The sequence below is a fragment of the Gavia stellata genome, chromosome 7 (genome assembly GCF_030936135.1).
Source record: "Gavia stellata isolate bGavSte3 chromosome 7, bGavSte3.hap2, whole genome shotgun sequence".
NCBI classification, from domain to species: domain Eukaryota; kingdom Metazoa; phylum Chordata; class Aves; order Gaviiformes; family Gaviidae; genus Gavia; species Gavia stellata.
In genome coordinates this window covers 3487666-3768644 of record NC_082600.1, presented here as the reverse complement: position 1 = coordinate 3768644, position 280979 = coordinate 3487666, and the positions used below count along the sequence as shown (strand labels likewise).

General features: G+C 49.3%; 7 protein-coding genes across 10 annotated transcripts in view; 5 read left to right on the top strand and 2 right to left on the bottom strand.

Annotated features, from left to right (window-relative positions):
* Positions 1–41598, top strand: part of TRIM9 (tripartite motif containing 9) — a 74619-nt gene extending 33021 nt beyond the window's left edge. The window contains exons 2-13 of the mRNA XM_059820022.1: positions 9190–9285; positions 9730–9852; positions 20021–20131; positions 20715–20868; positions 25665–25822; positions 27934–28072; positions 33545–33733; positions 36128–36169; positions 36882–36905; positions 37935–38238; positions 38988–39150; positions 41536–41598. Of these exons, the coding sequence (XP_059676005.1) occupies positions 9190–9285; positions 9730–9852; positions 20021–20131; positions 20715–20868; positions 25665–25822; positions 27934–28072; positions 33545–33733; positions 36128–36169; positions 36882–36905; positions 37935–38238; positions 38988–39150; positions 41536–41598 (1566 nt within the window). The remainder of the gene's footprint in view (positions 1–9189; positions 9286–9729; positions 9853–20020; positions 20132–20714; positions 20869–25664; positions 25823–27933; positions 28073–33544; positions 33734–36127; positions 36170–36881; positions 36906–37934; positions 38239–38987; positions 39151–41535) is intronic.
* A 4774-nt stretch (positions 41599–46372) lies between these two features.
* Positions 46373–59156, top strand: PYGL (glycogen phosphorylase L). Of its 3 annotated transcripts, XM_059819273.1 has the most exons (20): positions 46373–46615; positions 48142–48243; positions 50004–50082; positions 50388–50491; positions 52251–52382; positions 52976–53087; positions 53170–53252; positions 54307–54450; positions 54633–54725; positions 54995–55141; positions 55714–55877; positions 55979–56093; positions 56345–56446; positions 56529–56676; positions 56790–56848; positions 57199–57340; positions 57505–57712; positions 57792–57926; positions 58472–58538; positions 58762–59156. In XM_059819273.1, the coding sequence occupies exons 1-20, from the start codon at positions 46373–46375 to the stop codon at positions 58948–58950; spliced, it is 2568 nt and encodes an 855-aa protein (XP_059675256.1). In that variant the 3' UTR covers positions 58951–59156. The 3 variants fall into 3 exon arrangements, with proteins under 3 accessions (XP_059675256.1, XP_059675257.1, XP_059675258.1); XM_059819274.1 differs by lacking the exon at positions 48142–48243; XM_059819275.1 differs by lacking the exons at positions 48142–48243; positions 50004–50082 and having other exon boundaries at positions 50471–50491.
* Positions 59157–59480: 324 nt separating this feature from the next.
* On the bottom strand, positions 59481–65938 carry ABHD12B (abhydrolase domain containing 12B). The gene is made up of 13 exons (XM_059819458.1): positions 65844–65938; positions 63467–63594; positions 62882–62984; positions 62672–62791; positions 62288–62318; positions 62078–62123; positions 61860–61989; positions 61576–61616; positions 61210–61289; positions 60917–60999; positions 60262–60340; positions 59978–60102; positions 59481–59627 (listed from the first exon to the last, which is right to left on the bottom strand). The coding sequence occupies exons 1-13, from the start codon at positions 65936–65938 to the stop codon at positions 59606–59608; spliced, it is 1083 nt and encodes a 360-aa protein (XP_059675441.1). The 3' UTR covers positions 59481–59605.
* Positions 65939–78177: 12239 nt separating this feature from the next.
* Positions 78178–133367, top strand: NIN (ninein). 2 transcript variants are annotated; one of them, XM_059819360.1, is made up of 29 exons: positions 78178–78360; positions 84574–84655; positions 92034–92203; positions 97947–97986; positions 99646–99836; positions 100984–101130; positions 102023–102190; positions 103490–103626; positions 105069–105209; positions 105384–105558; positions 106352–106462; positions 107268–107357; positions 108664–108817; positions 109141–109262; positions 110228–110754; positions 111510–113585; positions 114787–114912; positions 115556–115625; positions 116629–116844; positions 117239–117352; positions 118447–118569; positions 119105–119218; positions 119937–120083; positions 121197–121376; positions 121912–122061; positions 122603–122701; positions 126377–126568; positions 131907–132020; positions 133050–133367. In XM_059819360.1, the coding sequence occupies exons 1-29, from the start codon at positions 78178–78180 to the stop codon at positions 133257–133259; spliced, it is 6369 nt and encodes a 2122-aa protein (XP_059675343.1). In that variant the 3' UTR covers positions 133260–133367. The 2 variants fall into 2 exon arrangements, with proteins under 2 accessions (XP_059675343.1, XP_059675344.1); XM_059819361.1 differs by lacking the exons at positions 131907–132020; positions 133050–133367 and adding an exon at positions 129543–129605.
* Positions 133368–137935: 4568 nt separating this feature from the next.
* SAV1 (salvador family WW domain containing protein 1) lies at positions 137936–159122 on the top strand. The gene is made up of 5 exons (XM_059819706.1): positions 137936–138029; positions 139899–140345; positions 150040–150310; positions 151251–151394; positions 158129–159122. The coding sequence occupies exons 1-5, from the start codon at positions 137936–137938 to the stop codon at positions 158328–158330; spliced, it is 1158 nt and encodes a 385-aa protein (XP_059675689.1). The 3' UTR covers positions 158331–159122.
* Positions 159123–159900: 778 nt separating this feature from the next.
* On the bottom strand, positions 159901–203683 carry ATL1 (atlastin GTPase 1). The gene is made up of 15 exons (XM_059819457.1): positions 203642–203683; positions 185639–185665; positions 181231–181479; positions 180746–180880; positions 179779–179883; positions 178998–179048; positions 176765–176821; positions 172588–172680; positions 171019–171157; positions 168641–168768; positions 167897–167953; positions 167017–167088; positions 165559–165990; positions 163216–163230; positions 159901–160710 (listed from the first exon to the last, which is right to left on the bottom strand). Exons 1-15 carry the CDS (start codon positions 203681–203683, stop codon positions 160600–160602), a joined length of 1713 nt encoding a protein of 570 aa, XP_059675440.1. The 3' UTR covers positions 159901–160599.
* A 2077-nt stretch (positions 203684–205760) lies between these two features.
* Positions 205761–277019, top strand: MAP4K5 (mitogen-activated protein kinase kinase kinase kinase 5). The gene is made up of 32 exons (XM_059819307.1): positions 205761–205868; positions 229239–229296; positions 243536–243626; positions 244790–244854; positions 246029–246084; positions 247329–247376; positions 247465–247507; positions 249208–249280; positions 250332–250463; positions 250968–251030; positions 252402–252483; positions 253110–253226; positions 253581–253659; positions 254722–254780; positions 255818–255882; positions 259618–259660; positions 260128–260281; positions 260870–260967; positions 261069–261110; positions 261749–261833; positions 261924–262003; positions 265770–265830; positions 266792–266794; positions 266884–266998; positions 267133–267191; positions 268525–268628; positions 269024–269201; positions 270185–270253; positions 270968–271060; positions 272901–272971; positions 273496–273551; positions 276015–277019. Exons 1-32 carry the CDS (start codon positions 205761–205763, stop codon positions 276100–276102), a joined length of 2538 nt encoding a protein of 845 aa, XP_059675290.1. The 3' UTR covers positions 276103–277019.
* The last annotated feature ends 3960 nt before the right edge of the window (positions 277020–280979 follow it).

The following is a 280979-nucleotide window of genomic DNA, read 5'->3' as shown; positions in this document are numbered from 1 at the left end:
GAAATCATTGCAGGCTGCAGAGCACCAGCTGCCCTGGCCACAGAAGGCCTGCGAACCGGGAAGCAGCATGTTCAAGCGAGCACAAGGATTCACAGCAGGAGTAAAATGCTCCGCTGTTTCAGAGCGGAAGAAGCAGCGTGTGACCTGTCCCCCCAGGCACCCACAGCCTGGGCGTCCCAGCTAGGCTGTCACACACGCTGATCCTAGCAGGGGGTCTGGAGGCCAGAGTTATTCTTTTGCAATTTTGGCGTAACAATTACATGCATTAAAGTCCATGCAAAGAGAATAATTGATGTTTTTACCCTAAGTCTCTTGCTTCCAGCAGTATCCCCAGTGCTGGCTAATGCGTGGTTCCAGGGCTTGGCAACCAAGTCGCAGCAGGTCATTTTGAAAAAATTAGAAGTCTCCTTTCAGAGAGGACCCCCGAAGCCTGGGGCTGGTCAGGGTGTAGACCCCCCTCCCTTTCTGCCATGGGTGCAGGGTGAGGGGCTCTGGGCAGCCGGGCCGTGAGCTGGGCCAGGCAAGTCGCCGTGCTGGTACGGACAGGCTGATGGACACTGCCACTGCTGCTGCAGGTTATAACTGAGACCAGGCTAAATAAAACATACGAGAAACTCACCGTGAATTCGGCGTTGCCTATAGCAAGGCTGGGAGGAGGCAGAGCAGCGTGCCTGCCCGGGGCCAGGGAATCCTGGAGCCACATGGGAGGCAATGGAAGGGTTTTAGCAAGGTCACGCTTGAAAAGAATATATCCTTGTTTTTTTTCCAGGCTGGAGCCTTTGAATCAGTTCTGCCTGCTGAGGAAATACACTGCCCTAGTGTCTGCGTGAACAAAGCCAGCGGCCGGGGCCATCTGTGTGCCCAAGTGACGGCACATCAGTACTGGGGGCTTCGTGCTCCTGGCTGGTTATTGCAATCATCATCTCACAGGGAGCGTAGGGGAGATGATGTGGTAGGATGGGGATCCCGAGGAAGCAAGCAATCCCACAAACACAGGGCTTGGGCCCAGAAATGGTGCAGACACAGGCTTAGCCGCGTCGCGAAGGGGTTGGTTAGGTCGGCGCAGTGCCGCAGCAGGCAGGCAGGCATCCTGGTGACATCCAGGCTCGTGTGGGGCAGGCGGTTGTCCGCAGCATCCGACCTGAGCTCTCAGGTCTTGCCCTTCACGGGGACATCCCAGGTGCCACTCCTGGGGACCCTGCCACAGCCAGCCCTCCCCAGACCCGACAACCACCCGTAACCCTGTGACAGCTCCTTATTGCAGGGGAGGACAGATGCACGTCCACGTGCAAGATTTCACCTTGGTAAGCAAGGACTTGGGGTGGGCGGCAATAAATAAGAACAACCTGGGCTGAGCTGATAAGGCCTCCAAGTCTGACACTGCCAGGATTGGCAGTGATTTCTGCTCTGCAGCACTCAGAACAGCTTTGCTGTTCTGTTATCAATGCAATCAAAAAATAAGTGGCTTGAATAAAATCCTACCAGCTGGCAGGCAGCAGCCCGGCTTTGGGACTTGGCATGGGGCAAAACCTACTGCATTGCCACCCCCAGCTCGTGGGAAGGCTGCAGACAGCCTGTCTGCCTGGCAGAGGGGACGTGAGGTTTTTTCCCTGGCTGAATTCTCCGCTGCCTCCATCCTGAGCTGATCCACAGGCCCTTCTGGAGTGGGGCTTCCCCCTGCCAGCTTTGGGTGGCACACGTCAGTCTGCTGTGCTGCTGCATGGGGACGGGGGAAAATGGTAGAAGATGACAGAAAGGAGAAGGCTTTTTTGTGCACAAAAGACAGTCTGTGTCCCCAAGGGTGCTGAGCACCCTCAGCACCTGCTGCTCTCTGTGGGCACTGGGTGCCCTCAGCACTGCGGAGAGGTCGAGGGCTGGGTGCTCTGCTGCTCCATGCAGATCGATACAGCCATGCTGGGTTGGACCCTTGGGCATCCCAAACCCATCCCATCCCTCCCAGTTTGCACTGAAAAGGCTGTAACTCACCCGTGCTCCAGCCAGGGCTGGAGATCCTTGTGGAGCCATACGTGGGTGTCACCACCGCAGAGGCGAGACACCCCAAAGTGTCCCCATCTCAGGTGTCCTCCCTCCTCAGGTTCTGCCTGGGGTTTTTGCAGTGCTGCAGCGGCAAAGGGCTGCATGCTTCCCCCAGGAGTACCCACCAGGGTCTAGGATTAATAGTAGCGGGTGTAGTGGCATCTTTCGGAGAAGCAGGGACCCCTCCGCAGGCCCTGGGACTAACTCCGATGTCAGTAAAAATTGCCCCAGAGATAATCGGCTCTGCGGATGCCTGCTCGCCCCAGAAAGCCAGCCCGCCTTGCACATGCGGAGGATCAGCTGCTTTGCAGATCCCAGCTGCCCTCCAGGCTGCTGCAGAGGCAGCAGGAGCAGCCCGGCCCTGAGGCACGTTCCCACATGGAGCTCCTCTCCCAGGGGCTGCTCTATCTTAATAGTTTACATTTCATCTTCCTCCCGCATACCCCAGTTTCCCCGGCATAACCGCAATGAAGGAGGAGAACCAAGGCCCCTGGTACGCAGCGGTAGCGGTCGCTGCCTTCCCATCCCTTGCTCCCCCTTGTCTGCAGCGGGGGCCGTTCCTAAGGGTTCATTTCTAGCCTGCAGTTTGCACCCAGGGGCTTTGCTCAAAAACCTGGTTCTGTATGTGTGTGTGTGTGTGTCCTGCTGACAAGCGTAGGCTCTTCCGTCTGTTACTTTATTTGCAGCTTTATGTCAGGCTGAGAGCACATCCTTCTCATGGGAAGCCAGGAAAACCTGAGCTGGACCCGTGTCAAATACGCAGCAGCAGAATGGCGCAGCGTTTGGAGAGGGGTAATTCAGACCCGTGGTCGCCAACCTTGGCTCAAAGTTAGTTATTAGCAACTAAGATGATCTTGGCTTTGCTCACCCTGCAGACACAGAGCATCAGTCGCCTGTATCTGTTCTGCATCCCTGCCGGAGGCGTGCCAGGGTGGGCCTGGGAGTGAGTGCCCGTCTCCAGCTTTCAAGGCTGTTTGCTGCCTGATTGCTGGCCGAAGATGCCGAGGAGTTCAGCAGGCAGAGAGCAAGTGGGCTGCAACGAAAGCGCTGCTCTCCACCGACCTTTTGGGCACGCAGGCTTGGGATGAGGTTGCCTTGGGATGAGATTTTCTCAGGGTGTAACCCACTGTCTGCCACACATCTGCGTTTCCAGTGCGATTTTGGGGGACCGGGCTTAGCAGAGCGGAAGGGAGAGGAAGAGAGGAGGACCTTTGAGGAGGTTCAGGTTTGATAGCAGTGGCTGCAGCGGTGGAAGGCATTTTTGGTAAGAGGTCTCCTTACATGCACGGAGGTAGTAAGTGCCTAGCCTGGCGTGGTGTCACATCGCATCATGTGCATTAGGAGCTGGTGGGCAGAGCTCTAGAAGCTGCCGTCTGTGGGAAGTGATCAAACAGAGCTGGTTCTGAGTAGGTTTCAGGCTTGTTTACTTGTCTTCATCCCAGTAAGTACACAGGGATCGCTGATACAGTTTGGGGATGCATGCAAGGGAAACGGGGAAGGGGTCTGGGCTAATCAGTGGGAGCAGCGGGCACGGGGGTGTTGCTGGAGAGCAGCCGGGGGTTTTAGCAATCGGCATGTAGCAGCGATGCCGAGTCAGCCCCAGAGCAGACCCAGCAGGAGCCACTGAGTGACTGTCAGGTGGGCGAAGGAGGAACCAGGAGGGGGGTGAGAGTGTGATTTCATTTTGGCATTTATCATCGCTGGGAGCTGTCTCAGGACGGAGCCGGGGCGCATCGGCAGGCTGCTCCGCAGTACAGGGCACAGCCAGCTCCCCACGGTCTCCGGTCTCCCGTGAGGACCATCCCTGGCAGGACCCCGGGACGTGGCGCTGCCCAGTCTGGTCTCCCCTCGCCCCGCGGTGCCGGCTCGAGTCTCAACGGGCAGGTTCAGCCCAGGCTGCAGCTCCAGGCAGAGCTCCTGCTTTCTCTTCTTAGGCAGCGTTGAATCCAAAAGTCAGGCTCTCGTGACTGGAGCCGAAAGCCAATTAGCAGCAGTTTAGCTTCATCAACTTCCTGACTGAATGCAAGTTTTAATTAAACATCCCATTTTAATTAGTCAGGCATCACATACAGTAAGCTTGCCTCAAGATTCAAAGGCTGTAGGTCCTATGCTTTAATTAAAAGAAAGAAGCACATGACTTCAACTCCAGCATCTGTGACAGCTCCTCATCCTTTCGAGGGCACAAGCAGAACAGCTGGGAACAGCACCTTTTCTTGCCGTGGCTTATTCCTCTTCTCTTTTACCTCCATATGGGTGCTCCAGCGTAGGAACTGGCTGCGAGATGACTTGCTTTTATGAAAAATGTCTTTACTGAGAGAGCGGTGAAGCACTGGAAGAGGCTGCCCAGGGAGGTGGTGGAGTCACCATCACTGGAGGTGTTCAAGGAACATGTGGATGTGGCATTGTGGGACATGGTTTAGTGGGCATGGTGGGGTTGGGGTGATGGTTGGACTTGATCTTACAGGTCTTTTCCAACCTTAGTGATTCTGTGTGTGGTTCTGTGCTTGGAAGGAGAGAAGAAACAGGAGCTGTTTGCAGCACTTGGGATGTCAGAGCATGTCCTGGGCTCTCAGTGTAATGGTGAGAGCTCTTTTGGGGTGAGTTGTCTGTCTTGGGGTGCCAGGGAGCACCTAGCCTGGCTGTGGCTGGTAAGGAGGTACAGTTGTCTGAAGACTTGGGTGCAAATGGCGTTTGAAGCAGGCACGGTCTGCAGCAGCCCAGAAGAGGTGGCTTTCACAGGGTGTGCACTTAGAATCATAGAGTCATTTAGGATGGAAAAGACCTTTAAGATCGTTGAGTGCAATTGTAAACCTAACCTTAAGCTGTGAACTCCTTGCTACAGGACTTTGTGGGTGATAAAAGCTTATGTTGGTCCACAAGGAGATGGGACAGTTCTGGGGAAGAGAAATCCGAGAGGGGTTACACAGGCTATGTGAAAGCCCTGCCAACCTCATGAGGTTCCTGAGCTGTGAACTGTTGGGGGCTGGAGGAGCACCGTTGCACAGAAGATGCTGCGCTGGGGTGTACATTTGGCCTGACCTTGAACAGAAATGTCCTTTCTTGATCTCGTTTGAAATTTGTGACCTTTCACCATCGCACACAAGCTTGCTTTCCTGCGCGTGGGTGCAGCCCTTGCGGGCTGGGGACAGGCAGCGCAGAGCTGCACAGCTCCTGGGAGGGCAGGGGCATGGGGAGGGGGCTTCCAGCCGGCCAGGGGAATGGGTTGGCAATGGGTTTTTGGCTTGCAGAGGAGCCTTCCTCTCCATTGAGCAGAGAAGGAGTCTGGCATCTCTCCTGAGTACTCCAGGTACTTTCTCTAGTGTCAGAGCCTGCAGGCAGGTTGGGGTTTGAAACAAGAGCAACTGTCCCTCGCTCTTGTTGGTGGCCAACGCTAGCTAACTTCAGATTCTTCTCAGTATGCCAGATGGAGCTGTCACACAGAGCCGGCTCCGCAAATCCAGCATCCAATGCCAAGCAGGACCCGGCATCTCCTAAAATAACAGGCTCAGCTCTCACCCCACCTCAAGGTAAACCTGGAGGAGCTCCACCGCTGGCAGCTGGATTATACGGGACAAGAACCAGACCAGCTCCATCTGAGAGATGATGCAGAGTTTAAAATAGTGCTCTTCTCCATTTCTTGGAGCCTGCTCAGCCCTGCTGAGGCACCAGCCTCCTGTACCCAACTGTGCTCACCCATGCTCTGGGACAAGGGAGAATCAAAGAGTGACAGAAATCCCTTTGTCAGCGGTGCCTGGGAAGGAGGGTTACAGAGCTATTAGCAAGCACAAAAAGGGGACGGATTCTCTCCTAAGTGCTCCGGGGACAGAGATTTAAATGCTTAGCTCCCATTAATGCTAATGTGAATTACAGAGGTCTCTTCTTACTGCCTTGAAACAAGAGCATTGAAAAAGAGGCCAGCTTTCTGCAAAGAACAAATTCACTTAATATTAAGACACTCATTAATTCCCCTGCCTGTGCTAGCTCGGAGTGGGACTCTGATCCGGTCCAGCGCATGCGAGCTGGCTGACCCACTGCACGCTGCGGGAGGCTGGGTCTCCATCCACCATCTCCTGCTCTGCGGGGTGACAGTGGTCCCCAGAGCAGAGTTCCTAGCTCTGAGAAGCCCCAAAGGTTTTGTTTCCACATGGAGATGCAAAATGCAACGTTCCTGCTTTTTGCAGGAAGGGGAAATGCCTCCAGCATGTGTCAGAAATATTAACGGCATCTTGTTTCCTGCGATCTGGTACAGCACCCGCAGGTGACAAGGCTTGAGGTCCTTCCAACCCCCCCGGCTCCTGTGCGGAGGACTCCTCCTGAGACTCCATCTCCTGCTCCCTCCATGTAGATCACATGCTTGTGGGAAGCCTGTGACTCTGCCTCCCGTGTCCAGTGATTAAATCCTTCTCCGAAGCAACAGACTGCATTAAAGCTTGGGTTTGCTCCAAGGGTCATGGAAGATACCTGTAGAATTTACGGACCCAATCAGTCATGTAATTTCTCTCTGCAGCCTCTGACTTATTAACATAATAACAGAAACCAGAAGGACTTTGTTTTTCTGTGGCATGCAGTTATGAATCACATTGTCACTGCGCCTGCAGCGCTGCCCTTAATGAATACCTTCAGGCGTGCCCACGAGTCCCTGCGCACATTCCCATACGCGCTCCCTTGTCGTATAGCATTAATTAACCTTGTTTAATGGGCTAACCGGGATGGTTAGCTCAGCTCTGAGTCCCCAGCGGGGTGACTCTTGCCTTAAGCAGCAGGGATGCAGCGGGAGAGCTGGGCAGATGCTTGTTTCAAAGGGGACGTGTCCAGGAACGTGTCTCCGCTCCGGGAGAGCCTCGGCGTCATGGGGACCCTTCCTGGAGATCAGCATGAAGCTCATGCTGATGAAAAAACCAAACCTTAGAGCTCCCATGTCCGGTGAGGAGCCTGTGGCCACCTGTACACAGGAACTTGAGAACGCCCCAACTTTGCGCAGGCAATGCCATACTGCACGTCACTGTGAGCTGGGCAGGCCAGTGTCAGCACCCCAATCTCCATGCTGGGGACGAGGGATGGGGCAGGGTGTCCACTGTGCACCTCATCAACCTTATAATTACGGAAAAAACACAGTTTCCTGACGAGTTCATAAACCTGCCCCTTGCTTGCAGGCACTGGTGGCATTGCGAACATCTCGAGCAGAGGGAAGGGCAGAGCTGAGGAGGGGGATGCAGTGTAAGACCTCGAGGAGGGAGGCTCCCAAGGGAATGGACCGTCTTTTTGTGGACTTTTTGTGGCTGCGCCATGGAAGCTGTTGTCCTGTGAGACTGGGGGTGGCCGGGGAGAAGGAGCTGCTCATGGACAGTGCACACTGGCGTTGCAGAGCTCTTACTAAATTTTAAGAGCACGTTTAAAATGCTTTCCCGCTAGGAAAGCCTCAAAGAGTTATGTTGATCTAAAGATCCCCTTTCTGAAATGTATGTTGATAGAAAGAAAAATCTTCCAAAGACTTTATTAAAGGAAAAAACCCACCATGCTGCAGTTTTAATGAGGAGCTTGTAAACATAACAAACTCCTGCTGATTTTCTCTATTAATTGCCTGTGTTATTGAAGACCAGGGCGCTGCAGCGCTCGGTTCGCAGGAAACCACCTTGCCGGGCTTAAGGCATCTTCCTAAATCTGGGAGGGCCGGAGCCATGCGTGGGCTGTGGAGGGTGAGCGTGGGGCAGGGCGACGGAGGCTTTTGCAGGGGCGCAGCGGGGAGGAGGAGGCAGAGCTGGGTCAGCCCTGCGGTGCCTGGGGCTGCCAGCGCCGCGCGGAGCAGCTCGGGCTCCGACCTCGGCTCTCCTCCGACCTTTGCTCGGGCAGGGGAGGGAAGGAGAGATGGGGAGACCTGCTGAGCTGACTTAGCAATCCCATTTTTATTAGAGATGCATTCGCTGATTAGCTCCACATCCTAATGACTCGGGCACGATAAATTACAAAGGAAATGCAGAAATCACTAGGGTTGAATTAACATCTCCTGGGGAAGCAGCAGTAAGGTCATTTTCTGGGCCATTAAATGGTCGCCATTCGTTTGCTAGCTCGTCTCTTAGATAGCAGTGCTTTTTTTCTTGATTTCAGCCCAGCGCCATCTCAGCAGGCGCTGCGCTCCGGTGACCTTGTATCCCTTCTGCATCACTCCCCCTGCTCCCCTCTCCCATCTCACCTCCTCCCTCTCCCCGCCCCGGCATCCGGGGGACCACGGCACGACGGGGCAGGTGCCAGCCCGGTGCCAACATCCTGACCACAGGAGGGATGGTCACATGAAATTTTTGGAGATTTGGGGACATCAGCTGTCTTCTGGGCCCCCTTCTGTGTCTTCCGCCAAGAAAGATCACGCCTCAAAACCCGCGTGGTGTTTGTAGGCATTTTGCAACCCACGAAAGAGGCAAAATCTCTCTGAGAGGTAAATTGTTGCGGGTGATTTGCCCAGCTCTTGAGATAATAACTCGTACTGAAATCACAGCAAAAGGGGAAGATTCTGGAGTTAATGTTCAGAAAGTGCCATGAAAATGAAAAAGCTCAAGACATAACGGTTATTATTACCGTGTTATGCCGCTCGGCTCAGCACGGGCCGGAGCAGGCCGTGGGTTTGCGCTCCCACCCCTAGCACCGGAGGAGGAAGGAGCGGTCAGTATTTTGCATGGTGGTGGAGGACCCTGCTTTACCTTAGCTTTCCTTAGGGATTGGGAGATTTTCAGTCTGATTGGGGTGCCCTTTTGCTGATCATCCCCAGCAGACACGGGTCAGATCCTACAGGATTTTTGGTGTCTGGCTCCCTGGAGAGCACAGATCCAGGGGAGGCACTGACTGGCTCACTTTGAGACCCAGGAGGGATGTGGCTTGTTCCTGATCACCCAGGGAAGCCTGTGGAGGAGGTGGGCACTCAATATCTGCTTCCCAAACCCAGGGCGTCCGTGATGATGGCTAACCCTCCTTTTCCTCTCCTTACACTCAGGGCGGCAGGGGCAGAAGGACACCTCGGTGGGGTGCTGAAGGCTGCACACCCCGGGAGGGCGGTGCTGGGCTGCGGTCCATCCCCAGCCCAAATCACACACGCATCAGCTCCTCCAGCACAAGGATGAGTCCAGGACATGGAAATGACCCTGCTCTTTCTTCCCCCTGCAGAGCCAGCTTTCCCAGGCCCTGAACGGCTTATCAGACAGAGCCAAGGAAGCAAAAGAGTTCCTGGTCCAGCTCCGCAACATGGTGCAGCAAATCCAGGTACTGTGTCTCCTGGCCGAGGAACAGCCCCTTCCCACCAGGTTGAACTGCTCTCTGAGATCCTCTGTCCCATCTCCCCAGCTTGGTTTGGTGGGGGGCCCACACCTGACTTTTCATATTACTCCCTGTAGCCCTCCCAAAAACTGCTGCTCCCAAAGCTGCCTGTGCCATGGGGGGAGCAGCAGAGACCCCAGCCCTTCCCGTCTCCGCCCTAGGCAGATCCAAGGATGTAGCAGGACGGACCAAACCTGTTCCTCACCTACCACCACCACATTTGCCATGAGCCAAAGGTGTAAGCACCCCACGTGCTAATGGTATGGATTTGTATGGTGCAGCTGCACATGTAAAAATGGCCATGGAGTACCGGTGTCATAAACAAAAATCAGGTTTCCCAATTAAAATGGAGCTGTGCCCTGTGCTGTGATGCTCTGCTCTGACCCGCAGGAGAACAGCGTGGAGTTCGAGGCCTGCCTGGTGGCCCAGTGTGACGCCCTCATCGATGCCCTCAACAGAAGGAAAGCCCAGCTGCTGTCCCGGGTCAACAAGGAGCACGAGCACAAGCTGAAGGTGAGCCCCTACCCACCGGCTGGGGTGGTCAGAGAGCTTTCTGCAGGGTTGGCATCGGCCGGGGACGAGGACCGGGATGCTGTTTGTTGGGGTGAAGCACCGCAGGAAGAGCGGGGAGGTCACTGGAAAGCCGCTCTTATTGCTTTTCACATGAGCTGAATTCCATTTTGCTGCAGATGCCCAGCCTGCTCCCAGTGTGATGGGTGCTGAGCAAAGCAGGTGGTGGTTCCCACTGCGTTACCCCATTATTGGGCCAAATCTTGGTCCTTAGGTCAGCAGAGCCATGTGTACAGCATCCACGGGCTGGAAAATGATCTTGTTCATGCTCCGTGTTGCTTCCAAGCTACTAGCATGATCCTGCAGGATGCTGAGTGCCTGTAACTTCTGCTGGCTTCAGATGAAGTTCTGGGGCACTTGATATCATGAGATGCCAGTTTTCTCATCAGGCAGGAGGAGCAGGAATTGCTCCATTTTCTGTTTGGTGCTTGTTGAGCACCTCACGGCTTCAGGTTTCACTGAGAGGTGAATTGTTGGCATTGAGGGAACTGAGGTGCAGCTCTCAACGTAAGCGTTGAGGGCAGCTGTGAAAACGGGCTCCTGGCCTGTGTCGTTCCCGCAGTCACTACGCTGTGCCTTTTCGGCTGATTTGGGGCTGAGAAGGAAAGCAAAGGGCCAAATCTCACCTAGGAGTGGTGGAGAGGCTGTAGTATCTGTAGCCTGGTATCTGTTGGACAAGGTAGTTGCACCCTGGCCATCACTGATATGGGGGCATTTCACACCAACATCACTTTGTGCTTCCAGGATCCCTCTTCCAAGGGCATTTCAGTGTTCTGGCTAGAAATATCTGTGTCTCTTCTCTGGCTCCACTTGCATCACCCCCGGCCTTGCTTTGGGCCACCCAGGAGGCTCCCAGAGGGATTCCTGAACCTACCTAAAATGAGGGAGGAGGCCACCAATCTCCGGTCTGCCTGCAGACAATGGGCACCACAACACGAGGGCTCATGAGCGTTTCCATCGGGAGCCGGACAATAGGAGCTTTGTGGGACCTAGCCCAGCATCCGTGCTCAGTGTCCCACAATAAAGCCCAACCCCAAACAGGCATGCCACGTCGCCAGCCTGTCTCCTAGGCGCAGAGAGGACCCCCGCTGCCTGGTGGGCTCTCTTTCCCTCTTCTCCTTCAGGGAATGGTTAATTAAACTCTCAAAAAGCCGGGCAGCACAAAGCAATTTCCCTGCTCAGCACAACCCGCGGAGGCCTTCCGCTTTTTGGCCAGAGGAAAGGAACTGCATCCCACTGCTTGCTCATACCGAATCACCTGTCCCCTCAACACGTACATGCCTACATCCCACCCCATCCACCCTCGTTACCAGCCGGGCTTTGTCATTAGGCAGGCCTGGCACTTAAAAGAAGAAACCACCTTGGCAGTGCAGTTCCAGCCCCTGGGTTTCAGACTGGGCTCTGTTAAAATCAGCCCTCGAGCCTCCCTCCCTGAAGGACTCTTGCAGCTCCCCATGTGCCGTGGGAAGGGAGCTGCACGGGCGGGCAGGGCTCCGTGGCGCTGCGTGCTCCGGCAGACGTGGCACACGAGCCTGCATGCAGTTATCAGTAGCATCACAGCAGCTGGTTTTTAAAATCCAGAAGCTGCTCCCCTCTGCTCTGCAGCTCGTGCAGTGTCAGTCAGATTTTTAGCCTGAAATTATCTGATTTTCCCTTTCAGTTCTTGCGGGGGGGAGGCGGGGAGGTAGGTAATAAATGCAGCTGTGCTGCCTTGGCCTTAGCCTTGTGTGGGGAGAGTCGTGCAGCCCTGACCCACCCGAGTGCCAGCTAGAGTCCTGCACACTGAGATTTGCCTCCTGTGGCTTCAGCATCGCCCGGCTGGGACACGCAGCCTTGGCACGCAGCCCGGGTGAACACACATCCTTCCCCTCTGGCTTGGGGACAGGGACAGAGAGGGTCTTGCCTGCTTTCACAAGCTGCGGACGGGACAGGGGCTGCAGGAGAGTCTCAAACATGGTGTGTACCTCCCTGCTGTCCTCACCATGCATGCACAGGGTCCCCCAGCCACACCAGGTCACCTAGGTGGGCACTTCCCACCGATCCTGGAGCCTGGTCCCCAGCACACCCTTCCCCAGTACTGCCACTGTCCCCACCGTGCTCTGTCACACAGAGGAGGGGACTGCCTGCGTCGTCGCCACGTGGGGCAGTGTCCCTTTTGCCCCCTCCAAGGAAACCCCCGGACAAAGGCAGCACCTGCAGCTCCAGCTGGGCACAGGCTGGGCTGGCCTCGCTCAAAGGGTCAGGGGAATGCAAGGAGAGGTTGGACTAGATGATCTCCAGAGGTTCCTTCCAACCCCTGTCATTCTGTGATTCTGTGATTATGAGACATGAAAACGGGACGTCCACCCCGCTGCCTGAGGCTGGGGGGCCGGCTGGGGGGGCATGACAAAGCCCCCAGCTTTCTCCCCGAGGCTCTGGAGCGCTGGAGGCATTGCAGAGGGAACAGGAATCCTTCCAGGGTGTCGGGAAGGATGGTGTGCAGGGTGTGAGACTGCGGCAGAGGGGCCACCTCCCCACCTCCGCCCGTCCCGTCCACAGCAGTATGCTGCGTGCTCAGCGCCATCTCTTCCTACACATGCCCTGGCACGCACTTTGCACTGAATTTGGACCCGTGGTGGGTCCTGCTGCAGGGTCATGGGGCTTGTCCTGGTTGATGTTCACATTAGGACAGGACAATGTTGGCTGTGGTGATAGCTTCACTCCTTCCCACAGCAGACCAGTCCGGAGCATCCTAGCCTGGCACCCGTGTCCACTTGCCGCTGCCATGTCCCCAGAGCAAGTCAGCTGAGGAGGAGATGAGCAGATAGATTGACCAGTGAGACTTAGCTGTGCCACCCAGGAGCCCTTTCAGATCCAAACTAGGTGCTCCGGAGCGGCAGTGCCCTGGCTGGAGCCGATCTCTCCATGGGCTGTCCCTCCTGCCTGCTGGGAGGTTGGCCATCACGGCACGGTATGGCACAGGGTGAATGAGGAGGAGAGGCACGGAGGGACAGAGCCTGCCCGCTGGCACGGTGCCACAGGCGCCTTTCACCAGGGAGCCCAAGTTCCCATTCCGTGCGGCGCCCGAAGCTGGACTTGGCTCGGCTTCAGGACTGGCCTACTTTGGCTTGACACGTATTTCGTGGAGGCAGGCACAAGTCCAGGTTTGCCTGTGGGCCAACACTAATTGCTCTGGAGGGGGAGAGGTTTGGGAGGAAACGAACTTGGAAGGGATGTTTCCCTGCCTTTCCCCAACCTCCCTCTACACTTGGATTCAGATTAAGAACCCGGGCTTTAAAAAATAACATCTGGAGGAGCAGTGGGGCCAGGTGCCCGCTCCACCTCCGGGACAGACCTCTTTGTCTGTCCTGCTCCTCATTGCTGGCCTTGGTTTTTGAAAGACCAGTATGGTCTTCTCCAAGGGAAGATGCCCTACGGCACGGGCCAGTTTGAGCAGGGGACATAGAGTCTTCCCTGCAAGGTTGTCCCAGGTAGAAATCTCTCCTTAGTCCACAATACACATGGACTGAGCTCTGTGTGCACCTCCTTTAAGCTCTCGGCAGTGTGGTGGACAATTCTGGCCTTCAGGTCACGGCGTGCCTTTACTCTGTGATTTCACCACGGTGCTTTGGCTGCAGAGCCCTTGCAGGCAAACAGAGGTTGTCACGTTTCCCAGGGGAGCTAATTCTATAGGAGACACTCACCAAGGGCACCTGCCCATAGCGCTGGATCTCCAGAAACTAATTGCTGGTCCATGACTCTTCTTTAGGGACTACAGTCAGGATTCTCCAGGAAGCCCAAAGGAACTTGTGTCCCCCATTGAATTAGGTCACTGGTGATCAGGTCTGGTGTGAAAGGATGGGAAACAGGACAGAAGCACAGGTTTGGTTTCCTGTCCCATACCATTTCTGTACGGAAACACCAGACAGGACACACAGGTCAAATAAGCTCATCACAAGGTATATTACTTCCCAAAGATGCAGATACCAGACCACTGCTTTCCCTTACAAATCCCTCCATACTCTCCACTATTTTCCCCTTGCCATGGTGTCTGAGCACCTTGGGAAGGGCGTTGGCACCAGGAGCGGGGCACTGAGGAGCTCTGCAGAGCTGTGAGCAGGCTGCAGGGGATGCCTCTGGTTTTCTGATGTCCCTCAAGCTTTCCGCTCGTTTGGTTGAAGAGCTGGATCAAGTCCGTCCTTCATAGCATCTGTCCATGTGCCGTGTTCTCCAGCGGTTCTGCACTGGAGACCAGGTCTCCATATCGTGCCTCCCTGTGCTTGCTGGTGCCTCCCATCAAAACGGGCTTGTGCAAGCCCCCGGGACGTGCCGCCGCCAGCATCGCGCAGGGTTGTTAACACAGCAGCTCTGCTTTTCCCAGCTCCGGCCTGAGCCTCCTCTCCCAGTAGCAAGAGGCAAGTCACCATGGAAACATCCACCTGGAAATGCTTTGCTCAGAAGGCGCGTGATTGTGGGATTCAGCACAATCAAACCATCGGGATCTGTCCCAGGGATTTTTCCCTCTGGGTTTGCAGCGCTGCGGTGAAACACAGCGGCACTGCTCCCTGTAACACCGTCCTCCATCCCCACAGCCGTGCAGGTGACCGTACTCCGGCCACGATGTCCCCAGGGTGAGGAGGCTCCGTGTCCTCCACGTGTCATCCCCAGCAGGACTTGTCCCGGGCACTGAGGAGCTGAGGTTCAAGTGAGGTTGAGTGCCTTGAAAACTGGTTATCTAGCCAAGTACTAAAAAGAGGAGGAAGGTGAGGAAGACATTTAAGTAGAGATGAGTGCAGATGTTATTACCTTCTAGGAGCTGTATTAAAATGTAAATTATAGTTAATGTCATCTTGCAGGGAAGAAAAGCTCTTGAAATAAATTTCCTATTTTAAGGTAGTAGTGAACTGCTGTGAGTATACAGCAAAAGTACTTTTTATAGCCTGTAATTAGCAGCTGGGTTCTGGCTGTTGCCTCCTTTGGCACCTAAAGGGAAAAAAAAAGGCGTTTGACAAAAATGACCACAAACAAAATGCATGGAGTTGCCCAAATCCCCTCGCCAGCTGAGCCAGAGTGCTATCCCATTGGCCTTTTCCCAGAAGATGCCACCACTCAGTGAGGTGTGTCACCCGCATGGTTTCAGGAATGGTTTGTAAACTATCTACCTCTGTGCAGAATTCACGGCAGCCTGGTTTTCCCGGCGATCTCGTGAATACTGAGCCTCAGCCCAACACAGCCTCATTTGCTTGCACGAGTCAAAGGCTTGAGGAACTTCCAAATTTTGCTTCCAGCTCTCTTCATCAAAATACTCTTCATTACTGGGGTAACGGGGAGCGGAGGTACCCCAGGGAGTGCAAATCCCGGATGCACGAGGAGAACCACAGGATGCTTAAGGCCATATGGAAAACTTGGAGGCTTCACTGGCCCCACTGGGTTTAGACCGTGCCTTCAAAGGTATGGGGCGTGCTTATGTCTTATTTTTAAAACCTTTCATTTCCCTAATCAAAGCAATTCATGGAGTCTTGCTGTTCACTGTCCGCATCCTGCTTCTCTTCTGTGGAGCGCAGAAGCTGTAAAGCCACAAAGCCCCTTTAGGTCCCAACCAAAGATCCCTTGTCTTGCCTTGCAAACAGTTTGTTGGTGGTGAAGGGAAACGTGGATTTCTGCTGTCAGCTTGCCTGCTGTATAGATGCTGCAATTAAACTGCTGTTTCATGCTCTAGTTCTCCAGATGAATAGGGGCTCGGGCCCCGAAGGAGATCACAGAGTTACAGAAGGTCAGGATCGCTGCGGCTAAAGGTGTGGGCTGGGACAGAGCCACAGCTGCTGCTTTGGGTGCAGTTTCTGAGCGCCTAGAGCAGGCTGCCCTGGGCTGGCTCCGGTCGAGCTTGAATGTCTCCAAGCCTGGAGACTCTACAGCCTCTCTGTTCTGGTCTTTGACCACCTTTATGGGAAAAAAAAAGCTTTTACTTGTGTTTAAATGGAATTTCTTGTATCTTGGTTTGCACCTGCATGCGTAACGATTTACGTAGCCTCGGTGGCAGCCTGAAGCAAGCACTTCAGCTCCGGACCAGACCTTTATTAGCAGGGATAATCTGCCAGGAAGCTCGGTACTTAATCAGCCTGGAGCTGCCTGGCGCTGGCCTCACCTCACCCTGCTCCCGGGGAGCGGGCAGCACAGAGGGGCAAAGCCGGGGCTGGCATCTCCGTGCCCCAGCTCCCTCCTCCCAGACGGTGCCAGGAAGCCTCACAGGTCTCACACTAAGACTGGAGCAGTGGTGGCAGGTCCCCTTGCCTCACCGGTAACCCCGTCTCTTGGCCAAGCAGGTGCCGGGTGAGCCAGCTGCGTGTCCCGGGACACCGTGCCTGTCTTCACCGAGCGAATGCTGTTTCTTGGAGGCTCATGTCTGGCTGGCGGTAGCAGATGGCAATTCTGCTGGTAATACTTCGAAAGCATCTACTCGGGCAGGGAGAGGCTCACAAATACATTATCCTGGGCAAACCAGACAGAGATTTAAGCTGCAAAGAAGATAAGATTGTTTTCCCAATCCCGTCTTTGCTGTCTTCCTGATGGCATGTGCGTTTCCCCGGAGAGGGGTCTCACATAAAAGAAGGAGGCTGCTTTTCGGGGTGTTCAGGGTGGGATCCCCACTTGCCCATCTGCAGCCCAGCAGGCAGGTGTCGTGGTTTAAGCCCAGCCGGACTAATCACCACACAGCCGCTCACTCACTCCCCTTCCTCAACTGGACAGGAGAGAGAAAATATGAAGAAAAGGCTCGTAGGTTGAGATAAGGACATAGGGAGATCACTCACCAGTTACCATCATGGGCAAAATAGACTTGACTTGGGGAAATTAGTTTAATTTATTACCAATCAAAATCAAAGTAGGATAATGAGAAGTAAAACCAAATCTTAAAAAACCAACACCTTCCCCCCACCCCTCCCTTCTTCCCGGGCTCAACTTCACTCCCGATTTTCTACCTCTTCCCCCCGAGCGGCGCAGGGGGACAGGGAATGGGGGTTGTGGTCAGTTCATCACACGTTGTTTCTGCCGCTCCTTCCTCCTCACACTCTTCCCCTGCTCCAGCGTGGGGTCCCTCCCACAGGAGACAGTTCTCCACGAACTTCTCCAACGTGGGTCCTTCCCACAGGCTGCAGTTCTTCACGAACTGCTCCAGCATGGGTCCGTTCCACGGGGTGCAGTCCTTCAGGAACAGACTGCTCCAATGTGGGTCCCCCGCGGGATCGCAAGTCCTGCCAGCAAACCTTCTCCAGCCTGGGCTCCTCTCTCCACGGCTCCACAGGTCCTGCCAGGAGCCTGCTCCAGCATGGGCTTCCCACAGGGTCACAGCCTCCTTCGGGCATCCACCTGCTCCAGCGTGGGGTCCTTCACGGGCTGCAGGTGGATATCTGCTCCACCGTGGACCTCCATGGGCTGCATGGGACAGCCTGCCTCACCATGGTCTTCATCACGGGCTGCAGGGGAATCTCTGCTCCGGTGCCTGGAGCACCTCCTCCCCTCCTTCTTCACTGACCTTGGTGTCTGCGGAGTCCTTCCTCTCACATATTCTCGCTCCTCTCTTCTCCGGCTGCCTTTTCCCGGTTTTTCCCCCCCTGCTTAAATATGTTATCACAGAGGCGCTACCGCTGTCGCTGATTAGCTCGGCCTTAGCCAGCGGCAGGTCCGTCTTGGAGCCGGCTGGCATTGGCTCTATCAGACATAGGGGAAGTTTTTAGCAGCTTCTCACAGAAGCCGCCCCTGTAGCCCCCCTGCTACCAAAGTGCTGCCACGCAAACCCAATACAGCAGGGAATGCAAAACCTTGCTCTGGCTCGGTCGGTGCAGTCAGGATATGCTCTAACAGCAAGGTTAGAGCCCGCAGGCTGGGCTCCTCTCACACGCAGTGGTAACACTGTGGTCTGCAGCTGAGAGACCCAACATCCACGCGGCCGACAACCCTTGGAAGAGCAGAACAACCCCCCAGCACCCTCTCTCTGGGCAGAAGAGATCAAATGAATGCAAGGGGCTGCTTTGTGTTGCATGGCAGGGGCTGCAGGTCACTGCAAGACTTTGCACCCCCTCTGCACCTTCTGGATCCCGCCCCGAAGGACTGACCATCCCCATGGAGGAAGGAAGTCCAGGGGCTTGCCCACGCTTTCAGAAGAGGTCAGTGTAGGAGTCCAGATCTCCAGGACTAGCTGTTGCCTCTGCTCCATCCCAGCAGAGCCATTCCAGTGCACTCAAGTGTTAGAAACTGGCACTGAATGAAATCTTCCCTCTAACGACAGCATTTGGGGCCAAAAACGGTGTGTGCCGATCATGCTGCTCGCTGGCCCCGTCTCAGAGCGATCCAGCATCACCGCAAGCTTCCGCACACACATCTTGATTCGGAGGAGCAATATGGGAGCTCCCTCTGCTGCCTTGTCCACCCTGGACATGGGGTGAGCTGGCTGCAGCCCCCTCCCCAGCGCCCGGGCTTGCTCCGACCTCCCTCTGCCACAGGCTGGAAACATCAGGCTGGGATTGCTAAAAGCAGCAAAGGGTGGCTGCTCCCTAAAAATCAGGAGCGGGCTAGGAGAGTCCTTCATGGCATTTCACCGAAGCAGGTGTGTTGTCCCAGGTTGCAAGACTGGTAATTCTTTTCTTCCTGTTAGGTGATTAAGTAGAGGTGATTAAATTATAATTAAACACCACATGATGTGATTGATTGCCCTACAGGAGTCATTGCCCCCCTTGAAACCCAGGTTCATTCACGGCAGGAGGCTGACATGTGCTTCGTTTCGCCTCCCCATCCCTCAGACGGGTCGGGGTGCTCCCAGGAGGAGGTGCTCCTCGGCCCAGGGTGGTCACGCGAGCGCGGCTGTGCCTGCGGAGCGGTGGGCACACAGGCGCTGGGATTCACCGACTGCGGTGCTGAGGACACAACTGTGCTTTCAGAAATGTTAATCGCTGCTTATTGCAGTCTTTTCCATCACGCTGCAGACGCTGATGCGAAGCTCATTTTCACTGTCTGTAACATCCTGAATAGCTGTGGTCTCTAGAGCTGCGTAGCTTTGTTCAGTCCTAATGAAAAACTTCACACAGCTTTAAAGCTCTTCCAGAAAAAAAAAAACAAACCATATGATCTGCCATGGGCACGTTCCTGTAAATCTCTCTTCCTGAGCTACTCTGCCAATCTCCCATGACAGAAGTCTCGCTGACACCGGGTACAGACCTGCGCTGTCTCCTTCTGCAGGGATTCAGCGTGAAGGACCACCCAACCTTCAAATACACCCTCGCGGTATCAGAGCCTGAACCCCGTCCTCCCCGCCGTGTTTCAGGGAAGGTCGGCAGAGCCCGCAGGCACCGGCCAAACCACACGCTTGGTTGTACTCCACTGCTGGGATGCTGAAACACGTTCCCCTGGGGGAACCATCCGGGGGTGCAAGAAGACGTGCTTTAGCGTGCAGCCTGGGCAGCCCCAGGCAGAGCTTGGCATGCTGCAGGGAGCCCTGTCACCAGGCGTGCAGGATTTATCTCCTCTCACCGGCACACCTCTCCCTCCGAGCTCATCCCTAGGCTCCCGCTGCAGCCGGTGGAGAAAATGAGGCAATTCTGCAGCGTGGTCCATCTCAGCTGATGGGCAGATGAGCATCTCAAACAGATCATTAGTCGGAGTTGAAGCTGGGGGAGGTGGTGCTTTCATTCCTCTTGGAAATACCAAAATACCAGGCTCGCTCCTCACCCGGGCCAACCCCGCAGCCCGGCTCCCTGCCGAGGATGGGTAGGGCAGCCCCACGGAGGCTGCAGCAGCAGCTGTGTGTCTATGGAGGTAGGCATTTGTTTTGCATGGAGTTCATAAGCTGTCGTTTAGAAGCTGTCTTAATTAAAGAACCGCCCTACTGCTTTGAATAATCGCGTGGGTTAATAATTTTGAGCTAAATAAGGCTTGTTGTTGTTCGCCAGGTTTTCAAAGATCTGGAATTCGGTGTATGAGTCTTGGCCAGTTCTGCCTTTTTCTCTTCCCTTGAGTCTTTGTCTCCCTTCACGCTGCCCTGACCCTGTCCCTGTGCCCACACAGCACCAAAGCCCCTTTGCTCCCCGTCTCCCAAAACCCGGCAGCTCCAAGCAACGCTGCTCTCCTTGTCCCGTTGCAGGTGGTGCGAGACCAGATTTCTCACTGCACGGTCAAGCTACGCCAGACCACGGGCCTGATGGAGTACTGCCTGGAGGTCATCAAGGAGAACGACCCCAGCGGCTTCCTTCAGGTTGGTGAGGAGCTGCTCACGTCTGGGCTGTGAGGGGAGCGGGAAAGGCATTGCACAGCCGAGGGCCCAGGGGTAACGCAGCAGAGTTGGGCGAGTTACACCAAGGATGATGTCCCCGGCTTTTCCAGCCATAAAATCAAGGGCCAACCTCTCATCACCGTCAGGTTCGCAGCAGGAAAAAAGCAGAACCAGGCCAGGGACACTTCTTACTCTGACCAGAGGGTTGCAGCAGATAGTGGTGTATCTCTGGAGCCGTCATCATAACGTGCTGTCTCGTGGTTCTCCAGTGAGAGACGGGCATACAGCACTTGAGAACTGCATCCCACCATTCATTCCTGGGCTGGCCCCTTTGGTACTAGACCCTGCGTTTAAAATAGTCCCCAGAGCTCCTGGAGTCCCTCTGCCAATCTGAGCCCGCAGCAAGGGGTGATGGTGGAAACCATGTGTGATGTCCCAGCCTTTGGCAGTGAGGGGCAGAAACGGCAGCCTGGGAGGTGCGGGGAAGGAGGAGAGCAGGTTAGAGACAAGGCACAGCACACAGCCCCGGTGGCCTTCGGTAGCTGAGGCTGCTCCTTGCCACCAGATCTCCGACGCTCTCATCAGGAGAGTGCACTTAACCGAGGACCAGTGGGGAAAGGGGACGCTCACACCCCGGATGACCACGGACTTCGACCTGAACCTTGACAACGCCCCTCTGCTGCAGTCCATCCACCAGCTTGACTTCGTGCAGATGAAAGGTAAGAATATTTCCAGTGCCTTTCAAAAGCCCGTCTCTGCTCATGCTGAGTGCTTCCATGCAACTCATCACAGGGAAGGGGCAGGAGAGGAGAGTTTCTCATCTTCTCCCAGCAAGGCTAGGCACCCCACACCCAGAGTTACGCCCATTCCTGTGTATTTTGCACCCCTGGGCCAGCCATCTGCCTCCCTGTCTCGGATTCCTGGGCAGCTGTGTGCCAGATTAAGATGCCGGGAGCTTGGTTTTGCCTGGCAGTGCATTAGAAAGTGCTCTGTGGGTTGGGACCAGGGTCTCAGGAGCAGCACAGGCACTTCCCAAACCTCTGCTCACACACGCTCGTTTGGTCAGTACTGAGCAGCGTCTGGCACGGGCCAGCTAGCAAGCTGCCTGCTGCGGGCAACCACGTTGTATCTCCAAATGCAAAGGCACAAAGAGCCACCCCACTTAGCTCAGGGACATAGAACCATAGAATCGTTTAGGTTGGAGAAGACCTTTAAGATCATCAAGTCCAACCGTTAACATAACCCTGCCAAGTCCATCACTAAACCATATCCCTAAGCGCATCATCCACACGTCTTTTAAATACCTCCAGGGATGGTGACTCCACCACCTCTCTGGGCAGCCTGACAACCCTTTCAGTGAAGTTTTTCCTAATTTCCAATGTAAACCTCCCCTGGTGCAACTTGAGGCCATTTCCTCTTGTCCTATCGCTTGTCACTGGGGAGAAGAGACCAACACCCACCTCACCACAACCCCCTTTCAGGCAGTTGTAGAGAGCGATGAGGTCTCCCCTCAGCCTCCTCTTCTCCAGACTGAACACCCCCAGCTCCCTCAGCCGCTCCTCATCAGACTTGTGCTCCAGACCCCTCACCGGCTTCGTCGCCCTTCTCTGGACACGCTCCAGCACCTCAATGTCCTTCTTGGAGTGAGGGGCCCAAAACTGAACACAGCATTCGAGGTGCGGCCTCACCAGCACCGAGTACAGGGGCACGATCCCCTCCCTGCTCCTGCTGCCACACCATTTCTGATACAGGCCAGGATGGCGTTGGCCTTCTTGGCCACCTGGGCACACTGCCGGCTCATCTTCAGCCGGCTGTCGACCAACACCCCCAGGTCCTTTTCCACCAGGCAGCTTTCCAGCCACTCGTCCCCAAGCCTGTAGCGTTGCATGGGGTTGTTGTGACCCAAGTGCAGGACCCGGCACTTGGCCTTGTTCAACCTCACACAATTGGCCTTGGCCCATCGATCCAGCCTGTCCAGATCCCTCTGCAGAGCCTTCCGACCCTCCAGCAGATCAACGCTCCCGCCCAACTTGGTGTCATCTGCAAACTTACTGAGGGTACACTCAATCCCCTCGCCCAGATCATTGATAAAGATATTAAACAGAACCGGCCCCAGTACCCAGCCCTGGGGAACACCACTTGTGACTGGCTGCCAACTGGATTTCGCTCCGTTCACCACAACCCTTTGGGCCCGGCCATCCAGCCAGGTTTTACCCAGTGAAGGGTGCTCCCATCCAAGCCACGAGCAGCCAGTTTCTCCCGGACAATGCTGCAAGAAACGGTGTCAAAGGCTTTACTACAGTCCAGGCAGACAACATCCACAGCCTTTCCCTCGTCCACTAAGCAGGTCACGTTGTCACAGAAGGAGATCAGGTTGGTCAGGCAGGACGTGCCTTTCGTAAACCCGTGCTGGCTGGGCCTGTACATGCTGCGTGATGGCACTCAAGATGATCTGCTCCATAACTTTCCCTGGCACCGAGGTCAGGCTGACAGGCCTGCAGCTCCCCAGATCCTCCTTCCAGCCCTTCCTGTAGGTGGGGCGTCACATTTGCTAACCTCCATTCCGCTGGGACCTCCCCGGTTAGCCGGGACTGCCGGTAGGTGATGGAAAGCGGCTTGGTCAGCACTTCCGCCAGCTCCCTCAGTGCTCTTAGGTGGATCCCATCCAGCCCCACAGACTTGTGCGTGTCTCAGTGGTGTAGCAGGTCGCTGACCATTTCCCCTTGGATTGTGGGGGCTTCATTCCGCTCCCCATCCCTGTCTTCCAGCTCAGCGGGCTGGGTACCCCAAGAACAACTGCTCTTACTATTAAAGACTGAGGCAAAGGCAGCATGAAGTACCTCAGCCTTTTCCTCACCCTTTGTCACTGTGTTTCCCCCCGCATCCAGTAGAAGACGAAGATTCTCCTTAGCCCTCCTTTTGTTGCTAATGTTTATAGAAACATTTTTTGTTGTCTTTTACAGCCGTCGCCAGGTTAAGTTCTAGGGTCTTTCCTCCCTCCCCTCTCCTCCCTGTCATTTTAGACCTTCATTTCAGTTGTAATTTCCTCCTCGTTCTCCGTTCCCTCTGTGCTCACCCTCCCGTTCCGCGGAGAGCCACTGCATTTACATTGCTTTGCAGGAAGCAGAGAGCTGCTGCAACCTGTGAGCAATTTGCGCCTTGGCAAGCGCTGGGAAGCTGATGGAAGATGCAAGTGGGCTGTGATGCAGGGAAGCTCAGGAGGACATTGAACATAGGCCTGCACCTTCAGCTGGCGCAAATGAGCTGCCTGGAGGAAAGGCCACCAGCTGTGGGTCTGGCATGGCTCTTCGTTGCCCTCACGGCCGGATTTCCTGACTCGGGAGCCATTTGCACACCCCGGCATTTCTCAGCAGTCAGACACAGGAAGGCCGTTGACCACGCGCTTCCTCTGTAACGATAACGAGCGCCTTCAAATAATGGCCCCGCTGGTATTTGCTGCGGTGAGAGGGGTGCGTTGGGCATGGCTGCTGGGAGCGCTCGTCGTTGCTCATCGTTAGCCGGGCTGTTAATTTGAAGCGTCAGTAATATTTTTTGATAGCAAGGGAAGCCAAACCCAGCGAGGGCTGGATTACTGGTTTGCTTACATGCAAGCGGTGGAGACACTAGCATGTCCCTGCCCTCCCTTCTTTCAGTCTAGCACGGAGGGTTATTTTTAATTAATAAGAGCAAATCTGCTGCTTGTTTAGCTGTCCGCCCTCCTCCGTGGAGGCAGGGCAGAGCTGACGGAGGCTGTCCTCTCATCTCACCCTCACTGTGGAAATAAGTTGTTGCGTTTTGTAGACTTTGCAGAAGGTTGGGTTTGGATCCCAAACACGTGTCGCAGCGCCGGGGGAGGCAGGGCAACACCAGACGTCTCGATAAAGAGCGGAGGTGAGCAATAGGCACGGGGCATCCTACATCCATTGCCAGCGCACGCTGGGCACGAGCAGCATCCTTTCTGCTGTATTAGCTGTAACACGAGGGCTTTCTCCATTTGCTTTCTCCAGGCCCTCAGCCTGGTGATTCCTGCTGAGGATCCAACCCAGGAGGTGGAGGAGTCGCAGAGGGAGGTGGTGAAAGGTGAACATTTGCCAGCGAGTCCATCTTTTCTTTCCCGGGCATCTGTGGCTCCTCCACATCTTGTCTGGATTCTCCATGTCTTTTTTTCACTGGCTCTTGTCAGACTTCGGGCGGTGAGGATGAGGATGGAGGACGAGCAGCTCTGTTGAGCGGAGGTTTGGGAAGGCTGTCCCTGGCCAGGGAATGGGATGTGTCAGTGGACATCCCCTTTCCCTGTCGTGCTGTCACCCTTCCATGCTTTTCAGAGCAGGAGCAGGCTGCGTTACACATGTGCGAATGCTCAAATATAGCAGTCTGAGCAGAAAAAGCCCTGACAGTCCTTTATGTCCCCTGCGTAGCTGATGGGAGGCTATAGGGTGCACAGCCTCCCAGCTTCAGTCCCAGCGGCGTGCAGAGGCTGAGGACAGGGACTGTCTGGTGCCTGTTTGGAGACCTCTCTGAAATGTGCTTGTGTCTCTTGTGCCTCCCGGGGAGGGGTTCAGCAGCAAGAGCTGTTTGCTGGCTGAGCTGGCAGAGGGGGCAGCCCTGGGGGCCCCACCGGAACCCCCGGAGTGGGTTCTTTGCTTGGGACAGCACGGAAGGACCCTGAGCCTTTTTTTGGCAGGTCGAGGGTTATCATTCCCTAGCACTAAAACAGCCGCGCTGAGAGACAGGCTCATCTCTTCACCAGGTCACGCAGTTCGTGCGATCACCTCCCCTTTCGGGACAGGCTCTACCATGGCAAAAAGATCAGGTGCTCCCTATTCTGCAGGGCCCGAGGCTTGTCTCTGCTGCTCCGGCACCGCTTGTTTTGAGGCAGAGAATTTGTTCGATGGAAAAGCAGAGCAGTGCTCGATGCTGGGTTGTAGATAAGGCCAGGCACACGGCTGTGTCTGGGAGAGTGTCCCAGGTTTGGGACCGGCTGCTCTGAAGAGTCCAGGCAGTTCTATACCAGATATATTGTTGCGCTGCTGTATTTCACAGAATCACAGAATCACTACGGTTGGAAAAGACCTGTAACATCATCAAGTCCAACCATCACCCCAACCCCACCATGCCCATTAAACCATGTCCCACAATGCCTCATCCACACATTCCTTGAACACCTCCAGGGATGGTGACTCCACCACTTCCCTGGGCAGCCTCTTCCAGTGTCTCACCAAAATTTCACCAAAATGCATTAGAAAACGGGAAGAAAGCAGAGAAGCTCTGGAGAAATCTCAGCTTCACCAGGCTGCAGGGTGGAGGAATTTGGTGGAGCTTGTTTGGAGAACGATCCTTTCTCCTTCCTCCCCACCTCACACCCGCGAGATCACAGTTACATCCCCTGTGCCGTGCTGGCTTCCAAGGCAATAAATGCATCCTCCATGCTCCAGCTGAAACATGCATGCCACTGCTGTCCCCCCGCTCCTCCTCTGTGGTCCTAGCAGCCAGGGTTACACTAATTTGTGTTTAGTTTCCTCCCCAGTGCCGGCCCCCCCGATCCTGCAGCTAGAGGAGTGTTGCACCCACAACAACAGTGCCACCTTGTCCTGGAAGCAGCCCCCCTTGTCGACGGTGCAGGTGGAAGGCTACATCCTGGAGCTCGATGACGGCAACGGCGGCCAGTTCAGGGTAGGTGCTCGGAGCGCAAAGCCAGTCCTGGCAGCAAGGTATTGCTCCTGGTTCCAGTATTGCCCTGCCATGACGTGACCAAAGAGTTCCCCAGACTTTTTCCAAGTCCCCTCCTTCCCTGGAAACATGAGGCTCGCTGCTGGGGTGCCCAGGGAAGCCAACGGTGCAGACAGACTGTGGGTTCTTCTGGGGGCCAAGGTTATTTGAAGGGGTGGAAATACCTTTCCAGTGACCAATATGACTTGCAAGCGCAAAGAACACCTTGGAAGCTCCGTCTTTTTAGGTTGCTAAATATTTCATGCAAGGTATGCTAATTGCCATGAAAGACTCATGGTTTGCCAGCTACCAGCAAGCAGAGGTGTTTAAGGCCTGAGGGCTTTTAAATTGCTGTAATTACACAATTAAAATATGATTTTTCTCTGATCCGACACGCTGATAATTATCCTGGCGTGTTCACATCCACCGAGAGCAGGCGCAGGGACCAGCCCATCGCGTTTTCTGAATTCATCCACAAGAAACTCAGGCAGGCAGGAGCCAGAGCAGAGTCGAGGCGGAAGAGAAGTGATGCGGGTGGGATCTGGAGAGAGAAGAGAGCAGGAGGCTGGGTGTGGGGAGGCACAGCACGGCCACCCCGGCAAGGTGAGGGCAATTCCCCAGCACGCCAGTCTTCTCTCTTCCCCCCAGCACTGGGAAGGGGCTTGGATGTGCGTAGTATTCCTGCCGCTGGGGTTATAGAGGGCTGCTCCAGCTGATGGGACACGGCTGGTGCCACGAAGGGGAATGTCACTGGCTTCTCAAATCACTGAGGCATCGTCCTGCTCGAGAGCAGCGAGCTGACCAACAGTGTCAGGCGGCAATTTGCCCAGCGAGCTGGGAGTGCCGACTGTCGTACAAGTGACAGTCCCTACCGAGAGCAGGTCGGTGTGTAGCCCAGACTGTTAGCTACCTCCCGCACAAACAGGCAGGAGAGATTGGGACGGTGTCCTGAGGCAAGAGGACTCTGCCTTTGGGCGTTGAGCCAAAATGGGGCTCCTTGCAGTGAGCCTGGGGTGGTGAAGTGGGAGCTGTGCCCTCTCATAGGGTGCCGGCTGCAGGAGAGCTCTGTGGGTGCTGGACCCCAGGTAGATCAGGGCCACCTTAGCATCCCATCACCGATCTCACTCAGTTCGTTAGGACATCTATGCTGTGCTCCTTGACCCCGAGCGCTGACCATCACTGTTTCCAGGTCTGCTGTGGCTTGGGCTGCTCCCAGCCCCAACAGTCAGGGTGTCAGGAGGGGTGGAAGCCATCATCTCCGCTCTGCAGTGCAGGGGAGCATGCGGTCACCCCTGTAAGCTCCGAGGACATGCACCCACCTGCAAGGAAAGGGGCCAGGTTCAAGTCTTGGCTGTGGAAGCAGCAGCACCCCATCACCCCAGCAGCTCGGGCAGCGAGGCGCAGCGGGCTCTGGAGTGGGAGCAGGGCAGCAAAGCTTCCCCACGCAGGCAAGCTGCCTGTGCAGAGCCTCCATCTGCGCTGCGAAGGGCAGCAAACAGGGCTTTGTCATGGGATCTGCTAATTAGAAGTCAACGTTTTGTGAGCCGTGTGTTTCGGTAGCCCGTAGGCCTGTTCACTGCTGTCCCTGCTCATACAGCTCTGTTCCTCTGAGCGGGGCTATGGCAGCAGAAGCATGACATGCACCGCGGTGAGTGCCCGTTTGGTGAGATCACCTTGTTTCCTTTCAAGGAACGCTTTGATCCTGCCACCCAAAAGCACATAAAATTGTTTTCTATGAGGATGTTTCTGTGTCCTGGGCTCAGACTGTATACATTCCTCTCTGGCAGAGCTCCTCTGGGATTCAGTGGGAGTTTGGCTGGGATTGATGCCTTACAACTTGGTCCAATATGAATAACATCTCCTTCCCCTACAGAAACTGGGTTTATGGCGCAGTATTGTCAAGGAACAAATCACAGGACCGTTGTGCTCTGCTTTGGCCATATCCAGTGCTCATAAGTCTGCCCCAGGTAGCAGAGCATGGCTGAACCTTGTGCATCACGACTGCCGCGAGCTGTTCTCCCACCCCTGGGACTCTGTGGCCAGGGCGCTAACCCACACCTGTGCTTGCTTTGCAGGAGGTGTACGTGGGCAAGGAGACCATGTGCACGGTGGACGGGCTTCACTTCAACAGCACGTACAGCGCACGTGTCAAAGCCTTCAACAAAACGGGAGTCAGCCCATACAGCAAGACCCTGGTCCTCCAGACATCTGAGGGTAAGGCATTGCAACAGCTCCAGCCCGACGCGCTCGGACACTGCTCACACGCACGCTTGGGCCCCGTCCAGCCCACCCAAGCTTAGCATTGCAATACAGGGAACTGCTCCGCTGGTCCTCCAGTACCTCAGCAATCATTGCAGGAAAGCCAGCACTGACAGGAGGAGGAAAGGTTATGTCAGGAGCCTTGAACAGTGCCAGAATTTCTCTCTCACCCCTTTCCTTTGCAGAAGATGTTCTTTGGGGAGGTACAGTGAGAGGCATCCCGCAGAGAGGTATTTAAGATTCGGTTGCAGCGGGGTTTCTATTACACAAAGGGAAGCTCAGATGTTTTCATTAATTCCATTTAAAACAAAACAACACTGTCAGTGTTGCTCCTGAGACACTAAGGGCTGTGCATGGCTGCACAACGCCATAACCGCACGATGCCTCCTCCAGCCCCTGGCAGTGCACGACAGAGAGTAGAGGGACCGTGGAGCCGCACGGGTGTCCTTGCCATCCCACGGGGTGTACAGCCAGCCACGCCGGCATTGTCTGCATCACCCCTGTGCTGGCAGGAGCTCGGTTAGAATATTAAACACTCCCTTGCAGGTTGCAGAGAAGTCTCCCCACCTGACTTTAAGTACATTTGTCACACCAGGCACTTAATCCATGGTGGAAAATTGGCTTGCTTCTGACACGCAGGTGGAGGGTTGTACAGCTAGCTCCGAGAAATGAGGTGGGCGTCAGAAGCAGCGGGCAATGCAGCCGTGAAGGAAGGAATCAACGGCTGCTGCCCCATAGCCTTCCTGCCGGGCGAGAAACCCCTCCTTGGGAGTTTTCCACGCTCGGTGGAATCCCTTTTCCTTACTCCCAGACTAAAATCTGTCTTTTCCAAGCTACGTGAAGATTTGTTTCGCGGCAGCACTGCCAGACCTGGCTGACAGCTGGCTCAAGAGCAGAAGCGTGTTCCCGCAGCCCCAGCTGCTGCTGGCAGACACGGTCTGGGGTCAGAAGGGAACACACACAGCTCGTGGGGCTGCTGGTGGGGCAGGAGGAGGGAGAGAGCCTTCTTGCCACAGAGCACCTCTAGTGGCTTTGAGCAAGGAGAAAAAAGGGTTTTCTCCTGGAAACTGATTTACGGGTAGAAGCAGAGCAAGGCTACGCAGAGCAGTTTCACTTGCTTGCCTGCACTCATCTGCAGGAGGTAACTGTTCCAGCTCAGAAAGAGCATGTGCCAGGTTTGAATGCGTGGGCAGGACAGGTCAGCGAGGAACGGGACTCAAATGCAGCAGAGGCAGAGTGGAGAGCAAAGCTATGACAAACCCTTCTCGTACGAGAGGCAGAAAACTCAAATCACAGGGCACAAAGGTCTTGGAACGTCCGTCTGAGAGCTGCGTGTGTGTTTGCAAAGCTGGGCGCCAGCGTCAAGGAAGCTGCAGTGTTCCTCTGGAGATTCAGGGACGGGACAGCCCGGATCCAGCCCCGCACTGGGATTGCCAGGACTGCTTCCAAAGGCTGAAGGTCAACAGTTCTCACCCACTTCACTGCCTGGCTTCAGCAGCCTTTGCAGGAGACAGCAGAGCTTTGGCTTCTCATCACATTTGTGTCTCATAAGACCCATTTGAGACGCAGTTTCTTAATCAAAGCCAGTTGGGCTGTAAGTCATCCCAGCCAGGAGTTTGCGGGGTTCCCGCCATGATCTTTCCAGCTCCGCTTTCCTCCCATAGGTGTTTTCACTGTCGAGCCAAGCTCGCCTATTGCACAACTCCAAAATACGAAGGAACCTGGGAGAAAATAGCTGGTCATGGTCCCAGCAGGCCAGGCTGTGCTTGGGGCTGGTGCCTTGGTCTGTGCCAGTGCACAGACATTTCACTCTTCTGAGCATCAGATGAAAGTTTGCTGCATTCAGCCTTTTCACTGAACGCGCTTTTGCATTTGTTATTCCAGCACGAAAGAAAGAAGGGGAAAAAGGCAAATGGGCCTGGAGCATTTTCTGCTCTTAGAGGCCATCTGAGCTTTTTGGACTCAAAGAAAAATAAATTACATCTCTGTGCAGCTTCCAGATATCCAAGTGACTTGTTGAATAGAGCCGCCTTGCACATCACAGCTCTTGGTTAGGCTTTTATTTCTGGCCTTTACAGCAGCACCAGTGCTATTTTGTCTGAAGTAGGCTTAGCTTTCCCCTTCAGCCATGCTCTGCAGTTTGCTGCAAAGTGTTTGTGCGGGAAGAGGGGCCAAAAGAAGAGACGGGCTCAATATGAAGAGAACATCTCTCTGAACGTGGCTGTCCTGCTGTAAGTGGTTATGAGAAATTCTGCTCAGAGGGTGTTATTTAAAAGCTGGCTGCTAGTCCTAGCACACATCATCCTTATCCACAGCCTGTGGAAGCTAACTGGAGTCTTTCTGCCTTCGATACACAATGAAATGGGCTGTAGAGGCTGGCAGGGAGTGAATTGTCTCGCAGGATCTCAGCATCTGAAGAGAACAAGGATGAGAAGAGGGTAAAATTGTGTCTGGGCCTCTGCGGGCATGCCTCTGTGGTCCTGTCCAGCCCAACAGCCAAGGTGAGCCAGGCAGCACCGACGGGAACGTCCCATGGGAAGTCGGCACAGGCATAAGCCTACAGCAAGCTGCAGAACGCCTTCCCAGCCCGTGGTGCGGCACGTCTTCTCCTGCTCATCCCAAAGGAACTACGTTTTCCAGCTAAGGAAATTGCAGCTCACTCTTCAAAGCTGGTGCTTGGTGCCACCAGCACAGCAGGGTGGCTCCTGGCTGGGAGAAGGTCTGTGCCCCAGAGCCCTTCCCACGTGCTGGGCCCTCTGGGGCTTCCCAGGGATGAAGATCCTCATCGTCAGCACAGCCAAATGGCAGCAAGGGCTGAAGGCGATGGTCCTTACCTTGAAATGTGTCCTCTCCCTAGCTGATGGCAGGCTGTTTCACAGCAGCCCTAGGAGTATCCCTTGCCCTGTCACGTCTTAGCCGGTGCCTCCCAGGACCGTCACTGCAGGCTCCAAAGCACTGGGATGTGGCGCCTGGCTTATCCTCTCTGTTTCTTCAGCACCTGAGTGATGTTCAGCTGTAGGCTTGGAAATCAGTCTGGAAGAAAGTTTGCAAGGTGACCCTGTCCCGAGGCACAGGCAGCTTGCAAAGCTTGGCCGGTGGCAGCACCGCTCGGCTGTCTTCGCCCCGGGGAGACCTCAGGTCTCCCCCCAGCCTCTTCCTCCCTGGGCTGGGCAGCCCCAGCTCTCTTGGTCTTTCCTCATCCAGCAGATTTTCCAACCTCTGGCCAGTCTCCTGCTGGCTTTGGGACCTGGTCTGTTTTCCTCCCGGCACTTTCCCATTTTCACCCTACCCACAGCCGGCGGTTCCTTGGTGCATGCACGGCTGCGGCAAGAGCAGCCTCTGAAGAAGCCTTGCAGAAGCCCCTGGCTCTGGTCTGCTGGTCATGGTGGGATGCAAACGGCCGCTCCCAGGAACAGGCACCTAACGCATGGCGGCAAGGAACGGAGGAGGAGACCTCCCCGTTGCAGTGGGATTAGAGTCTGCAGGTGGGCTGGCTGCTGGGCTGCTTTTCTCTACAAGGATTTCCGAGATGGTTTCCGAGTCCCTCCAGTGTGGTTTCTTTCCATGGGCTGTCCAGCCGCTGGATGGCAGAATGAAGGACCGGCTCACCCCAGGTGGAGAAGGAGAAGAGGAGCTCGGCAGTGCTGGAGAGGACTGTCCCTGCCTGCTCCCCAGGCCCAGATCTGCGCTGCTGGCTGGTGCAGAGGTTGGACTTCCCTTCTGCCAAAACCTGCTGCTCCGTTCTCACCCTTCCCCAGGTCTCTCTGGCTGCCCACACCTTGGCCCTTCCATTGGGCTGCGTCGTGCCTTCAGCCACGCTCTCCTGGGCACGCGCTGCCGGCGCTGCCTGCAGCCGTGCACTGAGAGCCAGCGCCGGGGAAGAGCCGTGTCTCTGCTCCGCCTTCGCTCGCCTGCTCAGAGTCTCCAGCTTTAGGTGTGGCTGCGGAGTTTCAAGGCAAGCCTGGTTTTGGCTTCTTGTTTCTTGGGTGAGACACAAGCCTAGGAGCAGAGGATGAGGGAGGAACACCTGGCTTGTCACACCCTGTGCCCTGCTGTCCCCTCTCCCAGGTTCCCAAGCTTGGCCAACTCTGCCAACACCACGAGCAGCCGCTCCCGGCCACCTCTGCCAGCCTGGGGACGTGGCAAAGGGACTTGGGCACCACAGCCTGAGAGCCCTTCCCCAGCCTAGTCGAGCCCCAGAAGCTTTTCTCTTCTTTCAAGCCCAGTTCCTCATCTGGGGCCCAACTTTAAGTTCCTTACCAGCCATGGAGTGACCCTCAGCAGCAACCAGGGCTTTTTAACGGGTAGTTTTTGGACAGGGGTGAACAACACAAGGGGAGATACACTGCAAGGAGCTATAGGAACATAAGGTGCTAGTTAGGGAGAGTCATGAGCCCAGCTTCTCTTGGTAGTAGTTCCTCTCACTCTTGGTAGATGTTGGAGGGCACGTCCTTCCCTAACCTTGAGCTCCGTTTATTGACCTGTTGTGCAACGATTTATCTAACCCGTGTCTGAACCCACTGACACTCTTTGCTTCCACAGCCTCGCGCAGCAGCAAGTCGGAGAAGTTCCAATCCACTGTGCAAAGAAATGCTTCCTTTTATCTGTTTTAACGTGATTTCCAGCTCAGTCCGTATTCACAGCTGAGAGAGGCTGGGGATACAGTGTCCAGGAGTTTATCTGATTTGAATGTGTGGAGGCTGGTGGATTCTACATTTTCATGTTAACATATCCCTTGACAAGGCTAGGGAAGAAATTGCAGGAGGTGACCGTTTGTGGTAGCGGGGAACGGAAACCGATGACCCGAGAGGTTCCCCCTGCTCTGACATTTTGCTGTGAATCACATGAGTTAAATTCTTACTGTAAGGCTCAGATGTGTTTTGACAGGTACAAAGGGATACCAAGAACACAACATCCCGAACAACCTTTGAGTAAGGTGGGTGCTTGGTGGTACTTAGGGTTACATAGCTTAGTACAGCCCTGCAAAATGCCTTTCAGGGTTACCAGCCGACTAGCTTTTACGCCAGTAATTACTGTGCACAAAAAGGTATGAGATTTATTAAAGAACGATGGGAAGGGTGCATGGTAACTTGTGAATTTTTTTAGGTGCCTTACTGTGAAGAGGTGCAGGACCCACTTTAAAGAAAAGCATACTGAATTTGTCACGGTGACATGGGAATTTTGGAAGATGAAAATATGTTTATTGCCGATACTGTCAGAGGCTGGGCTTTCCCGAAGGGTCTCGCTGGGTTGCACACGCCAGACATTTCTGCTCCACGCACCGTACGCACGCTCGCTGCAGCGAAGCAGGGTCCGTGCGTGCCGAAGCGTCTGTGCTCTGGTCCGAGGTCTGGTCTCGGGTGATGGAGTGACACCGTCCAGCAGACCCGATTTCTGATCTTTAGTTTGCATTGATCTTACGTTTAGACACGCAGTCAGAAGAACAGACCCTCCCTTTTCCAGTGCCTTTGGAAAGATCGCAGCTTCGTAGAATGAGTCCTTTCTCCTCCACCCTTAATCTACAACCCAGCTTTCCGGGGAGATCCTACTTTGAGCTAAGATCTTCGGCCCACCAGCTGAGCTTGCATTCTTCTTTACAGTCCCTGAATTCAGCCGGTGAGCTGAGTGCCTCTGGCATTTCCTCTTGGTCTGTGCTTCTGGGCATCTCCAAAATATTTGTTTGTTTTGTTCCGTTGTGTTTGTTTTTCCCATGACATGCGGATGGCAGGGGGAACTCCTTCTGTTTGTCAGTGGCCTGCTCCTGCCGTGCAGGGACTTTTCGGTGGCGTAGTTCTTGTGGTGTGTTCATCTGTACGTACCAGCATGGGCAGTTTTAGGAGTGGGGTGACGGAGCAGCACAGTAACTCCTTACATGGGTGCTGTTCTTGGCAGGGCCAGCATGCCTGAACCATTTTGCTCAGCCAGCCGGCAGAGCAGATCCCTCGTCTCTAGTTTGCATTGATCTTGTGTCTAGGGACAGTCAGAAGAACAGACCCTCCCTGGGAGAAACCTGTGGGGACATCTCGATGGTTTGCTTTCCCTATACAGCCAGAAAACGCAGCCTCTGCTGTGAGGTTGGTTCTGTGAATTTAGTTTGCTCGATTAAATCTAGACCCCTCTTAAGAAAGAAGCAAGTCTAGATGCAAGCAAGGTCTACTAAGGCCAGCTCACAGACCCCTTGCAGTCTGGCTTCTTAAGACCCTGAAGATGTGGGCTCTCGACCGCTCAGCTTTCAGCACTGGGCTCGGCTTTTGCAAAACCAGATGTGATCGTATCGAAGTCTCGTTTTCTGCAGAGCAGAGGAAACCACTCCCGTGATACCTCGCTCGTCTGGCAGCACCCACAAGTGCTTTGCTTGCCTCCTTGCACCCGGTCCTCGCGGGCTGTGGTGGGACGTAGGCAGTACAGGCGGAATGAGTGACGGTATCGGGCAGCCAGCGAAGGAGCCGCAGGCACGGTGCATCTCTCAGAGCTGTTTTCTAACCAGTCTTTGCACATCTTCCGTTGCTAAAGATCCTGGGCCCTGATTCTTCTGCCACTCTGGATTTACACCCCTCCATGGCCTCCAATGGAGTAATTCATGGCTTCCTCCGGTGTAAGCCCAGGAAGAATGGGGGCCCCCGATTGTTTGATTTCCATCCCATAACCCGGAATGAGGAATGCTGCAGCATGACCCTTGCCAGAATAACCGGGGACCCTGCAACTTCCTTTTCTTTGTGCTTTTTTATGTTTTTTTTTCTCATCGTACTGTTGTGCGCTAATGGCTTGAACTCTGTTTTGTTACGGACGTTTCTTACTTTGTGTCCAGTGTACCGAGGTCCGCTGCGATGGCCATGGGCAATATTTGTGTGTGCGGTACGGACCTCTGCAGCCGCGGTCTGGGGTGGTGGGGCAGGGCAAAAGGGGGTCCTGAACGTGCCTGTGTGTCCGTGCTGTTTCGCACTCAGGTGAACTTGTATCGCAGCGATGCGCAGAGACCTTGAAAAGCACTCTTTGTATAGGAGCACGGGGCGCGATTCATTAAAACAGCCTCAGGAGGTGCTGCTTGGCGCTCGCCAGCAGCGTGGCACGGAACGCAACTGCGGCCAGATGCTTTCCCACCAACACGTCCGTCAGCAGGGTGAAAAGCCTGCTTCCTTGCCAGAGAGGTCAAAACCAGTCACAGAGCTAGACAGGGGTTTCCTTAAAACACAGCACCCTTCATGAATGCTCTTCCACGCAGTGCCAACGCGGGGCTTCATGCCCTCTCCTCCTGGCGAGGACAAGCTCCTGGATCAGGACGAGCTCCTGGATCAGTCCCCGGCTGCAGACCGGCTCGCAGGAGGCGTTTGCAGCCAGCGATCGGGCACAGCCCAGTTGCAGGAGGATGAAGGGCACCCCAACGCATCCTGCCCCTGCAGCTGCAGTCGAAGCTACAGCCCAGTGCCCTTTGGGTGCTAGCGGGGGTCTGAGGCCAGGCATCTGCCCCCAGGGACCCCTCCACTGCTCCGCTCCTGCCCAGACCGCACACACAGCATGGGAGGCATCCCGGGAGAGCTTGGTGGTCACTGGACACACCCGTGGCTGCTCTTCTTTCATCAGTCCCTGTCCTCCGAGGAGTGATTTTTAAGTGATTCAACTGAGAATCAATCTAGAGAATATTTCCCAAGCGGCCAAGATACTCTGCCAAGGCTAAAATTTCCTGCCCCTTTTCTGGAGGGAAGTCCAATGATTTGGCATCCCGAGCAGGTAGCGATCAGACTTGATGCTCTTGAAGGCTGCGATGGGATCTGGCCATGAAAGAGCAGATACTCCACACTTCCCAGAGGTGAGACTCACCAAAATGGCCAACGGTCCGTACTCAAACTCACGGGTCGCATTTGCAACCCCTCTCCATGCTCTTTGGCTTTTAATGAATCAGGCCTCCCGTGGCTGACTGGATGCTTAGTTAACGGTTAAATGCTCATGAGTGTATTTCAGGCGGTTGTTGTTTCTTAGCTGTGATGTGTGAAATGTAGTATCTCTTTATAGGATGCAATTTTGAGACACAAGGAACGCCTTACTCTCAATTAGGCAAGTATATTTATCACAATTAACTGGCACCTAATCCATGTTGCTCATCCTTTTCTCTTTTTTTTTTTAATCTTTAACTTTTCTTTGGTGAGTGAGCAGCATTTCTTGTGCGTACCCTGCTTGCAGAGCACTCTTGGATGTCACGGCAGCAGGCAAATTTGGAGGAGGAATGGTGATTGCCATACGATGTAAAGGCATTTTGAGTTTTCCTCCATATGGTTTTAAAGAGAAGCCTGAAGTCAGCGCTCTGGAAGTGGCCCTCTGATTAAGAAGTGATCCTCCTGCTCAAAGCCATACGTATTCCAGTTCATTAAGGGCGCTTGAACGTGGGCCAAATGCCAAGGAGGTGATTAGCCCCTCTGCAGCTAATTGCAGCTGGGCGCCTGTCCCACGCAGGCTGCCTTCCCCCGGCGCAGCGGTGCTCAGCAGCCTGCAAGGTCAGGCCCGTTCATCCCGCTGGGAGAAGGAGCCCCGTGCCCAGCCCTGCAGGATTCCCTCCTCGGGCAGCTCGCACACCGTGCCGGCCAGCCCGCGCCCGCTGGCAGCCGGAGCCCATCCTCGCTCCGTCTCTCCCCGCCTTTCTGCAAAGCGCTGAAAGGTCGGTGCGCTCGCTGGAGAAGCGGGCAAGCAGAAATTGCTTCTCGTTCCTTTCTTTACCCAACTTTACGTGCTGTTTTCTCTCCTGCATGCCTTTCCTTGGGAATGACCACAGTTGACATTAAAAAAATGGTGGCAGGTACGGAATCACCTCCGTCAAGTTGCGAAACCGAGGCACCCGCGTGCATGTGAGCTGTCTTGTGAAACGATCCAATAAATCGATGAATAAATCTCACCGGAGTGTTTTATTTTTCAAGCCGTATTTACTCCTGCAGGCGTGAGAGTGTTTTGTGGATGTGTCAGTTCACGTTTCAGTGACCGCTGGAGAAAACCACCTGGGGAACCGGGCTGGTGGCTTGTGAAATCCTGTGCCTCTGTCTTGTCGAGGACGTGACACTGTATCTGTCAGATTTGCAGTAACTGAGTCCCGTGCATTTAAACCAGCAGCCGGACCGAGTCGTGGAGGTGTTTGGGCATTTTCCAGCCTTCCCATGAGCTAGCTCTTGTCTTACGTGTGGCCGGTTGCTCTGCAGGGAGGTTTCTCGGTGTGACGTAGCATCTCTGTCAATGTAGACCTTTGTTTGTGCTTTTGGTTCCCAGGGCTGCCAGCCCTCGAATACACACAGTTTATCTGCTAATCCTCAGTCCCCTTCCCGTGCTGGGCCCGACCCTGCAAACTGTTGCTTGCATGAGTAACCCTTAGTCGTAAGAGTAAGTTACGTTAGCTAGAGCCTGGAGACCTGGCCGGGATCGCATGTGTCCTCCTGCTAGGGCCAAACTTTAGGAGCTCGTGAGGATCCTGCGGGCTCACGAGCTGAGACAGACAGACAGCGGGAGGGGACGGAGGCAGACAAGCACCGGGGAGCAGCAAGAGCAAAACTCTTCTGAGTCCCGGCCGTAAAACCTCAGCCACGCTGGCAGGCTGCAGCTGCACGAGCTCAAAGCGTCCCTCCGTGATGGAAGGTGCCCTCCGTGAGCCAGCAGCCCCCTCCGCTGTGCAGCTCCCTGCCTGCTTCTCGCTGCGGCGTCGGTGGGCAGCAGCCCGAGCCCACACCGTGTCTTCGTGCTACGTGTCGGCCCTGCATGTAGCATGCGCTGTTTCATGTCCGCTCGGTCACCGACGGCCGTGCTCCCGCCAGACTAACCTGATGTTGTTTGTGTGTTCCAGTTGCTTGGTTTTCTTTCGATCCTGCCTCTGCCCACGCTGACATCATCTTTTCTAATGACAACCTGACTGTCACCTGCAACAGCTATGATGACAGGGTTGTGCTGGGGAAAACGGGCTTTTCGAAAGGGCTCCATTACTGGGAGCTGTCAATCGATCGTTACGATAATCACCCTGACCCGGCCTTTGGCGTGGCACGCATTGATGTCCTGAAGGATGCCATGCTGGGCAAGGACGACAAGGCCTGGGCCATGTACGTGGACAATAACCGGAGCTGGTTCATGCACAACAATTCCCACACCAACAGGTACGTGGTCTGCAACGGGGTCTTCCTCAGAGACCACAGCCCAAGGAAGAGCCCGGGGCTTTTCCAGTGGCACCTACAGGCCCCCACGGGAAGGGTGCATCACTCTGTTAGAGGATGTGTCCTCACCCAAAGGGAAGGACAGTCCCTGCCTCCTTGTATCTGCCTTGCTCCAATATTCCTTCCCTGCCTACTGTCACTCTTTCCGTGCTGACTCTTCCCCCGAGCATGCACGGCACCGCTCCTGTGCAGCACCCCCTTACCGTTAACACCCAAAGCCTTGCAGCTCATGCAACGAGAAAATAGTGTTTGCTTTTATCCCTATGCCACGGTTATTGTTTCCTTTCCCTGTGGGCCAGCGGAGCTGGGGACTTTGAAGCTTGCAGTAGCTTGGGGAGAGCCTGGTGTCACCTTCCTGCAGCCTCAAGGGCCGTTCCCTGATGGGTCAGCAGGTTTTGAGGTGAGCCCTGCAGCTTTGCTCCCCAGGCCCACTTGCTTTCCCCCACGGTTGTCTTGCTGCGGCTGCTCTGGTAGGTAGCTTTGCCCTCGGGGACATCACGGCAAGCGGAGAGCACGAGGTACCCAGGGACTTGCGAGCGTGGCCGGGATAGGTGCAGGTCGTGGCCTGGCTCCTGGGTGAGCTGTGAAGTTCAGCATCATCAGCCCTTGAGGTCCATGGGCTGAACCCTGAGCCGGGAGCACGAGGGACATTAAGCCACAGGGATGCCCTGATCTTCTTCTTGCCCCTGCAGAACCGAGGGTGGGATAACGAAAGGCGCCACAGTGGGAGTGCTGCTGGATTTGACCAGGAGGACCTTGACGTTCTCCATCAACGAGGACCAGCAAGGGCCTGTGGCCTTCGAAAACCTGGAGGGCCTCTTCTTCCCCGCCGTCAGCCTCAACAGGAACGTGCAGGTACGTGCTTTGACCATGGAGCACCATGGCAGCGTACCCTGGGGCTGAGCTCGCGGGCAGACTCCCTCTAATGCTGCTGTCACTGCAGCGTGCGTTGATGCTCAGCAGCTTGGGGACTTTGTGGAGCGGGGAGGGTTCTTGTGCAACAGGGGCGGCTTGGAAAGAGCTAAACTTACACCCTAAACCACCTGCGAGTCTCTAAAATCGGGACAAGCCTTCCTGCGGCCACAGCTGCTGCCTCTGGCTCCTCGTTCCAGGTTTCTCCATCAGGGCTGATGAAGCACCAGGGTTCTCCAGCCCTCCATGGTTGGGTTCTCCAGCCCTCCATGGTTGGGGTCTCCAGCCCTCCGTGGTTGGGTTCTCCAGCCCTCCATGGTTGGGTTCTCCAGCCCTCCATGGTTGGGGTCTCCAGCCCTCCATGGTTGGGGTCTGCAGCCCTCCATGGTTGGGTTCTCCAGCCCTCCATGGTTGGGGTCTCCAGCCCTCCATGGTTGGGGTCTGCAGCCCTCCATGGTTGGGTTCTCCAGCCCTCCATGGTTGGGGTCTCCAGCCCTCCATGGTTGGGGTCTGCAGCCCTCCATGGTTGGGTTCTCCAGCCCTCCATGGTTGGGGTCTGCAGCCCTCCATGGTTGGGTTCTCCAGCCCTCCATGGTTGGGTTCTCCAGCCCTCCAGGGCTGATGGGGTTTGACAACTCCGCTTCGTAGTGCTACCCCACAAGAGCCTCACCAGCTCTTACAGCTCTCCCAGGACCCAGATAGGAGCATTACCAGGCAGAAGGGCACCTTTTAAAGCCTATTTTCCTCTGGGGAGGTTCAAACCCCTCTTCTCTCCCTCTCTCCCAAGCTCTCAGCTCTCCTGAACACCAGCAAGCGGTGGCTCCCTGGGCCTATCTGGTATTTTCATCTTTCATTTTTCTTCTCACTAGTCTCATCCCTGCTATCCTCTCCCCCAACAAGTCCCCCATGTTCACCGAACCTGGCTTTGTCACATCCACTCTACCACCGCTTGCACCTCCAGCACTGCACAAGTGCCCGGGCACATCCCAGGACACGTTGCACCTAACGGATGACCTCAGGGCGCCGAGCATTTTGGCATGGTCTTCTGCAGTGGATATCAAAGGCATCACCTCTGCGCAAGGGCAGAGGCACCAAGTGGCTTCTGTAAATTAGGGATCCGTGCCCTAAAAGACGAGCGTGTTTCTAGAGCCCCTCTGCTTTCTGATGGTTCTCTGGGCAAGGCACAGCTTAAATCCCCAGACCACAGAGAAGTCCCATGGGATGTTGATAAAAGGCTGCTAATAAACCGAAGCCATTCGTTATCCTTCTTCAAAGATGTATGAGTAGTTAAAAATTGCTCTAATTAGGATGGAAATAATTGCATTTCAGACAAAGTTTTCTATAAATCTGTATCTGAAGGGGAAAATGCTGCTGTTCCAATAAAAGAAGGAATTGTGCTTTCCTCCCAAATTAAAGCATTTGTGGAGGGAACTGAATTACCCATGCGCAGCTCCTCGGCGCCTGTGTGGGTATTTGCAGGACCTGGCCCCTTGCCCGGTCAGTCCGTACGAGCAGAGCCTGCCCGCATCCCTTCCTATGGACCAGGGTATTTCCTAGACGCAGTGAGCATCAGGTCTCCGGTATTTCTTCCACTTCCCCTTTGTCCCTGTGTTGCAGTCTCTGCCGCATCGCTCCCCACCCCCAGATGATGCCGGGCTGAGTGCCTAGCTCCCGTTTTCATAGGATGCGTGGGGCTGGAAGGGACACTCAGCATCCCCCCACGCCGTAGCGTGGCCCAGCACCCTGCTGCTGCTCAGCTTCCCCGCTGCGAAGGTCCTTCCTCCCACCGGCGACCGGCCACGTCCCCTCCGCTGTACGGCCCGTGCTCAGCTCGGGGGCTTCTCGGAGGTCTCCTTCTGTACTGAGCGGCTTCGCTGTCCTTCAGCCCCCTCCGTACCCGTTTGTCCATCCCATCTGCAGAAAGACTCAACTGCTGCCTTGTCCCACCTCTCCGGCAACTGGCTGTTGGAACCGTCCACAGCCAGCTGGGAATTTTGGGGGCTTGATACCACCGGTACCAGCGGTCCCACTTCACGCTGGAGTTGTTTAAGGCTCCTGCGGCGCAAACAAGTCGTGAAGCAGCAAGATGGAGCCACCCCTGTGGTCCTGGGGACGGCCTCTCCCATCCCCCCCAGGCCCCACAGCAGCAGGGAGGATGCGCAGTGGGGCAGGAGGAGCAGCGGGCTCCCCGTAACATCTCCGGCCACATCCTGCCTCTCCTCGGGCGCTGCTCCTGCCCTCCCCAGGGACAATGTGCCGGCTGCCGTGCCGTGAGCTGTCCCGACAGGCAGGGAGGGATGCAGCTGAGCCCTGTATCTCTCATTGCAGGTGACGCTGCACACCGGCCTGCCGGTCCCCGAATTCTACGCTTCGCGCTCGGCCATGCCGTGAGGATGCTTCCGGAGCCGGCTGCCTCTTCTCGGGACGAGAGGAGCCAGCCCGTTCCCTCCTGTGGGATGAGGCCGGCTGCCCAGCCGCCGGGTCCCTGCTCGGCCGCCGGCCGGAGACGGGGAGGCAAAGCGGGAAGGAAGAACCTGGCTTTTGGCCGTCTCTGATCTCCCCCCTCCTGCGCTGTCCTGTGTGTGTGCGCTTCGCTGTTTAGCTCTTTTTGGCTGATGAAGTACCTAGGTAGCCTGAGATGCTCCTCTGTGTCCGCGTTTAGGTTTGGTTTCATTGATTTGAGTTGGGGTTGGGAGGGGAGGGCAGTTTCGTCTCGTTTGGCAGAGCGCTTTCCCCTCCCATGGGGCTGGCCAGAGGGACCCCCGCCACGGGAAAGCTTTCGCCCATGCCAGCCCCGTTACTTTGCAGGATATTTCTTTCCCCCGTGGCCTTTCTTGCAGCGCGCCCTCGGTCACGTGTAGAGGTGGGTCCTGGATTACCAGTCAGTCCCCGCGTCCTTACCAAAACGTCCCTGTCCCTTGTCCCCCCGAGGCATTTCATGGGGCGCAGTGGTGGGGCGGGGAGGGGGGGTCACCCTGTCCCTGGGTGCTCTGGGTGCCGGCAGGCCGTCGGTCCAGCTCCGAGTGCCCACGCCGTGCTCTCCCCCAGCTCCCTGCAGCCCGGCGCCGGCACGTGTGCCACAGCCATACGCCGGAGAGCCCTCGCCCGGCTCTTCGGAGATTAGCGTTTATTTTTTTATAGTTGCCATACGAAGCCTAGCCTTAAATACTACCTGATAGTGTCCTTCCGTTCACAGGAGAATTCATTCTGCAGCGAGGGTCTGTCGGGGAGCCCAGAGGTGGGGACGGGGATGAGGATGGGCACGGGGAGGAAGGAGAGCTGGCCACAGCCCTGCCACGCACTCAGGAATACGCACCCGCTGCCCTGCCTGCGCCTGCTGCCGGCAGCAGTTACCCTCAGCCTCCGCTCCCCACCCCGACTTTCTGGTAATTCAGAGGCAGGAGAGGAGCGGGAGGTCGTGGACGCCGTGCCCGCTGCCAGCCCCCGTTCCCGTGCCGAGGGCGCCTGCATGCGCATATCCCCACGCTTCGCTTTTCGGTCCCTCGCCGTCTCCCCAGCGTGGCTGGCGGGGCTGGGGGAGGCAGCGGTGTCGCTGCCGGGTGGGTGCCAGCGTGCCCAGCCTGGCCGGAGAGCTGCAGCTCATCGATCCGGGATCGGGTGGGATGCTACGGGAGTACCGGTCCAGCAGAAAGACAAGTGTAAATAGTCCATTCCCTCCCAGCGTGCCCTCCTCTAGGATGGTCCCATTCGTTCCCTTGTTGCTCTAGTATTAAGTTTACCTAATTTATTGGATGGGTGCTATCTTGTTGACTTACACCGAGGAGTTTCTCTCAGCTGCAGGAGAGCCGTGTTGCGGGACAACGCCGAGCAGCTCTTTGGTGAATTCCTGACGAGCCCCCCGTGGCCGGCTCACCCGGGGCTCCTCTCTCAGCCGTTATCCCCCGTTCTTTAGGATGTTCATGGTGCTTATTAGACTCCCAGTGATTGTAAGACGTCGTCCCCCTGTACCGCGATGATAGCTGCATACAGCCGCTGTACTGAAGAGAAGTGTCATGTTTGCTGTTCTAATAAAGGACTTTTATGAGACAAGGGCAGAGCTTCCCAGAGCATCTCTGCACCGTCACAGCCCCTGGCTTCGGTTCCCATCTCGTGTCCCCACCGGTGCGGGTCACCGCAACGCACTGCATGTCCCTGCGCTGTCCCCATCGGGAGACAGCAGCAGAGAACGGACAGAACTCACTTCATGGGAGGGAGGAGGGCACAGGAGGCAGCTGAAACCCAGCGCTGTGGTAGCACCACAAGATGACCGAGGGGCAGGGGAAGCTGGTGCCACTGTGTCCCCTTCCCCGGCACAGCAGCACCGCAGCACCCTCTCCCCATGATGGTGCCACAGCCGGCCCCACATCCCGCCCAGCCTTTTCCCGACCCTTTCCCTTCCCGAGCAAACTCCCGCTTCCCTTCTTCATGTGCATGAGGAGCGGTGACGATTCCCGTTCCCAATGTGGGTGCTGAGCTGGGACAGCGGGAGAGGGGAGCGGGCAGCTCCCAGCCCCGCTGCCCCACAGCAGCACAGGGCTCACCCGGGGCTCCCCGCTCCGCCTGCAGCCATCAGCAGGGAAGTTTGGGGGGCTGAGGGGTGGTCCCGGGTGCCGAGGAGCCGGGCTATAAGGAAGGAGGGATGGCGTGCAGCGGGAGGGAGGAATTACCTAGGCTGGATAGAGAGCAGCATCTCCCCGGGGGGGGGACAAGCCGCTGCATCCAGCCTGGCGCAGCGACCCCAACACCAGCCCCTGCCTGGAGACCCGTCCAGGACGAGAGATGGTGACAAGGACCAGGTGGGGAAGAGAGAGAAAATGATAGAAATCATGAGACGTCAAGAAGTTGAAGAGCCCAGCATCGTTGTGATGCAGTGCTGGCAACATTAAAATCCCTTGGGGGGGTGTCTTTCTTCCAGAAATCGGGGCAAACACTAAGGGATGAGTGGTGTAGGGACCATTTCCGAAGGAAAGGCAGGGATGGTTCTCCCAGGGGCCTGAGAAGGGCTCGCTGTTGGGACGCTAGCGCCTGCTCTACGTTTTCTGAGTGCCCCAGGAGAGGTTTTTGACGTGAGGCCTCTGAGCTCATCATGGGCTCGAGTCCAGGGCTGAAGAAAAGCCGCTAATGCATTGCATTAAGTGCATTTATGTCTCAGGACGATGCTCGTCCCTTCCAGAGAGGGAACGTGCCCAGGACACGGGAGATACGGGAAATTGTACCCTCGCTGCAGCGTGTGAAACCCCGCCTGTAAGCCACGCACGGGGACAGGGAACAAGCCAGGGCCAGAGGACACCCACCACCCGGGGACAGACCCCGGGGACAAGGGCAGAGCCGCTCGCCAGCTGCGTCCCCGCTCCGACTTCCGAGAGAGCAGCGCCGGAGTTCTCCTCAGGCTGCCCAAACCCACCTGGGGCTCTGCCCCGCGCTTGGCAGCTCTCGGAGAGCTTTGCACGGCACCATTTGAGCGGCTGCGATTTCCGCCCGCGTTGGAGGGCAGGTCCTGGACATGAACAACCTGCTCTAGGCACCGAGCTCCTGTCTGCTCTGCCTCTGGCGTTCACTGACAGGGAAACCATGCCCAAGCTCCCGCCCGGACAGTAATCCTTCAATTGCCCTGTGAATGCTCAGGACGATGGGTGACGCTCCTTTTTTCCGTGTTGCACACGAGCAGTTTGGGCCGGTTCAGGAACCAGCCCCTTCCCCAAAGGCTTCGGCGAGCCGCTGCAGCCCTTTGCCGGCACCCGGCTCAACGCGGACCTCGTGCCGCTGGGTCCCAGGCCGGGTGACGGCGAGACGGCTGGGTTGACCCCAGGAGCACGCGTGGCCCGGCCAGCCCTTGGGGCAGCGGTTGGGTTGTCTCGCTCTTGGGTTGCGTGCGGTTTAGCTGTGCAGAAGCGGGCAGGGGAAGCGCGCCAGGCTGGAAAGGCCGCGCAGGCATGGCCGGAGGAAGAGGAAGAGGTCTTGCGTTGTGCGCTCGGATGGGCCGTTCTTGCCCTGCGGAGGAAGCGGAGGCAGGAGGCAGGGCAGGGCAGGACTCCGCCGGGCAGGCAGGGCAGGCAGCCGCGGAGCCCGGCCCGGGGAGGCGGCTGGGAAGCGCCCGGAGCCGAGCAGAAGGGATCCCACGCCATTTCCAGAGGGATCGCGGAGCGGGCAGAGAGCAGCGCGGAGGCGAGGGGAGAGGAGAGGAGGCGGGGAGGCGGCTGCAAGGGGGGGGGGGTGCAGGGGAAGGCGCGGTGCAGGGGCGGGATCGTGACACGGTCCGTCTCCACTACGAGAGCGGCGCTTCCCTCCGGGACGGGCCTTGGCCGGGCCCCGGGAGCGGCCCGCGGGGGCGGGGCCAGCGGGGGGCGGGGCCCGCGGGGGGCGGGGCCCGCGCCACCGCCCGGATAAGCGCGGGGGGAAGCGGCCGCGCCCTGGAGGGCACCGCTCCGCCCGGTGGAGGTGCGCCCGGGGGGGGGACACACGCACCCGCGCTCGGCCCCCGGCTCCGTGCCATCCTCCTCCTCCTCTTTGCGCGTCCTCGGGGTGGCGGTCCCCGGGGTAGCCCCCACCTTTGCAGGCGGGGCACCCCCTTTGCGCGTTCTCGAGGTACCCCCCCACTTTCACGCCCGTCTGTGCACCCCCGGGGTGGCGGTCCCCAGGGTCCCCCCCCCCTTTGCACGCCTCTCCGCGCGTCCCCAGGTAGCGGTCGTCGGGACACCCCCTTTGCGCACCCCTCTGTGCACCCCCGGGTGGCGGTCCCCGGGGCACCCCCTTTGCACGTTCCTGGGGTCCCCCCCCCCCGCCTTTGTACCACCCTCTGTGCATCACCAGGGCGGTTGTCCCCAGGGTCCCCCCCCCTTTTTAACCTCCCCCTGCGCACCCCCGGGGTGGCTGACCCCTGGGCACCCCTTTTGCACGTTCCTGGGGTCCCCCCCCCTTTGTGCACCCCCGGGTGGCGCTCCCCGGGGCACCCCCTTCCCGCCCGTCCCCCGCCCCACGAGTGGGCGGCCCCGTGGCGGCGGCCCGTCCCCTCCCCGGGGCTCCGGTAGCCCGGCCCAGCCGTCGAGCTCGGCCCCGGGGCGGTGCCAGCCCGGGGCGGAGGAGGAACGCGGTGCCGGTGCCCAGCCCCGCCGCGACGGTGTGTCCCCGTGTCCCCCCACCCCGTGTCCCCGCAGCCCCCGCCGGGATGTCGCGGCCGCTGTCGGACCAGGAGCGGCGAAAGCAGATCAGCATCCGCGGGATCGTGGGAGCCGAGAGCGTGGCCGAGCTGAAGCGGGGCTTCAACCGGCACCTCCACTTCACCCTGGTCAAGGACCGCAACGTGGCCACCCCCCGCGACTACTACTTCGCCCTGGCCCACACCGTGCGGGACCACTTGGTGGGACGCTGGATCCGCACCCAGCAGTACTACTACGAGAAGGACCCCAAGGTGGGCGCGGGGAGGGACACCCCTCCTTGCAGGGCAGGGGGTGGAGGGCGGTGGGAGCAGCCCCCCGGCTTTCCCCAGGTGGGTCCCCGCGTTATGGCCCGGGGTGGGAATTCTTAGAGCCGTCGGAAGCCCTTGGGTGGGAACCCTCCCTCTGTGGACGCGCGAGGAGAACGTAGAGAACGGGGAGGCTCGGCTTTTCTTGCGTTTAGGGATGTTCCCCCTAACTTTGCCGAGCGTAGGGACTGGACTTTAACAAGCGAGGCCACTGTCCTTCCCTTTGCAAAACAAACAGAGCGCAGCTCGGCCGGGAGCTGGGTGCGGGGCATGGGAACGGCGTTTGTTGTCCCGCAGCGCTGGCGTGGGTGCGGTTTACCAAAAACAGCTGCAAAGCCTTCTAGGGCGAATTATTTGAAGGGCTTAAACGAAGCCGAAGCCGGCCGCAAGCGGGTCTTGTTTAAAAATAGGCGCAAGCCGAATCTGCGCCACAGCGCTGGATCTGGTCTGCGCAGGAGTTCCCGTGCTGCTGCTCCTCTGCGCCGGCTCGCAGCGAGCGCGGGGCTCTGGCTGCTGGGGGATTAAGCAGTAATCCCCCCCTGACACCTGGACGTCCCTGTTGGCTCCCGTCTCTTCCCTGCGAGGGTGGCACTGCCAGCGCCTTGCTGGGACCGTGCCAGCCCCTGATAGCTCAACCCGCCCTGTGTCGGGGTGAGAAATAACAATGAGCCTCTTCAAGGCTTCGGTCTGGGGACTCTCCTGCGGAGCCCAGCCGCGCTGGGTCCCGGCTGCCCAGCGTCGCCGCCTCCAGCTCTGCTGGCACCAAACCAGTAAGCCCAAATGATCCTGCCCAGTACATCCCATCGCCGCCCCCCAGCCCGACCCCGCAGAGGTCATGGGGAAACCTGTCAAGTCAGCGACTTCCTCCAGCATAAATCCTTCCTTAAAACCTGCCGGTGCTGACGCCGGGGACGGCTTACACAAGCCTCCGTGTTACCGGCCGCATCCTGCACCCGGCATGTCAGCGAGAGGGTGCCGTCCTCCTGAGACCGACCCCCCCACACACCCCGGGGACGGCGGAGGAAGCCCGTGTCCCTGCCGCCGCACGTGCCTGCCTCCGGCAGCTTGCTCGGTTTTCCGGTTGCTTTGCATCTCGGGGTGACATTAGGAAACGTCGCCTCTTTAAAGTTTAACTTTGTACCGCCGCTGTGGCTGCGCTCAGGGTGACCATCCTGGAGCTGTCCCTGCTCTTGGACAGGGCGCTGGGGCTTGTCCAAACAAATCTGCCTCAGCGCTACCCTCTTCCCGGCTTGGGAAATCGTGGCGGCAGGAGAGCAGGGCTGGGGCTGCACGGCCGCCTCGGGGCCTCCGAGGAGCTCCAGCCCTCAAATTCCTGGTGCAAACCACCCTGCTCTGTTGAGAGTCGGGGTTTTTCCTCTTGCTTCGATATAACACCTGATAGTGGCTCCTGGGGTCCAGGGGAGCCTCCGCCGCCCCGGGCAAGGTGACCAAGGGGTCGTTTTCTCTTCCAGAGGATTTACTACCTCTCCCTGGAGTTTTACATGGGGCGGACGCTGCAGAACACCATGATTAACCTGGGGCTGCAGAACGCCTGCGACGAAGCCGTCTACCAGGTGAGCATCGTGGGGGTCCGCGAGGAGCCGGACCGGGAGGGCTCCGTGCTCTCCGGCTCCTGGGGATGTCCGTGTTTTACCGCCCTGGCTGCAAACGGCTCCCTGAGCTGCAGGCGATGCCTTAGCAGATAAAGACTGCTCCAGGACCTGCTCTCGAAGGGTCTGGGGCCACAGCCAGCGTTTGCAGCCTGAGCGAGGCTGCCCAGCCCGGCGGCCGTGTGCCGGGGGATGCGGCACGGCGCTGCTGAGCACCGGTGGGATGGATGCTCAAGCCCATAAAATGTGAGGAAGCTCACAGTTGTATATACAAGGCCGTTAATAGCTATAATCAATGGCAGAGGGGATTAAAACCTTGGCCTAACTCCACCCCAGCCTGGCGCTGGAACCGCGTGGCACTCGGGTTATTAAAGGTTTTTGGGTGGCTCCTTTCCCCCCCCGGCCCTGCGCTTGCACCCTTCGTGACCAACGCCGTCCTACGTGGTGGGGACGGTTGCACAGCAGCAGGAGCAGCTTTCGAGCAAGCACGGTCAAAGGAGAGGAACTTCTTTTTAGGGTTTTTAGGGTATTTTATCTGTTGACCTTGCAATGAGGGTGTCGGCCCGGCCGGGGTGAGGGTGGAGGGGAAGAGCCTGAGATGCCGCGTGGCGGTAGCCTGGGGAAGTGGAAGGTGTGAGGTTATTTGGAAATCGTCCTCTTCGCAGCGATGGCAGGTAAAGCTCTTAGGAAAATCCTCCTTACTGTGTACACTGAGTCCTCCGGACGCAAATGCCAAACGTTTCCAAAATAACATGTCTGGCATAATATAAATCACTTAAGATATTTCTGTAGGCATTCAGGGCTGTCGATGAAATTCAGAGCTGTGCAGCGCAGTGCCGTGAAACACCAGCGAGGCTGCGACCGGTGCTGGTGCTTCCAGAGTTGTCTGTGACCGGCTGGTTTGGGAAAAGGTGCTGCCCTCTTACACAGGAGCGGTGCAGGGTGGCCGTGGGACCGGGCTTGTCCCTGCTTACTGGGACCATGGGACGTTGGGGGACGACAGACTGAGGGGTTTCCGTGGGAAAAGGTGGCTCAGCCCTGGCAAGGCACTGTTATTTCCCGCTGAGCTGCCCGAGGAGCTTTGCATAGGCAAAACCTTTTCCTCCCACAGCATCCCAGGCTGGAAACTTTAAATTTCCGTGTAAAAGTGGTGTAGCCGCTTCTCTGGGCGTCTGTTAACGGGTGATGCCTGGAGCCAGGGGGACGGGCGCCCGGGTGCCAGCCCCGGAGGATGGGGGTGCTGGGGGAGCGGGATCACCTGCCCCTGCAGGGCTGCAGCCGTGGGGCTGGGGAGCGGAGAGAGGGAACAGCCCTGGGAACGAGCCCTGGGAGACCTGCCCAAAATGTCTGGGACCGCGAGAGCAGCGCCCTGGTTATGGCTGGGTGCCCCCCACCCCAGGAGCTTGTCCGTGGCAAGGTCAAGGTCGTGTGTGTGTGTCCCTTGTAAAGGCTGGCGAAGCGACTTTAAACACCAGAGCTGGTCCCTGCCGTACCGTGGAGGGGGAGAGGGGCTGCTTTGGGTGCAAATCCCAGTGTCCCACCTGCAGGGATGGGTCTTGCAGGCTTGGATGCCTTTCCACCCCTCCTGGAGCCCACCTGCAAGGGGGGACGGCAGCGGTGGGCGCAAGGCATTGCGTGGGGGTGCGTGCCAGCAGTGCCTCCCCTCCGTGGGGCTGGGCACTCTGAGAGCCTCCAGCCCATCGCCTTCTCCTTCTCGTCTGTAGCTCGGGCTGGACATGGAAGAGCTGGAGGAAATCGAGGAGGATGCCGGTCTCGGCAACGGAGGTCTCGGCAGGCTTGCTGGTGAGTGAGCCCCCCAAATGGTCTCGTTGCCTGAGTGGTGGGGCACAGCCCCAGAGCCATTGCGTCCACTGCAGGGGGGTACCCAAACCCGGGGTGGGGGGTATTGTTTCAGCCTCTCTGCGCACAGGGCGAGAGGCACTGGGTGGCCGGCGAGCGAGCGGTGACGGCTGCTGGCCCTGGCTCGTGTCCCTGCGGGGCGGCTGCTCCCTGCCGTCGGCTCTCCGTGGGGAGGAGGACCCGCTGTCTCCCGGGGCTCCTGGCTCCCCAGGGAGGTGCAGCTCACTGCTCTCCTCTCTCCCTGGCAGCCTGCTTCCTCGACTCGATGGCGACGCTGGGGCTGGCAGCCTACGGCTACGGCATCCGCTATGAGTATGGCATCTTCAATCAGAAGATCCGGGATGGGTGGCAGGTACGGACAGAGGCGTGCAGCCCTCGCCTTCCCCCGGCAGAGCCGAAGCCCCGAATTCAGCCTCCCCCCCTAGATCAGGCCAAGATCAGGGTGTAGAGACGCTCTCCCTTAGCTCGGAGACTGCTGGAGCCAGAGCTGGTGCTGTGATATTTAAAACTTGTCAGATGTTTTCTTGAACGAGTTTAACTTCTTAAACCGGTGCAAGCACATAGCATCCCGCCCTGCGGCAGGGAAGCTCATCTTTCATCCCGGCTGGCTCCGGCGCCTGTGGTCGGGGATCAGCCCGGTGTCACGGTTCCCAGCTGAGCCCGTTAGTAGCTCGGTGCAGCAGCACGGAGGGGAGCGCATCCTCCTCGCAGCACGCCCCACTAATTAGCGGAAAGCTGCGAGTCATCAGTGCGACATCCTTTCCTCCGAGCTGGATTTGTGCGGATGCCTGCGCCCAGAGTGGGGATGGGAGCCGTATCCCTGCCGGGAGCAGGGCCCCTGTCTGGGGCTGCTGTAGGAGCAGAGAGGTCAGTGCTTCCACCTCTGCGGCATCCCCGTTCCTCCCACACGGAGCCGCGGCCGCCCTGTGCTTCCTGGCAGATCCTCTCAGGGACGTCTTTGGGATGCTCTCTCAGGGACGTCTTTGGGATGCTCTCTCAGGGACGTCTTTGGGATGCTCTCTCAGGGACGTCTTTGGGATGCTCTCTCAGGGACGTCTTTGGGATGCTCTCTCAGGGACGTCTTTGGGATGCTCTCTCAGGGACGTCTTTGGGATGCTCTCTCAGGGACGTCTTTGGGATGCTCTCTCAGGGACGTCTTTGGGATGCTCTCTCAGGGACGTTTTTGGGATGCTGCAGGCTGCCCTCGGCCACATCTGCAGCGTGCCCTGCTCGGGGCCAGCACCTCCACGGGAGCTGCTCCGTGGCTGCGTGGAGCAGGGAAAGGGTGGAGAAGTCGGGTCCTTGCTCCTGGCAGGGTGGGGATGGTTTCGCTGAGGTGGTACGGGGATGGTGTGGGGAGGCCTGGGGGAGGCCAGATCCAGCCCCCCAGCCTGGCTGTGCTGCTCGACGCCTGGGTTAAGGCATCAGAGGGTGGAAGAGGCTGTTTTGGAAATGCAGTGGAAAACGTTATGTGTATCTGCAAAACCCCTGGTGGGAGAGAACCCCCAATACCTGGAGGGATCCTGCGAGCACTCCCAAAAGCTGTGTCCACAGCCGGCAAGCGGAGGCCGTTCCTCCTCGGCACTGGGAAATAGCATTCCCCAGCTTCTGCGTCCTAATGGGGCTTATCTCCCCTGGCCCTCGCACAATGTCCCTGCTGCCCCAGCTCTGACCTGGCCGTGCCAAAGGCGATGTCTAACCTGGGCTCTCCCCTGTAACAGCCCTGCTGGAGTAGGGAACGAGCCCGCTTCGTTAGCCAGTCTGCAGGCTGAGGTTGAAACTCTGATTAAGGGGGCTAATGGCATCTCAGCCGCAGCACGGCGGTGTTAGTGGTGTGCTAAGAAAAATGTTGCTTTCATCCCCACCTCCTCATCCCCATCCATCACCCCTTTGGCAGGGAGACCCCACGGTTCAAGGTGGTCAGGGCAGAGCCCTGCCCCCGGGCTCACCCTGCGGCGCCGAAATATGGGTTTAGGGTGGACGGACTCCAAAGCATCATCCCCTTTGCCACAAGCAGCCGGAGCCTTTCCCAGCCATCCTCCATGTGGCACAACCCAGGGGGTGTCCCCAGGGCTGGGCGGCCCCGTCACCGCTCTCGCTTCCTCCGGCAGGTGGAAGAAGCCGATGACTGGCTCCGGCACGGCAACCCCTGGGAGAAAGCCCGTCCCGAGTACATGCTGCCCGTGCACTTCTACGGCCGGGTGGAGCAAGCTGCCACCGGCACCAAGTGGGTTGACACCCAGGTACGGGCTGGGGCGCAGCCTCGTGGGGCCAGCCTGTGGGCAACCCCCCTTGCGTGGCTTGTCCTCTCGCCTGGGGGGCTCTTGCTGGGCTCTCGCTGCACCCTGGGCACGGGTCCTGCCGGGAAGGGTTGCACTGGTGAGGCTGCTTTGCTGGGGTGGAAAAGGCAGCGGTGGAGCAAATTGGGGAGGAGATGGATGTAGGGATGGGGATGGATGGGGATAGGTTTTGCTGCTCCACAACTGCAGCCAACCTCTGAAATACCCAAAAGCACCTCCAGCAGGTCTGTGTGCAATGCCCAGCCCGGCGCGATGGCTTAAATTAAGTTTCTCCTGACCCTTGCAAGCCTCTCTCCATCCCCTGAGCGCTTCTGGCAAACACCAGCTGCCGGGCAGACCCAGGGTGTCCCCGGGGCAGGGACTGGGGGTACCAAGCACGTCCCCATGCATTGCCACCCTGTGAAAGTGGATGCGACCCTGAGCCCACTCCTGCGGGAGGGTCCGTGGGATGGGAGGGATCCGGCGGTGCAGGGGGGACGTGGGGGGACACCAGCCAGGGGCACAGCCCAGCTCCAGCTGCCCTGCCGATGTCCTAGGTGGTGCTGGCGCTGCCCTACGATACCCCTGTGCCCGGGTACATGAACAACACCGTCAACACCATGCGCCTGTGGTCGGCTCGGGCACCCAACGACTTCAACCTGCGGGACTGTAAGTGGGTGCCAGCGGGGTGCTGAGCGGGACGGGGTGCAGGGGGGTCCCACAGCCATCTTATCCCTCTGCTTCTCCGCAGTCAACGTCGGAGACTACATCCAGGCTGTGCTGGACAGAAACCTGGCGGAGAACATATCCCGTGTCCTCTACCCCAATGACAATGTAAGTCAGGATGGAAGGGTGTCCCTGTTTTTGGGATGGCTAAAGATTGCGGAGCAGCCCCTCTCGCCAGGACATTGCAGAGATGTTTTAGTTGTGCTCCAAGCCTCCTGTAGTGCTTGGATGGGGATTGCTGCCTCTCGCCAGCGCTGCCCGGGGCTGCAGCAGAGACAAGTCCCTTCCTGGGCAAATCCATGCTCAGCACAGTAAAGGGGAAGGAGTGGGGATGAGCATGTCCTGCTGCAGGAACGTTCCTTGAGTCTCAAAATATAACATGAGGGCAAACTGATGAACACTGTTGGCAGTTCCCTGGCAGCCCAGGACCGGAGACTGTGCCTCAGATTGCCCTTTGCACCCCAACCCTCTTGCTGTGGGTGTTCTTGCCGTGCTGCACGCTGGCTGGCACGGGGGCACAATGGCATGTACAGCCCTTCCCCGGCCACAAAACGAGCTGTGGAGCAGGGGAAGAAGGCGAAGGGCGGCTCTCCTTGCTCCACAGCCTGTTTTGGGCAGGTCCTGATGGGGTTTTTCCCATTTAATCCTACCCCAGCCTTCCCAGCGGGCGAGGAGAGCTGGGGGCACCACAGCTCCGGCGGTGAGGTTGCCTCCTGCAGATCCTGTCTCGCAGACCAGCGGGTTGATGTTTCGTGTTGCGTGAATGGTGGCTTTAATTCTTGTCTTAAAAATAGCTTCTAGGTGTTACAGCCCCTGGGGCTTCCCTGCCTGTTGCCCCCGGTACCTTTCCTTGCGGCTGAAATTTTCAAAGCGGGGAGAACAGGTTTCGATGATGCTCGGGGGGATTTAAACCTCTCTGTACCAGCGCATCTCGAACCCCCGTGCTGAAATCTGGAAAGCGAGAAGACGTTGGGGTTACAGCTGCTGCCAAAACCGGCACTGGGGGAAGCACCGGGGGCTCACGCCTTGCCGTGCCGTGGATGAGTGCTGGCGTGGGTCCCCGTGCGGCGGGGAGCCCCGGGAAGGCGCAACTCCTCTGGTGCAGGCGGTGCGATCCTGCAGTGCGGTGCAATCCTGCAACGCCCCGCTCCTCTGCTCACAGTTCTTCGAGGGGAAGGAGCTGCGGCTGAAGCAGGAGTACTTCGTTGTGGCTGCCACCCTCCAGGACATCATACGTCGCTTCAAAGCGTCCAAATTCGGGAGCACGGACAGTGTCCGAACCGTGTTTGATTCCTTCCCCGACCAGGTATGAGCCAGGGCTGCTCTGCCATGTGCCTCGGAGCAATTTTCGACGCCTCCTAGATGTGCGCGCAGGGCTGGAGGGGTTTCGTGGACCCTCCATGGGTGCCTGTGCCTGCCTGGCTCAGGCAATGGGATGCCCACATGTCCCTCGCATGTCCCTGTGTGCCACCCCTGCTCTCCCCGCAGGTCGCCATCCAGCTGAACGACACGCACCCCGCCATGGCCATCCCTGAGCTGATGAGGATTTTTGTGGACATCGAGAAGCTGCCGTGGAACAAGGTAGGGAGACCCGACCTGGCCCCTGGGTCCCCTCCACTCGCACCCACCCTCCCGCCTGCTCACAGTGGAGGAGGTGGGGAACCAGTTTTGTAGCTGCTGGTGGCCTGGGGAGCGATGTGGAGCAGTCAGGTTGGGTTTAACCAGTACTGACTTGGAGGAGCCGGCTCAGCCATGCTGCTGGCTGCCGTGGGAGGACCATGCGTGGGTGCTGGCACCCACCTGGGGCTGCCTCCACCCTCGCCGCCCAGCACCGACTCTCTCCCCGGCAGGCCTGGGACATCACCAAGCGGACCTTCGCCTACACCAACCACACGGTGCTCCCCGAAGCCCTGGAGCGCTGGCCGGTGGACCTGGTGGAGAAGCTGCTCCCCAGACACCTGCAGATCATCTACGAGATCAACCAGAGGCACCTGGATGTAAGTGCCTTGGGGCGGCACAGGAGCCCTCTCGGGAGAGGGGGACGGGGTTGGCACACGTTGTGCTGTCGGGGTTAGGGGGATGCACAAACCGATGGTGTTGGGTGTGTTGGCCGGGTGGTTCTGGCTGCTATTTTGGGAGGTTGGTGTATAGGAAAGCCCTTGCCACCAGCATATTGCCATCCTGCAGTTAGCAGCTGTTTTAAAGACTTCACCCATTGCTCTAGGGCCTTGCCTTTTGGCATTTCTTTGCTCCCTAAATGCTAAATTCATCCTGGAGAAGGATGAAGGTTGGGTGTACAATGGAGATGGTGGTCAGCATGAGGCTTTTGCCGAAACAGCCACGCTGGCCAAGCATGTGCCCACAAGCCCCTCTCCGTGGGGGCTTGGGGGGTCCTTCTGTCCAGAGACATCTGGAGGGGGTTTGCACCGTCACTCTGGAGTAAAAGCCACCACTCTGGCTGGTGTCGAATGCACTGGGGACATTGCTGTGGCCCCCTCCTTGGGAGCCATTGGGTGGGACATCCCTAAATGCTGGCACCACTCACCACCTCTCCGGCCTCCGCCGGCAGCACATCGCATCCCTCTTCCCTAACGACGTGGACCGGCTGCGGAGGATGTCCCTGATAGAGGAGGGAGGCACCAAGAGGATCAACATGGCCCATCTCTGCATCGTCGGCTCCCACGCCGTCAACGGCGTGGCGAAGATCCACTCCGAAATAGTCAAGACTCAAGTGTAAGCGCGAGGAGGGAGGCGGTGGTGGATCACCCTCAGCTTGGAAATGGTGGTGGTGCCAGGTGGGTGAGCCTGAAGCTGTCCCCTCCTCATCCTCACAGCTTCAAGGACTTTGCAGCGCTGGAGCCGGAGAAGTTTCAGAACAAGACCAACGGCATCACCCCGCGGCGCTGGCTCCTGCTCTGCAACCCGGGGCTGGCGGAGCTCATCGCGGAGGTAACGGCATGGGGGAGAAGGGAGCGTGCTGGCCCCCGACACTTCCCGACCCCAGGGACGCTGCCCCGGGGACGCCCCTCCAACCTCAGCCTTTTACATCTTTTAAATGGTCAGGCTCTGTCTGCGTCTCACCCGAGTCCCCTGCTCCCACTTTCCAAGCGCTTGCCAGCTTTGCCGGGCGGGAGCAGCGTGCCCGATGAAGGCAGCCGTCCCCGTCCCGCGGTCAGCATGTACCTGTGCTCCTGTTGCAGAAAATAGGGGAGGACTACGTGCGGGACCTGAGCCAGCTGACAAAGCTGCGCGAGTTTGTGGACGACGACCTCTTCATCCGTGAGGTTGCCAAAGTGAAGCAGGTGAGAGGTGCTGGCAGGGGGGATGCAGGCGTGGGGAGCGTGGGGCAGGCTGGGGGCTGACACGCTCCCTGCCCTCGCCTAGGAGAACAAGGTGAAGTTTGCGCTGTACCTGGAGAAGGAGTACAAGGTGAAGATCAACCCTTCCTCCATGTTCGACGTGCACGTGAAGAGGATCCACGAGTACAAGCGGCAGCTGATGAACTGCCTGCACATCATCACCATGTACAACCGTAAGCCACCGCGCGCCCCGAGGGGACGGGCTGCCCTGGGGGTGCACGAGCATCCCTCTCCCCCGGGGCTGCAGCTAAAACGGAGGGTGACGCCACGCTGCTGTCTTCTCCAGGCATCAGGAGGGATCCTGCCAAGCTGTTTGTGCCGAGGACGGTGATCATTGGGGGCAAGGTAAGTTGGGTCGGGAGTCTTAGGCATTTTGGAGGAAGTCCTTGAAAATGCCCCAGAGGATTTGGGTGCAGATGTCTCATGGGGCTGTGTCCATGAAGCTCTCCAGGAAGTGCTGGAGTAGCACTTGTTGGCTTCAACCCAAGCAAGGCACCAAGTTTTTGGGCGCCTTGCACAACCGTATGCTGCCTGTGGTCACACAAGCTCCCAAAAACTTGGTGGTGCAACACATGGGTTGGATGAGGTGATGGGAGCAGGGATGAGCGGGTGCTTCCCTGGGCACCTGGGAGCTGGGTGCTCCTTGCCTGCCCCTGGCACTAGCCCTCCAGGCCCACCCGTGGCTTTTCTCCTAGGCTGCCCCAGGATATCACATGGCTAAAATGATCATCAAGCTCATTAATGCTGTGGCGCACGTGGTGAACAACGACCCCGTTGTGGGGAGCAAGCTGAAGGTCATCTTCCTGGAGAACTACAGGGTCTCGCTGGCAGAGAAAGGTACCCCACGTGGGGCACACTGTGGGGAGGGGATGTCCATCGCATGGCTACCCACAAGCCCATGGGTCCATCACCGCGAAACAGCAGGTCTAACATCCTTCGGCACGATGCAAACCCAAAGCCGGTCATCGTGAGCCCCTTGTGCCTGTGTGTTTTGTTGGCAGTGATCCCTGCTACCGACCTGTCGGAGCAGATCTCCACGGCGGGCACCGAGGCGTCGGGTACGGGGAACATGAAGTTCATGCTGAATGGGGCTCTGACCATCGGCACTATGGATGGAGCCAACGTGGAAATGGCCGAGGAGGCTGGAGAGGAAAACCTGTTCATTTTTGGCATGAGGGTGGAGGACGTCACAGAGCTGGACAGGGAAGGGTGAGGGCTGGGGATGCCGCGGGGGTGCCGCCACGGGCAGCCAGAGCAGCACTGTCTCACATCAACCCTTCCCCACCAGGTACAACGCCCAGAAGTACTATGACCGGCTCCCCGAGTTGAAGCAAGCCATTGACCAGATTAAGAGTGGCTTCTTCTCCCCGAAGGAGCCTGACCTCTTCAAAGACGTGGTCAACATGCTCTTCCACCACGACCGGTGAGGCCTGGGATGCCATCCATCCCCTGGGTTAGGTCTCTTCACCAAAGCCCTGGTGCCCGTCCAGAGCAGCCCCCTGCACCAACCATCCACCCTCTGGCTGATAAGGTCCCATTTTCTGGCCCTGATGTTGTGCACGTGATGCTCCGTGGGTACAAAAAGCTCTCCATTTACGGCACTTCACGCTTGCCACATTAAAGCCTGCGGTACATTAAGGCCAAGACGCATGGGGTGATAGATGCTTTTGGGTATCTCAAGGGCTTTCCTGGCCAGAGCACTAAGCAGCCAAGTGCCGTGAGCATTTGCATCTGGGAAATGTTTTCCCGGTGAGCTGACGTAGGGTGTCCCATGCTGCAGCTCCCGGCGGGCTTGCAGGGCTCTGTACAAACAGGGTTTGCGGAGGATGAATTCGTCTGAAGCATTTGTGTTGGAGGAAGCCCCAGATGTGGCAGCCCGAGTCCCGTGTGCTGTAGCCACCGGCTGCCACCGCGTTCCCACCCGTGCATTTCTGCCATCGCTGACTCCCCCTTTCTTCGCTGCTACAGGTTTAAAGTTTTTGCAGACTACGAGGCTTATGTCAAATGCCAGGAGAAGGTCAGCGAGCTGTACCTGGTGAGTGCCAGCCCGGGGGTGAGGCGGGGAAGCTGGGATGGGGGCACAGCATCCCAGCCCAGAGAAAGGCTCTGGTGGGGCTGTGCATGTAGATGGGTTCCTGGCGAGGAGGCTTCTGGCTCTGCTGCTGCAGGGGGTCCCCAGTTGAAAACCAGTCTTGGGGCCAACCTGGCACCCATGGGCGCAAGCCTCTGGCCACACTGTCCCACCACTCTCCTTGCAGAACTCCAAGGCGTGGACCAAGATGGTCATCAGGAACATCGCGGCAGCTGGCAAGTTCTCCAGCGACCGCACCATCAAGGAGTACGCCCAGGACATTTGGCACGTGGAGCCCTCCGACCTGAAGATCCCACCACCCAACGAGCCCCGGGACGCGGCCGAGGACAAGACCCTCAATGGCACAGTGGCGTAGGGGCACGGAGCTGCCACCGGCCGGAGCTGGGGGCCATGAGCACGTGCGCTGTAAAATTGTCTCTGCTGTCTAGCCTCTCTGCTGCTGCTGCTGGCTTTCCTACAGACGGGGAATGGGGGGGAATTTTTATAACATAAGTGTCGTGCGGAAAGCGAAACCACGTCGCCCTGTTGCTTGCATAGGTGCTAAAAATAAAAGTGCCATGAGAGTCCAAGGGGCTGTTTGCTGAAGCCTAAAATTAGGGACTGGGCTCACCTGCGCCAACGCAGCAAGTGGGTGTAAGGGTCAAGCTGCTGGGGCTTGGCCAGGGATGGAGTGGGCAGCAGGCGATGCTGAAGCAGGTCTTGGGGTGCAGTTCTTGCCAGTCCCACGGCATCAGTGCCGGGGGATTAAGGGGTGTTTGCAATCAGGCCCATATATCTCTGCCCCATACGGTGCTCCTGGTCACTACTTACCTGGTCCTGTCCCAGGAGCAACACCCAGCTCGCAGCACTATCTCCATCCCCCGAGTAACCTACAGCATCCTCGAGGCAGTGGGTCAATTAGAAAGTTTCTCAGTAGTTTTTATTACGTACAGGGGTAAGTTCAGTGCCATGAGGGGCTCCTGGTGTGGGTTGGAGGGAGTGCTGGTGGTTGCTGCCTGCAGCAGCTGCCATCACTTGATGTTCAAGAAGTCTCTGCAACAAGATGCGATAAATTTTACGCAGTATCCCTGACCCTCCTGTGCTGCCCGAGAGCCCCATTTCTGATCCCTGGATGTGGGGCTGAACTGGGCTTAGAGCAAAGCTGCCTCCCTCTACCCAGGGTAAAGAGGAGCTGGGGGCTGTCCCCAGGGCCACCTCCCCATGACACCCGGGCTGAGGAAAGGCTCAGGCCAGTGACCACTGACTGGAGCTCAAAAATTGATGCCAGCAAGTACTGGAGGGAGGGGAAGGGACCTGCAGGGTTGCAGCAGGGGAGGATGCACCCCTAGAAGAAGAGGCCAAGGCTTGTTTCCCGCCCCCCCCGCCGTTTCTGCAGCACTTACTTGACCAGGGCGGGCAGCTCGGGGTTGAACGAGATGTAGTCATGGCCCAGACCCAGCTTTTCAGGGAAGGTAATGAGCTTCACCTTGGTTTTGTCCTTGTAGGCGCTGCGCGCGGTTTCGAAGAGCTGCCATGGGGTGGGAGCGTGGTTAGCAGATTGCGCAGGGGACCCCAAAACCCCTCCCGGTGCTCTGGGGCCGGTCACCCCCTCTCCAGCCGCTTCAGCCCCCCCAAACCCAGGCTCAAACAGCACCCGCCCTTGTTAAAGCCCGGCAGCGCTCCCCACCTTGCGCCCCAGGTGCGGAGGCAGCACAGCATCATCTTCTGAGTGCAGGATGAGGAGCGGGCAGGCCAGCACCTTCACGCTGGGGGCAGAAAGCACAGCACCGAGGAGTCACCCCAGAGCAGACGAACCCATGGGAGCCTCCCTGGGTGCTGCTAACACCCCCACGCCAACCCTGACCCCCTCCAGGCACTGCCCTTCGGAGCCATCCCAGCCCATCGGTGGCTCAGGGCAGCTGCTGAACCGCTGCAGGGTGATGCTCACGCTGCTTGCCCTGGCATGGCAGCACCAAGCACCCTAATAACCTTAAACCCCCGACACGGGGTGCTCAGTCTTCAAAAGCACCCATGATTCAGGTGCCTTTTAGCAAAGGCTACTGCGGCGTGTGTGTTGTAACGCGGGTGGGGCTCGAGCGCAGGGTGCTCGAGAGAAGGCTGGTGGCTTGTGGACTTTGCTCAATAGTAATATTGATATCTGAAGTTATGCAAATAAAAAGCCACTTTTAAAGCATGAGTAACCTGGGCAAACACAAATAAGAGGGCAGAGAGCCGCACAGAGATGGCATGGTGTGACATGTCCAACCCGCCCCTCCTCAGCCAAGCAGTCCCAGCGTCATCCCCAGGGGGGACGGCTGCACCCCATCCCTCCGGGCACTCACTTCTCGTCGCTGCGGAAGAACATGTTGCCCAGGGCTAGCGAGTCCAGGATGAGGTACTCGAAACCCGGGAACTGGCGGTAAATCTGCCAGGGAGAGAGTTGGGGGGGTGCTAAGTCGTGGCTTTGATTGCTGCACCATTCCCCGACCGGGGGGGGAGCCCCAGATGGCTGGGGTGCTACTGCTGGGGGACCCCACGGGCAGAGCCCCCCACCCATCACCGCTGGGGGACCCCACGGGCAGAGCCCCCCACCCATCACCGCTGGGGACCCCACGAGCAGAGCCCCTGGGCTCACCTTGGTGATGGGGATGTGGGCGGCCGCCTCGCGGATGCTGGTGTAGGGCGACTCCAGGACAACAGCATCAACCTGGACCCCTGAGGGCAGAGCGGGGTGAGAGCAGGCATGGCTGCGGGGGGGACGTTCCCCCCGCCCCGAGCTGCTGCCACGCTCCTGTCCCAGGCAGCAGCCATGAGGCCAATACGCCCTCATCCCGCTAAGGAGGATGGGGACGGCCACTTGTCCCCGCCATGGGGGCCAAGCCTGACGCTCGAGCAGAGAGTGACGGGGCTTCCCAGCTCCTCTGCAGCCCCCAAAATCTGTCCAGGGGCATGCAGAGCCCTGGGGGGCACACTGCATGGGGCCAACCCAGCCAACCCTTACCTCGCTCCTCCTGCAGTTTCCTTGCCGTGTTCGTGGCAATCCTGCGAGAAGAGAGGTGGAGGCGGGGGGGTGCAGCTGTGATGCCCCGCTGGGACACACAGCACCCTCAGATCCCCCCCTTGCCTGCTGGGTTTTGCTTTGCAGGTGCCGCCACCAAGGAGCTGCTCCAACCCCTTGGTCCGTGTCCAGGTGGCACCAGCCTGGCAGCAGCGTCACAGTCCGGGGACCGGCTGTGAGCTTTGGCATCAGCCGGCACCCACGGGGCATCCCTGCCCTGCACCTACCCCGTCCCCAAGGAGTGTCCCCAGAAGAGGATGCTGCTGTTCCCGCTCCGCGCTTTGGCCCAGTCGTAGAGTGCCAGGACATCCGTGGTGAAGCCGCTCTCCGTGGGGTGCCCGCTGGAGTCCCCATAGCCTACGGGTGACACAGCTCGGTGTCACGATCTGCCGGGGGACCGGCCCCGGGGGGGGTCACCCAGCGAGAGGCGGGGGGATGACTTCACCTCTGTAGTCGAGCGCCAGGATGTGGAAGTCAGCAGCACCCATCGTCTGTCAGAGGAGTGGCTCCGTGTTATGTCCTGGGGCGGGGGGGATGCACCCCCGGGTCCCCCAGCGTGGCCGGGCTCGCTCTGCCCAGGGTCCCTCTTGGGTCCCAGAGCCAGCGTGAGCCTTACCCCCAGCAGGGCCCAGTCCCCCCGCAGGGAACCACTTACCTTCAAGAACTGGACGCGGTGGCTCGCAGCCCTGATGGGGAAAGGGAGGTTAGGGCTCAGTGAGGGACCCTCAAGGGACCCTCCCCACCAGCGCCGGTTCAGGCGAGGGACCAGAGTGACCTTTTCCCGGGAGGGGAGAGCTGGATGCTCTGGGGTGGGTGGGTTTTGACGTTTCCCTTTAACTCAAAAGGCATTTTCCTCCACCCGTGGGGTCAGAAACTACCACAGCAGCCCTGGCCCTGCAGCACCGCTGGCTGCTGCACCGAGTTTGCTAGTTCTCACCCCACGTGGAGACACTGCGTGAGAACAGCCACCGCACCCGTCCTCCCCTGGGAGAGGCAGGCGCACGGTCCCGGTCCCGCAGCGGCACTCACGGGTACTTGCCTGGTCCCCCCATTGCCGTGCAGGTAGATGATCACGGGGTGAGTGTCGGCAAGCGCCTCTTCGAACCAGCGCTGGTCCTTTCCCCGCGCCTCGGCCCCTCTGCTGCCCGGCACCGTGTGCCTGGGGGGCCAGAGCGGGGTTACCCCGGGGACCTCCACCCGGTTTAGCCAAGACACAGCCCACCCGGGGTGCCGGGGCTGCCCCGCTCACCAGATGCCGACCGTGACACCCGGCTCGGTGGTGAGGTACAGGCTGACGGTGTTGTTCAGCAGCAGCTCCGGCCGCCGAAGGTCCACGAAGAAGGGGAAGGCCACTGATGGAGAAATCACAGCCGTCACACGGGCAACCCAGGAACCATCCTACCCAGATGCTTTTGCACATTTTCCAAAGCACCATGTTTTTTAAATAATTTGCCCAGAAGCCAAGGGCCGGGCTATGGCCGGCTTGGGGAGCAGGTAGGCGAGCACAGCCCTCTGCCACCTCCTCCCGCCCGGATTTCTAGCCCCGCCGACGATGTGTGTGCCCAGATGTGTTGCAACTTTAGGCAGTAAATAGGGTCGGTGGCACGGCGTTATTACAGCTTGCAAAACACGAGGCGCCAACGGGAAAGGTCCCTCCATACCTCCTCTGCAAGTCCACGGCGGCAAGGGGGGCGGTTTGGATGGGTGCTGTCCCGCTGCCACCCAGGCACTGCGTGCGGTCCCACCCACGTTTTGGGGACACCCCCCCCAGCCCCCTGCCTGCTGAATCCCTGGAGGGGGGTTCTCCCGGTTGGGACAGCCCCAGGGCACTCACAGAAGTTCAGGAAGACAGCTTTGGTGAGCACGAAGGGGAAGAGGCGGATGAGGAAGGGCACGGAGATGTAGATGAGGAGCAGGTCCAGGAGGAGGGTGCGCAGCCGGGGGCACCAGGCCAGCCGGCCCCTGCAAGGAAAGCACCTCGTTAGCACATCCCCTCCCGCCCTAAAGGCTTTGGGGCACAGCAGAGCGGGGTCCCCGTCCCCAACCCCAGCCGTGATGGTTGGATACAGCGGCTTTTGCCCCGCAAGGGTCTGAAGCTGCAGTTTGTGTCCCCCCTGGGACTGGGAACCGGTTCCCCAAGCCAGGGTTGTGTTTGGCTTTTGGGGATGGAGCCGAGGTGTCGGAGCAGCCCCACCGTGACACAGCAACATGAGAGGCCACGATCCGGTCCCCCGCAGCCTCCCACGGGACAGAGGCAGGCAGGAAGGGCAGGGCACATGCCAGGGCCAGGAGCTGCAAGCCAAACCAGCAATAAGGAGCGACTGATACTCTGGGGCAACACCCCGAGTCGTGGCTGGTGAGACACGGTCATGGAGGTGTCCCCCAAGCCCGGCACCGAGAGCCTCTGCAATTCTCCAGGGACAAGGAGGAAAGCTGGGAAAGGGGCTCAGGGAGCCCACAGCACCGCGGGAGAAACCAGTCCCCAGAGCAGTGTCCCCCAGTGCCACCAGCACAGGGTGGGGAGCGTGACCGCCTCCGACAGCGTCCTGCCCCGAAGGGCTGGGGGAGGCATCCAGTCGCCCCGCGCCGTGCCCTCTGCAGCGAGCTGCCTGCCAGCCCCAGCCTCCGAGAGGGAAGGGAATGCCAAGAGCTGCAGACTGCCCGGCATCAATGTCTCTCGTGGGCTGACGGTGCTAGGCCATGGGGAAACTAGTCCGGGCGCTGGGAGATTAAGGGCAGAGGTTTCTGACAGGCGTCCAAGCACAGCTCACTCCTTGCCAGCGCAGGCCCGGGGTCACGGTCACTCCTGCAGAAGCGGATTTAGTCCATTGCCTGCCCTGGGGAGTGCTGCAAGATGCTGAGAAAGGGTTGCAAAGGGGATGCCAGGACAAGGTGGCATGGTCCCCTGGGCACAGGCACCCTTCCTGGGAGGGTACAGGGTGGCATGAGCTGTGCTGGAGCCATGGGGAGCTCCTCAAAACCCAATTGTCCCCTGAAACTTTGGTCTGAGCAGTCCCACTGTACGCTGGCAGCAATGGGCCAGCAATGCCCTCGCAGTCACTGTGGCTGATTATTAAGTGCTGCTCTTGGTCTACACCTAATACTCAAGTGCAGGGGCGAGCGCTCACACCCGCCCTTGCACAACACCTGCTGCAGCTGGGAACTGACGGGTCCGCACCGGGGCAGGGGGACGTGCCCACCGAGGGGCACCTCTGAGAGCTGGTATGGCAACCAGCCACCACATGGCATCATGGGGCCAGCAAGGTGACATGGGGACACAGCCACAGCATGGCATCGTGATGGCAGGGGGGCATGGCCACGGTATGGGATCACAGTTGTGGCAGGGTGACATGGGGACATGGCCACGGTATGGGATCACGGTCGTGGCAGGATGACATGGGGACATGGCCATGGTACAGGATCACAGCCGTGGCAGGGTGACATGGGGGGGCATGGCCACGGTACAGGATCATGCTGTGGCAGGGTGACATGGGGACATGGTCGTGGTATAGGATAACAGCCGTGGCAGGGTGACATGGGAGGGCATGGCCACGGTACAGGATCATGCTGTGGCAGGGTGACATGGGGACATGGTCGTGGTATAGGATCACAGCCATGGCAGGGTGACATGGTGGGGCATGGCCACGGTACGGGATCATGGCCGTGGCAGGGTGACATGGGGACATGGTCGTGGTATAGGATCACAGCCGTGGCAGGGTGACATGGTGGGGCATGGCCACGGTACGGGATCATGGCCGTGGCAGGGTGACATGGGGACATGGCCATGGTACAGGATCACAGCCATGGCAGGGTGACATGGGGACATGACCCTGGTACAGGATCATGGCTGTGGCAGGGTGGCACAGCCATGGCCGGGGGGACACACATGGGGTCATGGCCACAGCAAGGTGACAAGGCGGTGGCGTGGGGACACAGGAGCACGGCCACGGCACGGGGACAGACCTGCGGCACAGGGGACACAGCGCTGGCACATGCCCGCAGGAGACGCGGCAGAGGACACGGCCGGGGCACAGAGCATGGCCACGGTAGGGAACAGGGGGACACGGCGGAGAAACACCGCCCGGGGACGGGGACACGGTCCCGTGGAGCGCGGCGCGGCGTTGCCCGGCCCCGAGCCGCGGCCGGGCGCCCGGCAGCGCCCCCACGCCGGCCCGGCAGCCGAGGCTGCCCGCTCCGCGCCGGGTACTCACCGCTCCTGCCGGGCCGCGCCGGCCCTGCCCTCGGCCCGGGCGCTGTCGTCGCCGCCGCCACCGCCGCCGCCGCCCCGCTCGCCGCGCCGCCGCATCGCCCCGCCGACTGCCCGCGCCGCCGCCGCGCCCGCCCGCGCCGCCAAACCCCGCCCTCGCCGCCAGGCCCCGCCCCCGCCGCCAGGCCCCGCCCACGCCGCCAGACCCCGCCCACGCCAAAGCACGGCCCGCCGCTCGCTGCCGCCCTCCTGCCAGCAGGCCACGCCCTCCGCACCAAGCCACGCCCTCTCCCCGCCCCTTGGAGCCGGGGGCCCGCCCACGTGGTGCCGCCGCGCCCTCCCCGGGCCGCGGGTGCCGGTGGCGGGGCCGAGCCGGGGCTCCGCGCTGCGGGGCCGGCAGCTTCGGGGCGGCACCGCCGGGGAGCCGCCTCCCCGGGCGCTTTGGCAGCGGTCCTGGAGTAGGGCGAAAATGCCCCAAATGCGGCCGCGGCCCTCCCCGGGGGCTGGGGCGGGGAGGGGGGTCTACAAGGGCTGCAGCCCGCTGTCCCCGAGGGCCGGCCCGGGGAGAGCACGGGGCTGGCAGCAAGGTGACATGCTGGGACAATCAGCCTTGCCGTGGGCTGATTGCCATGAGCGCACAGGGAAAGCTTCCAGGTTAAAAAAAAAAAAAAAGAAACCCCAAAATTCCCAAAATTAAAAGAAAAAGGTTTCAACCCAAAGTTGGTGTCTCAGCCCGACTCCCCACCGGCAGAGGCTGTCCCTTGGCTTCGGCTGGAAGGGTAGAAACCTGCTGCTGCTTCCCCTCTCAGCTGCGACTCCCGCCTGCGGCTCTGGTAGGCTGAGGCAGCCCAAACTTTGCGGGCTGAAACTTCCCACCGGGAAAGAAATGCCCCTGTTTCACCGGTATACCCCAAGAAACTCCGCCAGGCACAGGAGGATGCGCTGCCTGGATGCGGGCACACACGGCTGGGCCATCGCCGGCATCGCCGTGCCTGCCAATGCGGCCCGCAACTGAGAGGGCTTCATTGAATACGCTACGGGAGGGCCGGGGGCGAACCCTTTCTGCAGAGCAGCCACCAGCCCACGCTGCCGTTTCAAGCTGCTCTTATTTCACCTGCCCTCCGAGGTAAGACCTGCACTGCTCTTCCTGAGCTCCTGCGATTTTAGCCGAGCTCCAGGGCCAGGCAAGGCAGGACGTGACAGTGGGACAAGCTGCTGGGACAAGGCAGGAGCTGGGCACGTGGCCCTGCACCCCGCCAGCACCCGTGGTGGGTGTCTGGCGGGGGGCTTGGCGGGGTGCTCCTGTGCGGCTACGTGAATCGGCGCGGTTTATGCGGACGCAGTCTGCTCCAAGTCCTGAATGCAAATCCAAAGACAAACAGGTCCGGTCAAACCGGGGCCACCGGGGCCGTGGGCAGGTGGGTGCATGTTCCCCGTCAGCGGATGTTGCAATAAGGTGGCACAAGCCACTCACAAGCTGCTCTTCCCGTGCCACCGGGGCAGGAAGGCAGCGGAAGCAACCGGCAGATCTGGCTGGTTTTGCACACAAGAGCTTTTTCCTTCCACTCCCAATTTTTCCCAGTTCCCAGTGGGTGCTGGAGCTGCAGCTGGGGCACGTGGCATCGCGTTGCCATGAAAATGATGGGAGAAATGGTCCCCAGCACCGCTGTTTTGCTGCCCACAGGGATGGGTAGAGCACGGCCAGCGCTGCCTGGAGGGGCTTTATTCGGCAGCGAGAGCCAGAGGGGATCGGCACAGAGTTATGGCAGATGCTTCGGCAACGCGGTGTGCGCGCCAGGATGGAGCAGCCGGGCAAATACTTCTTGCAATAAGGAGGTGGCATGGCAAACGTGAGGGTCTCCCGGGCCGGGGGAAAATCCTGTGGTGGAGGGGGGCCAGCACAGCCTCCTGCAGCAGCCGGAGGGGGGTGCAGGATCAGGCCCAAGTAGCGCTGGTGGAAATGCGACTTGTACAGCGGGGGCTGGACGTGCGATGGCAGCAACGAGCCGCAGCCACGGAGGCGCGACACCGCTGCGGCTTAGCACAGCTCGCCATTGTTTTATGCAAAAAAAATCCAAGTTTGGGCTTATTTCATTCCAAACTTCTCCCCGCACCGGCTGTGAGACTGGGAGGTTTCCGGCTGGTTTTTCCTACGGCGTCTTTTCCTAAATACCCCCTTTGTTTATTTTTTGCTGATAGCTTCGTAGCTTTTTTGTTTGCTATTTTTTTTTCCTCTTTTACGGCCTTGCTTTCCCCTGGCCCAGCGGGAGGCTGGGGTGAAGGGTGTCTCTCCCAGCACGGCGCAGCGGGAGGAGACCCCCGGAAGGCAGGAGCGGCTCTCGGCTCCCCCCCAGCTCCCCGGGCCGCGGCCGGACCTTTCCTCGCCCCAGCAGAACAAAGCACCCCATTGTGCAGGGGAAATGGGAAGGAAAGCGTGACGGGGCAGCGAGAGCCATGGTGGGAGGGTGTTTCTGCAGGGACTGGGTGCCCACGGCCTCGCAGAGGGGTCACCCGCCGCCTGCGCAGGCGCCCGTGGCCGCTGACCCCGTTTTCGGGTGGCTCCGTGCCAGCCCCCGAGCTCGGCCATGGCGCTGGGTCCGGCCCGGCCGTGGGAGGCAGCTCACGTCCAGCAGTCCCGGATTTTCCCACGTGCCCCCTTTTTTTTTTTTGGTGTGTGTCACACGTGATGGCGCGGGCGAGCGGAGGTTTCCTTCCGCCAAGCTCGCTGGGAAGGCGCTCGCTGCGAATGCCATCCTCAAATGCAGCTGCTTGCTGGAAAGGGGGTCCGAAAATAGGCTGGCGGGGTCTATGTCTGGCGGGGCTCCGTGGCTCCTAGAAACATGCTTTCCTCCTGTGGGAAAAAGGAGGAAAAAAATAAAACCAGGATGCCTTTGCTGACAGCCGGTCCTAAAAATGAGTCAGGAATTCGCACTGCAGCGATGCAGCCCGGCACTGCCAAGCCCGGGGTCTGCGCATCCCCGTGGGCTGGCTGGGGACGCGGGGACACCGAGCGTGCTGCCTGTCCCCATCGCCCATCCGGCTGCAGGCATGCGAACGTGTGGCGAGTCGCTTTGTTGGGTGACGGCGGAGATTCTTCGGGGCTGTCTCTTGGATTAGCGAGGCACCGGCGCTGTCGCGGCGAGGAGGAGGGTGAGGGGGATAAAGGTCCTGGCACTCGCCGGGCTCGCAACAAAACAAAGCACCAGATGGTTTCAACTTCGGCATAATACGTGGTGAAGAAGTGTTTGAACCGGGGATGAAAAAGCAAATGTGGAAAGAGAGAGAGAAAGAAAAACCCTCAGCAAGTGTCAGGGCAGAAGAAAGCGTCGGAGAAAAATGGCAAATGTTAAAAACCAAAACAAAAAGCCCTCCCCCGGCACAAAGCCGTGGCTGCTAACATCTGTCCAGCAAAGCCTCTCGCCAAGGCCCCCTTCCCTTCGAAGTCACCTTTCCTCGCCTCCGTCGTTGCGGGGACGCGGCCCCGTCCCTGGGCAGAGCTTTCCTTGACACACGGGGACCCTCTCAGCTCTGCCACGACCCCAGCGCTGGCACGGTGGCAGCAGGCAGTGACATGCCGAGCGGGTGCTACCCCAGCTGCTGCAGCGGGCTAAATATTTTATCACACTTTTTAGCTCACGTGTGGTGTCCCGGGTGTCCCCGTCACAGCCGGTGGGACCGCCTGGCAAACCGGCCCGTATCTCCGCTGCAGGATCTCGTTGGGGTTTGAAGCCTGGTTTCCTATCGAAGCAAGGCTTATGCAACCCGCTGCGCGTCCGTGCATCTGGCTGCGAGGCTTTTGTGTTTCCCTTGCTCCTCCCCTGTAAATATTTTGAACCTGCAGACCGATTTCAGAGCAGTCTTAAAAAAGGGAAGAGGGCTTAAAAGTTATTACGTCCCTAGCGTTTTCGCAAAAAAAGCAGCAAAATAAGCCCATGCAATTGTGCGAGAGCAGACTGCAGTGTGAGTTGGAACGTTTATTAGCCACCAGAGAATCCACAAGCCACAATCCTTGGGGACTGCCGGCTCCCGGCCACTCAGCCTGTGCCTGCTGGCGCTGAGCTCCGGCCTCTAATGAAGGCTGCCGAGGTTTAAATAAGGGTTCGAGTTTTGCTGGTGCCTGTGGACGGTGTGTCAGCGCCCCGGAGCCCCCCCACGGGATGGTTCATGGGGCAGAGGGTTGTCCCCAGTTGTGCCCCCCCCAAAGTAAGTGGGGGGCACAGGCGGGTCGGTGTGCTGCACCACCGTGGGTGCTGGGGTGAGTGGAGGGGCTGGGTGCCAGCGTAGCCCCCGCATCACGGCGACACAAGGAGACACGGGGGGGGGGGGTGCTGACCCCGCAGGCCCCGGGATGGCAGGGAGCCGGGGTGCCATGTCCCCGGGGTGGGGGACAGTGGGGTGACGTGCCGGGACCTTCAGGCATGGGGCAGCCCAGGTGACGTGCCATAGGTTTTTTGGGCCAATGAGGAGCTGCAGGGCCATGTCCCCAAGGGTGCAGGACAGTGGGGAGCCAGGGTGATGCCACCCAGGGGTGCAGGACAGTGGGGAGCCAGGGTGATGCCACCCAGGGGTGTGGGATGACGGGAACCAAAGTGATGCCACCCAGGGGACAGGACAGTGGGGAGCTGGGGTGATGCCACCCTGGGGTGTGGGATGACGGGAACCAAAGTGGTGCCACCCAGGGGACAGGACAGTGGGGAGCCGGGGTGATGCCACTCTGGGGTGCAGGACAGCGGGGAGCTGGGGTGATGACACCCAGGGGTGTGGGATGACAGGAACCAAAGTGATGCCACTCGGGGGACAGGACAGCGGGGAGCCAGGGTGATGCCACCCTGGGGTGTGGGATGACGGGAACCAAAGTGGTGCCACCCAGGGGACAGGACAGTGGGGAGCCGGGGTGATGCCACTCTGGGGTGCAGGACAGCGGGGAGCTGGGGTGATGACACCCAGGGGTGTGGGATGACAGGAACCAAAGTGATGCCACTCGGGGGACAGGACAGCGGGGAGCCAGGGTGATGCCACCCTGGGGTGTGGGATGATGGGAACCAAAGTGATGCCACCCAGGGGACAGGACAGTGGGGAGCCGGGGTGATGCCACTCTGGGGTGCAGGACAGTGGGGAGCTGGGGTGATGACACCCAGGGGTGTGGGATGACAGGAACCAAAGTGATGCCACCCGGGGGACAGGACAGTGGGGAGCCAGGGTGATGCCACCCAGGGGTGTGGGATGACGGGAACCAAAGTGATGCCACCCGGGGGACAGGACAGCGGGGAGCCAGGGTGATGCCACCCAGGGGTGTGGGATGACGGGAACCAAAGTGATGCCACCCAGGGGACAGGAGAGTGGGGAGCCGCGGTGATGCCACCCTGGGGTGCAGGACAGCAGGGAGCCAGGGTGATACCACCCTGGAGTGCGGGATGGTGGGAACCGAGGTGATGCCAGCTGGGGGACAGGACAGTGGGGAGCCGGGGTGATGCCACCCTGGGGTGCAGGACAGTGGGGAGCCGCAGTGATGCCACCCTGGGGTGCAGGACAGCGGGGAGCTGGGGTGATGCCACCCTGGAGCGCGGGATGGTGGGAACCGAGGTGATGCCAGCTGGGGGACAGGACAGTGGGGAGCCGGGGTGATGCCACCCTGGGGTGCAGGACAGCGGGGAGCCAGGGTGATGCCACCCTGGGGTGTGGGATGACGGGGACCAAAGTGATGCCACCCAGGGGACAGGACAGTGGGGAGCCGGGGCGATGCCACCCTGGGCTGCGGGATGGTGGGAACCGAGGTGATGCCACCCGGGGGGCAGCACAGCGGGGACCTCGGTGGTGCTACCAGGGGCGCGGGCCAGCGTGGGGGACCCCACGCAGCTGTCCCCCGTGGTGCGGGACGCCGCTGGTGCCAGGCGGGGGGCGGGCCCGGGCGGTGCCAGCGGGGCCCCGCCGCACAAAGGCCGCCGGTCGCCCCCGCCCCGGGGCCGCCCCGCACCCCCGGGGCCGCCCCCGAGCCGCGGCCCAATAAACGCCGCCGCATTTGAACGCAGCACCTCCCCCGGCCCCGCTCCCCTCCGCAACGCTCCGCTCCGCTCCGCCGCGCCCGGAGGCACCGGCAGCCGCGCCGGGTGAGCCCGGGAGGGGAGCGGGGCCGCGCCGCCGGGGGTGCAGCGCCGAGCACGGCGGGGGGATTACCGGGGCGGGGGGGGGGGCCCTGTCCGCTGCCGGTCCCTCCTCCGCGGGCGGTGCCGGGGCGCAGCCCGCCCCTTCCCGGCGCGGCCATCCGCGTGTGCGGGGCGGCGGGGAAGGGGCGCAGCCGTCGAGGTGGGTGCGTGGGGATGGGGGGGGTGCTGGAGGAAGGGGGCTCTGGGACCGGGGTGTCAGCACCCCAGAGGGTGCGGTGGGGGTTGTGAGGCGTGGGTGGGCGCGGAGGGGTGTCTGCGGGGGGCCCCCCACGCCAAAACCCCCGCGGTGCCCGGCAGTGGCCTTCACGCTGGTGGCAGCGGTCCGGTGGGGCGAGCTGCAGCGGGTGCTGCTCGCCCTCCTGTCAAGGACACCCCGTCCTGCGGTGCATCCCCGTCCTGACCCCGGAGAGATGCTCCGAGCGCCCCAAAACTCGGGGGGTGGGAGCGGGTTGGGGCCCAGCTCTGCCCGGGGTGAGGCGAGGAAGCAGCAGGCAGGGGCTGGAGGGATTAATAACAGCCGTTGTTTTGTCACCGGCGAAGGCCTCGCTGTCACCAGGGTCGCAGACGGCATCTGCTGTCTGGTGGCAAACCACGGGCCCGTCACCTCTGGCGCATCCGGGGAAGGATGGCGTTGGGACCGTCAGCCAGGAAAGCCCAAATCCGCAGCCCGGGAGGCTCAGCCGGCTGCACCCCACGGCTTTGCCATACGAGTGGGTGTCACTTTGGGTGGGTGGGTTTATCCTGCCCGTCGTTCCCTCACCTAAGCGGGGGGTGACGGCGAGGGGCTCACCGCACGGTCCCCGCAACGCGACGGACGCGTTATCGCCGTGATTCAGCACGGCCCGCGTTTATCGGAGCCGGCGCAGGACTGAGCTCCGCGGGAATTACCGAATCCCTTCTTTCCTGGCTCGCGAAGCGTCGCTGGATAAATTACCGGCTCGCTTTGTTTACTTCAGAAATAATCAGCTTTGTGCCTCTACCTTGGGCTTTAGTGCACCCGGGACTCCCCGAGTTAGTGCGGTGCGACTCCAGCCCCGTTTGCAAAATCAAAACAGATGGGCGCTTTGTTTTTCCTTCTTGAGGGGAAGGCTGCTTATTGAAAGGCCCTATTACAATGCAAATACCGGGGTGGCGTGAATATTCAAAACACTGCGCTTCTTTTGAAGCTCTTTACATAAATTTATAGCGCTTTCTATGCCCGTCGCTCCTTTGCTAATCTGGAGTTGGAGCTTGGTTAACAGAATCCCTTTTTTTTTTTTTCCCTGCCAACTTCGGAGGGTTTGGCCGTGTTTTGGGGAGCGCGGTGAGAGGTGGCATTGAGGTGCAAAGCAGTCAGCGCCGGGCTGCAAAAATTATGACCGTGGTGTATGGGGAGGAGGAACCGCCGGCTGTAAAGCTGACTTTGGTGGTGACCCTTGAAGAGCCGGGCGTGCTGTCAAGTGATTTACCGATAATTTGGGTGCTTCGTTGCCCTTTTGGGGTTTTTTTTCCCCCCTTTGGTTTCTCGGTGTGACCCTTTGTGGAGCCGCTGCTCCCCAAGAGAGGACGGGGTGTTGCGGGGTGGGCTGAGCTCGAAATCGCCCTGACGCAGGCAGGTTTGGGGGTGTACGCAGTGAGCCACGGCAGCTTAGCCGCAGCTGCGATGGATGAGACCGTTCATTAGGGAAAGGAGATAATGAGTTAGGTGAGGCACCCCCAGCTCCGGCTCTCCAGCACGGGCTCAAGGGTCTGGTTTTAGTGGGTGCTGGGCATCTCGGCATAAACCCTCCCGTTAAAACCTGGGGTCCTGGTGGCTTTTGCCAACTGTGTTCACGTTGTCATGAGCGCAGAGGGAAGGGCACGTTGCTTTTAACCTGCCTAAGCGTGACCTTGCTCTTCAGCTCAGGGTGGGCGCTGTGGAACGGTTACGGCTCGGGGAGCGGGCGCTCATGGTTTGGAGGTGGCTGGGTGATGCTGCTCCGCTGGGCGCTTACACGCTGCTAATTGCCAGGCCCTCGTTTGAGTCGAGGCGATCAAGAGTGGCAACGAAAGCAACGTTTTCCTTGCCGTCCCTTGAAGGAGATGACTTGCTCGAGGTCACAGCTGCCTTCTGCGGAGGGCTGCTCGGGACGGAGGCAGCGTAGCCCATAGCCGTGCGCCCTGGAGAGGGTGCAGCCATGGGGGCATCCGGGCAGAGCATCCCTGAAACCTCCACGGTGTGCCACTGCGCAGCAGCAAACAGTGCTGTTTGCATTAAGACTGTTTTGCACAAAAAACGGGCGTTGTGCTAATTGTTGTGTTTTTACTTGATGGTGCCATTGATTGACCAGGTAATCTGTGTCTTCATTAGCTTGAGGCTAAAGCTGGGAGGTTGATATTGATTCCAGGCACTTAATATGCGAAGCAGTAATTACTATTTAAGCCTATATTGTTTGAGTTAAATTTAGCTGAGAATTTAGTCATATCAGGCCTCTACATTGTGTGCTGTGAAGGTTATCTGGCTCTCTGGAGGGGGTGGATTTAGAGGAAGGAAAGAAATGCCGGTGAAAACTTCCTTTTCTCATCATCCCTGAGCGCTTTTGCTTCCCGGGAATTCTTATAGAGAGAAGTGAAATAAAGGATAATGTGGTTATGGCTCCAACTAGTTCTCCTAAACCTGCACCTTTCTGCGCCGTCGGCTCAAGCTGGTCATTTTGGGGGACTTAACACGCCACAGAAGGCCAGCTATAAATCTGAACCAAGTGATGCCCTATACCGGGAGCGGCCCCTCTCCTCCTCGCAGGGGACCGGGGACCCCCCCGCTCAGCTGCCGCTCACCCGCCCCTATTATCCCGCCGGCTCCGGGCCGCCCTCCTGCATCTCAGCTGCTGGTCCATCTGGAGCGGAGATGAAAGGCTGGGGTTTAATTTGGGCTTTGTGTGCCTCTTGTGTTCCCCCCCTCTCCTCTTAGCCCTTTCTCTGCTGCCAGGCTCCCATCCCCGACCCCGCAAGGCAGCTCCGGCGTGCGGGTGCGGAGGGTGGCTGCGCACGCTGGGTCTCTGATGCCGCTGACCTCATTATTGTGACTGCTGGGTGATGCCAGGCAGCCTCGTGAGCTCATCAGGTAGGAGACTCGGGGTTTTTTGGTGGGTTTTTTTTTTCCCTTCTCCAAGTGCTGCTGAATAATTCAGCCGGCAGTAGGCATCTTGGGTCACCTTGCGCAGCCAGCTGTGTGCCGGAGCCGGCTTCCTAAGATGGAGGTTGCGCAGGATGCGTGCGGGATCGCCTTGCTGCCGGCAGCTTGTCATCGTTGACTGACTGCAGGTAGGCAAAGAGCGTTGCCCTTCTTTATTTCTTTCTGATGCTTTTTAGGCTGGAAAGCATGAAATCCCCTCGCCGGGTTGCACCGAGCTGGTGCGGAGCACAGTGAGCTCCGACTGTCCCTTGCCGTGGGGACACGTGAGGCTGCCGCAGCCGCCGTGCCCTTGCCGAAAACTCACCCGGGCTGTAGGGCAGGTCTAGCCCCAGGCAGGGACTGTGCACCCGATGCTCCTCTCCTTTGGGGATCGTATTTTTCTTGCTGGTTTTACGGGCTCCCCAGTGCCTCCTCCCTCAGCCCATCCGGACTCACCCAGGGTCAGTTTTTGGGGCTGCCTGCTGGTACCGAGAGCGGGTGACCCCAATGCTCCGGCAGCACGGGTGCTCGGGGATGCGCTGGGAGGTGGCATTTAGCTCTCTGCACTGTCTAACTGGGGGAACTGGTTCTGGTGGTGTGGAATTAAGGTCAGGCGCTGGAGAGGTCTCTGGGGGGCAGGAGGTGGCTGACCCTGAAGATAAGAGACTCAGAAACGCCTGGGAAGCTCCGTGGGTCGGAGTCACCTTTGCTGCAGGCTCGGCTGTGAGTTTTGGGGCTGCCGGGGTGCACGGTCGGGGCGCGCAGGGCTCTCCGGATGCTGGTACCCAGCAGCAGCCGCCATCGAGCCCCGTGGGTGCGGGTGGGAAATGGGGTTGCTGGCGCGAGAACCGGGAAACTAGCTTGCTGCCTTCCTTCTGCTTGCAGGCACCTGAGTTTTTGGGTGCTGGCTCCTCCTTTGCGCCCTGGGTTGAATGCAAACGCATCTGCACCCTCGCTCCTCCCCGCGGCGCTTGGGTGCTTTGCCAAAACAGCTCAAGAGGCATCTGGGGGAGGAAAAACAGGGGACACCAAGGGTGTGAGGCTCAGGTAGAGCGATGTGGGGATGGGGAGGGATTGTGTCTGCTCTCTCGAGAGGTCTGGCGATGCTGCTGTCCTTGCCCGTGTCAGCGCGGGAGGAAGGACAGCCAGGCTGGGCTATTTCTGTCCCGTGGACCCTGCGTGCCGCTTGGCACCAGCCCCGCATCCCTCAGCAGGCGTGGGAGCCCGGTGCCGCTCCGCGTTGGCATCCGCTCCTCTGGCCAGCGAAATCGAGGACGCGGCTGCTGCGGTGTCCGTCCCGGAACTTTCCCAGTTATCCAGCTGCATTGGTGGGACAGGCTTTTCGGATTGCCCCTCTGTCACGGGGCCCTTGTGTGAGCTGATGTGGTGGCTCATGATGTTCTGGAAGATCCTCGCGGCTGCAGTGGTGGGCAGGGGGATGAAATGGGGCTGCACCTTGCAGTCAGGGCAGCTCCGCTTGTTCTGGGATGTCCACGAGTGCTGCCGGTGACACAGGCGGCCGCAGGCTGCAGGAACCCTGCGATGCCAAGAGGAAGGAGGGGAGGTGGCTGTTCCGTAGCAGGGCTGGACAGCCAAGGGGTTCGGATGGGATCCCACCTTTGGGAAATCTGGCTGAGACAACCTGCAGCAGCGTGGGCAAAACAAAATTCACACGGAGACCTGGCTGGTGCTGGGTGACGGTCTGAGGCTGGCCGAGCATCCTGGGGTTGCGTCCTTGGGGTGCCGGCTCCCTGCAATGCCCGATGCCACCACGGCGATGACGGCTGTGGAGTCTCTCGTGCCCCCCGGGGCGGTGGCATGTCCCCCGCAGTGGCTGAGCACACCAAGGCTGTGTTGTGGCACTGGGTTATGCTGCTGCCGCCCCGAGCCGGCGGGGAGCCCCGCGGCCAGGCTGGGTAAACGGATGCCAGCCGAACCCTTCATTTAGGACAGAAATTTCCTTCCCTGTTCCTCTGCCAAAACAACTCCTGGGCTGCGATGCTCTGGATAGCGATGGGATGACAGAGATGAAAAATTGTTGACTTGGAGGGGAGGACGAGGCCCTGGGGAGAGTGGTGGGGAAAGCACCCGGGCTTTGTTTGCTGATGCAGGAGACCAGATACGTTTCAGCTGCCTCCATGCTGGGGTCAGCTCTGCTCCGGGGCTGTGTTTGCTGCCACCCTAGCAGTGTCCCCTGTCAAACACTTCTCTGCCTTCAGGCAGGGTTTGACCTGAAGTACCTAACGGAGAGCAGTGCCATGGGACTGGGCAGTGACGCAGCGGGGACGCGTCCTCCCCAGGCGCAGGGCACCGCGTGGCTTTGTGCCGGGCTTGTGGAGGAAAGCAGAGATGCTGCACGCTGGCATCAATGGGGCTGATGGTGCCTTGGGGCTCCCTGCAACCGGGCCAGCATAAAAAGGAGCATATTTGGCGCAGGGTTGTGTTTTGTGTTCGTGGAGGGGGGTGTACGGGGTGGCTGGCTGGCCTGAAGTGTTCGGGGTGGGGGGAGAGGCAGCGGTTGGGATCTCCTGCCCTCCCCTCCCCAGGCAGAGCCACACGCTTTGCTCCCTGCTGCTGGTGAGCTGTTGCTGCCGGGATCGTTGTTTATCTTCTCGCTAAGGTGGGCAAAGCATCACCTGCAACACCCGGGAGCCAGCGGAGCTCAAGGGAACAATTTTCCCCTGCAGCACCTCAGCTGCTCCAGCTGAGCTAAATGAGCTGCTCGTGGAGCCAGCACGAGGTAGGAGGTAGGGACGTGCAACCCAGCCACCCAGGCTGTCCCCACCTCGAGAGTTTGGCTCTGCAGGCTTTTTTTTCCCTTGGTCTTTCTGCTGTGCGACTTCTGGCTTCACCCAGCGAGATGCGGGAGGCTGGAGGGGTGGCAGAGCACCGGGCTCGCATAATGCGAACCAAAACTGCGGCAAACGGCTTCGTGGGCTGCCCCTGTACCGGACCTGGGGGTTTTCATCTTCGCGTGCCACGCTGCCGTCAATGCTCACCAGCCCCATCTCTCTCCGCAGGTGAGCGTGGCAGGCTATGGGATGGATGAAGCTGAGCAGGACCAGTATGAAGCTCGCCTCAAGGAGCTCTTCGACAGCTTCGACAGCACGGGCACGGGTTCCCTGGGGCAGGAGGAGCTCACCGACCTCTGCCACATGCTGCACCTGGAGGAGGTGGCCCCGGCGCTGCAGCAGACCCTCCTCCAAGGCAACCTCCTAGGCAGGGTAAGGCTGGGGCGATACGGGGGGGAATGAGGGGGTCCAGGGCTTGGGAGCAAGGCAGCACCAGGCAGCTGGTCCTGCACGCATGGGAGGGTGATGGAAAGAGGCTGAATGTCTGTCATTTGTGGATATCCAACATCCCTGAGGCTCTGGGGCTGCGGGACTTGCAGTGTCTGTTGTTCTCTTGAGCACGGTGGGCACAGGGCAGCTTCCGAGAGGGGCATTAGTGATAACGGGGAAGGAAACTGCTCGCTGGTGTGTCTTTCCTGACTGGAGGCAGTCTGAAACTCTCAGAAACCACCACTTTACGCTTAGGCTTCTGTGCTGGCATTGCACCGATGCAGGGTGTGTTTTCCCAGTGTCCGGGGCCGGGCTGAGTGCCGAGTCCCTGCTGCCCTGGCACCGGTGCTCGGCCGAGCGTGCGCTGGCGCATGCGGCGCAGGTGCCCCCCAGCACCGGTTAGTGCTGCTTCTGGCCTGGGTCATCTCCCTGAACCAGCTCACCGGGTGCTTGCACAAACTCTGCGGCGCTTGGGATGCGATGGGGAGCTAAAGCCAGGGCTTGAGCCTGTGATTTACGTTGACTTAAGCTGTAGTTGCACTGGTAGGGCCACGTGCAGTCATGCACGTTTCTCTGAAGTAGAGAATATTGTCCAACTCTGGCAGTCGCTGGCTGAGCCGCCTTTGTCCACGTTACTGGGTGCTGCGGTTATCGCAGACCCACCTGGGACAGGTTTTTGGGGACAAATGACTCCTTCCTTCTGTGGGGCTGGAGCATCCCACTGGCCCGCAGACGGGAGCTGTGGTCGGTGAGCACACCATGCTTTCCAAAGCGATTTTTTCAGTTGTGGTTGTACCTTTATAGAGTTAAATGCCAGGGTGTTGAGCACAAGCTGCTCGCCCTTGGGGACCTTCATGTTCAGCGTGGATGTCCTTGTGCTCCTGCGTTACCTCCTTCCCAGCACGCTGTGCTTGGAGCGCGTTGGATGCTTCCCTCAAAATCACCCTGAAATCCCATCAATGCTCATTAAAATCGGAAAACGCAGAGCAGGGCAGCCAGGGCTCTTGATAGACATGAGCTAAGCAACCCTCCCGGCTCCAATTTCCTATCAAACCACAGCTTTCACAAAACAAAATAATTCCTTTAACGAACGAAGCCTCCTCTTCCTCGCCTGCCCTGGGGCTGTAGCTCTTCTGCTGACAGCGAGCCGTGCTGGAGCACGGATGGATCCAGACGGAGGTTTCTGACCTTTGGAGTTGCAGCGTGGCATTTGCTTGAGCACCGGAGACTTTCCGTGCTGCTTGGCCGTCTTGAGCTTCTGCCGCTCAGATGCCGTTATCCAGCTTTGCCACTCGCAGGATGGTGGGATAGAGGGAAAGGCAGAGCAGTGCTAAAGATGTGGTTGTTGCAGCTGGTCAGGGCTAAAGCAACAGCGCTCATCCCCGTGGCCTGCCCAGAGTGGGTGAAAAGCAAAGTTAAATGCAGTAAACGCTCAGCCCGCCGGCACCAAAAAGCCCCTGCTAAAGCATCCCGAGCGCTGGGTCACGCTCGCCCCATCCCAGCCGGGAGCTCTGTCCCTGCAAGCTGTCCCAGGGCACGAGGCATCCCAAGGAGCATTTTTATTTCATTCCCCTCTCTTTGTCTTTGGGGACGGTTCTCACTTACAACCTGCGACTCGAACGTCAGAATAATCTTCGTCTCCCGCATTTCCTCCCGTCTCCCCGGCATTTGTGCTCGTTAGCAGCAGCAATGGCCCATGTCTAAGCGCGAGCCTGATTTAATAGCTATCGAATCCTCCGGGTTTCCTAGGGAGCTCGTCGGGAGAATAGCACCAAACATGTTGCTCCCCAAGCGCAGGCTTCTTGCACCTGCCCCGCCGGCTCCTTGCCGCAGATGGTCCCTCTCGGCGGTGGGAGCAGCCTTTGTTCGCCTGCACTTCCAAGGGCTGGGTTTTATGGGAGGGCACCGGGGCGGGGGGGGGAGCGTTTTGTCTGCCGAGGGGCGACTCGGCGGGGCCACGTGCTTTGCTTTTGTACTGGGGGCTCTGCTTTAGGGATGAATGTGCTGCGATGGGGCTGCTGGGTTGGACCGGGAGCTGAGCCGGCATCCCGGCGAGGGGCTGCACGCGCTGCGTCCCCCGCCCCGCTCTGTGCGATGCTTTGGGGATTAACGGGTACACGCTATCTCTGGGGTGCGGCGGGGGTGTGTAAATCCTGCCCTGGCTCGCAGCAGAGCCAAACCATCCCAGAGCCGCTTTCCTCACGCGATTACGTGCGGAGGCGATGCTCGCGGCGATTCCTGGGATTCCTCGGGAAGGCTGTTTCCTCGGGCCCCTTGCACTTGACTGCGGGACCGAGAGGATGCGTGCAGACGTGCCCCTCTTGTCTCACCTCTGAGTCTGTTTAATTAGCCACCTCGGCGACAGCGCTCCTGGGCCGCAATGGTGACTGCGGTTATATGATTTGCAGGGATGGGGGTAAGTCGGGCACCTCCGGAGCCTGCCCAAGGACTGTCCTTTGCGGCCGTCCTCAAGCAGGGACGGGGAGTTCAGGTTTCAGCCTGCCCCTGCGCTATTGCATTAGCAAGCCTGCAGCAAGGACACCGCGGCGTGGGCTTTCACTCGTCAGCTCCCTTCGATGCTTTGGCTGGTGACCTCTTGCAAATATACTCCCTCTGAGCCCGCTGCGACGCCGCTTCCCTTAATGCGCCGTGGCTTTTTGCATGCCGGGCAGGAGGCTTGGTTGCAAGGTTGCCCTGTTCCTATATCTTCCCCCACAAGACACTTCCCTCTGCAACCTTCTGGCCGCCGCTGCTGGAAGGAGTTTGTAAGCAGGGTCAGGGCTTTGGGAAAAGGACTCTGCTCAAAAATGAAGGAGAGGGAAGTGGAAGGAGCCACCGACGCTGGTTTGCCAGAGCGACTGGGGTTGCAGACTGCCACTTTGCATTGCGGGGCCAAATAGCGAGAAGCAGCAGGTAGCTTGGCACATGCACGCTCTCTCTCTAGTGCTAATAAGTCACGGCTTCGCAGGAAACGTGCTTTAAAGCAGGCGTCAAGATTTCTCAAAGGTGCTGGGGTTGCTCAGCAGCCAGCAGCTTGGTTGCTCCCTGATTACCGTGGGGAAGCTGGGCTTGGCTTGCTATGTCTGTATGGCATATTAGTGTTGTTTGCCTCCGATTCGCTTGTTCCGGGAAAATTCTCCTCACCAGGGATTTAACACGCCCCTGGCACTGTGCAGAGCCCTGGTCTCGCTGCGGGGTTTGCAGCCGCACGTGTCCTGATCCTGATCCACGCCTCCGGGCGGGCAGGAACGCATGCCCGGCCGTTGCCTCCCGAACCCCGCTGGGTTCAGGCTGGTTTGGATCAGCCCTCGCGTCGCTGTTTGAAGCCACCGTGGGCAGATGCATGAATTGGTGCTTTCAAAATACCCCAAATTCAGTCGAGCACGTTGAAAAGAGCATTAAACTTTAAATACCCCGACACTGTTTTGCTGCTGTATACTTTCTGTCTTGCATTTGTAAAGTTTTTGGGTTGGCTTGAGTGTCTCAGGCTGTTTTACAGAAGCGGAGAGTGCTTTATGCAATGCTGCTGCACTTAGTGCTCCCCTCCCCGGGGCTCTCCAGGCCCATCTTTTTGCTGAAAATATTCTCTAAGCAAAAACCAAAGGCTACTGATGCAGACTCGTGCCTGCCCACGAGGGCTGTCGCATCCCTGGAAGTACCCCTTGCACTTGTGGGGAGCCCGCAGCCCCCCTGCCGTGGGCTTTCCAGGCAGGAGCGTGACCCCCCCATCCCAGCACGCGGGTGCTGGAGGTGTGCGGATACCGAGCACCCACGTGTGGGGTGCTTCGTGACGCGGCCACTGCCTGCACCGTATCTCCCGGTGATGCGCACCCCCCCCGCGTGCACACTGGCTTTTAAATTGGATGGAAATATAGAGCGAGGACATTGCTGGGGAGTAGTAGCGAAGGATTATTTTCTTTAGACGTGAGCTATTGTAGCGTTTGTGGCTTTGCTGTCCCACAGGCTGCCTTGCCTGGCTTGTACTTGAGCACAGCTCTAATTTTAACAGTTGCATTTCTCTAATTCTTCAAGCACTCTTTGTGTACAGACATGCAGCATCCAAGGTCAAACGTGCACCACAAACAGATACTGGTTTTCCTGGTTATCTGGTGTTAGGATGGGCCAGAGGTTTTCCTGAAGAAAAATATCCCACCTCTGCCAGCTTGGGCTACGTCTGCGGAGTTGGGTGCTGCCGCTCAGAAGGCGTTGCGGGACCCCTCTGAGCCCGTGCGTGCGCTCACTCGGTGTCTCTGCGCTGGCGATTTGCATTTTAAATTTTTAAATCCTGCTGCAGGGCGCTGGCGCTGGGGGCTGGAGGATGGCCACCTCCTGCCCTGCTGCCTAATCTTCCCCGGGCTTCTTTGGACGTGGTGGTCATGGTAAAATCGCTCTGCGGCCTCGATGCCGGAGCCATCTGTCCCGCGCGCAGCTGCGGCAGCGAGGGCTCAGCCCCCCTTCCTCCTTCCTCCCCTTCGTTAGCGCTTCTTGGCAAACGCAAGTTACGGGGCTCGTTAGGCAGAGCGGGTTACATATCGGTGGTGCTCCCGGCACCCGCCCGGGTGGTTTTCCTCTGCCCTCTCGTTTGGCGTGTTTGCACGAGTGATGTGAAGTGATTTTTCTTTTCTTTTCTTGCTGCTCTGTGGTCCTATCCAAACCTGTCCCCAACACCCATCCGAGGGACAGGCTCTGTCTGTCCCCGGGGCTGTCGTCACTGTTCCCTTACCGAGAAGATCCCGGGGTGGGGGGGGACCTGGTATTTGAACACCCTCATCTTTTATTCATCCTCATTTAGTCTAAATGTCAAGTTTTTTTTAATCAGGCAAATTCTCCTATCTCCGTAAACTGTCCTTTTGAAGTACACCAGCCCTTGGAAATGAACGGCAGCAATTAGTATTCAGACGACGGCATCCCTGACAAGTTTCTTTGCTGAACATCTTTCTAACTGTTTAATTGCTCGGGGTGCCTGTGTTGAAAACCACAGGGGTGACTTGCACCGCCTGAGCTGCGGTGTGGGGTGCTCCCCTGCACGGGGTGGGGGGGCCGTGGCTGAGCCCCCAGCGCCACTGTCGTCCCCTCCCTGCCGGGGAGCACGTTGGCTCTTTTTTGGGCTGGTTTGACCTCCAAGAACAAGCTGGCAAACTTCAGACCCAGTGTTAAAAACCTCTCTGACTGCGGCTCCTGCCCTTCCTGCTGCATTCGCAGCAGTCAACTCCGCCAGCGAGAGCAACGTCGGTGGGTTCTTTAAATACAAAGTCTCTTGTTCAATGCTAAAAATTCTCCTAAGACTTATTTAGCCAAAAGAAATCGTGGCAGCCAGCTCTGCCTCGCCACTGACCCATGTCAAATAGCTTCCCCAGCTGTCCCCGGGTTTCCGTTCCCCGCGGCTGGAATTGCTGACATTCCCCGGCACGGCTGCGAAGGATGCTCTAGCCCCTTTGCAACTGTTCGTGGTGGTGAGGCAGGAGGCTTTCCAGGAAGACATAGATGGAAAATAGGGGGGGAAAAAAACCCCAAACCAACCCAGCGGTAGGATCATCCCTCCTTGTTTTTCCCATAGCCACACTCCAGACTTGGTATTTCCAGTCCAGCCCTCGTGGAGCTGTAGGAGCCAGGGCAGGGCTGCCCTGGAAAGGGTGCAACTTTCTGCCATCCGCTTTGGAAAGTGTTTTCTGAAGCTTAATTAGGGCAGCAGAGTATTTCCACAACTGAGTATCTCATAGCTGGTCAGGACAGGTATCTCGCTGTAGGAGCCGCTGACCCTGGCCAGGTCATCTCAAGCGATGGAGATGCCCCTTGGTCCTCTGGACATCTTGTTTCGGCTTCTTGCATGATGGAAAACCCCAACCAATGCGTTAAAGCGGTGGCTTTGAGTCGTTCTGTGATAGCAGTCACTTTTTTTTTTCCCCCCACGTGCTCAGAGATGCTGGCTGTGTCTTCATGTTGCTTGCTGTCATTTCTCCAGGCCCCAAGACCGAACGAGCTGAGGTTCGTTCGTGCCCCTTGCCGAGGTTGGCGGCAGACGCGGGCGTGCTCTTGTTCCAGCGTGGTGGTCTGCTTGAGTGATTTGCATTGCTGCCTACCTTTCTGCTGGATTATTGGCCTGATATTTAATTATCTGCACCGGTTGATTTCCTCCTTTCTTCCTTTTTTCCACAGGTCCACTTTGATCAATTTAAAGAAGCGCTTATCCTCATCTTATCCAGAACCCTCTCAAATGAAGAGCACTTCCAAGAACCAGGTAAATACTAAAATGATCTAAAATAGTACATTTTCTTCGGCAAAGCAGACGTGGGTGGCTCTTACAGAGGAACTTAGAAGAGAAAGTGCTTTTTGGGTGCTGAGATAAGTTCTTCTGCTTGGATGCCCGGACCTTGGGAGAAGGGAGAGTTAAGGTCTGTTGTGGAGCCTTGTACAGAAGCGTTTTCTGAGCTATTAGATATTTATATCCCATTACCGTGATCTAAATGCCGGGAGAGGCACGTGACGTCTGCCTGTAGACAGCTAACAGCACTTCAGATGCTCGAGATGTCCCATGGCTGCTAAATGGGCTGAGGTCTCTCTATCCCACACCACTTCTGGTGGCCGGGGAGGCGTTGGGAGCTCTCCAGCTGCAGCGGATAGTTATGGGCGGGCAATCAAATGGCTGCTTTAATGCTCCTGCTTTTTCCCAGCCGGGGCTGGCGCATCCCCTTGCCCTCCCCTCCAGCGCTTCGGGGCTCGCCGGGAGCCAGGCCCCGAGGTGGTGCGACCCCGGTGCAGGCGCGGAAGCCCCAGCCTGGCAGGAGGGTTTGGAGCTCTGCCTCCGGGGAGCCTCTGCTCCGGGCTGAGCCGGCGGCAGCCCCGGCAGCCGGTGCCGTGGCCGGCGGTGGGATCTGTCTCAGGGGACAGCAGTGCCTTACCGAAAACCCATGCTGGCTTTGGAAGCTGCTCTGTTTTTGTGAAGGTTATAAGGGGAAGCTCTCCCTGGAGATGGGCTGCCGGGCAGGGAAATACCCCTCCTGTCTAGCACTGATTTCTGTGGTTTTAAAGTCCGCCCTGTTTCCTTGTGTCTGATATGAGCGGGGTGAGCTCAGTCCCGTAGGAAGCGACTCCAAGGTGTCTGTATTTCTCCCAGGGGACAGTCAGGCTGGCCCAAAGATGCTTCTGAACAAGACGAGCCCTCTGCCAAACCAGGTTGGGGCTGGGTGGAGAAAGCAGTGGGTGCCGTGAGTTCTGTCTGTCCTGGTTTTTCCTCGCTTTGTTTCAACATGCCTTGAAAATGTGGCTTTTTAGACCCTCAGCAGGAAATAGGGTCGAAGCTTCGGTGTGCCCCCCCCCCGCCGTGCACGAGGGGCTGGTGGGGCTGGGAGCACTGGGGAGGTGTGGGGCCAGGGTGAGGGCTGAGCCCCTGCAGCTCCAGCTGGAGCGGGGGGCTGAGGTCTGCCTGGCGTCGCACCTGTATGTAAATCCCTAATCCTGCCTTCGGAACAGCCGGAGCGCGAAATCCCCGAGGGAGAAAACAGCTTAGCAAGGGGGGAGAGGGAAACTCCAGGTTTCCTCTCCTGGAGCATCAATCTCAGCTGGAGCATCCCGCGCTCGAGAGCGCAGCCAGTCAGCAAAACAACAACTTTCCCCTTTAAATAGGCTGCAAAAACCGCAGGGCCCAAGAGATGCCATTGATGGATTATTTTTTTTTTCCTACTTCACGTTACCAAAGCTCTTAATGGTTAGAGGGAGATGGGTGATGACAGCTCTTGCACCCGGCATCCCTTCGTGCAGTTTTCCCGCAGGTCAGTGGGTGCTCAGGGGGAGCTTTGCCAGTGCCTGGCGAAGGGTTGGGTCTGCTGGGATCCCTTCCAGCCCCTCGGAGAGGAGCTGGCACGGAACGGGAGGCAGCCCCGGCAAACCAGAACTAATCCAGCGCTCTGTGTTTATTGGGGAATCATATGGCTGAGAAGCTCTGGCTTGATTTAAATATAAATAAATCTTCTAGAAAGGGCTAAATTTGGGGTTATGGCAGGAGAAATTACAAACGCAGCCGGCAAGATGCTGCGTTGGAGCTGGAGACCCTTCCTCGGGGACACGTCTGTCAGTTGGGTTTTGCGTGGCAGGTGATCAAAGGGCACGCGGTGCAGGTAGGGAGCCCGCTCCGGGCAGGCCTGGGAGGCATTTATTTTTAATGCGTTTTGACAGGTCGGTTAACGCCGAAGTCTTTGCTTCTTTTAATTTAGATCAAACTCGAGATTTGGAGAACAAGCTGCTTTGTGCTGTTGGTGTCAAACTGTCAGCGACTGTGTGGAAATGCTGGTGTTACAGCCCGCCCCGGGCTTGGGAAAAATTGAGTTAAGAGCTCCAAATTGTATCATTTAAATGAAAATTTAATTTGGGGGGGGGAAAAAAAAGCATTGATTTTAAGGCTGTTTGCTGCATCTGGAGAGTTTGCTCTGCAAGGAAGCGGCTGTGTGCCTTGATGCTGTGGTTTTACCCGGAGACTTGGGCGGTGGGAAGGTCCCTTGGGTCTGCGAGCAGCCGGAGGGCTGGTGTCTTCGCTCTCCAAACCGGCGGCTCTCCTGCAGCCCCCAGACAGTCTGTGCTGCGCGGCCGCGGGGACCGTCCCCGTGGGTGCAGCGCAGCCTGGCTCAGGGAGGATGTCTCAGCACGAGGAACCCGTGGGTGACGGAGCAGCCCCTGGGGTCACAGCGGGACCCACGGGCTGGGGACGGGGAACCAAAACTGCCGTGGGATGTAAAAGCAGTTCCTGCGGAAGCGGCTGACGGGGGTTTCCCCGTTTTGGGGGGGAAGCAGCAGGTGGGAGAGGCACTCAGGCTTGCAGAGAGCAGCTGATGTATTTATTTTTTTCTTTGGCAAAGAAGCTAAATTCCCTTTCCAAAGGGAAAACTGGCAGGGAGGATGGTTCTGGCAGGCTGCAGGCACTTTGCCTGGGAAGCAGCCCTGAAAACCAGGGCGGGCAGAGCTCCCGGCACTGCCGTCATGTCATCAGCTCCGGCCCCTCGAGGACGTTGGTTTGGGGACACGGACCCAGCTGCGAACCAGAGCATCAGCCGGCGGGGTAAACCCCAGCTCTGCCGGGAAGCGGTGGGCAAAGAAATGGGGGAGATTCCAGGAAAAGCAGAAAAAGGCCTGAACGTGTCTGAAAACAGTGGTTATTTTCGCTCCTGCATGCAGACGTGCAGGAGTGTGACTGCCAGGGAGACCCATCACCCCCAGCGGCACCTCAGGGCTTTAGGGAGCTGCCTGACAAAGGTGGTGCGTGCGGATAAATCGCAGCCTGATTTACCGGGGTGCGGTGCTCGGGAGGGGTGCTGCTGCGGGGCTGGGAGCTGAGCTCGTGGCTGCTGGGAGCCCCGTGGGACCCGGGCTGGGTGCTGCTGCCACCCATGCTCTTTGTCCATGGGTCACTGTAGCAGTGAGGGGGTGTCTGGGGGAAATAAAATAGATTTGGCGGGGCAGGGGAAGGAAAAAAAATTATGTAGGTGATGGGGGGGGGGGGGAAATAATCAGGCTTTTTTCCTCCTCATTATAGCAAATAAAAAGTCAGTGCTGTGCGTTGGAAGCCTGGATAGGGAGGGATTACTGGGGTGGAGCGCAGGATTACGGGAACACCCAGGACAAATTAAAGAGCAGTTTGACTCCATCATCCCTGCGGTCACCAGGGGCTGTTGGGTTTTTGTTCTTCCCAGCACACAGAGACAACAGAACTGCCCTCCCAAAGAGGAGCCGGTGGGGATGATGCCCTTGCAGGAATCCCACCCGTGGGGGAAAGGTTGCTGGCGTGGCTGCAAAGGTCTGGCTCCTGCGGTGGGCACAGGTATAAAACCAGGGCCACGCTCCGGACAGGGGCGATTTAGGCACAGGCAATGCCTCTGGGCCAAAATGCATTGATTTTTGGGCTGTGGTGACCCAGCCACCGCTCCTCTCCACCCCGGCTGCCGAGCCTGAAGCGTGAAATAGGGACTAGGAGGAGTTCAGACAGTACCTGGTGTCTCGGGGGATTAGGATTTAGCAGATCCTAGCCGCGATGTGCTGTCTGCCGCTGCGAGGAGGATCCCTCCCTTCCAAATCTTAAGCGGCAAAGAAATTAATTTCGCCTCTAAACGACAGGCTTGCGGGGCGAGGGTCTTCCTCTAAAACCCCTTTTGTCTGCGCTCGATGGCTTTGATGCTGCGCCCAGGAAAATGCTGCTTGCTATCAAGGGGACCCCCCCTCCTCCCCAGCGTCTGAGAGCAGAGCAGGATTTTGAAATGACTTATCTAGCGCAGAAAGGCAGAAAATCAAGTGTAAATCTCTAACCATGGAGACGTTTAACCGCTGGGATGGACGGAGGCGGGGAGTGAGCTGGGGAAGCGATGGCTTCTGTCTGCAGCGCTTAAATTGGGGGGTTTCTTGTGAAATGCAGGTTTAGTTGTTTGGTGGTTTGGTTTTTTTTTTTCAGGGGGCATTTTGGGGCTCATGAACCCCCCGGGCAGTGGGGCAGGAAGGCAAGAGGCTTGCTCTCTCTGCGGCTCCTGCTCCCATCCCCGGTTCGGGGGGCAGATAAGACCCCAGTGTCTAATTAGGTGCCAGCTCCGGAGTGTGTATTTTACTAAGCCCGCGCGTTGCCGAGGGCTGTAGGAAGCAGGGAGGGTTCGACCTATTTTCTTTTTCTCGTTTTTCCCCCCCCTTTCTTGGCAGCTTGTCAGCCACACAATAGCGAGGGTCTACAAGAAGCAGCGTCTCGCCTTGCTGCTGGTTGCCGAAGGGGGTACCAGAGGGCAGGCTCAAGCAAGAGCAGCCTCCCCTCCGTGTTCCATACAGGGGTATATTTTACAGTGTTTGGGATAAATAGCACACAGGGCTGTCTCATGGGCATCTGTCTCACTGGAAGCATTGATTTATTACCTCTCCCTCCTGTTTCCTTATATGCCTTTGAAAGCACGTGTGGATTGAGCAGCTCTTTCCATCCTTTCTGATCTGTTTTGACTGGAAATGAGAAACTCGGTTCAGCTCTTCAGTGAACTTTCTCTGCTCGGGCAGCGCGGGGTGCTGCTTTTTGCTGGCACGGGTGCTCAGCTTTCCCTAAATACTGGGGATGGTGGGAGCATCAAGGGCATCGGCTGCTGTGCTGGGGGTTTGGGTTGGGAAAGCAGGAGGGTGGAGGGGCTTAGAGGATGCTGCACATACGGGAGGTATCCGTGTGTACCTGGTCCAGAGATGATGGCGTATGGGGCTTTCTGGAAAGGAGACAGGTCCGTGCTCCCAGGGATGGCTGTAGGATGCGGTCCCTTACGCCGCTGCGGTGCCCGTGGCCCCGTAACGTGAGGGCTTTGTTCTGCACCATGCGCCCTGCAGCCAACGGCACGAAGGTGCACGGGGGCTTGCAGGGGAAGAGCTGTAACCTGCTGTTAACGAAAGCACCCTGGCTCTGGAAAGGGGATTTTGGGGTGCCTGAGCTGGGCTCAGGCACAGCCTATTTCATAGTCAGAGCTTTGCAGGGCAGGAGCAAACTTTCTGCTCTTCTCAAACTGTGAAGGGTCACTTTTCCCTCCCAGGGATGTTCTCAGGCTTCACAATTTTTTAACTACGAAGGAAAAACAAGCACACCCAGGTGCTCAGACCAAAGAGGAGAGAGAGAAATCAGCTGCCAGCCTCCAAATGCTTAAAACACAAAAGTGGGGAGACCCTCCTGGTCCCCGCTTGCTGTTAAGGTGCTTGCAGGGTGGCATGGCATGAAGGCACTGGTGTTGCCATGGATGGCTGGATTTTTCAGCTGCAGCAGGGGTTAAACACGCTGTTGGGGGGGTTGGAGACAGAACTCTGAGTGTTGGGAAATCCAGAAGGAAATTAAGCCATAGCTTCTTTATTGCTAAATTACGTCGTCTTTTCCACGTCCTTCCAAAGACAGATGGGCGCGGAGGTGTGTTTCTGTCTTAGAGGAGGAAAAATTATTTCTCCAAACAAAAAAACCCAAACAAAAAAACCCAAACCAAAAAACCCAAAGCCCCCCAGCCCTCTTCTGCAAGGGCGGAGGAGGTGGCAGGGAGAAAATAAATGGGTGAATGAGTAGAATGAGTAGCCACAAATATTAGCATTTCAGAGAGAGCTGCTCGACGGAGATTGTTCACCACCGGGCAGGCTTTAATAGGAGTGATAAGGTTTGCTTTTGTTCTCGGGCTCTTACTTAATCAGCCTGTCTCATTGCGATTTTTCTATCGGCGCACTTCATCACACAACTTTCATGTGCGAGTCCCAGCTGCAGCAAATCTTGTTAAAATGGCCTTGTTCAAACACGGGCGCCGGGTTTGTTCCCTAGAGCTGCAATATGGATGGATGGAGTGCAAGGCTGGAGGAATCAAAGGACTCCTAGTCCTGTGTATTTTATAATTCATTGCATAGCTAAGTTGCAGAATATTTTTCCTCTAACAAGCTTGAAGCCTTCTTCCGTATCTAAAGGAATATTATCCAAGGAGTCATTTGGGTCGGGGGGTTTAGAGACCCGCTGCTTTCTGTGTACCGTTTGTCAATGATTGAACAGCTTCCCTGCTCCTTATTAGTATTGCACCCTTGCATTTATTTTGTATCAGAGCGCTCTGCAAATAAAATCTTAAAAAGCTGCTGCTCTTGCCGCTGCCTGGGTGCACTGCAAGTGGCGGAAAATAAAGATGATCGAGTCCTGGGGGGGTTTCGATGCTAAGGTTAGCAAACACTGAAACAAAGCGTGGCAGAGAGCCTTTCCCTAATTGAATCCCTGGTTAATTTGGTCCTCCGTTTAATTTGCCCCCTGCTCCAGACGTCGGATGATTCTCACTGAAAATAGCCCAAAACGTGCTTATTTAGTTTTTGTTTTGATCCCTGTCCGCGAGTGCTCCCGGATAATTCAGTCCCCAAAGGCAGAAGCTTGCTGCGGGAAGCTGGAGCCAGGGAATGCCAGCGGAGACCCCTGTAATTAGATGACTCCGAAGGGTTATTTAGATCTTGCAGTTGGCATTAGTTGCACAGCGCAAGCTGGGACCTGCCCCGCCGTCGCCCGGATCAGCTGCTCGTGTCGGCCCTGGGAGATGTTCACCTCCAAACTTGCCCAGTTTTTTTTTTTCCACTCGCCCGGTTGTTTTCACACTTTTAATCGAGCTGTGATTTAAATCCCCCGAAAGCAGCAGCAGTCGCCCAGGTGTCTGTGTAATCTGGAGACTTGAGCTGCTCAAGTGCTACGCTGTCCCTAATTAAACCTGCCCCTCGCTGGTAATGAAGATTAGTGCAAGGAGAGAGACATAATTGACTTTCCATCCGAGGCTGCATTTGCAAGGTTGAGGGGTTTTTTCCCCCCCATCTTGTTAACTGAGCAAACTTGATTTGGGAATTGGGGAAGGGTGAGGAGGATGGAGCCCTGATTCCAATTTGCAACAGCCTGTTGGTTTGTTGTGGTTTTTTTTTTTTCTTGGCGCAGGACCAATTCCAACCTGTCAGGCCTGATGCCACGGTGAGGGTGGTGGTCCTGGAAAGGAGCAGCTGCTGGTGCCTGCCCAGGGGAATGGTGGTGGCAATCTGGTGCTTGAAACACTGCAACCAAACCAGCCCTGTGTGCTGGGAGCTGGATCTGCAAAAATCATGTAACCGATGCGCTTTGTTCTTGAATTTCACAGACTCTTCCCCAGAAGCTCAGCCCAAGTACATCAAAGGCGGCAAACGCTACGGCCGGCGGTCCCTGCCGGAGTTCCAGGAGTCGGTGGAGGACTTTGCCGAGGTGACCGTCATCGAGCCGCTGAGCGAGGAAGCGCATCCCCCACACATAGCCTCCAGCGGCTGCGAGGAGGTGAGCGGGAAGGGGCCGGGCGCTGGGGTGGGCTCTACCCCCCAAATCTCACTGCTCCCCACACCATCCTAAGGTGATTTGGATGTCCTGGGGTCACCCCAGTGAAGGCGCCGGTCGCCCTCCTCGCCTATCCCCAGGGATCAGCCGTGCCAGGCGGCACCTCCCTCGTTCCAGCCCCGAATTCCCGTCTGCAGGCAGGCTGCCGTGGGAAGCCGGGGAGGAGCTGGGCTCGCATGGCTGCGCGGTGACGCGTGTTGGATGCCGGCGCTGCTGGCCTCCCCGCACCCCTGGCTGCGGCGCGGGCCAGCAATTAAGCAAGGGCTGTAATGCTGCCTCCGTGGCTAACGAAGTGCGGGGTGGGAGCTAAGCGAGCAGAAGGAGCATGTCCTCATCTATTAGCTCATGCACAAAAACCCGGCTGTGGCTCCAGCGCTCTCCCGAAGAGGGGTGTGAACGGCAGAGCTCCGCAGCAGGCAGCTGCCTTGGGACGGTGCCCTAAATCCAGAGCCACCAGCTTCTCTGGTCAGTCCTCTGCATTTTATTTTCCCAGCAAACAGCTTGCATGCTCCAGCATGGAAGGAAAAGGTCAGCCGCCCCAGGAGCTGCACGGCTCTCGGCAGCCCCCGTGCCCCATGTATGCCTGTACATGTGCTTGCTCAAAAATCCAGATATTTTTTCCCCCCTGGTTTTGTGATCAACATTAGTGGCTCTCTTTGTGCTAGTGCTTTCAACCCCAGAATCTCCTCTTGCTTCTCCAGAACAGAAAAGCAAAAGGTGACAAGTGGTTGGGTTTGGTGGCATGCGTTAGCATACGGCCACAGCAGCATTTCCCTGGAGCTGGGCTCGTTCCAGCCTGCCCCGGTTTGCCAAGTATTGTCGATTCAGTGTTGCATGTTCAGGAGCACGAGGTGGGAGTTTTCCAGTGGGAAGAAGAAATGCTGCTGCTTTCTCCCCTCCTCTGTCTCCTGGCTTTGCTTGTGTTTTCCTAGAGATGGGGGGGCTCTGCAGTCACCTGCGTAGCGGGGATGCCCAACCCTGCATGGGGAAGCAAGGGGGACGTTTCCAGTGTTATTCCCATGCAGCTGAGCTTAATAATAATAATAATAATTAAAAAAACAAGCCCTCAACGAAGAGCATTTCCACCAGAGCCAGCTTCTTTACCCTGTTCTCGGTAACCTTTGCTCACCACCACGGGGATGCTCATCCATCTCCTGGTGCCGGCCACGTGGGCTGCCCTGACCTTGAAATCAATGTTAATCTGCCCACGACCCTCAGGGAAGCGATGCCCTCGACAGAAGAGGCCACTCTAATCCTACTCCTCTGTTTTAGCTGTCAAGGAGGTATAAAGGGCTAGTCTAGTAACAAGGCCAGTCAATCAACTCAACTGGTACGTAACCACGCTGTGCTCCCCGTTGGGTGCGTCAGTCTCGTGGTGGGACCTCTTGTTGCACCTTTTGGGGTGGATGGAATGCTTAATTCTCTTGCAAGTTGAGCAAAAATCAGGATAAATTTGTAAAATCCCCATTTTTCATCTCTATCAGCATTACTATCTTGTTACCAAAATAAGATCCTCTCGGTATGCGTAGAAATTATTTGCTTGAAGGCATGGGGGGGTCCTGGGGCTGAAGTGTCGGGTGGTGTTGGAGACTCCTGAAGCATTGACTTCTTGGGGCTCGGCACAACTAGCAGCCTTTGCCCAGGTTTCTCCTGCTGCGTGTATAAACACGCTGCTGCCTGCGCTCCCCAAGCCTGCCTCCAGCCCAGGGTGTTTTGTCGGCCTGAGAACTGGGGCAGTGTGGCTTAATTGGTGCTTTCTTTCAACCGGTGCCAATTAAAAGGGCTCAGGCTCTGTCTGAGAGGCTTCCTTCCCCTTCTGGTCTCTGTAAACATGAGGGGAGAGGCTGGAGGGCTGGTCTGTGCATGGGATCGGCTGCCCAGAGAGGCTCCGTGACCCCCCCCATCCCCAGTGGCTTTCCCGGTGCCACTGGACAAAGTCATGAGCAGCTGGGTCTGAATCTGGTGTCGACCCTGCGGTGAGCAGAGGGTGGTGTAGGGACCCCGAGGTTCCCTCGGACCCGCATGAGGTTGTCCCCACGGATGCTACCAGGTTAATGGGTGATGAGAAACGAGTGGCTCTGGCAGCTCTATGAATGCGGCGCTAATGGAGCTGCAGCCCTGAAAGCACCTAGAAATGCAACATGAAAGCTTGCGGTGGTCGAAGCTTTGCGTCTCCAGCCCCGGCTGCCGCTTGAGCTTGTTTGTCCTGACCTCTTGATACAGGTGATGGGTCTTGGTGGGCTTGGGAAGTGCTGTGACCTTGCTTTCGTTTCCTTTTTTGCCTTGTGTTACACCTGGGGATGATCTGCTCAATGATGGTGGTGCAGGGGTGGGATGGGGAGCAGGTTTGGTGGCCATGGGGTACCAACCCCAAGCTGGTGGTAGGGCAGCAGCACCCTTTGAATCATGGGTCCCCAGTGGCACACCCCTGGGCACACAGGCAGACATGGTCAGTCTTGAGGCCATGCTGACTTCCGAACCTCGGCGTAGGGCATCTGTCATCTCCCCTTCCCCAGCTGCTGGCTCTGCTCCGGGAAAGGTCCCTCCTATTTGCAGGTTGTAAAACCACTGTCATGTCCCAACTCTGTCACTTCAGTGCCCGCCGAAGCCTCTCGCTCCCCAGACAGCCGCGTGTTTACTTCTGCATAGAGTGGTTTCCAGCATGGCATGGCCTCGGAGCAAAACCTTCTGGGACGGTCAGGCTGAAACTCTTTGTCTTCAGGTCCTCGCCGTACAAATGTGAGGCTCCCGAAGTGCAACTGCCCTGTAAAGCCAGGATCTGCAAATAACAGCTCAGGATAGTGCTTGCTCCCCGTAAACGTGCGTTATTGATGTGACTGTGGTGCTTTGCAGCTGAAGGCAACTGGCAAAGGGGGGTGTGGAGATCTGCCGTCTTTCAGGGGTCTCTGCTCTGGCTGCCCAGACCAGCAAGGGAGGGAAAAATAAGGGCCGTCAGCGCTGGTGCGAAGGCTCACCTTGCCGCGTGCAAAGCCGAACAGGCTCAGCGTGCGCTCCTGATCGTCATTTTAATTAGCAATATATTCTGGTGGAGAACAAAGATCTGTCTCGCTGAAGCAGATGGCAGGGGAGGAGAGGTTGCTGCCTTATTATGGGGAGAGGCCACCGTGAGCAAACGGCACAGGCTGCAGATGCTCGCCTGGGCTGGAGGGCGGCGAGCATTGAAAGCCGCGGCCATCTGCTCCTCAGCTCGGCCAAGCACGCGCCTGCCCAAATAACAATGCATTCCTGGGATCGCCGCTCCCGCGCACGGCCCACCGACGTGTGTGACCCCCATCCAGCTGTAGCACCACCGGGGCTGGGGAAACAATGCCGTGCCTGACATCGGGATGCACCGGCCCCCCGCGCCCGCCCCAGCCCCCCTTTGTCCTCCCACCGGCGGTGGCCGACCCCGAACCCCCGCCGCACAAAGGGACCCCCTCGCCCGACGCAGCGGGGCCCCGGCACGGGGAGGGAGGTCACACGAGCTCCTCAGGGTCGGTGGCAGTGGGTTACCAGCCCGCAGCCCCCCCCGTCCCGCTATATTCAGCCTCTTCAGGTTGTTGGTATTTATGGAGTTACTGTGTGCTGTGGTTTGGGGCTCTTGGTTTTGAGGCAAGTCCTTGAAGTGAGAGGGTCTGGTGCTAAATGGCTTAGATCTGGTTCTGTATAAAAATAGGTATGTTGCTTATGCAAAAAGACTTGGACACAGCAGTGGATCCCTCTTCTGAGCATCACTGCCCAGATTCCCCTGGGTGCCCTCCTCGCCCCAAGGACAAGGATAAGTTGGCTGCAGGGTGGTAGCTCCGGCACCCAAACGTACCTCCTCCCTGCACCAAGTTGGCCGTTGCATATGTACCAGCACTTACGGGCTGGGATGGTGCCAGCTCGTGCATTTTTGGGAACACGGGCTGCTTTCTGCCTTTGCAGAGGGTAATTTGACGGTACCTGTTGCCTCCGCTCCTGCTTTTTGTGTGCTCGCCCTGATGGTTTATCAGGCAAACCAGGGATCTGCCACGTTAACGCCTCGATGGTGGCACCAGCAGGACAGCCCTTGTTTGGGCCAAAATCCGCAGCTTTCTAGTGCAGTATTACATATGCTTTTGGTTTTGTCCAGAACACGCAGGAGAGCTGCAGGTTCCAGCCCTGCCCGTGACCTGCCTCCACCAGGCAGATGTCTGCCTAAAGCAGAGATGGGAATGGAAAGGTTAAGCTTAATGCGATTCCTGCCCTGTGACTCGTCCCAAAAGCAGAGGGGTACATCGAGATGCTTGCAGCAGCGAGCGGCCCTCGTATGGTCCAGCAGATGAAACAGGAGCGAGCAGCAGAGCTAAAAAAAGTCCAGTGACCTAATCCAGTTTCCATGGTAACGTTGTAGATTAATGGCTTTTAGCTGTAATCTGAATGAGACGTATTGAACTTTTATATGATGATTTAGAGCCTCTTTATGCCCTGGGTGACTTTGACTTCAAATCCATCAGTCGCGTGCATGCAGAAGTACCCACTTGTAACGGTGGAGAAGTAACATCTGCCGCTGCTGTGGCTAAACCAGAAGTTAATGTCGCTGAGCATCGTGTGTGAGTAAATACCCTCGGCTGGTACAAGGGTGGTAGAGACAAGACAACATGTAGTACATGGGGAAATCATTTTAAACTACGTACTTCTGCCCTGCTCCTGCTGCCGCCTGAGCTGATGTGGTATTGCCACGGAGGAAGCGGAATGGCTTAAGACCAGCAAAAAGTATGGGTTTTTTTCCTCTCGCTAGCTCAGCGGAGCGCTTGTTGGCAGCACGGCTCTGACTCCTGACCTAGAGCTACAGTTAGTGGAGGCATTTTGGAGTGGGCTTGGCTGAGCGCGGGCTGCTGGCCCTCGAGCTCTGCAGGCAGATGGGTGTCCCTTGTCAAAAGGGAAAGCATAAAGCAGCGAAAGCTTCATCTCCCAAATCGCACGTGCTCTGGAAGCAGATGTCCCAAATCGCACTTGTGGGTTCATTGCAGCTTAATTACCTGTTGTGGAGGCGTGTTCCCCAGTGCCCGGGACGCCTGGGCTCTGCGGCTGGCATGGGTGATGTGCGATCGCCCGCAGAGGGGAGCGGGGCCGTGGGATGGTGTTGTGCCACGCGGGTTTCTGCCAAGGGCTACACCCGTGACGGTGATGCTCGAGACTCGAAGCGTGCTGTGCTCGCGTCCTGGCTTGCAGGCTAGCTGCGTGTGAGACCTGTGGGCTGCAGGTAGCTGTTCTGCAATGGGAGAGAAGGGTGCTGGAAGGAGAGGATAAGCCCACTCAAACGGTGCCTATACACAGCTCACGATCTTCCATGCATCCTCATCATCTTGACCATCGATACCTCTTAAGACAAGCAGCACGGTTTGCTTGGAGGGTAAATATCTCCCTCCCTCCCCATCAGCCTGCCGGACTCTGATCTGTCACCTCTCATGGGTCATTTGTGGGGCTTTAGGTGTCTTTTGCTGCAGCTGTGGCTTATCCCCCCCAAAGCACCCTGTGTGCCAGAAACAGGCAGCATCAAAGAGCTGTGGATTGCCAGCCCAGCCCGTGGGGAGCGGGGAGATGAAAGCCTGGCGGCGTTGCTGGAGCCCTGTAGCTCGTTTGATGCTGATCGCAGAGTCTCTTTCATACGGGTGATGTCTTGCAATAGTAATAACTTGGGAACCTTTTGTTTTCTCCCCAGCACTGGAAGACACGAGACAGCGAGGAGTATGAGGCCGAGGGTAAGAGCAAACAGCAGCACTTGTATGGGCTTATTCTCTTCTCAGCTTTGAAGATTAATCAGAGGAGCTCTTTAGGATGCTCTCAGGCCAGCTGGATGCGCTGAGCAGTCCCAGCCCGGCACAGTGCAGAGCTCAGGAAGGTGTGCATGGGGCAAGCAAGTCCCGAGCTGGGAATGAAAGCTAAAGCGGGGCTCCTTGGAGGGCACAGTCTTGTGCCTTACCCTCTCCGCCCTCTTTTCTTCCTCCTGTCCGGTGCAGAGGCTGCTCTGCTGCAGGTGCTCCAGGTCTCCCTGGCTGCAGCACCCCCAGACCAGCCCGGGGCTGGTCCTGGTCCCCACTCCTGCCCTGGGGGCTGCTGGCTGTCGTGGAGCACGGCAGGCACTAGATCTCAGCACGGACCAGTCATTAAATGTTTCCTAATTGGTCTGTAAGGGAGAGTGGGGTGACCCCCGTGGTGTGGAGACGCTCCTCATCCCACCCTGCTCCTTGTCCTGCATGGACACAGCTTGCGGGGCTTGGGGACTGAGCAGGGACAGCAGTGGGATGCGTCCTGCTCCGCTTTGGGATGTGGCCAAAGATTTTTCTCCCCCTGGTTCAGACAGGGATGCTCGAGGGGGACCCCCTGACATGAGCCACCAGTGTCGCAGTGAGCTCCTCTGAGCGCTTCTCCTGTCACCGGGCTGGTGGGCTTTGGCACTAACCCTCAGCACAACCCGCGGCACGCTAAGATGTGTTTATAACTAAGCCGTGCAGCTTTTAGTTGCTTCAACGCCTCTGCCGTATCTCAGCTGCTCTCTATCCCCTACCCTGTCCACCGAGACCAAATTTTTGCTCCAAAAGCTGCTTTTCCAGCCCCAGGTTGAGGTCGCGGATGCAAGGAGGTGGCCTTGCAGCTGAGCAGACTCTGACTGTTTTGTGTCTAGTAGCTCTGAGAGAGTTTCCAGCTGGGTGGGACCACACTCCAGGTGTTTGCTGGAGGTAGAGGAAATGTGTTCAGCTGAAGGCTATTGTTTGGGGTTTTTTTCCTGCCCCTGAAGGGGTGTTTGGAAGTACTTAGATCAAAACATACACTACAGTTTATGGTCAAAGGGGATGGGAGTTTAGGCAGGTCTATCTGGGAAGCTCCACTGCTGAAGTTCTCGACCTGGTCAAGGTATATACAGATATGCAACTTGCTCAGTCCTCACCCTTGATCCCATAACTGCCCAGAAGAGGAGAGGTCCCTTCTCCATCCGTGCCAGCAACCAAGGTGGCAGGGCTGTGCTTCCCCTCGCCACCAGCCCACGTTGGCCATTGGACTCATCCACGTCCCCGGAGATCTTCCTGGTCGTGGTCCTGGCTGCAGCTCACCCTGTGCCTGGATGTGGGGTTCCCTCGCCTGTGGTGGCACGTGCGAGGTGAATGCTGAGAAGGATCTGCTCCTTCTGGTAGAGTCTGATAGCCATGCTGGTGCTGGTAGCTGTACCCCAAAATTACAAACGTGCTCTGAGCAGGATGAGGTAAGGCAAATGTGGTTCCATGAGGTCTGGTGAGCAAGGAGGAGGGGGTCTGCCCGCGGCAGCAGTGAGTCCCCTGGGACGTGCAAAACCCCCAGGTCTTCTGGTGGTCACTCGTGTGCAGTGGATGGGCAGAAACCAGAGCAGTTTCCCCCGTTTCCAGGGCAGCTGCGCTTCTGGAACCCCGATGACCTGAACGCCTCCCCCGGAGCATCGCTGCCCACCCCGGACTGGATAGAGGAGAAACTGCAGGAGGTCTGCGAGCACCTCGGCATCACCAGGGACGGCCACCTGAACCGGAAAAAGCTCATCTCCATTTGTGAGCAGTACGGGCTCCGAACGGCAGCCGGGGAGGTGAGTGGCCATGTACGGACCCACTGGCACCAGCGCGCGCACCTGGGTTTTAGCGTGGTCCCCAAAAGTCTGTCCTGTGGTTGACCGTAAGCCTAAAGCACGAGTGCTGGTTAACAAGTCGCTACTTGGAAAGTGGTTTTCTGCTCCAGCTCGCAGCTTTCCAGCGAGTTTGTTGGTGTGGAACCATCAGACGTGGGAGGCTGCTCTGGTAGAAGGCAGCTGCCAGCCTTTCTGATACCGTAGCGTGCGTGTCTTCTCATGCAATCACAGAGTAAACTGGAATTTAAAAACGTATCCTAGATTCCAAGCATGTCTCCTTAATCCCAGGAATCTTCTAGCTAGACGGTAAATATGGGTTGAAATATTCATAGATGGTTGCTTTTGACTTTGTGAAGGCCTGTGGGCTGTTTCTGTCCTGCAGGAAGAGTCCACGAGAACATTATTTCCCTATCAAAAAAGTCTCTTGTCAATATAGGATTCGGTTTTATAAAAAACCCAGATTGTTTGCATCTTAAAAATAACACGGCTTATAATCATTTCTTTTTATAAAGTGTGTTTCTGAGCAGGTGTTCCTTTGCAGCATTTGCAACAAAATTTTTTCAGGATATTAAGGCAGAAAATGGGAAAAACAAACTGTAGACAAAGAAATAGTGAGGGACTAATCTTAAGATCTCTGGTCCTAATAAGGTTGGTCTCGCTTTACAGAAAGCAGACTGCCCTGAAGCATAAAACAGATTTATTATAACCTTGCGGTGCCTTAGTATGTTTTTTTTTCCTTGGTCACTTCACAAGCTGCTGGGGTTTTGGCATCTGTCTCATACCTTGCACTGAATTCCTGAGGTCACCCTGGCTCGAGAGCAGAATGAAATGAGTTTTTTTTTCATGCTGCCTCGCAAGGTGGAGGCTCCAAGATGACCAGGAGCTTACGTGCTTTTACAGGCAGGATTCCCATAGTGTATGTGGCTCTGTAATTTTCTATATGAAGGTTGCTGTACCAGTGTTAGGCTGATGCAGTGTACCAGGTAACTCTTTTGCTTTGCTTTTTTTTTGTAGAGCTTCGGGAATAGGGTGTTTTCTGCTGTGCCAAATAGTTACCGCGGTGGTTTTGGCAATAGCAGATGTGATTTCTATCCCCTGCCGCTTGCAGGTGCTTGAAGAGGTGCTCCATAACCTGGAGCAAGATGGCACCATGAGCGTAGAGGACTTCTTCTACGGCTTGTTTAAAAATGGAAAGCCGCTGACACCCTCGGCGTCTACTCCGTACAGACAGCTGAAACGACACCTCTCCATGCAGGTGAGAAACTGAGGTGGATCCCGGGGTAAAAACAGGAGGAGGGGAAGAAGTCCTGGGCAAATTCCACCTAGCCTGTCTCCTCCTCTTCCTCCACGTTTGTCCCTGTGGTGGGGCAGCCTTGGAGGTGGTGGTGGAGAGCCATTGCTTCCCTGCTTTGCCCTGCCGGGGAGTGGAGCAGAGCCGGGGATGCCCCGGCGAGCACAGCAGCACCGTGGGCACGACTGCCTCTGCCACGAGCGAGAGTGATGGGCTGAAGCTGCTGCAGGCTTCCTCTGGATTTGTTGGGGTGTGTGGGGGGGGATAAAGCAGAAAACACCCTCATAATAAAGAGGAGGTGGCTCCCCTTTAAAGCAGTGTGGCTTGGAGATGGCTCTTGCCAGCTGTGAAGTGCAGTAAGTAAATGGTATAAACTGGATGCAGGGGGAGGCGGTGGCCCAGGGGAGGCTGGAGACTGTGGGCATGCAGGTCCCACGTCTCTTCTCGCTTTTTTTTTTGGAGAAAGAGTTTGAAATCTACTACCTATCTTTGCCTGGAAGCTGAGGGCTACAGCAAAAGCACCTGCGCATATGCTCCCTGCAGGCTTTTGAGGGGAGGTGACACTTGAAACCAAAAATTATAGCGGAAAACACTTCTGGAGCACTGAGGACAGCTCTGAAACTGTTGCTCCTAGGATTTCTTTTAAATCGGAAGCGCCCGGTTGTGCTGCGGTGCTGTGAGGTCAGCAGCGGCGCTCCTGCCGGGTATTTGCTTGGCAGTGAGGAAGAGCAGACCTTAATCCTTAATCTCCAGAGTACTGTTAGCGAAATTACATTTATAAGCCTTTCTTGTCGCGGGGTGGCCAGATGCCTGGCTGTGCCCGTGCCCCGTCGCACCCTCTCCCCTCTCCCGGCAGTCCTTCGATGAAAGCGGGAGGCGCACGACCACCCCCTCGGCCATGCCCAGCACCGTCGGCTTCTGCCTCTTCTCCAGCCTGGACGACGGGATGGGCTACGGCTGCGTGGAGGGCGTCCTCGACTGCTGGCACCAGGAGGGCATAGAGAACAGCCAGGAGATCCTGAAGGTAACCAGCGGCTCCACCTCACCCCTTTATTTGCTTTTTTTTTCCCCCCAGTGTGGGATGCTGGACTGTAGCTGGATTATTTTTTTTTCCCCTTTAAAATTCCCAGTGCTAGAAAAGAGAGTCTATCTGTTCTGGGAAATTTCCAATAATTTCCTTTATTGAAATGATGGTGCATCCCAGAGAGCTAGAAGTTAATGATAAAAATGTAATGTGACTTCCAGCTTAGCTCGAAGAGGTCACCTATATTTGTAGAAAGCAATTTAATTCCTTTACCTCACTGAATAGCTGCACCTGCAAACCTTTTCGCACTGGGATGACCTGAATTATTGCCTGTGCTGAGGTGCAAGACACACTTGAAACCCAGCCCAGTAATTAGTGTTTTATTATACAGAGTAAAAGGGTAAGGTGGGTTGCAAATCAGATACCTGAAGTAAACCCCCTCCCCGTCCGTCTTGCTAGAAGCTATGCGTGGGAGAAGATAATTTCACATGTGTGTCCGGAGACCATCGCTGGGTTCCTGACAGCAATGATGGCAGGTTTCTCTTGGCATTTAATGTCTGCCTGGATTTTGAACATCTAGGTTGTCGTAAACACTTGATCCAAAACTCTGCCATTGCTCTCCGGCAATAAAACCCACTTTGTAGCCTGGACTGGTGCAGACCAGCTTGATAACCTGGTACTGCTTTTACCGGACTCGCGTGGTACGCCTTTGCCTTCTCTTCTGCTTGTTGCTTTCCTTAGCTCATAGCTTGCTTTGTTACCGGTGTCACCGGGGTGGTTTCTCCAGCGTTTCAGCCCTACTGCACCCCACTTTGTGCTTCTGCAGAGTGAGGTTGAAGGAAATTAAAAGCAGTTGCTGATGATAACTTTCTAAGAGGTGGGATCTTTGCTGTCAAATATCTCCTAGAAGGCCTCTTCTGTGTTGTCCCTGTTGCAAGAGCTGGTTTTGTTCAAAATGAACATTTTCAACCACTTTCTTGATGCATTTGAATACATAAAAAGGCCCTTGTACTTAGGTCCCCTAAAGAATTAATACTTTTAATCAGGGCTTAATTTCCTGTTGGTCTTGCAGCACAACCAGGATGTTTTCCATCTCCACAGCTGGCAGCAGCTCTTTAACGTGGGAAGGTGGCAGAGATGTCTGGTTTATTGGCCCAAAGCCATTTGTGACAGATTAATCAGCAAGCAAAGATCTCTTCTGAGCCTCCTCATTTTATTCTGTCACTTCATGTACACACGTCCGCAGGCTCCTGCAGGGCAGGAAAGCGCGTGCTGCTCTAACGTTGTGGTGTTTTGCAGGCTTTGGATTTCAGCTTGGATGGGAAGGTGAACTTGACAGAGCTGACGCTGGCGCTAGAAAACGAGCTTTTAATAACCAAGAACGGAGTCCATCAGGCAGCCCTGGCGAGCTTCAAAACGGAGATCAGACACTTGCTGTAAGTCACCAGGATCAGCGGCTCTGCCGCTTCCTCGTTGTCCTCTCCGTTTGGCCAAAGAGGAGCTTAAATAGCAGCAGATTAATGGTGATTCATAGCACCGCTCCAAGGGGCATCAGCGTGGTGCTGCCGTTTTGCTGGAAGGTTAGGTTCTGTGTCCGCTTGGTCAGAAACTTTCAACTCTCTCGTTTTGCATGGATAAAACACTCAAACCCAAGAATCGCAGAAAAATATAGTAAAAAGTTTAAAAATACAAAATCAAAGCAGCAGGCTGCTCCAGCCCCGCTCTGCGGTCTGGAAATGGTCATTGCAGTCTGCAATGCTCATCGATGGCCAAGGAATGCAAAACTTAAGATAGAGGCTGGTGAAATTTGATAAGCAGTACCTTTAATCCTAACTGATTTCTTGCAGTAGTATTACATAGGTTTTGCTATGTGACAGAGGTGAGATCCATAAGATACAAAACCACCATGCACCCTCACGTTTTTCATTTGAAAGTCAACAGTTTGACTTTGCGCTGGCTTGATCGTGCAGGCTTCTCCAGTGAGAGAGTGTAGGAGATGGGAAACATTTCCCTATATGTATACTTCCCTGTATGTATATTTATTCACTTAAATTATATACATGCATTACTGAAGCTCAAATAGTTCTTCCTGCTTGCCAATGGATCATCTTGTCCACCCCACTTTGGAGATCCCTGCTCTAAGCATTGCACCCTCAGTTCTGCATTGGTTCATCCCTGTCATGCAACTGTTGCATCCACCTGCACAAGCTCCCGTTATTAGTGGTGTTTTGTTTGTGCCGTGTATCTTTGAATAGTTTAGGTATTTATCAGCTTCTGCATCCACCTCCACGCGATACAACAGATGACTTTTGCTGGTCATGAAGACTGCCCGTGTCCTGTTACTTGTTGGCTTACCACTTGTGCTTGCAAGCTGCCCGCTTCGCTTGTGTGAAACCTCACAAGATGAGGCTTCCCACTGTTTGTTTGCATCTACATGTCTAAATACCTTTTTACGTTCACTCCGAGGAGAGATTTGTTGTCGAGTTCCCATCAGGAAAGCTGCTCAGTGTAGCAGATCTTAGAAACTTGCGATCAAAGCCAGATTGGATGTAGTGTGAGGATGAAGTGGTAAAGGAAAGAAAATGATGAGAACAAGGAAATGGGGCAGGAATTGGCCTGGCAAAATGCCGTAGCTGCAATTCAGGGGGCTAGACCACAGCTGAGGAGTTCACGTGTTGAGGCATCGGGACCTATAAGGATGTCAAGACAGGTCCAGAGCTATGTGTGCAAGTTCATATCTAGTGACTCAATGCAGTTGATGATAAAGGACCCTTGGAGAGCCTTCCGAGTTGTTCTTCTCTGACAAGCCTCTTGCAAGTACCTTCTTTGGGGGAGCCCGGAGGGGTGATCTAATCCAGGCTGGCTGTGCTTACCCTAGGGAGAGGGTTGACCAAGTGGCCAGAGAGAAAGAGAAGCTGCGGTCAGACTTGGAAAAAGCTGAAAAACTGAAATCCCTGATGGCCTCCGAAGTGGACGACCACCATGCCGCGATTGAGCGCCGGAATGAGTACAACCTCAGGTATGGTGTCCTGGTTCACCCCTCCCCTCTTCTTCGGGATCACTGCCGCAGCCTTGCAGGGACTCGGTGACGGAGGTAGTGGCTTTGCACTGGCTGATTACCACCAAGCTTCAGTCGCAGTGGTATTTGCCTGCTTCTTTTTATGGGCTCTTCTTACCTCCGATGCCTTCGTAGGAAGCTGGACGAGGAGTACAAGGAACGAATTGCAGCTTTAAAGAACGAACTCCGGAGAGAGCGGGAGCAAATCCTGCAGCAAGCTAATAAACAGCGGCTGGAACTGGAGCAGGAGATAGAAAAGCTGAAAACTGATGAGAGCTACATCCGGGACCGCCTGGCCCTTTCCCTGAAGGTAACGGGGACTAAAATGCAGCCGGTGTTTTTCCCCCGGAAGGCAAGGATGCCCAGAAGTGGGGAGCAAGGCTTGCAACGCAGTTGAGAGGATGTGTTACAGTGCGTGTTGAGCTAGTTGAAAGTAATTTCAGCAGCAAGGTAGAGGCGTATCCGTGAGAATTGGGTTTTGGGTCACCTTGATAGGTTACTCCTTGGGTTCATAAGGCTCCAGTTCAAATCTCTGCTGCCATCAAGTGCGGAGTGTGGGTGTGTACGGCTGTCGATGGGCTGTCTGTCTTGCTGGCTGTTTGGCTGTCCAGCCAGGAGATTATACATCTTGAGGAAGCTTAAAATATTGCTTAAAAAAAAATAATAACATCTAAAGCAAGTTTTCTGTTACTCCTTTGGATAAACTATTGGCTGTCTAATGCAATGGTATCATTCACCCGTGACCCCACAGATTCACATCCTTTTCCAACATATTTTTTTTTTTAGAAAACACTTGGGTCACAACTTTTTTCTGAATCTGACAGCTGCCTAACCATATAATTTAATTTTTTTTTTCTTAAAACTGAGCAAAAATTAATGGTAATGGTGTTGTCTTACAAACAACATCAAAAGTTGCTGTTTTGCCGTGGCAGGAGGGGTTGTATGTGCGTGGGTACAAATGCACAATTCCTGGTTTTGGCTGAAGCTTGTAGCAGTCTCGTGCTCTGACTTGACTGGGAGATTACTCTTTTCAAATGAGTTACCACGTGCTAATATTTTCCTTTTCCAAATGCTGAGGCTGTTGGGGGTTTTGTTTGGTCCAGGAAAACAGCCGCCTGGAAAGTGAGCTATTGGAAACGGGAGAAAAACTGGCCGAGTATGAAAGTTTGGCAAGCAAACTGCAGAGGAACTTGGAAAACGTCCTGGCTGAGAAGGTAAATCCTCTTCTTCCCAGTATGTGCCCAGAATTAAATTGCTTTTCACTTACTATGCTCGAGCTGCCAATTTAACTAATAGCCGGGGGCTCTTGGGGTCCCTATCCAGATGTGACCAAGGCACAGCCTACATTGTTGACATGGACCACCTGACTGACTTCCAGTTAAGGACATTAAATATACTCCACCTTAGCTGTAGTTTTATACTAATTAACAGCAGGGAGCCTTACAGGGAAGCAATCATTCCGCAGATCTGCAGGGATTTTTTTTTCCCCAGCACATAGTTTTGGATAGACCCAACGTGCAGGTCCTTTCTCGGGAAGATGATAGATGAGGTGTTAGGTGTTATGTGGCATCTCTGCTAAACTTAGGTGAAAATCGAGGGGAACAGCTGATCATGGTTGTATTACAATAAACTCATCAAAATATCAGCTTCTCCAATTGCATTTCTGCGCGTGTGCATCTATAGACAAAGGCTCATATACTGGGATTCTCAGCCAGCATCTCTCTTCCAGACTTCTTTAAAGTTGGGATTATTTATCCAGCTGAGATGTGCAGACCACAGCTTTCTAGCTTAGCATATGCAATCAAAGTTAGCATGAGAGCTATGGTGAGATAGCAGTTAGTATTTGTTAGGGAGGTTGCTCGTTGTCCGCTACCAGGAGGGAAGCAGAGTTTCTGTATATAAAATGTAAAAAACGGAGGGGAGAGGGCGCAGGCTGCAGGACTGCTTGCGAATGGCATCCAGGCAGTGACTAGCAGAGCTGTTTGGAAGTGTAACTGGATCCCGTTCGTGCCTTTTCAGTTTGGTGACCTGGATCCCAGCAGCGCGGAGTTTTTCCTGCAGGAGGAGAGACTGGCGCAGATGAGAAGCGAGTATGAGCGGCAGTGCAGAGTAAGTGGAGCCCAAGGCTGGAGACCCGGCACCCGTCTGCCCGTGTTCACTGAGAATGCCCTTACTACAAACTATGGACTAGCCGTTTTTTGATTCATTTCATAAACTTTGCCCTAATTTGAATTCAGTTGCATGAACTAACAGCGGAAATAAGATCTAGCTGAGTTTTGCTGGTTTCCAAAACAATAGTATTTTCTTAAAATAAAACTGAAAATGTAAAACTTGTCTTCTCCTCCCCAAACCTTCTGTGGCTGAAATACTTGCAGGCCCACCTTAAAGAAGTATCTGGTTACATATCTACTTTCAGAGGACTACTATGGTTACGAGCACTCGGCTCATCTGTTTTGCGTGATCCTTTTTGTTCAATAAAGGACCACCTTGGCAAAAGGCTGTCTAATCCGAAACAGCACGATAGCTCTCTTGGGAAGTTGCAGTTTAAAAGCAAAGATTTTCTAGAAATATTGTATTGATATATATATACACACTGTATTGATACTTCTTGATAATAAGTTGCTTGCATAGGCAATTGATTTTTTTGAGTACTGTCAGATATGAATCAGTATTCAAGGTTCACTTTCTGAACCTTTCAAATCTGCAGAATTGTATGTTTACACATTCAGGGATTCATTTTCCTCAATAAACGCTGTTCATTGAGCTGAGCGCATGGCATTTGGCACAAACACTCGGGATATTCCTCTGGCAAGTGAGCAGAAGTACCAGATGGTAAATGCAGTAATGAGGATATCTCTCTCCTAATTTGATCTTTTGCTTCTGATTTGATTTTTCAAGTAGATTGTGGCTGAGGAGGTATTTCTCGATTGTTTGAAAATGTTCCTAAGCTGCTGTTTAAAAAAGGTCATAGGAAGAAGAAATCACAGAATCGTTGAGGTTGGAAAAGACCTGTAAGATCATCGAGTCCAACATCTACCCAACCCCACCATGCCCATTAAACCATGTTGCACAGTGCCACGTCTACATGTTCCTTGAACACCTCCAGTGATAAATAAAGTGGAAGGTCCTAGGGCACGATATACTTCAGAGGCAGAATATATACAGGCGCTTAGTCTGAAGAAGGTTCTGGTCTTTTAGTAAGAAACACATCTGTTACTCACACAGGTTGGAACCTGGAGAAGGGTGTTGTTTTCCTGATAGGAGGATGACTAACTGTGGCATGATGGCAGGATTATTGACAAGTCTTTACCTACTGTAACTCCCTCCTGAATGTCTCATCATGGGAGTGTGTTGATGTACAGGTGCTCAGATGCCTTGGTTGCTTTCATTCAGGCTCCTTTTTCCCTCCTCTTAGGAGCTGCAAGACCAGATAGATGAGCTGCACTCGGAGCTGGAGGAGTACCGTGCCCAAGGCAAAGTGCTCAGGCCTTCGCTGAAAAATTCACTGTCAGAAGAGTTCGACATTGATATGAAAAGCCATGGCAATAGTGGTATTGAGCCTGACCAAGGTAAAGCGCATCTCTTATATGACCAGCTTCTGTGCTGTAGGTATCTATTGATAACATCTTAGAGGCAATTACCTAAAACTTTCCCAAACCTTCACAGAGAGACTGAAACACCACTTCTGTTTTGCTATTTAACGTTAAGTGGAATACGGCTGCTGTACTATAGTCAAAGCTGAAATTAACATTTGCAGTTTCTTGTCTGTGTGTGTGTGATGGGAATGCGAGAGCTGCAAGTAGCTGCCTAAACAAATTTAAATTGATGAAATAATTTTGTTGAGAATGTATCTCTTCGGGCTTCAAGAATATGTATATAATTATTTTCAAAGGACTTGGTTCAGAAGACTGCAACCCATTAAATATGAGCATAGAGGCAGAAATGGCTATTGAACAAATGAAGGAGCAACATCACAGGGATCTACATCACCTCAAACAGGAGCTTGAGGACACAGTAAGCTGTTTCAACTTAAAACAAACCTTCACAACTTTTCCACCCTCTTCATACAAGTGGCATGATCTTGGAGAAGGACTTTTTATTCCTGGTCAAATTATAACCTTTCTGCAAATCTAAGGCTCTACCTTCCCTGCTCCTTCTGCATGTTGCTGTGCGCTGGAGAGGGCTGAATGAATGCTGCAGTAGATCCCCACGCCGCCTGCCAGCTAAAGAGAGAGCAGCGAGCCTTTCCGAGGCAGTATTGCATTTCCTGTCTTGAAAGCTTGCTGCATCTGAATTAGCCACTTCATTCCCTCTGGCATGAGATAATTGTGGGTTAGAAAGGCTGCTGGCAGGAGTCTGCATTGCTAAATGCCATGCTCGTGCAGTCTGGTGGCGTTGAAACGCGATCTGTGCTGTGGGAGTATGGAAACTGCTGTTATGATATCCGTGCTACTGAAAACGGGTAGTCAGCTCCCCATTTTCTGGGTGTCCATCTGCAGATTAATCTTGCCACACATGCAGAAATCCCTCCATTGGCTCTATGTGGAGAAGGCTTGGGTCGAGATAGGCTTGTAAGGCTGGGGCAGCTCCACTCCAGTGCCTACCTACAGTGCTAGGGCAAGCTGGCACAGCGTTGGGCATCTGCCTCTGAATTTGGGGAAGGTTTTCAAAAAGTAATCAGTGAAATAAAAAAAGAGTCCATTTGCAATTTGCAAAACTGACTTAGGACTTAAAAGTTGTTAGTGGCTTCTCTTCTTTTTGCTTATGAATTCTACATAATAACCATCTTTATCCCAGTGAGAAATTAAGCTGAGCACTCTAGCATTCTTTGCAGGGGAAATCAATAAAAGATGCTAACGTGTAAATCACAGTATTCTGTAGAATATATGGAAATACATAATACAGAAATGTTGAGAAAAGATCTCTGTAGGACATTCTGTAGAAAATTAACCAATCCAATCTGTTTTTCCTTTTTGTAGGTGAGCCATTACAAAAAGCAGCTAGATGAGACAAAAATCCACTGTGAGAAAGAGCAAGAGGATATGAGGAAGAAGTACACTGAAGAGATGCGTGTCATGGAAAAGCAAATATCTGGCCTTAAAAATCAAATTGCAGAGCTGCAAGGAGAGGCAGCAGTGCTCAGAGAACAGCAAGAAAAGCTTGACTGTAAATATAATGATGAGAAAAACAAATTACAAATGAGTTTCAATGAGGAAAAAGCCAATCTACAAGAACTATTGAGGCAGGAGCACGAAGAAGACATTAGAGCCAGACTGGAGCAGGTAAATGAGAAGTTTAGCCAAGAACGGGAAGAACTGATTCAAAATGGTGTCTGGGTGGAAGAAAAGATGAGAGTTTTAGTGCAGACACTGCAGGAAGAGAAGGGAGAGCTGGAACGTGGCTTTCATGAGCAGCTGAAAAGGATGGGAGAGGTGCACGCCCTGGAGAAGGAAGAGCTCCAACAAGAGTTGCTGAGGAAGCACGAGCAGGACCTGGAGGAGGAAAGGTGAGTGTCACCGCTGGCGGGGATGGTAGTGGTGTACGCTGACCTTGGTGGCTTGGCGTGGTGACCAAGGTGAACCTAGTGCAGAAATGACTCCCAACGCTTAATTCGAGCGTACTAGTTGTACAGCGCTGTTACCTGTTTTATTCCAGAACACTGGGCTGCTATCCAGGGGCTCGCTCTTCTGACCTTTCTCAAGCAGATATTTATATTGATTTTTAGCTCACCCAGAGGCAACAATAGTGTTAAAGCATAACCAGACGCGATTAATTTGAGCTCTGTTCAGGATCCCTGTGCTTTATGAATCCCTGCTTCGTACTTTTAAAGCATTTGGGTTTTCAGACTTCCTCTCTAAAGAAGTAAAGGGGTGGCTGGTGAATGCACTTAGCCGAGATCGAGTGTCAAAAGAAACTGAAACTGTCCTGGGGTGACAGGGAGAGATGAGGGTAAGAACATCTGCCCCCAGAAATCTGATCACAAGTACAGAAGGGCATATACTGTACATGAAACCTTTTCTGAGGACATTTCATGAGTTACACTTTTCCAAGGCAATTAGGTTTTTATTTTTGAAGTTTCAACAAGTTGCCTCAAATTTAACTTTGGCTCTCAGAAACACCCATCAGATAGTACTTCATCTAAAACTCAGTGAAAAGGTAATTTTTCAGCTTGTTTTATTCAGCCTAAAAAGCCATTTGCGTCTTGCATCTCTTTCTGAGTTAGCCCAGAGTTTAGTAATATCTTATGTTAACCGTGTTTAGGACAAAAATGGAAAGTGAGTATAACAGAAGAGCATCTCATGCAGAAACTCAGTTTTCTGTCGACACACAAACACTTGTGAATAAATATGAAGAAATGATCCAAAATCTGGAAGGACGTTACCAGCGAGAGTTGCGTGAACTTGCCGAACAGCAAAGAGAGGAGAAATCTCAGTGGGAGTTTGAAAAGGATGAAATTGCTCAGGAGGTTGCTGAAGCTCGTGAGCAACTGAAGGAAAGTCTGGCAAATGAAAAGGCCATTTCTTCTGCCCTGACCCAGGAGAAAGATCTCCTGGAGAAAAACTTCAAGGAAGAAGTGAACAAGCTCGTGTGCGAGAGAGAGCAGCTTCAGAAGGAGCTGCAAGACCTGAGGAATGCTGCTGAGAAGCAAGAGAAAAACCTGAATGATAAGATAATGCAACTCCAAAATGACCACGAAAAAGAGCTAAAGAACAAAGAAGAGCGTATATCCATGGTGGAGGAAAATGGGAAGCTGGTTAGGCAAAAGCTGGAGAGGCTTGACAGTGAATACAAGCAAGAGAAAGAAGACCTCAATTCCAAACTTCTTGCTTTGGAGAGTTTAAACAAAGACATTTGTGTAAGAGCAGAAACAGAAAAGGCTGAGATGAGTTTGGAAATCTCAGACCTTCAAGGGAAAATACAGAAGTTGCAGTGGGAGAGCCATAGTTTTTCCGCACTACAAAATCATTATCGGGTCCTGGAAAATGAGTATGCAAAAGCAAAGAGCAAAATTGCTTCTTTCTCTGGTATGGCACCTCTGGGAGATGATGCAGATGTCCTCTTAAATCTGCAGAAAGTGCACGAGCAAGCTGTGAAGGAAAATGTCAGAATGGCTGCTGAGATTGTCAGGCTGCAGCACAGGGTGCAAGCTGCGGAGCGGGAGCCCACGCCACCTCCCAGTCCCGGCTGCTCCGACTCCGGCTCAGAACGATCTCAGCTGCCAGATGAAATGGATCCCATTTTTGAAGGGTTGCCCAGCGATCGTAAAGATGCAGTCAAGGCAACAGACTCGAATGTCCTTCCGCTTATGGAGGCTGATACTACAGACCTGGAAGAAATGACTGAGATTGATTCAGATTTGGAGAAAACATGTGTTAAAGCCAGAGCAGGCGGCCATGCGCTCAAGGCGCATGTGTGTCAGATGCGAGGAAGTAAAGCAGCACTGGGAGCTGATGGCAATCAGGATTGTGACAAGAATCAAGAGCTGCTTTCTCGGGTGCCTCTGCTGCGAAAAAAGAGACATCTCGAGAAAACTCTTGAGAGAGTACCCAGACCAAAAATGCTACACAATGATATTAAACAGCAGAAGGTCCATCTGCTAAATCACAGAATAACTCCCAAAAATAAAGGGCTGGTTTCTGATGCTTCAAAGCTGCAGGTTGAGCTTGAGAAGGCTGAAGAACTGAGTGAAGCCTCTCTCCTGCTTGATCATGCTCCCAGGTCAACAAATGGTGACCTGAAAAGCGTAATAGCTCAGCTTTGGAAAAGGGTCAAAGAGTTAGAAGACAGATCAATGGCACAGGCTAAACTTCTGTCACTACAAGAAGAAATTCAGGTAGAAAATGAGGATCTGAAATCTGAAATGATAAAGTTAGTTGAAAAAAATAAAGTGCTAGAAGACAACCTGTGTAAGATGAGAAGCTTTCATTGCAAGCTAGAAGAAAGTAAACTGGCAAGTATTAAGCTCAGAGAGGAAAACGCACAGCTCCTCCAAAAAGTTAAAGAACTGGAAGATGTCCAAGAACAAGATGCACAAGGAAACGTAGATGCACACAGTGACAAGTTAAGACTGCGATGCCAGCTTGGGAAGCTGGAAGAATGTGCCGTCGCACTTACAGGTCAGCAAGACAAGCATGCCCAAAGCGACAGCATGGTGAAAGAAATGTTGGCAGAAAAGAGAGAGCTGCAAGAGCCCAACAGAAAGCTGAAGGAGAAAGCTGCTGCTCTGCTTAACCCAAACGACATGCATTTCCACGAAGAGAGAGGGGAGAGGAATACAGTGACGCACGGCTTACAAAGCACGTGCACTGAGCTGCAGCAAAAAGTTGATCTTTTGAGGTAACGTACGCTTGCAAAACTTTGTGGGAAACGTGCCGGCCCCACAGTAATCAAACGTGCCGCTTAGAAACTAACCTAGCGTCCCACTCATCGCTTCGTAGCCGCCTGCCTGCCATACGGTTGCTGCATTAACCACTGTAGTTTAACTTTGATTAGAAACCAGTGCCTTGGACTCTAACTACTAGCAAGCAGGCTGATTAATCATGGATAACGACGGTTGAAATAAATGTGTGTGACTTACTCCGCTCTGACCGTGACCTGACATGAATGGTAAAACAGGAGCAACCTGCCAGCTGTTCTGTCTGTGGATGTAGTCACTGTTGCAGTGTATAGCTGATGGTACATCAGAACCCCCTGTATTTTTATGTCCAAAATACTATGGTAACACTTCCAGAACGCTTTTAGCTTTTACTAATACCACCTCGTCATTCGGTTCGCTCCCTTCTAGTACTGAATGTTACTTGGAATGCTAAAAGTGCTTCTATTTTTCTCAATATTTAAGTTAATACTAGAGAATTATGGTAACTTTTTTCCCCAGCAGGAACACTTAATGTTAGGAATCCATCAGGTGTGTGATATGGTGAATACCATTATAACACAGAGAACAGAATAGGTTACCTACTTGTTTTTAACTGCTGTATTTCAGCAAGGATTTTTTTGGAGGCCATAAAGTGGCTACAAGTGGCTTAATTATTGTTCAGCACCAGCTTTCTGCAGGAAATTGTTTTTTCAGGTACTATGCCACAGCTAAGTTATTTCTCTACAGTCGCCTCAGGACAGAAAAGGCACTTTCCAACGCTGCTGTTCCCAGCGTACTGGACTCTCGAAACAGCTGGGGAAACAGCTTGCTTTCCTAGCAGTCTGCATATTGTGATGTTAAGCCGTTTTAAAGTTACATTATTTGTAACTTAAGGACTGAAAAGTATAGTACAATATTAGCGTGAAACTTTTACTAGGTATCTTAGATTTTAACTAACTTTAGCTGTACAAAAACATGCACAAAAAGGCCCTTTTTCAGTCATCTGGGAAGCACTCCTACTAAATGAAATGTAAAATCCGTATACAGTTCATACATAAAATAAGTCAATTGTAGCTTTGTTTTGTAATATTTCAAGTAGTTTATGCTTTTAGTAATTTTCTTCCCTGTGGGCCTAGATGATATACAGAAACAGTTTTCACTTGTCTCGTCCCTCTGCCACAGATACGAAGCTGAGAAGCTCAGAGAAGAAAATGCTGTTCTGAAAAATGAAGTGACTTTATTAAATGAGGAAGGTAGTGCTTCAAGCCTGAAACTGAGGGAGCTGAATGGATCCCGAGAAGAAATGCGGTAAGAATTCAATGGGACACGTACCATGTGTAGCCTTCAGGCTCTCGCTGCAGTGCTGACACGATGGTTACATCCCTTCTCTCAAAGCTCCTTTGTGTGTTAGATATTCTATAAAACTTGAAACGGGCTTATTTCACGGTGCCATTGGAAATCCAGCTGGTTGACAGTCTATTCCTCATCCTTTTCACCAGCCCCAGCTTGTCCTGCCCATTCCTAGAGCCAAAGCAGGGGCTTAACTGTAGGAGTTCAGATGACCCAGTAACACATACAAATGCAGGACCTGCTTATGAGCTGACCTGCTGCAATTCTTCTTGCTTCAGCAAAGGCAGAGCTTGTTGGGCTGGTGTAGCCTTAGAAAAGGCAGGAAGAGGTACAGTGTGACAGAGGATGTCGGTGATTTGGTCTTTTGCAAGTAGAGAAGCATCCATGATCCTAGGAGTATTCTTCGCTTCTAGAAAAGAACCGCCTGGGGTACCTTGAGGAATTGAGCACTTGCCAAACCTATGCAAAACAGTGATGCTAAGCAACACATAAATAGCTAGAATTACCATTTCTGGCAATATCAAAACCCAGCCCATTCTTGTAGGCATGTATATTAACAAGTGACCCTAATGTTAACAAGCTTTCATTTTTTTTTCCTTAGGCAAAAGATAGAGGCTGTGAGAAAGGAGAAAGTGGCTGTGCAGAAGATGGTTGACAACCTGAAAAAGCAGGTATACGGACTGAGCCCACAACTTTCTTTGTAAAAATCATCACTGTAATAGAAGCTGTTCCTTAGATGGTCACAAAGGCAGTAGAAAATGACCATTATATACATTTAAAGTTTTTGATAACTGTTCTCATTAACTCTTTGGGATGATACAAGGCATGTTTGACCTGATCAGAAGACAGCTGCAATGCTACTGTAACTATCTAGCTTACAGACTTGAGAGCACTTTCCATAATCAACTTGGAAAGTTTATTGAATAGAAATATGAAGTTAAAATCTCTCCTTTTGTAGTTTTTGTGGGTAACGCTCTGCAGTAGCCCATAGGAAACGGAGGTTATGTGACTCAGCCTCTACTTATTTCCCAGCTAGCTGGGTCTAGGAATGCTGCCAGCCATGACCCGTTGCTCATATGCATGAGACTCCTACTTTTATTTTAAGGGTGGTTTGTTATGCTGAGTTGCAAAGTAGAAGGTTTAAGTAGCTCTTACATTCATGTCCCTCTTAGTATTTCTTACTGAAATTCTACTTGCTCAGAATAATCTACTAGCTCACAGCATAACCCTCAAATTATGTATCAGCATGGCAAAGGGACGGAGGAACAGAGTGGTGTGCCAGATGACTGATACCATAACCAATATAACTGAGGCCAATTATGAGACATTAACAGCTTGTGAGGCTGACCATGCATGCAACAGGCCATCAGGAGGATTCCTACTCTTAAACAGTTGATTTGGCCTAAAATTTAGGGCATGGAGCAAGTTAAATATGGTCTAAGGAAATAAAGAAAGTAGCGCTACTGCGGTCATGACTGTTACATAGAGTCCGGTTAACTGCTATGTCCCACTGCTCAGAGTCACCATTTTGTGATTCTATTGTCACTCCAATTCAATGGCTCAGTCAAGACACTTGCCAGCTTTTTTTTAATCATTTGAATAGAACGGAATTGTTTTTAAAATCTACTCCCTACTGTGGAAGTAGTCATAACTGACACTGCTGTCCCGATTCAGGTAGCAGATCTGAAGACCAGAAACCAGCAGCTGGACTCTGAAAATACAGAACTTAGCCAGAGGAACTCCAAAAATCAAGCAGATGTGCAGGATCTTAATCAACAGCTGGCAAGGGTGCTCAAGCAAAAGGAAAGGGAAGTGGGAAAGTGTACCCTGGAAGAATGGGAAAAGGAGAGACTGGTACTGAAAGAGGAACTGGAAAACTCCAAAGTAAAGGTATGGGATTACACTGTCTCTAATGGCATGAAACAACTGAACTTTTAGGAATGCATAGGTGCTATGGAATTAGCATGCCCTTCTCGAGCTGTGCGTGGTCTTTCAAAGCTGAACTCTCCTAAGTACTAGCCGCAAACGTACATGCATGCGGCAGTGGGGGTGGAAGGAAAGCACGGCAGCAGCCAAAAGCAGGGAGGTAGAAATACACAGGTTTGTCTTGAAAATGGAGCTTAGTGATGCTGAATATTTACCTGCATTTTCCAGCATGCCTGTTCTGTTCAGCTCAGTGCCATCCCAGCTCTAACCTATGTCACTGGCTGCAGTATCCTCTGGTTAACCTTTTGTTACTCTGTCTGTCTCTGAAGTTGAAATCTGAGCCTTTTACTTTTTGCAGTCATCAAATCTGGTGTCTTCCTTGGAGATGGAGCTGTCAAAAATGAAGGTTCAAGCTCATATATTGGAGCAGGAGAACCACATCCTCAAGCAGGAACTTGAGAAGACAAAACAGGTATGGCATCCTGTTGAGTGCCATCAGATAATGCGGGCTGCCTCTTAATGTGCCCTGCTCTCTTGCCTGAGTTGGAAATAGTTAATTTCTTTAAAGAAAGGTTGTAACAGTAGGGGAATATAAATCCTCTTGAAACAGTCTTCCGGGTACAACGCACAATTGTTCAAATAAGGTTGGTTTCACTTAGCCTTTGCCAAAAGGTCTTCCAGAGCAGTGATTGTACAAAGACAGGCTTTGACAATGAAGGCAAAGATTTAAAGCTCTAATCAAGGAACAGACAGGGCTTTTCCAGTTTCTGCAGATGGCATAGGCAGGGGAACATTTTCCTGTGTAACTGGTCATACCCGTATAGCTCTGTTTAAGGACTGGTCTCTTCCAGCACGTCCTCTCGGAGAGAATTCCTATTGCTAAACCTGTCTGGAGACTTTGACATCTCACAACTTCTGAGGATAATTTCCTGGAGGGCTTGGTTATCACCTGTATAAGCATGGTTCAATTGGCTGTAAATATATGCCAATAAACACAGATAATGAAGGCTGTAAATGAGTTAGCTCTCCTGATTAGGACTCCACAAAGTAATTTTCTTTACAGCGTAAAGCACTCATTTGATGCACCCGATGCTTAGGATTGATAACGGTCTTAAAAAGCAAAAGCAGATGAGGCCTATTCAGTAAAGAGTGGATTGTGGCTTGAGTGTAATTAAAGACAGAAGATTGAGCGAGCAAAGACAGAACAGCCCAGGAGAAGGCAGAGTGTTAAGCTAAAGCACTATGTCAAACAGGAAAAGGATCAGAAGTCAGCAGTACATCCCCTTTCACAGAAGAGGCAGAGAAAAGACCATCCCTAAAGCAAATCCGAGGGATCACAGGGCAGTTAGGAATCCTTAGCACTGCTGTTGCAGGAAGGATGCCCTGGATCGTATGAATGATACTTGTATGGTCGTTAGTACCAAACTGCAGTACGCACCTCTCTCTTCCACTCTATCCGGTGTGGGATGCTTGGCCCGGAGGAGAAGAGAAAGCTTTGTGTAACACTGGCACGCAAAATTCTGAAACAGCACAGAAATGCAACTGCGAGGGGTTTGTTTTCCACAGCTGCCCAGATGTCCTGATCTCTCTGACCTTCAAAATGAAGTTTCGAGCTTAATTACTAAAAATGAGAAGCTGCAGAAAGAAAAAGAAGCCCTGAGTGAGGAATTAAACAGATGTATTGATAAGGTAAGAAAGAACTGCAAATCCACATCACTACCTACATGCTGTAACGGGCTGTTAAAATCTTTGTCATTGTCTGTATCGCCCTAACCTGTAAAACTAGTTTGAACTTTTTTTTCTTACCTTCAAGCCCCATAAAGGCTCAATTGCTACTGCCTTTTTTTTTTCCTAGCTGGTCTTAAAGAGAAAGCTTAAATTCTGGAGCACAGCTTTACTGTAATTTGATTATGTAGAAAATTCCAAACATTGCAAGGAACAGAGGCCTGGATATAAATATTGCAGCAGGACAAGGAAGACAGTGTTCTTGCACTTTTATTGCAACTCTAACATACTGTAACTCCGAACTCGAGCAGTGTAACTAGTATGCACGCTATAAATAATGATCCTGTTGTGTGGAGATTCGGACTGGGAGCTGAGGGCTTTTTTGCTCTCCTGCATTTTCTTTGCGTAGCTGTAACTCCCTCTAGCTTAACTCTCAAAGTCAAATTGAGTTAAAGAAAATCCTGAATGACTCAGGCTTACCGATGTAATCTTATTTCAGGTAGCTAAAGTAAGCTGCTTAGAGAATGCAATTGGCAGCTTGAAGCAGGAACAGAAGTCCTGGGAACAGAAGAGTCAGACACTGAAAACACAGCTCACAGTTTCACAAGAAAAGGTATAAGAGTGACTTTTGCTATAGTCCTAGATCAGAAGCATTTTTTTAATCTCTTGTAGTGCTTTTTTCATGAAAAACAGCCCTCTTCTAATGTGCGCAAAGATGTCACGCAGCTAAGAATGGCCGTTTTGATGGGCTTTCAAAGTGACATTCTGAAAGGACAAGAGGAAACTTGTGAAATGCAATGAGGGACTTTTTTCCCCGAGAATAAGCTATGTTGTTTTGCATCTACAGTCAAGGTCCTTTTGCCAATTCATTCTGCCCAGTTACTCATAAAATACTGCAGAGACGCTGCTGTTGCTCCCTGCTCTTCTGGCGGTGGCTTGTCTCTCACCAGGCAGGGGAGGGGAACGAATGGCTATCTGCTTGGCTGATTACACTTGGGGTTTCTTGTTGGCCAGGGACTGCCAGGAAGAATAAATAATTCAAGAGAAATCTTCTCTTCCCAGCATATCACAATAAATATTTGGGGCTGGAAGATGTGTCTGTTGAATGCAGTATTGTGGCTGGATTCAAAGTGGATGGCTACTAATTTGGAACAGAAAGTCAGAAAATTATTTAGCATTTTTAAAGGGGGCTGTCAGCATTATACCTTCTTCACTCCTTCCGTCAGAGATCCTAAATATGTGCGATATGTGGTACATACGCATCCTAGCAGACCAAGGTTACAAGAAATCTTGGTCCAGCAAATGCAAAGCTGTGTTCCTGCTCATTACAGGTTCAGAGTCTAGATGAAACGCTGCAAAATGCCAACCTTCAAATGTCCCGACTGAAATCGGACTTACGGGTGATGCAACAGGAGAAGGAAACTCTTAAACAAGAAGTGGTGTCTTTACACAAGCAACTGCAGAATGCCAATGAAAAGGTAACGGACCTCAAGTGCCTCAAAATCAGTCAACTTTGCATGCTAGGGTTTACAGACACTAGCTGCTGCTCTTCTGGAGCGCACTGCTGTAGCCAACTTATTTCTTTAGGTTGGCTTGTCCATTAAAAGGACACAAATAATGCTGCAGGCTTGAGCAAGTAGACTCTGAGTTATGCAACTATTGGGGTTTTTTTAAACAGTGATATAAAGCTAATTTAAAAAAGAAAAGCTGAAAGGAGGTGGGTACAAAAAAAGCCCTATTTTAATGATGTTTTCTGTATTTAGTAATTTTTCCATTTAAAAATAGTTAACTATAATTAGTCTTGTCCAATTGTACATAATGTGTAGATTTTAAACTTGTTTTTTAAAAACTTATTTTAAGTTTTTAAAAACTGAGGGCAGGCAATGATCGGTCCATCTCCTGAGTCTCCATTCTTCTCTGAAAGAAATCTTTTTTAAAAAAAATAATAATCTGTGGACAATGTATGAATTTACACATACCAAAACTATAAACATATTAACAGTCCAACTAGTAATTAACAGGGGGATCTAATTTTCAGTCAGACTTGGTTTTGAAAGGCACAGTGTTACATGAGCCTCTCAACTGATGAGGAACTGTAACTGAAGGAGGTTGTAGACAGCAGTCTTGGGATTGGTATTATGAATTCAGTTAGTAATTTGGCTGGTTTGCCATGTAATTAAGGAATATTTAATGTCCACGTGGAAAAGAGGCTGTTTCAGAATTGTACAACAGGAACTAAATTACAGCTATTACTGAATAATATATAATACTGAGTTCTATTATTTGCTTGATGAGGCTGTGAAAAGGAGCACAAATTGCTTTTTTGCGTTGTTGAACCCTGTGCACTCCTATCAAGCATTCTGCTGCACAGCTATTATCTATGATTTTAGCCAAGGGAAGCACTTTGGGTTTGCACTGTGGTTAGCGTCTTGGGTTTCTTAGTGGAAAGCAGTGTGCAGGCTGGGAGGAAGAGGGGAATCCTGCGACTTAAGAGTCTGCAGTTACTGAAAGCCTACTTAAAACCCACCTGAATAGAGAAAATGTCTGCTGCTTTGCTTAAGGCCTAACCCTGCACTTCTGTCTGTCTTAAGAATCGGGTTCTAGAACTGGCTGTGCCTTCCTCAGGGCTGCAGGACCAACACAGGCAACTACACTGGGATGAACTGGACCAGCTGACGAAACAGGAGCAGCAGCTGCTCAGGCAGGAGAATGAGAGGCTGCAGAGAGAAGTCCAGAGCACTAAAACAGACCTGACTCACTCCAGGGAGAAGGTAACCTGAGCAAGCTGACAGATCAGAGGCAGTCCCTGCATGCTAGGCAAAACGTAATGATTCTTGTTTTGCAGTGGGTAATACAGGAGAGCAATGTTGCTCATTAGTTTTGAAGAGAAACATTTGCAGAAGGAGTGCATAACGGAATAGTATTTTCCTTTACATCTGCACTGAGTATGCAGACACTCTTATGATGTTTCAAACAGCTCTTTTGTAAAAGAAAATCCTGGTAACTCTTGTCTAAGATTCTGGTCCAACTTTCAGTTAATGCCCTTCAATTTTTTTTCTTTCTAAAAACTTAATATTCCTAGCATTCTTCATGTTCAATTTCTTGGCTCACAGTATCGGGTAGATTATGGGGAGGAGGAAGGGAAAGACCTTTTGTTGCTCAAAGCTAAAATGTCAAAAATACACCAGAATCTGTTATGAGTCCGAAATCAATTGGTACTCGGTATTTGAGATTAAGTCGATGCAATTTGATTTTTTGAATGGTCTGGAATGTCTTTCCGCATTTGTTCATCTCTGGTCTCTTTAGATCCGACAGCTGGAATCTACTGTCCTTTCCCTAAAGCACCAAAAGCATCAAAGCCAGTCAGGTATTGTCAAAGCCATAGAGCAAGAGAAATTAAGCTTGAAGAGAGAATGTGAACAGCTTCAGAAGGAGTTGTCATCTGCAAACAGGAAGGTTAGTTTTAGATGGTAAATATGTGACCCAATGCAGTACTTTCCATCTCTAAGAGCTAATGTGGTAAGCTGTAATTTTCTTATACTCTGAGCTTTGTGCTCTTTTGACTCTTTTGAATCCCCGTCCCAAGGAGCTGCCTGTCTTCTGTGTTTCTGCAGAGCGTGCAGGGTGGAAGTCTATGCCAATGTGCTGCGGGACTTCTAGTCAGTACGAACAGTTCAGTGGTAGAACATGGGAACCATAAACAAAACACAGTCTGCTCAAGTGTTCCACAATACACAGCACTTCTAAGCTAGCATCACCACTTTTAGATTAAAAATCAGTTACCCTGCCTATTGCCTATTCTTTGAAACTTGTCAGAGATGCTGTGTAACATTGTCTTAGACGTCACTTTTAGCAAAGCGTTACGGTTGTCCAAATACTCATGTCTTTTAATCTTGAATTGTCTTGATGTGTAGTGATTCATGACTTGTGTATTGGAAAAAAAAAAGCTAAAATAAGAAACTACTGTCTTTCTAAGGAAACTCCTTGTCTTTAATAGATCAGTCAGATGAATTCTCTTGAACGTGAACTGGAAACCAGCCCAGAAAATGAAGGGCTAAGAAAAAAGCAAGTCAAACTGGATGATCAGTTAATGGAGGTACTTTTCAATCAGTGTTGACTGTACTAAATAGTGTGCGGCTTTATCACTATCTCACTGAACCTATGAATTTATTTTAAAACAATTTCTAGATGTGTAGGAACAGAGGAAACTTAACAAAACTAGAAGAATTAATCTCCTCTAATGCCTAATCTCATCTTTCATGATCCAGGATGTTAGTGTGACAAACACGCTTCTCCGAAGCATGCTGTGGTTTATTATAATTCACATAAGACTTCAGATATAAAATCAAATAGCGAAGAAATTTGTTTCTGTGCTTGAGGCAAGGCTAACGCTTTCCTCTTCCTTCTTAAAACATGTAACCTCAAGTTTCCTAACTTAATATTTGCATAATGCTGCTCTTGATGTAGAAACCTGTTCTTATTTACTATGGGAATAAGTTGCTGCATTTAAGCCTTGCTATCTTATCTAGGTCGTGATAGATTAACAATTTACACAACTTGCTTTTAATCTAAAGGCATGAGTGAAAACTTCAATTGAGATTCTTCCAAAGCCTGCTGTAATTGTGGATGTTTGTTCAGTACTGCTGGAGATGGACCATGCTGGATGTTATGAAAACTGCTTAATTCGTATGTGTCCTTGGTTACAGGAATGGGCAAGCTTAACTACGTTACGTTAGCGTCTCCCTTGAGGTCAGGCTAGACCTTAGAGTTGTCTCTCAGCACTCTTGCCTGAACTTGATGTCATGAATTTGAGTTTAAAACAGAATATTAAAAAAAAAACAAAACCCACAATTTGGACTTGTTTGATAAATCAAAGCATCTTCTAGATGAGGCTTTTACAACACTGTTTATTAATAGGCTTCATGTTTTTCATCAAGTAAGCAAATGGGAAACAGTTATGCTGAATATACTACATAATTAGCTGTAAAATTGTAAAAACTTGATTAGAAAAGATGAGATTTTTTTGACAAGTTACTGAAAAGACTATATGCCCTGCGCTTTCATTTATATACTCTTAATTAAGCTTTGGGAAAATTCCAAACACTGTTAAACCCTTTAGTGTAAACACCAAGCATGGAATTGCGTTTTCTCCTAAAATTTGTATTTCAAACATGCAGGACTTTTGTTACTCTTGATAACATTTTCCCAGCAGGTGTGTATAACATTCTGTTAGCACTTTATGACTTCTAACTTTCTCTTTTGTGCCTGTTCTCCTTTTGTTCGCGGCTAACCTGCCTAGAACTCAGTGGTTGGAACTAGCAGAGAAGGGTGCAGTTCTCTTTCTGAAATAGTGTGCGAAGGTAGAGCAATCATTTTCAATGTACTACCATAGCATGGAGAAAACATTTCTTTCTTTATGGATTTATTTTTTTAATTCCATGCATCTCCTAAGAAGCCACTATTCATTTTAATGTAAAATTTTTACTTTGACAGCTGCACTAACTTCTTTGTGGTTAGTATATCGTGCAGTTTGATTCCATAGGCCGAGAAGTTCCATACTTCTAAGACATTGCCATGAAAATGGAGAGAAATAACCAACTGCATTGAAAAGAATTAAACTGAGTGTAAGAAAATGAAAAGTGGCTCAACCCCTTCCTTCTAACCCATTGACTGTGAGGCTTGAAGGTGTTTTCATATTTACCTCCGATATCTGCATGCTTTTTCATGAGACTGCCAAATGTTTCCTTAATATTAACTGATACGTGATCATGCTCAGTGTCATTCCTAATAGTTTAGCAAGTTCATTATTGTTCCACTTTCTTCCGCAGATGACTACAGCAAGACTGTATTGTTTTCATTAGCCACGCAATTGGTGTTGATTTTTAACAAGCTGTTAACATTAACTGTTTCTTCAGCTGTTTCTTCAGCTTTTTTGTTAGATACTTGTGTGCTTCACAACATTACAGGAAACTCTATAAATTCCATCAAAAGCTCATTATTTTTACTGTTTATATCGTCAGTAAAAGAGTAGCTCCTTTACAGACAAGTTGATTCAAGAGAACCTCCTGATAGTTTAAAAAAATACAAATAGTTGTATTTTAAAATACTTACAAACCTGTTTTCTGTTTTACCTGGGCCAGCAGAGATGTACAGATGCTAACATGGCCAGAAGAGCTGCACCATTATGAAAAATGCTTATAGTTGTTTATATTATAGATGAACTCAGTAACTGAAATATGATTACGAATTGAGGCCTTAATTCTAACACTTCTGAAAGGAAAATTAAAACCACTAACATAATTTTCTATGCCTTTTCCCAAGGGAACAGAGTAATGGTTTTGAGATAACAGGTGAGAGTTTTATGACGTGATCAACTGAACTTTGCAGGAAGAAAGTATTAATCTTATGCAAACTCAAGCTGCAAATCAGCTTGCCTGAAACATCAGGGGTTTTTCCTGTACAGTTCTGGTCTTGTTTTTACTATTATAAACTATTGTAACTGTGAACTAGGCTTAGCTGGATTTTACTTTAGTCTAGAAAAATGCTAAATTGTTTCATGTGACTCTTAGCTCTTAATATTGTCCGAAAGGTCATCTAATGCTAGGCCAGTTTATTTAACTTGGGCTCTCATGGTTGCAATATTACCATAGTAAGGCAATGCCAAAATGCCTCTTTTCTAGCCGCCTTGATCCAGTAACTGTCATAACATTGCTTGGGAGCAGCACTTAAATTATGTGGGGAAGCTAAACCGTTTGGGATAAGTCTGTTTTGAGGTGCTCTTTTTGCTGTAGCAGGACTATTAGGAATGCGATCCTTTTGTCCCACGTGAGATGCCTAGTTTCACCAACTAAAAGACTTCTCTGGTAGCATAACTTCACGAAGGACAACCAGTCTGCACAAAGTCTTTGTTGGTATATACTGCCTCTACACAGACTTGCGGATGCATTTGGTAACCTTTTTTTTTTTTTAGTGAAAGCAAGACTTAAATTTGGAACTAACCTACTTCAAATTACTACGTGCATCCATATCTCAAGGGTCCCCCTGAGTCTACTTTTGCTTATGCATCACAGACACTCAGTAGGTCTCCAGACTTGCTATCAAACTCTGCTTGTGGCATGTCTCGAAATGAAAATTATAAAATGTGTTAAAATTGTTACAGTTAGTAGTGAACATAAGAAAAGAGATATGGGATTCTGAATACTGCATTCTGAATGTAATATAGCAGCTGGCATCAAATTACTTAAGTCATACATTACACTGAAAATTTGTTTTGCTTTTGAGAATGTTATCTCTCCATCCTAGATTAAAGGCTAGAAATAATCAGCACTGGCAGACAACTTCTTCAGCCTGCCCCATGCTAATGCTTTTATTTGTAAGTGGATACTATTTTTAGAAGAGCTGCTGAGATCAAGCTTAAAATTAAAAAGGACTATTAAGTTAAAGCTTGCCACAGGCCCCTTTAACTTTGACAGGATTTCATCAGCAATTCAGTGAATTTATAATTCAGGTCTGAAATTATGAATCAAAGCTCAGATTCCTTTAGACTTCAGAACTGCACATAAAGATGCATCTTTTTTCAGTGGAAAGAGACAAGCTGTCTCTTTAGCCTCTGTTACTGAGTTCAGGCTTGTTTCTCTTGTGTACGAGAAATTGTTCAAGACTAACCTGGTGTCTAGTGAATCATGTTATCATGCAAGAAAAACACTGAAAGGTATGTTGTATGAACGGCAGTGCTGCTTTCTCCTGATGGCTGATCTACTTTACTCTTCAGATGCTCCACTCAAGCGCCAGTGTGATGCTTAGCCAGTCACCGCACTCCCGGGAGCTCCAGCAGCAAGGCTGTGCTATGGTGCCCAAGGAACAGTTCCTGCAGCTCCAACACCAGCTACTACAAGCAGAGAGGAGGAGTCAACGTCTTCAGGAAGAACTAGAAAGCAGACCCTCAGAAACAAACATGCAACAGGTAAAGTTCTCATTACTCTGCAGGTTACAACTTTAAAAGGATATCTGGTTAGTTTTCCTGGGTTTTTTTCTCTCAGTTCTGATGAGATCCGTTCTCTGTTTATGCCAGTTCAAAAATTAAAATTAAAATTCATTCTATCAAAGATATGTACAAAACAAACCTTTGTTATTTAGCATATTTACCTTGAGCCATAGCTTGACTCTGAAGTCCTCTTAATCATCTTGAAATAAAAACCTCTCCTATCCACATTCAGCTGGCTTTTCTCCTTCTGATCAATGTACAGTAAGTGTTTATAGGGTTTTTGTTTTCTTTACCTAACATCCATGTCTGGAACCATTGTTTTAAATACACTACACCACGTATTGCACAAGCACGTACCCATCACACATAAAGTACTAGTTTGGGTTGTTGCTGTCACATGGAGTTCTGTCAGCTGTAGTAGAGCAGAATACAGACAAATTAATCCTTTTTATAAGGTCAGCCTATCTTCATTATTTGGCCATATGACAAGACATTGTTTGGAGAACACTGTTACCATTATACAGAAACTTCAACATTGGTATTTCTGAGGAAAAACAATCTCATTCCAAGGAAGATTATAGCCACTGCACATACTGGGCTGAGTCACTTTTAGTGTTGTTTTGGTTTTTTAAGATGTAAAACTGAATTATAGGCAATAGGTAGAAAAGTTTGCATCTCCCACATAAAACTAAGCTTGGGGACTAGGCTTGCCAAATGACTCTTGTCTTCATAAAATAGCCGAAACTCCAAATCTCTAAAGCTTTGGCTCAGGCCACAGGTCTTAAAATAATATTACAACTTTATCTCATGAGAAAAGATAAAGCTCTAAATAACTTAGATAAAATACTAACACTTCTATTAATCTGTTAGCAGAAGAAAAAACTTCACATTTTCAAATCAGATTGCAGTTACACTTTAAAAAAAAAAAAAAACACAAAAAACCCAAAACAAACAAAACCGAAGACCAAGACTTTGAAGCTCAAAAACCTCTGAATGCGTTAATAGGGTATTCTGGAAAAAAGGTATTATGGAGAGTATATGCAGTAACAGTTTCTAAAGTTTCCAAAACTTGGAGTAAGAACTCTTTTCTAAGAAAGGCATAAAATGTAAAAGTTCACCCCCCAAAAAAAGAATGGCAAATAATGTAGGATAAGTAAAAATAAATTAATTGTAAGGGTCTCTCCCTTTCAGCTGAGTCCTGACAAGTGCATTACCACAGGCTAATGTACTTGGTCACGTACAATGGAAAGTAGAGCGTGCAGTTTAATTTTGAAATCAATAAAAGCCATATTACAGCAGTAGCATCTGCAAATGAATGTGCTCTGTATTGCATTAGGAGTGATGACTTAGTAATTTTGCCTTTGAAAGCCTGAGAAACAATTTGCAAACTAGTCACATCCTGGAACTTGTAGTTCTACAGATAAATCACTTCTACATTTCCTGTAAAAGCTTTTATTCTGGAAGGCTTCATGAATTTAAAAATACTTTCAGAGAGGCTTTGCAAATATTTGCTGTCAATGCACTAATGCACTTAATCCTTTTAATTTTTTCTTTTTTTTTTGCTTAAAGTGAATGGATATTTTGGTTTATAACATCTCCTACAGCATTTTCATGGGCTTTACTAGATAACTTTCTAAAATCATTATTAAACACATGCATTCTACAACTACAAACAAGGCCAAATTTGTTTTCGTTTGTCTCAACTTTGACATTTCTGTAAGCACATCTTGCTTTAATGCTCGTTGTTGATTTTTCTTCGCCATCCTGAATTCTAGGGTTAACATTTAGATGAGCTTATGTCCATTTTAATGTCCCCTTTAGCATCTTGAAAAATTGCATCCTAATCCCTCTTCATCATCTTTTCACCAGTGAGTACAACGTCAGGTTATCCATGCTTTCTGTGTAAATTTAATCACCTAGTTTTGCTGCTGCTGCTTTGCACTTTGCAGCTTTCTTAGATCCTGAGTCCTTCTGTGTAATAAGGTATCCAAAATTATCCCTCTCCTTTTTGGAATTATTTTATGTTCCTCATGCTTTTCAGTTTTCATTGCTTTTTGATCTTGGCTGTGGTGGTCTGCGTTCTCATTCATTTTAAAGGCAGTCTTGAGCTATTGTCCTCCAAAGGCTACCATCATACGTTCAAATTTCACTAAATTAAAACTCCTGAGCCTTTTCTACTGTGTTAACCTGTCTGGACTCTTCTGAATTCCTAACAACTGTTTCTGCTGTGTCTAGTGCTGTGATTTGTACCTGCTGCACAGCAGCAGTTGCTGCACTTGTTCTCATATTCCTTGCTCAGTAACTAGATTTGGGAGCCTGCTAATGACCCAATCTTTTCCTAAGTTCTCTTAGAACCTCCGCTAACCAATATTTTTGTTCAGAGTACTTAGAGTTGCTCAACTTGCCCTTTCTTCAGCTCTTTATTTCAAAATTCAAATCATCTCTGACCAACAGCTTGTTCACCTGTCTCAAGAAAAGACTTACAACTAGGTTTAAAATAGAAATGAAAGTAAGCTCTTTCAAAAGAGGTCAGTTGGACTACACTTTTCACAAATGCTCTTCAGCAATCTGTGAGATATATATACACACACATAGTGGCAGATAATTTCCTCTGAGAAACTTAACTGCTTTGCTAATGGCAGTTAATCACTGCCACTGATCTTTTTAAACCCCCCAAAAACATGGATGGGCCACCTGAAGAGGCCTTACGTCTAGAAAATGCATCCTGAATATGCAAACATGAATCCTCAAATGCCTATGTGTAGTGCTAATACTAGTATTTAGAGAAATATGATATGTGATAGTCTGCATGTTTTCTTTTGTGTGTGTTTTTGTTTGTCTTGCGTTGCTTGCTTCGCTTGTATTGGTGGTTTGCTTTAACTAAGTATACGTACGTATTTAAAAGAAAATCTGGATATCAGGGTGAAGTATCCCACTTGCCTCCTTTCTCTAGGCCTTGCTACCGGAGCAGCGAGCAGTGCATGCAGATTCCTACCGGAGGATCGGGCACCTCTGACAGCTTGGCTGCTTATGATCTCATTCCTTACCATGATAAACACACACAAACACACGAACTGGCATAAGCTGAGAAACTTGAGGATCAAATTATTTTGTGCTTTTTCTAAAAAAAAAAAAAAAAGTCTCCACAGTGTTATTTCCTATTTATTTGTCTAGAAGCTATTTTGTGAAAGTTCATAAGCTGTCTTTTTTTAATTTGTTACAAATACTTTTTATTTATGTTATTTAAAATGTGGAGTTGTTCAGTGTGGAAAGAGATTATTTTTCTCAAATGGTACTAATTTTATATGAGATTTGAAGAAAATCTGGGGTATTTATACGGCATTTTTGTATAAGATGTATAAACTTTTTAACAGGGAAAGATGACATTTTTTGATGTAACTGAAAAATAAAATTCTTTTTTAAACATAATGTCTCTTGTCTTAATAGTATCAATAGTTTCAGCTTTATGAAGGAGAATTAACAAATTTCAGACAAAAATACTTGTCTTTGATACTGAGGATTGTCATATTGGGATTTCTGAGAAAGATCTGTGATAGGGGATGTACTTAAGTACAGATACTTAGCTTCTCTTTAGCAGATGTACCTGCACATTTAAGAAAAGAATTTGCATAGTACATAGGCATGTGTGTCTATGTGTGGCCGTAAAGTAAAAAGGCAGTGCCAGAAAAGGGAAAATTATTACCACGCTTATTTCTTGCATAACATTCCTTTGTGGGTTTTCTTTTGGCTCAAATTACTAGATTAAACTAGATTTTTTTTAATACTTTAAGAGGTCAGAAAACACCTCTTTAAGGCCTATCATTTTTCTGCTTGGGAGCCATGAAGCATTTCAGCTGTTTGCTTTCAAAGATCTTTTTGCTCCTATCTTTCTAATGACCTTAAACCTAATGCTTCAGCTGGCTTCTCCCATTAAACATGAAATAACATGAAGTTAGACAGAACATTCTCAAATCACCTTTAAGCCAAAAAACCAGGGATCGCAGGCATTGAGACCATGATAATTCTTAAGTTTCCTCTTACCTACTCACTCAAGGCTCCTGCAACCAATACAAAGTGTAATACTCAGCCATGTTTTTGAATTCCAGTCAAATTACAAAAGATAGCTCAAGATAACTTGGCTAGGAAGTCCCCTACAAGTTCTGCTTAGTAGTACTTTTTTAATCTGGAAAAATATCCAGTCCAGCAACACTGTTAAACTGCTTTCTATATGACCCTAAGGTAACTTTTTTCAATTTTTTTCACAAGCTAAATGATCATGTAACCCCATACATAGACTTAAGGAGCTTCTGGTGTTACGACCAATAAAATGTTGAGTGGAGTTCTGTCAGTCCCCTAAGGGGATCTTCCTACAGTGGTTTAGATGAGCAACTAGCTACCTGAAACACTCCTCCCTCTGTTTTTTCATTTATACTCCCCCACATGTGTGAAGGTACTTTGGTTTTGAAGGTATTTTGTCTTGGGGAGAAGGTTACTGCTTTCTCAAAGTTAATCTTCTCGGATAACTTCCTAGAATTAGAGAAACAAGCTAGCATTAACATAAAGAATCCCTTTCCCTGCAGTCAGTGTCAGTTCCCAAATACAAACAAGCTTTCTTGTAGTTCCTGGTGTTTCTAATTTATTTGAGAAAGTTTCACTCAACTGTTGGTATAACGGGTGCTCTCACGACACTGAGTTACTATGCTTTCAGTTAGACTGTCTGTTACCTCACTGAAGAAAAAGAGCAAAAGTATTTTTACAGTTTCTATTTGGAAACACTAGTTATCAACAACTAATCTAAAAAAAAATAAAAAAATCAAGTTTGGGATAGCATCCTACTTTTTTAGGATATTACTCAATTTCAAAGGGGGCTTTGGTGTAGGAGAGTTACACTGTCAAACTAACATGCCCTTATAACTTCACCTTAATTTTTTTTCTAAAATTGTTAAGATTTTGATTGGTGTTTTGTTTCCCACATTCAATAGAAATATGGCAGCACCTAAGAACAAGAAAAGGAAACTGTCCAGATCTGAGTATCACAGTCAGGATGGAACTTAGAATTTTATATCAATTTTTCTTAGGTCTGGTAATCTCAAGTGTAACTTAAGACTTGGAAAACTAGTTCAATGCTGCGAGTGTCCTTTAAGTGTTGCTATAACACTTTGCTTTCATGAATGGTTTATTAATTTAGTCGACTCTTTTTAAAATACTCAAATGTGGAGTGCAAGCTATTTTCTGAAGCATAAACTGAAAAAAAGGAGACTGGTGAATGGGAACTGATTTTTTTTTAACTGATTCTCACACAAATGTTGCTTTCCAGGGGGGTCATGAGCAGCTTCTAAAAATGATGGAAGAACGTATGATGGATGTTGAACAGAAACTAAGGCTTGTGAAGAGGCTTCTCCAGGATAAAGTAAATCAGCTGAAAGAACAAGTAAGCATTCTTACTTTCTTCCTTAAATCACCCCCACTACTTCTGTAAACAACTAAGTGGGCAAAAGCTGCCAAGCCATTCTTGCTTAGGATAAAGTTAAAGGTGCTTTCCTTTTTCTTTTAATGCTTTTGAGGTAAAATACAGCATATTTGCCTAAAAATTCCTAAAAGTCCAAATTGGGGGCTGAATCCACCACTCATTAATTTCCTAAAAGTTATGCTTGTTTGGTATGCTGATGCACTTAAAGTCAGGAAACAAACATTAAATTCTGGCCAAGTACCCTAACTGGAAAAGTTGCTTATGAAAGGAGGAAAAAGAATTTCCTGAGGAGTACAGGCAGGATTACTGTACAATTATTGATTTCTTGACCCTCTCCTGCCCCAACACACCCTTTGCTTGACATGGTTTTGGGGTTTTTGTTCTTGCCCTGGTTCGCCTTCTTCAGAAGTCCTCAGTAGTGTAGGAAAAGGCAGCTTTTGAACACATAGACAGGCGTGACATGATGACAATATCTGTTTTCTACTGAGATACAGTCTCCTCTTTCATATTAAGGAAGTGCTATATTGACAGGGTCTCCTGTCACAGGGCTGTTCCCAAAAGCAGGTAGACAAGTGCTAGGCTGCTCTCCCCAATTTTATACGAGGAGCTGGTGGTCCAAGCTCAGAGGAAGTATCTCTGTGGGATCACTGGGCTGGTGGATCCTCTTGGGAACTAGACTTATCCTTAGATGACAAATGCTATAAAGCAGTACTCAGCTGACAAAATTAATTTGAAGCCCTCTGTCATCTGCCTGATCTCCTTACAAAGTCTTTCCAGTTTCAAAATATTCATAGCATCTACAAAGACTCCACAATCGTGTAGGTTTTTAACAAAGGGAAATAAGATGAATGGGTGGGTTGTCTTCCTTTGATATTTGAGTTACAATAAACACATTCACCTACTTTCCCAGCACTGTTCTTGTTTTTAATTATTTTTTATTTTTGTTTTGCTTTTAATTTGCTGAGTAATTATGTTCTATTCACAATTCAGCTTTCCAAGAACACTAAAGCAGACGCAATGGTCAAGGATCTCTATGTTGAGAATGCGCAGCTCCTGAAGGCTTTGGAGATGACAGAACAGCGGCAGAAAACTGCTGAAAGGAAAAACTATTTACTAGAAGAAAAAATTGCCAATCTCAATAGAATAGTAAAGAACCTGGCGTCCCCATCATTTAATCCAGCATCCGAGATAAGGTCATAGCAAAGCCATTAAATCTGCCACAGTCCCATGCACTTTACTGAAATGTTAATATTTCAGCTTTTCACTGTGCTGCCTTTTTATATTGATGAATTTTGGTTAATAGATTCCTCCAAGGAGAGGACAGAGCTAAATCCCAAACTGGACACTGCCGAAAGAGAACTTTTGTTTATTCCCAAACTGGTTTTTTTGCTAAGTTTTGCCTAAAAGTAATCTTCACCATGTAAAAAAAAAAAAAAACAAAACCCAAACCCAAAACCCACATATGTTTTTCTAGGTTAACTTATTTTGATACTTTGTTTTTAATTTAAAATATAAATTCTGAATTGATTGTACTGAATTGATTATTCCTATCTGGATTGAAGCCGAGGTCTAATGCAAACTTATGTCAGTGAATTCAAAACTTGAAAATATTTTTGGCTTTCAAGGATACTTCGTGGTCCAAACATAGTAATATTGATAGGTCAGTCTTCAACACTGTCAGTATAATTGCTGTTGAAAGCAAGACTCTCCTGATATGGTCTGTGTCCTGCAAAGTGATTGTGGTTTCTGTAAAGCAATATGCTTCACGTATGCATTAGGCTTCTGGGTTATTCTTTGTGGCTGTTTCTCTGCAGAGCTCAGAAAAAAAGTTTCCTTAAAAATATGTAAATATAGTACTGCCTCCAACTAAGCATAACGGTATTTCATCTGAAGAAATTTCCCAGCTGGCAAATAAAGACTACTACTTTTTTTTTTTTAAGCTGTGCTGCCAGACAACTTAAAAATTGTAGAGGCCTTAATTTTTTTTGTATGTGGAAATAAGTTGTACTAAACAAAGGAAGAGTCACTAAACAGAAATGAAGATGTGACTTTTGTTTATATAATTTTTAAGTTCAGGAAAGCAGTGGAGTATGTTTATTAAACAACTGGCAGAAGAATGAAGAGGGGGACTTGAATGATGTCTTCAGTGAAATCCTGTCATTAGGCCTCAGAAACATGGAGCTTTGCCATCAACGCAGTGTTCGTTTTGACCTGAGTGATAATTTGGAAAGGCCTGTCTTTTGTAGTAGATCCTTGTACAGAATCTAAGTTTGTAATTAATTGTGAAGAAACATATTCAATGTGAATATAAAGAACTCAGGGAATAACAGCCTAAATTAGCTTCCTTCAACATTATAAATATGGATATTAATGTCAATAGATGAACATAAATATGCATTAGGAAAAGCAGGATAAACCAAACTGTGTTTGGATGAGTATTACCTTAGTACTCCTAGACCAACATGCAGAAGTGCAGTAGTCATGAAGGTTGAAGAGCATCAAGGTTTGTAATGACAGGTAATACCTCCTATTTCATCAGCCGATGAGGCTAGGGAAATGCTGAGTAAAAGCTTGCACGCTCAAATGCTTGTATATAACCTGTTACTTCAAATGGTCTAAATGCCCTATTAACTGCCTTGCCTCCATCAGACCAGTAAGACACATTTAAACAATGCCAATAAAGCTGGTGAACGGGGCCATACTGGCAATACTTGAAACTGGACCTCTTTAAATAGGCATGAATTGAGAATGCAGAGGAAGAGGGTGAGGTGTTTTGTCTCTGGGACCACTAGCAAGGTGACAATTCTGACAGCATTTGTAATGAGCCAAAAGTCCCCCAGAAAACTGGGATAATACTGCCTACAAGCTGTGGAGTAACCTACGGAAAATCACTTTCACTCGGTACTGATTAGCATGTGGCTGTAGAGGATGCTATCTATGTCCACATGGTTACTTACCAATTTTGGAGGGTTGAGGGACTGAAATAGAAATACAGGGTATGACCTCCTCCTCCCCCTCCTCCTCCATTGCTTCCTGCGGCAATATAGTGGAAATGGAAATGCAATCATGTAAGAGCAACATGTTGGAGTATCACAAAGTCCTCCTAAATTATTTCACTGCTATGCTATTCTAAAAGCCTATATGGGGTATTTCTCTAAGTAATCTCAAATTCAGGGGTTTACATAACCTGTTTTTCAGAAGCTGCAAAAATTCTTCCACAAATTTGAAATGTGTCGAATTGACAAATTGCATTGATATAAATCAGAGCTTTTAAAAATTTGAAGTAGTGAGATCTCATTTCTTTGATACCACTTACTGATTAATATTAAGTTACAATAAATCTCTGTGTGTGGGTACCAGGGCTGCGTGTTAGCAACATAGTAATTGAGCACACCCTAAAACCATGCCTATGCTACAGAAATTAGCAAAGTTTCAAAATAGTTCCAGGAAACCATGTAAATGAGGTTCAGATGATCAGAACTGTATTTGGAAAATTATCATTAGCGAGCACATTTTAACTCCTTCATATCTTGACCTAGGTTTACTTCTAATGCTCAGTCTGTGACCAAAGTCTGAATGCTCACAGGAGGGAATGAGTACTTCACTTAAACTATTGTGCAATTAATTTCACATTACTCAATTTTAAAGGCTAGACTACTTAACTAATTCTTTCAATCTCCTGGTAGTTACCAGGTCTTTATAAACCAAACATACAGACATTTCTAGAGCACAGTACCAAAAAGGGAGCCCAGATGTTGGAAAAGAAGGGAGAAACAGAGAAAAGGGACTTTGACTTCTCCTTTTCTCACCCTATCCTACCTTGCTCTACTTTTCTTTCACTTAGCTTCAAAAAAACCTAATGTAGCCACAGGAGAGAGGAGGAGGAGGAAAACGTTCGGTAAATATTTTTTAGACAAAACTCCAATTTCACTGGAATACTTGTGTGAATTAATTCTTAGAAGTGCCTTTTGTAATTACATATTCTAGAGCCTTTCTGTACTGTACCGGTTTTGTTGCTACAGGACAATCCCTTCCCAAATGGAGGGAACACAGAGAAAGGTAGCGCTGCTTACAAACGAGCGTCATGTTGCTTGTTGGTTCATTGTGTCAGCTCAGAAGGTAAGCAGCTAGTTTTACAAAGTCCAGGCTACTGAAAATAAGCATATATATATGTAAGTTATTAAGCATTAGCTTTTGTGCATGGATGTGTCTCCTATGCAGTATAGGCATTTTAAAGATACCAAAGTATTTAATGGCATTGTACCAGTCAAACATCACTGAATTTCTAGGCCTCATTCATACAACAGGTCTTGCCAATTAAGGTATTAACTACTTTATTACCAGAAGGTGTTTTCAATGTTTTCAACTCTTGCTTTATGAATCACTGTGAAAATAAAGGCACATAGATATCTAGGGTTGGGAGTTTTGGAAGAGGAGAGACCCCAAGTTAAATTTGTGCGTGCTAAATTCACACAGTTGAAGTGCTACTTGTCCATTTGGAATGATTTAAAAGTACACGTTGTCGCACATTCTCCAATTACCACTTTAAATACAAGGAAAATTGAATTCTTTGAATTCTGATGGGGGAAAGAAACAAAAAAGGAGTGTTAACATATTTGATTTTAGCCAGACTATATGTAAGGTAGAGCAGGGAACAGTCTGGATCTATCAGGAGTAAAATCCTTTTGTTTACTTTCAGCAAACGACGTCACCGTCTCTCAGGTTTTCCATCATTTACCTGTTAAGTCTCCTGTTTGGTGTCAGCTGCCATTTCATGACAAATGACTTCTGTATAAATGAAAACAATTGTATATTTTTTTTCTATCGAGTTTGTTTTGTTCCGGTGTAATATATTGTCCTTACAACATCATGTAAAACTGAAAGATGAACCGACTTACGTATTATTTATAATGAATGTTAAAAAAAAAAAAAATTACTGTATGACCCATACTTGTGTGGTTTTTTTTTAAATCCAAGATGAAAGTATTTCAGTATCTTCCCATGGAAGTTGTAGGTACTTCAAGTAGTGTCTGTAAATTCGTCAAATGCATACACAAAGCTAGAATAATAAAAAAGGACGGTTTGGCACCTACTAAAAGTAGTTTCTGCCACTATGAAAGTACAAAATTGATTAACGTGTAAAAAAACCTGACGGGTAGGGAGCACACCTCTCATTTTCAAGCACACCCTGCACTCAGTTGCATACCTGTTCTTCACTTTTATATGGAAAATAGGGAGTGCTGCTTGTTGTACGCCTTCCCTGTTCAGCCTTCTAAAACCTACTCTGCTGGTAACCGCTGTGAAGGCGGGGCAGCGGGTGCCTGCGGGAACCACAAGCAGCTGCGGCGAGGCCTGAGCCTCCCCTGCCCGTGAGGCAGCGGTGCCACCTCGGCCCTCCCGAGCCAGGTGAGGTGTCCCCGCTGCCCCCAGGGAGGAGAGGCCGGCGGCTGCCCGCCTTTGCCTGCCAGTGGTGCCCACGGGGCCGCGCGTCGGTGCGCGGGGAGGCCCCGCTGTGCGTGAGGCGGCGGGCAGGCCCTGAGGCGGGTCCCCCTCCCGCCACCGCCCCGGCGCGTGCGCCCTCCCCGCCGCGCGGGGGCGCTGTGGCAGCGCGCGCCCGCCCCCTCCCCTTCCCTGCCCGGCGGCTTTCCCCGGCGGGCGGAGGCCGTTTTCCCACAAGCCCCCGCGCGCCGGGCCCGCCGCCTCCCCTCAGCGCTGAACGCCCCCCCCCCCCCCCGCCGTCCCCCGCCCGGTGCGCGGCCATGCGGGCGCGGAGCAACCGCCGCCGTGCCTGAGGGGGCCGGGGCGGCCGGGTCCTGCCCTGCGGAGCGGGGAGCGGCGCCGGGCATGCGGGCGGTGGTAGCGGGCCGGGAGGTGGGATGCTGTCGCGGAAGAAGACGCGCACGGAGCTCTCCAAGCCGGGCGAGGTGCAGGGCAAGTACGTGAAGAAGGAGACCAGCCCTCTGCTTCGCAGTGAGTGTCGGGGACGGGCTCGGCGGGCTGGGGACCGGGCTGGGAGGACAAGCCCGAGGCCTCCGGGGCGGGGGTCCTTTGTGTGCTGCGGCTGCGGTCCGGCGGGCCCTGGAGGCCCCGCGCGGCTTTGGGGGGTTCCCCTCGTGAGGGGAAGGGGGGGGGAATTCCTGTTGTGAGACCTGGGAGCTGACGGAGGGAGGTTAAACCTGAAAGGAAAGCCGAGTTTAGAAGGGAGCCCTGCACGTAGTGTGCCACCAGGTGCTCACGGTAAACAAACTTGGTGGTTCTTTCGATTTTCTCAGCTGCCGTTGCCCATTTTTCAACAGGTGGAGGTTAACTTAAGATGGTCTCCACAGAGATACCGTTCAGGTGAACGGAACAGATCATCTCTGTCTTTCCAGAAGTCAGTGGTTGTTTTCCCAGTCTAGGCTGTGTGCACTGCCAAAAGATGTGTGCTTTGAAAATGAGATAACTGTACGAGACAGTTGCATAAAATCCCTGCCGAAGCAAGTGCTCCAGTTATAAACCATGAATCAAGGTGATGAGGTCACCGCTATGTACCTTGGATGTGCTGATCTTCGTGTGGTTAACCTGACGCTAATGCCACAGTCCTGGGTTTGCTAGGGCTTTACAGAAGACTGGCAAATACACATTGAAAGTGCACTTAGGTTTCTTTTTGCTAATCTTTGGAAACAACCTGAGACTGAAATGTATTATGCTACAATTGCAAGATTAGCTTGGAGAGCGCAACTAGCAACAACAGATTTGCTGGCAGGAGCAAGCATTCAGCTTTTCTGGAAGTATTTGCTGCATGAACAGCTGGTTCCCCGGTCAACAGGCAGAATCATTTAGTAGTCTGATTACATTGACTTAGTTTTTAGAGAAAAACAAACCCCAAACCCACAAAGCTTTTTTCATATGAAGCTGTAGGCGCGTCTAAGGGATTAACACATGCTATTTGTAGTGATGTAATGACTAGCTATTGCATGATTGCTTTGTAACAATTATAAATTTACTGATGACACCTTCTGGGATGCACTGAATTTTTACTCTATAAGAGTTTATTAATAAAAAGTAATTAATAATAGGCATAAACCTCCTCCTAAATGAAAGTCGTAGTTTCTATTAGCTTACCTGGAGGGAAACTACTTACTCATATCAAGTTGAAAGTAATAGTAAGGAGAGGAGTAATGTATTGCACACTGGGGGGAGGTGGTGAAATTTTATGAAGAGATGTCACTGTTCATGTGCAAAACCCCTTTAAGTAAAGGAAAAAGTGAAATATCTTTGTGATAATTTGAGAACTTAACATGTGCAGAACAACAGCATTTTGCTGGCTGACCTTTGTGATTAGTGGGGAAAGTATGAATTCCATTCCTGATTCTGTCATGGATTCTTTTGAGCATGTAGGCATTAAGGTCTTCAGTTACTTTGAGTTGATAAGGACAGTGGTCCTGATGAACTGGTTCGGTGGTAGCCAGTATACTTGGATTTTCTTGACCTTTCTAGTAGAGAGGTATGAAGCCTGGCTGATGGAGCCACAGTACGGGGTGGGGGGGGTGGTGTTTTGAAGGGTTTTGGGTTTGGGGTTTTTTTTTTGTTTATTGTGGATGCAGTTATACTGGCAAAACTGCACTCTTTTGGCAATAGTTTGTTGCTGGTGGAGGGTGTGATGGTTTCTGTTGCACCAGTACAAACTGCAGCATTACCATTATACTTGCATATGCATTAGAGGTGCCTTAAAAGGGGTTCTAGCACTTGAATTACCTCAGTTCCATGGTGTAAATCAGCGTTGTGGCTAGCCAAATACTTTATGTGCAAGTACTTTATGTGCCAAAGTTATTATTTCTCTTTTGTGCTATATATCAGATCTGATGCCTTCATTTATCCGTCACGGTCCAACCATTCCAAGACGAACTGATATCTGTCCTCCTGACTCAACAACTTCTGCATATGCTTCTGGTGGAGATGGAATTGTTTCCAGAAACCAGAGTTTCCTTCGAACTCCAGTGCAGAGGCCGCCTCATGAAATAATGAGACGTGAAAGCAACAGACTGTCTGCGCCTTCCTATCTCACAAGAAGTTTAGCTGATGTCCCTAGGGAATATGGCTCTTCCTCCCAATCCTTTTTAACAGAAGCTAATTCTGTTTTGGAAAATGGAGATGCTGGTGCCCGTTGTTATTATTACGATCATTTTTATGATGCCCAGAGGAGGCGTCAGTTAAATGATCGCGTACATGAGGACTACAGGTATTACGAACACAACAGTGATCTTTTCCAGAGGATGTCACAGAATCATGGGAGGCACACTTCAGGTGAGTATTAGTTGTTGCTTTTTTTAAAATACGTTTTCGATAAGACTGTAGGTGCAGAGGTGTATCTGGCTGATCAGGGTCATGTTTTTAGGAGTTATGCTGCATAGGACAGAGCTTCTTTTTAGTGACATTTCTGTTGATCTGAGTACACTACATGTTCACATTTCGTAGTGTTAAGAGTTTGATTGCATATATCCAGAAAGGACAAAATATACTTTAAACATGATTTATTTATTTGTTAAATAAATGGGGTAAGGTTGAGCGAGTTGTTGGTGTTTTTTTCATGCCAACCATATATGCAGCTACTCATGACAAAGTTGATTCAGTTGCTACCTGGCAAGGAGTTTTATTCATTAGGGGACATCTACTATTTTCACATTGTATAGAAGAACAACAGCTCTTAATTATAACATTGCCATTTATTTTTATTGTTGTTGTTATGTTTTAACTGTCATTGTGTTGTTATTTAATTTTATTGTGTTAATTTGACCTCAATAATTAAAATAATTTATTAAAAATAGTCAAAGGGAGGAATGACTGCTTTGTGTAATTAGCAAATTGGCATATTGTTAGTGCTGAAATTGACTTCCCAGTCCTTGACTTTTTTTTTCTTTTAGCTTGTAATATTGTTTGTAAATACACCTGTTTCCCCCTCAAATTCACTGGAACTTGTCTTTCTTTTCTAATGGAAGAACAGCATAAGAAAGAAGAATCCATTAAATATTACTTTTTGAAATATTTTATTATATCTGTGATGACACCGAAGAATAATTCTTTGGTGCAGTGTGCTGTTGTGAGTCTATTGATGGAATAAAAGATCTGGGATTACAATATTGCCCTTAGAAAGGTGACCTTAAAAGTAGAAAATTTGGCTGTATTTGAGTACTGTCTGTACTACAGAAACCATGTTCAAGAAGTTTGAAATAAACATTTCAAACCTGTAAATAATATACCTTCAATATCAAATACATTGTTAATTCGTCATTCGTTGTAATCTGTAAAGAAAATAGTAAATAGTCTCTAGTAAAATAAATCTCCTGTCTAGAAAAATAAATCTGCTAGGAAGAACGTCCACATTTAAGGCTGCTGATGTTGTATATGGAATTGTAACCTGACAGTGCTTTGTGCGTTTTTTTTACTACAGAAACGTTTCAGTGAAAAGTGGCAGAAGAGTAATGCTAGCCTTACTGCTGTCAGCCAGTAAATTCTGAAATACTACGGTTTAAGACTTGCTACTTTATCCTCATTTATTTTGCTAAATGCTAATACATCTGACCTACCTAGATTTTGCATGAAAGCCCTCCATCTCTGTCGGTTGTTGTTCAGCTGGCAGTCATTAAACATTTACCTGGTCCAGATAACGAGCACCTGTTAGCATGTGCTGGCATATTGTAGGGAGGAGAGGCAGAAGGGGTGGATTTCATAAAGCAATCCATTGGTTGAACATTCAGAATTACTACAGTAGCTGTGCATGCTGAGGAAGACTTCAAAAACGGTGCTGCTGCTGTGTAGAATTGAAACAATGTTAAGTGGAAATGGAGCTCTGGCTATTAGTTTGAAAGTGGAGTTTGATCTAGCAAATTTTTAAAACCAGCTAAAAGTAGGGCTTTACAGCCATATTTTTCTCAATCGTAGCAACATGGATTTCTTTCTAAAAAGACTTTTTTTCCCCTGTTTGTCTACATGGCCCCTTAGCCACTGGAAGTCATAAAGGAGCTGCTGATACTTGATTGGCCTTTGTCATCCACTCTCATATTTTTACATTTTGTAGTTTGAACAAATTCTACACATATTTTGCAACGGGTGAGTATTCAGTCTTACACATTTGTGTGTAGGGAGAGACAAAAAAAGGTGAGCCCTTTGTCTGCCAAAATGTTTCCCTTTTCCTCTATTTATTGGGTTTTTTCTTTCATCTCAGTATGGAATATGAACTCTTAAATTCCTCTTTCAGTTTCACTGCAGGAAGAATATTGATCTATGTCCTTAACTTCTATACAGCTTTTCAAGAATTGCTGTTACTTCTTCTCAGTAAAAGAATTATGTGGCCAAAATTAAGAAAACCTTAGATTTTCTTACTACTTTCATCTCACCATTAAGCTTCTTTTTATTTGAACCATCCATTGTCTTCAAGCCTTTGGTGTTTTCCTTGAGCTACACTCATCTTTCTGTAATTCTAGTTCCTTTTTTCCTGCATTTCCAGAATACTGAGGCAGGCTTTTTACTTTCATTGTCTTTGTCTAAATTACTTTTTCCTTACACATCTCCATCGTTGTTTCTAAGCGTTTCACCTCATCAAAATTCTTCATCAAGATAATTGATGACAAAATTGTCTAATACTTACACTGTCAACATATAAGTCTGTTTATTAACTAAAATCCATAAATGCTGCCTTCTACCCTTTTTCTCCTCTCCCACCTCCCCTCAGAGGGTTCTGTTATGGGTTGGGTTGATTGCTACAGCTGTGTTGCCTGATGAACACGAGGTATACTTTCTGTTGGTGAGTGATGTTTCATTCCATGTTGGTTACAATGACGATGACTTTTGAGAAGCAGCGGTCTGGAAACGAAGAGATGCATGTGTATTTCAGCTTTCATTCAAAATAAAGATTCCCCTCTTTATAATTTGGACATAACTTGAAAATGTGTTCCTGTTGAAATCTTCATACTCAAAGTATTCAGCAGAGTATTTAAGAAAGTCCCATGACTTTTCAACAGTTGATGTTGACAGCATTGATATGTTCTTTCATAGGTATTTCTCCTTGAAGTCATGTTTTCTTTCTTGGCATGATTCAATTCCCTATCTCCTTCTCTCCTTATTCTCAGTAGATTTGTTTTTAATTAGCAATCTAGTGCTGCTGGTTTTCCTGAAAAATGTCTTCAGTTGAGATATTTCCTAGTTTTATATGTTTGGCTACCTTTGTGGCATTTCTTGAAATATTTTTTTTAGTGTCCATTTAAAACTTAATTCTAAGAGACTTTACCTGTCTTTCCTCGACATCTCTTTCCTCTCTTCTAGGTTAAAGGTTTGGGGAGGTCTGTGGTTGAAGTTATATCTGCAGTATAGATTGGAACTAACTTGTAACCAAGACCTCAGAGTTATTTGTACCTGTTTGAGCGGTAAGCTAAAAAATTCTTATGTGTGTATGAAAATTGCTGAGATTAAATCACAGTGTAAAGGGACTTTCTGGTGGTGGATTGTAAGCAGTTGACTGTGATGTCAGAGGAGAAAAACGATTAATCCTGTGAACAGAGAATCCAGCGTGCTTTAGTGAAAGTAGGTTCATCTCGTATTAAATTGTACCCCTTAAAAATTGCAAACTGGTATTCATGTTTAATATAAGAGCAAAATAAAGAAATACAAATTATTAAATTAAACCTATTTAGAGCTAAAGTAGCAGGGCTTTTCTTTTTAGGTGTGTACGCTTCGCTCATTTTTAAACAAATGGCAATTCCTGCCCTTTTCTTCGTTTGTGCTGATTCTGCAGTAATTTCTTTGTAGCATACTTTTCGAAGCTTTCAAAGTACTTCCTGTTGTTTCCTATTTGTGAATTTATGCTTACTTGGAACGTCCCATTCTCTCTGACAAACAAGGTACTTTTGTTCAGGAAGTACCTTCAGATGCTTTGGAATAGGTTTGGAAGGCCTAGAACCTGCAGACCTGTCTAAACAGGATACTTACTGGAACTTCTTTTTGCTATTTTATTGTTACTTACTCCTTTAAAATTAAACGGTTCATCTTCTCTTCCTGTTCTTCATCCTGGTTTGATGAGGGGAAGGGAGAGGATTTTGGCATCCTGAAAAAAGGCTCTCAAGACAATTGACCTAATTAAAGACAAATACGAAGGCCTTTTGTTTGACTAGGTTTGTTCTTCGACACTTTGAAATTTGTTGAAGCTAGTTGTGGGGAATTCATACGCTCTGAACTTCTCTGCCTACATCAGCACTGTGTCTAATAAACAAAATGAGACTTTCTCTTTAGTGTTTCTGCTCTTTTCCCCTTATGCTGGACTGCTCTGGTGATACCTTTTTCTCCTGTGCTTTCTACCAGACTGAAGAACTGCCCTTTGCTGACCTGGAAACCTTTCCTCCTAGGAACTTGGACTTCTTTCCAGGCAGAGTGCTTTCACAATAAAACCCCTTCATTGGGCTGTGAACGCATTAACGCATATCACTTAGTTTTCTTTGTTCCATACTAATGGAACAAACCAAACAGAAGTGCCTTGGTTGAAGAAGATACTGCATATTTGTCACATTTGTGATGTTATTAGCTTAAGACATGTTTTTAAGAGAAGACTATTAAATGAAGGAACTCTTTGCACTGGTATCTTACAATGCACTGGAACGTGGTGCTCAAAGTTAAAGTTTAGGTTCTGGTATTAGGACACCCGATTGTTGAAGATGTTGAGAATAAGACTGACTTAAGGCCTTACTTAAACCTCTGAGTATTTTAAATCTTGTTAATACTACTAATAAGTGGTTGCTGTTCCTTTGCGCTTTCTTTTTTCTAAGTGTTGAGAACATACACAGTGATACTCCTAAGCAAGCAAACTGCATTGAACAGGGTTTTCTTCTGCTTTGGAACAGCATGTAATGCATCTTGGCCTGGTTGGCAATTAATTCAAAACCTTAAACTGAAGATAGTATGTTTTACAGGAGAAGGAAGAAGCAAAGCCACAAATAATGTTCAATATTGACATTCCTTAAAAGCAGCAGCTGAACCAAAAAATACCTCAAACATACACCATTAGGAAACAGAATTATCAAATGAGGCTAGACGAGTTCCAAAGAGGCAACCTGAAAAGGATTTACCATGGCATAAATTTAAATTCCTTGTTGACCATTCCTGAGATTTGATAGTGCCACTCAGCACAGTTTATAAAGAACAGTGCTGATCCTTAAGCAGAGGAAAGAAGACTTTTAACATTTGGAAAAAACAGATAATTTAAACAACTTTCTTCCTTGGGAAGGCAGGAAGAATGAGAATTTCTGTCTTGTCACAGATAAAACAGTATGTGAGCAAGAAAACCCTGAGTAGTTACAGTGAAGTGGTTTGACTAGTCTGTTTTTGCTTATCTGATGGTAGAGATCATATCCTCCATCAAGAGGAAAATCACAGGTTTTATACTAGATGTTTTGATAAAAATGGTTCAGGCTGTAAGTTTGGGGTTTTTTTCTGTAGATAGTTTGCATTGTGTGATGTAAATCTGGTACCAGCCCATGATTCAGGGAACGTCCTTTGTGCATGCAGTAAAATCCTATGTCAAGCTTTGGGCTGCTGTGAGAATACTTTAGGGCTAAGACCTTGCCTGAAATTTAAACACAGAAGGGTATCATACTTGGGCAGTGTGACACAGAAAAGGTAGTGCTCACAGTAGATGGGTTTAGGCTGTCTCGTAACTTTCTTCTTTGGTTTACACTTTGGAAAAGATCACATCTGAATTTCTTCTTCCAAGTGTCGTTCAGTCTTACTATTGATGCTTACAGGTGTGTATATATGAAAGTCAATTTTCATCTTCTGTTACTGTTCAAAATCATAAAATCATAGATTCATTTAGGTTGGAAAAGACCTTTAAGATCATCAAGTCCAAGAGTAAACCTAACCCTGCTAAGTCCACCCCTAAACCATGTCCGTAAGACCCTCATCCACACGTCTTTTAAACACCTCCGGTGATGGTGACTCCACCACCTCCCTGGGCAGCCTGTTCCAATGTCTGACAACACTTCTGGTGAAGTTTTTCCTAATACCCAGTCTAAATCTCCCCTGGTGCAACTTATGGCCATTTCCTCTTGTCTTGTCACTAGTGACTTGGGACAAGAGACCAACATCCACCTCACCACAACCCCCTTTCAGGTAATTGGCTTCCTTGGCCACCTGGGCACACTGCTGGCTCACATTCAGCTGGCTGTTAGCCAACACTGCCAGCTCCTTTTCCGCCGGGCAGCTTTCCAGCCACTCGTCCCCAAGCCTGTAGCACTGCATGGGGTTGTTGTGACCCAAGTGCAGGACCCGGCACTTGGCCTTGTTGAACCTCATACAATTGGCCTTGGCCCATCGATCCAGCCTGTCCATAGCAGGAGCTATTTCTGTTAGGCATGTAGCCACTCTCCCCTGAAGGAATCATCTGCTGAGTTTTATAAAGAAAACCAGTATACAGGATTTTTTGATCTCTAGTAACTCCAGTTGTATAAATAAATGTCTAAATTGTACTAATTGCCAATTTGAATGCCATAGTGGGTTGATGGTTGTAAGACACTGTGAATATTACCCGACATCTTAAAACTTTCAGCATGAAGAATATTTCAGTATGATGTGTGATTTTAAGGGAAAAATGCACATTAAGACTATACATGATACTCTATAGCCTGAAGTATTTGCAACTGTCTGTTTATAAATCTGCCCTTTTATTTCATAATTAGAGCTTGCTAGTTGTAGAGCTTTGGAACACTGTTCAAAACTGGTAATGATACAGCTATGTAAGTTTATCTTAATGGTATGACTCAGCTTCTTCGTATGTGAAGTCAAAATGGCAAAAGGAATGTCTAATGTGTTTGTAGTCTGGTATTATTGTTGCTCTTTGCATCTTGGAAATAAAAAGCTGACATTGGGAGAAACCATGTAGCTAGAATTAAATGATTGTGCAAACACAGGACTGCCAGTGTTGCCTTTCCATTGAGTGCAGCATTGCTTTTTAGCCTGTTTTCTAGATTATTTCTCTATGTAATCAGATCTTGGTTTTCCTCGCTACCCAAGTCCATCTCCCAGGCTTCTCAGGCTTTTGTGTGAAGAGATACAGGCATTGTGTCAAGAGAACTTCTGGTGCAGAGGATGGCTTGTGCAACTTTTAATACCAACTTCCAAATGTTAGAAAAGATTAACCTTTACCCCTAGTAATAAATATGTATGTATTTGCTGCTGGAATCATGCTAGAATTTAAGTAGGAGGAACCGTAACAAAAATAGAGATGTGCTGGTTCTAACAGTAAACAGAAAAATATGTTTATGCTTTTGTGAAAGTTCTTTCTCCCCTGTCAAGTTTGTGTGTTCAGATCTTCTGGAAGTGGTGATTTAATAGTCACTGTTTATACGTACACGAAATTACAACACAGGGGTGCAGTTAATTGGAGAAAATACTGAATTTGTTTATCCAAAGTGCAGTATTTTCAAGAATGTTTGTATTTTGTCATTGGAATGAAAACAAAACCAGTGACATAACTGTAGCTAGGGTCTGAAATAGTTTCCCTGCCCCCAGTACTGCTGAAGGTCAGGAAGCCTCCATGATGTTTCTTCTTGCTGGAAGCAAAGGTCTAGGTTGCTTAATCCTGATGAGAGGTGGGAGTGATCCTATGAACACAGCCATCCGCTTTCCTTTATAAAGCTAAGAAATAGATAAGTGCTATAATTTAAGGCCAGAGAGTTCAAAACGTGACAAGGCTAGAAAATTTGTAGATAAGTACAAATGTTTTAAAGAACAGTACTCGGGAGGAAGTTTGTGAGATTTTTTTTTTAAATTTATTTTTTATTTATTCAGTTACTTTGGAGCTTTCCTATTACTTTATTGTTGATGACTGCTATCTTGTATTAGAATGACAGCCTACCCAGTTTTCAGTCTATGTCATTTTGTAGGTAAACTAATGCTTAAAATACTTGACAACCCTTGGCTAGCGTGCTATATTGTGTATCTGTTGTTCAAAAGGACTTTTGCCTTTGTCAGCTAACAAGAGTATGCAATTGCCTGAGAAATACAACAATTTTGCTGCTACTTCGGTATTGCTGTTGTCTTTTTGAGTTAAAAAGAGGTTTCAGGTGTGGTCATTAATAGTATGGTTTAGATGAGATAGACTCTGCCTTTCCCTTCCACTCTTTCAAAAAATAATCACACAAAAATGTTATTTCTGAAAAAGAGAAGGAAAGGGGCTTATTCCTCCGTGAGTAAACATGGTGCTTGTGATGGAATCACTTTCTGACTTATGAGAAAGTGGAAAAAGTGGCTCTCATACCCTTTCTTCTGGCTATGGGAAGTAGTAACACACAAACTCTGATGAATATGTGATTGAATAGCTGCATTTGATTGTGGGATGAAAAGATAATTGGAATTACTTTAAAGCCAGAGACTGTTTAACTATAAAACTGTGGGTAACTGAAGGTAACAACAGGATTTTAAAGAGAGAGTTGAATTTGGGCTAGCACATCCAGTAGTAGTAGGCTTCTAAGGAATGGAGACGTGCAAAGTTCTTGATTATGTCACTTGAGTTTTGTGGTTGGGTTTTTTTTTAGTTTAATTATTATTACGGCTTTTATTTCAACTGACTTCCTAAGTATATATAGTATATACAGGGAAGAAAAAGATCAAATTGGAATTATGTTTCTTCAGTATATCTCTCAGCATCCAGCACGCTCATTTGTAAAATGTAAAAACTGTGTATGTTACAACAAACGGAATATTTTAAAAGGCTAGTGAACAGTCTCCTAAATCAGCTATTTAGTGGCAAATCCTAAATGTGCTGTGTTTCCAGGGCAGAGGTGGGAACTTAAGCAACTACTGTTTCCTGTCAGCTCTCCTGCCCTGAATACACCTAACCTAGGCTGTAGCTCTCTTGCTGGAAAAGCCTTTCTCCTAGTGCAGCCCACATCACCGAGAAAAGCTGGAAATTGTTTTTTTTCATGTGCCTTTTTAGCATTATGAAGCATAGGTGCTCAGTTTTAGAGAAGAGCAAGGTGTAGAGAAACAGATGTACAGCCCACTAGACAACAAAACTTCCTTCCAAGATCTGTGGGAGGGAGGAAGGGGGTGGAGGGGCCTGCGGAGAAGAGATCAGGAGATTTCGTGACTGGCTCTGAACAAAAGGTCTCTCAATCGTGTCTGAACTGCATTCAGAAGGCCTGACTGTCCCACCCGGCAGTGCGCATAAACCAGCTGGTCTGACAAGCGTGGGTGGTTTTAGCGAAGACCACATGGTAACATCAACTTCAGTCTGCGCAGGATGACTGTTCAGCAAAGGGCTTGTGCAGGATCCCGTGTGGATCCAGCTTTTCTGTTTTCTCTTGTTACTGATGACGCTTTTTGGCTCTGATTGCATGTCCTTCAGTAATAAGTCAGCGCAGTATAGTACTAACCTTACTCGTCCCTCCTCGCTTGGTTTACCTGGTCCTGTTAGTGTTCTTGACTGGTTAATCTGAAAAGCTTTGTTGGTATTCGGTGATTTTTCTAGACAGTTTTAATTTGTGGCTGTAACTAGAAAAAGAAATAGCTGTGCTTTTTGGTAGATAAATAGTTTTGATGCAGCTGTAATAGCATATTAACAGAAACTGTCATTTATGTAAAGCTTTAACATCTGTAATCTTATGTCAGCTCTCTCTGTTCAGCAAATTGAGACAATAATAACAGCTTCATCCCTGTTGTGTATGCTAATCTATGTCTCTAATTGAAAAAGCAAGGATGCTTTAACGGTCTCTGAATGAAGCTGTCTAGTGACTCTGGAGTTGGAGGAGAGGAAAACAAGTGAGACTTAAAAGAGAATAGCTATTTTGACTTAATCGTGCTTTTCTTTACTAACATGCAAGTACATACACCATAAAGGCCATGGTATTGTTCGAAGTTCGTAGAGTGCCTCGGGTGGGGGGGGAAGTTGCCTTTGTACATAATGTTGGGTTTGGGTATCACTGGTTTAGCTAAACATTGCTTTCCCTTTTTTTAGGCATCGGTAGAGTTGCTGCTACATCTCTAGGAAACTTAACAAACCATAGTTCTGAAGATTTACCTCTTCCTCCTGGCTGGTCAGTGGACTGGACTATTAGAGGAAGGAAATACTATATAGATCATAACACTAATACAACTCACTGGAGCCATCCACTCGAGCGTGAGGGGCTGCCTCCGGGATGGGAGAGAGTTGAGTCAGCAGAATTTGGAGTGTATTATGTAGATCACATCAATAAAAGAGCTCAATATAAACATCCTTGTGCTCCCAGGTAAGATGTCTGTCTTCTCTTCTGTGATTGTTTTTTTCCTAATCCAGTTAAGAAAGTGGAACTGTTTTTGTCTCGTATATAACGTGCCAAAAACTTATTTTTAGAAGTAAGCTTTACTGGTTCTTGACTAAGATTTTTAGAAGAAGTTGTAATTGTTAGGTTTTCTTCTCATCTGTTACTGTCTTAAGTTTAGAAACAGGATATTGTTCCTAACTCACTGAAACAAAGCAGCTATTCTCTTCAACTGTCGGTAAAGCAACAAAGTTGCTGAGAACAGAATTGAATTGTAGACTGAAAAGAAACTTGATCTGATGTTCCAGGAGACCGTCTGGACAAATAGCACGTACCATCTGAAACATTAAATAAGTCTTCTCTAGCATGAAAATCGGTATTTTAACTACCCATAAATTAAAGGTAAAATAAAGTTAGTATACACCAAATCTACCAGTTAATTTCTGCTACTCAAATTTATTTTGCCGTTACCCAAGAAGAGAAAGTTTTTTATCATGTAGGACGAAAGATAAACATATGAGGATGTCCTTTGTTACAAATGGAGTAATTCTTATCAGCTGCTGCCTGAATACATTTGTTCTAACATATTAAATGGTGGATTATTTGGCTGAATCAATACTTGCCTTTTCAATCTTTTAAAAACAGACACCATTTTTTGTTCTGCTTTAGTACCCAGGTAGTAGGCACTAGGGTGGGTAGGTCTAGGGTGAATTTTACAGTGTGCTAACAGCTGCAGCAACAGTTGTGATTGGAGCAAAGCTCAAAAACAGCCACAGAAAGCTTCCTGCTGAGACAACACTCCATATGTGGTTACATCATCGGCCTCTGCATGTATTAACTTGTGTATTAATGTTAACAATTTAATGATATCAGTATATCTGAGTTACTGCTTGGAGGTTTCAGGCTTTGTCTGTCTATCTTTGTACAGCGTTCCCCGTTACGACCAGCCTCCCCCAGTGACTTACCAGCCGCAGCAAGCTGAGAGAAGCCAGCCACTCCTCGTCCCTGCAAACCCCTACCACACTGCAGAGATTCCAGACTGGCTGCAGGTCTATGCCAGGGCTCCTGTAAAGTGAGCTTTTTTTTTTTTTTGCTCCCTCTGCATTTCACACTATGCATGCCTAGCTTAGAAGGAAAACAACTGAATTTTGATGGCTGAAAGTAAGAACTCTAGCTGGTATCTCTTTCTTAGTTGCCTAAGAACTATTGCTGACAGCCCATGAGGAAGTTGTACCCAATGTTCATCGCATCAGTTTTTTCTTTGTATTAGGCGTTACTTAAAATCATCACAGTACCTCTTGCAGTTGATGTGACTTGCAGAATCACACAGTAGAGTTGAGGATGTGATTTACTTCCAGTATCTGTGTGAGAACGGTACCATGTGGCTTATAAAATATGTGAAATATTTTTAGGGTCTTAACTTCTTAATGTATATCTTACTCCTTTTTAAAAACACGTACAGATTCTCCTTCACAGTTAAGAATTTTGAATACAGACTGAAATCTGTATTTCTATTCAAGAGCTTTAATTAAAAACTAGGTGGTAGTAAAAAGTCATTTTTTCAAAGAAACAGTGCTATAGGAACAGGGATTCTCCTCCAAGAAAAGGTTTGAGGCAGCATAGTGAAACAAATTACATTTTCTAACAGGTACAGCTCTGCAGAAGAGTAACACTAAATAGAAAAGCGATAAAAAAATGCAGATATGTTTTAATAATTATGAAATCATATACTTTTTCATAAGGAAAATATGGAGAAGCTAAGTTTTACAGCAAGGAGCAGGTCAGTCTGTAGTTGCAAATTCAGACTGTGTATGATGTTCAGTGACTTCCAGCTAAAAAATCATCTTTTTTTAGCTGCTTCTAGTAACTATAATTTGCATGGATTTTATTACTTCTTGTGGCTACTGGGCTTGCCAGCAGCCCGTAAAGATTTAAATTGGCCTAAAATCCACCAGTACACTTATGCACCGGGGACATGCTAAGTTCCTGTAACCTATGTGAGGACTTGTTTCCTAGAAATACTTTTAGGTTTTGGCTGCAGCTGCATTTCTTTATTTAGGTCTTTGGCACAACCAGACAATGTAGTTTTAAATACTTCAGCCTGTGTTGTGTGGACTCTTGTTTGTACTTCTCTTGAAACTTGAGAAACAAATTTAAGACAATTGAAACAATTTAAGATTATCAGGAATTTCTTTAGTAGGCTGAAGCAAATTAAAAACCAAACAAACCCAGAAGATTTAATCCATTCAAACTGTTCGAATAGAATTTACATTGTTCAGAGGAATCAAAAATCATGTATTTTCCAGTATCCCTTTAGCCTTCTGTTAAAGTCATGCTGGTGGTAATAGGAATGTTGTCGTAATTCTCAAACATTTCTGCGAAGAAGTAAATTCTGGTTTATGCTAATATTATATTGGAAAAGTGAGGAAGAGTGGTAGCAGTTGGCTCAGTGTCACTTCGTCTTGAGGACTTCTTAAGGAACAATTGATAAATAATTTTCACAGTTACTAAAATCAAGATTACTTGTATCTTTTCGATGTAATTTTAATACTGAAGCTCTTCTCAGTTGCCAAAGCAACTGGCTTAAAGCTTGAGGAAAAACATCCAGTAATGCCTGTAAGTTCTTCAGTAGTCTTGTCCAAAAGCTGAGTATGAGAACTGTGTGCATATCCTCCTCTGTTCCGCTGCGAAAAGGAAAGTAAGTGGGCAAAACTCTTTCATAGTAGTAGTAGTAGCAGAATACTTTTTGCGATCTGCTATTTGAAATTTACTGTAAAAATCTGTTGATTATCAGTACAGTTTTGCACTGAAATCATTGCGGTATATTTTGTTGCAATTTGTTATGACACTGTAGTTTGATTTAGCTGACTAAAGGCCAGTTGTTTTTGTTGAGAAAAGTAGATAATGATAGCAAAAATAGATAATGTTAGGTTTTGTTTCAACAAGTTCCTCTAAAGGATCAGAAATCTGGCTACTGGAAAAGTCTAATGGAGATTTTAGTAGGTATTAGCCATAATGCTTCCCTGTTTTAGCAAAAATGGGTCAAACTGTTAAGATAAGAAAGAAGATATTTGGCTCGCTAAAGAGTGACTAGGCTTTGATGTCTAGTTATAACTTGAGGTAACGATTTCCAGTACCAAGGTATTTATGATGCCTTGACGTGTCCTTTTCCCCTCTCTCCTGGCATCTGTCAGGGTTTGTTTTGAGAGCATAAGTGCAGTGATCAGAATCTTAGCACAGTGGAATCAAGACTCCTGGCTTGAGTTTAACCCTTTGCTAGACTCTAAAATGGAATGTTTCTCCACCTTCCAGGTTAGGTAGAGCAGCCTGGTAGGTGTTCCCACAGTATGCCAGACTGCGTGCATGGGACTGTGAGGGTGAGGAGACCCAAAATGCCTTCCTTGTATGAGAGAGCATGGTTCAGATTCTTCCCCCACCGCTTTTGGAGCCAGGATCTGAACCCAGGACTTTCTTCTTCCAGCCCTAACCAATAGGCTGTAAATATTTGGGGCAGGTCAGGGTCTCTGGTGTTGAAAGTGTCCTATTTTATATTGAATACTTGCTATCTACTGGGAAAAGCTCTGGAGACAGGGTATTCTGGCTGCATGTTCTGTCTAGTAAGCTCCTGCTCTCTCACCCAGGAGGGAAGGCTCTGCGCTCTGCAGGAATTTTGTCCTAAGGTGCTTTCTCCCCTCAGTTTCTGGCTCTCTGACTAGTTGCCCTTCTAAAAAACCCCTGGGGAGTCCAGGTTAGGTGCTGGTACTCTGTGCCCTGTTCCACTCGGTGTCTGTGGGGTGAGCGTTCCTAGAGCTACGATCTTTTTTGGATTTGAATGAGCCCATTCCCATTGAGGCACTGCTGATGGCTTAATCTTTAATTAGACTTCTTCCCCCATTCAACACTTCTCTTGGCAGGCGAAATGAAACTCTCACCTGAAAAGTAATCCTGATGTGCTGCTTTTCTTGAGAAACTGTCAGCAGTGACAGCTTCAAAGAGCTAAAGAACCACCAAGGGTTTACCAATCTGTGATGATGCTTAAAAAAAAAAAGCTGCAGGCCCCAGAAAACCTGCAAACACCTTACTGCATGTGATGGAGCTGTGGTTTCTTTCCTGCTTGTGTTGCCACCTTAATAAGAAACAGTCCTTCCATTGAGAATCGGCCTTCCTGCAGAGTGTATTTTAATAAACGCCGTTGGTCCAGAATGTTCTAAAGGATACATCAGCATAGGGCAAGCCAGGGGAAATCCTGCTGCAATTGAATTCGGTTCACGATGAGCGGGGAAGGAGCAGAGATGGAAAGGTGGTGTTCACGTAAACTCAATGTTCAAGTGCTTACAAAGATAGTTGTACTTGGCAAACCTTCAAACGCAGCAGCTTGCAGTCTGCCCCTCTTTGGAGTTTGCTCTCCATCCTGACAAACAGCCTCAATTGGGTTCCTCTTGCTTTTGGGGAAAAGTGATTTTTAGCAGTGCAGCCCTGTCAAGACTTGGGATAACTTTAATATAGAAGCTGTTATTTAGGGAGTTTGTAGAAGCTGTGGTTATTTAAGTTCTTAAAATTCCTCAAAAGCATCTTTGGTAGTCATCTGCATGTCTTGGTGCTTCTCTGATGCATACAGCCTTTTCAATATATCAGCCTGCACTCAGGTGAATATATTTTCTCCCGTAATTCAGTTGGATCAAATAACTCTGTTTATTCACTGAGTTTCTTCCATTCTTTTAATAACTATAGTCGTCAGCTGCCTATTTCCAAGTTAAGAAAATCAGATTGCAAATGAATATAGAAGCACTGGGAAAAAGCAGGAAATGAGGGGTATTGCAGTGATGATGTAACTACGTCAAGGCTTTCTTTTATCAAAATAAAGTAGCATTAAAATGCCTTTTGCAGAGCAAGACTTGGATCAGACAAAATCAAGATTAAAACTGGGTTGGGGTATTGCTGTTTCCACACCTTGCTTAGGAAGTTCTGTGGCTTGTCCTGTTCCTGGAGCTGGCCAGGACACTCCGTACTGCTCAGGTCCCCGTTATAGGGCCAGCGTTAGCACCTCTGCTCATTTTGGGGTGATACTCCAGAAGTTCTCTCACATAAGTCTCTCCAAACTTAGGTAGACTCAGATTTAGCCCAGATTTCCCCACAAATGAGAACTGGGCTTACAGTTGCGTCACGCGTGGTTTCTGTGTCCCTTGTTCCCTCTGAGCCTTGGGAAGCGCGTCTGTTCCTGAAGCCGGCAGGTCTCTTCGCGGCTGCTAGCTCATGTCACCCTGCCAGGCTTCACCCGTCACCACACTGAGGTGCAAGGAGACCATCAGAGAGAACAGCCTGTTCGTGTTAAGCTTTGGTATCCATCCAGCTATCTGAAGTCACTGTACTACTTTATTTAAGCGGATGCGGATAGGGCTGCACCGTGGGCTGTTAATGCACCCGCTTGACTAACTCGCTGACTGACGTGAGCCAGATCCCAGTCGGCAATCGTTGGGCCACGTGGGCTTCGGAGCCTGAACCAATGTACTGGAAGTCGCTCACCACAGTGCTTCTCTTGCTGTTGGCCCGGTGTCTTGGGTTTTTCCTGAATTATTTCAATTACCAACTCCTTGAGGAACATCCTGAATGCCAGCGTCTCCTGCTTAATATCATCCTGCCGCTATTCCCCCATGGGGTGTGGTGGTAGTATTGGTCATCTGGCCATGAGCCAGAGACCTTTAATCCTGTCTCTGTAGAATTACCACAGTTTTGTTGAAAAACTTTGTTAGAAATACTGCTTTTCTACCAGGATCTTGGAAACCTTCCCCTACTACTGGCACAAAAAGGGGTCCACCAAAAAGGTAACGAAGAAAAGTGCTTGCTTGCTTGAATAGTTTAGATAGCTTATATATAAAGGTAAATACTATAGACATTAAACTTGGGGAAATGTTGAACCATGTGTTCGGTATAAAAGATTGTCAGCGCCGGCTTTGAAGAATTTGCGGCATGAAAGCGAGTCACTGACTAACGTTACGATGGAACAGACCTCCATCATGAAACTGGACTTTGTTTGACCAGCTGTCGGGTTCCCTCGCAGAGCTTGGAGTGCCGGCTTTGATTGTGGGAAGTTCCTTGCAGGAGAAATGGCATTGCCTGGGTTGATCAGAAGGGCAGTTTGGCAGTTATGACATCAAATGCAGCCTTCAGGAAACTTCTTCAGCTCTGCTAGTGAAAGAAGGGAGGCTCAAAGAGGCTCAGCTTACGTTCAGTTTGTACCTATCCAATGGCGGCAGCTTCGATATCCCGAAAGCCTGAACACAGGTGTGTTTATACGTTTCAGAAATTGAAAAAAGCGTTAGGAGTAGAAACAAATTCAGAAGTGCTTCACATTAAACAGTAGAAATAAAAAAAACCCCAGCAGTGAGAGTGCTGGAGCTTTTGTAGGAAAAGCAGTGCTGTGTGTTGAGTGGGAGAGGAGAAGCCCCACAGAATGAAAGGCGATATGTACTTCACCAGCAACACATCAACCCGGGCGTGTTTGCGATGATTAGTGACGCTCGGCAGCTTTCCTCATACATCGGTTCTCCTGCCTGTTGGATTGATGGTGTGCTTCCGCCTTTCGTTGCGGTTTGGTTTAACATGCTCCACTCTCCGTCACGCAGAGCGATGCGCATGCCTTCTGACAAAGCCGGTCCGCGCGTAGCTCCCTTCTTGCGCCTGTTGGGTATTTTCTTCGGGAGCTTTCACGTTCCGACCAGCATCTGTTTCCCTCCTCGAGGAAAAAGCATTGACAGACTGGGACGGCACTTTGGTGACCCAGGCTGCTGTATTTTGCCTTGCTCGACCAACAGCTCCTTGTAACTGGTGGAATTGGGCAGAAATACAGCAGCAATTGGTTGACTTCACAGCTGAGTTGCTTTCCGTCTCGCGCGGGTGCTAGGTCAGCTCTTCCTGAAGGAGGAGCTCGGGGTGGCACCGGTGTGTTCCAGGCTCTCGCACACGTCTCCAGGGGACCTCCCCAGGTCTGCAGCAGCTCATTTTTTCCAGCGTGGGGAGTAAGAACATGGAGGATTTGTAGCCGTTAGTGCTCGCATCACTCCCGTGACACCCACCCTGCTCCCCCGTGACAGGTAGATCGCTGCCGTGGCTGGTGTGAGTACTTGCGGCCGTTAATTACGGCGTAAGCGGATTTCCCCCCTCCCTCAGTCCTCGCTGACACCATCTAATACCCCCCTTTCGTGGTCCTGTGGGGTTCGTGACCTGCAGTTTGAGACACGCTGACTTAGGTTATTGCTGCTAATTAACCAAAAGGGGGACAGTGTCCGAGCGGGCTCGTTAAGGCTGGAACGAGAATGCTTTGGAAGCAGAAGTGTGTTGTGAGGGAAGGCTTGCAGTGTTCTGCCTTCTGGAGGTGCCTGCTGGGGAGTGTTAGGGTACACTGTCAAAATAATTCTTTTTTTTTTTCTGAGTTACTCTAACTTTGAAGATTTAGTCGTAAAATACCTTTTAAGTTCTGTTGAATGGACTGGCTGGTTTAATGCTTCCAAGAGCCATTTTCTGCATTATTAGAACCAGTTAATAGAATCTTTACTATTTCGAGAGTTTATCTTGGTGTATTAGGGGTGATTCTGCAGTTCAGCTGTAAGCGCTGTTTCCCTGACTCACTTTGAGACACGGCTCCGTGTCTTTTGGTGTTCGTTACCTTATTTCTTTACATAAAACACGCTAAGGTAGATTGCTGCAAATCTGATGGGTAACTGCGAGGCCAGTTCTTAAGAAAATGCACAAAACACCGTGGAGTCGCTTGCAGGGGCGTGTAGATAATCGTCTTTTCTATCGAAACAGATACGATCACATTCTGAAGTGGGAGCTCTTCCAGCTGGCGGACCTGGACACGTACCAGGGAATGCTGAAGCTGCTCTTCATGAAAGAACTGGAACGGATCGTTAAGCTGTACGAAGCGTACAGGCAGGCGCTCCTCACCGAGCTGGAGCATCGCAAGCAGAGGCAGCAGTGGTATGCCCAGCAGCATGGCAAGAATTTTTAAGCTAACAACTCTTGAATAGACTTTCACGAGGACACCGAGAGCTTTAAAAAGTTTTCACACTTCAAACTATGAAAAAGTGCTTTTGTTGAAAAGGCAGCTTATTTTTGTTGATGTTGCACCTTTGTTATTATCCTCTTGAATATTTTTCTACATGTATTATGTATTGTTTATAAAAATGAAAAATGTTTGTTAATCTTTTTCCATACAAGAACTAGTTTATTATTCTGAAAACCAGCGCGGATTTAAGCAGAGACTTGATTCTGGTATCTCTTTCTAGCAGTCAGCTGTATTATTAAGACGCTGACTATGTATTTTGAAAGGGCAATAGATGCAACTGTATGAAATCTCCTGGATTCAAAACATTGCTAAAATCCAAATGAATATTTCCGTGTGTTTCCCTCGGGGCTTCGTATCCCTCCCGGGAGAGAGGTCGGCTCGTTGTTTACAGCTTTCACGTACAGAACACGACGCTGATCCTCTTCGTTAACACCCAGCGCTGTAACCAGGCAGAAGCGGATTTCACCAGTCTCAACCAAGCGCTTCATGGAAGTGAAGTCTGAGTTGCCTTATTTTTTTACTTCAACGCATTACTACTTTAGATTTACTACTAGTTTTCACAGAAATTAGAGGGGAAATACCTGTACCTTCTTAAAGGCCAAGATTGCTAAGCAAGCTTTTCACAGGTTTTTAAATCCTAGGTAAACCGCGTTCATAAAACACGACCCGGTCACATGGGAAGGTGCCAGCATTGTCCGACCAGCTGTGCCACGCCATGGGAAAAATCAGGGATGTAACAACGACTTCTTTTTTAACGAGCTTTTGTCTTGCATTAAAGCGTCCTTACTTGGGGAAAATTTTTAATTGTACAGTTACCCTCTCCAATATTTTCATTTGGTTCATTGATTGTCCTGAAATGTTATTTATGGATTCTTTTTAGTGCAATAAACATTGTTGCAGACAAAAAAAATACATTTCTTGTAAATCCTATTAATTCAATAAAAATCGTTTTGTTTAATGAACGAGGGGCTGTCCAGCTGATTTTTTTGCCTTTTAGAACATCAAGTACAATGTTCTTGTGAGCAGTAAGAGGGTGTTTTTGGCTCCACTCTCTGTAAAACCCAGCCGCCGGCCCTGAGCGCACTGTGCCAATGCACCCTGACAGCCCGGCGCCAGTACGGCCTATCCTCGGTGTCACCGTCTGTACCGACAAAGGGCCCCTTCTGCGCATCCAGGCGGGGGATGAGCGCGGGGCCCTGTCTGGTGCTGTCCCTCCCCAGGGCTGTGGACCTCAGCGAAGACCCTTGCTTCGGCCGTGCTTCACTTAAGCAGCTTTTCCTCCGCTGCTAAAAGCTGGAGACTGTTTTGCCTGAGGCTTGTAAAACCTGGCTTAACCTCACTAGTGACAGAAGCACCTCACAGAGGTCGCAGCTGGGCAGGAGCCAGGCCAGAGTGTTTGCAAAAACTTAAAGCACTGATTCTGGAGGCCAAAAGGAAACCAAGAAGGTAAAAAAGCCAAGCGGAGCAGCTCTGGCCTCGTGAGTCAATAACTGCTTCCTGTGCAACCAACCTCTTAGGAACTGACAGCAAACTTTAATAGTTCTGACAATAAAAGAATAGAACCGTTGAACACACTTTCTATGCGCTACACTGAGTATATACACAGAAATACAGCGAAACGTTCTCCAGTACATACACAAAGTGATACTCGGTGCCTCAGTTACGAACAGACAAGCACGCTTTCCGTACAGGATCATTCACCTGCCGTAGCAGAAGTGCCCTTACAGTTTCTGATAAAGCAAGTTAATACATCTTTAATTATGTTTATGTAATTAAATAGTTAATTGAAGGAAAAACTTGGTTACATGTTATAACTTTTTCAAGTGTCTGAAAATAAGTTGGCTTTTGAATAAAGCTAAGGTCTGGAAGATGTTTAGTTGCAGTATAGTGAATTAGGATTTCTTCAGTGACTTCGTAACTAATTAAGAAGGGGAAATAAGGCGTCATAAATTAGCTGGGAAGTACGCTGGCTATGACAAATTAAAAGCACTTTGGAGTTGCGGCAGTACCGATATGTACATATTAACAAAACGGAAAACATGCTGACATCTTCCCGTCAAACACCGTGTCGTGGAAGGAACACACCGAAGCCACTTGTTCTCCGCTCTCCCCGTTCCAGGGCAGGAGCTCGCGATGGGTACGAGGATGAGAGTGTTGAACCGATGACAAGACGGCTGCGCCTCCTTCATGCATCGACGGGAAGGTGCCCGGCTTACACCTTCTTCCTCTCCGCGCCCTCGGCGGGCTCCGCTTTCTGTGCAGGGAAGGCGTGGTGGTACAAATGTCTGTGCGTCGCTGCTGCGCTGTACAGTTTGTACAAAGCCTGGGAAAAGAGAGAGGGGATGGTTACGTCCCCGGCCCCGCTGCGTGCGACACGTACGGTCTGTGCTTTCGCATTCGTGCTGCAGCGGTGGGTTCAAACCCATCGCAGCGTGCAGTTTGTTTTGCGCGCCAACTCCTGAGTGTGTCAAGCGTCCAACAGGCAAAAGAACTGCATTTAACAGTTTGCTAATCTTTCAAACAGCTCAGCTACGGGAGGAGCCCCCTTGAGCTGTAGTACATCAAGGGCTACCTGGAGTACGAGCAAGGGACTTACAGGGGTTGGTTCTCTCTACAGGTTTCACACACAGAGTTTAAATTTCTGCAGCCTCAGCACTTTGTTTTACACCACCAGGCAGAGACACATTGCGTGATATGGAGGGCTTTGTGCTGTAATGGGTACCTGGTTTGTCTACATTATTTTTCTGCAGATGAAGGCAAGTTTGGTGGTTTGGTTTTTTTTTCTTCTAATTTTACCATTTTCCATTTGTACCCGGGTGTATTTTCCAAGACAAGGCTCCGAGCCCGAGGGGCTGCTGCAGGCGCTGTCTCTGCAGCGACAGGCAAGCCCACCCTGACAGACAAGCCTGTCCTTCGCCAACAGCAGCACCACAGTCCAATACTTGTGTGCTCCCCCGTTTCTGCAGAGCATCGGTGTCAGTGGGCTGCCGGCCTCAGAGGTGTCGTCACGGGGGGGGGTCAGCGGGCAACAGCAAAACGCCAGGGTCAGCCAGGAGGAGTGGCTGTGGTGCTGTACCATGTCAAAGTCGGCGTGGCCGTGGGCTGCGTTTCCTGTACAGAACTAATGTCCGAGCAGTCACGGGGCCGAGAGAAGGCTCTGAGCCCGAGGGGCTGCTGCAGGCGCTGTCTCTGCAGCGACAGGCAAGCCCACCCTGTCCCCCTCCCACCCTGCGGTGGCCTTTATACCGAGTGCAAACGGCACAGGCGATGCCCAGAGACAGGTCTGCTTCGAAAGGCCTTGGCGTGAACGACTGGCACAGCTCTGATGTTTCCATTTCAAATGAACTTTTATCCTTCAGAGCAGGGGGGAAAAAAATAAACCCCACCAGCTGCAGCTGCTGGGGGGCATGAAGACTGTTGGTGAGCCAGGATTAGCTCAGGACGGGGTGGGACGGGGCAGACGACCGGCAGGAAACCGCGCGCTCACGGGGTGATGTGTTCCTGTGTGCGCGGGGGTGTTGAATGAAGCAGGCGAGGCTGAAGCAGCAGCAAGGAACAGGGTGGGGTGAGAAGACTCCGGGGGTGTTTAAGGCGCTGCTGACCGCATCCCAAAGGAGCCGCAGGAAACGGAGGTGGGGCTTTGCGTGCCAGTGTTTCGGGATTGTTTGGGAATGTAGTGGCCTGGTGGAGGAGACGTCATGCAGTGTCTCTGGGTTTCTTTCTTGAAAATACGCCTTCAAATCCTACATACGTGACCTTGCAGCATTTTTGTGCTAATTTAGGCTTTTTTTTTCATGCCAAACCAGTCTCACAGAGCCAACTTTGACATGACAGGATTTGTTCAAGAGCTCATCAGTAGTAGCTGTCTTTTGTCACGCACCTCGGCCAGACTAGGGCGGCATCTGGCTACAACGCAGGATGCGTGCAGTAGTACAGAGTAGTAAGGATGCCTTTTTTTGTTGGTGGTGTTGGTGGTTTAATTAGATGCTGACAAGGCTTTGCCTAAACACGGGTCCAGTCGCCCTCGGCGCAGGCCTGGCAAGCTGCTCAGTGCAGTGCCCCTGTGGCGCTGGGCAAGCGGAGCCACGAGCCCAACCTACGCGGCTGCTGATGGTTGTTGAGCCAGGGCTCCCTGCAGGGCTGCACCGCGAGCGCTGGGCAGGGACCGGCTCCCCTCGGAGCAGTTCCCCTGCCAAGCAGGGCGAGAGGGGTTGTACTCTGCCTGCTGCCCCAAGAAGAGGCAGGGGAGATCAAATACGCCTCCCAGGTGCTGCATTCGGCTTAATCCGATATGAGGTGGTTTTGCCCAAAACACAACACACAGCACTTCCAGCAGCACAGAAAGGCCTCGCCAAGTATGGGGGCTCCTCAGCTGCTGGGGCAGGAGCCCAGTTGGTGCTACAAAACAAACTGGTGTTCAGGTTTGACCTCTCAGCACAACAGGAAAATCGCCAAACAGAACTGACGGGAGAAAGCTGAAAATCCCCATCATAACAAACACACTCCTCACCCAAAACTCTCCCCCACTTGGCTTCCAGCACCACCTGAAGCACAGCACCCACGTTTGCCCCCCCACCTTCCCCAGGCATCTGGATCACAGGGAACAACCAGAGCCCAGCCGCTGGCAAGCATCCTGGTGCAGGGCCGGGATGTCACCGCTGCCCAGAGCCCCCGCAGCCCCCGGCCTCCGCAAGCCCAAAGGCAGAGACGCAGCTGCAACGTGCATCTGGGTCCGACACACTTTTCCCCGGGAGCCCGCAGCTCGGCTGCCCATGGGAGCCAAGCGGAGTTGCATGCCAGGGAGGTGGGGAGAATAAGAGCCACTTACCTCATTTGTGCTTCCCTGGGGAGCAGCATTGGGAAGAAAAGGGGGAGAAAGAAAAAAAAAAAGCATCTCTGTGTATCACACACATCCATGGGAGCGCACAGTGCTCACACCTCTGGCCAGAGCCACTTGCTGGTGCCAACATGGCCCCGTACTCGCCCTGCACAGGCTGCCCCTCTTGCAGGACCCCCTCACGGCTCTGTCCAGTCCCGCTGCCACGGGACACCGAGCGCTTGCACGGGAGAGAGCCATGAGAGCTTTGAACCCTCCCGGGGCACCTCGGGCACCAGCCCTGTGTATCGCAGTGGGCAGTCACGCTGCCCAAGCCCCGGTGCCTGCGGCAGGGCGAGTACCGCCCGTCTGCGCGGCTCCTTCTCGGGAGAACTTTCCCTTCAGTTGGAAAGCTGTGCTGCACAGCCCGCGGGGGCCAGCCGGGTGTCAGGGAGCAGCTGCAGGCACTTTAACCTCTTTATTTTGACCCAGCTGGGCAGATTGCAAGTGGGCAGCGTCTCTGGCTTCCTGCTGGCTGCGTCCTGTTCTTGCTTAACTAACTCCCCCCACACACACCGGTTTCTCCACAGGGATGGGCAAATGCTGGGCTTAAATAGGCCAGCATCTCCCAAAGGCACCCGGGAAGGGTCCTCAAGCAAACAGCCGCAGCACCGGCACTGACCGCACCGCAGAGGGGTTTACCGTGGATGCTCAGGCTGCTGAGGACAGAGCAGCCAGGATGAACCCACCTGGGATGCAGGCGATGGGCTGCCTCTCCATCCGCCTTATTTTAAAGGCTGCCCAGCTGAGCAACACGGCTACCCAGCTCTGGGATGAAGGAACTGAAAAATAAATGCTTCATTTTTTCCCCCCAAAGCTGCATGTTTAGCTCCAGCTGCAGCTCTCTGCGCAGCAACGGGAAGCAGGCGAATGTGGTCACTCCTGTTCAAAAACTCACCGGTGGATAAAAAGCAGGGGAGGAGCAGGTAAAGCTGTTGAGATCGGCCCTTCCCCCCTTGGAGCATTACAGAAATGAAACCTGTGATTGCGGCTGGTGGCTGCTGAGGGCCGAGCAAAACAATGAGCTCACCCCGGCTCTGCCATGGGAAAAGCAGGAAGCCATCGCACCCCTTTAAATGTTATTTTGGCACATGGGCCCACAGCTGCAGCTGCGTTCCGGTGGGCTGCTCCCCTGGCCAGGGCGAAGTGGGGCAGTGGGAGCCTGCAGGGTCCGGGCTTTCCCCGGCAGCTCTGCAATGGGGAGAGGAAAGGGCTGCTGCAGAAGGAGAAACAGGAAGGACTGAGCGTTAAAAATACCGCGGCTGTGGGCTGTGAGATAACCCTGCCAGGGCCCGGTGCTGCCGTGGCGCCGTTCGGAAAGCGGGCAGAGCAACACAGGGGCGTGCAGGGGGGTGCTTACTCACTCTGACCATTCTTAAGATTTTAGAGGTGTTTCTGTTTGACATCGGGGTCCAACCAAGACCTTCCCATGTTGTTTGGAAAAAAAAGAAATCTAAAAAGAGTGACCCAGCACAGCTGTGGCTGCAATGGGAAAGTGGGGCCCAGTGCCAAATCAAGCTGAGCCGAGACCTGGCCTCGGTCTCCGGCAGACCTGGGGAGAGCCAAAATCCCTGCCCTGAACCAAGAGAGAGATACGGGTCTGTTCTTTTTGACATACACAGGCATGCACGCAAAAAGCACACACATCGGCTGTGAGAAAGCCTCCCTGGTGGGACCCTAGGCAACGCTGCCCCATTTCCACAAGGTCTGAGACTCCACAAACCAGCATTTGGTGATGGGTAAGACAAGAAGAAAAAAAAGGCAGAACAAAATAGCTTGCTGTGAGTTTTCTCATCCCCAGCCCGGATCTACACAGCTTGTCTTTCACACTGGGCAGGATTCAGAGGCTCAGGCTCGAGCACGGGAAGGGGTGGGTCGGTACGCAGCTCCAGCCTTGCTCTTCACTCCTGCTCTCCAACCCATCTCGCACTGCCTACCTGTGCTACAACCACAGAGCAGTCCTACCCAGGCCCACCTCCGGTCCCTAAGACGTGTCCCCCTTACAGTCAACTCCACAAACTGATCTGAAAACATTTCCTCTGTCCCTGCTTTCCCCACCTAGAAGGTCTAAGGAATGGCCTAAAACTCATTGTCCTGCTGTCTGAAGAAGACAGGGCTTCTCCCACTGATCACAGCACAACCAGCTCAAGCAGCTGCATCTGCCCAGGCAGGACCAGCCAGAGCATCTAACAACCCTAAAGGCAAAAAAGGGGAGGAAAAGCCCCAGGAAACTCAACACTTAAGAACTTGGTGGGGTTTTTTTGTTTGTTTTAAATCAAAAGCTCTTTATCCTACCTGGTCCCATAACGCTGCGGCCACTTGGTCTATTACTGCGCCCAGTTCTCTGTACTCCCCAGAGTATCTGATATATGCCCAGGTACACAGTGTGATAAGTGTCAAGCCCATGATCATGTTGCACAGACTGGCTATGATGTCCAAGCCAATGAAGCCGGTCACTCCAGCTATCACGTAAGTGATGAAGATGACCACAAAGAGCGTGGCGGGGGTGCGGGCGGCGTGGAAGATGTTCTTGCTGTCGTTGTGCTTGATGTACTGGATGTAGAGCTCATCTATCTCGTTCTCTAGTTGCTGGAGGTAGCGACGGCTGAACTCCTCCCCACCCATCTTCTTCACCCCGCGAAACAGCTTCACAGCCTCCTCCTTCAGCTCCATGTGTTTGGTCTGGAGGTCACTAGGTGCAAGGAAGGGCTTGTCCCCACCACAGACCTGCATGGAAAACACAGTCCCATCACTCCAGAAACCTCAGCACCCACAGCTCCTGTGCTGTGCCATGCAAACCCCTGGAATTGGGGCTTTACAGGCTCCTGTTTGGCACAGACCGCTAGATCCTGCAGGAAGACCTCCACGACTGTGCTGTCCATCTGGGACAGTTCTGCAAGGTGCAGGTTAAAACACGGCAGCGGGTGTCTGCACTGGGAAGCTGCGTCCCACAGCTCCCCTACTCAATTCACTCACAGCCCAAGCCAGGATCTCGGGCAACACTGACGGCTGAGCTACACTGACCGGCAGGACCCTGAACCCCAGCATTTTCCAGTGCTGGAAACTCTGCGGCATTTTCCTTCTGCTTCAGAATATGGATACATTAGTTTTAAGGCCCAGGGCAGTCCACAGGCAGTTTGGCCACACACCTTTTTCCTGCCAATAGGCAGCGATCTCCAATACTGATGAACAGAGTGGGGGCCTGGAAGTGGCTGGAGACAGGCTGGGGTCTGAGCTTCACCTTAAAACATCACAACCATCCCCTCAGCAGAGCTGACGGATGGGCTGACAAGGCAGGGCATAGGTGAAAAGCCAGTTATAATGACTTTATCCCCTAATTAGCACCAGCCATAGTACGGGTTGCAGGGTCACACAGCGCTACCACCCCATTAAAATCCCATTTTTGGGTTGCATCTACCCACGCTGGGGAACGCTGGGAAGAGGATGCAAATTCAGCAGAAGCCATGTGGTCTGCAAAAAGCTGCCATCGGATGAAACAGTGACTATTTGTCAATCACCCTCCCCTGTCCTGCCATGATACCCTGACCAGGCACTGCTCTCCTCCAGCCTGCGAGAAAGCCCTTTCCCACCATGAACACAGGAGAGACCCTCTTTGGGACCCTGAACACGCAGTCCTGGCCAAGTCCATGCAGGACTTTTTCTACCAGGAACCCAGGCAGGGAGGTTTCCCCACGAGGACAGGAGAGCCAGGAGACACGAGCGCCGTGAAACGACGCGCTCGGCACCACCTACCTCTTCCATTCTCTTGCTGTAGGTGTCTTTGGCAGTGGCAACTGCTGCTAAATTGTTGGCTTCTGCTGTGGCCTGCAAGAAAGGCAAAAGGGGTACAAAGTTTAGCTGCAGAAAGACAGGGTTAAGAAGTGTAATTGCAGAGAGTAGCAGCCACTGGCTGCCTGGGTACCCGTGGTCCACACGTGTACATGGCCAAGACATGTGCATGCTACCCTGGTGCACGCGTACGGAATTAAACAGCTCCCTTGTCTTCGCCAAGTGTACTCTCCCCAGCCTCTGACCAATGCCAAATAAGATCATCCCGTATTTACACGTCCAGTCTCCTCAGTCCCCCTAGGCAAAAGCCTGCATGAAGAGAGGATTCCTACCCTCCAAGCCAGAGCAACGAAAACTTTGGCTTCGGCTGTGGGAAACGGCAAGAACACAGATAAAAGGCTCAGTCGTATGTAAACAGCTACAGCTGCAACCTCCCGCAAAGCCATCTGGCTCAGAGAGCAGAGCTGCAGCCCAGCAGCCACTGCCCGCGTGGGGGGCCACGTCACCTCCATGTGCAGCCTCACGGCAGCCAAAGACGATGCTATTTACCTGCGGGGAACAATTTCAGCTAAGCTAGCTGATGCTGTGCACACAGACAGCAAGTCACCACAGTCCGACCAAGGTGCATGAGCCGTGCTGCCGCAATTTCTAAGCAATATCAGACTCGTGACTGCCAAATACTTCCAAGAGGGCTGTTTCTTGGGTTGTTACACTAAGGCATTTGAAATAAAATCACAGAAGACCCAATGTGCTGCACTAGCTGGACACCTCTGACAATTAACTGGAAATCAATGGCAATTACAGTGCATGAATGCCCACCGGCTCACGGCTCACACTCACGTACCTGCAGCATCGACTTTGGGTGTGGCAGTTCTTCCCCTTGGTAGATCTTTATGTATGCCTGCAAAACAGTGCACAGAAAATTAAATCGCATTGAATACGGCATGCACCAGCAACATGCAAACACCCCCACCCAGTTCCAGACACAGCTTTAACAGGATGTTAGAAACACAGAAGAGGAGGGCGTTCCTGGCACAAGCCGGCTTCAGCAGGGGATGCTGTCAGAAAATGCTACATAGCATTGCTCGAGGTTGACTCCTTGGATGGCCTGGGTCAGTCACTCAAGGCTCTCGCTCCAACAGTTACACGAAGCATCTACCATCGGATTTGCACCTACCTCCGTCCTTCAGTGAAGGAGAAGGAGCTAGAGTCAGGTAGCCCTGGAGAGTAGGTGGTGAGAATTACTCACTGATGTCTTGCATTAAAATGTCCCAGTAGTCATGACAACAAAAATAAGCTTTTTCCAAAGGCAATGGGAATACAGCCCTCAGCCTACCTCCCCCTGGTCAATTCTCCAGGGGAGGAAAACAGCCCGGCCCACTCCTTGGGCTTACCGCATGGTCAAATACGCAACCGTGAGGTGTTTGCTTTCTGCAGCAATGAGAGTCAGGACTATTAGCTAGACCAAGAACATTTCCTCCAGCCATCAAGTGCTGGCCTGCCTGCTGCTGCTTTCCCCTTTAATTACAGCAAAAGTACAAGCGTGCCACAGATGAGTAAACCCACCTCCTCTTAAACAAGCCAATACCTTAAAATACTCCACAAGGCCTCTACAGGTGATATGGTTTCCATTGATCTCCTTAACGTCCAGGCTCTCAGGACTAAGAAGCCAAGGAATCAAAATCTTCAAGTTCTTGATGAACTCATCGTCTATCTCTGGAAACAAAATCCAATGTCATCAGTACCACCCCTCAGTCAGACTTGTCCTTCAGTGGGCACTCACACGAAACAAGAGTGGGGGACTCAAGCCAGGATACAAACTCAGGCACCCTATAATTTAGTGATGTGAGCACTCAGAAATGATCGTGGCCCCAGTTAGGTTGTTACTTAACCCATGGACAGAATATACGGCTGTGCATATATCCACTAACCAGCTTCATGGGCTCAAAAATACTTGCACAAACACAAATGTGACTGCGTGGGGAAAAACCAGAACAAAACCGCTTTTGCTGATGGCGCTGGTGATGCGCACACAACACTGACAGCCAGAGAGCAGCATCTTCTTGCCTAGATATATACACTCTTTGAAAATCATGACCTTGAGCATACAGGGCACAGACACGTGCTGTGCCTTCCTTTTGCTCTGCTCCGTGGCACCCGTAGCGGAAATCTTCTGGCAGGGCTTAGGCTCTCTGGCTCTCATCCCTGCCATCTCCTGTGCCAGCAGGTAAGATTTTCTGTGCCGAGTTCTTGGTCTCTATGAACCCATATGTGAAATTCTCATTGTAAAGCATTTTAAAGCTTTTGCAAACCATTAGGTGCTTGGTACAGGTACAGTAAGGACTCCTGCGAGTGACTGTGCACTTACATTGCACTATCAGACACCCCTCGGTGCAGGTACGAGGAGCAGGCACAATCTCTGCTCCTACCAGCCTGTCCCCTTTGCCAAAGCACAGAGCTGGCACAGGGCACTGTTTGAGGGGTCCATGGGCTGCTTGTGTCACTTCAACATAGGCAGATTAGTCTCCTAACAGTCATTCTTATGGCTTCACAGTGTCTGACATCGATTTACTGTCATTTAAATTAAACTGTACGTGGCTGGAGACAGAAAAAACACTGCAACATCCAGGCATTTAGAAGGTAAGGAGAGAGGGGAAGTTCCCCCACATTTCTTCCATCAGAGCACAAAAAGCTGCATACGGCTCTGTGGGAACAAGAAAAATGGTGTCAAGAAGCTGCTGCCAACTCCTGTGCCAGTTCTGCACACACCACTTCCGCAGTACTACTCAGCACCTGAAATTAAGGGGGGAATCAGCTCAGTTTCCACAAGCACACCTCCCTCCCGCTGCCTCGCCATCCTGCTTGCTGGTTAGCATGGAGTTTGCCAGAAGAACAAGTCTGATCACTACTAGCCAGACAAAACCAAAGACAAAGTAACATCTTTCTGTCTGCTAATCTATTTTAAGTGACTAAGGGCCACCTTCTCTATTGCTAAGATTGCAAGCAGCCTGTAACCAGCAATGCTGGTAAGCAGTCGGTTCACAACAGACAACTGAAAAAATCCACAGCACGTGGCTCCTTTGAGGGTGGAGAATCTTACCATGGCTTTTTTTCCTTCCCCCTTTTTTTTAACCTGTTGAACTAAGTGTGACCTGTAGGGAAACCACTGATCAGATAAGTCAGGAAGATTAAATATTCCTTGGAAAGCTTTTCAAAGTGAAATAACGTTCTCTTCCCCGGCCTTCCACACTCCGCAAGCACCAGCCTGCCTTCTGGCAACCGCTCTGCACCGCTCTGCATCTGTGCCGAATTGCAAGTGAGGCGTAATTACAGGCTTAACACCCTGTCCATAAACTTCCTATCTCAGCCCTGCCCTTCCCCAGTTGCCTATCAGCCACCAGTCCTGACAGTGCATATTGCCAGTGGCTCCGAGACATTTTTGGCCTCCCACACCTTTTTGGCCTCCACTTCTGTCTTGGCCCCACACACCTTTTCGTTCTCCCACACCTTTTTGGCCTCCACTTCTGTCTTGGCCCCACACACCTTTTCGTTCTCCCACACCTTTCCAGCCTCAATCTCTGTCTGGGCTCCCACACCTTTCTGGCCTCCCACACCTTTCTGGCCTCCCACACCTTTTTGGCCTCCCACACCTTTTTTGGCCTCCATCTCTGGGCCTCCCACACCTTTTTGGCCTCCCACACCTTTTCTGACCTCCATCTCTGTCTGGGCCTCTCACACCTTTTTGGCCTCCACCTCTGTCTTAGGTTAAAAGCATCTGCCAACAAACAGGCAGCTGCCGCACTTGGAAGAATGAGCCAAGCGCATCCACATCGTTGGGAGGAGGATCCAACGCCTCTCCCAGGAGTTTTTTCATGGCAAATACTTATAGAGGTTTCAGGAACCAGCAGGACAGTCTGCCAGGGCATCTAAGGTATCCGCTTAAAAACCAGACCTTTGCCTTCGTACCTTTCAGTTTTCCATCAAAATTAGGGTTGGTGGCGACTTTCAGGCCCGGGTGAGGTAAGAGGAAGCAGGAGATTTTGGTGAAGCAGGAATGGATGTGCTTTCTGACGTTCTGCAGCTCTTCATGCTGATTTCCTGAGACCTGTGAGAGACCAGTTTGCGGTCACAGAATCACAGAATCACTAAGGTTGGAAAAGACCTGTAAGATCATCAAGTCCAACCATCAACCCAACCCCACCATGTCCACTAAACCATGTCCCGCAGTGCCACGTCCACACATTCCATGAACGCCTCCAGGGATGGTGACTCCACCACCTCCCTGGGCAGCTTATTCCAGTGTCTCACCACTCTCTCAGTAAAGGAATTTTTCCTAATATCCAGCCTGAACCTCTCCTGGCACAACTTGAGGCCATTTCCTCTTGTCCATCACATGTCACTTGAGGGAAAAGACCAACACCCACCTCACCACAACCCCCTTTCAGGGAGTTGTAGAGAGCGATGAGGTCTCCCCTCAGCCTCCTCTTCTCCAGACTGAACAACCCCAGCTCCCTCAGCCGCTCCTCATCAGACTTGTGCTCCAGACCCCTCACCAGCTCCGTCGCCCTTCTCTGGACACGCTCCAGCACCTCCATGTCCTTCTTGGAGTGAGGGGCCCAAAACTGAACACAGTCAGGGGGTCAGGGGGTTTCCTTCTGATGGGGACACTGGTAACGCTTGGCCAGCGGTGCTGGCAGGAGCACGGGGTATTCCGCACTGTGGCTGCTTAGAGCGAGAAAAAGCAAGCCAGAAGGACATCCCGTAGGGGTATGCTGCACGAGGACAAAGACAAAGCTCTTCCAGCGACCAAGTAACTGTGACCACATGCCCTGGGGCATGTTATTATCGTTTGGAAAATGTGCATGTCCATGTATGACTGGAATACAAAAACATTTGGGATTTCCCACTAGGGCCTTTCTTGTCTCCCCTTTAATTAGGTCTCTTCACTACCAAATCATCCATGCATTTCCTGCTTAATCCCAGCAGAGCCCTCGCCCATCAGTTTTACTGTACAACTACCTATTACTAAAACATCATTCCTGGTCTCTAGGGAATCTGCTGACTCCCACCTCCAACACCCCTCCCAGCTGCTCCCAGCAAGAGAGCCCCAGGGAGCTTGGGCAGAAGCCTGGCACAGGCGGCCTCAGCCCCCCACTGAATGTAGCAAGGAAATTCAGCCTCCTAAAATGCCTCTTCTGTGATTTTAAGGCACTGGGTAAGTGCGACTGTAAGCAGCATCTCTGTACACTGCAGTTCACACCTAACAGCCAACGCTGTGGCCACCCAGCTGAACCCTCACTGGTGCCGGTGCTCTGCACCCCGTTCCCTGCTCCCTGGATTACGCTCTCCAGCACCAGCCGTCCCCCAGATCAAGGTCTCACCCTGGTGCTCTGTGCACTCTCTGTCCACGCAGGTGATGGCAGTGTATCATCCCTGGGTCACAAGCCAGATTTGCCTCTTCACTCTCCATCGCCCATGAGCGTACCCCCAGGCTAGCACTGCTCATTAAATGAACCCAGTTCAGAAAGAACGCACCTTCAGCCGCTTCTCCAAAAATTTTGCGCCACCATCGGATCCATAGGAAAATTCATAGGGGAAGCTCCAGTCACGAACAAGGAATATAAGGGACTAGAAAACAGAGACAGAAACGCAATGGGGTCAGTGCCATGGAGCACCCCCTGAGTCAAAGTTACCAGCTGCTCCAGCTCTGAAAATCTCATCTTTCGAGGGCATCGCTCTGTTGTTTGCTGCTAATCGCAGGGCCAGGAGTGGCTAGATGAGATGCCTGACTCTGCTGTACGTTATCAAAAGGGGGTTCGTGAGGAATTTCAGGGCCTCCATCCCCGCCACCACCACTTGCAGCAGATGTTGGAGCCCGCAGTGGTGGCAGAACCCCCCCAGCAGCCTCTCCCCACCTTCATGCCGCAACGAGACCTGGCCCTGAGTCTCTGCCCAGCTCCAGCAGCATCTCACGCCTTTACTGGGGGAAATACCCCTCTGTGCAGGGCCACCTCATCATGGCACTGAGACCACACAGACTCGCTGCACGTGTGGCTGCGTCCTACAAGGGGAAGCGGGGAGCAAACCCAGGACTGCTGTACAGGTTTGCCGGGTGGCAGTTTGATTCCCTAGCTTGAAGAATAGCATCAAGCATTTCAACTGCAAAACAAGAAAGAGGTTTTTGCTAACCAGGACAAAAGGCACCGAGCTCCCTAATTCCAGCCACATTTAGCTCCATCCTATGGGAATTTTACAGACTCATTTTTTCAGCCTTTTTCACTAGGCAGCCTTCCAGACAGACTTTTAATGAGAAGCAGATGCAGGATAATGAGTGTGAATAAGAAATCACTGGCTTTTGTAATCTTTATTGAGGCATTCAAAATTCCTATGCAATAAATAAATAAATACCAGTACGGTCAACTTTTAATCTTTAAAAAAAAAAATGTTTTCAGAAAGAATCCTGTCTGCAGTGTCTCATCTATGCAAGGGACCTATGTCCTATGTAACGAATACACGGTTTGGAGGGGGAAGCTCTGAACGCCGAAGCCCAGGAGGGCCTGGCAGGGATGCCGGTGTTCCTCTCATGAACATGAAAATGGAATCCATTTCATTGGAATTTCCCTAAAAATTGTCTATGTTTAGAACAAAGATTTAGCGGAGGGAAAATATTTCCCCTCCTTAGTTCTCTTCCATAAAACATCAGGAAAGGTTAAAAAAAGAGAGAGAACAGTGAGCTGGCCGTTCCTAACTGCATGACAAGCCACAGCAACTGCACCCAGTTAGCTGTTTCAGGACACGCTGTTCTTTCTAAGACCATGAGATGCTTAGGAGACGTGTCCATGTTTAGGACTTTTCCACAAACACATTATGTATGCTTTGCACTGTTTGACTCTGGAATTATCTTCTTTTTTCTTAAGCAGAATTGTTCCAGACATGCTGTCTTTAGCCTCAGAGCCACCCTCAGCCCCTCCAGTCTAACAAACTGCCAGGCACCACGTGCAGCCTTTGCTAAGGCATCACGACCAGGACCGGTGTCTGGGGAGGGTGCGTAGGGCAGCGCAGGCGATTACGCTTCAGCGCAAGTGCATGGACACACCGTGGAGAGGAGGGAGCCAAAGGGAAATGTTAATTTTCCACCGCCAAGTATTACTTCCCTTCCAGCAGGATCAAGGCAACTGCCTTGCTGTCGACACTTTCTCTGCACTCCCTGCTTGGCAGCATTTTCCTATAGGAGCTGTTTTCCAAAGCCTCCTTTACAGATTTGTATATTTTAAGGACAAAAGAGGTTCAGCTTGTTTGACTTACAGGCCTGGAACCTCACCCAAGAAACTCAAAGCTGTAGACTTTCTTCTGCAAAGAGAGCTGTGTTGGTTTAAAGCCTGCAGCTACCAGAGAAGCCCCTGCATCTCTCGTTAAGGCACCCTAACCATTACATTGGCCCCTCATTAACAGCGTGCCCTTCGTTGCTAGTCTGACTTTGTCCAGGCTCAGCTGCAGACACTGAGCTGCACGCTGCCTCGTCCTCCCCACTGGAAAAGCAGTTTATTTACCATCGCCCTTCTCCTGCTTCCTAATCAAAACGCTTGGCTGTCTTTAAAAACGTGCTTTGCAGGAAGAAGTCCGCTTTGCGATGTGGATGGGAGATCTCCGTTGCTCACCTGGCCGCATCACCATCCATCCTTCTACCAAATTTTGTCACATCCGCAAGGGTTACCACCAGTCGTTTGATATTTTTCCCCAGATCATTAATGAAGATGACAGTGAATCAGAGAGACTCTGGGAAGAGCCCCAAGGAAACACTTCTGAAGGATGATGATTCCCTATTAAAATTAGCTCAGCGTGCTCTGCCATCTATCAGTTAATGAGTTTTTAATCCATTTACAATGGATTAAAACACTGACTTGGTATGTTGTTCACTTGCTTTTAATCAGCATCATAGGGAGATAAGGCTTACAGAAGGCAACATATCATGGTGATAGTCACCTTTATCAGCCAAACTCATGGTCTTTTAAAAATTGATCATGGGATTGTTTGACAAGACTTGCTATCCACAAAACTGTGTGACTTGACAGCAATTAAAAATCAGAGCCTATTATCCAGTCCTAATGACTTAAGCATCTTTAAAAGTTTCCCCTTGCAGCCGCCTTTTTACTGATGGAGTAGGAAGTATTTTGCTTTCACTGAAATATTTGGCTACATTATCCTGATAGTTTTTAAGGAACAGGAATATTTAATTAATGTCTGGCTTTTTTCTGTACCATGTTACAATCTTCTCCTAGCTCTTGCTACTACAAGTTATATATTTTTACTGGTAGCTTTCATGTCATTTACCAGTCATCTGTACATGCCAGCACCCAATATACCCTCAAAACTCCCCAAAATCTCCATTTGTCCATTTGTTGTATTTTTTAACCTTTTGATTTTATTTCCACTTCCTGACCACAGACACCCCATAAACTCCTTAGGCCTTCCAGGATGGTGGTGAGGACGGCAATTCTCTTTTTATGTTGGAAGGCAGAAGTAAAATAACTGTAACCTATTCCCAATTACTATTTGCATTTTTACAGCCTGTTTTGCTCTCTGCTGTTTTCCACTTTGGGAAGCTCACAAACCCCCATCCAGCTACCACCTAACCTACTGTGGATGCCAGCTGGAAATTGGACCAAGCCACTGGGACTGCCAAAGAGCATCTGGTTAAAGGAACAACTTGTACGGGAAAAGGCCAGAGCCCCACAGAAGGTGTTTTCCTTCTATTTACCACCGCAATCATGCAACGAGCCCTGCAGCTCCACTGCGGTGTGCGGACACGTGGGGACCTCACAGCATCGCTCCCTCCATCCCCTTAGGCCCCGCTCCCTGCCTCACACCTGGTCCCACAGACCCCCAAAAGCTTTGAAACCTGTTCAACCACCTTCCCAGCCTCCCAGGTGCACAGGATTCGATGCAGCCGTACTCAAAGCCATATGAAATCATTACTTGATTTGCTAAAGGACTGGAGCTTTAGTGAGCTGCCACAGCCATGTCATGGGTTCCTTCTGCCCCCCCACCTTCTGCTTTGTCTCTTTTTGTTCATAGTCACTTTCCTGCTGGAAGGGGCTGTCACAGCCCACCATCCTCCCAGCTACTCACAGCTCTGGTGACCAGAGCAAGCTCTTCTCTGCCTGACACTCTCCCTTTTCTGAACGCCAGCTTTTCACAGGTTGGGAAGCAGCAGGGTGAACAGATGTCCCTTAGTTGAAGTTAAAACCCCACTTAAACTGAGCCTTCCCACAGCTCTGCTGTCACTTGCGAGAGCTCTGAGTTAATCCTTGTCCTTTAATTTTGCCAGGAGCAGGGATTCCCGGGGCAGGCGGGTTCAAACCTCTCAGAGCGAAGGCTGGGCAGAGTCCCCGGGTAGACGGCGTGACAAACCTGCTGTAAAACCTGACTGCTTTCCAAGCCCAGCAGGACATCTGGCAGGACAGAGCAGAGCTCTCGGGATGGCAAGGGTTCAGAGAGGAAAAAAAAGAGGGGTGTCGGATGTATTTGGAAGCCTCTTTGGGGACAAGGAAGCACAAAGCCTTTCCTTTGAGCAGCTGAGCCAGTCCCCAGGCATCCCCATCTCCTCCCCGTCCTGCAAACTGCAGTGACACCTCGTGGTGAAGCCAACCGGCTCGGGGCCAAGCCACCTCCGGCGGAGGGGACGTGTGCTGGCCAGGACCCTCGGACTCACCTGGAAAGGTTTCAGGAATGTCTCCTCCATGGCCAGCCGGCCATACTCGGTGAAAAGCTGGAAGGAGAAGCAAAGAACAACAGGACTGTTAGCTTGTCAGTCTGCACAGCCACGCAGACGGCTGTAAGCCACAGGCACAGCAGCAAGGGACGGTTGTTGGCTCAGGGCTAACAGCACTATTTGCAGAGCTGGAACAGAAACTGGCTGGCTGTGTGCTTTTGGTTGACATCTGAGAGGCACACAGAGCTGTTACAGACAATCACTATGCTGAGCCCTCATGTGAAAGATCTCAGCCTGGAATTTTTGGCTGCCAAATCTGTAAAAAATGGCTCAAATCAGCTGCTTGGTGTTGCTTTCATACCAACCAGAAACTTCATGTGCTACAGGGGACTGCTGGAGCCCTGCTCTCTTTAAACGCTCCAAGAAGAAGCGGAAATGAATTCAGAAAGAAGTACTTTCCCTGCAAACCCCCACTGTGCAAAGATTGTAAGATCAGCCTACCAGCAAGATTTGAAGGCTCTCCAGTCTCTCTGGACTGTAATTTCTAACTGAAGGCACAATAATGTATTTCACAGATGCCTAAAAATGGGTCAAGATGTTAAACAATAATGGCTTCAAATCTAAACTGAAAGATCAGTGTTGCATTGGATACCTTCAATGTTAAAAAGGCATTATTGTTAAAAATATTTACTGACTGAAATGATACAAAATTCTTCAAATGCTGATTTTTCCAGATGGACTTTTGCTTTTCTTTCCTTTTTCTTAAGCTCCTGGAAAAACGTACCTAACCAATCAGTCAACCACCTAAACAGAAGAGAAAGCTAGAGGTAACACCAGGAAATGAGCAGGACATGTGTGCCACAAAAATCCAATTAGCTGCTTGTCTCCAACAGTCAGGATTGTAATTACCCTTAGGGGTCACCTGTATTGAGCCAGTACCAGATGTCAATATCCAGGCTCATAAACGGCTACCCAATTTCTTTGGGCTTCTCCTAACAATCCAAAGATCCTGTCCTACAGCATGAATAGTGCAACTTCTACCTTCAGCTCCCCCATCACTTAAGTCAAACGAGCGCTTTTACTGCCCCTACTCATGGAGCAGCGGACAGACACTCGCAGCAGCAGGAGTACGGCCAATACATGGTTAACTACCCTGGGTCCCTCCCTATTACAGAATCACAGAATCACTAAGGTTAGAAAAGACCTGTAAGATCATCAAGTCCAACCATCAACCCAACACCACCATGCCCACTAAACCATGTCCCGCAGTGCCACGTCCACACATTCCATGAACGCCTCCAGGGATGGTGACTCCACCACCTCCCTGGGCAGCTTATTCCAGTGCTTCACCACTCTCTCAGTAAAGAAATTTTTCCTAATATCCAGTCTAAACCTCCCCTGGTGCAACTTGAGGCCATTTCCTCTTGTCCTGTCCAGTCCCTTTAGCCCCTTGCTCCAAGTCATTGTGTGTTTCCAGCCCCATGGATCCGTCCTGGGCTCTGATGGGTCTCTGCTCCCCGAGGAACCCCAGTATAATCCCATGGAAGGACATACAGGCCAGTGTGAGCTGTATCCAAACTGTTCCTGGCAGACCTGTGATGGGTGCTCCACACCGAGATGGTCTGTGATGGGTACTCTACCCTACGCAGTCTGTTTGATGCTCCCCTAACCTCACCATTAGAAAGACAACTTAACCCTCTCTGGATGCAGCACCCCCCATGACAACTGGTCCGTGCACTGTGGTCATGAGAAGAGATACTGCCCTCCGCTTTGCAGCGGCCTCGTACACAGCTGAAGACCATCACCACCTCCCCTCTCGGCCATTTTTGTCTCGACTTAACAGCCTTGGTTCTTTCAGCCTCGCCGTGCCCCCCAGCCACCCGCTGCAGCATGAAGCACAGCCGTGGGCCATTTCCAGCTCCGCAGGCGATCAGCCTTGAGGAAGGCACACGTCCCAGAGACTGGAACAGTCCCTCCTGGCGAATGTCCCACTGACTGCCCTACCAAAGGACCCAGGCACCCAAGAAGCCATGCTACAAGAGCATAGGCAAGACAGGTTTCAACCCAAGTGACTGTTCCTCCATGCCCATGAACCAATATGAGAGCTGGGAAACTGAAAAACCCTTTTGTGGCTCTGAATGCGAAAGTGCCTTTCCAGAGTGGCACAGCTTGCAAGTGTGGAGTGTAATTCAGGCACTCCAGTGCTGCGGAGCAGTAGTGACAAGGGTCTTACCTGCAAGTGCTGCAGATCATCCTCCTGCACGTTCTGGGACAAGTTATAAACCTGCATTTAAAAACAAAAAATTCAGAGCACTCAGAATGGTCTGTCCTTTGGGCCAACGTATGGGTCAGAGTAATTAAAGCCTACAACATTACCATGGGGACACAGCCAAAGCCCCAGCTGGCCCGTGGTGCCGGTACAAGACAGGCCCCAAGCACAGCTGTACTGCTGGACAGACTCACACTGTCAGACAGACAAGCACTGCTGCTCCTTGCGCAGCAAAACACTCCAGCATGGGAGCACCAGGGGCTGTCATGTCCCAGCCTGGAAGCCTGTCAGGTCCAAATAACGTTCCTTTTTCTCCATGTTTGTGATGCGCTGAGCTCTGTACCAAGACACAGCTTCCATCCCATTCATGCTGACCTCCAAGAGCAAAGGCTGGATGGTAGGAAGGGAAGCCCTAACAGGCTTGCAGTCACTGGTGTGTGAACACCACCAGCCCCGAGGTTTCTCCAGCAGCACTGAGACAAAAGCACACCCAGTTCCCCAGACCAAGGTCCTCTCCTCTTTGGTAGCTGGAAGCAAAGGGGTGCATCTGCTGCCAGCCCTGCTCTTGGGGTGAGATGAGGAGATGAGACTGTTCCCTGTGGTGATGGAGTCATGTGTGAATCCCGCACTCAGTGCAGGGCCCACCAAAGGCCTTTGCTAGCTGCTCTGTTAGGCTGGTGCCAAGCTACTGGGTTTTTGCCACCGCCTTTTAGGAAGTGATTCCTGGAGACGTCACCCTTCTTACCTGTATCGAGCTGATCATTGTGCTAAGGGCAAACACGGTGGCCGAATCCCGCAGGGTGGACTGGCTGTCAAAGGTCCCCTGCGTGTCCATCAGCAACACTGCAACCTGAGAGGCAGAAAGCTCCATGTCAGCTTGGATGCACCCGTTCAGCATCTGCATCCAAGCAAAATCATTCTCAAACACCAAAGGTGTTGGGGGGTGAATTTCAGCTGCATTATTGTGCTGGGAATCTCACTCCTTCTGCCTCAGGCTTATAATCGGTGGAGGACAAAGGAACAGAGCAGCCCCAGTCACTCCTGACAGCACGATGACTCCAGCAGGCAGTGAAATGAATGCTATGCAACGCAGAGGAGGGAACTGCTTTGCTCCTCAAATACTTGCTGTCAGTGTGGATGGGTCTTTTCCTGAATCTGCATTAGCTTCATGTCACAGAAGCCAAACACATCAGTGTATCGCACCTCCTTAACGCAAAACACATTCAGCCAGTATTAGAAATCACACTGTGAATAATTCAGCGTCACTTTGGTGTTGGGCTCTTCGTTAAAGAGTAGATGAATACAAATATTCCTGGCTATAAGCTGAATTTTCAGGATGCCCCAAAATCCAGTTTGCATTGTATTTGACCACCCCGAATGAAGACACTCCATTTTACAGCTACTGCTCTAGGAAAGGGGAGTAGTTTGCAAGGACCTCAGATTCAAGATCCCTGGGAATAGCAGAGAAATAAACTCTGAGATGCCCAGAGTTAGAGGGACACCTAAAGAGCATATCAGGGACACCTAGACATCATATCAACTCATTGCATTAAACCCACTCATGCTAAATTAGGGATATGGTATTGCAGACCTTCTCTAAACTTGCACAGGCATTGGAGCCACCTAAGACAAGGCAGGAGAGCCTTACAAAAGCTGGAAGAGAAAAATGAGCTGACCAGCAACAGACAGCTATGCAACAGAGAAGCACACACCTTTTTACCATCAGGCTTGTCCACCAGGAAAACCTCGCTCCATATCTGAATGCCAGTCGTCTCCCGCTCAGACCCTCCCCTCCAGGAGAAACCAGTCAGAGGCTCGTTGTAATCTCCAACCCAGTCCACTGCTTCCTGCAGGCAGGAACAGAAGAAGTCGCTGGAGTTCTCATCTCACTCGGTTTTACACTTTTCCTCTGTGCTGCCTCCACCCCAGTGCTGGAGGGGGGCAGCCCCTACAAGAGAGGTTTCCTACAGGGCAGCAAATGTGAACATCTCAGCTCCAAAGTCAAGAGTCTACTAGAGACCCACTGGTGCACAGGGCTGTGGAAGGATCTGCTCTATTTTTTTTTGTGAAGCCCATGCTAATGAGAGGTTTGAGCATTCCTACAGCACCAAGCCAGTTTCCTGTCCAGCTCACCCCATGGGAGCAATGAGCAACAGCACCATACCCCTGAGAAGAGCCACCTGAGCTGGAGGCATACCTTGTTGTACATGTACCGCAGCATGAAGTCCATCAGGAATGATTTTCCTTTTCTAAAAGCACCCGCAACAGACACAGCCACGACCTCTTTATCTCTGACAGCCTCTGAGAGGAGGATGCGGTTCAGTGCAGCTTCATCCAGCTCAAAGGAATGGTCATCTTTTACAATAAGGACTTGCACTGGTCCTGCCTTCCTCACAGACTCCTCCTCCTCTGAGCTCCACTCGTAAGTCTTCTCTGCAAAACTACCTGTGTAAACAAGTAAAACAAGAGCTGTTAGGTTCCTTCTGCAAAGTCCAGAATCACAGACAGAAGGGCTTGGACAGAGCAGTAAGAGGCCAGCTAGCCCAAATATCCACAGAATCACAGAATCGTTAAGGTTGGAAAAGACCTGTAAGATCATCAAGTCCAACCACCAACCCAACCCCACCATGTCCACTAAACCATGTCCCGCAGTGCCTCATCCACACGTTCCTTGAACCCCTCCAGGGATGGTGACTCCACCACCTCCCTGGGCAGCCTCTTCCAATGCTTCACCACTCTCTCAGCAATGAAATTTTTCCTAATATCCAGCCTAAACCTCTCCTGGTGCAACTTGAGGCCATTTCCTCTTGTCCTGTCACTTGTCACTGGGGAGAAGAGACCAACACCCACCTCACCACAACCCCCTTTCAGGGAGTTGTAGAGAGCGATGAGGTCTCCCCTCAGCCTCCTCTTCTCCAGACTGAACAACCCCAGCTCCCTCAGCCGCTCCTCATCAGACTTGTGCTCCAGACCCCTCACCAGCTCCGTCGCCCTTCTCTGGACACGCTCCAGCACCTCAATGTCCTTCTTGGAGTGAGGGGCCCAAAACTGAACACAGCATTCGAGGTGCGGCCTCACCAGCGCCGAGTACAGGGGCATGATCCCCTCCCTACTCCTGCTGGCCACACTGCTTCCGATACAGGCCAGGATGCCGTTGGCCTTCTTGGCCACCTGGGCACACTGCCGGCTCATATTCAGCCGGGTGTCGATCAACACCCCCAGGTCCTTTTCCGCCGGGCAGCTTTCCAGCCACTCGTCCCCCAGTCTGTAGCGTTGCATGGGGTTGTTGTGACCCAAGTGCAGGACCCGGCACTTGGCCTTGTTGAACCTCATACAATTGGCCTCGGCCCATCGATCCAGGTCTGTCCAGATCCCTCTGCAGAGCCTTCCGACCCTCCAGCAGATCAACACTCCCGCCCAACTTGGTGTCATCTGCAGACTTACTGAGGGAGCACTCAATCCCCTCATCCAGATCATCAATAAAGATATTAAACAAGCCCGGCCGCAAAACTGAGCCCTGGGGGACTCCGCTTGTGACTGGCCGCCAACTGGATTTCACTCCATTCACCACGACTCTCTGGGCTCGGCCGTCCAGCCAGTTTTTTACCCAGCAAAGAGTGCACCTGTCTAAGCCACGAGTCACCAGCTTCTCCAGGAGAATACTGTGGGAGACAGTGTCAAAGGCTTTATTAAAGTCCGGGTAGACAATGTCGACAGCCTTCCCTTCATCCACTCGGCGCGTCACCTGGTCATAGAAGGAGATCAGGTTGGTCAAGCAGGACCTGCCTTTCATGAACCCGTGCTGGCTGGGCCTGATCCCTTGGTTGTCCTGCACGTGCCCTGTCAGCGCCCTCAAGATGAACCTCTCTATAATCTGCCCCGGCACCGAGGTCAGGCTGATAGGTCTGTAGTTCCCTGGATAACAGCATCCCAAAACAGCATCGTTCAGAGCAGATGTCTGTTGAATCTGTCCTCAGACGTCTCAATGGAGACTCCATGCCACTTTGGGGCCATCTGTCCGCATGCTCCCTGCAAGCAGAGAGTTCCCTGCTGGAATCTCCCTTGACAAAACACACACGTTACTTTTCATCCTACAAGAGTTGACATGGAGAACAGATCACTCTCTTCTTGCCTGCAACAGCTTCTTACATACACAAAGACTGCCATAACACCTCCCTTAGCCTTTTCTCTGGTAGAAAACAGAAGTCCAAGCCCCCTGCTCATCCCTTGCTACCACGTTGTCTAGGCATCTGACTGCTCTCCTCTGGACACTCCCCACCAGGTCATTCCTGAAGGATGTCTCAAAAATGGATACAGCATTCAAGCTGAGGTGTCACACAGAATCACAGAATCACTAAGGTTAGAAAAGACCTGTAAGATCATCAAGTCCAACCACCAACCCAACCCCACCATGCCCACTAAACCATGTCCCGCAGTGCCACGTCCACACGTTCCTTGAACACCTCCAGGGATGGTGACTCCACCACCTCCCTGGGCAGCCTCTTCCAATGCTTCACCACTCTCTCAGTAAAGACATTTTTTTTTAATATCCAGCCTAAACCCCCCCTGGCGCAACTTGAGGCTGTTTCCTCTTGTCCTATCACTTGTCACTTGGGAGAAGAGACCAACACCCACCTCTCTGCAACCCCCTTTCAGGTAATTGTAGAGCGTGTCTAAGTACCTCATGTCTCTATCGAAGGACGCTGCCTTTATGCATCCTATGCGACCGCTGTTTCTGTAGCAACAGCAGAGTCCTGCTCCATCTGCAGTCTGCACTAACGCTCGAAGTGTAATCCGCTGCTTCTGCCACCAACCTCATCAACGGCCTCCCCCGAGACAGCCCCAGCAGGAACCAGGCCACGAAGACACATGCCCATCCTGATAAAAGCCACTTCTTCATTCCCAAGTGGAAAGCATATGCAAAGCACAGGCACTGCTCCCTTTCCCACTTCAAAATGGCAAGGTTCCCTATGGAGCTGCTCCCCGGCACAGATGCAAGTGCTGCCCAGGGCTGCTTTGTGTACCTGCCGCAATACAGGAGACAGATGCGTTTTAAGACCTGCCGTCCACAGACACTGCAGCTCTGGGGTTTGCAAAGAGCAGGCCAGCTCCAGTAATTTTCCTTTCGTTGTCTCCATACTTCCCAGCACAGGAAAGAGATGCCGAAGGTGATTAATCATGCCAGTCAGCTCACCTACATGAAATCTCCTTGGCAGCAGGGAAAGGAGCGTGCGATGGAAAGTTCCCCCACATTTCTACAAAAACTTCCCAGTTTGTTGGCTCAGGCCACAACTTTCCAAAGGTGGTAGCCTCAGGTTAAACCTCCTCAGTCTCTGTTTCAGACCCTGACCTCAGGGATCCAGTTTTCAGTCAGTCCCAGCTGTTTCAAAGCACAAGGACTATGTGTGCACATTCTAAAAGGCAAGCTACAAATACGAAGAGGAATAGGGTTTGCCCATTCTGGGCCTTTTTATAAAGAAGCCTCCAGCAGCAACTTCATATTTCAAATAACAGCAGTGCTTTTGTACAAGCTTTGTACAAGATTTCCTATGATCCTGCAACGAAATATCAGGATCATTAATCCTGGTTGCTAGGGGATTTCTGGTGGCTCTCGGACATATACTACGAGCTTTCTTTGCTCACAGTTGAAAGACAAAGATCTTTTCTTCCCGATGCTTGGAGGTTTTTTTAGAAAAACAAAAGTCCCAAACGCTCTGAAAAGCTAGATTCTCCACCAGACTGCAGCAGCCAGGGACCAGCAGCACCAAACTCCCTTCAAACACCAGCCCCTGCCCCTGCTTAGGGGCCTCCAGGAAAAAAAACCCTTCCTATTTCAAATATACAGACCCAGGATCCAGGCACATATCGCCAAATGACTTGAAAAATGAAGGCCTCTGAGAGCAGTCAGTCCTCTCGCTGCACACACCAAATACTGTTTCCAGCATTAAGATCTTCCCAACGCATAAGTATGGACAGATGCCAAAGGGCCACAGGCTCGCGTGCTCTTTTCAAGTACCGCCATGCTGCAAGTGCCATATAAAGCCTACGATAGGAAATACCTCCTCTCCCGCAGTGTTTCCCGATGCCCAGCTCAGCTAACTGAGTCCAATTTTTTTGTTCTTTTTACAGCTGCAGAGAAAGGACAGTAGAGAGATCCTTGTACAGGATGTGACTCACGGCGGAGGCAGGAAAAAATTTGTAAATCAAATTAAATCTAAACATTTCTGACTCTAGCCAAGCCATCAGGGGTGCAGGTGAAATAGCTGTGCCACCTCCCCAGACCAGACAAGTCCCACGTCCGGGCACACAGGCGGAGGGCGAGGGGGACCAGCATTTTACTTCTCCCACACTAGCAATAATGGGAGCTGCAGCCAGAGCACCCAGCTGGGTACCGAGATGGGCACAAACCCTGCCGTCTGCGGCAAGCACAGCAAAAGGCAGCATGGGTGCCCCTACCTCAGACAGCTGAACTGACTCCCAGTCCTGGTCAAGGATTCGAGCACCGTGACAGTGGGACTGAGGAGAGTCCCTCCTGTCCTGCTACCAGAGGGACAGCTGGTGCCAGATTCCCTCTCCTACTGCTGCCGGTGCCTGGACGGGATCTCCCAGGTTTTCCTCTCCCTCCGGTTCAGCTGGTGGAAAGAGCGACAACCAGCACAGAGAAGAGACTGTGTTGTCCCTTCAAAACATCAGAATCTGTAAGGAGCTTTTTTTTTTTTTTAGCAGATATTGACAGATTTTGGGAGAACATCTCCAGACAGAGGTAACAGTCCAAAGCGGCCGTGGTCTCCTCGGGGACATCCTTGCTTCTGTCACCTGAACACCAGGAAAGCCAGGCTGTTTGCACAACACAGGGGGAAAATACAAAGTGTTATGAGCAAGATATGTTCATTTCCCAGTTCATTGGAGATATCAGGAGAAAAAGCATTATATTAAGCAGATCTCTGAACTAATTTCAGCCCTGTTATCTCTGCTTCTTTCATGTATACCATCTGCAGACAAAACTCTTATCTTTCATATTTATTTCCATGTGATGAAACGTCCATGTTCTGCTTATTAGATTATCTGCCACACTGGAGAGCCAGGGATTATTTTGTAAGATGGCTGCACGTTACTGGAAAGCAACTATTTTAATTGCTCTTTCCGGCATAAATTACTTATTTGCTTTGAAGGAAGTTTTACCTGGCAATGACAAAACATCATCTGGCCAAAAAGGAAAGGAAGGAGACCTCAGCTTTCCTGAACACAATCTTGTTTTTACTCATTTTCTAACTTGACTCCTCCTTTCTGTCGGCTCTCTCCCGGCGCCTTGCAATTACGTCAATTCTCAAGCTGCTCATTGAAAAACTGCCAGGATACAGTTCCTTTTCCTCATTTCATAACAGCTCATTTCCATGACTCTAAAGCGGGGTGGAATCCACGTCTCTTTTCCATATGGTGAGTCAAAGTGGAAATGTGAAGGAGATCCGAATTTGCATTCATACGTACTGGGCTGTCAGACACCAGCAAGGAAGTGGCCCAATTCGCACAGACAGCCCCATAATACAGGACATAGAGCTCACTTTATTAGAGTCTAAGGAAAAAATAAAGCTTTCTTCAACTGCTCTAGGACTTATTTTTGGTTAAAATTAAATAAATTAAAACAGCGTATTTCACGTTGCGCCTCTGTACGGACTGATGGCCGATGTCTAATGTATTTAAGCTCCTACAGAAGAAGAAATTAGATAAATTACGTGTCACTAATTAGGCAACATACCTTTGGTGAGCGCTTACGTAAGCCTGTTCTTCCTTAGCTATGGAAGACCGGATCACAGAAGTGCTGACTGCTTTCCAGAGACCAACTAATAAAGTCAGCTTTTTCCTTAAATGAGTTTGCACAATAAATACATTTCATTCCAGAGAATGAAATGCAGCCATGACCCATCATCTGTGCAAACACAGGCTGCTTAACCAGCCCCTGAGAAAGCCAATTTGCCAGCCCCGCTCTTGCGCTCCCTCGGATCCCAGGAGCCCCACCTATCCAAGCACTGCCATGAAAAGCAGGGGCTGCAGCCTGGGCCCCGATCCCCCCCTAAAATACACAGGTGTCATGCGGTGCTGCTATTCTGAGGGTCTTGGCACCAAGTTACTTTACTGCATGGAAAAACAGAAACTGCTGAAGAGGGAAAATGGAGGTTTGATGGGAAGCTTTAACTTGTTATTTCCCTGGAATAGAGCATCCCTGTATCATCTGGGTTAGGTTGCTTATCAGCAGCCCTCTAGGGATTAATTCGATCAGCAACGATAGCTGTGCAGATCCTTTCTGAAGCTGTGTTCACCCCAGCTGTTTACGTTACAAACATATCAGAGTGCCACCAACGATACCATGAGCCAAGCGCTGAACAGACCTTACAGTCAGGCTCAATCCCTCTGCACATTCTCCAGAGAGCTTCAGCTTCCAGGAAGCTTATCTGCCCTCCGCAAACGGCACTGGCAAAGAAAGACATCTCTCTCCAAGCTGCAGTCTCCCTTGCACTTATCACATCTAGCACGGCTGCTGCTGTGACACGAGTTCTGCTCACTCTATTCATGCTGAACTACCTCCACTGCACGACAACCAGCCAACGATCATGAGCAAGGCTGTGAGGAGGCTGGGAAAGGCAGCATCGCTTTGAGCATGCACCAGACATCCTCTCCTCCTCCCCGAGTCAGGCTTGCGCAGAGCTCTGCATCTTACCCAGCTAATGAGGGAAAAACGAGACATAAAGCATTGAAGCAAAGTATACATACTGGACAGCCGGGGCAGAGGCGATGTTGTAGAGCAATAACCTGTTATCGATCCTGCCCGAAGGATCCGACGGGATCCTGCACAAAGGATGCATGGCAGGGCACAGCTGCATCTCGAAGCGCTGAGACTGTTGCGGGAGCCTGGCCTGGACGGCTATGAGTTAGCAAATTCCCTCAGCGTGAGGCTGCCATAAGGTGTCTAGACTGAGCTCCTCCTGGGAGACAGTGTCTTTGGGAGGACGAAGCAGGGAAGTCTGGCTGGGTAAGGCCCTCTCTTACACCCATCAGTACTCTGCAGCCTTGCCTGTGCTGCGCTCTCAGAGGGTTCCTAGCCAGCAGGTCAGAAAGCTTCCTGAGCTGGGTTTAACAACACACACACATTCACCTCCCCTTTCTATATCCTCCCTGCGCCTCCTACTACCAGGGCACGGCTGACTACACAGCCACACAACCCTCCCTCCACCCTGCTCACACCTCTGCTGGCATTTGTAACAGCCCCACGGAGTCAGAGGACCCCAGGACTCAGGGAGGGGAAATGCCTGGCACTAGCCATCAGTAACACCCACCGACCAGAGCCACCAAGACCCTCTGAAGCCTCACATGTACACATATACCTCCCTCACACCCCAGCCTTGCTCACTGCCTCCTTACACAGGGGACTGGTGGTCTGGGAAATGCAGCGGTCCATGGGAAAGCAGGGCCAGACCTTCTCATGCCCAAGTGGGAAATCACTTGCACCTCCCCAGCCTGGATGTACAGGTGCAATCACAGCTCTGGCATGAACCAAGGTGCAAAGCAGGCTCTTGATTTCTGTGGAAATGATGGGTAAATGACAGAGCCCGCGAGGAACATCTCTACCCAGGGAGCTGCTGCACATTGCTTAGCAACAGGTGAAGAAAACTGTCATGTAAAAAATTAGCGCTGTCCTTCAACAATCGAGAATGGCAAGCAAAAGGCCACACTTGGTAGTCATCCGGGGTCTCACTTTGAGATCCCAAGCTATCCTCTCCAAAGTCAGGGCGAACTCTTTATAACGCAGCTGCACAGCAGTGTTAACACCTCTGCCCAACACAATCTGCACTCCTACGTGCTCCTGGCGAGCACCCCACTTCTCTGCACCCCAGGATGCTTGCAGCAGGGAACCGAGTAGGGTGGGTAATGCTGCCAGGCTTGGTACTCATCCTTTGCTTTTTTTTGGAGCAGGGATAAGATGTAGAGTGCACCTTCTTCCCGACAGCCCTGAGTCATCCAGCTGGCAGCACAGCAGCTTCAGCATGAGCGTGGCCAACTCAGCCCCTTTTCCCTTTGGCAGACGAAACAAGGAGATGAATGGGTATGCTGATAACAGAAGTGGTTTGGGACCTTTCTGCATAAAAGACTGCTGACAGAAAGAAGAGCTTGGATGATTACTGGCCACCAAACCTGTCTGTTACAACAGACACATCTCAAATGCCAAAATCCAATGTGAAACTTTTTAATGGTGACACCTACTACCACTTACATGAAGCTACGGTGCCTCAGCTGGCTCTGAAACAGCAGCCATGCCTACCGCTGTGAAATTCCCAGGCTGAGTTCATTATTAGCACGCTTGAGAGACATAGGCATACAACTACCTTAGGAAGAAAGCAGATCAGAGGTTTTTGTAGAAGTTTTTCAGGAAGTTTGAGGTCACATTACACAATTACGGGGTTATGTCCATGCCAGTTCATGTGCCAGGATGGGTTGATTCAAAGGCAAGGTGGGCAAGTCTCAAAGGGAACCTTATTCCCACCTGTGTTCATCAAAAGACCATCATAAGAGAGTGCTACCAAAAGGCCATTATCTATTTGTCAGGTACAAATCCTGAGCCTGCTCACTTACCCACATTTAAGCCTAGGCAGACTCAGGTGTAACACGATGACTGAAATGCATTTTGCATGAATACATCTCCAAAACTCTCGCTTCACCCCCAGCACACATTTTCTGCATGGTCCTTCATCCACTATGTTTGTCAGCAACCAGCCTCCCTCCACCACCAGTATTTGACTTAGTCATTTCCGACATGAAATTGGTTTTATCCTTTTGTTGCTACAATTGCCTGAAAATAAAGTTTGGTAAATGTGCCATGAAATCCTAGGATATAGCATGAAAGGCGATTACACTCTGGAGAAAATGTTTATGTATATCGAGTCCTTCAAATACATTTTACTGGCTTGGCAGAGTTCAGCACCTTCTCTGGAGCCTCTACCCCGTTTGGAAAATTTGTGTTCAGTTACTTTATTGCCGTAACACTTAGTTAACCTTCCTTCAACTGATAGCAAATGTGAGCTTTTCTGGCTGGACCAAAGGAGCTGGGGTCTCTCTAGACTGAAGTGACTTTTGGGGGTGACCCACAGGACATCCCACGCCTCCCAGAGCACGATGATACCTGCACCAGAGGCACTCCGCTGCTGGAGAAGGTTCCAGCCAGTGATGCAGAGGAGTTAATATAAGGCCCGCTGCCTGTGAACATCACCTAGGCCCTAAACAACATTTATGTGTGCTGTTTCTCTCCCATGGGCTTAGCAGAGAAAATGCAGCAAGATACAACCAACTCCAATACGCTGCTCCCCCTTCCATTAATCAGGCAGGCAGCCAACGCTGAAGCCTCTCGCAGCACGGACACAACATGAAGCATGACGAGGGGCACCATGTCACCCCTGCGAGGCAGGCTCAGGGTATCTCAGTTCTTCCCCCAAAAGGGGAAAGGCAGGCTCATCTTGCTCCTGTTCATCTTGTAACGGATCAGACCACACTATTCAAATTCTTTGTACAATGCTGCTGCCTCAAAACCAAAGACACAAAGACCAAGCATCACGTTTAGTGATTTGGGTCTCCAGCTTGCAATGTTGTCTTGTCTCTTCTTTCAAGTCCCAACACTTCATTTTCTTTTCTCGTTTACAAGCTAGTAATTTGGTTGTGAATCTTCTCATATCTAGTGGCTTTTTGTGTAAAGGCCTGCCTGTCTGAAACATCTCAGCTCTCACTTTTCAGGAGGCTCCCGGCATTCAGAGTCACAAAGAAATGCCAGTAAGTGGAATCTGAAAATCCACCATAAAAGGTCAGAAACCAAGTAACAAACAGAAAGGATGTTAGCGCTATCAGTTAAAAAAAAAAGACAGACTACCAAAATCCTCCTTTTCTTCCCAGTTTAACCCATTGCTGTGCAGTCTGAAAGCGTGGCACTGATGATCTCAGCCTGGCCTGTGCTGGAGAGGAGTCCCTTCTCCCCAAAACAGTTGCTCGGCCCTTCCTGGCAATTAGGTCCCTTTAAGAGCTCTCACAAATCTCACGTCCAGTTTGAAAATCCTGACCAAGAAGTATATATAACCGCTGTAATCCCTTTTAAGGTTTTGAAACTGAATTCTTGATGAGTGGGTCGTTCCGATTACAACATGGGCCATGATGGAAAACATGAAAGATTTCACACAATAGGTTCCAGTCTATGCTGTTTAAATGAGTGACTGGGAGCAGAGATCTCTCATGGCTTTACTGTATCAGGGGGAGCAGCCTGCTGAACACCTGCAACTGCCAAGCACGAAGAATTTCAGAAAAAAGTCGGTGTAACCTCCTACAAGCCTGCATCGAGCTGGCGGTACTCCACCGTGCCAATCAGGATTTAGACTAACAATCCTTATTTCGGGAAAAGCAGGGTCCCTTACTCTTACCAAAAAATTGTGTGTGACTTTTTCATCTGCAGCTCCCTCAGCCATTCATCCAGCAACTAGCAGCAGTTGTGAGGTCTGCACCACTTAGCACATTCATTAAGAGAGCCTTAAACGATGCATAGCCTTACGCTGACCTTCTGCCCAGGGCTAAATCCTACGCTTGATGCGTTACACACCCCTACACAAGCTTCCAGGGATATGCGTATGTGACAGTAACCCAGCTTTGAGAGCTGACCAGAGGCAATTTCTTCTGGGTGCCACACACTCACTCACCCTAATTTGCTCTGTGATCTTTAAAAAAGCAAATTATTTTTATGAAACAAAGAAGGGTTGCACTAAGCCGTCGCCTGTTTTCAGGCCTGACTAAGTAGAGAGTAACTAGGACAAAGTTTGATTCGTTTCAAAATAGCGTAATATTTTTAATGACCCATAAGCCCATTTTAGAACACAGCAAGGACTTTCTATTTTCTGCTTTAGTTTGAGTAAAAGCCTGAGACTCCGCCAGCGAGGCTGAAAAACGTAGCAGTAGAATAGTCACCCCATGGACTGATGTCACCAGACAATGCTGCAGTCACTGGATGTAAACACATCTTTCAGGGCAATGAGGTTCTGTTGTATAAATGCACACTTTTATTAAAGGGGGCTTTTTTTTTCCAGTAAAAAATACAGGCATTTTGCTCTCTAATTTATTACCTGCAATGTCAACCAGCCCGGCAAAGTGCCAGGAAATCATTCTAGGAATAAGCAAACCTCTGTGGAAGACAGGGTATGATTTTGACCTGCGGATGGGTTGCAGCAGAAGGCGGCTGATCCCAGAGATCCACTTGGATCCATGGATGGTTCCAGATTCTTGCAAAACTTACAAAGAATTTAAGGAAGAGTTCAGCAAATCAGTGACACATCACATTTCACTCAAGTACTGCTTAGCAGCATGTTTAGACTGAGGGATGTGCCTAATTGTCTTGCTAGACCAAGGCTACACTTTCCAAGATTGTTTTCTCTATTTATATCCATTTCGGCATCGTTTGCATTTTCTTCTCATGCTATCAAGATATGACGGGAAAGCACAAGCGTGTGTACGTGTGTGCAACGCTCAACACACACAGAAACGGTACTGACAGCTCTGTGAGACAAAGCTGAGAATGTCAGCATATTCCCTGGGAAGTTTTCCCTCTAGTTTACCCAAGGGTCTAACGACCTTCGTCAAGAGTCACAGTTAAAAACGGCACGGATCAAAGGAGCGTTGCTCATTTTCTCTTCGCTCTCTTGCAAAAAGACCACCACCCGCTCCGTTTGCTCAAATCACATACTCTGTTACCCGAACGCTTCCGCAAACATGTCCCTGAACTGTTAATCATTACCATGGGAAATACTACACTCATCTATACAAATTAGAATGTAATTTGTGTATCTAAACATCACAGCTCAGCTCACCTGCTCTGCCTGACGCGACAGGATGCCGCGAGCACCGATGAGTGAGTTCACATGGAATAAAACTCAGGGAAAATGAGAAATTACGCTCCTCGGCAGCCTCAAGTAATGGCAAACGGCTGTATAAAACCTGATTTTCTACAAAATAGGCAGCGTGTCAGCGGAAGCTGGTAAAGTGATGCATCGCTGAGCGCTGGAGGCAGAAGGCTCGGGCGCAGCCCCGGCTGTACACAGGGTAAAAGGCGGCAGAAGCCCCTTCGCTTGCTCGGTGCGGCCCACCTGTGGGACCAGCTTTGGCTCCCGTGGGGCAGCCGCTGCCGGGGGATCAGGCGGCTCCGCAGGAGAAGGGAAGCCTTGGAGGAAGACACCGCAGAGCTTCCTCCTCCCCATGACCCAGCTCCGCTCCCTGGCAATGCTGCTACCAGCTCCCCCCGGGCTCAGGCGGGGTTCGTACAGGGATGGATTTAAAATGGCCCCTCTCCGGAGGGTCTGACACACCAACAAAGCCCTACACCCCCCAGAAACGCGAAAAACCCTCCCTAGGAGCGACACGCCGGGGAAGGCCGGCGGCTCTGTCTGGAGGAGAGGGTGGACCGAGCGGGACTGCTGCTCCCCGGCTGAGGCGGGGTGGTGGCTGAGGTGACATCCCGCACCGGGCCTGAGGGCAGGTGCTGCGGGGACAGCAGCGCCGGGGCGAGGGACGCCGGGGCCGGGCGGCAGGAGAGCCGGGGCGGCCGGAGGGCTCCCCAGGGAGGCGGCTGCCGGGGGCGGCCCGCCCCGGCCCCGCGCACGCCAGGCCGAGGGCAGGGGCAAGGCAGGAGCGCCTCGCCCGCCCAGAACCCCAGCGAGGCCCCGAACAACGGGCACCCGCGGCCCAAACCCCCCCTCCCCGGCCACGCTGCGAGCTGGCAGCAACCGCGGGCAGGCAGCAGGGGAGGGGCAGCCGGACACCCCCGCCACCCGCTCCAGACCCCGGAAGAGACGGCGGGGGGCAGGAAAAGATGCCGGTGTGGCCCCACGGAGGGCGCGGGGCGAGGGCGGCCCTCCGCCCCCACAGCCCCCTCCCGGGGCGGCCGAGCTCCCCCGCCGCCGCCCGCGGCCTCCCCCCCGCAAGCCCCGCGCCCGCCGCCAGCACCGCCGCCCCGCCCCGGCGGCCCAGGCCCAGGCGGGGCCGGGCGCGCCCCCCGCCCCGGCGTGGAGCGGGGAGCGGGCCGCGGGCCGGCGCAGGCCCGGCATTGTTCGCGGCCGCGGGGCGCGCTCGCCCCCGCCCGGGCTCGCCCCCCCGCCGCGGCAGCCGCCCCCCGCCGCCCCCCGCCGCCTACCCCAGCTGCTCCTCTCCCGGCGGTTCCGGGCCATGGCGGGGCGCGGGGCTGCCCGGGCTGCGGGAGGCTCCGTGCGCGCTCCGAGCCGCGCTGCGTCTGGCGCGGCTGCCGCGGTGGCGCGGGGCGGGCGGGGGAGCCGGCAGCAGCATCCCCGCCCGCCGCTACGGCGTGGCACGGCACGGCACGGCGGCCCGCCGCCCCCTGGGGCACCCGCCCACGCCGCACCCGCCCACGGGCGTCCACGCCCGGGGGCACCCATGCGTGGAGCATCAGGCACGGACACCCGTGGGTCGGGCACGGACAGATCCAGGGGCACCCACCTCCCGGTGTAGCTGTACCCAGGGTTGACCCCACACCCAAGACACCTGGCCCCCCCACGGGCACCCACCCACGGGGGGGGCATGCCAGGGGGATGCAGCACAGCCAGGATGCACCCGCACCCAGGTCGCTCCTGCCAGAGCACTGGGCTCACTGGGGGCTACCCACACGGGGGGCATCCACACCTGGGGAGCACTAAGCACGCTCCTGGGAACCCACACCCTGAGGCATCCCCACTCGGGGCACTAGGCTTATCCGGGGCACTGGGCACCCCCACAGGCACCCAGCCGCGTGGGGCCACTGGGCACACAGCTCCCCACTCAGCCTGGCCAGCATGGGATGGGCTGGAGACACCACGTTGGGTGGGAGTGTTGATCTGCTGGAGGGTCGGAAGGCTCTGCAGAGGGATCTGGACAGGCTGGATCGATGGGCTGAGGCCAATGGTATGAGGTTCAACAAGGCCAAGTGCCGGGTCCTGCACTTGGGTCACAACAACCCCATGCAATGATACAGGCTTGGGGACGAGTGGCTGGAAAGCTGCCCAGCGGAAAAGGACCTGGGGGTGTTGGTCGACATCCGGCTGAATATGAGCCAGCAGTGTGCCCAGGTGGCCAAGAAGGCCAACGGCATCCTGGCCTGTATCAGAAATGGTGTGGCCAGCAGGAGTAGGGAGGTGATCGTGCCCCTGTACTCGGCGCTGGTGAGGCCGCACCTCGAATGCTGTGTTCAGTTTTGGGCCCCTCACTCCAAGAAGGACATTGAGGTGCTGGAGCGTGTCCAGAGAAGGGCGACGGAGCTGGTGAGGGGTCTGGAGCACAAGTCTGATGAGGAGCGGCTGAGGGAGCTGGGGTTGTTCAGTCTGGAGAAGAGGAGGCTGAGGGGAGACCTCATCGCTCTCTACAACTCCCTGAAAGGGGGTTGTGGTGAGGTGGGTGTTGGTCTCTTCTCCCAAGTGACAAGTGATGGACAAGAGGGAATGGCCTCAAGTTGCACCAGGGGAGCTTTAGGCTGGATATTAGGAAAAACTTCTTCACCAAAAGGGTTGTCAGACAGTGGAAGAGGCTGCCCAGGGAGGTGGTGGAGTCCCCATCCCTGGAGGTGTTTAAAAGACGTGGATGTGGCACTTAGGGACATGGTTTAGTGGTGGACTTGGCAGGGTTAGGTTTACGGTTGGACTTGATCTTAAAGGTCTTTTCCAACCTAAATGATTCTATGATTCACACACAAAACACCCACCCGGCTGGGGTCACCCACATGCACGGAGCACCCAGGTGGGACACATGCCCCAAAGTAGAGCCACATGCACCACAGCTCGTGCACACACAGAGCTCGAACACGCTACGTGCCCTTCCCTGAGCACGTGGTGAGCGCACAGGCGCACGTGGGCTGAGAAATAACCAGAGGCATCCTGCCCTGGGGTGGGGGTCAGCCAGCTCCTTCTCCCCGGATTCTGCCTGTGCCAGCAGCATCCACGAGCAGCGGGAGATAGAGAGCAGCGGAAGATAGACGTCGTACGTGTGCAGATGCAGCACGAAAGATGCAGCTCGAGGACCCGGGCTTGGGCACTCGTGGGGAAGATGTAGCTGCAGCGCGATTGATAACACGCATCTTCACTCCGGATCTCCCTCTAACAGCAAGCGCTTGCCCCCTCGTATTTGAGATTGATTCAGCGCTCTGCCACGTGAGACCGTGACTCAGCCCGAGCGCACGGGAACGCCCAGGCACAAAACTTCGGCAGGGGAGCAGCGGTGCTGGCCCTGTGCCCCGGCTGCCCCGAGATGCTCCTTATGCCCTCAGCCAAATTATCCCACCTGGAAGGATGCAGGGAGCACGTGCTGGTTTCTTTTTCTTTGCCTTCTCGCGTTCTCTTGCCAGCTGCAGCATCCCAGGCCTGTGTCTATTGTGCACAGCCAGGAAAAGCGTTGAATCCCTTTGCAATGCCGGCCACAGAGAGCTCACCCACTCCCACTCGCCCACCGCAGGCTGCCATGCCGGTGAACGCGCTCATCCTCAGCGTGCCGAGCTAATGCTTGTCCACACGTTTGATGCCAACAAGCTGCCGGTCAGCTCATCTCAAGCTGCAGCCCTGTGCTGCTCTTTGGAAGAAGCACGGCACAGCGCTCGAGGCATGATCTCTAAACTGGAAATGTGGCAGTCACCAGAGGATTGTACGACCAAAATCTGCAAGGATGAGGGGGAACTGACCCCCAGACTGTGTCTGCAAGAGGAGATTTGAGGAGAGTGCTGCTCATTTCTGCACACTGGCCTGCAGTGGTCGGGAAAAGCCGATGGCCATCCAGCTTTGTTGGTTGCATAGGAAGCGGCAGGACCCGCTCTTCATTTTTGAAAGCGGGAAAAACATTCAAAAGTGAACCAATTTTCTGTTCCAGGCAGCTCATCCATGCCAAAGCCATGTGTTGCTGCGCTCCCATTGATACGCTGATACTTAATTTGTAAGTGCCTTCTCCAATACTCAGCGATTGCCTCTCTTTGGCTTCCTCCCTGTGTTTACAGCATCAGAGCGAAACATATAATTTCAGCTCGCTGAAGTGCGGGCTCACGTGGCAGGCAGCTGAATCCTCCTGCCCACAGCTGCTGGGCACTGCGACCGCGGGGAGCTCAGCCGCTCGTGGCCTTGGCAGAAGCTCCCTTACGATTTTTATAAATAATCCCTGAAGTCGCATGTGCCTGTTGCTTCTTTGAAGCAGCAGAGAAGCGGCCGGCGTTGTGAGGGGGGATTTCTTACACTGGAGACTGTCAGAGGGGTTCAAATAGGTTGAAAGAGGAGATTAAAGGAAAAGCAGCTGGGAAATGAAGAGGAAAAAAAAAAAAATGAGGGTGGAAAAGGAGATCGGTTAATTTGGAAGTCTAATTAAACCGAGATGGGCTCAGGTCCTGTTTTCCTCGTTCCCTTTGGGAATTGCTGCTTAGGTCAAGCTTGTACTGCCCCATTTACTGGCCTTTTTTCCCCTTTCTTTTTCCATTACGGCATGTGGTATCAAAATGAAAGAGGAGCAGAGAGGTTTTTGATCCTGTGCTGTGCCAGAGGGACTGTCTATGTGAACTCCCAAGGCTTTTTCCTGCGTTATTTCCTAAGATCCCAAGTCAGGGGGGTCTTGCACATGATTTCATTTCCAGGAGGTGACTCAGCATTTGTTCATTTTCACCCACCATCCATGCCTTCGCTCCACCAATTCATCCTTCCTTCATTTTTCCAGTTGCAAACAGCCCTTCCTAGGAAGTATCCTTACGTTCTTGCTGCCCGAGTTGCCGGATGACAAAGAGCTAATTTCACAGCAGGCACACTGAACAGGCATGCAGTGGAAGGATTCTGGAGGAAAAACGATGCTAAATGGAGGAAAGGCAAAAAGAGAAAATACCCCACAGAGAGAGACCGCAGCCGGAGGTCCCCAAGCCAGTGTGCCAGGAGATACGGTGCTGAAAAGGCCCCAGAATTGGGAAAGAACCTGGATTTGAATCCGTCGTGTACCGTTCACACAGCTTGCAGGGGCAGTTTCATAATTCACCTTGATTCGACTGGCCCACTTACCCAGGCAGCATTTACAGTTGCTTTTCATATCCACAGCCCTTCGCAAACAGAAACCAGCCGCGTTCTGCAATGCTTATGTAAGAGGTGGGAAAGGGACGCTGCAAAAGCTCTGCTCTTTCTCAGGTGCCACCAAATACTCTCCGGGGCTTGCTGTTGAGGGAAACAGTGCCATCCGCACGAGTTTTCTTTGCCACGACACACACAAGGCGCTGTCTTAACCCCGAGTGACAGGTCGGTTCTTACAGTGGTTATACAAAGTTCTTTAATATGTTCGCTTCTTCCCCGCAGTTATTCTTATCGCTTCCGCCTTCTCAGTCTTCACTCTTTCACTGCTTCTGCTCAATTGCATGGGAAAGTAAAAGGAATATAGATCTCAACTGTGTTTGAAGAGCATTACAAGGGGACTTCTCCCAAGCAGTTACACTCTGTGGCGGTGATTTGCCATCGCTGTTTTAATTTCTGCATCCTTATTCTTGGGTTAAGAGGCCACATTCCTACTGAATATCAAAGAGTGATAATAGAGAATCAGCTTTTTCCCTATTCTTCTTGAAAGTTGAAGCCTTCCTAACATCTTTCTGTTTTTTTCTCACTGAAGTATTTTTAAGTGAAGCAGATCTTTGTTGCTTAGGAAATCCTTCTATTCCTGCTGTTCCTATTTCTCACCCCGAATAGTGTTATGACTGCCTACATTTACATGGGGTTTGCAGCCAACGGAATTTTCTTTGGTTCTTCTCTAAACATGATTGCACACTATGGCTGTAACAGAGCCATCATATTTCACTCACAGAGGCAGAATTTCAGCAGTCAATTAAATTACTTGTTTGATCAGTCTGTGCGAAGGTCCTTCCTTCTGGAAGATGCTCTGTAAACTGAAGGAACTACTTGAGAATACAAAAAGCCACGTAGATAAAGAGCCCATCAGCCCAAAACTTCAACCAAACCAACCCCAGTGTGAGTTCAGAGATAGGCTTGGTTTTTCCCTCGGGGGCTGCCTTTGCCCCGTCTGTGTCTGGTCAGTGCTGAGAACCGAAACGAGAAATGGCAGAAGTCCAGCAATAAACACAACTTTTCTCACCTGAATTAGACTATATCAGGCTGGTTTCCAGTAGGTTCCTCAGTCCAAACAGCATCCTCAGGAGTCTTGCAAGGTTTTGCTGGATTTGAATAAAATATCCCACTCTCAGCCGTGGGTTCATACAATACTGCAGACCCGTCTGCAAGTGCCTTGGCCCTGGGTCTGAAGCCTCGCTGCCTCGCAGCCCCAGGGTATTCCTTTCTGTCACAGACACTGAGACACACCAGCGTTGCAGGACTAACTAAAACCTTCTGAGATTTCTCTTCGTTCCTCTTATTTCTCTTTAGAGGTCAGTAAGATCTCTTCTAAACCCAACTTCCCATCTATTGCCAGTATTGTTTTTAATTTGTTCTTTCTCTCCTGCACTGACAGGCAGATGGATGCTATATTCAAAACATCCTTCCTCGCCAGTCTCTTTTTTTGCGACGTGGCTTTAGTAAATCCAAGCCAAAATCTGTGCGTGCCAAGTTTGTTTCTAGGATTTCCCCCTGAAGATACACCTCATCCAGGCAAAGGGTTCCAGCTCCTCTTGGCGTCTTGGCAGAAACAACCCAATCCACCTGCCTCCGTGATTCAGCACGGTATCTGCAATATGTTCCAGCCAGGTTCATGCACCTGGAAACGGGGGGAGCAGCCGGGGTTCCAGGCAGTGCTCTGAAGTCCCCTTGTTAATGCTGCTTTTAACTGAACGGTGACATTTTCCTGCATCCTTGTGTTGAGCCGTTACTGTTGGCGGAGCTGCCTGCTTCACCTCTGCCCTCCCGCGTGTGCACATGGGAGGGAAGGGCATCCAGCTGGTTTCCTTCCTTTGAATGCAAACAGCACAATCAGCTGCAAAGTCTCCTGAGATACATCTACGTAAACAGGGTGACACAAAAATAATGTATAGCCGCTAGCGCTCCTGTTCCTTCCGTGAAAAACAAATCCTTGCACAAGGGCCTCAGTTAAAGCTGGCGCGAGGGTCTGAGCTATGCCTTATTTAATTCTCCAGCTCCTGCAAGGGATACAAGTCTCCTGACAGCCTGAAAAGGCTTTGCTCTTCCTTCGTGTCTTTCCTTTCTTCCCAGAGGATCTCAGCAACAACCCCTGGAGAGATCCTCAGTCTATGGGAGACTGATGCTTTCTTGAGCAAGCGAATTCCCGTGCTGGACATAATCACAGAATCATTTAGGTTGGAAAAGACCTGTAAGATCATCAAGTCCAATCATCACCCCAACCCCACCATGCCCACTAAACCATGTCCCACAGTGCCACGTCCACACATTCCTTGAACACCTCCAGGGATGGTGACTCCACCACCTCCCTGGGCAGCCTCTTCCAGTGCTTCACGGCTCTCTCAGCAATGAAATTTTTCCTAATATCCAGCCTAAACCTCTCCTGGTGCAACTTGAGGCCATTTCCTCTTGTCCTGTCACTTGTCACTTGGGAGAAGAGACCAACACCCACCTCACCACAACCCCCTTTCAGGTTGTAGAGAGCGATGAGGTCTCCCCTCAGCCTCCTCTTCTCCAGACTGAACACCCCCAGCTCCCTCAGCCGCTCCTCATCAGACTTGTGCTCCAGACCCCTCACCAGCTCCGTCGCCCTTCTCTGGACACGCTCCAGCACCTCCATGTCCTTCTTGGAGTGAGGGGCCCAAAACTGAACACAGTTTTCATAAGAAGCATCTAACAGGATGCCATCTCCTCCAGCTTCTCTTGCCCACAGCTGCTCCCTCGGCTGTGTTCCTCACATCCACCTTGCCAAGACCTCTCCCTCTTTCTGCCCTTGTGACAGAAATAGGATGCTCCTTTCAGAGCCCCCTTACCCAAGCTCTTTAGTTTTTTCCAGGCATCTTTTGTACTTGTCATCGTGTGCCCACAGCCACTGCCATCCCAGCTGCCCCAAAGGGACCCTGTGAAACCTGCCCTGTCGCTCTTATTCTGGGTCCCACTAGCAGAGCTCAGCAGGCAGGTAAAGCAACATTAACAGCACGGAGAGCTGCCGAGGTGACGCCGAGAAGCTTTGATAGGTTCAGCATCCTGCCTGTCGTAGGCAGAATTGGACTCGGTGGTGGGAAGCTGCCCACAGAGAGCCTGGAAATAGCTCTTCTGCAGGCCCCTCGCTCGAGGCCGTAGGGAGACGGGGTGTAGCAACAGTGTGTCTTTCATCGGGGAGGAAAACCAGCCTGAAAAACCCAAACCACAAACTTAGAAAAAAAAGCTACATCTTGAATCATAGGGAAGATGCTGCAGCATTTCTTGAGAGCGTACTTGGTCTCCTCAACAATGACGTTTGATGTAAAATACAGTGTATTGCAGGAATCAATGAGTGGGAAAAGCTGCAGGCCCTCGAGTTGATTTGTGTCTTCGGCCTTGGCATTGCCGTGCAGCTGATCTATTTTATTGTTCAAACACACCACAAACATGAAGCAATCCCGCAGAATAGTTTTGAATACCTTCTGTGTGAGATTGTTAGACTATGTGAAATCAAAGACGTTTTAGCAGTCTGATAAAAACTAGGGCTGAAGTATTTTTTCTTCATGCTGCTGTTTCATAGCTCAGAGTTTATTTGACAATGAACATGCATTCACACGCACGGCACATTCCGCTGCTTTTAAACCCACCTTTATTATATTGCTCAGTTAGAAATTTCTACAGTTTTGCATCTACTGTTACCAGATGAATCTCTATGTCTCATTAAAATAACCTTGGCTATTCTTCCTCTTAAGACTACAATGCAAACAGATCACATTCTCTAATCCTACGTAATGCCTTATGTAAAACCACTTAACATTCCTTTTAAGGCTGGGACCCATCCAGATGAAAGATGCGGCATAAAAGCACATTCCTTAACACGCTTGACCAGCAAAGCGACGTGGTCTAGGTTGGAAAATAGTGGGAATCGGCATGTGTTCAAGAGTACACGCCTGGCAGTGTACGGTGCCGGGCCACGTCTTGCACCGTACGCTTTGCACAACTCATTTACCTCCATTTTTCTAATCGTGACATGGTGATAGTAATACAGTCCTGGTGCTGCTATTATTTATGTACACTTTCCAGTAGTGCTTCCAGCAGGGACCAAGACCCAGCTGGGGAAGGTGGACTAAAGCTCGGATCCCGAGCTGAGCTCTGAGAGCTCACTTTTCACCACTGGCAATACGGGACGGGAAAGTACACCTCCAGGTGGGAAGTGAAACTTAACCCAGCAAGGACAAAATAGTGGTCAATACAGGAGCCTTTGCATTAAATTGCAGTCGTCGGACGGCACTTGGATCTGTAAGACGTTCTAGGAGGCCAAGTCTTAATGCACCGCCTGCTACTGGAAAATGAATGGCCTTTCTTGTGCTGTCATCTGATGGCTCGTCAAGAGCAGCAAACCAGTAGAGTGAAAAGCGGCGTTCGAACCCTCAGCCGAGGAAGAGAAAAGAAAAAGGACACAAACAACTCGCTATCAGGAGTGCAGGAAGCTAATTTATGGGGGGAGAGGTAACTTTTGTTAAAAATCGCTTGAGGAAATACAGCTCCCTAAAGGATAAATAGTTTCTTCTTTATTTGCTGGGTGTTCAGGAAAACTTACGTATTTATGTTGGAGAGAATATACAGGATGTAGAAGGCTTTCAGAGTACAAGGGGAAATTAAATGCGAATCTCTTTAAGCTAGCAGTCCCGTGCTCCCCTGTCTCTCTGGAAGCACGACAGTTTACATTTTGGAGCCTGCTTCGGACACACACCCTTTCAAATGAGCCCATAAATAAAACCCCAATAAAATCAAATGTCACTATGCAATTCCTGAGAGTCTGCAAATGTTGTCTTTGAGTTTAACCTAAAGCAGTACGACAATTCTACTGACTTATGCTACAGAGCCCGTGTTTTGAAGGAAAGGCTTATGCAATCAGCCGCGCTGTTTCAGGTACTTGTGTGTGGGATTTCTAAATGTGCTGGAGTAAGCTTAAAACCCAGACTCCATTTTAAACCGAGAATCAGCACCCAGCGACCTTGTTGGTAGACTACATTGGACCTGTATGGGCTGTCTGACTGCCAAAGAGGCAGAATCTGTTCTTAAATAACCAATCCAGAGTCCTGAACACCAAAAAGACTTGTACATCTGGCATCCATTTAATTTTTTTCTACCTAACTTTTGCCAATGTATTTCCTGCGTTGAGTACGTGGTATTTTTTGTGTCTAGAAAAATCACATCTCCTTTTAGGCCTTAATGATTTTACATGCAGCGAATACTGCTGCTAATTCCAGCATCCCTCCAATCCGCGTCCCCACCTTTGGGTTTCTTACATTGTTTAGCACTCATTTGAGAGACCATGGGTCGGTTTTGCTCAGAATTTCAGCTGCCTCGCTGAAATAATTGTTCTCCAAAGAGGCAAAGGCAGATAGAGAATGCTTTCCTTCTCGCAGTTTCAAAGAAGCTTTTTTGACTTTAGGAGCCCAAGGAGACAAGTCCCAACAAGTCTGAGTTAATTCTCACGTGACTGTCATTGCACTGGCTGCCCGCAAAGCTAAACGCCATGGTGCTTGATTAGCCCCCGAAAAGGATTACGTGATGCAGCTGCGAGGCTGCAATCCAGATTGCAAAGGACAGAACTCACAGACCTGGGGAGTCCTACCCAGTCCGTGTCCCCATTCTGCCCAGTTGGTACATCCTCCTCCTCCTCTTGCACCTCCGAGCCTCTCTGGGAGCAGGTCAGCCTCCGGCGCTCAGCTGGGAGCAGGGTGTTGCCACAGCTGTGATAACCCTACCAGGATGTACACGTAGAACTGCTCTGGCGTCAAAGATGGAAAGCTCAATCTGGTGTTTGGCAGAAGCATACATATGGATATAAATATATACGAGAGATATATATATATACGAGATATATATGTGGTATAGGCAAGCTGGGGCTTTTCTCCAGCCTCAAAGCAAGGGGCACAAGCCAAAAGCCATGCCTGCCCCCACAGTTGTCTCTCCACAGCCAAGACATGGACCTGTTGGAGCGGGTCCAGAGAAGGGAGACAAGAACGGTCAGAGAGCTGGAGCACCTCTCCGATGAGGACAGGCTGAGAGAGTTGGGGTTGTTCAGCCTGGAGAAGAGAAGGCTCCGGGGAGACCTTATTGGTGCCTCCCAGTACTTAAAGGGGGCTTATGAGAAAGATGGGGAGAGACGTTTTAGCAGGGCCAGTTGCGAGAGGCCATGGGGTCATGGTTTTAAACTAAAAGAGGGGAGATTCAGGCTAGATATAAGGAAGAAATTCACTGCTGAGGGTGGTGAAACCCTGGCCCAGGTTGCCCAGAGAGGTGGGAGATGCCCCATCCCTGGAAACCTTCAAGGTCGGGTCGGACGGGGCTCTGAGCAACCTGGTCTGGTTGAAGATGTCCCTGCTCCCTGCAGGAGGGTTGGACTGGATGACCTTTAAAGGTCCCTTCCAACCCAAACCATTCCGTGATCATTCTATGAGCTCTGCCAGGCGGCAGCCCCAGGCTCACCCCGTTAGCGGAGTGTCACGGTGGGCACCTCCAGGGCGGGCAGTGGGGCCTTCAGCCCCGCCGGGGCCCACCCGCACCCCCGAATCTGCCTCTACCGGGCACAGAGACACCCCCCGCCGCCCCTTCCCCGCCGCAGGACCCGCGGGGAGCCCCCGCCCCACATCCCCGGTCAGCGCGGGCCGGTCGGCAGAGCCGCGGGGCCACCGGCGCCGGGGCAGAGCGGCCTGCGGGCCCGGGCCGGGCCGCCGCCGGTTGAGGGCCGCCGGGCGGCCGCGGGCGGCACAACGCGGTGCAGCGGCGAGCGGCCCCCGGTAGCAGCCATCATGACACAGGTTCTACTCACGCCGAGGGGCGGCCCGGGCCCGCGGCCGGCGCGGGGCGGGGGGGGAATGCGGGCGGGCGGGAGGGGAGGGGAAGGAAGAGAGGGGAAGGGAAGGGCAGGGCAGGGCAGGGAAGGGAAGGGCCGCGGCGTGGCGCTGCCGCGTCGCGGAGGGCCGCTGCCGTCCCGTCCCGACCCGACCCGTCCCGGCTCGGCTGTGGGCTCGGCCGGGCGGTGCGTGCGTGGGGGGCCGGGGCCGCGGCGGGCAGCGGGGCCGCGGCCGGGGAGGAGCGCGGGGCCGCGGCGGAAGGAGGAGGCGGCGCTCCCTCTCCGGTGGGACAAAGGGCCGTGGGCGCGCAGGTAGGAGCCGGCCCGGCCTTGCTGCGGGCCTGGCTGCGGGCGGGCTGGCGGCTGCCCCGGCCGGCGGCGGGCGGGCCGCGGCGCCTCCTCAGCGCCGGCGGGACGGGACCTCCCTCCCCTCCCTCCTCACAGCGCCCGGGGCGGTTGCTCCCCGCCGCGTTCGGCGCTTCCCCGTTGCCCCGGCGAGCCCCGGGCGCCGCCGCCGGGCCGCGGAGGGCGCTGCCCCCGCCGCCGGGCCGCCAACGGCCGTAGCAACCGCCGGCTGCCTGCCTTTGTCTCGGCAGCCGCGGCCCGGAGCCCGCCCCGGGAGCCCCCCTCAGCAGGCGCTTTCCGCCGCGAGAGCCATGGGCCGGCTGCGGCGCTAGGAGCATCCCCGGCCGGAGGGGCGAGCAGGAAAGCGGCCGCTGCGCCCCTTCCCCCGGCGGGGGCTGCGCGGGGCCGGAGATGGAGCCGGCGGCGCGGCCCAGCGGGGATATCCTGAGGCGGAACCCGCAGCAGGACTACGAGCTGATCCAGCGGGTGGGGAGCGGCACCTACGGCGATGTCTACAAGGTGAGCGGCGTGGAGGGCCCCGCCGGGCTCTGCCCCGGGGCTTCTCCTCACGGCCCGGCCGGGCTCAGGGCCACCGCGGACCGGCTGGGGCAGGGCGGCTGCTGAAAGACCCGTGGACTCGGGGGCTCCCTGACGAAGCGTGAGGTTGCCCTCCCCTACTAACGCTTTTGTTGAAAAGGCTTGACTTCTGCTCGCGGCGTTGGCGAAGTCTTACCGTGCCCTCACTGATTTCTTAGGGGTCTGAATCGGTGAATATTGCCGGTGATACTTTCCACGTTACTGCTAAAGAAGGTCGAGGATATCTATTTGCCGTACCTGTTTCCAGGACGCATCAGTTAGAGCACCTGATTAAAAGGGTGCAAGTTTATCCCTGAGGTTAATAATAGCACGCAAAAGGCAGAAGCAGATTAACGCTCTTCAGAAGCTGGGACGGAGTTACAGCCCGCGGTAGAGTTAACACTGCAAATCCAGGAGATGCTCTCGAAACGGTGCGTACCGGTGCTCGCATCGCCAGAACCGCAGCCGTGCGAAACAGAAGGTGTAGGCATGGCACGTTCCTCTCTCTGTGCTCCTCGGGGAGATACGAGCCCCTTCCCCAACCGTCAGGATACTCAGCAGCTTTGAGGGTTGGGTTGCTTATAATGAAAACCTGAAAGTTTTCGGCCTGCGTTTGGCAACCTGCATTTTCAGCTGCGTGGGAAGAGTGGCTGTGATGTTTTACTTTGTAATGCTGTTGAGTGTGTTTAAAATAGACCTGACACAATCAACCCTACAAGAAAAGGTGTGTTACTCTGCCACATGAAAGGCAGCGGTAATTGCTCGTGCAGGGGGAGGGCTCTTCGCTAATGTTCAAATTGAAGTTTTATAGATGGATCTTGTTCCCACCACCCTTTTGAAATGGTTACTTATGGCCTCAGGGAGTTATTTTAAAAAGTTTTCATGGTGCATATTTATCTTCCTTTTTTCTTTTCCTTTCTTTTTTTTTTTTTCCTCCTAGAGTGCTGTGCACAGATCAGTCACCTTCTTTGCTAGGGAATCTAGCACTAAATCCTTTAAAAGGACATTTCAAGTTTCATAAATCTGAAACTCAGCATACCTTGAGCTACTTTGTTTGGGTATGCCTGCATAGTACTGGGCAGCATGATGAGAAGTAACTAGTTGTGTTGCAGAGAAATACTTTTGTGTCATCTCTTTGTGGAAAAAGAAATATTCTGCTTCTCATTATCCTGGTAATTAGTGGAGAGTTGTGCTGACATGTCATACAGCTTCCGGTTCCGGAGCCGGTTTGAATGCATGGCTCTGCTCTGTGCCATGTAAACATATCCCCTTTGAAAAAAAAACCACCCCCCCGCTTCTTTGGGTTGTGAAAAATGTGCCTTCTATTCCCGAAACACTTTCAGATAGGAATAAACCCAAACCTTCTCGTAGTGCAACCTGGCAAATTGAAGTGAAAGTCTTTGGCAGTCTTTTTAGACATTGTTATGAGTCTAAAAGAAGTATAAAGTTAATGAGCTTGAAGTAGTTTGAGAGCCTACGTTTGTTTCTAGGACATTGGTTTGCTCTTTGTTTTTATAAAGCCCTACAAACAGGGAGGAACTGTGTTAAGGGAATACCGAGTCGGATGGTACTGGCTGTTATGACAAATATGCAAAGCAAACTTAGTTTTTAAAGTCATTGATGTTATGTTAATTTTAAAAGTAACTAAGGTAAACCTTTTTTCTTGAAAGGACTTAATGTATAAACATTGTACTTTTTCTTAGTTCGTGGTAAGTCTCTTCTTAGCACAGATGGCACATCTTGTGCTTGCTGAGGGCTGTCAGTAGTGTTTATAAAATGCATTTCTTAGTGAATATCCGATTGTTGTTATGTTGCAGAGCTCGGGCAAGGTTTGCTAGAGAGCGCTCTTAAATTAAAATGGAATTTTCCTCTCACCTCTTCAAGTGGTTTCTTTGCTCCATTACTACTAATGAGTCATCAGCGTCTCCAGCACAGTTGTTTTTAGGATGTCTAAATGAGACAGCCTTTCTGATTGTGGGAGATCTGCCTCTTCCTCAGATGCTTTTTGGTGGTGGTGGTTCATGCCTCAAATTCTTCTTGGGGCATTTGGTAACTTTTAGAGGAATTCGTTGTTTTTTGGATGTTGAAGGTGGAGGTTAAGCAAATATTTGTGTTCACCATTAGGTTACAGAAGAATACTAAAGGCCTTTCTAAAAATCTCCTACCCGCTTTGCTTTTCATTACTACTATAGAAGCTTAAAATTGAAATGTGTTTTCTTAGTGTTTGTGGTTTTTTTTTTTTCTCTCGTGTGTCACATGGCACACAATGGTTGATTGTAGGGTTGCTCATAAGTACTGGATTGTTGATGTTGTTTTAATTTTTTTTTTTTCCCCCCAAAACGCATTTCAGGGTGGGGGAGAAACCATACATAAATAAACTATTTTCTTATCTATTCACAGCGTGTGTAAGTAGATCCAAGTTTGTGTCTACCAGTCTTGGAAGTACGATTTCCATTACAATCATAACGCATAAGTTGTCTCATCCATGTTGGGAAAGGTTTTCTTTTTTTTCATTTTTACTAATCCATTGGAATAATTTTTCTCTCAAGCATTGTATCAAGCTATCTTAAATTGCTGACTTCTGAAAGAGGCTGTACTAGCAAAGATTGGGTACTCACTGGAACTTAATCATACGCTGACAGTATTTTTTTTGTCCCCACTCTCTGTCAAATGGTTAGCATCCTCAGCATCATAACCCTTAACACTGCAAAGGCGAGGTCTACAAGAGTGGGGTTTTAATTTGGCTTTCCTGGCAAGATTTCTGTTTGTCCTCCTTAGAATCACAGAATCATTTAGGTTGGAAAAGACCTTTAAGATCATCAGATCCAAGCGTAAACCTAACCCTGCCAAGTCCACCACTAAACCATGTCCCTAAGCACCTCATCCACACGTGTTTTAAACACCTCCAGGGATGGTGACTCCACCACCTCCCTGGGCAGCCTCTTCCAGTGTCTGACAACCCTTTCAGTGAAGAAGTTTTTCCTGATATCCAGCCTAAAGCTCCCCTGGCACAACTTGGGGCCATTTCCTCTCATTCTATCGCTAGTCACTTGGGAGAAGAGACCAACACCCACCTCACCACAACCCCCTTTCAGGGAGTTGTAGAGAGCGATGAAGTCTCCCCTCAGCCTCCTCTTCTCCAGACTGAACACCCCCAGCTCCCTCAGCCGCTCCTCATCAGACTTGTGCTCCAGACCCCTCACCAGCTCCGTCACCCTTCTCTGGACACGCTCCAGCACCTCAATGTCCTTCTTGGAGTGAGGGGCCCAAAACTGAACACAGCATTCGAGGTGTGGCCTCACCAGCACCGAGTACAGGGGCACGATCCCCTCCCTGCTCCTGCTGGCCACACCATTTCTGATAGAGGCCAGGATGGCGTTGGCCTTCTTGGCCACCTGGGCACACTGCCGGCTCATCTTCAGCCGGATGTCGACCAACACCCCCAGGTCCTTTTCCGCCGGGCAGCTTTCCAGCCACTCGTCCCCCAGCCTGTAGCGCTGCATGGGGTTGTTGTGACCCAGGTGCAGGACTCTTTGGTCATATACATGAAAGTCTCAAAGCAGTATTTAAAAATGATGTAAGTTTGTTCATGCGTCTGCATGGTTGTGCTGAAATAGACTTTGTGTGTGTGTGGTTAATGCAGAAACATCCAGTTGACCAGTGTCTTAGGCCAGGAAATTAAAAAAGCTGCTAGAAACCGTAAATGGAATTTAATCTTCAGCACTAGGAAGTGGTCCGTCAGATCCTATCCCAGGTGAACGCCCATAGTGTGGTTAGATCCCAGGTTTTGATGAGTTTTCATGGGTGCCAGTGTGACCTGTCAGTGAACTTGCAGCTTTTCGGTAGTGCCTTGTAGTCTAATTTGTATAAGACCAGTTTTGATAACAAGGTCACGTCATCGGCTCTATAAGCATGTGTTTCTGCAAGTCCATGATATTTTCTGGACATACTTGGGGTAGTGTAAAACTGGCCTGTTTTGGTTAGCTTGCGGGATTCAGTTGCATCAGAACATCAAGTCATGCGGTTATAGGTACTTGTAGATGTTGGTGTCCTGAAGGAACTTGGAAAACAAGTGCTGTATTAGGGCGATAATTTACTTTAGCTGTATCTTACTGGGATTTCCTGCATGGACTTTTTATTTGAGTATTTATTAATGACTTGGAATAGGTTTGGTGGAGAGATTTAGGGGAAATAATGCCCTGTGTCATGGCGAGAGATGCGGGGTCACCATCCCTTGCACATAAAGAGGAATTTAAAGTCTTCTACGTGTGTGAGTGCCTTCACTGTCAGCTTGTTAACTCTGCTGGGGTACAATAAGACTTCCACTCACTACTACCTCCTCTGTCTCCTTCTCCCCCAGCTACACAGCGCTTGGCTTTTTGTGGTTTTTAATGCAAGTGTCCCGAACAGAGTTTTAACTAATCTTTGATTTTGGAGAAGGGGAACAAAAGGATGATTTATGTAGACTGTCTTTTTGAATGCTTTTGTTTGGCAGCTGAGCTGAAAGATGATGTATTCGCTCAGCCCAGCACGCTCTGCAGGCTGCTTTTGCGGGATGAAGAGCTGGATGTCTGTCCTCACTGAGCGGCGATGAGCAAAGACGATCTTGTGCAGCGATTCTAAAGCTGTCTTGTTTTGGTTTTTCCAAGCAGGATTGTGAACAGTGCTACAGTAGCTTTCTTTAAAAGTAAGCACAGGGGAGAGAAATGTACCAAATTAATAGCAGAAACTATCTGTATACAAGAGAAGCTTTTTTATTAAATATAATGGAAATTTCATTCTTTATTGAGTCACCTGCTCAGTCGCTCTTATTCTCTTGGGATTTTTTTTTTTTTTAAATCTCCTGCACCAGGTAAAGGCATTAACTTAGAAGAAACCTGTACTGTTTTGCCACTGATCGCTGCTGCAGGAAAATAGTGAGCAATAAAATTGGATCGTGTCAGACAGAGACTCTTTTGCTCAAATACGGTTAAAATTTTTTTTTTTTTTTATAAAGGTTGCCATAAAAGTGGGACTCTGTCCAGTTTGAGTCAGGTTTTGGCCCTGCTTGTGTGGTCAGTGCCTTCTTCTCAGAGCTCCAGAGTATAATTCCTGGTGCAGTCAAAGGTTGTTGAGAACCTGTATCTGATATTTTGAAAATAATTCTTAATGTCAGTCTAATTTCACAGATCATGAGAACTTACCAGTTAGAGCGTTCTACTGCTTAAAGTCAACAGGGTAAGAATGCAGTATTAAGGCTTTGTTTTAATACCAGGGCACAGTTATGGCTGTGATAGTTTTTAATCACGTACTCCCAACTTTATACAAATATGTTTTGGCAGCTGCAGACCAATTGGATTGGCCATCCCTGATTCAGCACTTATGTCCCTGGTTAATATACATTGCTTACACATATAAATTACCATAAACCATCTGTCACATTGGGGGATTCCACTCTTCCTCTCCAGATCAAAGCCTTCTGGTTAGCAGTGTTTGCGATAGCCATGCCTGAACTCTGTGTACTCTTGTTTTTCCATACGAAGGGTGTTTAGAATGGCATTGAACCAGTGCTGTTGAGCTGCTTCTTGTTGCTGTGGAGTTTCTCTTCTGGGAAGTTGCATGCTTTTCTTTTAGGATGCAGTTAGTAGGATATATATACTGCTGATAATTAAGATGCTCAGTGGCTTATTGACACCCTCTGCTAGGATATTCAGGAGTTGGGGGAAGGCCTTGCTTTTCTGTTTGTAATCTTTGTAAGTTTTTTGGTTTTTTTTTTTCTTACTAAGCATTTGGTCTTTGTCGTGGAACATTCAAAGCTGTTTGGCTTTTAATGTTACCTCCTGTTGCTCATGTTTTCTGCTAATGGTAGGTTATGTGGTAGGAATAGAGTGTTTCTCCCTATGTCTACTTCTCCCTGTCTCTTACTTTCAAAAGCAGGTAGTCTCCAAAATCTTAAAAATAAGGTCCAATTTTTTTTCCAGCTCTTCTGAAGAGAGTTATCCTCCCCGGGTTAGGTCCTCGGAGGAGCCGAAGAAAGAGTGGTAGCAACTTTTCAGTGTTCTTCCATCAGCTATTACCAAGGCTGTACCCAGCATCTCTTAAGCCAAGGAGGAATTGAGAGTCTGTTCTGTTGAGTTTAATGTCCTGTTGGTACCAGCCTCGTCTCTGATGTAGTCTTCAGTTGCGGTATTACTGTCTAGTACTCATCCTTCAGGAGACATTCTGCTGGGTAGATGATTTTGTTATTCCTCATTTATTCGTGGTGCAATCAGTGAGGGAGGCTGAGGTGTCACAGAATCATTAAGGTTGGAAAAGACCTGTAAGATCATCAAGTCCAACCATCAATCCAATACCACCATGCCCACTAAACCATGTCCTGCCGTGCCACGTATACATGTTTTTTGAACACGTGTAGTCCTGCAGACTTGCACAGGAAGAGGTTAACCAGAGCATGTTCTTCTGTTCCTGTATGTTGCACACGTTTTTAGAGACCAGTCTCGAACCCGGGAGGTGCTTTATATGAGCTGTGCCTTTTCTGCCTTCCACCCCAGAGCTCCATTTCAACGCGAGAGAGCTATTCGGAGGAAGTGAATAGCGCAGTTCACTCATCCCCTTTGAAACACACACGCTACCCACCCCCCCAACAGCAGTGGAAATCTCTGAGGAGGAAGAACAGATCAAAGACTGGAACATTTGCATACCAGTATCTACTTCATCTTTGTCTCCAGAAGATGCAATGGTCATTTTCATTGCCAATGTGTTTGGATAACTTTGAATGTGTCCAAGATTTATAGCGTGAGGTGTCTGAGTGATTCCCAGTTCCATCAGCAGAGGTGTGTGGCAGATTATCCATGTCAGAGAGAACAGCTCTTCCTGTTAGCGAGGCCGTGATGGAGTTTGCCAGCGTATTTCGCTGACACCAGCAACTGCCTGTCCGCTCTGCAGCTGGAAAAACAAATAATGCTTGCTACCTTTATTCATGTTTGGCACTTGGCTTCTTGGTTACGGCTGTGAATGAAAAGAAGAGGCAGCATCAATGCAAGGTGATTCCATTTGAGAACAATGCAAAACATAGATTTCCATATTCATAAAAGTTCTTCTTCAACTCAAGGCAACCTCGATGCCTTGCATTTTAGATTGCCAAGACTTTCTCACACTTTGACATTTTGTTAGGATTTCAGATTTTATATTTCTTCAGGAAGTTAGAATAGTTCTTTCCCAATTTCTGAGGTATTCCTAGCAATAAAAGCACCCAGCAAGGTTTGGTGGATGCAGCAGCCTTTGATTTGTGGTTTATGGCAATTTTGGTGATCCTGAGTGCATTCTGGGATTCCGATAAGAAGTCAATGAGAAGGGCAGGGTATTTTGTTCAAGATTTTGCATTTGTGATCTATAAAACCAGATGCTATTTTGCTTTTAATGGGAGTAGGAAAATAAGGCAGACCTGATGCTGACAGTAGTTGAGAAATATCAAAAGACAATTTATTCTGCCAGGCCTTCCCCAAATCTCCTTGCAGACCGTACCTATGGAAGAGGTATTGCAGAGATCGTTTATCTGAACCTCCCACTTGGCCTCACCAAGTAGAGTAATCTTTCTGACAGGTTAACTCAGTCTGTCTAATTATAATGAAGGGGTCTTGTGCGTACCAGCACGTTTTTCTCCAAGCTGTGGTTTGCTAGACTGGAGAGTGTGTTTACACGGGCAGCACCATACAGTGTTATTAGTCGCGCATCTCCCACTCCCTTTCCTTTTTTTTGTTTAGGGAATCTGTTGAAGAGTGGCTTGTCTGAAAAATTGGAGTCCTTTCTGTTTATCAGAATAGCAGAGCGGCTCCACTGAAACACCTTTTAAGTCCGTTCCCATGTAACCAGCTCTGCAAAATCAGTATCTTCAGCCTGTTGGCATCATTATGAGACCCAGATCTGCGTGCTCGTGTGTTCCCCTGCAGCTGGCCCGCAGGAAATGTCTCCATCACGTGAAGGTCTGAGCTGCTGGGAGCTCCTCGCGTACAGAGGCTGGATGAACTGCTCTTCCTTCCTAGATTGTTTGGGGGAAGATGTCAGCATTTGGTACAGAGAGGTTTCCATTCTGCTTTTCAGCTTTCTAAATTCCTTCACCCAACTATTAGACTAATTAATTTTACCCAGCACAGTGGACAGTTTCTGCAAGGAGCTGTGTTCAAAAACCGTGTAGGTGTTGCACTTCGGGGCATGGTTTAGAGAGCATGGTGGTGTTGGGTTGATGGTGGACTTGACCTTATAGGTCTTTTCCAACCTTAATGATTCTGTGACCTTCTCAGCTGCTCAAAGAGCCGAAGCTTACCTTCCCCCCGTGGCGGATGGAAGATGCTGTGCCGAAAAGCTGCAGCTTGACCGTGTCTCTTGAGCTCTCATGCTCTCTTGGTGCAAAGAGCACATGGAAGGGTGAGCAGAGGAATTGTTTCCTGGCTTCTCCTTCACTCGGGACCGGAGCTCAGAGGCAAATCTGTTTTGTGGGTGCTGTTTCTATCCTGCCCCTGTGACATCCAAAGGAAAAGGATTCAAGAGGGGACTTGCTTACATGGAAACATTAGGAAGGTGTGGGGGGGCATTAGGGAAAGGGCTAACATCTTATCTCTGAGTCAGTGACCGCTAACAGAGCCGTCGGGCACAGGACGGCATGTTCCTTTCTGCGGTGTCAAGAGGTAATGGAATTATGGGACTAGTGCATTTAGCATCACAGACCTCTCAAAGTTGCTCACTTTTGAGGTTGTGGGACGCTAAGACATGGTTTGAGCAGGCACCGGTCAGTGCATCATGAGCAGGCAGTAAAAAATCTGAAATTTGTTGCAACAGAGGGAGAATGAGATGTGCCAAGGCTTTTGTTCCAAAGCCTTAGCCTTTTTCAGTACTTTTCCCTAGTCTGTTATCCTGTGTGTTGCTGTACGTGTTTCTGCTGACTTCTCTGCTCCTGAAGGTAGTAAAAAGGTCATGCAGGATGCAGTCAGGGATAGCCCTCGGAGCTTTGAGCTGACCTGCAGACCTGGCGGCTAGAACTGCTGCAATTACTGAACTGCTCTGTCAAAGCAGCATCTCTAATGTCATATTTGATATTTTGGTATGTTGGAATTACTCTTCTCCCAAGTCTATTTTTGTGTCTTCCGTATGAATATAGTGTGTGGAAGGTTCATGTTTTCATAGAGATGAGGAAGATTTGGCTGGATGTTTCCAGAAAGCTGAATGAAACATATTTTCAGGTTAGTGTGAACAGCTGGATTTGTAGCCTGTTGAAATGTGAATTTTGAGACATTCCAGAAAGGCAAGTGCTGTTTCTCGTCACAGAGTGAAGGTCATCGCAGGGGGATTCTGTTGGCTTATTGGTAAGAAACCGTTCTTGAGCCTTCTTTGTGTAGCTCTTTCCTGTGCAGCATTAAAGGCATAATTTCTTCTTACATTTAATGTGATGATCCACCCCAAGAAGCTGTATTTTTTTCTGTTCTCAGCTGTGTGTATGGCTGTTCGCTGATCATTGCTCTTGAAGCAATATAGAATTGTGTTACATTTGCCTTAACTCGCTGTTTAATGTACAGACACGCAAGATAATAGTTGAATTATAATCATTAGACTCCCAAAGATGTTTGGGAGATTTAGTCATTAATCTTAAGGGAGGTTAAATGGTAGAGTCTCTTGCACAGGCGCAGAAACATAAACATGGTAGGTAGAAACAATAAAGGTGTGGCCATACCATCTTTTATAGATGTACTTTGTCCTGATAAAACTTAAAGAATTAAAATTTGACAGGAAGCAGTGCCTGATGAGTGTTCTTCGCTCTCCAGTGATTAACAGCTTCAGGTATTTGTGTTGTATTTACAAGGGGTTTGAAAACAGCAGCAGCTGGAATTTTTCTTTTGGTGCACTTTGTCTACAGTGGGGTAGGGGAGAGTATTTGATGTATCACTTGCAGGTATTCACAGTTGTATTGTCTGTCAGAGGGGGGGTGTTAATTTAAATATAATGATAGATTCTCTTAAACAGCTGAGATCTCTTTTCATGTAAAACTGTTTTGGTGAAAGAAGCGTTGCCATTTCAAATGCCCCCTGCCTTAAGAGGATGATTTCTGTTGCAGGGGAGGATAATGATACGATACATGGAGGGAGGGAGTTGAGCTAGCTCAGCTGTGTGGGCATCGCTTTTATAGCGTTAGCAGCTCACGAGGCGTGAGGGTTTCTGAGGCTGGACGGAGCGTATCTGCATAGTCAAAATACCTTTGCCAGCATGATATTCAGGAGGAGTCTGGGTCAGTAATTGGACAGGATAAGCAGTTTCTGATAACGATGTTTCGTTTTGTCAGGCATGCCTGACATTTAAATTTAAAGCACTGTTTGAGTTTTGATCCTCTGCTTCTTGGTTAATTGTGAAGAGGCATGACTAACTTTTTGATTAACATAGTGCCTTTAAAACTTTGCCAAACAATTCCTATCTAGAGAGTCTGGTTTTAAATTTGGCTCACAATATCAAACTGGGGAAAAAGGGACTTATGAGGACGGGTGGGGAGATCTTGAGAACGTTTTATGATCTGCCATTACTTCAGCAGTCACAACCAACTGCCTGTGTAGGGTACATTCTCATTCTGTGGGTGTTGAGGTTTGTCTAAATCCTGCAGCGGGATGTCTTGAGTACGGGCTGACTGTGCTGACTCGAGCAGCAAAGTTAGCTCCTGCAGGGGTGGAGGAGGAGGACAGGCAGGCTGTGGCTTTTCTCTGTGAAAGCATGATATGATGAAATTCTGAAAGAGGCGAAGCAGTTGTTGCCTCTATTTCTTGGAGCCTTGGTGCTTTTGGCAGTGTGTGGAAAGCGTGTGCGAGATGCTGCCGGCCACCCGGGCTGGGTGCGCTTGGTTTGCCCTAAGAGAGGTGTGGTGCCAGGCTCTTTCCTTATCAGCTTTATCTTTCCCTGGGGTGTGGTCTCACTGGACGTTGAGTTCATCTTGACAGTTATGGCTTTGGCCCTCCTATTCTTTCATGGTTTCTGTTCTCATTACTTCATCTGTGTGTATCATTTTATTTAGCTAGGGGAAGCTTTCTGAAGCTTGAAGTGGAATTTGCATGTGATCCTTGCATGGTTTCCCGTCGATTACATGAGTTCAGTCTCTGGTGTTTGTGTGCAGAGAAGGACAATAATGGTATCTTAAGCTTCCTGCAGGTGGAATATACTTGCAGAACATATTGTGCCTTGCGGAGACCTTATAGTACATGTAATATTACATGTGACAGCTTAGGGTCTCTACTTAAGAATGTGCCTATAATCTATTTTGATTTACAGGACTGCTTTTTCACGCCTTCTCTGCATTTTGGCTGCTATTTTACATAAGAAAAAAACCCCGAAACCCACAGGTCGGTGTTTGACTTCTTGAAGGTCCGTGGCTTGCTTCTTTCTGCTGAGCGGGTGTGCAGATCATCCAACCTCCAATATAGCACTTCTTAGGACAACAAGGATGCTGTGGACTGAAAGCATGGGGCGGCTGAATTAGCCCTTAGGTGCTATAACTTCATGCTAAGAGGAAATCTTGTATATGTTGCTTTCTAGAGCAGAGGATGCTTGCGAGGGGTAGTTTTGGGAACGGGGAAGCAGCCGGGCTGCACAGAGTTCCTCGGACTCGCTATCATGATTTCCTCCAGCTTTCTCAAAAGCATTCCATAGTGGTGTCTGGCTCAGGAAGGCTGGCCCGTGGAAAATCCACACAGCTGCTGAAGGGAGAGGATTACCTTTACTGAGGGTGGGAACTGTAGGCTTTTGCAGAGTGGGAGAGCGGATTGTCAGGCTGAGCAGCTTCCTGGGATGGACGTGCATTGCCTAAACAGCCTCCGGGGTCCACCGGGATCAAGCAAAGGTGAGTTTAAAAACATTTAGAAACAAAAAGGAATAAGGCAAGATGGAAAATGTTCTCAAGTATATTAAAATTTAAAAAGATTTCTTTAAAATTCCAGTTAAATCATCAGGCCTCATTTACTGTAGTACTATAATTCCTGTAGCATGCATATTGTTTGAGCAGCATGTTTTTGGTCCATGTTTTAAAGAAAGTTGAACCAGTAAAGTGAGAAAGTCACTGGCCAGGTGCTTGACACCAGGCTACCAAAGTGAAACCGGTGTTTGACAACTGTAGATTAAGCTGTAGAAAAAATGTTTATTTTCAAGTTACATCATTTAAATGAGTGGATCAGTCAAAATTGAGAAAACAATTTAAAAAAAAAAAAGAAAAATCAAAACAGTTTCTTTTCTCTCCTCTACTCTGGCTAAAAATAAGGTGTGTGAGAAGATAAGAGAGCTGTAAAATCATGAAAGATATAATCTGTAATGAAATGGCAGCATATTTCCTCTCTTTACATAATCAGCATAAGTGCAAAACATACTTTATACTTAACCTTTCTCATGTATCTAGCACATTTAAAAGTTCTAATTTCCATTATTAAAATTCTGTTTATTTCAACAGAATTCCAGGCTGTGATTTTGAATTGCCTACTGAATTAGAAACGTTACTGATCACTATTTCATCATGATCAGATATAAAATAAAGATTGTAAATAAATGTTGGGGTTTATTCTAGTAGAAACAGCTGAACAGTGGTACTATCCCAATAATCAGAAAGAAGCAGACACGTTGTCATCTGTATACACATGTACACAAATGAAATTGAGAGGAAATCATTACGTCTTACCCATCTTCCACCCTAAGAAGGTGACAGTTGATACAGTACAGGTGTAAACAAAAGCTTAATCTTAGGACAGAAAAAGAATCTCCCTGCTTCTATTTTTAACTAATTTTCTTTTAACTTCTCTGATTTACACAGCTGATTTTTTATTCATTCTTTCTGTTCTGGTCACTGTTTTACTTAACAATAACAACAACAAAGAACAAAACACCCAGACCTGTTTTCTTCATGAAGACAACTTTATGGCTTGTTCCTTTTAGTTTTGTAACTCTGAGTTCATCTCTGGGGAGTTGAAATTTTAAGGAGGCAATTACTGAACAGCTTTGTTGGAGTTAGATTTTTCTACGTAAGTCTACATTTTTCACCTGCATCTCTCTCTAGATTCTATCAAATAAATTACAATAAGCTAAAGGAGTTGATACAGATTTGTACCCTGGTTTTGGAAGGCTTGGTACCGCAGAAGAGCCTGCGTGTGGCATGAAAAGCTGGAGGGGTTTGCCCAAACGCTCCATAGTTCAAAACGAATTTGTACGCGCGGCTCAGTTACAGCATGAAGTACTGCAATTCTAGGCAAAATAGCTTCAATAAGACGAACGAAAACCCCAGCAAAATGCATACACTTGGATATTTTGTTCTGACTAATCTGAAAGTATGACCTAAAGTATTTGTGGTGGTTTAGGAAGTTGCATGCAGATAGTGACGGTATAAGAGTTGCAATCTCGGAATTGCAGTTTCTTCTCCTCTTTAAAATGCCAGCAGTGGTTCCTTAGTTCTGCCTTTATGAAGAGACACATCTTATTGTGTGTTAGCTCAAGGTTACAAAGCAAAGCAGTAAAAAAATTCCTTTTTCTTTGGTATCAAAAAAGTAAAATGATGGTCTTAAATTCTTTAATGCAACACAAGTGACTCAATTTTAAAAGAAAAAAAAGGCAATCCATTGCCTTTTCCTTCAGAAACTTGTTTTCTCCCTTCCTAGACAGCCAGATTCCTTGTTGCAATGGGAAAGCACGGTCCAGTGTTTTGGACCCCAGCCATGGATTTCCTCCAGGTCTGTGACATGTTGCTTAGTGGTTCTATCCTTGTTATGTACCAATAATCATAAGTTCTTCATAGCTTCCCTGAAATAAAAAATGTTGGTGTCTTCTTTTGCGTGCCGTGGGGTTAATAGTGCTGCCTTGACTTGGATGTTTGGAGACGGTTATGTCTGATCAACTCACTGTTTTTTTATTTTTTTTTATTTTCCAGTGAAGAGACATAGCTATCCTTCAAATATTTTATTTGACACATCTCTTAGTTCTTTCATCTCTAAGGATTAAATAAATTCCCCTGCAGCTGATAAAATATGTAATCTTTTAATGTTACTTGAATTTGTACTCCATAATACCGTGGGTTTTTTCCCCTGTGTTGTGGTCTATGCATTCAATGTAGGAATAAAATAGAATTGTTTTACTTTTGTTCTTCCTATCTTCTGGTGAATAAACTCTTTTAAAATCCATCTTGGTTTGTAGTTTAATAATATGTTTGAAGGTATCTTTTTTCTCCCCCCCCCCATTTTATACCCTGGCCAGTAAAGGTGTTGGGCATCTGCTCAGTTGTAAGTATATTAGCAACTTCATGGGCCTTCTTTGATTTGTTTGATCTTACGTTATGTTCAAAAATGTCTATTATTCCTCAGGGAAGTGAGCTATTTCTAGTAGCTTTTCAAAACAATCCAATGCACATAGCTGTAACTTGAAAAGGTTCTTTTCTGGTTTGGTTTTTGCCAGTGGTCTGCTCCAACTGAGTCAAAATCGGGCCCTTTTTTGTTTTTCTCGTATGGTGTTTGTATCTTTTGTGCTGCATTAGTTGCTAAATAGTACTTTTGTGGTCAGGGTCTGTTTCTAGCTTTAGCTTTTTGATTTTGGAAGGATCATGCCAAATATTTTGCGAAGGATGATCTGCCAAGAAAATTTCATAGGTGCATAACCAACCTCGGCTTGGAAGCGTATAGCTGACTTCTTTTGTTGGTTTTTTTTTCCCTAAATGAATGGTGTTAAGTTGTGCACTGATCTTTGCTTTGTTATTATTGTTATCCTTCTTGCCATAGGTCTTTGTCCTTCAGTAGTTATTGCTAGGAATGAGAATTAAATGTTTTAGTGGCTGCTGAGATCTGTAAAGCCACTTTACTTATACAAATCCTTAGCCTGGTTTTCTGTGCTGGAATAAAAGGAGTTGGCCTAACATCATTAATGAGCTTTTAATCCCTTCTTGCTTGAGTTAATTGGCCTTGAGTAAGAAAGTGTCTGAAGTCTGTGAGTGAAAGGTAGGTTCCCCTCCTCCCAATTTTCTCTGCAAGAGATATACTAGCTAAATTTCACCAACTGCCAGTAAAAGTAAATACATTTAAGCCTTATTTGCATTATAGCTGTGCTTAGGAGTGCCAGTCGCAGATCTTACTGCATTGGGTTTCAGGTTTTAATGTGGAATTTATTTAAACCCTGGTACTTCTGTGTATTCTGGGTTCTGCCTCTTCAATAAGGGAAACTGCAAGTGCTGTAAGTGTGGAAATGACAGCTGTGAAGTTTGCCTCCTGCTTTGTAGTGATGCTTGTTCCTCGTCTGAAGGATGAGGAGTGGCAGTGTCCACCTGGAGAGCACCCACAAAATCAATATTTGTCTTTGCACAATATCATCTCTGATATCCAAAGTGATGGCTCTTTGAGTAGTGCCACTGCGGTACAAATTGGCTGACGCAAGAAATTCAGAAATTCATATAAAAAGTAAAACTGGTGTGTGACTCTTTATTTTTGGTTTATCCCAAAAAGTAGTAATGGTAATGGTTGTAAGAGACAGTTCTCTTTTAGTGTATTGAATCTATTCTCTGTTAGGGAAATGGTTTCTGAAAGCTGCTGTGCCTTTTGCTATAAAGGAGCCTGGTACTGCTCTCCATCTCAGAAATCCAGCTGGAAGATTGTGGGGCAAACAATTGCCTCTGGGTCTTTCTGCCTCCTAAAAGAGAAACAGCCCTGAAAATTAGAAATTGCTGTTAGGTGTCTTTTTCCAGCTGCAAAGACTAACTAGACATCTGCTTCACATGTGAGCTGCCCTGGCACACCTCGGCTGATGCACGGAGCGTTGCGAGGACTCAGAATGGGGGGGACAGTTGTTTCTGTCTGGCACAAATCTCAGCCCATTCAGTAAGATTTGCATTAATATTTGACAGAGTCGTCCCATGTTTTGTTTTGTTTTTTAAGCTATCCTCTTTTGTTCCTTCTTCTAGATTTTTAATCCATCCGTAGACCTTCCCGCACGAAGGAGAAAAGTGTTCAGCATCTGTTATGGAGACACCAAGCAGGAGGGCCTTTATTCAGTCCAGTACTCTGTTTAGGTTTTCTTAGGATGGGGCTGTGGGGAATGCTGACTTGATTTAGCTTATTTTGTTTTATATAAAAGACAAGACAAGGGAAAAAAAAAAAGCCCAGAACTGCGGTAATTGCACTTGTACGGGTTTGGTACATGCACCCGTCGAGGAGGTAAGATACAGGGGAATGCAGGAAAAAATACACGGGTTGTATACCACTTCTGTGAGGCTTCTGAGGGCGCTTGTAGGGTGCGCTGCCTGGTACTGGGAGATGAACCAGCACACTCTCAGTCTAAAACTGGAAAGCAATAGTGGGAGCTACTGTTTTTGGCTGGAGCCCAGGCAAAGGAGCTCCGCAGCTGCTCTGTGGTCTGTACAGGCGATTCTCCCGCTTGCGCCCCATCCTGACACCGAGGTCTGCATCTGCTCTGAGCAAATGGCAGCCTTTTACTCCCTTACCTGGGCAGGGTGCTGCTCAGGTGAGCGTTTCAGGAGATCGTGTTCAGCGGTGAGCTGTCAGAACTGGCCTCTCTGCTTGGGTTAACCTTTACCTGCAAATTTTCAAGGATTTTTTTTCTCTGAGTTTTCAGAGAGTTTGATTTCTTTTACAAAAGTGCTTTCCTAACGTTGTACAGGACCTCAAAATGTTGCGGTATCCTTGAGAAGGATAGCAATTCTAGGCTGACACAATGGGGATTAACTCTTGTTGCTTTTAAGCTGGGTTTTCTGAGAAGCTTTCTGGTTATGTATTAACTTCTAATGAATCCCCAGCTCTACAGTCTGGGCATTAAACTCTGCTGGTAAAGAGATGGTGTTTCAGAAGTACAAGCCTCTCCTTTCCACTCATTACGAGTATGTCCAGCATTGCTGTTCTTTGCTTTAGCTGCCTGATAGTTTTCCAGCTCTATTTACAAAGCAGTTTTTAAAACTGACAGATTGATTTATGTAAATTGTAAAAGTAAGCAAAATTGTATCGTTAATGATGATAAACACTAGGAACGCTTACTTGAACTTCTGCATTAGGATGTAATTCAAATTCTGTTACAGACCAGCAGATCACCATCCACCAAGATCGAATTCTTCTCTAACACATCACTTGCCGCTTACTTGAGGGACAAATGGTAAACTGGTCAGATCAGAAACCTAATCCAGTCTGGCAGTTCCTGTCGGATTTCTTAATATTGCCTCTTGGGTACTCTTTTTTATGGATGTCTGTTTGTGTGTTCACAAAAAAACCCCAAGCAAATGATGAAACCCCACAAACTTATTGTTGTTTTAGAGTTACTGAGCTCCCCTGAGGACTTGCTGTCCTTCGTGGCAGGTCGCTGTTGAGGCGGCAGCGTAGCAGGAGACCTCAGGACCCCAGAGTTGGTCTTGAGGGCTTCTCCTTGTGTGCTGGGAACAGCAGTGAGGAATCAGGGGCCTCATCTAGAGAAATAAGTCCTTCCTTCACAGAAATGTCTCATCTCTATGTGTGACCAGTTTGAACATTGGATAAAAAAACTAAAACAGGGTTACATACAAGAATGTGACGTGTTCATGGGAGCATTTGTATCGTATGGAAGGGTGATACTACACCACGAAGTGAAACTCAAATCCTCATGTAGAAAAGCTCACGGCTGAAGTGCTACTGAAGGGTCTGGTGGTTGTGCCAAGCTGTGGCAGTTGCTCCATGAAGTTTTACTCCACAGATGAGCTGGTTGTGGTGGCATCTTCAAGATCCCATCTGCTGTTTCAAGGTCTCTGTGCCCCTGCCTTCTGGTACATATATGCAGTAGTCTTGGTTTGTTCAGGTATCCTGTATTAGCTATCTTTTTTTATTCCCCTAATGCCTGTAATATTTTGGATGCTCTTTTTTAATTGCAACTGAAGTACCTACTGTGCTTCCTGTGTGTAAGCAAGGAATCTGTTTTCATGGATTTAGAGCAGCCCAGGTGAGAGACATTTCTTTGGGTCGCCTTAGTTGGCTGAGAGCTCTAGGCAGTGGTAGATATGAATTCAGAGGTGTAGGTGGGTGAATTCAAGGGTCTGCTTGATGATACCGTGAGATATGGAAAGAACAGTGCAGCACAATGGAGATTTCAAAACTGCATAGAGCAGGTTAAGAGTTATAAAGTGTAAGAGGTCAGAAACTAGAAAGCAGATGAGAAACTTCTATTTCAATCGCTGGGCAGGAGGTCAGGGTACCTTTTCAAGGTACATACAGTAACTGAGGAGAAGCAGGCAGCACTTGAGACAGCAAAACGTTGTGGTCACTGATGAGTGAAGCTTGGCAAGGAATGAATAAGATGGGGCTGCATGGGAGGGTTGCCACAGGAGCTGCAATTATGATTAGATTAAATGAAGACACGGTCGAACAAATGACTCTTCTGGTGAATTGGGCTGTTAAGCCAAGGCTGGAGATCAGACGGCGACGTTGGGGCAAGGAGGGGATTTCACCGTGGAAATTGAAAATACTAATTTGGAGGCTGTGAGAGTGATATTACTTGCTGAATCATCCCCTTCTCTTCCTCAGTGTTGCAGGAGAAAGTGGCTGGACAAGGAGACTGAGCACATAAACTTGCATTCAGATGTCCAAGTGAAATGATTCTCTAATTTTTGACCATCTCACACGGCTTAGTACTGTGGACCCCCTGGGGTGGAACTGTTTGGCTTGCACTCTTAAAAATAAATAAAACAAAACTGCAGAGTGCCTAACTGGTTCTGAAACCAGTTTTCTGTGTTATTTCTGGTCACTAGCTACAGAAAGTGTCCTACCCAATACGTGTTTTCTTGTGTGCATTGTTTGGGTGTGTGGTGGGAAGCATCGTACACAGGGATCGCCACGGGTGTCACGTCGGGTTCCACTGTCCCACAACAGCTTTTTGATGCAGTTCTGAGAAGAAAGTTAAGTCTCAGTGGGAAAACCCGATGATTTTTTTGTCTGTAATTCCATAAAACTCTCTCAACTCCCCAAAACCTCAGTCCTAATAATAGTGCACCTCTCATTTTTGAGCGTGGCGTTGGGACACGCCACTGACGTTGTGCCTAGGTTGGAAGAACGTGTGTTGCTCCTGGACGGACAGCCTAACGCAGGCTCTGCAGCTGGTCCTTGTTGCAGCAAGCAGTGTGCAGATCCCGGTTCGGTTGCTGGGAGGGTGCATCAGGAAAGCGTCACCATTTGCTTGCTCAGTTAACCACTTTCTGAAGCATCCGCTGTTTGAGACAGGACCATGGGTTTAAAGGAACCTTTAATCTGCTCTGGTACAGCTGTGTGTATGCTTGAGGGAATCTGGGGTGCGTTGACTGGTGCTGACGTAGGCTGGGGAAAAAAGTGTAATGATTATTGTGCTGTCACATTAAAGCAGTGACATGTAATCTCCTAGATCGCTACAACTATGCAATGGGATAGTCAAAAAAAGAGGAGTACTTTTGGTTTTTTTTTTATTTTGAACACAGACTTTATGTGATGTTCTGTAGTATTAATATTTAGCTGCTAAAATATTCTGGAAGAGCTGTGCTCAGTGGGATGCTGTCACTCATCCTATAGCGGGCTGTAGGACAGCTGAAGAAGAGGTGACCAAAAGACTACTACCTAGCTCTTCTTTCTCAGTAAATACGCTCTGTATAGGACATTGAGCAAAATAAATTTGACTGTGTGGCTCACCTCATTCAAAAACACCCTTGTTCTGGTCCCATTCTTGTGTAGGTCAAGTTTTCTGTTGGAACTTTGCAATCCTTCTGCCAAAATCCTATAGGTTTAATTTTCATTCTGAGTAATGTGGAAAGTAATTTTCAGGTTTGAGTTTCATTAAATAAAATTAAGATCAATACTAACAGATAGCAAAAGCTCTATCTTCCTTTTGGGGAAAGTCTTGCAGCAAGTCCCCTGATCTGTCAGGGAAGTCGGGCTCCACTTCTGTCGTGTGGGAACCGGACCACGTTGCTGACGGGGATGTGGGCTCCAGCGCAGGGGGGAGCTGTGCAGACACTGAGCTTTTTAGTCTTTTAGCTTTTAGTGTCAAGATGAGTTCTTAGGAGACTTCCTTACATATTGAGGGAATCAAGGCCAGCAGAATTAAAGACAATAAGAAATCTAACAGGTTTTATCTTCCATTAGACTGAAATACTAAAAATACCAGAATTCAGAAGACGACATCAAAGTTTGTGATACATATGTCATCTTTATGTGATAAATGCATATAAATGATAACTTGCTATGTCAATAATAGCTCATGAGATACTGAACAGCAACTATACTTGTTAATTTGCAGGTCTGGGTGGTCCCGGTTCCCCTGGCCTCTGGTTGGTGTCAGCTAATTTTGAATTAAGGCTTGAAATATTGAGGAGATTTTGAGGGCACAGGAAGGAGGCAGATATTTTGCTGTTGGGCTTTAAAAATGTAAATAAGATGACTAGGAGAAATATAATTTCTTCGCTTTACTTCAGTTTCCCCTCTCCCAGTGAAGAAGTGTATCAATAAGGCAAATTGATAAATCGTTAACTAATTCTTCACACCAGGGAAATTATGGAGAACTTATATTTTTGTCAAATATAACTTGTAGTAAAATTTCAGGTTTGATTCATGAAGGCAGCAGTGTTGATGTAGTGCATTCCTGTCTGTGACTTCTTGATACTACACAATTCTTTTTAAAAAAGTAGAACAATGCAAACTGTAGCAGCCCGTAGGAAATTATTTGAGAATTTCTTTAACAAACATGTTTCAAAATGGCTTGAGGAATCCTTATTTGACAGTTTTCATATCTAGCTGTGTACCATGGAGAACTAGTTTTTAGCCCTCGCCTTCTTACATTTTTAATGATGTGCAAGATAACGGTAATTCATTATTGATCAAGTTTTCAGCTGACAGAAAGGTGTGGAAGAGAAAGGTTTAAAAAACAAGAGTGACAGCAGAGAGAGATGTATGTACTCATGTAAAGCTGGTGCAATCCAGGATGAAGGAACAAAAGCCATCAGTCACGTTTGCAGGCAAGTGTTATCTCTTGGGAAGCAGTCAGTTTGGATAATTTGCTGCATGCTTGCAGTGCGACTGTCTAGACTGAAGATCTAATACAGTTCTTGTGTCTGTGAGCATCCAAACAAGGATATTGAGGCTCAGGGAATGCTTAGCATTTTTGCCTTTGATGCTGGCATGATAGGGGTTAAGTAGCGTGTGTGGTCCTGGTATCATCAACTCGAGGATGTGTTCGGTTGGAAGATTAAACTGTAGGACCAGAAAACCTGGCTTAGGGCAAGTGGCTCAGATAGCTTGATGTGTTTAGTTCATAAATACCAACCTGGTAGAGAGCTTTCCGTTCCAGCAGACAAAGTTCGATGGTTGAAACCCGAAACAGTCCATATCCAGGCTATAGATTATATGCTTGATTATATTACTTGATGGTAATAGTGGCTAGCAGCAGGACACAATTTGGTGAAGCTGCATGGCCTATTGCCTGTGAAAGCTGAGAGCCTTTAATTGCAGTGATCTCCTCCGGCCTGAACCTTTGAGTCCCTGCCAAGCCGTCTGCGTACCAAAGACCTTTGGCAGACTACACCCGTTCTTTCAGACTTCAGCGTAACAGTGGCAGTTCTTGCTTATATGGAAAAGGAATATTGGGAAGGAATACAATCTACTTCAGAAATGAAGCTGATCTGGAAACCATGCAATCTCCTTTATCGGAACAGCTTAGCTGCTTGTGGATAGAAGTGTGGATGGTGGAGGTTCCCTGGCTTCACCAAGATAGTGTGCTTGGTCTCTTACGGGAACATCTGTGTTTCATAGCGGTCTTGTTAGGTGTAAGAGTACCAAAGAGGTCCTAATCCTTTGTCCATGCTTGGATGCGTGCTCCTTCTAGATGTTGAAGGTTACCAGGGATTTTGCAGTGGTCTAAAAAGCACCTCTGTTAGGAAGGTACTTTAAGAAGTGGTAAAGGTTTCCGTTGTGGTTAGCAGATAACTATCTGTTTCTGTGTTCAGTGATTTGGTCTGTTTGCTTCAGATGTTTGTTTGTGTTGTACAGTTGTTCAGGTTCTCTTTGACTTCAGTTGGGTCATGTTTGTGTCCTTAGCATGCATTTTGATGCCCATCTCTTGGCTGAGCACTACAGGACTTTGAAAGGCTAATTATTGTTGGTTTGGGTTTTTTCTTGTCTTCCCTGGCTGGAAAACCTTTCCCGATTTGGAAGCTTGACTAAGCGTTGACAAAACTGAGGGGTTCATCTTTCAAGTTCTTGCTTTACCTGTTGTTAAATTAAGATGACTTCTTGTCCGTATGCAAGAGCAGAGTGCCTTGTTCTGTCGTGGCTTCCTTCAGTTCAGTCTACAGGGGCAAATTTGCTTTGTATCCTCATCTTAAGTAACTGCCCAAATCGATTTCACCTAACCCAGTTTTCCCTCGATTTTCTGTAATCTGCCTCTTCATCAGATTTCGTACGTTCAGAAGACTCTATATTTGGTAGGGTGAGAATGAAGCGGTTGGGTTTAGACTCCTGTAACTTTTGGTTGATCAGCAAAATGGGAATGCCACAGTGCCTAATTGGATCAGGTTGTGTGTCAAAAATAATATAGCTTAGCCCTGGTGATGGTGCCCGAGTGATTTAGAGCTCATTTTACTAGAGTTAACAGTGTTAATGAAATCCCCTCTTAAAACTTTCTGTATCTGAGGCTTCTCTAACATTTTCCTCCAGCGCTCAATTCTTGCTGTGAAGTTTACACTGTACCTGGAGACGGCAGTTCTGTAAATGCTTAACTGGAGCTCCCTACCCCTTCTTCTACTCGAGAGTCATGGGGACCACTTGCCTTTGTCAGGGTCTGCTGGGAAGAGTTTGTTTTCAGAGTTAAGTTGTGACTCATCCGTGCTGCATCTGCAGTGCTTCTCCCTGCCCCTCCACCTATCAGTTCCACTTTCGGAGCACGCTGAGGTTTAGCACCATGAGATGGGTGGTTGAGCACTGCAGGCTCCATGCTCTGATAGTCCGTGTTGCGGCACAGTGCTTTCATACCGCCCCAGCGAGCATGGATGGCAGAAACTTCTCAGTTTCAACAGCCCTTAGAAATGGTGTTTGAAAGGCATGAGCTCTCGTTTGCTGGCAGGTAGCTGGGTTTTTCTTAAGTACCTCGAAAGGAACTGCCAGTAACGCTTCACAACTCCAACTAGGTTGATGCTGTGCTAATACCAAAACCAGATAATTCTCACCCAGGTCGCTCTCAGCTAATTGCATTGTGCCATATTTGTAACACGTGACATCATAGTGTATCTTTTCACAGTTTGTAAGACTGTGTGAGATGCCTTTGCAGTATATTAAATATATCTTAACTCTCTTATTTCAGGCTAGAAATCTTCATACAGGAGAACTGGCTGCTGTAAAAATAATCAAGTTAGAGCCTGGTAAGTTTTACATTCTTTTCTGTATTTTTTAATTGCTCTTTCATTTTTTCCATATGTTTATTTTCACACGGCTATGAAGCTTCAGGCAAAAGAATTGTTTGGGGTTCTTTTTTGTCATTTCAGCGGTCAGATGACAGGAAGCACTGCAGGATGTACCATTACTTTTGGCTATGTTCTGCTCACTGTTTCCTTGTTTGTTCTTATCTGCCTTATCGATTGTTGCATAAAAAGATACTGCAGTTTCAGTGTGTTGTTAGTACAAAGAGAAGATTAAGGACAGATGGTAAATTTTGAGCTTTGAGACGGTATGGAGCTGGTAGGCTGTGTGAGTTGAAAGGGGGGAGGGACCAGGCAATGATGCTAATGCCCACCAAAGTTGCACTGGGAAAAACAGAGCCTTGTGCTTTTCAATGTGTCATCTTTTTTCTAACCTGTGCTGAAGGAGGAGGGATGGCTTGTACTGTCATTTCCCCGTGCGTTTTCTGCCACTCCTAAAAGCAAGAGACGCAGGAGAAGCTCACTTGCTGCCCAGGAGATTTGCTGAGCTGAAGCCTAATCTGAGTCCTGCGTAGAGAGTTGAAATCAGAAATTGTGTCCTGAGTGGAAGGGAGGAGAGGAGCTTTTTATCTCCTCAGTTATAACTCAGCCCCACCTGAGGATCTTGTATTTGTTCGAAGAAGTAATCTCTCGTTACCTAGTCGTTGGCATGCTTTTCAAACCCCTCCTTAGCATTGTCCTCTTCTGTGTCTCTTTGCCACGGTAGTGTCTCTGTGGTTGTGGTTTGCCTGAACTGCGGTGCCGTGTCTGTTCAGGGTCCTGGCTCTCTGGGACAGGGGGTGAGGGAGGCTCCTCCTGTGAATGTGTGCTTGCCCAGTGCTCGTGGACTGACACCTGTAGCCTATGAAGCAATTAAGGGACAATTAATAAAGTAGTAGGATATATAGAAACACGAGACAGCTTCCATGACTGCAGTGCTGCAGGGAATAAATACAGACTCTTTAGGCAGGAAAAATGGAGGAAAATCTGGAAAGACACATGATGTAGGAGAGGCTGGCAGAACTGAGTGGTTTTTAGTCTGGGGACAAGAAGGCTGAAGAGGGATTTAACCACCGTCTTCCACAGCGGACTGGCAGAGGAGCTGGAGGCAGACTGGTCAGCAGTGCCCAGCAAAGGGGTGAGAGCCAGCCGGCACCATCTGGACCAAGGGAGAGTCCAGCTGGATGTGGGGAAAATTCTTCAGGAGGAGGGTATTTGTGCTCTGAGGTGGGGCTCAGGGAGTTGGTGGCATCTCGGTCCTTGAAGATTTTCTGAAGTTCACTGGGCAAGGCCTTGAGCAACGTGACCTGACTCTGCAGTTGGCCCTGCTTGGAGCAGAAGGCTGGACCAGAGACCTCTGGAGGTCCCTGCCAACCTGTCTTCTGTGATTCAAGGTTTTGATGGCCGGTACTGAAATGTCTCCAGTCCCTGAACGCCAGCATCTATTCATGACTGTGTGTTAAAAGACTGTAATTTTGATGGGGAGCTCCCAGTGTCAGTACATTGCTAGCAAGTGAGGTGGATGTGCTATTTTACCCTTCCTTGCTTTGGAAAATACGTTGTCTCATTTCCTTGTCGTTGCTTGGTTCTGTTCGGTCACTTGGGTTGAGAGGCATCGTGGGTTCTTAAACACAGTGTTCACTAATGTTTGTAGGTCCTTGATAAGCGGAAAGGCTGCCCTTTCTTCTCCTGGTCTCTCCAAATGTGCATCCCTGAGGAGCTGAGCGCTGAGAGATGGCTCTGCCCATCCTGCTGTTGTTTTTTGTAGTTCCTCCAGCTTTCTATTAAATCCGGGCTAGCAGAACTTGTCAAATTCTACAGTGCTTACCCAAGACATCTGACCAGCTCCTCCCCCATTGAGGACTCTATGACCAGTGGTATATATAGTGATCGGAGTGTCAGTCTTAGAAACCAAATGTTTTAAAGTTTTTCTTTTAGCCATATGAATAAAGATTCAGAGGACTGTTTTTAAATAGCAGTAAGTATGTTCATTTTTCATAAAAGTTTAGTATTGTCCAGCAGACTTCTAGGCCAGCTAAATTTTTCCAACAGGTCTGTTACCCTTGAATAATAATTTTCAAACCTTTGATGGGAGGATCAATGCTTAATGCGTGTGCCTCACCCCATATTTCTTGGTTGTGAAATCCCAGATCAAAACTTTGAGGGAAGAGTGATAATGTCTTTACAGTTGGGGTTTTTTTGTCTTCCAAAAAATTCTTAATGTTTGTTAAGATAACTATCTTGCATGGAATCTCTCAATTTTTTCTTTTTTTTTTTTTTTTTTTTCTATTTCAGCCATTTTGAAATGGTCAAGCAACTATGCATTAATTTGGGTTACTGTACCAAAGTAGTTTTTACCAAAATAGAAATGGGGTGTGGGGGAAGAGGGCTGGGAACATTTCTAAAATGGAGTGCTTTGGTGGCTTCACCCCTTGTTTTCTTCCTCTTGAGCTAGATTATCAGGGAGACTGAAGTGCTGGTTATAAAGTGGGAGGGGAAGGCAGCGGGAGTCCCCGTCTATTACGTGGTTAGAGAATATAGGGGAAGAGGAGTTCAGACCCATCTTTGTCTTATTTACAACAAAGACCAGCAGTTGTGTCTCCCTCCTCATGGGATGTTACTTTCTCTACTGACATGAAGGCATTCCAAGGTGGTTTTAAGGATTTCCCCTGAAGCTTTTCATATGCTTTTTGCTTTAGTATAAATTAAATGTGAATTAATTTAGACAGCACATGAGAATGACTCTGTTGCCTGATGTTCAGGGTGATGGCCAGGCTCTTCTGTAAAATCACAGAATCAGAGAATGGTTTGGGTTGGAAGGGACCTTAAACATCATCTAGTTCCAATCCCCCAAATGATCACGGAAAAATCAATTTGGGATTTCCCACATCCAAGAAAAGTATGTTATCTTCTGGACTGCTTGATAAAAGGTTTCCTGTGAGCCTAGATGTTCATTTCCAAGTGTTTTTTGTATTTTTTTTTAACAGTTAAAAAGTTCCTGAAACCTGAACATTTTTTTCAGTTGGAAAAATTTGAAAAAGTCCAGTGAATAAATGAAAAGAAAGGCTCACCTTGATTCTTCAGCTTTTCTCTCTCGTCTTTCTTGAGGTTTCAACTGAAGCTTACCAGCGCAGGTAAACAAGCAAAACGCAGCCAGGCCGTGTTGGTGGTACCACTGCTTCTGTTGCAGCTCTCATCTTCTAGAGTCAGCAAGGTCGTCTGCAAATCCAGCTTCATGCACACAACACAGTTCAGGTGTCAGTGGCTGTGGCTCAAACCCTATTACATAAATATCCTGAATTTCTGAACCTGCCTACTCACACCAGAATTAATGGTCGTATGACCTAGAGAGTGGTGCTTAGCGGGCGAAACCTCGGGCATGGCCTTAGCTCCCACCAGCGTGACCTCTACAAGCCATTTTGTCTCCTTCAGCGGCCCTTTCAATCCTCAGCTGTTTGATCTCCTTAGGTGGTAACCTCTTTGGAACAGAACTGCCTGTTGCCCTGTGATTATTTGATGCGGTGCACAGCATCGGGTTTTCCTCTTCTTTAGGGATTGCTTTTATGAACTGAAAGGCAGTACACAGCAACGGGCAGGATAGTTCCCTTGGCCCTGCATGCTTCATCCCATCCCATCCATGAAGTCACTGCGTCCCTTGTACCAGGGTGTGTATTGAGGTGAAAGCAGATGAGGGGACTGAGCTGGCAGTGGGTTTGGAGGTAGCGGGTGCAACGAACGGGATAGCAGGCTCGGAGCAACAAGGAGATGTGGTTTTCTCTGCAAGATCTGTGAAACTCCTCGTTGTATTAAGCGGTGTTTACAGAGGTGCAAAAAGGAACTGTACAAATTTATATGAGAGAAAAATGCATGAAAGACTATTATATGCAAAGATCCCATCTTTGACTGAGATGTTTTTCTGAGCCATAAATCTCTGGAGGTGGGGAGGGTGTTCAGGGGAAGCATCCCTGTGTGGGCTGTTTTAAATACTTCCTTGGCATCCTCTGTTGGAGATGGGATGCAGGGCTGAAGGGCCCCGTACCTGACTCAGCGCAGGGTTAATTTTTAATTCTGCTTGGTTGTGCAATCCACTTCACTGTGCAGCCAAAGAGATGTTTTTGAAGGCTGAAGGTAGAAGCAGCGTGGGGAGGCTCAGGGGAGAAGCTAAAACCACTGCCTTGGGGTGACTGTGGCTCCTAACCTTTCCTTGGCCAACCAGGGCTGGTTTTATGTACGTGGATTGCAATGGTAAGACTAATTAGGTAATGTTAAGTGCAGTGGAAACCACAGCGGAGGATCCCTCAGCCCTTGCTTGACAACGTGTGAAATGCTGTGGCCAGTGTCTGGGGCAGTGGTGCCGGGGAGAGTGACCTGCCGCTGGGTTTATCTCTCAGCAGGTCTACGATGGGTAGAGCAATGCTTTAATGACAGAAAAAAGACGATATTAACCTGTTGCTAATGTAGTGAGAGGCTTCCTCGAGCCTTCATGTCGCTGCAGCTGATCCAAATGAAGTAGGTCTGGTTTTATTGTGAATTTGAAGAACTGCTTTGAAAACTGAACTGAAGCAGAGGCCAAATCCTCTGCCGTTAGAGCTGCGGGAAGAACAGGAACCGTCGGAGGCCGAGCAGCCCCTACCTTTGCTTCGTGCTGCTTAAGCACTACAGTGAAAAGTGCAAAGCTCTGGACAAAAGTCACCACTATTGAGAACCCCATTTTAATTAGCACTGATGACTACATCTTAAATGTTTCATTATGTTATGATTTGCCCCAGGGAAGCGATTTCTTCTAGTTTTGTGGGGTTGGGGGTTTTTTTAATACGTTTTCTTTTTAAACGTTGCCAACCTGATCTCCATCCATCACATGTACACCCACCGCCTCTTGGCAGAGATCTTGTTGGGGGTTTGTTTTGTTTTTAAGGAGGGTTCACAGCACTTGTTTATTTATTTTTAGTTCTCTAGGATGTCTACTGCCTCTGCAGGGTGGCTGGACTGTGCAGCAGCTTACTGTCTTTGCAGGAAGGCATGGCTGTTCAAAACCTTCCAGATTTAAAAAAAATATATAAACCAGCTGCTCCCCGCTTCAATGTTCTGACTAATTTTAAGGGGTTTGAATAGCTTTGTAGGACTGTACTTGCAAAGCACCATCAATTCCTGGACCAGGCCAGTGTCAGAAGCTGTTGGGGCTACCTGTGGTGGGGAGCGTAGCCCTTCCGAGCACCACCACGAGCTCCTGTCAGACCGTAGGGCGCAACTAGAAAAAGGCTGGTAATGAATTTTGTAGGTTAGTCACTAGAGAAATAGGCTTGTGAGTTATATACAGCATCTTCTGGAGAGGAGGAGGATGTGGCTCATAGATAGGAATTAATTAGTAGGTGGAAAAATAAGAGCTCCAAACTCAACACTTGATTAATGCATAGACGGGGGAATTGGGAGCAGAAGACAAAAGACTCCGAAGCAAAGAGTGCCCCAGAGGACGTGAGGAATGTGTTGAATTAAAGCTGCAAGGAACGGCACACAATAAGATGGCAGTATTTTGAGAGACCTAGCAAAACCACTGAAATGGCGGGCGGGAATGAATTGTGGTTTGTTCGTGTTACTCCCTCGTCTACTGCAGGTAGGGAGTGAGTTGGTAGGCAAAGAGACTCCAACTTGCAGCTGAGACCCCAGCATGAATACATATTTTATTTCATCTGTGATTACCTTCCTTGGTCTGTTCTGCAGACAAAGGAAATAAACTCTCTACTTAGAAGGTTACTGTCATTAATTTGTTTGAATTTTTGAGCAGTACGCTAGATCTGCTACCACAGTTACTTAAGCTGTGCTGCTAAAATCAAAATAGACAGTGTTTTTCACTTTTTTTTTGGCATAGACTTTGGAGAGCATTAGGCAAAAGTATTATGGCACGCTAATGACATTTCCCAGCATTCACTGAGTACAAATGCTTCAAATAATTTGGGAGCCAATTCTATTTCAGAAACTAATCCAACTGTACTCAGCAGCGTAGAAGCCAAAACCATCTGAAACACTAAAGCCACTTCCTTCTATGGGTTTAGCAGATGAACAGAGAGGGGAGTCAATACAAAGAGGTAACTATTTGCCAGTGTAGTTTTCTGCCACAGAACTTTCTCCCTGGTAAAATGTAATAAACAAAATATTTAAAAATTTACTGATGTCTGTTGTAAATACTGCTGTAATGATAAATAGTGCCCTCAGAGACCTTTGACACTCAGAGGGCTGGTGGTAATCTGTCGTGCTCTGTACCTTTTGCAAGGTTACAGAGGAATCTCATTGCTTGTTTTCATTTGCCCAATGTTTGCATTTTCCGTGTGAGATCCCTGTAAAGGCCAGAAGTAGCCAGTTACCTATTTCAGGTCGGATCTTGAACTGGAGGTGGAACTGCTCAAGGGTTTTTGTACGAAGGCAAACAGTCATCCGAAGGTGTGTACTACTGTGCTCTGTACATTCAAAGCCAGGCCTGGTTCGTTAAGTTTGTTTTGTATCTCATGGTTCAGCTGCGGAGGTTCGTACTCCACATAGGAACACAGCCGTCGGGCTGCGATGGGGGTTTGTCCTCTCTGGACCACGGCTGCAGCACAGTGGAGCTGCACTCTGAGTCCAGGGTGTTTTGGGGACTGAAGAATGGTGCTGCAGCAATGCAGCCTCATTTTTTTTTATAATAAATTCCCTAGAGATGTTTTGAGCTATGGAGAAGAACAAGCCTGAGGCTTCTTTAAACTAAGCCTGCAGGGGCTGAACTGTTGTTGGCAGCACCTGCGGTTGAAGAAATATGAAAATAACTTGTCAGTACCGCTTACGCCTTCACTGCCTTGTGTTGTGTAACCTAGTCAAGCTTGGGATCGTGTCCTTTGTGCATGGCGGTTTAAATAGACACAGGTTTTATACGCTGACCAGTGGCTGGTCAGACGCTGCCAGAAGCCCTTGCTTCTGATTCCCGTGCTCCTTTGATGGCAGCCATCTCCCGTGGCATCAGGCTGGCATCACCATAGCCTGGGGGACACCAACGCTGTTTTGTTGGGAGAATTGGGTGTGCAGCTCGTTACACTGCCACTGCATCTGTCTAGGAGTTAACCAGGGCCGAACGCCTGAGCTTCCCAGTGTGCCGGAGCCGTTAAAGTCTGGACATCGCTTTGTGCCGTGCCATGTCCTGAGTGGTAGTGCCGCAGACTCAGCTTGCCTGTGGAGCGTACACAAAGCAAAACAGAGACAGCGTGGTCTTCTAACGTAGAGTGCCCAGGATTTTAATTAAATTTAACTTCTTGAAATCTGGTCTAATTTTGCTGTGCATACTTATAATGCATTTATAATCTTCTATTCTTCTTTCAGAAATGAATATATCCGGAGTGGGTGAGCTCATGTTTCCATGTAGTGTAAGCTTTCACTTACAATACTGAGTTTCTTGGATGAACAAGGCCAGCGGAAGGGGTTGTGGTGGGGGGAAGAAGGTATTATGAGTAGGAAAGAAGTTGAAAGATCACACGTTTTAGTTGGAAGGTAATGCAGAGTGTGACACTTGAGGTGAAGGCAGGTTGTGAAGGGGTGAATTAGGAGGACACGTCATTTGACAAAATGCATGAAGAAAAATAGCAATAGTGAGATGGCAGTGGTGAGAAGGGAGAGTAAAGATGGGTTCATAGAATCACAGAATCACTACGGTTGGAAAAGACCTGTAAGATCATCAAGTCCAACCATCAACCCAACCCCACCATGCCCACTAAACCATGTCCCACAGTGCCACGTCCACACGTTCCTTGAACACCTCCAGGGATGGTGACTCCACCACCTCCCTGGGCAGCCTCTTCCAGTGCTTCACCGCTCTCTCAGTAAAGAAATTTTTCCTGATATCCAGCCTGAACCTCCCCGGGTGCAACTTGAGGCCATTTCCTCTCATTCTATTGCTAGTCACTTGGGAGAACAGACCAGCTCCCACCTCACCACAACCCCCTTTCAGGCAGTTGTAGAGAGCGATGAGGTCTCACCTCAGCCTCCTCTTCTCCAGACTGAACAACCCCAGCTCCCTCAGCCGCTCCTCATCAGACTTGTGCTCCAGACCCCTCACCAGCTCCGTCGCCCTTCTCTGGACACGCTCCAGCACCTCCATGTCCTTCTTGTAGTGAGGGGCCCAACACTGAACACAGTATTTGAGGTGTGGCCTCACCAGCACCGAGTACAGAGGCACGATCCCCTCCCTACTCCTGCTGCCCACACCATTTCTGATACAGGCCAGGATGCCGTTGGCCTTCTTGGCCACCTGGGCACACTGCTGGCTCATCTTCAGCCGGATGTCAACCAACACCCCCGGGTCCTCATGAAAGGCTGAAATGTATAACAGTAAGTAGATAAGGCAAGGAGAGAGGAAAAGAGCTGAAAGTGTTAAGGAATAGGAATATAGATTATAGGTTGACATGGCTGCTCATAAGTAGGATCCAAGCAGGGCAGAAGAAAACACACACAGGGAAATTGTTACTGGTGTTAGACAGCAGTGGCAGCACATCGCCATCAGTAATATTTTCTATCAATTCAGAGGTAATCAGTAACATCAGTGGTTAGCAGTTGGCAGCTAGATGCCTGCCCATAAAATTTGCTGGTGAAAACATCATTGTTTCCAAATAGCTGTTTCCTGCTTGGAATCAATTTCTGAGCTTCAAGTTAGGGGAATTTAAATTCTTTCTGTCAGACTGCAGGTTTCCTTGAATCCTGAGAAAAAAGGTATGGATAAAACAGCTCGGATGCTTGAGTGCAGTCTAAATTATTCCCCTTCTTAAAGATGTGAAACTTGAAAAGAATTGTTCTCAGTTTTCCAAATGGTTGGTAAAGAGCAATGCAGGTCTGCAGGGTGGTGAAGAAAGCAGGAGTTTTGTATGTGTCAGAGCTACGGGATGGTATGCTACAGCAATGCCATGCATCCTCTCCACCTCCCCAAAAATATTTTGGGGCTGTTGTTCAGTTGTATTGCATGTCAAGCTATCTAAATGGGGATTGGAAAATCTCTCGGGAGTTAAACTTAATGAGGATAGAGGGGAAAGACTGGCAGCAAAACTCCAATCTAAGCAAAAACCTGTGTTTTGGGAAAGCCATCCCTTTCATCAGCAGAGATTGAATCTTCACGAGGTTCAGGAAAGTGGTTTGGAGTGAGTGATTGGGAACTGGGGAGCATGGGGATGTCTGGAAGTCAACGCAGAGGAGCTGATGACCTGTGGATATTGCTTGGCTGCGGAGTTTGTACACTGGAGCAAATGGTTTCTGCAAAGTTGTCACTCCTCTGGGGCTTTCTCCCCTTGTTTGGGAACTCAGATTGTTGAAATAAAAAACCTTTGAGGAGTGGTCCCGGCAGAGGCGACAGTTGCTTTGGCTAACTCAGGAGGCAGGCATCTCTCAGGTGAGTTGTACGAATACAGTGAGAGCGTTTGGGCTCATCAGCGATGGTGTGACCTTGCTCTTTGTCCTTCAACATCCTGTACAGCAGTGTCCACCCGGTCCTGTTGCTAAACAGCATCTCTCTTCTGAATAATAAACGTTAATTATAGTGTTAAAAATCCCAGGTTTACAAAGGATCTACAGTCAAGCTCCCCAGAGAGGCTTGGCGGGTAGGCTTTGGAGCGCACATCACCTCTCTGCCAGGCAGCCTGACGTGTCCATCTTGCGTGTTGGGGCCCGTGAGGACTGCGTTTTGAGGGCACTAGCTCGGGGCAGGAGTGCTGGCAGGCTGGCTGACACCTTGAAGATCTGGCCTCTTAATAAGTGCTTCTGTCCCACCCTTTGGTGACACCATGAATGTCTCCCAATACCGTCAGTTTCCCTCCTCCCAGTTGCGTGTGAGCCCTGGATGCTGCCTGGCCGTCCCTCCCTCTGTTCCCGCACAGCATCAGCCCTGTGATGCAGCACTGAAGTAATGCAGAATAAACCAATTTAAAACAATAACTATGAATTTCTCCCCTTGGGAGCCTTTTGGACAATAAAGTGATTCACAGCTGGCCCAGGAGGAGTTGTGAGAAGTGGCCCTGGGTCTTTTTGCAGGATGGGACTACTCAAAGCACTCAGTGAAGCACATGAAAATATGACCAGGAGTGAACTTGCTTAAAAACCATCAAGGTCAGGCATGCCCAGAAGACCTAATAGTGCTGTGTGATAGGTACTAGAGCCATCAGAGCCTTCCCATGCTGCCGAGTGGGATATGTGGATCCAGGATACACATGTTCTCCATCTAGGACAACTTGGCAGAACATGTATACATGCCAGTTCCACGTAGGTGAGGAGTAGTGTCTGTGAGTAGAATAATTCACTAGTGTTAATGGGCCATCGGTTTTCTCGATGATCTCCCATTTAAATATGGATTTGTTTTGAATTTACCAGGCCTTACTTTGCTTAGCTTCTGAAATCTGATCCGATCGCATCACACGATGATACGGCTGCAAGTTTCAGCAGTCTCCTCCCTGCCAGCTGTGCTGGAGAACAAGCAGCTAGTTGTGCCAAGCAGAGCAACCTCGACCGCAGGCTGTGATCGGAGGAGAATATTCCATTGTAACGCTCTATTGTGTCCTGTGTGTCTTGCTGCAGAGGTAAAATTACATAATAGTAGCAAGCTGCAGTGACTCACCACGCTGCTCGTGTGATTTACAGCAGCTCCCTAAACGACGTTTTTGCTCAGCATGCCACATAACCCATAATTGCAAACATGTGAGTAGACAAAAAGTACATTTTTCCAATTCCGTGTTATTTAGCATCGAGCAATCTCTGATTACTAAAACAGATGAAAATCTCTTTGTGTGGATAGATTGTCACCTTTGATCTAATTCTTTTTATCTTGCTGTCTCCCTCTCGATGAAGTATTTTCTACAAATGCTTTGTCTTTTTTTTCATGCTATCCAAGGATATTTAATTTTTGCCCTATTCCAGTGTCTCTTGCCAAGATTAATACTCCAGCTGCCTGGAAACTCTGAATTCCTTTGGTTTGAATTCATTCTTGTCATCTTTGAACGACTATACATCTTCTCTCCTATCTCTGTGTCTGATCTTTCAGAATCGTTTTCTACATATTTTACTCAAACTTTTCTCATGGATGCTTCTCTTCTTTCCAGCTGTTTGCTACTTTTCTGTCAGCTCCCTGTCTATATTCAGCCTGCACTCCCCTTTTCTCTTCCAAATCTTTTTTTTTTCCTTTCCTTTTCCTGTAGGTAACCCCATTTTTTGCACAGATTCTCCATTTATTAATTGCAAATCAAAAGATCATCTTTTCTGTCTTCCTCTGCTACAGCCAGGATCAGCCTTAGTCACTCCTGATGGGTACTTGTTGAGCATTTTCTTCATTTTTTTCCACTGGTAGGAAATTTCACAGCTTCCCATGACTTCGAGTTACGATGGTACTCCGGTAGGAAAAGCTTTTCATCTATACAGGGAATGTGGGTTAGGGCAATTTAAGTCCATAGCTAATTGTCCTGTCGTAAAACTGGAGAATGGATTATCCCTTCTCCCCCTTTCCCTGATATCTTTTATGTGCATGAAGGTTGTTATCTTTTCTACTGTCAGTCCTTTTCTAGCCCAAATCACCGTATTGCCTTCAATTTTCCCCCGTTAGTCACAGTTCCTAGAACTGACATTCCTGTTGCTCCACGCTAGGCAGCCCAATTGATGCGCTATCGACGGGCAATTCCGGCTGCTGCCTGCAAGTTTTTGCTGTTATAGGAAACCTTCTTGATCATGATTTTCACCTGTGACAGTATCTAGCTGTTCTGAAATGCGGCTTCTGACATATCAAAGAGTCTTTGATTTGAAGATGGCAGTTTAAGAAGAGAGCTTGGGTATTCGGCATTTGATACTCTCAACTCTTGGACAGCTAGTAGAGTTAGAGAAAGACGGTACCTTCTTTGGTGTAGGGTGGGAGGCTTTTGCCTTCAAACTTGCTTAGATTTAACTTTCTTAAAAAGCTTCTGTAGTTTTAAAATGCTTCATTTAGTTATCTGTGAGCATTCAACAATTTCCCTTAGGCAGTTTGTCAGAGAAATGGGAGGAATGAATCCATCTGATTTAAACTCAAAAAATCCTTTGTTCGTAGCAATCATTTATAGGCAGGGTGCATGAATTCAAGCAAAGTTGTAGCTGAAAGGTAACCCATAAAGCAAGCACAGTGTGAAATCCGTGCTAAATTTATGGAAATCATGTTGCCTCTTCTCTTTTTCATCATTAAAAAAAAATACTACTTGTGTTTTAAAAAAAGACTCTTGACGTTTGAAACTCTTTTACTAATGTTTTCCTGCCCCAGGGAAGTGTTTCTCCTTACAATTCAACTTCAAGAAGCCCTTGAGGATTTACTGAAATCAGTCAGGGATATATTCATACAAGTGTGTTCCCTTCTACCTTTGTATTTCGTGATTATTTTCTTAAGTAAAAATCTGGTAATCATTGAGACATAACACTTTCCAAAGGATTGCAACCTTTATACCAAATTGGCACTTCTTCGGCTATATCTATAAACACCTACTACGTACCGCTGTATGTATGGAGAGCCAGGGTTTCCAAAGGGGTGGTAAATGCCGTGGGGCCGTACATCGGTACTGGCTGCTGTGGGTCCTGCGGGCGCCGGTGACATCGTTGCTCAGGGAAGTTGGTTCAAAGCACAGCAAATAAAACCATCTATTTTTAAAGAGGTTATTAAAAATATTAGCTATGCTGTTACTTGTTAAATAAACACATGAAGAATCCAAACAGAATTTACAGCTGTGCTTGAGACCTCTTGGCGTTGTCAAAATCATATAAATTAAGGGGAGCAGAACAAAGCACTGCATGTTTTCTGGGTTGCACATCCCTGACTTTGATAGTAGGAGATAACTTTTACTAGTGAAACTTCAAACAAAACTAAACATACAAACCAATTTTTTTGGTAGCTACCCCGTTGTCTGGAGCAGCATTTTACCTAAAACCTTTACCTAAATTCTAGTCTTTCACGCCTTGCAAGCTGTTACAGAAGTTTTGTTGATGCCAAAGGAAGAATAAACATAGTAACGTGTATATATATGCATGATCACAGAGCAGGCACACGTCTAGGATGGCCTAGTAGGCTGTTTTTTGCGACATTGCTCTTCAGAGGGAGGCTATCAGGCTGTGCTGATGTTATTCGATGTGTCGCTGCTGGTGTTCAGGCTGATGCTCCGGAGCCAGCTGATCCGTGCCTCCGTAGGAGCCCCAGCGCCGGGCTGGGTGGAAGCCTGTCCTGAGTGTCAGGGCGGCAGAGCTGCGGTGTTTGAGCTCTAGAGTCTGGGGAGAATATCCTCTGTCTGGAAGTTCTCTCAATGGGATTTAATAAAGGTATACCAGTGTTTTTCCTAGCTCTCAGATATTTTAGTTTGCGTCATTGCAGCTATAAAATAATTATTTTTTTTTTAATTTATGACAGCTTTTACCCTTTTAAATCAAAGAGGCAGAAACATGCTAGGCTATTGCTCTGGCCGTAATACATTTTTCAGTAGAATTTTTTTTTTTTCCAAACGATATTTAGGATGTGCAAATGTGCTTATGTAGCTGTCCTCGTCCAAAAATGCACTCATAACAAGGCGGTCCATGTTGAGGACTCTGTGCTTCTCTTCTGAGTCAGTGGGGGCTGAGTGGGCGTGCAGGCCATATGCTCTATCAGAGTCATTTTGGAATGAAATACTTTTAATAAAAGAGCCTATGGTACGTGATCTGTTCTGGTTTCAGGCAGGGGACTGGAATTAGCTTGCAGCAATCTTTTCTTCTGTTAGTGGGACCCTTGTGCTGTGAGCACCGTGTCCCGGTAAAGCCAGACCAGCTCCAGCTGGGGCTGTCTGATGGTTATACAGGGGCTGCTCCAGAGTTCTCTCATGTGCTCCCATCCTTCCGTGGGATCCCTTTGCTTCCTTTTCAGAGCACTCTCGGTGTGTGCGGAGCTGTCTCCATTGATGGATCGTGTTCAGGCCACCAGGCCAGCCCTTCTCTGTTGGTCTTCAAGAAATGCTTGTGCCTTGTGCAAAGGATGTAATAAGGAATGCAGACTGGAAGGATGGTGTGAGCAGATAACCATTGCTGAACAGGCTGGCGTGCTAGAAAACTCTCGTGAAGGGCCTAGCAATTATCCAGGCCCGTGGCTTGTTTTTATGTGTTATGTGCACACTTTCAGATCACTTTGAATGTTCAGTTTACTGTGATGTAATGGTGGCTGCTTCCTGTTTTTCAGGAGACGACTTCTCATTGATACAGCAAGAAATATATATGGTTAAAGAATGCAAACACTGCAACATAGTCGCCTATTTTGGGAGCTATCTCAGGTAAACCCCACTTTTTATACCTGCATTTCTGCTGGTTCTTTCCTAAGACAATGCTCAGTCTGGTTTAGTACTTATATCCTCTCTCAGTGTTCTTCTCTAGGTTGAATTCCCTTTGGTTCCCAGTGGGCTTAAAAAAAAAAGTGGTGACTAATACTTTGTTTTCTCTGCTGGCCAAAAGGCTGGAATATTTTTATCACTAGGAACAGAAACTTACTTTTCCCCTAGAGACTCTTGCAACATACCCAATCCTACTCACTTGCGGGGCAGATCTTAAACATTTATTAGTCCTAATATAAAACAAGCTCATTATTTATTTAGAGCAGAATTGCTTTTAGCTATTTTATTTAATGGTGGTCTTGTGTGCTGTGCAAGTATAGCCAGTGAGTTGTAAGAGCAAACCACTAAATCTGAGCTTCTGGTAATATCATTTTTCATAATTCTGGTGTAACAGATGCAACGTACTGAGAGGCAGAAACAAGGTGATGCCAGCTGGCTGCATCTTCAAGTGCACACGTTAAATGTTATACAGAAAGCTGGGGAATATTTTCCATTTCTGTGGAGCTCTGCCGTTTATCATTTGGCTCTGTGGGAATATATATCACCGCTTTGCCTGTTTGGTCTTTTTCTATGAGGCTTCATCTTTAGATTTCTTGGAGGGCTGCATTTTTTAAGTCATCTGTAGAGCCCAAATGGACTTCAACTGGGACAAAATGGCTAAATTTTTAAATCCCCATTACCCTTTTTGGAGGCCATGAGGAGTTGTTTAGGTATAAATTAGGTAATTTCAATTCAACGCACTAAACTCGCAGTTTCAATCTTATCTAATGTAATCTTACTGATAGCAGATAAACCTCAGGTGTTTCTTCTGCATGTTCTTTATTGCAGTTAGGAGGTCAGAGTTAAAGCAACACCTTTTAGGTCTGATAACGTTTAAAGACTTCTCAGTGACTTTGGCATAAAATTTTCATTTTGACAGGTGAGAATTTATATTGAGATTATTAATAACACGTAAAGCATGTAACTGCTAGTCATGTATCAGAATGCGTATATTTAACAAAGAGTGATCAAGCCCAATAGAAAATACTTTAAATAATCATTATTAACTCTGTTCTGTATACAGATTAATCAGCTTCTGATGCCTGTGTTTTAACTTTTTTTGATAGCCGTGAGAAGCTGTGGATTTGCATGGAATACTGCGGTGGGGGATCCCTCCAAGATATTTACCATGGTACTTTGAAACTTATTTTAACATTTGTACCTTTTGGAAGGTTTCTGTAAAGAAGAAAAATAAGTAATAAGCAAACTAACGGGGAATGGTTGGTACTGGCTGGGTACTGCGCGTGTTTTTCCTTAGGGCATGAACAGCGGTTTTTAGCTACAGATTTTATTGAGAGCACTTCTCAAATACGGTGACTGTCATTTGGGGCTAATACCCTGTTATTCTAGGGCGGAACGTGCTTTATTCTTTAATCATCACACTGTTTCTCTTTCTCCACGATGCTTGGGGGAACTGACCCAAAGAGCCTGAGTTTTTCCAGTGGAGAGCTCTTCAGTAGCTGCAGTTGCTGTACACTGGGAGCTCGCCTGCGTCTTGGCTTCCCTCAGCCCATGTCTCTGAATGCCATACGCAGAAGCAGGTTATCTGCTTTCCGAAGGCGTGGAAAAAAGACCTCTAAGAAAGTTCGCAATCAGAAATCACACTAATTGGATATGGAGACTGTACATGGTGTGAGGAAGCAGTTTTTACTGGGAAATCTCTCCATTTGGTCTTTAAAGGGTAGAAATGACTTATTATTCTTGCTCCTGTGCAGTACCGTACCACTCTTTTATTATTATTTTCCCCTCTGAGGTTTCATCTAGAGTTGTTGATTCTGTAGAAGGATTTATTGGAGTTGTTGGAAAAGCAGTCTGGGGACTTGCTCTGCCTTTAAATGATAACACGGAGTTTTCAAATACCAGAGCTCTTTCTGCTTTATTTATCAGCCAGTTAGTACAAATAGCTTTAAAAGAATTAAAAGTCTCAGAGGCCTCTAGTATAGAACATTGCTATTTCTAATATTAAAAAATAAGCAGTAAGTCACTTTTATTGTTTTTTTACCTTCCTCGGAATACAGGGTATTACATTACTACGAAGTGACTTGTAAAATGATAATTAGGTTTCTGTCAAAACGGGTTTTCTTCTTGCTGTGGGTATTGTCTTCTATTATCGTGCTGGTTTTTTTTACGGAAAGCCTTTCTGTAAAACCAGACAACAAAACCCTCTTTTCTGCTCACTGTAAAATACAGTTCATGTAAAATCAGTCTTTAACTTCTGCATGGAGATACCATTTGTGGCTGCTTTGCAAGGTAATTCATATGTTGTATATTGTAGACTTAACACACTTTTTAATCTTTGTTTTCAGTAACAGGACCTCTGTCAGAGTTACAAATTGCATATGTATGCAGAGAAACTTTACAGGTACTGTACTTCTGCAGGTATACGATAAAGTGTTTGCTCCATGTATAGAAAGTAGATCCAGAAGATGATTTGAGAAAGCGCTGCAGTACCATCACTTCAATTTGTAAGCACTGGGAATCTAGCTGAAACCAACTAATCAGGGTTAATCTGTTAGTTTCTGTATTGTAAATAAAAATTAGCAAGAAACTCCAGTAACGTAATGGAAATATTTGCTTAAAATTATTGTCAGAGCAGTGCTGCTTCTGTGCTGTCATTTGCAAAGGAGTTTACGCAAGAGTAGCAGTCTCTGTGGGTTCCACTGCAGGACCAAAACACTGAAGCTCAGTCCTGCTCCTGTTTCTTCAGTGGGCTTGTTGGTTCCAGGGAAACTGTGGAAGACAGATCTGCTCAGGCTGTGACTACAGTGTAGTCTGGGCGCTTTTCATCCGTTGTTCTAACACGGTGATTCAGTGCAGCAGTTGTTTTGGACAAATTTTTGAATCTTGTTGCAGCAAACAGCTAATACCTAGTAAGCAAGGGTAAGTAGCTGAGTAATGGAGAAAAAAAAAAAAGGCACATCTTAAACTGCCTGCTTGATCTGTGGCAGTAAATTCTAATAATTTGTAGAGGAAAAATACTGCAACCAGATGACTAAAATTCTCTTTAATTTTGTGATTGCTAGCAACTGTAGATATGCAAGATAAGATGATACAGGCAGCTTGTTTCTTAAAGGAACTTTTCTCCTCCTGCTCTGTGTATCCATGAATAAGTACGTGAGAGGCTCACGGGGATGCACGCCTTCCCCTGAAGCGGTGGTTGAACTGGTCACTGCCCGAGGCAGGGGTGTAGACCTGTGAACTAATCTGCTTGGCAGTTCTGTTCCTGATCTCTTCTTACTGCAGGAACTCGTATTGCTGGAAGGGCAGCTTAAAGGCTAAACACCTGCTTGTTGAAACCTTCAGGACTTCAAAACTATAGTTAATTTCAGTAAAGGGAAAAGAGGATGTATCTTGATGTTTGTTTTGAAAATACACATATACCTATGTAAAATGTTACACCGTGACTGGTTTAAAGGAGTCTTCACATGTGTTGGCTGGAGCTGGGAGGGATCATTAACAAAATGCAGCGTATGTCTTATCTGCAAATCTCAAATTGCTCCACTTTCAAATAAAATACATTGAGTAACTTGAATTTATTAAATGGGACTGGCTATGTAGTGTGTTGACAAATGACAAAATGACGCGTTGTCTCTCTCTTATTTCCAGGGTCTTGCTTATTTGCATATGAAAGGCAAAATGCATAGAGATATAAAGGTAACTTGGATCTTTGAGAAACTTAGCTTATACTTTCTGGTGCAGAAAAATATTCCTGATAAAGCATTTTAACTTTATTGTGTTTTAGGGTGCAAATATTCTACTAACAGACCATGGAGACGTCAAATTAGGTAAGTTGCCTGAATTTAAGAGTAAGACAGAAAGCAAATGGGAACATTTTAATTTGATCAAACAAAAGCTACAGTACCAGCTGGGGTTCGTTGATTTAGCAAGTTGTCTTTTATCATTCCATTAAAACAAAAAAATAACCAGAATGTAGAGACCCTGCTTCCCAAGATGAATATTCAGCTTTTGTAAGGCTTTGTTTTGTATGGAGCAGCACGTGTACAAGCAAAGATCAAGCTTGCTACAAATGATAAAGCATAATACAGCAGATCTCCTGTATTGGTGCAGTCAATTTTATTAGGTATTTTTCTCTGTGGCATGAACCTTTTGGTGTTGCACTGTAGGATGTTCTTACTTTATTTAGGGCAATAGTTGACTGTAGAAAGCACATATCTATGGGCTTGTGTATGTATGAAATGAGAAGTTTTGCATTCTGTCACGAAGTTACAGATAATTTCTTTTTTCAACCACCAAGCCTTGAAGCCTCCCAGGTTTCCCTGGAATTTGCCAGGTTGGGGTTACCTGGATATCAACGTGTTTGTTCCTAGACAGAATGGCAGTTCTCCCCCAGAGCCTCCAAGCATCCACTGTGTGAGATAGTGTCTCCTGAGCCTGGCAGCCTGTGGAAAAGTGGGGTCTGATCCTGGCTGTGCCTCTAGCCCGATGTATGACATTGGGCATTTCCGCACAGGTGGAGAAGAGGAAACTTTTCTCCTTTGCAAGCGCTCTGAGGTCTACAGATGAACACTCAGAAGAGATCTGTATTACTTCAGTGATGCTTTGCATTTAGCGCAGCACAAACGGGCTGAATCTCTTGTTATCTGAGTGTGCTGCCTTCAAAACCCCTATCTGCTTGTCTGATGCCTCACTTCACAGAAGTTAGGGCTCTGCAGGAAGCAGGGAGCGGACATCCTGGGAGAAGGAATGGGATGCTCATCATCTTACTGTGTCCAGTGTTGGAATCAGGGTGGTTGTGCATTAGCTGTTCTTCAGAAAAGCTGTGTGGTTCAACACATTTACTCCCCTGTGGTGAACCAGGAATGCTGTGCTAGGAAAGCGTGGCTTTTTAAAGAAGAAAAAAAAAATAAAGTAAAACCTTGAAACTGATAGGAGCTTCCACTAACTGCATTAAACTTGGGTTACGCACTTTGTTTTGCCTGCTAAGCTAGTTAGATTTGCCTGCAATTATCCTCCAGCTATCATACTACAAATGCAATAAAAATGAAAAGGACTTAAACGATTTTTGGCTCTGCAAGACCACTTGATTATCTGCAGCTCTGCGAGCAAGGGATTATTGTCCCCTAGACAGAGTCTCCAGGAATAAGAACAAATGGCCCCCCACGGTTCCTCCGTAAGTAACACAGAAATAGTACCGTTTCCAAAGCATGATGCTATTTTTCCTCTCCAATATTAAATTGAATAGCCACTAGATTTTGTGAGGTTGCTTGGTTGCTGTATTGTGAGATGGAAAAATAACTAGGAGAGGAACAGGATCATGAGTGAGCTGTAGAAACTAAACTTTTCAATTTGAAGTCATGTCAGTGAAGACATTAGCTGCTATCATTATTAATCTTTAACTGTTGAAGCTTAATGAATTTTTAATTGGGATGAGAAACGTGATTGTTCTTTCATAATATGATACTTCCTAGAGTAGAATTGGGGTCTTAAAATTAGATTTCTAAGTCTATGATAATTTATTTTCCAGCTGACTTCGGTGTAGCAGCAAAAATAACAGCCACCATTGCGAAGAGGAAATCGTTTATTGGTACCCCTTACTGGTAATAAACTCCTTTGATTGCTATGATTGTATGCAAAGCTAAGTCTGTATTTATGCCAAGAATTCTAAAATACACACGTTGAAGTATACACTGGAACAGGCTGCCCAGGGAAGTGGTGGAGTCACCATCCCTGGAGGTGTTCAAGGAACGTGTGGACGTGGCACTGCGGGACATCGTTTAGTGGGCATGGTGGGGTTGGGTTGATGGTTGGACTTGATGATCTTACAGGTCTTTTCCAACCTTAATGGTTCTGTGATTGCATAAATTCCCTTTCTTCCAAGTAAAATGCCCAAAGGGTGACAGTCTGGGAAGCACTGATTGTAGCTGTTTTGTTGCTGTAACACAAGCTACCTGATATTTGAGGCAGGATTGCTGTTTTCTCCCAAGTTTATTATTCTCCTCTTTTTCTCGATACCTAATGTGGATAAACTAAACAATGTCTTTTTGATTTCTGTGCAGAAAGAATTGTGAAGACAAACAGATTTTAAACTATCTTTTAATCATCTCTACTGATTAATGTCTGTACCAGACAGCATTTAATATGCAAATATATCATTGTAAATCTTGAGCTGGATTATATATGCAAATTTAACTGCTGTTGGTTTCTGGCATTGCTGTGATGCAGTTGAGATGCCTAGGGCGGTATTCTTGGTATAGATGGAATGTGTACGTACCGCTTAATCCAGACAATGGCTTTTAATTGTTCGCTGCCCTCTTTATCCCGTTGGAGAAGGAGGACTGTGGGCAGGAAGATTATCTGGTCATTAAAGCATTTCACCAGGAATCATGAGACTGGTTCTATTCCTAGCGCTGCTGTCCAGCCCATGACCTCAAGCAAAACACGTCACCTCTGTGTGCTTCTCCGCTGCCTTAGTGCCGGGTGAAGGGAGGGGGACGGGTGAAGGGAGGGGGACGTCAGGCTTTTCCCTGACTTACGCTCTTTGAGGGGGTTTCTGCTCTAGGGTGATGTGACGTGCTTTGTGCCTCCCGCGTGCGGGCACTGTTGAGAAGCGGCTGGTGCTCTCATTGAACAATGCCTTTGCTTTTAAAGGATGGCCCCAGAAGTTGCAGCGGTGGAAAAGAACGGTGGATACAACCAACTCTGCGATATCTGGGCGGTTGGCATAACAGCGATTGAACTTGCAGAGCTTCAGCCGCCCATGTTTGATCTTCACCCGATGAGGTCTGCTGGCTGGGGAGCTTGCTTATCTTCAGGATCCCCTTCGGTCCCAGTAGATATAGTGTAACCTTCTCCGCAGCTCAGACCTAGAAACACCCTAGGATTCCTTCATCAAACATCTACTTTCCACGTGAGCTGTGTCTGGTTTTAAGACATCAGTCTGAAGCTACAGACTTAAATTTAGAACTGAAATAATCATTGAAATTTTTAATTTAAAAACCCCCAACTTTGTAGTGTCAACAATGTGATTAAGAACAAGTGTAGTAAATCACTAGAGAAGCTGTAGCCTTATGTTTAACAGGATTGTGCGTGGCAATAAAAAGATTTTATTTAAAGATAAGAAAATCAACAGCTTTACTCTGTCTGTCCTCTAACACAGTATAGACTATAATCCAGTTTCACCAGTATGACGCTTACCATAAAGTATTAATTCAAAATGTTTAGATACTGGAATGAAATGAATTAATTTTTTACCACATAATAACATTATTCTTCCTTTACCTTTAGGGCTTTGTTTTTAATGTCAAAAAGTAATTTTCAACCGCCAAAGCTAAAGGAAAAGGCAAAATGGTAGGTTAAACTCTTTCCTTTGTCCAATACTTTATAGATAATGTAAAAAAACTATCTGTCATTATTGAAGAAGGGAGGCAGTAAAAAATAGCGTGTGCTAGTTTAAAACTCAGGAACTTGAGAGGTGATTTCGCTTACAGAAAGTTTGACGGAGAAACAACTAGTTGGTTTTTATAGGTGTCCAAAAGCAAACAAGAGAGGGTTAAGGTCCAGCAGCAGACATTTTCTGACATGGCAGAAACCCAGCAGTATGGGACAGGACAGCCCTACCTATGTAAATTGATCCCAGCCAGTGATCCATAGTGAAACGAAATCTCCCTTCTTCGGTCCTCTTTGTTCTAAGAAGAAAAATTATTTTTATCCTTTCCCCTTAATTCCTATTTATAGGGCATTTGCCACTGTCAATGGGACAGGTAATCGTTTAATCCTTTCACGAGGAACATGCCTCTGCCAGGATATACTCAGCAATAATTTCTTTAACCTGTGATACCTTCCCAGTGCCTGCAGGATTTTGTACCACGCTTACTAACATTTTATTATGAGACTCAAAACAATTCTGGCATGCAGGATTTTTTGCTTGTGGTACTGCTGTACAATCTTTTTACCTTGAGGTGTTTGGGTGAGCAGATGTGTGTTAGAGGAAGGGAGAAAACACTTCTAAGTGCATGTTTCCTGTATTGAAACTGCTCAGTGTAACCCCAGCCAATGCACTTTATTTCTCCAATGCCGCCTTCTCGGATGCTAAGACTAGAAGAGGAAATACGTTTTGTAATGTGGTTTGAAAGCAAGCAGACTTGGGCTAACGCTGTCCCCAGAGAGGCATACTAACACAAAGGGAATTGTGAGAAAAATGCTTGAAAAATTGTAGGTCCAGTCATAACACCAAGTCATAATTCAGATCTAAAAAGAGGTTATATGACACAATCACCCAAGTTGTTCTGAAAATAGCAACAAAGCATTTTAAAGAGTAAGTGGAGTCTTTGTCTAGAACTTTGTAATTTATTTTCCCACCTGTGGCCAAGAACAGTGAAATCGGTAGGTTTGCCTAGCTTTTGAGGGTTTGCTGGGTACATAATTCACAATGTTTATTTCTGATACCTAATTCCGTAACACTTGAAAATGGAAAAAGTTGAAATAGCACCATAAATGTTTGGTTTATTTTCTGAAACAAAACTTTTCCATGCAAGTTCCATGAATCAACTATTTTTTCCCCTGTTCTGTTAACTTGGTAACATAATTATTCAAACCTGAGATGAGGTACCTGGACCACATTCTAATTTAGCACACCCTTTTCTAATTTGTTTAGTAACTGTGTTAAAATAAAAAATATCTTCTTGAAAAATTAAACATAAAACCTCATTTTTCTTTAAGGTCATCAACATTCCATAATTTTGTGAAAATAGCACTTACAAAAAATCCAAAGAAGAGACCGACAGCAGACAGACTCCTTTCTGTAAGTGACTTGGAACATTTAGTGACATCAATAAGAGATCTCTTGCTTCTCAGTAAGCAACAGATCAGTAAGAAACCAAACTGGAACAATTTTCTTTCTCTGATTTTACAACATGGGTGGCAAAATCTGAATAAGAGCCATGGGTCAACTGTAGATTTTAGCAGGATTTTGTTTGGTGTCAAGATTTTTATATGCTTTTTGGTAGGAAAAATGACATGCGCTGTCTTCATCCTGTCCTTTCTACAAGTGGATGTCTCGGCCTCTTGGGTATAGCTGCGTAAACACGGACCCTTCTGTCACCCGAATAGAAAACGGATGTATTTAGCAGTTGTTTATGTATCTATTTCTGCTTTCCCAAACTCGACTGAGCTACTAGTGTAAAAAATGAAGTTAAGGTGTAATTGTTTGTTTGACTCAGAGTTTTATTTCCAATTTACAAGTGGCCAAAATTGTGGCGTTTCCATGCTTATGGAGGGATTAGAAAGTCTGGCAATTAAGGAGTCGTTAAAGAAATACTCAAGCCCCCAGAAAGTAGGCAAAACTCGGTAACGTTCTAGGTTGGATGTTTATTAATGAAAGTTACATATCAGTTGCATATTATAACTTGTTCTTTTCTGCGGTTCTAGCATAGCTTTGTAGGGCAGCCTGGTCTTTCAAGATCGTTAGCAGTTGAGCTGTTGGACAAAGTTAATAACCCTGAGAACCATACACACTACAGTGAAGTTGATGATGATGATTTTGAGGTAAGAACATCTTTTATTTTCTGTCTTTAGGTAAAACTGCTGTTTGAATACCGTGCTTTGCTTTGGGAATGTAAGAGTGCAGGTTGACAGGGGCACTGCCCCAACATTTTGAGAGCTCCATTTTTAGAGTTACCATGCAGGAGAAGCCAGGAAATATTGCCATAATGCTTGTCACACTTACGCTGTGCGTGTATAGAAGGGTCCTGTGGACGAGCTGAGCAAGGCTGGGACAAAGACGGTGCATGTTACAGTGTGTGACTACAACAACTATTCTTTCTCCTTGTTGGTTTGATTGTTGATTCCAACAGAAGGCCACGCGACTTTTCTCAGCTTTTCCGTTTATAACCCTTGCAGCCTCACTCCGTTATCCGCCATACGATTCGTTCTACAAACAGGAACATTAGGGCAGAAAGAACAGCATCGGAGATAAACTGTAAGTTTCTGATGTGCTTTGCCCATTTTGTGGTGCTGGTTTGCTTCTACTGATGGAGGATGTTGGTGTCATTCTTTTGTTGTGTACTGTGGAAAGTCTCTTCCGCTGTTGGCACATTTGAGAAACAAAACCAGCAGAAACAGCACATACACATGAATCTTCAATAATATTTTTCCAAAACCAAAATTAAAACTTGCATATTTTTCTGCTGTTTCATTCCCTCTCATTGCTGCTTCGTAATGTTTATGTGGAAACCTTGCATGACCAGCGTAGCTTTTCAGCTCTGTGATTTCTGTCAGGCCATGCAGCCTTACTTAAAACAGCAAAACCACTAATAACATGCAAACATTTTAAAAAATAAGAGGGAGTTGATAATTAGGAGGGGATCTTTTCACCTGAGTACATTGAGTGTCATGATGTGATGAGAAAATACAGAAAAAATGCAGCATTTTGTGTTTGTCTGTACATTGTTTCAAGTTCTTAAGTTAGACCTTTTCTTGAGCCTGATGGAGCGCTTGTGATTGCAATAGCTGTCCTGACCAGGGTGCATACTAACATAATGCGTTTTCTTTTAATATAACCTTTTCTTTTCTTTTAAAATAATATTAATACACAACTCAGTTGGATCTAAGTTGAAATTTTGAGGATAGAAACGGTCTTTCTCCAGTTTTGGACAAATGCCTTTGGTAGTGTAAATGCTATCTGCTCCTCTGCATCACGTGCATCACACTTTTAGGAAGCTTGCTCTTGAAAAGCCTCTTTCTTCTCTTTCACATGCATTAAAAGTAACATGTGGTTACATAGTTATGTTTTAGTGTACTTTCATATAATGACTTGGTATTTACTTTTGGTCTGTTTCTTTCTTGTGGGTTTCACATTTGCAAATTTAAGCATTTAGACAGTAATGCAGATGTTTAAGTGATAGTCGTATTTTGTAGGTAAATTAAGTGTTGTGTACATAATATTTAGATCTGTTACAACATGTGTTTCACTGTAGTAAGCACTGAAAGGGCACTAGTATAATGTTGTGTGTATTAAAGTTGAAAATGTAATGTTTTGTAGTTGACAAGCTGCAGTTTGAGCCCCCTCTGCGGAAAGAAACAGAAGCTCGGGATGAAATGGTGAGGAGGAGTTTTGTCCTTCATTTATGAAAATCATAGCGCCTTCGTTGTTTTGTGGTTCAGTTCTAATATGTCTCTGAAGTCTAAAGTCATGAGAAGACCACTCTCAGTCCCCAGACAATTGCCACATTTTTAAGAAAATGAATTGCCCTCTATGCTTTGTGCAGAGAGTCATGCTCAGATGAAAAAAATGACATTTGCCTATTAATTTGATAATGTGAAGAGGCTGTTCTGCATTTGAGTCCCTGATCTTCCTATCATCAGGGTTTATTTGCTGCTTGTTTCTTGGAAGGCTGCCAGCTTGCATGCAGCCGGTTTTGCCCCCTCTGAGCTGCTGCTGTTTGTTCCAGCCCTCAGCAGTTTACTGCAGATCAGCTAATTAACGTTCTTTGGGATTAGTATGTGCCTGTGTACACAAGGGCTCCATTTTTTAATAAGTGTTGTGAATAGCAACAGCTGCCGTTAATTTTGATTTGGAGACATTAGTGCTCAGCGCTCCAGAAAAATCCCATTCCTGTTCTTTACAGCAGTACTCCAGTTCACCAGGTAGGTGCAAGTTCATCCTTTTTTGAATGTGGCTGATTAGATCTGTACATGTTGTTACCGGTGAGGTCCGCTCAGTGCCATGTCTAGTGGCAGGAATGCTCCCAGCCTCTGCTGATGGCATCTCATACGAGTTTGGAGGTGGCTGCAGTATGTTCTCTTGCTGCCAAGAGTGTCTTGGAAGTGCCCCGAGTGGAAAATCCTTACTGAGTTTTCACCATAAATTTTTGCTTTCATGTTACTCACTGCCACTTGATATTGGCGTTATACCATTTCCAGGTGCTGCTTTTAAGTCTGAGTCTAAGAAGAAGAAAATAGCTTTTTAATAGTTGCTTTATAATTAGATTGTAAAGCATTATTTCACTTTGGAATTTTATTTTACTGCTTATGGGTCATTCTGTAGGGCTTGGGAATCTCCCAGGCCTCTTCATGTGCTGTGGATAAGGTGCTTCAGTTTGACAGGGGGGGAAAAATGAAAATTTCTGCATCTTCAGGTTGTGGCAGCTGGCACTGACTTTGCTTCGCATTGGAATCCTTTTGTCGATGGTGGCAGCAGCAAGTAAGTACAGCGTTTAAAAACATCTTTTATTTCTGTGACTTAATATGAAAGTATACTCTGAAAGAAAAATTGAACTATGGTGGAAAATCAAACCGTAAACCCTAATCCACTTCAATATTCCTAAAGTTAAAGGAGATTTTACCCAGTATGCAGTCCTCCTCCTGCAGTTGGTTGGTCACTCTCTTGGGGAATGGGTTTTAATCTCTTTCAACCACAACCCGTAGTTTGTTTTAAATTTCTTGTAGCTCCCCAGTTGTAGATGGAAAGTGAAGTGTAAATGTATGGCCAGCACACTGAAATAACACAGCCAAAGTCAGTTTTCTGAAGCAGAGCTGGTTATCTTGCAAGGGCTGAGTTCAGGATCCTTGCGCTTCTCTTCTGAGCCACTGCTGTGGTTGTGACATCCTGTGGCAAAGCACGTCCGCACCCTGAAGTCGGGCCCTTGCAAGAAAGGGAAGGAGAAACCAGTGCTGAAGATTGAGTTTTACCAATTTCAGTATGACGGCACAACTAATTCTGCTGTGGGTGTCTGATCAGTGTAATCTAAAATACAGTTATGTAGTATTCTGGGGTGAAATGGTTTAGGTAAAGATATGCTATAACTGATTTCCCCTAGGATAAAGCAGGCCTGAAGTAAGGGAGCAGAACTCTGTCCAAGTTAGGACTGAATTTATTAGGTATGTGGCTTCCTTTTGCTGCAAAATACTGGATTCTGCCTTTAAAGGCAATCTCTGAATTTGCAATGAAGAATATGGAAGCTCAGTAATACTGATTGATGCACATATGTAGGGAAAGATGGTATTTTGGTTGAAATAATTGCTCAGCTAAAAGAGCCTGTTTCCCATCTTTATTTGGAACTGAGTAGCAGACGGTGAATTTCTTTGGCTTTTTTGCAGATAAAGTCTTGCATAAGCTGTCAGCTGACATGACAGCCCCCTGGAAAGCTGGCCGTGTCGTGGAGGTTGCCAGTGTTTGGGTCTTTTTAAGTTCAACCTATTTTTCTGTTCTCACTCTCATTGTAGTAAAAGATTGGGGTGGCTCCCTAGGCCCTGCCTCTCCCTGTCGAGTCATGACAGCGACTGCTTTCCTTTCTCTCTCGTTTTGTTTGTGTCACCCTGATGAGCTGCAGATTGAAAGCCTTTTCTCGTGATTGCTGGCTTTTCTGCAGACAGCTGGAATCTGCGGGGTCGAGGAGCAGGGAGGGAGGGAGGGAAGCTCCTCCCGGCAAAGTGACTTATTGATTTGATTCTGTTTCTGTAGCATTATTAAGATTGTCTATACCAGGCGGTATTAAAAGCAGAATGAATGTAGCTGTAGAAAACGTTGCTAGGGCTGTAAATCGGTAAACAGATACAGATTTAGTGTTGAAAGGAGGACAGCATAAAGTTTCTGGATGGTGAATCCGTGCCGCTTACTTGGAAACCACTTCCAGTTTAAAAAGATAAACAGGAAACACATAGCTCTTCTGTCCCAGCAATTCTGAGTAATACCAGGGATGTACAGAGAGGATGTGTGTGGGGGGTCCTTGCTTTTCATGCCCTTTGGCTTTTATCAGAGTGAATGGTGATTGATACGTTCGACTTGGGAATTACTTAACTGGAAAGGGGAATACCAGGATGTGTACATCACGATTGAACTTATTTCTTGTTTTTTCTCATCCTTATTGTAGCACTTTTTAAAATGATTTTTTAATATATTTGCTGTGTTATGGAGGTGGTTTTTGTTGGTGGTTGGACTTTTCCTCTTTTAAATTTTGTATTAGTTCCTGTTGGCAACTGTCTGCCACTTTTCCTTCAGAAGTAACTCGCAGGGAAATTTTACATTAATCCAAATTTGGCTGGATTTTTGTATAATATGCTTTTGGTTTTGTGTTCATTACCCCTGTGGTCATTCCTCACTGGGAGACGTGGTGTGTTGTGGAACGTGGAAGGATGTGTGAGTTGGTGGGGTATGGGGGTGTCTGCTCTGCAGGCAGAGACTTGGACTGCGCCGGGCTGCTCCAGCCTGAAGAAGCCTGTCCCTGGTTGAACACCGAGACAGCCAGCTTCTGAGCTGCCTCTTCCACCTCACGATTGCTAAATGCAGAAGCCTGGACTTCACAGTGTCACAACAGCATACTAAGGAATGCATTTTAATGGGTTTAGATTTGTGGTTTAGGTTTTTTTTTTATTTAATGCAGTCTATTTTTTTTTTGTAAGACAGAACTTGCAAATTGCCATTTTGCAAAATATTACCAAGTTTTGTTTGTTTCAGAATTATATTTTCAGTGCTGCTTTGATCCTGTAGTCACAATTTCTTTTTTGACCCTGGGGTAGCTTTGAAACAAAAATTCCCACTGCGATGGGAAATAGTCTGTGTCTTTAGCATAAAGGAGGAAACTTCCCTTTGTAAAGGCTTTTCTCCGTTTGTCCCCCAGTAACTTCCTCTGTTTTCTTTTTTTTTTTTTAATTATATTGTTCTTAGGCATTTCAACAATATTTACATACCAGGTAATAAAATAAAGATGAGTTGATGGTATCTGGTATGGAAGAGAGCTTAAATGATTATTGGGGGGTGGGGGGAAGGAAAGGACCGTACTAAATGGAAAAGAGCTTAATGCAGCGAGTAAGAGAGAAGTACTTTCTTTTGAAAAGGGCTGAGAGGTGCTTGTTATGAAACTAAATGACGTCACCGATCGGTTTAGTTGCACGTGTTGACCTTAGAGCAGAGCTCTTAATTTTATAAACGTTTTACCTAGGGGACTGCTTACAAAATTTGGCGATGGGAGTGAAGATGTTGAAGAGTGAGTGGACCTCCTTCGTTTACAGTTGTGTTTACTCCGTGTGGCTCTCGCTAAAGCAGGCAGCATTCTGGCAAAACCTCTTCCCTTAAAATGCTGCAGGCAGCTTTGCCACTCATAAATAAGTGAGGGCTGGTTGCACTCAAAGGTCTAACGCACGCTTGACTGTTTATCTGATCGTCAGGAGAATGTCTGCAAAGCAATGCTTTCTTCCCTTGCTGTCCTTCCTGAGGTTATCCGAGGGTCTGTATGGAAGTGCCTAATACTTTAAAACAGATTTTGTGTTGATTAATCCGTCAATCATGAGCCAGGCCCGATAGCGACAGGACGTGCAGATGTTCCTGCGGAGCTCTGGTGGGGTACGTGCAGCTCCTCTGGTGCCCGGACGTTTGTCTGACCCAGAGCGAAAGCTGCAAACGGCACCCAACGGTGGTGAACCTCTTGGTTGGTTGGCCCAAAGTTCAGCTGCAGTTGGGGTGGCTGTTAGTGGGTGACCAATAAACTTGTTTTCAATTAAACTTTGAAAAATTATGGGAGAACATTGCTCTGTGACACGATCTACTGGCTGATCCAGAAATGCAGCATTGTTGCTGTCGGGAAGAATTTTCTAGAAAAAACAAGTGCAAAAGTAAAATTCAAGCAGTGGAAGGGGGCACCTTCAGAGAACTAGTCCCTGAACGTATATTTATTTGCTAATTTCAAATACCCTTCACCACAGAATGCTCTATAACACCGGCATTTATGAAAGAACATGAGTTTATCAAAAACCAACACTTCTAACAAGATTAACGTGCTTTTTTCCCTACTCTTAGACTTCTAGTTTAACCCTGTTTGTGCAAAGCTGTGATCAGTCTTTCCTATGCATCTAGCTTGTCTTATTTACAGTCTGTGTTCTCAAGTAATTCTGTTCATGTTATTGGTTTAACTAAGATGACTACTGCACCTTTTCATTGTAGATCAACACTAAAGCGAGCAGGGCCACCTCCACTGCCTCCTAAGGTAAGAGATGGTGGGTTTTACGAGTTTTAGGCAGCAAACCCCACTTGTGCAGCCTCTGCAGCGCTTCTGTCTGATGCTCTTGGTAGGTTATAAATTCTGTTAAATACCATTTGCTAGCAGACTTCATGCAGCTTCATATTTTATGCTGACTTGCAGTCTGTGCAGTCTCAACCTCTGGGGACTCCTGGCCTTGTACGCTGCCCTAGACAAAGCGACTTGTAGGTATTTTCCCTCTAAAGAGAGCGTGCTGCCTAGGATGTCCTCTTGTTCAGCGTTCTGCCTGCTGCTGTGGTTTTCCATCAGAGAAGGAATACCTCTTTGATTATTCTGCTGTCAAATGTATTTTTTCAAAGGCCGATTTTTTTTGTCTGTGTGTAGAAGCAGTCTGACTTGACTTAAACTTGTCTGAAGTTTATCCCTCCAGGTGCCATTTCCCTGGTAATCTTCACCTCTTTTGTTTGTTGCAGCCGAGAATAAACAGTTATCCTGAGGAAAACCTCCCAGATGATGAGAAATGTCAGACAATAAAACATTTCCCAGACTCGCAGAACAGAGCCCCCCCAGCTCACAGGAGACAAAGCATCCCTGTTTGCGGGCCTCAGACGGATTCTTCCCCCGTTGGTATGACCAGCAGCATCAGTAGCCCTGGATTGCTCACAGCTAGATACAGCGACTTGGGTAAATGCATTACATTTCCTAGAGGTGACTTGCATCCTGTAAAAAGAAATCAGTTCTAGAGTCAGCTATTTTCAGGAGATAATTCTTTTAATACAAGCTGATCACGAGGTGCAGCTTTCCTTTCTGTATGTGTGCTGGTTCTTATTAGAGCCATGATCCGTGGTGGAAACGTTCTTCCCAAAACAAGGACACTCAGCCTGTCAATACTATTCCTGTGTTGCCTGCAGGAATAGCATAAAAGCAATGAATGTGCAGGGAGGATCACCTTGCCACAGCTTTTTTTCTCAGTTGTGTTTGGCCCAGGGACTGTTTGGATAATGGAGAGCCTTTATTAAAACTGTGTGGCTTAGCACGCAGAAGAGTGGCTGTCCTTGGAAGGGTTCAGCTACCCGAGATGTGTATATAGAAGCTTCAGAGCTCACTCTTCTCCGCTTTCACTAGTCACAGGGGAGAACAGAGAATAGGGCAACAAAATACTTTCTCTTTCACTGTGTCAAGTGAGCTACAAAATATGTCTGGGATTCTTTTCAGGAAATGGGGATGGCATGCTGAAACTCATTGAAGAAAATGCAGAAGGGTCTGGACAAATCCCTCAACTGCCACGTAAAAAAGAGAAAAGAGATTTTCCTGTAAGTATTGTGACTCCCAGTCTGAATTCACTGTCAAGTCAGCTAGCTAGTTTTGTATCAGTATGTGGGAGGTATTTTATGATCTTTCTTTCTTCCCACAGAAGCCAGCAATCAATGGTTTACCACCAACACCGAAGGTGCTGGTAAGAAATCTCATTTGCAGTAGGAGTTATTGGAAGCCTGCTGTTGAGGCATCTCTCTAGTGTCAGAAGGTTTATGCTAGAATAAGCCACCAGCTCATCTGGGGTGATTCTCTGCATCTCATAGCCAGTTACTTTTCGTGTACTGAATCCACAATGTTTGTTTCCTTTTCTTAAAAACTTCCTTTCACCGTTCAGTTTAGATGGGAAGGGTTGGAGACTTCACTGGCTCTGTGGGCAGTGATCTCCAGTGGCAGTCCCTGCTTAGTAAAGAGAAAGGAGGAGAGGTGGTAGTGACATGACAGGGTGTTATTACTTCAACATTTCTGCTTGTTTTCCCTTCATATGCCATTTATGTAAGCCCTCAATATTGTTCTTACCCAGTAGGTGCTTAAAATTGTTCCTATCACTCTGATCCCTCTGTGTTTCTTAATGTATATGAAGTCTATGAAAGGGTTTGGAAGGCTGCATTGTAGCTTTTGGGGAAGATAAAAACGTTTTGCATCAACGTATATTAGAGTAAGTTTGTGTCTGAAAAAAGAAAGCACCAGTGTGTACAGGTGTGTACTAAGCAGCCAAGTGCCAGAAGAGAAACACTTTATACCTTGAACTTGTTTCAGGTTTGTTTTGGTGTTTTTCAGATGGGAGCGTGTTTTTCCAAAGTCTTTGATGGTTGTCCTTTGAAGATTAATTGTGCAACATCATGGATACATCCAGATACTAAAGGTAAAGTTATTTTAGGTGTGTATTTTAAACCTGCTGGTTGCCAAAGTGGTAGTGAGCTTGTGAAATAATCAATTTCTCTTAAATTTTTAGATCAGTACATTATCTTTGGCACGGAAGAAGGTATCTATACTTTGAATTTGAACGAACTTCACGAAGCAACAATGGAACAGGTGATTTTTGGTGTATTGAACACACAGAATAGATTTGGGGATATTATGAAGCAAGAAAGTTTGATATTAGAGGGAGTAGATTGGATGCTGGGCTTTGAGGTGTAAACTGATTCACATCAAAGCAAGCAATTGAAGTCCTAAAATTAATAGTTTTCCTACCTACCTGAATTTTTTGTTGCTGCTTACGTAACATTGCTTTCAAAGGAGTTTTCTACTAAAAGGTCTTTCTTTGCCTTGGAGGCAACTGATGACCTGCCCTTTCTCTCTCCGTTTTATCTCCACTAGATGGCATATTGCTTCTCCACTGGGTGCTACCAAAGCCCTCAGCCATTTAATTTAGCTGGCATTGTTACCACCAATAAATACGCATTTGCTTCTGTTTTCTTGGGCTGTCTTAACCTTTTCCAAAGCCACTTCATGCAGTCGTGGTATTGTTACATTTGGGTTTTTAGAGTCAGGAGGAGCAGAGTACTCTTGGAAGGGAAGCGTTGCCGGATGCTGATAATGAGATTTATACATGTAGGTTTCAAAAGCAGTTCACAAAGGCATTTCACGCCTCTGCAGAGTGTTAAATTCAGTCGAGACACGGCACAGGTCAGAAAGCAGAGGTGGCAGGGTGGATGAGTAATATGAGTAATCTATGAGTAATAGTGAGAGAAAGATGATTTTGCAGAAAGGGCATTGCACAGAGATCTGTGCTTAAGAGGAGAAAGTCCCCTGTTCCTGGGAGCACTGTGGTAGGGGCCAAAACACGAGAGGGGCAAAAGAAAAGCGGAAGCGGTTCAGCAGGGTCGTGTTGGGGGGTAGTTTGGCACAGACAAAAACAAGAGGACATTTTAAAGGGCTTGATGGTGAGAACTGGGAATTTGGATTCAGTACAATTAGAAGATCTTTTCAAGTTAAGAGAGCTGAGGGTGCACCTGAATGCAGTAGGATGGAGTTGAATATGAAGTTGCTTATCTTTTTGTAACCTCAGTAGACGTGGGGAACAACTACTTAATTTTACAGTAAATTTCTGAAAATTGTGGTGGCAGCTGTTGGAGATGCCCTGGCCTTCTTACCTCAGTTTTCTCTTTACTCCGTTAGTCAGAACAATCTCTTTCCTTGTACATTTTCCTAAATTATTTCATCTAACAGTCTTCTCTGGACTCTTCCACATGCTTTTTTTTATCCTATTGAAAGGTTAGATATGCCAATGGTAGGTAGAGGGAACTTAATAGTGTCTACTTATGATATTCAGTGCATCCCAAAATGAGGTTCCTGTTCTGTGAGAGCATCCTCAGTTTGCAGAGGTCAGGTGTGATCCACTACAAACCCCAGAGGCTTTACAAATGTGCTTCTGCCGTGCCACTTGTTTCCTTATTTGTGTTTGCTCATTTCATGCTTTCTCCCCACCAAATGCACATTTTTAACTATTTCTCCAGCTTCTGATTCTGATCACATCTTCCAAAGTGCTTGCTGTCTCTCCAAGGTTACTATATCCCCAATTTCAGAAGTATACTTTTATTCCATTGTTAGTTTTTCAGTGAAAATACTGACTAGAACCAGACCCAGAGAAGAGACTATATATCTACAGGCTGCTTTTTCCTTCTATTAAATAGCAAATTGCTGATAGATACTCTGTTTTTATGTCCAACCAGTTGTATGTTTTCTTTCTGCAATTTCATCTACCCTGTATTTTCTTATTTTGCACGTGGAAATGGCACGCAGGACAAGGTCCCTCACATATGTTTCTCATCTTGTGGTTTCACTGCCCTCAGCAGGGCAGTTACTCTGTTAAAGAAGGAAATTCAGATGTTCAGATACAGCCTGATCTGCACTAGCTGCTCTTGTTATCCCTTGGTAATTAAGAAGTATGTGGCTTGTTCCTGTACTACTCTGGCTATCCAGTCAGTCAGACTATTTTGCAATTCCCACTGCCCTTTTTATTTGGTGTAGGTAGTATGTTTGTCCTTCTTGAGGTCCTTGCTCGCCCTCCATCAGTTCTTGAAGATAATCATTACTGAGACCTTGGGGCTTGAGCCAGTTCTTAAGTACTGTAAAGTAAACTTCATTGGGACCTGCTGACATGAGTATATCTAGTTGAAATAGTGGTAATGTGTTCTTTCCCTGCTTCTAGCACAAGTTTCTACCCCAGTGCTATTAACCATGTTAATGATTAATCTTTCTTTCCTGTCAAGCAGTGGGCCTAGCCTTTTGTTTTCCCAGTTGCCACGTTTATCGACTTCTTTTATATTGGTAATTTAATTTGCATCTTAACCTTTCTTATGTTTCTTCCTTCAGGCTTACCTTGTAATTTCCTCTTCATCCTTAGGATTGCATCCTTGTTTCCATTCTCTGTATTATGTATTTGTGATACTTAAGGCATGGGGGGGAAATAAGAAATATTTACCCATCTTGGGGTGGCTTGGAGATGGTTCATAGGGAACAACTATTCCCCTTCTCTTCCATTGGGGACGTTAAATGAAGCTAGTGGAGCCAAATTAAAAATAAACAGTGGGTAACTAGCCTGGGACTTTTTGCTATGGGGAGCTGCAAATGCTAGGAGTTACCTGAGTTCAGAGGGGAGACTGCGCAGATTTATGGAGGATAAATCCATCGAAGCTCACTAAATGCATAAAGCCCGTGTCTGGTTCAGTGGGTTTCTGAGATGAAGAACTTGGTGTCTGGCAGAGTATTAGGTGCAGTATTATATACTTTTTTTTTCCATGTTTTCACCATTTTTAGGAGAAATTGTGTCACTTTATGGTGACTGTTGGAAACAGATATTAGGTTAGATGGACATTTGCATGAAACCAGTACAGTCATTCTTTTGTAGAGCCTTGATTCAAGCATCTTTTGCTGTGTTTTGCAGCAACTTCCCTCAGTGCACCAGTTTGCTGTTGTCTTTTTTTTAATAGACTCCTTTAGAAACAGCTTAATCCTTTGAACTCCTTTTTTTTCCTATTGGAAACTTTTTCTTGAGGGAGGACCTTACCTATGAATACTGTTGAATACATTTAGTCTTGTCTTTTGTGGTTTGTTTTGGTTGGTTGGGGTTTTTTTAAACAAAATCCCTGTCCTTATTCTGTTGTCCTTGTTTCTTCCTTTGTTGAGACTCCTGAATGCTATCATTTGCCATCACTTTTATCAAAATTCCATTCAGGTTGCCAAGAGATTCTTCTTAACTTTAAAATCTTCTCAAATCTAGACTAGCTGCCCCGTGAGTAACTTCCTCCCTCCAAAACAAAAGTAAGTCCCAATGCCTTCCATGAGCTGTCTGTTTACAAAGCAGCATGCTAACACAAATAGCCAGGCAGGTAAGTCCTATGAAATACAGGATTTTGTGGTAATTCAAGTTGCTTAGAAAATACTAATGCCTTTTTTCCACGCTCTTCGGACTTTTGTGGGGTTTAGTAGGTTTCTGTAATAGTGTTACCTTTCTTTCTTTGGCTGTCATTCCTGAGCAAGCTATGTCTTTATGTATATGGTATTCCAGTCTTGCCAGTTGTCCCACTTTGGCTCTGTGCTGCTAATTAAAAAATAGAGAAAAATTAATTTTGAAAGTTTCAGGGGTAGAAGAGGGAAGGAACGAAAACTGTTTCAGACAGATAGAAGGGCTAAGCAAGGATCCAAGGAGTGAATTAAAGGGGAAACTGTAGCTGCAGCTGGGACTTTCTCCAGCGTCGATCCCTGCAGGAATGGCGGCAGAGGTGGAGCAGGCAGAGAAGACCCTGGTTGGAAATTCCTGTATGTTTCTATTAATGGAAATATTTTCTTTCTTCAGTTGTTTCCTCGAAAGTGCACCTGGCTGTATGTTATCAATAACACATTAATGTCCTTGTCAGGTACGTATAAATAGAGGGAAAATTAATAAAATTATAAATAAAGAGAATCATTTAAAGTCATAATTCAGTACAATGTATTTTGATTGTACTGAAGTAGAAAACTGTGCATTGTTTCTTGTGTTTGTATAGGGAGCTTTGCTTCAAGAGTGTTTTAATGTGAAAGACTTTAAGAGATAAAACTGGACATTTACAAGTACTAGAGCCAGTTGTCTGCAGTGTGCCACTGTATTTATTTATTTTTAGTTAGACTGGAAAAGCTCAGCACTTGGTATTTGTCAAACAAGAGTTGCCTCTGCCAAGGCTGCAATTTGACTGAAAGTGCCTAGAGAATCTAAAGAGCGTCGCTCCTCTTTGGTCCCTGAGCTAGGCGAGTCAGAATAAGGATGGCTTTCATGTGTCAGAACGAAATTAGGAGAGGATTAACATAGGCGCATTATTAAAATGTAGATGCAGTGTTTGATCATTCTCAGTGTATTGTAGCCTGGCAGCATCTTTGGTATGAACTGGATCCAGAAAATAAATCCACCCTAAAACAAAACCAGTCTCAATTTGAAAGAGAATGAGGTGCTGTGAAATGCTACTAATCCAGCAGATTGATTCTTGAAGAAAATATATTTTTCAGCAGTTGTCCTGGAGTAGGACGTTCTAGATAGGAAACAGGCACTGTGACACGCAGACTAATTGTAAGACTGTGCTTTTAAACATGCAGGATTTTGTGTAACACCACTTTTATTGGTTTATAGCTAAAGAAGATGTCCTGATATAATTACCTGTTGGTGTATAATTACAGCCTTCTAAAAATGTATACATAAAACTAACTTTCAGAGCAGCTTTAGTGTTACTGAAATGAACTTTGAGTTGAATGCTGTGTCTTCTCTATGTGTGTTGTTATTGTTGTCTTGTTTTGTTTTTCTTCATATCCGGACTTGAAATATCTGACGCATGTGCTCCGTTTCTCTAGAAGGTAATTTTCTATACATACATTTTTCTGAAATGTGCAGTTCTCTGCTGGAGGCATGGGTGTGATATCAATTGTGCTTTTCTCTCTTACAGGGAAAACATTCCAGCTCTACTCCCATAATTTAATAGCTTTGTTTGAACAAGCCAAAAAAACGGGATTAGCTGCTCATATTCAAACCCATAGGTTTCCTGACAAAATATTACCAAGGTACAAATCTTTCACTTACAGACAATTATTAACAAGTGAAAATTCCCATAAATACTGTTTGTGCTGGTGAATTGGTAGCACAAAGGGCTTTCGGCACCTCTTGTTGATGCCTTTTTTCGTAATTGTTATTCCAGGAAGTTTGCCTTAACGACAAAGATCCCTGATACAAAAGGATGCCACAAATGCTGTATAGGTGAGTAGGTGTTCAGTTGTGCCTTTTTTTTTTTTTTCCCCTGGCCTTTGTCATTGGGCATGGCATGTCTTAAACTCATTTCTTTTTAATAAAGTTATAGTTAGTTCATTGTTCAGAAAACAGTATGACTACATTATTTCTTAATGCTCTGCTTAACTGGTGCATAGCTTTCCTTTTAATTAATGTGGGTGTCTTTGTGCTCTTCAGTGGAAAAGCATTTTTCGTATCAGCTCTCAACCTAGACATGTTGCTGTCTAGAGCAAGATCCAAAAGGAGAATCTGGAGAATGTCAGTAGCACACAGCTGACGGCTGTTGCACGCTCTCTTTGAGACCTGCTGAAGCTCTCAGTGAATAAGTCGATGTTTGGGATCACTGGTTTCAGGCTGCCACCCGAGCCAACTAGTTACTGTGACCCGCAGACTGCCTGCGAGTGGAACGCTTGTTACAGAATCCCAGAGTTGTTGCACATGCACAAATAACCCTTTCTGCTTTGTCAGTTTGGCTCAAGCTTTGACCTAGATCCAGCTTTTAGCGATGCTAACTTGAAAAGAATATTTTCCACAAAGAAAAGGCTGGACATGAATAAAAATTCTGTCAGCCTGCGGAGGAGTGAAGCCATCGCTCAAGTTCTAAGTGCCCAGAAAAGAGTTAAAGCTTGTGGAGTTACAGATTTGTCTTTGCCTTCGCTGACTTTCAGAAAGGCTTGGGTTTTCTACAGAATACACGTCCGTTTGAAAACTGGCCCTAGTGCTCTTTGAAATTGTACCTTTACAGTCTTAAAAATGCTTAAGCAGAGTATAAAGTATGTAGTTTCAGACTTAGGATATTCATTTAGCTCGTATAAAGTGTCTACAGTAGGCATATTTACAAATGATTCCTGAAGTCAGGCTGGTCTTGTATCCAGCTGAACTTGAAAAGACAAATCCTAAACCCAAAAGTTATGGGGCATCTTCACCATTTGGGAAATTTTTTTTTACTTAAATCACAACTTGACCTGGACGTTTTACTCCCTCTGCTCACGCAGCCCCAAGAAGAAGGTGTTACGGCTTTTCTGGCCACTCAGCATGTGGCCTCTTTACTGGGACTCAAAGAATGCTAGTGGTTATTAATTACAAGTATAATTGAATTTGTCTGGAATGTAGAACAACATTAATCACTCTGGATATTTCAGTGGCAAGCCAGAAGGCCGTTATCAGTGTGAAACTGATGTTATTTCTTAAATTATTTGTAAAGGTAGCGGCAGGGTGTTTTTTCAAGTATGCATTGAACTTGCTGGACTTAGGGGAAAAAAACAACCCTTTTTGGGTTTTTTTGTTTGTTTATTTTTTATAGTACGAAATCCATACACAGGACATAAATACCTGTGTGGTGCATTGCAGTCTGGAATTGTTCTACTACAGTGGTATGAGCCAATGCAGAAATTCATGTTAATAAAGGTAAGTATTTCACTTTAGTTTAGAACATTTAATCTTAATCATTATACATTTGTGGAAATAACCTTTCCAGAGTTTGTAATGGAAAGTACATCCCAGGCTAGTCCCATTTGTGGGTTCTGAGCACTTCAAAATCTGGCTTGACACATTTTGACTAAGAAAATCTTGTGACTGAAGTCAGTCAAGTGTTGGATCAAGCCCAGTACTAGCAAAAGCAGACTAGCATATACCTCTGCGCGACATAATGTCGCTCACAGCTCATGCTGTCTTAAAAAAAGCACTCTTAGTAGCAGTGAAAAATTCTTCCATTTCTTTTATATTTTGTGCATGTTATTTTAGGCTTCTTATTTCCAAGGTAGACGGAAACTTTACAAATGCCTTACTGTGTTTTTTTCCAGCACTTTGATTTTCCTTTGCCAAGCCCTTTGAATGTGTTTGAAATGCTAGTGATACCAGAGCAGGAGTACCCGATGGTCTGCGTAGCTATCAGTAAGGGTACTGAACCAAATCATGTAGTTCAGTTTGAGACAATCAACTTGAACTCTGCTTCGTCGTGGTTTACAGAAATTGGTGCAGGTAAGACTGTTGGTCCATCTTGCAGCCGTTTCATTGTCTGGTAGCTGTTGATACCCCTTCCTCAGAAGTTGTTTGGAAACCCTTTAGGCTAGGCAAAATGATGCCCCTTCTCTACCTAAAGCATATTGAAGCTGATCCCAGGTTCTTCTTGTGATGACCTGCCAACTTCAGTATAAACTATCTTTCTTAAAAGACTTCATTTTTAGACACATCTTTTATTTTATAGATTTCTTTAAACAGTAATGCAGACCCTGCTGATTGGTTTCTCATTTGTGGTTGCATGCTTTTTCCTGGGGTCAGGCTTACTCCTCTTTCCCCTTCTTTCCTGTGTAAAGACTCACATAAATGCATTCTTGTCTGTCCTCCAGCCCTTGGAGGAGGCTTGTCATCTTCAACTGGCTATTAATAAGTAGAAGATTTTGTTTTATCTTCAAAAGCTAGTTGATATCTTGCAGATGCTTTCCTCTGCTGGCTCTGTTGGATATACACTTTTACATTTAAATACTGCTTTTTAGCAGCTGTACCAAGAACTTCATTAATAAAAACTAGAAAAACTATTAAATCTAGCTTAGTATCAGCACAATAATCTTTCCAGATGTGTATTTATGGGAAAAGAGCATTTTTCTAGGAGCAAAGGTTCCCTTGATGATTCCTTTTATTCACTGTCGTGCCTCTTCATGAAGGAAGCTGACTTGCTCTGCTGAACTGTAACATAAAATGTATTTTATGCCAATAAACAGTAGTGCTTTCATATTAAATACCTGCTTTGAACTGATGGATTTGTCCTTAGGCCCTGTACTCTTCCCAGAACATTCTGGGATCATATAGCCATAAAAAAAATTTGAGAGTAACAAATATTGTAGATTGCAAAAGGCTCGTAGCATACTGAAAAGGCTGTAGCAATGGGTGAGAGGTTGAGAGGAGGGGAGGCTGAGATCAGTCCTGTGATGTGATATAAAATAATCTGTTTTCTTTTTCACAAGGCAATCAGCAGTTAGATGCCATTCATGTAACGCAGCTGGAAAGAGACACTGTCCTAGTCTGCCTGGACAGTAAGTAACATGTCTCTGTTGAGCAACTTACTACACCTTGTGCAAAACTTGTTTTGCCACAGTTGTTGATTTTTAACTCTCCTACAAGTTAATTTGTCTCCCTTCATTACTAATTTGTGTTGTAATATTTCCTAACAGATACAATTCAGATAAGTGGGTTTTCACTGTGATTCTTGTGATTCCACTTCCCCTATTCATGTGTGTGTCATGCTTGTTTCTTTTCAAAATGAAATGTAATGCAGCATTACAGATCAGAATTCAAATATACGCCAATCAGAAATTTTCAGAATTTACTGGGCAAAAGTGACATTTGCCTGTTGCATATGCTAGCAGGACAAATAGCTAACACTCCGTCATACACAGTAATTACAACCGTAACTCTCATGCATCAGAGGTTAATACCACAATGGGAACTTTGCAATGACTCAGCCTGCCTAAATTTCCAACCTTTACGTTGAATTCGCATTTCTGCACTCTTTGTTATTTGCAGGATGGCTGTCAGCAGAGTCTAAAAACATACAAAGTGTGTAAGAAAACCTTCTATATTTATTTTGAGAGAAGGATGCTCTTGGATTCACTTTAGGCAAATACTATACATGTTAGGTTTGGGCATTTCTTTGTGCCTGAAAGATGCAATTAGTATTTCATACTTAAAGCCATCAGTAATCCTTTTCAGCAGTGGGGTTTAATACTTGTTTTTCTGTTTTTCTTGAGAATTTGTGAAAATTGTGAATTTACAAGGGAAACTGAAGTCAAGCAAGAAATTGGCCTCTGAGCTGAGCTTTGATTTCTGCATTGAGTCAGTGGGTAAGTGATTTGCTTCTCTATTGTCTCTCAAGGACTAAGAACTTAGAGGGATGAGTGTTGAAGGGTTTTTAATAATCTAGACTGGTCTAGTGCACCCAGTGGGGCCTGACGCTAAAAAATACATTGTGATATTGTGAGCTGTCTCTTAGTCTCCACTGACATGCTGAAGAAAGTAAGGCAGTTGCCAGATAGTGCATCCAATCTGCGCTTGTTTCCATCTGGTGTCATTTCTGTTTTGTAAGTAAGATGTATCATGATTTGGTTGGAAAAAAAGGCTGACTGGTTTCTGGTCATTTCCATAGCACTGAGAAAAACCTTTGGGGAGGAAAAAATGTTTTAGTAATACATAAATTTGTGTTAGCCTTCTAAAAGCTAAGATTTTACTTAAAGTGATAGCACTTCCATTTTTTAACGGTCAGGGTAATAGTATTTGAATCTAATTCTTAGAGGACAGGCTGCTGTCTTTAGACTAGTAGAGGATAGCAGCCTTGCTTCCAAAACTTGCATTGCAGTTGTCAAGGAAGTATTTCTGCTGTAATAAGCTCTCAGAAATATCTAATTAACGTAAGTTTAATAATTCCGTATCTCAGAAACTGAACTTCTTTCTGGAATCGAAATCAGTAAAGACACAACTTGCTTTTGTTAGCAGTTCTGTACAACTTGCATTCCTGGGTTCTTCAGGCATTTTCCCTTTAGAATAAGATTCTTGACACAGGCATTTTGTATTTTAACAGCAGTTGGTAAAGCAGTGCACGTTCTTTTATACAGCATCTCTATTTAGATATGTTGGACCCATCCTGAAGGAAGATATTTTTAATCAAGCCTGTGATTCTTCCCTAAATTCTGACATGTTCTAATTAACTGCTGTACTTGTATCATACAATATCTCCTGCTGACGCATGCATAACGTGACTCGTCCGTTGCCTTTTCCTTGAACTCTGAAGGAATTCATAGACAGAAGCATTTATCCTGAAGTCTTGCACTTACCAGCTGACATTGAATGATGTGAGCAGTTCTTTACACTCCGAGTGGTCTCTCGGGAATTTGGGCTATCAACAACTCTTCATTCTCTGATTGCAGTGGGGAGTAGCAGGTGAAGATTAGTTTAAGGCTATTGTGACAAACGTTGCTCTTAGGATTCTGCTGAATGCATTTGTTCTGTGTATTTAGGACATGACTAATACCGAGCAGATACAAAATGTGGCTCGAAGGAATAGTAAAGGAAAACAAGTAGGATTTAGGAAAATAAAACACGGGGTAATACATGTTTCTGTAACACTGCTTAAAGAACACCAGGCTCTTCATCCGTTATTTTCAGCAGTCTGGTAATTAAATCAGAGCTGGTAGCTTTCTGTGTTCTCTCTTTGGCCCTGAATGGAAGACTCTTCCCATTTTTCATACTCGCGTCTATTTTGAAGTAAATATAATAACTGAAATGATCTGTAATTTCCAGCAATCCACAGTGTTTTGGTTGGCAGCATGTTTATACACTTCCTGGCGTGTTCTCCAGAATCATTAGGAAAACAAAGATCCAGAGAATAGAAGTGAAAGGGAGAAAAGGAAAAAGAGAGATGCCTATCTTGTCTTGGCAAACAGGGAATCTCTGAGTGGTACGTTTTGAATTGCACTTAAAAAGTAATGAGCATCTCAGATCCAAACAGTCGTTTCAATCCAGTTTTTCTATGGTGATTTTGGAGTTTGGCTCTTCTACCAGGAGTTCGGCTCTTCTCACCATGTACTTTCTCCACATGCTTCTCATTGTCACTGCTGGTGAGAAACCCAGGTTTCCTTGGTTCAGATAAGCCACGCTCGGGTCTGATTTTGTGTTTCTTCTTTGCAGTGTGCCTTCAAGACAGTGTGCTGGCCTTCTGGAAACATGGCATGCAGGGCAAAAGCTTTAAGTCAGATGAAGTAAGTGATCTCCCAGTCCCTCCAGGTTTAATTTCTTCTTGTTCCTTATTTACCATTTGATACTTGGGCCCCTCTAGCTGCTTCCCTAGTGATAATGCTCGTGCTCCATGTTGTCATTGCTGCAGCGTGCTGGTTGCTTTCTCTGACTTCCCTTTAAAAAAGGTGTCCTTTTTTGCAAAAAGAATGCTGTCCTTTTTGATGGCATCCTCTGTGAAAATACAGGGAAAGCTAGTCAGTCTGCTGACAAAGATTTGATCAACATGCTCCATCTGTGCCACCGAATCATCTAGACTGATAACAGTCTACAAGACAAAAAATATTTAAAATAATTTGTATTTTATGAAATTTAAACTGATGCTAAGCAAAAAAGTGTTTTATCTGATTTATTCCTGTAATTTGCACTAAATTATATTTGAATTTTTTAAGAGACTGATCTTCTTTAATTTTTTTTCTTCCTTCCAACTCAGACCAATAAATTTCATTTTGCCACTGAAATGGACCTAAATGTCTCCATTTTTCTACAGGTTACCCAAGAGATATCAGATGAAACCAGGGTTTTCCGCTTACTGGGATCAGACAGGTAATCACTTTGAAGAAACATAAACCTTTTATTTTATTTAAACCAGCTTTCTAGCTTCCAGCTGGAACTGGCTTCCAGCCCGCCGCAGATCTATCTGTAGGCAGTCCTGGGGGAGGCAGTAACACTGTTTCTGCCTCCGATAGCCAAAAATTTCATTAGTGATTGCATCTGCATCTGAAATTATTACTAAGAGCCCCTGTGACCTCCCCCACTTTCCACTGCAGAGTGTGAACACAAACACAAGCGTATAGAGGTACCGTGTGAGGAGAGAAGCGACAGGGAGAGATGAGAGCCACCTTTGGCTTGCGCCGAGCAGGGTGCCCAGTGCACTTATGGAAGAGCCTGCTTCTGGCTTGGATTTTCCTGGTGAACTATCTTGGCAGCTAGTTACTTAAAAATAATCTTCGCTGTTCTGGACCTCGAGGTCTGGAAATAGCAGAGCAAACTAGATCGCATACAGGTTTTAATGCACAGTGGTCTAAATTCACCCATTACCCACAACATCCAGATGACTCCTTTCAGCTATGGAGGCTGGGAAGAGGTGTGCAGCTGCCTCCAGGTTTGAAACCTTACCAGAAGCTGCCCCAGTCTCCGGATTTGGACATGTGTACTTGGGGTTTCTCAGGTAGTGAGAGTGCTAAATGTGGAAGTAGATAGTAATGAGCCAAGAAATCAGTTCTAATCCCTGATCTTCTCCTCCCTCATTTGGCCTTTGGAAAGCCTGGCTCTGACTCGCTTTCTGTTAAGTTAGCCATAATTTTGTGTGCTTACGTTCTCGGATCCCCGGTCCAGAAAGAGTGAGAGCGTGCTAGCTCTTTGGATGAGGAGGGGTAGCCCGTACAAGAAACAGCTGAAGTCTCTGCTTTGCATCTGTGTCACCAAGGACCCCACTGTACTTGATCACTGCAGTTGGAATTGGGGATCCTTGCCACTGCTGACTCTGAGATCTCAAAAATACAAACACAGTGCAACCTCTGACAACGCGCACTCTGCCTTTTCTGCCTGTTACCCCCTTGTGCAGACAGGCAGGGGTAATTTCCTTCCCTGTTACCCCCAGCAGAGCAGGGGGCATTTTATTGCAAGAATGAGCTTTTGCTAAAGTCCACTGCGGTAGAGATGCCGTATGTATTAGTCCAGGTATGTGCTGTGCCACCATCAGTGAATCTTTCTTGCGTACTGGAATTGGTACCTTTAAATGGCTCCTATTTCTGTGTTGGGCTGGTGAACACAGGAGCATCCTAAGCACACAGAGGGATGGGAAGCAGTGTCTCATCTGGTTCAGCTCGCAGGTTTATAGAAGACATGCGTATCTGAATAACAACTTAATACAAAGTACTTTTGGGGGTTGGAGATCAGGTTGAAGTCCTGCTGCATGCAGTTTTGCAGAGAAGGCATTTTCTTCCATTCTGATCTCATTGAACTGCCAAATCCTTTGTTTTGTATTTTTCCATCTCTGTACAAACGGAGCAGGAATCTTTTCTACCATTCAAGTGAATGAGATGTGGTAGCACTTTTTTGGCTTGGATCACTTAATAACTACTGAGTTGCAGAAGTGAAGATCGGGGACAGAGGCTGTTAAGAGTGAGACTCCATTCGAAAACTCTTTGAGGAATGTGACATGGGAGGGGAGTGTGTGCAATGCTCACCCTTTGAGAAATCTAACTCAGCGTTCAAGTGGCACATTTGGCTTATTTGAAAAGCAGGTGGAAAACAAAAAGCAGAGAGAAGTTTAATCTTAAAAATGACAGGTTATAGTCCTAGGAGCTGGTGAAAAGAAATGCAGGAGCTAAGCAGTTGGAAGGGAGAGAGGTGGTCAAAGGCCCGACCATACCAGCTGCTGAGATGATTGTCAGGGTTCAGCATGGGACAGATGTGTAGAAGACAGCAGTCAGCGTGACAAGACGGGGAGGGACAGGTTTTCCAGAGGAGCCTACAGGAACGTGATCCAGCAGGACAAAGGCCAAGATGGGGTTGAGCGTTCCCTGTGAACCCATCCACTGATAAATATTTAGAAAGGAGAAGAACTGTTTAGGTTAGTGGCTGATGCTTATTGCAGGATGTAGGAGGTAAAAACATATTTGGGCCATAGACGATAGGAGGGTTGCACCTCCTCGCAACACTCTGGCTCTGAGATAACTTCCCAGTAGAAGCAGAGGACATAGCTGGAGGTGGAGGATGTCAGTTGGGAAGGGGTTTGTAACATACTGCGTGTGCCTGTGGTTGAGCGGGGCAGATCCTGGTTCACGAAGCTGCTTCTAGTCTTCTGTTCCTTGTATATTCTTCTTTCGTGTTTTTATGAGGAGTGATGCTGGAAAATGAGGTAAGTGATTTGAAGAATAAAATACCCAAGATACTTAGGAGAACCTATATCCCTCCAATCTGTAGAAACCTACGAGCAACATGTTTATTCCTCCTCGTATTTTGCCACTAACCATTTTGGATTCTGTTTGTGTTTGATTGCAGAGTGGTAGTGTTAGAAAGCAGGCCAACAGAAAATCCAACCGCACACAGCAATCTCTACATCTTGGCTGGACATGAAAATAGTTACTAAGCAACAGTAACCTAACGCAAATAACAGAGTGAATTTGCCACACGAGGAACAAAGAAGCATTAGGAAACTCAGTACAAGCGGGACTGTGACTTACTGTTTCTTTTCTTGACACCTAAATGATGTTGTTTTAGGGTGGAAATCAATACATTTTTGCAGCTGGGAACAGCTGGTTCTGTCTCTTGCCACTGTGTGGTTGGTTGTATCGAGTTTGCTTAATAAAAGCTATGAGATAAATAGCCCTTTACTCGTTAGTTATAGGGAAACAGAGCCTTTAAAAAAACGTTATGCAGTAAAGGTGCCATAAACTGTTAAATATTTTACTTCCCTTGGGTTTTCCTTATATTCTGTAGATACAGATATAGTGCTGGCTGTTTCCCTGTTTTATACTGAGTCTTATTCTTAATAGAAAAGATTTGTGTAGGAAGTGGAAGTATCTGCAAAGCTTTTTGGTTTTAAATCTGCCATTCGGTATGGCTTTGTATAATAGACTATTTAATCCTTATTTATTAATCTGCTGCTAGAATGGTGTAATGTATCTAACTTTTAGCAAAGGAAGGTTGCAGAGCAGCTTACAATTTTTTTTACAATTGTATAAAGATTTGATTATTCTTTTTTCTTGTAGGGATGTAGTGCATTATTGAGGGGTATGTTACAATGTTGGTTGATCTTGTAAAAATGCAGTTTTGTACAACAAAGTATTTTGTATTGATTTTCTGCCTGCAGAATTGCCATAAAAGGGATTTTCTTATTTACTAGATGTAGGGTGTGTGTACACAAAATATAATATTGATACAGACATGTTGCTACTGGGTGGGTGTGTACAATATACGTGTGTGTGTGTGCGTGCATGTGTGTTAAGTTGACCGGCAGTGTGTATTTTTTATATATATATATTTATATATATATAAAAATGTACAAAATATATATGCTTTATTTTCATAAATTAGGGATAAGCCTCGTGACGCGAAATGGAAATTGTACCTGGTCATCATCCTTAATGAATGAAAGTATCATGTATCAAACTGCCCATGACGTATAGTTTATTTATACTGTTCCAGAGGGGAGCCTATAGCGATAACTGAGCTTACGAGCTTTTCTGTTTGTACAGCCATCCAACTGTTGTCAGTCAGACAGGCGTTTGGAAGTGGTGATTTCCCCAGCTGTGTGGTATAAATAAATATGATAAGAACCAGTATTCTATGTTAAAGCTTTCGATCACTTTTTCCCTTTCCCTGTTTTGTCACCTGCATTTTTCTTTCTCTTTTTATTCCTCCATTAAAGAGTCACATCGGTTCCTTTTGTCTTCCTCATTAATTAAAATTCTTGAGGTACCATTAAATATAAATATAGACTGACTACAGGATAGCATCTGGTTTTACTACCTCACATTAACCTGCTAGCTTTGATGTAAGTAAACACAGTCCATAGGCAGATATGGTAGCAGTTCAGAAACATTTGACTTAAGGGGTTTTTAAATGAAATCCTGCAGCACACTGCTGCCTATTTGCTTTGAGTGATCTGCCACCCTAGGAAAGACAGGGTAGAAGCTTCACGCGTCATTTTAATAAAGCAGTAAAGGTAAGTGTGTTACAACGGCTTGGCCTGTCTGAGGGCTCTGCTGAGACAGCAGAGCCGGAGTGGTTTGATTTCAACTCGCAACCTGAGGAACGGGGCGCTGGGTTGTCTGCTTAGGCATCAGACTACGTGATTCATAATTTAACATTGACGGAATTAACTTGGCACACGTGATGACTCGGTAGCGTCTTTTTGTTACTAGGTACAGCTGGAGCTTTATGATGTTCTGAAGGTCTGGAAGGAAAAATAGACTTGCACATAATTTAGCATTTTATCCACTTAGCATTGTCATTCAAAACTAATTCTTGGTATTGATATTTAAATCAAGTCAAGCTTTTCGGTTCTGAAACTGTATCAAAGTTTAATAAATAGCAAGTGTACAGATAAAACTCAGTTCACATCAGCTGTGATTGGATCAGCAGTATTAAAAGAGGGACATGTAATTTTTGTGTTTTAAAGAAATCAAGTTCTCTAGAACTGAAATTACTTCTCCATAGGTAACAGTGATTGGTGATTAACCCTCAAACGGTATAACTTGTAGTCTACAAAGACTTTAAAATGAAAATGAAGACAAAGTGAAGCACCAGGTGTAGATGTTGTAGAGCAAACGCTTTCACTTAACTTACCTCATTCACTGCAGAAGGTAATTTTGGCTTCATCTTTGAAAACACTTAAAGAAGATCTCTAAAAGACGAGAGAAATCTGTAAATAAAATATGAATATTTATGGGGAGTAACTGGAGTAAATAACTATTAGGTTATGACACTGTCATGCAAAAGTCATGAACTGAAAGTATTTTTCTTTGAATGACATGAATGACTGGTGATTTGCTGAATCATAAAAAAAATGAATCTAGGAAAGTCCTCATTTAATCAAACCTCCTTTTTTAGCTGTTAAAGCATTTCTAATGGCATGTTCTGAGATGCTTTGTCTAGTCTGGTTTTATAGACAGTGGCATTTTTGGCATGATCTGCAAGATACTGTTTCCTAGTGTAAAATCTCACTCGTTACTCTTAGCGGAGTGTAGCACAACGGATTTGCATGTTTCATAGCTGAACCGGCCAGTCTCGGTGACTCTGACTAGTATAATTTGTATTTGTTGGGCTGTTTAAGTTAGTCTGGTATTGTCTGTATCTTTGTATCTGTTTTGTGACATTTCAACCAGGGTTGAGAAAGCCTAGTGTGTGGTTTTGGAGTTTATAACGCAAAAGCTTGTTCACCCCCTCATTACTCTTTTGACAACTATCAAAGTATTAGTTACTTGATGCACAAGGTTCACGTATTCAACTCGAAAGCCTTAAAACAGGCTCCCAGAGCTCTTTGAAGTACAGTGTTTGAAGAGCAGCCTGTAAATTAATCTCTCTTGATTTCCTAACCAAATTCATTGTAACTGAAAAATACAACTGTAATTGTGATGACATGTCTTTAAAAGATGGAAGGTACAACGCATCAGTGAGCCGCTATGTCTCTGAATGAAAAGGACAAGACTGGGAGACTTTCTGGAAATGGACTTTTTACCTTGTTTAGTCATTATAGATTGTAACCGAGACTCTAACTGCACTTGTTCCAGTTTGTGTAACTAGGCTTTGTTCTGCGTAAATTTCTGTTGCGGTTCATTTCAGTCTATGCCAAATAAACTTTCTTTATTTGATACCTAGATGTGGTGTGGTAGACTTGCTGGGAACAATACCTTATCAGACTATCTCGAAGGAAGTAAGCTAGTCTCCAGGTTTCATGGCAGTCAGCGGGAACGGCCTGATCCAGGGCTGGCCGCTCTTCTCAATCCTACAGACTGCCTGGGAGCCACATGACATCTCCCACGTACCGTGGATCAACTGGAGGGAAGGGAGGACCAGGGATAGCGCAGAAAAGAGAAATCAGAATAGCAGTGGCGAACTCTTTCCAGCTTCGTGCTACCCAGCACTCTGCTCCAGCACAGCCCTGCTGCCAGTTGCCCGGAGTCACCACGGAACCACTCGTGAGTTTTCCGGCTTGAAAACCAGAGGCTGGCCACCTCGTGCCCTGTTCATGGGGCAGATAGCAAGGTGGCTGGTGGGCTCTAAAGGAGGGTTGCTTAGAATAGCAAAACATGAACATAACCATTTGATACTCCACCCTGGACACAGTCGGTCTCAGCAGGATCTCGAGCAGTTTATACAAGCCTTGCCCTCGCACGTTGGCCACCTGTCTACTGCAGGTGGTTCAGCCATTGGTCCGTCTGTACGCCAGATCTTCAGCGATGGGCTGAGGTAGAGAGAAAAGGGGGCTTGCGAACGTGCCTTTGGACAGCACCACTGCCAGTTACTGTTAAATAAATACAGATAAATATTCCTCCTCTGCAGAAGATTGTTCCCACTGTGGGTGAATCTCTGCATCAGCCTGTATGTGTTATCTGGGAAAGCAATGTGGATCATGGACTGACTTGCCGTTTGACTTCTCATTTGAGGAGCTTCCTCTGTGGCGTAGTCCTTGCACCTCTCTGAGGCAGCTCTGCAGGTCTCCGGGACAGCTGCATCGGAAGCCTTCCTCAGGAACGCTGCTGAGAGTTGAGCTGGCTCACGGTGTTTGTCAGGTACTTTCATTGCAAGTCTTGAGAGAGCTGGGAAAATCTCAATGGCAGGATAGTTCTACCGAAGAACATGTTTGTCTTAAGAATGTTCTTCACCCTCTCATTTTTAAAGTGTGTGGAAAAAGAACCAAAAAGAGCATGTGTGGCAGCTAGAACAGGGGGAGACTACTCATCCCCGATGGATGTGGCTGAGGAAGAAAAATAAATAGTGGATCTTCTGAGTAGAATTCAGGACGCACCCCAGGAAAGGACTGGGGAGGGAGGAGGCATAAGATGGAGTAGGGTGTCTACACCGATCTCCAGATCTACTACTGGAAGCAATTGCCACCATAAAAGACCATCTTTGTCAGGGTATGAGGAAATGGCCAAGGACCTAAACGGGTGCACGAGGAAAGATAATGTGAAGGGAAGAGGTGGAAACGCTCACCGAAAGGGTCCGGCTCCTGCTGGAAGCTCATCAGGTGGCAGACACTCGAGGTGCTTGAACTGCACGGGGGGAGATGTTCCGGGGAAGTGCGAGAGCAGGAATGTCTGTGTGCCAGCACTCCCAGCCGTGCCCGTGCCTGGGCATCCCAAATAGCCGCCCCTTACCCTGTGCAGCGCCAAGGCCTCCCTGGGGAATGGCCTCCCCTCTTCTCCGCTGCTGCCGGGGTGCCGGGGGAAGGGGCTGCGGGCTTGAAGCCCGCCGACTTCGGGGGAGGCGTTCCCTCCTCCTCCCAGCCCTGCAGGGAAA

What these genes read in the sequence shown, in the direction of transcription:
- PYGL (XM_059819273.1), top strand. Translation starts at nt 46,373, where the DNA reads ATGTCGCGGCCGCTGTCGGACCAGGAGCGGCGAAAGCAGATCAGCATC. An exon ending in GCGACGAAGCCGTCTACCAG is followed by an intron (nt 48,244 to 50,003) that starts GTGAGCATCGTG and finishes TCTCGTCTGTAG; the next exon opens with CTCGGGCTGGACATGGAAGA. An exon ending in AGGTTGCCAAAGTGAAGCAG is followed by an intron (nt 56,447 to 56,528) that starts GTGAGAGGTGCT and finishes GCCCTCGCCTAG; the next exon opens with GAGAACAAGGTGAAGTTTGC.
- ABHD12B (XM_059819458.1), bottom strand. Translation starts at nt 65,938, where the DNA reads ATGCGGCGGCGCGGCGAGCGGGGCGGCGGCGGCGGTGGCGGCGGCGAC. An exon ending in GGTGTCACGGTCGGCATCTG is followed by an intron (nt 62,792 to 62,881) that starts GTGAGCGGGGCA and finishes CTGGCCCCCCAG; the next exon opens with GCACACGGTGCCGGGCAGCA. An exon ending in CCTGGCGCTCGACTACAGAG is followed by an intron (nt 61,990 to 62,077) that starts GTGAAGTCATCC and finishes TGTCACCCGTAG; the next exon opens with GCTATGGGGACTCCAGCGGG.
- NIN (XM_059819360.1), top strand. Translation starts at nt 78,178, where the DNA reads ATGGATGAAGCTGAGCAGGACCAGTATGAAGCTCGCCTCAAGGAGCTC. An exon ending in ACAGCCAGGAGATCCTGAAG is followed by an intron (nt 102,191 to 103,489) that starts GTAACCAGCGGC and finishes GGTGTTTTGCAG; the next exon opens with GCTTTGGATTTCAGCTTGGA. An exon ending in TGTCATCTGCAAACAGGAAG is followed by an intron (nt 122,062 to 122,602) that starts GTTAGTTTTAGA and finishes TGTCTTTAATAG; the next exon opens with ATCAGTCAGATGAATTCTCT.
- SAV1 (XM_059819706.1), top strand. Translation starts at nt 137,936, where the DNA reads ATGCTGTCGCGGAAGAAGACGCGCACGGAGCTCTCCAAGCCGGGCGAG. An exon ending in AAACATCCTTGTGCTCCCAG is followed by an intron (nt 150,311 to 151,250) that starts GTAAGATGTCTG and finishes ATCTTTGTACAG; the next exon opens with CGTTCCCCGTTACGACCAGC. An exon ending in TATGCCAGGGCTCCTGTAAA is followed by an intron (nt 151,395 to 158,128) that starts GTGAGCTTTTTT and finishes CTATCGAAACAG; the next exon opens with ATACGATCACATTCTGAAGT.
- ATL1 (XM_059819457.1), bottom strand. Translation starts at nt 203,683, where the DNA reads ATGGCGTTTAGCTTTGCGGGCAGCCAGTGCAATGACAGTCAC. An exon ending in GCCAGTGCAATGACAGTCAC is followed by an intron (nt 185,666 to 203,641) that starts GTGAGAATTAAC and finishes TCTTTCCACCAG; the next exon opens with CTGAACCGGAGGGAGAGGAA. An exon ending in ACAGCAAGAGAATGGAAGAG is followed by an intron (nt 165,991 to 167,016) that starts GTAGGTGGTGCC and finishes TTTTCCATGCAG; the next exon opens with GTCTGTGGTGGGGACAAGCC.
- MAP4K5 (XM_059819307.1), top strand. Translation starts at nt 205,761, where the DNA reads ATGGAGCCGGCGGCGCGGCCCAGCGGGGATATCCTGAGGCGGAACCCG. An exon ending in CCTACGGCGATGTCTACAAG is followed by an intron (nt 205,869 to 229,238) that starts GTGAGCGGCGTG and finishes CTCTTATTTCAG; the next exon opens with GCTAGAAATCTTCATACAGG. An exon ending in TTTCTGCATTGAGTCAGTGG is followed by an intron (nt 271,061 to 272,900) that starts GTAAGTGATTTG and finishes TCTTCTTTGCAG; the next exon opens with TGTGCCTTCAAGACAGTGTG.